The sequence below is a fragment of the Camelus ferus genome, chromosome 5, assembly GCF_009834535.1.
Source record: "Camelus ferus isolate YT-003-E chromosome 5, BCGSAC_Cfer_1.0, whole genome shotgun sequence".
Classification (NCBI taxonomy): domain Eukaryota; kingdom Metazoa; phylum Chordata; class Mammalia; order Artiodactyla; family Camelidae; genus Camelus; species Camelus ferus.
The window spans coordinates 19735897-19944327 of NC_045700.1; the positions used below are offsets into that span (position 1 = coordinate 19735897).

A 208431-nucleotide genomic window follows, 5' to 3' on the forward strand; every position below is an offset into this window, starting at 1 on the left:
CTTCCTTTAGCCTTCTTCCCAGTGGTGTCCCAGATCAGGGAACTCTATCTCCCTTGTAACCGCACTAAAGCCACCAGATTAAGCTATTGCAAAAGATTTTTAAGGAAAGGTGCCCCTCCAAAGACTGTGTCTGTGTACATCACTGAATTCTCAGGCCACTTTACAGGACAAAGATAAAACTTTTGACAACAGACTTACTGTGATAACTCTGAAGGTCATGAGAATGATATTCTTTCTGAAAATAAATGTACATATGAGAGACAATGCCATTTCTTTCTCTACCAGAGATAAAAATTCTTACTGGTGAGTGAGAGTTTGGCAAATATGGAGAACTGCACATCTTGAACAAATACTCTTGGAAGATGAAGGGTCTCCTTTGAGGTAAGTTCTCAAGCTCTCATGGAGCTAAACTGTCTAGACAAAAAAAAATTATATATATATTATATATATATATAAAACATAAAATTATATATATATAAAACATTTACAATCCTGTGTTTCTACTTAACATTCATTGATTCACTTATTTGTTCATTCTTTGAGAGCCTTTTTTGTGCCAAATCAGGAGATAGAAAGATGATTGTTATGATCAGCATCTCTGAAGAGCTGTCAATCTGGTGGAGTTCAAAGACATATTTCAGAACCAAGTAACTTATTGATCTATCTAATTTCTCTAATTAAAAGGATTATTGAATATTAGCTTATGTGATTATACACATGTATGTTATAACCCATACCAGTTTTGGAAATCCAAGTGTTTGAAGCACATTTAAGAATTGACTGGGTCTGAAAATTTAAATGGGTACATCCACTATGGAAAACAGTATGGAGATTCCTAAAAAATTGAAAACAGAATTACCATATGAGCCATCAACTCCATTTCTGAGCATATACCTGAAGGAAATGAAAATCACTGCCTCAGAGAGTGCCTCCATGTTCACTGCAGCATTATTTATAATAACTGAGACATAGAACCAACATAAATGTCTGTCAAAATGATAAATGCTGGAAAGGATGTGGAGAACAGAGAACCCTCCTATACTGCTAGTGGGAATGTAGTTTGGTGCATCCATTATGGAAAACAATATGGAGATTCCTCAAAAAACTAAAAACAGTTGTACCATATGATCCAGCAATCCCACTCCTGGGCATATATCTAGAGGGAATTCTAATTTGAAAAGATACATGCACCCCAGTGTTCATAGCAGCACTATTTACAATAGCCAGGACATGGAAGCAACCTAAATGTCCATCAAAAGATGACTGGATAAAGAAGATGTGAGATAGATAGATAGATAGATAGATAGATAGATAGATAGATAGATAGATAGATACAATGGAATAGTACTCAGCCATTAAAAAGGATAAAATAATGCCATTTGCACCAACATGGATGGACCTGGAGACTGTCATTCTAAGTGAATTAAGCCAGAAAGAGAAAGAAAAATACCATATGATATCACTTATATGTGCAATCTAAGAAAAAAAAAAAGACACAAATGAACTTATTTACAAAACCAAAACAGACTCACAGACACAGAAAACAGACTCATGGTTACCAGGGGGTAAAGTGGGTGGGAAGAGATAAACTGGGAGTTTGAAATTTGCACCTCTTAGAGAGTGATGGAAATGTTAGCTATCTTGATTGTGGTGGTGGTTTCATGGGTGGATACATCTATCAAAATTCATCAAATTGTACATCTGAAATATGTGTAGTTTACTGTCAGGAAATTATACCATAATAAAGTTGTTTTAAAAAAAAAAGGAAACCCTGAGCAAGAACCTCCCAACTGAGCCAAGGCAGCCAACAGAACTGAGAGAGATAATAAAATGGTTATTTAAAACATTAAAGATGAAAGGAAGGAAGGAAGGAAAGAAAAGAAAGAATTGGTTACATCAAAACCTATGTCCTGTCTTGAGTAAAACTGAAATAACCTGTATCTAAGGTAAAACTGGGGCAGCAGTAGTCTTTCCTTTCTGACATCAAATTTCTCATAACCTCACACGCTTCATTTGCTTTTGAACCGTCTTGAATTCTTGTCCAACTTTAGTAAGAGTAAGTCTGGTTGTTGAAAGATCTGGGTGCCTATCTGTGGTCTCCAAAATATATCATAATATCCATTCGCTTTATCTCTTTAATATCCAAAAACTTGCTTTATCCACAAAGTTTAATGAATCCAAAGTTAACTATTTAGGTAACTTTCTTCTGGTCCAGAACTCAGGTAAACTGCCTAATCTAACAAAATTTTTAAAACTTTTGAACACAGATATGCATGGTATATTATCCCAGATGTACTATCAAACTTACTACTAAAATTTCTTGGAATTCTTCTCAATGTATAAAATTTTCTGAATGTCATGATCCTGTACTTCCTTCAACTAAGAGTTGTCTAATGACCTCAAGGAAACTCTCGTTAGGCTTTTGCTGTATGTTTAGATATATTTCTCCAGGTCATCCTTCTTGACCTTCTAAACTAAGTGTCTAATAGTTTTCACTAACTGGGAATATAACTTCTAAAAGAGATTACTGCCCAATGCTAAAGCAATATGTTCCTTTTTTTTTAAGAATTTACTTGCAAGCAGATATTCCCTACTTTTAAAAGACAGACTATAAAAACCTTATGTAGTAAGTATAAAGCAATCGTACAGGTCTAGGATTTGTAATCAGAGACCTAGCCTTGCAGCTTACTATTTGTGAAACTTTAAACCTCTCCTAAGTCTAATTAAATGAGTAATGCATGTGGAAGCACCAAAACTCTAAAGCATCATGGTAAAATGTTAAGTTTTGTATTATTAATACACATACTATTCTATTTCCTTTATTTGTTCAACAAGCATTCTATTTAAACCTTTTATTTAGAAATTAGACATCATTTTCTTCAAAGGACTTTCCCCAACCGTTTCCTCCCTCTGAAGTCCCTCTTCAGACTGAATCTGATTCATCTAAGTAGCTCTATAATTTAGCTCACGATCTGAAACACCGCAAGTACTCAATAAATATTTATTAAATGATTCCAGTCATTGTCAGCTTCCACGCCCCTTCTACTTCCAACAACTAATATATTCTAAATTATGTTGTGATAAAGTTATTCAATAGCACCCAGCTTCACTCCATGACAACGTGTAGTCTGGAACTTTCCCACTTTGAATCAGTTTAATCTTGCCATAATTATTAAGATAATTAATGGACAGTCATACTTTGAATTTTACATCTTTATTCAAAATCCATCTTTTAAAAAAATTTAATCATGAAAGGCCCACCATATGTTTAAAAGCCATTACAATTGTTTAGCTAGAGAGAGGCCTGTGCTCCCTCTGCTGGTTTTACAGAGAAAGAAGATACCAGGAGAACCCTCTGCAGAGTCAGTCTCACATCCTGAGCAGGGAGGTTTGCCTACCCAAAGGACCATTTCGGAATTCTGGGATAGTGGGATGGTACCCAATGACTGAGTTTGCTATACAACCTTAACTGACCTAAAAAGCCCGCATTAATTCGCAGGCTTGTCAGATGGGAAAAACATTACAGAAGGAGATATCTTAGATTCAAGGTTAAAAAAGCTATTATTTTTTTTTTAAAAAAAAAAACAGGAAGCCTAGGAGAATAAAACAGTAAAATATATATAATATAAAACTTGACAGTTTCTCTTAAAATGATGACTGTATAAAATAAAAGACAGTTTCTTTCGTGGTGTTTGATGGTTGTTAACTTTGCAACCCCAAAATAATATGCATGTAAGATATTTTAGAGTTGCAATGCAGAAGATGAGCATTATCTCAGTTGATCCACATAAGAGATGCTGTAAGTTAATAAGCCATGGAACATTATCACTGTTGCTTCCTCCAGTTTAAATGGAGGTATCTGTACAGTGATGTGCAGCTCTTTTGCAGGGGCTGCAAAACAAGCCCATGACCACATCTACGCTTCAGATACTAACAGCTAAACTTTAAACGAATGCTTCCGATGGTCAGGCAGGCACCAGAACAAGCAGTTTACAAGTAATGCTTCATTTAATCCTCATAACGATCCTGTGAAGGAGGTATTTCCTTCAGAGTTCATTATCATTCCCATTTCATAGATGGGGAAATTAAGGCACAATCACTTTTCAGGACCACATTGTTATTCAAGATTATGCCCTAACCCCCAAAGTAAGCATGCAAAAACTCACTAAAATCAACTCACACTTACAGGTGAGGAACTGCTTGGACATCACAGCACTCTTCATGGAATGTCACAAAATATTGATACATTTAGTTCTGCTTTAAAAACTAGATACACATTTTCTAGCAGCAAATACTACTACAAAATATATATGGGCACCAACCAAGTTGTATTTATATTGTGTATGTTTAAATATGAGAGTAATATAAAAGTCGACCCCAGATTTGGAGAGGGATCTTATGTCCCCGAATACCTTCAACTCTGTCTACAGATACCCTATGACTTGCAGAATTATGTATTTCACTCACTGAATTTTACTAAAGTTGAAAATTCCTCTGGCTATGTTTCAGCTATTTTCAAGCCAGTCTGGAAGTCTTCCCATACCCTCTACAAGGTAAAAGTTGGCATGAATTAAAATTTATTGACACCCCTGCCCCCCATGATTGGCTACAGAGTTTGTATTTAGGGTCAGTGTGTCATGCCTGTAGGTCTTCAAATAGACTTGGCTGAAATCTTGGCTTTTCAAATAACTTGAAATAACATAGGCCACTGCAGTAAAAATTTGCACAGTACAGAAATAACATGTGATTGAAATCAGAGATTTTTTGCTGACCCTAATTTTTGGCTACACCCCACCTCCTTGGCTTTGCAGTATTTCTCCACAAGACTAATCTGAGTTTCTGTAGGATTGCAATTTTTTTTTTTTAATCTCTAAATGATTCAGGTCTCCACACTCCCAAAACACACAAAAATTTTCAGGAAAACATTTTATCAATGTTAAAACTATCGATGATGCACCCAGTTAGCTTATGATGTGATGAAAGGGCTTGATTGGCTGGCCAGTTCGCCATTTTCAGGCTCACTGTTTACCCAGCTGCATGAGCCACTGAGCAAACAATCAGCAGCAGTCCCCAAGGTTTGACAATAACAAGAAATTATGAGGTAGAAACTTAGAATTCAGAAAATTCTACTCACAAACTTAACTGTTTGCTGAGCATTTGAGAAAACACCAACTTAGTGAAATTTTTTGGCAAAACCCTGTTGTTTTGTGGGAGTGCAGAAGACTAGCTGGAGAACTACATTTCTTGGGACTCAGACTTTGCTCCTCCCTCAATGATCCGACTTCCCATCCATGGGTGCCCAGTAGAAAATCCACAGGAGTTATCGTGCAGGAAATTGAAGTGTGTGGGATTGCTTTTAACTGACTTTTATATTTGAATGAAATTAAATCAAGCAGCAATGCATTAGCTCACAGATAACAGAACAAGGGAGAAGAGGCACTGGCCACCATGCAAGTGAATAAAAAAAAAATCAGCTAAAATTTTGGAGAATTGATAAAGGGCTGAATGCAGGCAGTATGACAGGATAGATCCCCTGGCAACCCTAGTCACAAGAGGAGTTGTGCTTATTCCAAGTTCTTTTCCATAGACTCCGTAGTGCTCATGATAAAGATGAAGGCACAGTGGACACCCTGAGAGCATCCCCCTGGATGGTCCAGGCCAGCACTAGGGGAACAGCTGTTGCTATGGGGAAAGCATGAACCCCAGCCACCTTGTCCAGACCACCCTCTCACAAACTGCAAAAGCCTCAAGCCACTGTGATAGGAGCAGAGATAAGACCCATTGCTGGTGGGAGAATGTAAAAGAAAAAATCCTCTAACCCCGAGAAGGGTCAGCCCCAGAATGCTTTATTAATGCCATGAGATCTGTGCTGTCCCTGCTGAGAAGGACCAGGAAACTCTCTCCTGCACCAGAACATCAGAGAACCTACCCTGTCCTCCTCTCCACCAACCCTAACCCCCAACAAAAACAACATACAGTTATCAGAACAGCCAGCAGTTTCACTCCTCACTGTGTGCCCAAGAGAAATGAAAGCTGATGTCCCCCCGAACCTATACACAAATGTTTATAGCAGCCTTATTCATAATGGCTAAAAACAACTTAAAGGGGAACAACTTAAATGTCCATCAACTGGTGAGTGGATGACAAACTATATTATAGCCATTCAGTGGAAAACTACTCACCAAGAAAAAAGGAATAAATTGCTATTATGCACAACAACGTGAATGGATTGCAAATTCAGTAAGTGAAAGAAGGCAGGCACAAAGGGCTACACACTATATGCTTCTATTCATACAACATTCTGGAACGGCAGCCTTAGAGTGACAAAAGGAGAGTTCATTAATTGCCTGGAGGTGGGAGAAGGAGACAGACTACAAAAGGGCACCAAGGAATCCTGGGGGGATATCAATCTTCTGTATCTTAGTTGTAGCCATGGTTTCATGTCTGTATACTCTCATTAAGTTCATAAACAGGCTGAATTTTATTGCCTATAAATTATATCCAATAAATCTGACTTTAAAAGTTATATATATATATATATATAGCCTTATTTTTGTCATAGTTTGAGTGATTTTGGAAAAAAAATCAATTCACTTAATTAACCAACTTTTATGGAATACTTACTGTATGCCACACCATGTTGTATCTAATTAGCTATGGTCCTCTGGGAACACAGTGTCATACGATACTTCCTAAAATATCTTCAGCAATTGATGGATTAAGCATGAAATCCTAATGCAAATATCAAAATATTTAGAACTCTATGGCAATGAATTATAGCATTTTAGAGTTTGTGAGATACAACTCAATAGTTTTTAAGAAGGAAATTTATATCCTGAAGGCATTCACTGAAAAACAATTAAGATTAAAAATGTATGTATCAAGTGCTTAACTCAAGAAGCAATAAGAAAACAAAGAACCCTCAAATAAACATAAGGAAAACAAGATGTAAGAATAAAACAATATGCTTTAAAATAAGCTTAATAGATGAGGTTAATAGATTAATGGACAAATATTTCTGAGTCTTTGGTATATAATATATATTGTTAATCACTAAGAGCTTATAGAGCAGTATTTGAGAGTAAGAAATTTTCCTCTACCCTTGTAGGTTCTTTTGGCTGGTCTAAGAATTAAATTGACATGAGACAGAGTAACAGAACAAGAAATAAAGTTAAATAACATGTGTATATAGGAGAGATCCCAGAAAAACTGAGAAACTCCTCAAAATGGCTGAGACCTTCACCTTAAACAGTATCTTCAGCTAAAGACAAAATAGGATGTTGTGGGTAGTGATTTGGGATTTCAAAGGGGAGGAAGGCAATTCACATGGAGATGAGAAAGCAGATGTTTAGTAAACAAATGTTTGGCTGGGTCAGGCAGAGACAACTGGCACAGAGAAAGGAGTTTTAACCAACAGACTTTGCTAGGTTCCTGTCTACGCACCTAGTTCATCCTATGGGCATAGCTCCCTCCCTGAAATAAATCCTCTATCTACATTCTTTAGGCTGTGAGGGGGAAGGTCAGAGTTTCTTCCTGAATCTTTTGGGCCTTGATTGTTTTTAGCTCAAAATAAGCTGCATGCAAAAGAGATGTTTTGAGGTGGCAAGTTTGCTCCCCGACAATAGGTAGCCTTTCGTGTGTCTGTGTATGTAAGTGTGTGTGTTTTTCTGTGTGTGTGTGATTATACCTGTCTTACATCTAATGATACATAGGAGAAATTCTAGAAAACACTGGTCTATTGGCTTAATTAAATCACTTAACTTTTCTGAGCTTCGATTTACCTCTCTAGAAAAAAACTGAAATGTGATTCCTCCCCTCATCTCTCAAAATCTGGTCGGTTGTACAGAGGGGAGAAAGACAGTAAAACCAATGTAAGAGATCCACAAACAAGTTACATGAAGTAAAAAAGAAAAACTATTTGAAACAAATATAAAGAAAAGCTGCACTATATAAAAAGTTTCTACAAACAAAAGATATTTGACTAGAACAGTGGGAAAAGGGGTATGATTTGGTAACTAATAGGAAATAAACATCAACTACATTTTTTAATTTAAAAAAAAGTGGAAAATGTAATGATGAGAAAATAATGTTCTAAAGGATGATGACCTTTCTCTTCTTTTTTGTCTGAATAGTTATTTAACTTAAATAGATGAGTAGGATGGAATGCTTTCTTTTCCATACCCATTCCTTCCAGGCTTCTCAGTGTCGACTGAAATAAATGCACAGCCTAAAAGTTGAGAGCTATGTTTTATTTGGCAGGAGGACTCTAAGCCGGGATGACAGCCTCTCAGATCGCTCTGAGGTGCTGCTCCAAAGAGGTAGGGGAGGAGCTAGAATATGTAGGAGCTTTACAACAAAGACCAGGTAGTTGGAACAATAAAAGATTACTTGTTATCTAAAGAAAATCAGGCATCTCAAGTTAAAGAATTTAGTGCTTTTCTATGAATGGGAGGAAGCAAACATTTTGGGCTCATTGAATTCATTCCTTTGACAAGCACCTAGCTATCTAGGGCCAGTATCCTGTCCTTTCTTATTCTGAGTCCGCTCGCTCGGAGTGCACCATTGTGAGTGGCTGCAGAGGCTGGGCTGCAGGCCTGTCCTCACTGGGGGGTGGCGGCAGCCGCTGATGACTTGGTTTCAGCATTCTTTGTTTACTGATATGGTTGCAGTATTTTCGTTCACATCAGCATTGCTGGTGGACTCCAGTTCATTTAAACTGTAAACATTTATCAGGAACAAGTACACTCTCGAATGGGCTGAATTTGGTCTGCTTCCCTAATCAGAACCTTCCCAGCTTGTGAATCAAATTCAATGTCATTACTCCTCAATAATAATAGCCAAGTTACCAATACTATTTTTAAATTTTCAACTTGTTTTTTCTGATACCCTTGTTAGCAGGACACGTTAAACCATGCCATTTTACCTAACCTGGTTCCACTTATTTAGAAAAATGATTTAAGAAACAATTTTTAACCTGATGATATTTGAAACACTGAACAGGTACTGCTGTTTCTTAGGAAGAAATAATCAGGAACTAGGTAATAAAAGGCATATTTATTTTAATGTGACCCTGACATGTGCAAATCAGAAAAAAATAGAAATCCTATTCACTCTCTAATGGAAATAGCTTCATAAAACTAAAAAGATCTGGTAATACTGAGCAACAGTCCGTGAGAAACTGATTATTATCAACACTCAGTGCCTAGTCTGCTAGTTAATGAGGTGAGAAGAAGCCAGAAGTGGTTAATAATCCTACAAACTGGTCATAATCAAATCATCACAGTGGTAATTATAGAATTAAGGGGATTGTAACCATGAAAATAAAAATAAATATAAAAATCACTGTTTTTGTTCTACATGTGTTATGGTAGAGCTTCTTTTCTAAAGCTAGATGGGGCACAAACTAGATAGAACTTTATTCCACAGAAAAAAAATTTTTTTTAATCAGATACATTTTTATGATAGCACTTAGAAAATATTTACCCTTGTTTTGCCATGTAAGTCTACAAAAGAAACTCTCAACCAATTTGTTGAGATTAATTTCTTAGACAACATACATACTTAGAGGGCAAGTCATTATTAAGACTGATTTTGTGATTCTGTTTGAAGCTCAAGTCTTTCAGATTTATAACTTGGTTCTCAATGCCTTACCTGTATTTTCAAGAGCTAAATCAACTGTTTTCATTCTACAATGTTGATAAAGATATTTTTGTTTATTTACATGACACTAACAATTTTGCCTAGTTACACATTTTAGTAATAACCGAACCTGACAATTATTGCCTCTTTTCATTGGATTTGTCAATCTTTATAGCATTTTTCTTTTGGTGAACAGAGAATAGTATCTTACTAAGAATTTAACCGTAATGAAGACAATATGTTCCCCATTATGCTCTGCGAACATAAAAGCCTTCACAAACTTTCTAATTCAAATTTACTTTTTCCTGAGGGTAAGATCATCTAGTCTGGTTGCAAAACTTTGAAAAGCCCAGAAAAATTTAGAGACAAAAAAAGAAAAGGATCAGCATACTCTCACAAATCAAAGGCGACGCTGTTAACTTGCACTCCTTCCATGTGTCCATCTTTAGATACTTATAATCATAGACAGATACAAATTTGTTTTACACCATCTTCACTTAAAATGATTAAGAATAAGCTGTTTTCCATGCCATCTCTAGCTGCATGGTAGTATATTGGAATGGGTCAACCACAGTTTATCTTACTATTACACCATTAGTAGATTTTAAAGTCCTTCCAGATTTTCACCATTATATCATAAAGACATCTGTGAGTAGAGTAGTCATGAAGAGTCCAAGCAGAATTTGAAGCAAATACAAGTTCAAATCCTGGCTCAGCCACTTAGGAGTTTTGCTGAAAAGTGAGTTATACAGTATAAATAAAGCCTGTCACATGGCAAGCAATTGATGAATTAAAGCTATTATTATAATAGAGACTTTCCTAAAGTTCAGAATATTGTGTTATCATCTGTGCCCTGAGATTGGGTTTCTTGGTTAAACAATCTAAGCATGTATAAGGTTTTTCACACATACTGTCAAGTTACTCTCCAAAGCGGCGTACCAATTTAAGCTTTCACAGTATTAGACGAGAAGTGATCCCCAGTAACACTGGTGTTCTCATATGTTTTAATTCAATAGATGAAAATGTTTTCTCATTTTAACCTTTATCTTTTTGAGCACTCAATAACAGTATACATTTTTAAACATGTATTAATCATTGGTACCTTTTAAATAAATTATCTGTTCCTGTCTTTTGCCGATTACATGCAGAAGTCATATAAATTTATGTAACTGCTTTAAATATTAAGGTTATTAATAATTTGTCATCTATGTAGTTAAATAACTTGTCAGTTTCTCTACCTTTAAACTTGCTCATAATACTCCTGACACTGAGAAATTTTCTATTTTTCTATAGTCAAAACTGTTATTTTTTTCCTTTATGAATCCTTTGTCCCTTATCTAGAAATTGAAAAATAATCACATTTTATTTCTACTAGGTCAAATTAAGTTTGATATGACAGTGACCTTTTTAATCTTGATAAAACATATGTTGGTTTATACTGTTAAATGAGAATCCACAATGAATTTTTCTCCAAGTAGTTAAACAATTGCCTAAATTTAATTTATAAAAATCATATTTCTCTTTCTCATTGACTCATAATATCCTCTTTATGACGTATAAAACTTTTACACATAAAAAAGTTTAATTTTACAAGGTACCCAAATTAATCAAAGATACTATTCACTGTATCTGATCTGCTTTTGGAAGAGAAGCTGCAATTAAATGTCCCTCTGCAACCCTCCCCAAATTGTTTCTCTTACCTGCTGGGCTGAGGAGATTTCCAAGACAAGAAAGAAGGATACGCGAAGAAGGATAGAGAGTAACAAAAATATATTTTGTCCATTTTAATTCACGGTCAGTCCTTTCCTCTCACTTTGCCCACAACAAACCTACATCATTAGTGGAGTGAAGTAGAATAAAGGTAACATTTACCAAGCACTTACAGTGTTCCAGGTCCTTTTATCCTCCCAAAACCCCATGAGATGGACATTCTTTTCCTAATTTTTCAATTATGGGAACACGTTTGGCAATTTTAACTAAAACTGTCCACTATCATATGATCAATAAGTAGCCAAAATGGATAAGATTTGAACCTAAGTGACTCTGAATCAAAAATCATATTTGTTGAAAAAATATCCTTAGTTGAAAAGAATCTTTCCTTCTCGCTCTCTCTCTCTCACACACAAACACACACACAGATTCCTTTCCTGGAGTAATATTATTTTAATATTAGCAGAGTGCATGTAGCATAATTTGGAGTTTTTATACTTTTCAAGTGTGTGTGCATGTGAAGTTGAAGGGATGAAGAGGAAAGACTCTCACGGCTGGGATGAGGGTGACCTGCAACAAAAGGTGTGATGTGACTGCCCCGCAGAAGGTTAGATAAGGATGTGATGACGTCTCAACAGATCAGCAGGATTCGTGCAGATAACGTTAGCACCAGATAATACTAGTTATAACTTAAAGGATGCAAGTGCAGTGGGAAACAGAGTAGTAACAACAGCCAGTGCCCCCAGCAGCCAAGGCTTAGGACCCTCAGAGCCTCAACCCAGGTGAAAGAAGGAAAAGGGAAAACAATCCTGATTAGGACAGTTTCCAACACGAAATGACTGAATAATCCAGTCAAATAAATTTGACTCAGTTTTTAGGTTTTATCTTCTGTGTCAGGAAGAAGGTGGGGTTAAGGCTCAAAAATTTAAATAAGCTACAAAAAAACTGTAAACTTTACAACAGTCACTCATGGATCAGAGTCCCACTCAGATTAGGTTGAAAGAGGAGATAACTGCGAGGAATAAAGGCACAGCCAGGCTGCAAATACACTGGAAGGGAGAACGAGAAACTGTAAAATGAGGCTTCACTCCCTGTGTCACAGGGACCCAGGCCCCACTCCTTGTCTTCTCCTTGGATGGCCATGTGCTGTTGCCTCTCCAGGCCTCATCCTGGATGAGGAGGAAGAGCAGCTCTGCTGCTTCCTGGAAGGGTCTGGTGTCAATCAAGAAGTCTTGAGCTCATAATACCAATGGCTCCTGCCATTTCAAATTCCATTTCCTCATTCCTTGCTTGACATTTCTGACTTAATGCACTCCTACTGATTTCTTACTCATTTTAGTCTTCCTTTCTCTTTGCCAGCACTTTTCCCTCAATTTTACACCCCAATGTAAATGTCATTTACGTTGTCATTTGGTGGAGATAAAACCCATGTATTGTGTGTGTGTGTGTGTGTGTGTGTGTGTGTGTGTGTGTGTGTATACACATGTTTATGACATATATAACCCTGGATGTATGGATTATGTGAGGTGGATACAATTCTCAGTCCAAAACTTATGTTTTGCCAGAAGTATAACATATGTCTTTTTCCATAATTCAGCTTACTTTTCTATTTCGAGTCTCCATTCTGCTATATCGGTGGAAACTCAACATTAACCCGTTTGTGCCCACACTCCTCCCTTTCCCCAGGATTATGCCAACATTCTAGAGGCTTGTGTAGTGTCAGGAATCTGGAGCTGTGCTCCTCAAAATCTTCTATTTGCCCCCTCCAGATTCATTCTCAAGCCATCTCCACTTCACTCTGCCCTGGAGTCTAAATTGCACACCAGCAAGATTCCCTTCTCTCTGACTTCTAGATGGAACCAGCCTTCTCTATGTGATCTTGTTTGCTTCTGGTTTCTAGAATCTTGCCCTCTTTTCATCCTGTTGGTCCTAGAAATGATAACAGTTATGCAGCTGCGAGCCCCAGTTTCCTACACGCTACACTTTGCCCATACTTTTGTAATCACTCCTCTTGTCAATAGTCCCTCCTCGAATTATCCTGCTGTGACAGAGCCAGCTGTTTCCTACTGTGATACAGTCCTAGATGTCCATTGTCCACATAGTGATTCTGAGAGACCTTTCATTCTGTCTGGTTCCTGGTGGTCAGACCACAAGGTTTCCGCAGCAACATCCCTCATGTTTGTCCACTTCACCCCAAAGCTCTCGTAAGTCTCTTTGCTGCTGTTTCTGTGCCATGCTGGGGACAGAATTGCCTGTGGGGTTGTTCAGGCACTGTCTGCCTAGACCTAGCATGTCCTTACTCGCTCCCTGCATGTAAATGCAGGGAGATCCCATCAGCATCTACACACTTCCAGCTCCTACTCTGTCAACCTTGTGCAACCCGCACTAGGGGACATGTGTGACTGATGAAAGATGGAGAGAGAAAGTAGGTGCATAAAATATGGGGAGAGAAAAAAAATGTCGTAATATATAGAAGTGTGTTAATATAGGTATTTAAACATCACCACCCTGTAACAAATCCATGAAGCTGAACATTTACATGGCCACTAGAACTATCCAGCTTGTGGGTTCTAAAAATAAGGATTGAAACATTCCTATTGCCAAGTGCCAGGCTCTTCATTTATATAGCAAATTATAATTTGAAAAACATTTTGCACATAAAACCTTACTGGATCTTAAACTCTAAGAAGGTTAGAAAATATACTGTATGTTATAGGCTGAACTGGATCCCTCCAAAATTTCTATGTTGAAGTCTTCACAATGTAACTATATTTAGTAACAAGGTCTTTAAAGTGGCAATTAAGTTAAAATGAGGTCTTTAGCATGGTTCCTAATCTAATAAGGCTGATGTCCCTATAGGAAGAGAAAATTTGGACACGGACATGTTATGCACACACACAGAAAAAAATCATGTAAAGTCAGAGGGAAAAGACAGCCAAGTGGAAGCTAATGAGAGAAGCCTCAGGAGAAGACCCCTGCCAACACCTTGATCTTGGGTTTGTAAGCTCCCAGAACTGAGAGAATAAACTTCCACTGTTGAAGCCACCAAGCCTGTGGCTCTTTGTTATGACAGCCCTGGAAACCAACGCAGTCCATTTTATAGATCAAGAAACTCAACTCCAGAGAAGCTAAATAGCCTGTCAAAAAGTCAGATTATCTTACAGTAAATTATTTACAATAAATAATTTCACTTGTAATCCCGACACTCACATCCATCCTCTCTCTCTCGTGAGATGATTGTGAAGTGCCCTACAACTGTACAACGCTCATGTCGCTCATGTCGTAGGAGAATACGCATGAGAATAGTGTATAAACTTCTTCAAAGCAGTGCATCTGCAGGATTAGGCCCCCAGGCTGTGGCTGCCCCCGGGCTCATTCCAGATGCCCGGCTCCCCTCCTCCCTCCACTCTGATGACTTTCCCCTCCTTTCACCACCCCTCTTACCCCCAACCCCCCTCAATTCCTGAATTACAGGAAGAGGTGAGGAGGGCCAAGAGCAGTAGGGGAACTGCGCTGAAATCCTGTGAGGGACATAAAGGAGAGGCCACTGTTGCTCATCTGAAGTTCCCCAATGTGGCCAGGCTTCAGAGAATGAGGAAACAGCAACAGGAATTTCCAGTTCCCTTCTGAATCCAGCCACTGGTGATCCAGATCGTGGTGCAGCAGGGTTACAGGACGAGATGGGAGTGAGAAAGCTTGGGCTATGATCTCAGATTTGTGGCTTCCCCGTTGGGAACTCTGTGCAAATTACTTTTAATGATTGGAGTTCTGTTTCCTTACCACCCAAATGACTATGTTATAGTCAAGGTTTCTTCTATTTAACATTTGGTGAGATGTTTACCTGACAGTGTAACTTTGTGCTTTTTCGTGGAAGTGGAAGATCACACTGTATGGTTCAGCTACCTTTTGAACCCCGAGGTCAAGTTTTGATGATCATGAGGAGTAAGGTTTTTAAAATAAGGACGAATCCTACTGTAACCGTCATTCCAAAATCAACCTTTATTGTAGTATTAATGAAATAGGGGAATTTTTTATTTATTAACTTATTTAACTGGAACCATAGAAAATACTCCATTCATTTATTTGTTTATTTAACCCAAATTGAAGGAACAACTACTGTGGGCTAAGTACTGACTGTGCGTCCGCCAGGCACTTGTCGTCTCTCTCGTGGGAAACAGAGGCTATACAGTGTGGAAATGCTGGTGGAAATGCTGTGTCGTGTTCGAATACACAGAAGCTCAGAACAGCATGGCAACCTATGACAGGGCAAAAAGGATGTCTAGCTATACTCCTACAGGCAGGATCAATCAAACTGTATTAAGACAAAAGGGTCATTTGCACAACTTCCCAGAGAGGACTGGACATGGCTTAGAAATTATAAGAAAATAGAAACTCAGTCTTTCAAAAGAGGTTAGTAGTTTAAAGACTAAATCATAAAATACACTGCTTACCAATGAGCCCAATCATAGAAAGCTGAGTTCCTCTGCTATTTGCTACTGCTATAAAGATTTCCAAGAGATGGGAATTCTATATGTTAATTCCAAATACTTAGTATATCCTTCCTTGCTTTGGGAAGCAAGCATGCCTGAAATCACACACACACAAAATTAACAATGGAAAGGACTTTATAAATCAGCTGGTTCAGCCTACTCACTCAGAGACAGACTGACTGCTTCCAGGTCTCCCAATAGCAGAGGAAAATCTAGGTGCCAAGTATCTGGACTCCCATGTCAATGTATGGGGGTGGGGCTTGTTTTTGTTTTTCCTATTAAATTTCCCTGTGCTTCCCACCAGTCATTATGCATAAACACCCATGAATGACGTCAAGCGTTCTCTGTCATTGAGTTAACCAAGCAACTAATCATTCAGGAGGCATGCCAGACCTACCCATGTCTTGGAATCGCCCATGACGATGTGCCAGTTGTGCTGCTATATGTATCTGTTTACTTACTCCGTATTCTGAAATGTCCCTTCCGTTGGAATTGCCTTGGCTGGAAATATCCATGAATGGGAGCAGTGAAAGGATATCACAATAGTATTTCCAGAGCCAAGTGAGGAAGTGGATAGCGGCGAGTGACACTGATCACTGATTCACGGTTCATCTGGCATACATGCATGCGCACCCAGTACCTGTCAGGCACTGTCCTAAGCAGCATCAGTGAAAAGTAAAATAAGTGTAATAAGACGCATCCTAGGCCACATCATGCTTGTCTGCTGAGCAAAACAGACAATAAGCAAAGAAACAAACATACGTCACTATAATGTCAAACAAGAATAACTATATGGCAGAGGCTCAAAATGCAAGGAGTGAAAAAAGTTTTAAATTCTGAAGGAACAGAAAGTGCAGTAAGAAGAAACTGTCATGACTCACTTCCAGAAAAGAAGGATGCTTAGATATATTGAAGCCTTTCACATTCACCTTCCTCTGCCATGGAGTCATTCTTAGAAACGTGGTGGGAAGAAGTAGGTGGCATTCTCAAATTTCTTCTCCAGTGTCAAGAAACACCCTCTTAACTCTTATCCGACTGGTGTTTAGAGAGATATCAAGGACTTTCCTCCAAACACCCAGCACTTTCGTCTCCAAACACAGTGCTCCAAATGTTTTTACGCTATTGGGCAGTGGTTCTTTTAATGTTCCTAGAAGAGTTCACAGTCCCCTTTGAATGTCCGATTTAAAACAGAGAACTTCTCTCAAAATACACACATGTGCCTAAGTGGAAAATGTTGCATCGAGTATCAAGGGGTTCACTGAAGACCGCCAATGATCATCGTCCTAGAGACTCCTCCAAAAAGATCGTATTTCTCTCCCTTATGAGAGGTGGGTTCTAACTGGCTTCAGCACAAAGGAAGGCAGTCCGAGAGTTCTCCAGTTTAAACCCCATGCCTGCTTAGACACCTCTTGACCAAAGGGCTTTGGGTTGCCAGGCTGCACTGCTCAGGAAGCAAAATTCACATGTGTGATGAGCAGCACTGTTGACTGCTAGTTATTAAAAAAAAAAAAAAAAAAAAAAGGATCTCAATCCTGTTCATTTAAAAAGAATTTTATATGTATATGTAAAATTAGTTGCTACTGAAATGCCCAGAATAAATACAACAATGAAATCTTTAAAACACTGAGTCTTGAGGGGTAGGGAGTGGGTATAGCTCAGTGGTAGAGCACATGCTTAGCATGTGCAAGGTCCTGGGTTAAATCCCCAGTACCTCCATTAAAAAAAAAAATAAAAAAAATAAAATTGAGTCTCAACTCTACCCACATATTAGAATCATTTGGAAACTTTTTAAAAAGACTGATGCTTAGGCCCATATCAGATCAATTAAATCAGAATCTCTCAAAGCGGGGTCCAAAGAATTGATGATGTTTAAAATCTCTGATATTCCAGTGAAGAGCCTGGTTTCAACCATTGTTTTAGAAGGGCTGACTGATCTTCATGCATTGCGAATCTGTCTTTACTGAATTAAGAAGAGGAATACTTAAAACTAAGCCCAATTCATCATAGAGTGTTTATTCAGTTTATCTCAACCCAAAGGCTGATAATTCAAATGGTTCTGAATGGTCCTAACACTTCACAGAATATATGAAGAACAGAAAACTTATCAATAAATTGGTAGTTGGTGTGCTTATATGGATCCCAACAGACACAAATACCTATAAGCAAAGATTCTTCCTACTCTGTCCTGGAATTTCAGTACCTAGGATAGAGCTTGGCTCAAATGAAGGCTTAATTAATGTTTGCTGAGTTAGCCACACCATTTTGGTCCTTCCTTCCTCCTTCAAACACTATAGGGAAGAAAATGTGATCACTCAGTGGATTGCCGAACAAGGCACTTAACTGCATCCTTGAGAAGCAAAATTATTGAATACTTTCTTTCATTAGAATACTGATTATCTACCATGTGCCAAATGTCATACTTGGTGCTGGGGATGATAACGATAACTTAATCCTTTTAAAGTCATTTCTGACATTTTCTTTTAAGCAGTTATTAGAACTTAGTTCCAAAAAAGATTAAGGAATACTCCACCCACAGGGTGGCAGAGGGTAAACTGCAACTCCAAGCTTCTAATTCCCAGTATGATGCTATTGTTGGGGGAGCAAAGTGTGTCACTTTCATTAGGTGCAAATTTAGAGTAGTGAGACTAATTCTAACAGCAGATGTTTGTGTAACAAAGAAGTCACAACATGCCTCACTCTACGTAGAGGAACTTTCCAGTTCTATCAGTCAGTTCTGTGTCAGCAACTATAGGATTAGAAACAGACTTTATTTCATGTGTGGGTGAAAATGAATTTTGTCCTTAGAGCAAATAATATCAATTTCTGTGTAAAGGTAAAGAAAGCTGTCTCTGAGACTTTAAGAGAACAAGCAAGGCAAGTAAAGCAAAGAGTAAGTTGAGACTGGCTCACAGACTTCAGGAGAATAGAAAGAATGTGTTGACTTCAAAATGAGCCTCTAATCTCAAAGAAAAATATGCAATTGTTTAGAGATTTCAGTTATTCAATAGACTACTGTGAGAATGTATGAAATTTAGGGGAAGGCTCCCAAGTAATTACAGATGCTAATCAGCTCTCTGACCTCATCTCCCATTCTGCCTCTCATTCTCTGTTCTTTAGCAGCTCCAACCTTCTAACGATACCTCAGGAAAGCCATTTCTACATGGAATTATCTTTTCCCAATTCCTCCTAAAGGCATTCCTGCTCTCTTTGAATCTCTGCTTAATATCTCTCCCAGAGAGGACTCTTCTGACCACCCTATCTGAAACTGAGTTTCCTTGATCCCCTAAGCCCTTACACTGCTCTACAACTTTCTTCTGAGCACTCACCAGTCCCAGAAATTATTTTTATTGCCTTCTTTACATGGTAGTCTCCTCCATTAGTGTATATGCTCCATGAAGGCAGAATTCTAGCTCTCTTCATCATTGCTGTGTTCCTTTCAAATAACCCTAAAATTTATATGGAACCACAGAAGACCCCCAAACAGCCAAAGCAATCTGGAGAAAAAAAGACTAAGGCTGGAAGTATCATGCTCCCTGACTTCAGTCTATACTGCAAAGCAGTATGGTACTGGCAGACGTTGCATGATTTCTATGTGTTTTATGGCCCAGAATATGGTATCTTGGTGGATGTTCCATGTGAGCTACTATACTGTTTTGATCTGTATTCATCAGAGATATTGGCCTATGATTTTCTTTTTATGTAGTGTCTTTGCTTAGGGCAATGGTGGCATCATAGAATGAATTTGGGAGTATTCCCTCCTTGTCAACTTTTTGGAAGAGTTTGAGAAGGAAAAATATTCTGTCTTCTTTATAGGTTTGTTAGAATTCCCTGTGAAGCTGTTGGGTCTTGTACCTTTGTTTGCTGGGAGTTTTTTATTACGAATTCAGTTTTGCTGCTGGTGATCAGTCTGTTCAGATGGTCTATTTCTTCCTGATTCAGTCTTGAGAGATTGTATGTCTCCAGAAACTTATCTCTTTCTTCTAAGTTGTCCAATTTGTTAGCGTATAGCTCTCCATAGTTTTCTCTTATGATTTTTTTGTATCTCTGTAATATCAGTTCTAATTTCTCCTTTTTCATTTCTTATTTTGTTTATTTAGGTCTTCTCATTTTTTTTTCTTAATGAGTCTGGCTAAAAGCTTATCAACTTTGTTTATCTTATTTAAAAAACAGCTCTTGGTTTCATTGTTCTTTTCTATTACTTTGGCTCTTATTTACTTCCTCTATGATTGTTATTATTTCCCTTCTTCTGTTGACTTTGGGCTTTGTTTGCTTTTTTAATTAATTCATTTAAATGGTGGTTTATGTTGTTTTTTTGAAAATTTTCCTATTTTGGGGGGTAGGCCTGTATCACTGTAAACTTCCCTCATAGAACTGCTCTTGTGGTGTCCCATAGATTTTGGAAAGTTGTCTTTTTATTTTCATTTATCTCAAAGTGCTTTCTGATTTCCTCTTTTATTTTTTCATTGACCCATTAGTTTTTTAGTAGCATGTTGTTTAGTCTCCATGTGTTTGTGTTTTTACCATTTTTCTTCCTGTAATTGATTTCTAGTTTCATGTCCTTGTGGTCAGAAGAAGTGCTTAATATAATTTCTATCCTCTTAAATTTGTTGAGACTTGTTTTGTGGCATAGTATGTGATCTATCCTAGAACTTTTCATGTACACTCGAGAATATGTATTCTGCTGTTTTCGGATGGAATGTCCTATAGATATCTATTTAGTCCAATTGGTCTAATGTGTCACTTAAGGCCACTGTTTTCTTATTAATTTTCTGTCTGGATGATCTTTTCATTGATGTAAGTGGGGTGCTAAAGTCCCCTACTATTATTTCATTATCATAAATTTCTCCCCTTATGTTTGCTAGTATTTGCTTTATATATTTAGCTGAAGTATAACAGCTTCATTGTTAATTGCTAAAACTTGGAAGCAACCAAAATGTCTTTCAGTAGGTAAGTGGATAAATAAACTGTGGCACATCCAGATATGAACTATTATTCAGTGCTAAAAAGTAATAAGCTATCAAGGCATGAAAACATATGGAAGAAACTCACATGCCTACTACTAAATGAAAAGTGGGAATCTGAAAAATCTTTGTATTATATGATTTCAACTATATGACATTCTGGAAAAGACAAAACTATGGAGAAAGTAAAAAGATCAGTGGTGGCCTAGAGTTGGGGAAATAAGGGATGAATAGGTAAAGCACAGAGGATTTTTAGGGCAGTAAAACTGTTTTGTATGATACTATATTGGTGGATATGTGTCATTATATATGTGTCCAAACCTGTAAAGTCCAAAACTAAGAGTGAACCCAAATGTAAACTATGGACTTTGGGGGATAATGATGTGTCAGTGTAGAGTCATGGATTATAACAAATGAACCACTCTTCCCACCCATGTAGGATGTAGGATGTTGATAGTGACAGAGGCTGTTCATGTGTCGGAGTAGGAGGTATATGAGAATTCTCTGTACTTTCTATTCAACATTTCTGTGAACCTAAAAGTGCTCTAAAAAAATAAAATCCATTAAAAAAATTTAAGTACTAATACTTGCTACAACGTGTATGAACCTTGAAAACATTATGCTAAATTAAAAAACCACTCACAAAAAACCACATATTGTATGATTCCATTTATTCGAAATGTCTCAAAATGGTAAATCTATAGAGACATAAAGTAGATAAGGGTTTGCCATGGCCTGGAGGTTAAGAAGTAATGGGCAGTTAGTGCTAATAGCTAGTATATTTTGGAAGAAGAGTGATGGAAATGTTCTAAAATTAGATAGTGTTGATGGTGGCACAATTCTGTGAATACACTAAAAAGCAATGAATTAATGCAGCTTAAACAGGTGAATTTATAGGATGTGAATTATAGCTCAATAAAGCTATTATATAAAAAAAGACTAGCTCTAAAAATACTTCTAGCAAGCGTAGGTTTATCACATTAAGTGTACAGCCTTAACCATAAGTCAATGTGTAAGCATGACACTTAGATAACTTTGAATCCACTGGCACCACCATTACTTTCTTTGTGCCTGCAGACAGTCACTTAAACTCATTAAAGTTTAAGTGTTTTCCCATCAGTAAAACTGAGATAATCCTCATGGCATAGCTGAGCAACTTAATAAGATATCGCAGAAAAAGCACCTGGTGGGAGTTTTCTCACTGTTGGAGATTGAAGTTACAAATATGTAAGAGAGGAAGGCAAAAAGAAATCCTGTGTTACTGGATTAGAGTCAGAGATATCAGTATGAGTCCATGTTTATTTCACTATATTTGTGGCTAGATATGAGAATAACTGTAGATACATGTGTATTCATGGTTTAACATACATACAGAGATTTCCCAGCTCTGTTAGCAGAGAGGGCCTCAAAGCAGTGATATTCCAGTAGCTGTCAGCATACCTGACACCCGGATCTGAGTTTCTAAATAAACATTTTCCAATAAATGGCCAGAGCTGGAATAATTTGAACAACACAATAAATAAAGTTAGTATTGGATTATGGCTCCCCAAATAAAGTAAATACCCCATACTGATCGACACAAATGATTGAATCCATAAATATATTGAGGAGAAGAAATGTTCCTTTTGAAAGAATTCCAAAGGATAAACAGAGAAGGAAGGAGGGGGAAATAATAACAGCACCTGCTGCAGGCAAGACCTGTAGACTAATGTTCACATTCGTGGCTGAAACTTTATGGAGTAAGAGGGTGTTTCCTTAGCCTCAAAGTATTGCCCCCCCCCCAAATATTTATTACCTGCTGGGGTGGTTTTAACATTTGTTTACAAATTTGTAGTAACTTGTCAGTGAAGAAACCTGGCAGGCACCACCTTAACCAAGTGATTAAGGTTTACACCCCAGTTGTAAGTCACTTTGGTATTATGTACCCCTGATAACATGATGTGATGTGAAGCCAAGGACATATCAGCTCTGTAGTATTCTTCCCACCCATTACCCTAGTCTGACCATGAGAAAACATCAGATAGACCCAAACTGAGGAACATTCTACAAATACCTGAGCAGTACTCTTCAGAAGTGTTAAGATAACAAAGAACAAGGGAAGACCAAGAAAGAAACTTGCTAGAAAAGACTACAAAAACGTGATGGCTAAGTGTGATGTGTGGTATCCTGGATTGGATCTTAGAACAGAAAAAGGTCATTAGTGGCACACAGGTGTTACCTGAATAAAGTCTGCAGTTTAGATAATAGTGAACGGTGTTCACTCTTAGGTTTAGTAAATGTGCCCTGGTTATGGAAGATAATATTAGGAGAAGGTGGATGAACAGTATTCAGGAATTCTGTGCACTCTCTGTAGATTTATACTTACTACAAAATAAAAAAGTTAAAAAGCAAAACAAGGACTTGGCCTGCTATACATGCTCAATAAATCATCCTCAATATTTTCTCCCCTTGCTTGCTGTCACTAAACTCTAGGATGACATCTCTTTGAACTGATTAAGCAACCCACATTCTGCTTTTCTGTGAACTCCCTCCCCAGCCTCAAAAACCCCTTTAGTTATAATGGGGAGACTCCAAGGAATCATAGTAGCCAATGTGACATTCCTACCACATGCCTCTTCTGCCGCGACCTGCCAGAATTCATTGGACCAGAAATGGGCACTTGACCCAAACTGAGCCAATGAGCCCTTCTACTGGGAATTTGAGGTTTCAGGTACACCTGTCTGATGTTTTGAATAGAGGAGATTTACTTAAGGGCTCTTAGAATGTATTTTCTAATATCTGGCTTGGGGAGCAAGGAAGTCATTTATTATAAACAGCATGTTTATTTTTTCTCAAAATTCACATGTTGAAATGCCAACCCAATAGCTGGTGACATGAGGAGGTAGAGCCTTTGGGAGGTAATTAGATCATAAGTGTGTCCTCATGAATGGGATTAGTGTCCTTATTTAAAAAAAAAAAAAAGAAAAGAAAGAAAGACCTTGGGAGGCTTTCTAATTCTCTTTCTGCCAAGTGAGGGCACAATGAAAAATCAGCAGTCTAAAACCAGAAGAGACCCATCGGCCCTCATCAGAACCCAGCCATGCTGGCACACTTATCTTGGAATTCCAGCCTCCAGAACTATGAGAAACTGGTTTCTGCTGTCTATGGTATATTTGTTGTAGCAGTCTGAGCAAAGACACCTCTTTACAGCAAGAGGGCAGAATGAAACAGGTATGCTCTGAGAGGCAGAACTGACAAATCAGGAGAGAAAGGATTACCTGGTCACTATGGAGCCCTAGCCATGAGTCCTCACTGGTTCCCCACAGCCTAGCTGCTCCCCAACCTTAGACTCCACGAAATGCCCACTTATCCCTATTTCTCTTTGGGCTTAAATTAGCTAGATATGGTTTCTGTTAATATAACCTTAAAAGTGCTAATTTTGGAAGAAAATGACATGTATTTAGTTGTAAGTGTTCGGTTGTAGTTGCTTTTTAATAGTCAAGGTAAATTTTTAGTCACAGTTTACACAAACTGTCTGGTTAAAGTACCCCTATCCTTACACATAGGTGCACATAAACCACATTTTTTCAATTCCAGTCACTTTTTCACTTTGGTCACTTGTTCATTCATTCTGAGATAACTTTACTCTGCCCCCGTCATGTCCAAATTCCATCCTTACTGCCAGCTTTGGTTTAAATGCCATCTCTTCCATACAGCCTTCCTTGCCACCCACCTAAAAGAAAAAAGAAAAAAAATATATATACCCCATGTTTTCTTATCTGTATCTTTTATTCCTTTCAGTCCTTTCTGTCTTTGCATAGTCATTTATTCAACACATATCACCTTCCCTCTTAGAAGTGAAGCTATTTGAGATCAGCTTCCCTGTTCTTGTGCAGGCAGCACTTGAAGGAACATCTCAAGAAGCACTGCACTGCATACTGACAGAAGTTCTTAGTTTTAATATAGTGTAATGTATCCTCTTTCCCTTTATTAATGCTTTTTGTGTGTGTCCTATTTAATACCTTCAGCTGACCCAAGGTGATGAAGATATTCTCTAATGTTTTCTTTTAGATATGTGAGATGGCTTTACTTCTTTTTTTAAAATTTTTTTATGTTTTACTGAAGTGTTGTTGATCTGCAATGTTAGTTTCAGGTATAGAGCAAAGCAATTCAGTTATACATATACGTACGTACATACTTTTTTTTCAGATTCTTTTCCATTATAGCTTATTACAAGAAATTGAATATAGTTCCCTGTGCTGTACAATAGGTCCTTGTTGTATATCTATTTTATATGTAGTAATGTGTGTCTGTTAATTCCAGACTCCTAAGTTATCCATCTCCCCTCTTTCCCCTTAGTTTTATTTCTTAAAAATAATTCTCTTACTAAGTTCAGTAAAAGAATGCAGATAACTGTCATTGCTAGCTTGCATTTCTGTCCTTCTTAAGCAGTTGCATGTGTTCATCAAAAGTCATGCCTAAGAATGTTCATAGTAGCTAAAACCTGGAAACAAATGTTCATGAACAGAAAATGGATAGTCATTGTGACACATTCATAAAAGGCATATTATATGGCAATAAACAAATTACTACTGAATCCAAAAATGCAGATGAATTGCTTAAACATAATATTGAGGGTTTTGTTGTTGTTGTTCCTTTTTTATTAAAAGCAGGCACAAAATTTTTCCAGTTTTGGGATTCAACTTATATAAATTTCAATCCCAGGCCAAATCAATTGATTGTGGTTATCTTTTTCAGGGGACACTGGGAGAGGGGAAGTGGAAAGCTTCCCGGGGGGTTGTATTTTCTATTATTTCTTAATCCAGAGACTGACTATGCAGGTGTGTTCACTTTATACAAATCCATCAAGTTGCGAATTTATAATTTCTGTGCACATTTCGGTATGACTGTTATGCTTCAATAAAACATTTTAAACAGAAAAGTTTTCACACATTACTTGTAGCTACGGTACCAGTGCCTTAGGCATCGTGCTAAAGGGTTGTGTGTGTGTAAATTACATATCCTTTGGTAGCACAAAAACCTATTAAAATCAATATTTTTATATTACACCTTTGAGAATTAAGAGGTAAAATTACACAGTGATTTATTCAGAGGTACAAATAGGAACAATAATAGATGTTGATCAATTTTAAAGTTATGGAGGCTTGAGAATTTAAATCGGAGTTTTGTATGCAAAAGCAATTAATTTGTTCAGATGACCTTGGTATTTATGATTAGCTAGGAATTTGATTAAGCAGGGGTCTTGCAATGTGGAAGTGTTCCCCTTACCTCCCCCCTTTTTTTTTAATCCTCTGGTGTATGTGACCTGGGGTGTTCTGGAAATATTCTGAACATTAGAAATTTGCTTAGAAAGGCAGGTGATGCTTAAAATCTAGTTAAGTGAGTTATAGCTCCATCAAAACTATCAGAGGGGAAACCAAGATTAAATATTAAGAATGATCTAGGCCAGGAGAAAAAATCTGCAATGTCTGTATTCTGGGGAAATCTTTTCCAGAGGAGATGTTCTGGGTTTTGTTGTTGTTGTTGTTGTTGTTGTTGTTGTTGTTGTTGTGTTTTGGGGGTTTTTTTGTCTTTGGTTTTGGTTTTGTTGTTTTTCTTTTTTTCCTAGAATGAACTCAAAATAATTCCTAGGATTTGAAGGCTAAAACAAACGTTTTGTTAGGTCTTCTGGGTTACAGCATTTTTTGCTCAGTAATTAGATTTAAATTTGAATAGACATTGGTTAGAACCTTGCAGGATAAAGAAGCCACTACAGGGCAAAGTGCAGCGTGCAGCAGGGGGCCCTCCGAGGACTAGGAAAGGAAAGGGAAGACGATTTCTTAGACCTGCTGTCTCAGTCCCTTCAGGCCCTGCAGCAAGATACCATAGACTGCGTGGCCTGTGAACCACAGACATTTACTTCGTGTATTTCCAGAGGCTGGGAAGACCAAGACCAGGGCACCAGCACATCCAGTGTCCGGTGAGAACCTGCTTCTTGGTTCACAGACAGCCGTTGCTGCTCACATGGTGGAACAGGGAACAGGCGAGGGAACTCTCAGGACCTCTTCCTAAAAGCAGTGATCTCATTCCAGAGGGCTCCACTCTCATGATCTAATCACCTTCCAAAGGCTCCGTCTCCCAACACTCAGACACTGGGGGTTAGGTTTACAAGGAATAAGAGATTTACTACGGGGATTTGAGTTTATCTATATGTGGATGGAGCTAGTAAAGTGAAGGTCTCGACGTAGGAGTAGAAGGATTGGAGAAATCGTCACTAACGACTTTATCCTGAAGCACTGGTACAGGAGGACAAGTTGGGATTTGCAGGAAAACACAAGAAGCCCATGCATCTCACTGCCAGAGAGGAACTGGAGGACCTGGCAAAGGAGGAGCTCGTGGAGAGCTCTGTGCAAGCCTCTGTGGGTCTACAGCCAAGCTCAGGTGGGCTTGAGGCAGCTGTTGGTCAGTGTGACCAGCAATCCAGAAGATGAGGCAGAGCAGAAGGGGAGAACAGGAGGCCCACCAGGCACCTCTATATCACGTCTGATCACCATAACCTTCTAAGAGTAGTATCTTCTGCTCTCATCTACCTTCTGAATCTCATAGAAGTTCCTCTAACTAGGCCAACTCCATACAGAGAAGGGGATTCTGAGAAATGTTCGTTCCCAACCTTAGACAGGAGTCCAAGTGCTAGGTCAACAGTAAACAATCCAGCACAGGAAGCAGACTGAGAGGCTGCTCAGCTCCAAGGAAGGTATTTTCAGATAAGGCCAAGGATGGTGATGGAAAAGGTGGGAACTCCCAGAAGGCAGAGCTAACGGTCAGAGAATACAATGATCTGAAAATCTACTTTCAGGACCCTAGACTAGGGTGGAAACTTGGAACATCCCCGCCCCAGAGAAGCACCTTGCTCAACAGGATTTCAGAATTTCTGTGAACTAGTAAGTGTTCTGTGCCTCCTGCTGCTCTCTTTTCCAAATAGAAGGGCTCACACCGGATATCCTATCCCTATTCTATCTAGTCAGTGTTCAACTTATCTCATAAATTTCTTTTAAAAGTTTGTCAGGTGTTGGCAAACATAGCCTGCAAGACAAATCTGGTTGCCCATCTTTGTGAGTAAAGTTTTACTGGAATGCAGCTGCATCCAGCCTATCTGTATACATAATGCCATTGGCTTCTTTTGCATCACAAGGGCAGGATGGAATCATTGTGATAGCAACTATATGACCCACAAAGGCTAGACTATTTATTAACCTGGCTCTTTACAGAAAGTTTGCCAGCTCATGAGCACGATCTATACATTGCAATCGGTGGTCATGTCTCTTAAGTCTCTCTTTTAATCTGTTGATTAAAGTAATGAGTTCATAGTAGGTCATGGCCTTTCTCATTTCTCTTTACCACTGCATGGTATTTCATTGAGTGGATGTAACACAGCATTCAACCCTACTGATGGGCATTTGGGTTTTTTCCCCAGTCTTTTGCTGCAATGACTAGCCTTCTGCAAATATCTTCCTCTTGTCCCCTCGTAGTTTATTCAAAACAAGTTCCTAAAAGTAAGAATTCTGTGCCAACTAAGTGATATTGCCAACCTGCCTTCCACTCGAACTGTAGAATTCTGCATTCCTACCAGTATAAGAGCGTCTCTTCAAGCCAGTAGGGGATGCTGTCAAACTTCTGAGTTTTGGCCAATTCTGATCATGGGAAATGGGATCTCAGTGTAGCTTTAAATTGTGCTTCTGTTATTATCAGTGATGCTGAGCACCTTTGCAAATAGGGCCATCTGCGTTTCTTTTTCTATTATCTGTCTATTTAAATCTCTTGCCTATTTTTCTACAGGATCTATAGATTGCTTCTCTTCTCTATACTTATAAACTCTTTATATATTAGGATTATTAACATTTGTCTTTGATATAAATCACAAATATTTTTCCCATTTTGTCATTTTTACTTTGCTCATGGTGGGTTTTCTTTATTTACTTGTTTTTCCAGTGCAAAAGTGTGTTGTTTTTAATTCTTGATGCTGTCAAATAATCAGTATTTTCCCTTACTGCTTTTGATATCTTGAGTTACAGTTAGGAAAGTTTCTCCTATGTCCAGACTGTAGAGTTTTCACCCATGTTTTGTTCTAGTACTTGTGTGGTTTAATTTAACTCTCTGACACATTTAGAATTTGTCCTGATATGCAGGATAGAGAATGCAATCAATTTCTCTTCTTCTCTGTGACCATCCAGTTATGCTAACACAAATTATTTAAATAAGTTTTATGGGAGGGAAATAGCTCACTGGTAGAGCGCACACTTAGCGTGCAACGAGGTCCTGGGTTCAATCCCAGAACCTCCATTTAAATAAATAAATTCACATTTTCTCTACTATTATGATTATTTTACACTACACTTTCCTTTGTGTTTGAATCTATTTTTTCCTCCTTCATGCTATAATACTATTTTAATTATGGAGGTTTTATAGTATGATGATACATATTTTAGAACTAGCCTCCTTTCATAACTTTTTTTTTTTCAAGATTCTCATATCTAGTCTTAGTTTTTCCTTCCAAATCAACTTTGCAGACAACTTTTCTAGCGTCAGGAAACAAACAAACAAACAAACAAAAAACTGGTGGCATTTTAATTGAGATTGTATTAAATTTAATAAATAATTTAGAAATAATTTAATTCTTTATAATGTCCAAAAACACGTATCTTTCCCATTTGTTCAAGTAAACTTTTGAATCTTCCAGCAGTGCTTCACAGTTTTCCTTACAAAAGTTTTAGACGTTGCTTGCTGAGCTCATGTCTAGGTGTTACTGTGTATGTGTTTTCATTGAGGTCTTCTGTTTTATTGTAACTTCATAACATTTTTGTTTAGTTATAGATATTTACATATGCGTATATATGAAATGCATTCAACTTTAGTATGTCAATCAGATTATAGGGATGAAGACGTCTGTTTTTACTTTTCAAAACCTGTGAGAATCTTTCTTTAAAAAAAATGGCTTTGTTTTACTTCCTTTGTTCTAAGTAAATAAGTCAAATACTGAGTGGCAACTTATCCCAAAACGTTAAAGTGAAATCTTTACAAATACTTTAACAGCTCTTTATATTTTGGAAGCAATATGTGACCTCAAGTTTACAGGTGTTAATATATTCTAATTGGAAAAGGTAGAGAGAACAGGAACAGCCCTGGGCAGAGCTAACAAATGGTTAGTCTGAATTCTTCATTTACAATTTGTAATCCTTTCTTCAGTCTCCATGTTCTCCCAGGGCCTTCGTTTATCAGTGACCCCTTAAACTCTAAGAACCCCCAAATAGGACACCATCCAATCTTGGACCTCTTCCTTACTCCAGTTCCTCCTGGTTCCCATCTGACATCAGAAGCTGAGCTGGCATCAAAATAAGAACCGTACCATATGGTGGTTCTGTTTTTAGGTTTTTGAGAAACCTCCATGTTGTTTTCCATGGTGGATGCAGTAATTTACATTCTCACCAACAGTGTACAAGGGTTCCCTTTTCTCCACATCCTTGCCAACATTTGTTATTTGTGTTCTTTCTGGTGATGGCCATTCTGACAGGTGTGAGGTGATATCTCATTGTGATTTTGATTTGCCTTTCCCTGATATTAGTGATGTTAAGCAACATTTAATGTTTTTCTGGCCATCTGCATTTCCTCTTTTGGAAAAATGTTTAATTCTTCTGCCCATATTTTTTTTTTTAATTGAAGTACAGTCAATTACAATGTGTCATTCTCTGGTGTATAGCACAATGTCCCAGTCATGCATATACATACATATGTATATTCATTTTTATATACTGCCCATATTTTAAATGGGTTGGTTGGTTGTTTGCTTTTTAATTGAAGTATAGCTGATTTAAAAAAAAAAAACTTAATAATGCTTAAGAAAAAAAAATAAGAACTGTACCTAAGCACTCACTTCTAGCATAATCTGACTATTTTATCTAGCATGTAAATATAAAGTTTCCAAAAGGAGCCAACAAAACAAAACAAATAAAACAGAACAAAGAAAAGCTATTGTGAATGAAGCAGTGATGATTAAATAGACTCAGAAGGACAATTATGACCTTTAACAAAAATGATATTCTTCATTAGTTAGCAATCTTTTAACCAGCCGTAAGGGGTCATAGAGTTTCAGGTGTGGAACATAATCTAGCTTCATTCAACTCTTCCCCCACTATTTTCCCAATCCAGGTGTTCTAAGCAAAAAATGCTGACAGAAGATGTATGATTATATTTATATTTATTATGATAAATTTTACCTAGATTTATAACATAGTATAAATAATAAATATAACATTAATATAATATAGTTGTTGATTAAAAATAATAATATATTGTTGACTAATTAATAATATATTATTGACTGAAAAAAAAATCCTTACACAACCTGAAATTTGAGCAGTAAGTTTTATTCAGGGCATTGCTGAGAACTAAAGCCCAGGAAGGCCCTCAGACAGCTGTGAGCAACTGTTCCAAAGAGGTAAGGGAGGAGCCAGGATATATAGGAGTTTTTGCTGAAAAGAAAACAAAAAAGCTTGTAGTCTAACATCAAAAGATAATTGCTAATCACAAAAACATACATCTTAAGATTTTAGTGTTTTTCTATGTATGGGAAGATGCAAGAGTCTGGCTTATTGAAATTGTTCCTTTGATGTGTATCTTAACTAAAGCCAGTATCCTGTTTTCTCCCTCCTGAATGCCCTCAGGGTGCACCCTTGATGGGGCAGCTGCAGTGACTGATGGCTTTATGGCCACAATATCCTTTGTTTACTGAAAGGACAGGAGACCTTCTTTTTCCACAATATAAATGTTATGATTATAATTATACATTATATATAAACTAAATAGTGTATTATATAAATATACTGTATTAAATTATATAAATTTAATGATTGTTAATCCCAAAAATAAACTATTACATAGATTATATATAATTTGTATATAAAAAAGTTTTCAAACCAACTGCCAATAGTGGACAACAAAAATGCCTGACAGAAGATTTATGATCATATTTAAATTTATTATATAAACTGTAACTTATAAATTATATTTTATATCATTTATAACTTATATAATATTATGTAATTATTATAATGCTGTTTATATAATATCAACAATATAACAGAATCAAAATAATTAATATAAATAATATTTTATATAATATATTATGTAATGGATTATATAATATATAAGTAATAATATACAAATTTTATATATAATTAAAATTATAACACATAAATTATACATTATACATCATATAAATATGATATATTGAATTATATAAATTTAATAATTCTTAATCTTAAAATCTAAAATATATTTTTAAATTATATATAATTTATATATAAATATAATACATTATATATTTCTATAATTATATTTAATTTATTATAGAAGCTTTATTTTTATTTATGACAGATCTCCTGCTTTGTGTTTTCTGCTTATCCCTTTAGTTCTGATTGAAGATTTGAAAACATGAGCCTTTCAATTGCAGTGGATCAAACCAGAATGTGTGCAAAAATCAGTACAACCATCTCTGTGTCTGTTGAAACATAGTAGATGTTAAGTACCTATCTATTCAATGAACGCATTAGTGATGTGTTTAATGTCAATAATGTCACAACTGCCTATGAAGGGTGTTTCATTTTATTAAATATCCAGAGATGTAGTGAGAGGACTTTATGCCAAAATTAAACGCTACAGTAAGCTTTGTATATTCATTTTCTCTGATGTGAAAAGCTAGTTACAAGTAAAGATTTTTCTCCAGCTTTGGGTAGAGTCACTTTCAGAATTCAGAGCCGAGAAATAAACTTAGAGCCTCATGTGTACGGTCAGTAAATGCCTCAATGAATTGGAAGTTCCAGAACCCAAAAAATGAGCATAGAATTGTAAGATAGTGCTCATAAAGGGAAAAGCCAAACAGACTTCTGTTTTGCCATATATTGCAGCGATTTCTAGATTTCAGTTAGACTCTGTCGACTGAAATAAATGCACAGCCTAAAAGTTGAGAGTTATGTTTTATTTGGCGGGAGGACTTGAGCTGGGATGACAGCCTCTCAGATGGCTCTGAGGTGCTGCTCCGAAGAGGTAGGGGAGGAGCTAGGATACGTAGGAGCTTTACAAGAAAGACCAGGTAGTTGGAACAATAAAAGATGACTTGTTATCTAAAGAAAACTAGGCATCTCAAGTTAAAGAATTTAGTGCTTTTCTATGAATGGGAGGAAGCAAACATTTGGGCTCATTGAATTCATTCCTTTGACAAGCACCCAGCTATCTAGGGCCAATATCCTGTCCTTTCTTATTCTGAGTCCGCTCGGAGTGCACCATTGTGAGTGGCTGCATTGGCCGGGCTGCAGGCCTGTCCTTACGGGGGGTTGGCGGCAGCCGCTGATGGCTTGGTTTCAGCGTTCTTTGTTTACTGATATGGTTGCAGTATTTTCATTCACATTGCAGTATTTTCGTTCACAACTCCAAGTTTGGATTGAGGTTAAAAGTCACAATCTTAATGACTCAATCTTAAGTCATCTCTGAATTATAGGGGAGAGGAGCCATCACACGAGGAAACACCTTCAGTCACAAGGAATCTTCCCTACACTTCCTTCTTTGACCATTCTTTACCTTTTAGTTGATACATGCAGTCAGCGCTGGCAGTTGTGGAATATTTAAATGCACATTGGTAAATAATCTCTCAGCTCTTTGCACTCAGAGATCCTTACTGTACTTTCCTTGTATCAGCCCCAACACCTAATGAAGATCAGAGAACAATATATTGTTCCATATACATGGATAATTGGTTGATTTAGATATGTTTTATAAAGTGTTCCTATCCAGAGACCTGAAATTATCAATGTCCTCTTAAGAATCCAACTAGAGGATTTAAGCACAAAACAAACTGGTGGTCATTGTGTGAGGTGTACTTGCACAGGTAAGAAAGTCAGCGTAAGGTTCTGTCTCCAAACCCCACAGCAATCCAGTGAGGGAAATACTATTGACCCCACTTTAAAGATGAGAAAACTGAGAATTACTGTGGTGTTTCTCAAAGTATGACCCTGGACGGTGTTCACATCTCCTGGGCTCATCTGTGGGCCCACTCTGGACATACTGAATCAGAGACTCTGGGAAGGGACCCAACGCTCTTGAGTTCTACCAAGTGTGCTAAAGTTTGAAAGCTGCTGCTTTAGAGAATGTAAGCGATTTGTTTGACCCAGGTCACACCCAGTTGGGAAAGGCTGAGATGGGAGTTGAATCCAGGCATCCAAAGCCATTCGCTCCCCGAAGCCCACTTCCTTACGCTGGGGAGTCTCTCCCACTCCCTTGAAAGGCCAGGCCTGTATGAGAGCTGACATTCAACAAGGGAAGAGAATCCAGTTCCTAGAGGAGTCTCACAATCCCAGAATTTTAAAGACTCTCAAGTTTACACATGAAGTCCAAAGCAGTAAATATATAATTTTCCTGATTCAGATAAAACACACGTAAAGGTTTTTGGTCTATAATTGTAGAGGTCAGCAAGGGCTTTCTAAGTAGAGCCTTAAACTAATTTTATTCAGTGCTTTCTTTAAAATTTCTTTTCATAGGTATTAAAAATAACCTTTTCCTCTTTATCTGCTCCAATACTAACAGTGAGCCGGTGCTTAAGCGGTACAGTAGTTCATCGACTGCATGGTTTATGTACATGTAATTTGTGTCCTAATTAGGCATTTGTTTTCCTTCTTTGACTTATGCAGACCTATAAAGTTTTCTAAGAAGAGAAAAAGATTTTACAAATCTCTGAACTGGCCTTGTTGGAGGTAACATAACATGACCCAGGTTTTGGCATCAGAATCAGCTGGATTTGACACAACTTGAACAACTTACTAGTCAAGCAATTTATTTAGGTTCCCTATGCCCCTGTTCACCATCTAAAATGGAATTAAGAACTGTCTGTTTCACTGCGTGGTTTCAAGGATTTATAAGATAACTTAATGAAGCACTTGACAGCTCCTGCACGTAATAAAAGCTCAGTGAATGCTTACCTTTATTTTTATTATGACTGTTATTAGCCGTGTAGAACACTACAGCTGAGCTCCAGGTCTGCCGTTTGCACACGTATTCATTTCTTCAGAATGCTGCTTCCTTTTACGTCATCCCTCACAACGTTTTGTAGAGCTGTTTTAATTTTCAGTAGATCTTTCTTCTGCGGGTGTTTTGTCTCCCCCAGTTCACAAGCCATTCACTCGAACATCCATTCATTCCAATGACTCAGGTTGTTACAGTCACGGTCCAGAGTAGGAGCCTTTTCCCCAAAGCTGATTAGAGGAGTGATGCTTATTATGGAAGGTCCTTTTGATGCAGAAAAATGGGGCAAGAGAGGATGGTCGTGTCCCAGGTCCCAGGTGAGTCCATGGGATGCGCCCTGCCAAGGGAGGGTCCTTGGCTTCACACAGGAAAGAATTTAAGAATGAGCCATAGTTCAGTAAAAGCAGATTTATTCAGAGAGATGCACACTCCGTAGACAGAGTGCAGACCATCTCAGAAGGCAAGGGAGAGCAAGAGGCCTAGGAGACACACATTCCATAGGCAGAATACCAGCCATCTCGGGAGGCAAGAGACAGGTGGTGGCCTCAGAGCATGAGGTTGTCTAGGAAAATGAGACTGGCCACAAGGTGTGGGGGTGGTTAAAGTAAAAGTAGATACACACTCCATATAAGGCTGCAGGCCATCTCAGAAGGCAAGAGAGAGCAAACACGAGGTGCAAGGTTGTTAGTTTTTATGGCCTTGGTAACTTCATATGCTAACAAGTGGGAAGATTATTACAGCTACCTTGGGCAAGGGGCGGGGATTCCCTGGAATTGGGCCACTGCCCATTTTTTGGCCTTGTATGGTCAGCCTCGGAACTGTCATGGCACCTGCGGGAGTGCCTATTCATATGCTAATATATTACAATGAGTGTATAATGAAGCTCAGGGTCTACTGGGAGTCAAATCTTCAACTGCTGTGTCATTCCCTGGTTGTGCCCTGCCCACTTCCCTTCTGTCTCACTTTCTCTGAAAGTATCCTTGCCACCAATCACTGGAATTCGGTCATTTTCAGTGATTCATTCTATTGTGTCAAGATCAGCTCTTCCCTCTCCAGACTCCCCTTTTCAAACAAAGATGCTGCTGAATATGGGTAATGTACTCAACCATCAGTGCGAATAAATTGTCAGACTGCGTGAGAGAAGTGTGGATCTTGACACTTGTGGATCTTGGCAGTGTATTAGATTCTGCTGGGGAACAGACTGAAAGGACTGAAAGTTCTCTAATGGGCTCTCCATGTGCTGTGCTTTAGACAGAACTTTGTAAAAAGTGGTAAAGGTCTTTGCCTTGGAAATCAACACAAAGTTTCAGAAGTGTCTTTCCATGTACATAGTTTCATCTGAGAAATGTTAGCTCCATGACCTTCCTAGAATCAGGGTAAAAATATTGAACACAAATGTCACCAAGCAAATGCATAGTGGTATCATACCTATAACTGGCTTAGGCAAACCAAACAGATAGATAGACAGACAGATAGATGACAGATAATTCCACATACACATACCTTCACGAAATCTTTAATCAGAACCAAGCACACAGCATATGAAAATTAAAATTAAGAAACCCAACACCAGCCTTTCCACCTACACATATTAAACCAACAACTTTAACCTAATTAGCACCATAAAGGTACACAATTTAGGTAAAAGTTCAATGCTAACAATGAGATAATGGTGATGGTCAATAACCCTAGAGTCACTTTTGATAATAAGGCGTCTGGGTCCTCATTAAATTAGCTGACTTGATACCCCAAAGTTGCAAAATTAGCATCTCCACCCTCCTAAAGCCCTCACTATGCATCATGACCAATTACCCTCAACAAGCATGAGCCTGCTTGGGCTTTACACGCTACAGTGAGTTGCTGGAGACGAGTTGGGCACGTTTCCAAGCCTTCCTAAGTATGAAAATAAACATATATTCAAATGAGGGTAAACAGTGACCTAATGGGAAATGTTCAGTCAACTGTCTGAGGACCAGTTCAGACTGGCACCTTTATCCCTTTCAGTTTCGCCTGCCCTTCCCTGTCAGTGGAATGACTAGGCACGGTAGCGTGCTGTGGTGGGGAGGGGAGTGGTGGTCCCTGCAGAAGTCCAGGTGTTTTGCCCAAAAACTGATTACGACACCCTCCCCAACAGCGGCAGGCATCCCATCTGCAAAAGCCTGATAACTCCATCCCATCCTGCTCATTCAAGGGCCCCCTTTTCATCCTCAGCTTGAGGCAGCTCTCAATGGGCTGTACGAGTATGAGAAACTGAGATAAGTGCTTAGCTACAATTAGAGAGATGCCTGTGTGCGCTGCAATTAGGGTTGTGTCAGCGCTTCATTAACCTTTGCCTTGCCAGCATTTTCCCACGTGGCACTCCAAGTGAGTAACAACGTTTATGTTAGGAAGGAACACAAGCAGCTGAGGCACAGGCCGGTTGAGAAGGGTGAAAAGGGATGGGAGTGGAGGGTGACGGCCTCCATGGAGCTACTCGACAAGTAGTGCCGGGAACCGACAGGTTTACGAGTGGCTCCCACACTGCTGGTCCTGTACTCTCTGATGTTGAAACGATTTCCAGTGATGTCGTGGACTTGTAACTGTGTCACCTGAGAGAGTGTGGGCACTGGAAAGGTCTCAAGAATTTATCAGGGCCTTTCTTTGAATGATTTAGGTTTCCTGATCAAATACTCCTTTTCTTTTTTCCCTTTTAATGGAGGTACGGGGTTGAACCCAGGACCTTGTTTACGCTAAGCATGTGCTCTACCACTTAGCTATAATACCCCTCCCCAGATACTCCTTTTCAATAGTGTAATGATTGTGACCATTTTGAAACAAAGTACACAATTTCTGATTATCAGTGGAGTTTATTAACTCCTTGTGTACACACCCATTATTTCATTTGACCCTCACCATTATCTAATGAGATTCATAGAATATTTGTTAGGTTCCTTTGATGGAGATGAAATGAAAAGCAGAGCAGTTAAGCAACCTCAAAATCACACAGCAGGTTAAGTCCAGGACCCACCCAAACCTAAACATATTGATTAACATCCGGGACCGGTCACATTAGTCATCACCACTAAGAACTGAAAAAGCTCAAGTACCTTTTCTTCCCTGTACCACAAGGGGAAAAAAAAAAAACACAGATTTTGAGAAAGCTTGTCCTAGTCACCATTAAGAAATATTTATCAGGCACTTTCTATGTAAAACAGATCTTTTTTTCTTTACTGTATAGTCAGGCCTCAAGACGGCTGTTCCCTTGCTCTTAACCTACATTACCTGCTTTACCTACACCCAACTCTCAAGACTGATCTTCCTACCGACTTGCCCCAGGCCTCAGCTGGTGATTGTTCTTATCAAAGGGGCAATGAGGGGCAGGGCCCCTGCTGGTTTCCGTGGTAACAAATGAGCCAACCTGATGTCAGTTCCCCATGCTAACCTCTCCCTGACCCCTTCCCTGATCCCAGGAACGAGGACTGCCACAGTGTCGTGCCCACCTTCTGCCCAACAGGGTAGGGAGTTGCTGTAGGACCGGGCTTCAGACACGTAAGCTCCCTCTATCCATTAAACCATTGATGTCTCTGTCACTGACCCCAGCTCTTTCTTCCCTCTTGAAGCTGGGTGAGTACTGGCCTTGGAGGCCTGCGAGGTGCAGCCCAACATTTACTAACCCTCCTCCATTATCTGAAAACTTTTTCACTAAAATTCTTGGTTACCTCTTGTTATTCAGCCTTGAACTCTGTTAAAACTGAAAACAGAACAATAATCTTTTCCTAAAAACCAGATTCCATTGTTCTGTCGTATTTGCTTTGCTTCAGATAGCCATGGGTAAAACTGAAAGGAATGCTACTGTGAGCATCCTTTTACCTACACCGTCTGATCTCTTCCCTCAGATGCTTGGTCTTAGGAATTTTGAAATGGCACTGATTTGAGTTCAGTTCTTTTTTTTTTTAGGTTAAAAAAATTAATTACATCAAATTTTGTTTGCCTAACTCTGGTTCGGAATGCTTTTTTCCCATCAAAATGTAAGGCCAATTTCAAGTCTATGTGGCCCACTGATCTGACTGATTTTGCAGCTGTGTGTCAAACCAACTTGGACTGTGCAAGTCTGAGTTGATTATCAAGAAATCAGAGGCTAAATTTCAAGTGGCTTTGGGCTAAATTAGTGATTCCCAAACCTGCTGACGATAAAATTAACCTGGGGCCATTGTTAAAAATACAGAGCTCCAAGTTTTTCTGGAATTCCTAGTTTTAAGAAGAGCCTTAAGTGATTACTTTGCTCAGCTAACTTTGGGAAACATGGTGCTAAATGTTCATTTTAAATAAAAACCAAGTGTAAAGCAGGAATCCTGGTTGTTTTGTTTGTTTGTTTTAAAGCTCTCAGGGTGTTCTTTTTTTCTTCTGCTGTATTAATACAAAATGTAGTAACTTACTTAGTGAACTTCTTGTAGTTAAGTGGAAAAACTGATGATGATATGGGTTAATACCAAGATCTGAAAAGGAACAAACAAAACTGTGATACTTATTTTACAGTATACAGGAGTCACTTCCTTATCACTTGTAAAATGATATTTTTATAAGTCCTTACATTTATTTTTCTCTTCTAAAAAATTTTAAATGACTTTATTGTGGCATAGTTTCTGTATAGTAAACTATACATATTTTGGATGTACAATTTGATAAATTTTGATAGATGTATACCATGTAACCACCACCACAATCAAGATACCTAACATTTCCGTCACTCCCCAAGGGGTACAGATTTCAGGCTCCTTAGATGTTCTCTTAATTCAAGAAAGTGAAACTAATTTATATCGGTTGAGCCTGGGAAAGTAAAAATATTATGAAATATGGCTTTTGTACCCTACCTAATATATTTCACAAAATTTGGGTTATAATTTTGTCTGTAGGCATCAATCTTTTTGAGAATTTGTGTGTCACAAGCAACTCAGCACTGTGCTTGGCATAAAGTACTTAATATTTCATTAAGGAATGAATGGAGAAAATGACTCAAGTCCCCACCTCTCCATAAAGTCCTCACCCATCTTTACAACAACCTGTAATATCTTTTCCTCTTCTCATATTCCCATAATAAACATAGCCAACTCCACCCCACAGTGTGCTTGATCTAATTATATTCTATTGTTCCTATAAGGCAGTACAGTGTCATAAAAAGAAATAGGGCTTTAGATTCAAACACACATAGACAAATTTCTTAACTCCTGATCTGCAAAATGAGGATATGCTAAGTATCTCCCGGGTTGTTGAGGGGATTAAATGAGTAATGTCTGCCCAGTACTGGACTCTACACCATTCGAAGGCATGAGTCTTCTCAGCACTGAATGCAGTGCAAGGTCACCATCAGAGCTTAGTTTACTGTATTTTCCTTCCTTCTTTGAATAATCTACAAATGCCTCAAAATGAGGGACCAAGTCTTACACTTCTTTATATTTTGCCTTCCCCTATTCTTCATCAGTTTTGCTGAGCACATAACACTCAAATACTGTTGATTTAGAAAGAACAAAAAGAAATGGCATCAGAAAAGAAGAGAAGAGGAAGACAGAAAGAGCATTGAAGGAGTAAAAAATATAAATATAAATATAAATATATATATATGAAAAGAACTGCATATGCTGGGAAGGGTTGCCTTGTTCTCAGTACTTCTCCCAGGTACCACAAAACCAGCCCTCAGTACAGGTCAGAGTCAACATCCTAAGACTGCCAAGCAGGAACTGTTTTTCACAGCAGTAATTATTTGCCATTTTGTTCACTTCTAATAACTTAGGTTTCAGAACCAAGAGTAAGTGTTTGCTTTGACCTACACTGTACGTTATTCTCTCCGAAATGTAGTTTTTATTTACTGAGCCATCTCTGCTTGTTTGCAAAACTCAAAGTTTCTTTCAAATATAATTCATATAATTGTTACTCTTTAAAGGCAAATGGAAAAAGAAAAGTAAGAATTAGAGAATTATATACTATGCATAGACCAGAATTCTCCACATTCCTAGCTCCAGGAAAAACAAACGCTGAAAACAACTGGGGAAAATGTCGCAGGTGGCTTTCATTCATTAGTCTAAGTGTTTCGGAGCTAAAAATTCATTAGAGGTCATTGTCAGCAGTTGCGTCTGACAAAAGAGGTTAAGTGACTCATCTAAGAACACATGAGTCAAAATTCCAGGCAGGATGAATCATTTATATTTATAGACATGTTATAGAATTCTTACATTTTGTTTCCATAAGTGATCTTAGAAACTCCCTAGTCTAACATATCATTCCCAAATCGAAGTACCCACTGCATCATTCCTGATGGGGCTGCCTGAATAGCACCTGCCAGAGCTAACCACTCCTCACAGTTAGCCATCCCACCTAACTTACGAGATTTCATTTTTATATCAAGCCATAATATCCTTCCTTCTACCTTCGGTTCCTAGTTCTGATCTGTGAAAAATGGATTCATTCTGTGCCCTTTTCGCTTTATATTTTCACTGTTCTTTCAAGCATTTATTATATTCCATATTTCCAAGTATTTCATGACCTCGGTCCCCCTCCTGGTATTATTCAGTCAGTAGCGATGAGAATGATGATGGTAATAACGATGAAAATAATAATGAGGAGAACGTACACTTACTGAGTGCTTTCTCTGTGTCAGGCATTACAAAAAAAGCATGAGCATTTATTCCCTCTGTCTTGTTCAGTGCTACATCCACAGCACCTAGAAGAGTGCCTGGAATATATCAGGCTCTCAATAAATATCCACGGACTGAAGGCATCCTCACCAAAACTCTTTCAAGTAGGCAATAATTAGGCTATATATATATGTTGGAATTTGAAGCTAGGCATTTTAACCCCAAAGCTTTACATATGCACTTAACTATTGTGCTTTATTCTTACAAATGTTTTTCTCACAAACACAGTAACACATCTGTGACTATAGATTTCAATTATTAGCTATTAAATGTAAAAGGCCTGCATCTAAGTTAGATTATCAGATTCTAGAGTTCTGTCCGCAGCAGTTGATTCCCATAACATACAAATAAGCTATTGCTTCTCCCTTCTTAAAACAAACAAACAAACAAAAAACTCTAGCCTCCAACCCCTGTAAGCTACCACCCTACTGCTTTTACTCTCTTTTCAGAAAAATTCCTTTATGGAGTTCTCTACCTTGCTGTCTCCAACTCCTCTCCTTCTGTTATCGTTTAAAACCACTTCATTTACTTTTCCCCAAATCCTCCAGGAGAACTTCTCTTGTCATCTTCAATGACTTTCACTCTTTAAATCCAATAGTTGGGGGGTGGGTATAGCTCAGGGCATGCTTAGCATGCACGAGGTCCTGGGTTCAATCCCCATTACTGCCATTAAAAAAAAATCCTATAGTCAATTCACAGTCCTAGCCTGACTTACCTGCCACTTTGAACATAGTTAATCCTCACTTACCTTCTAACCTTTTTCTTCTTTTGCCTTCTAGGACACCAACTCTTGGATTCCTCATACTTCACTGAGTACTCCTGCTCAGCCTCCAGTTCTCTTCCTTATCCTGAGCTCTTGGTGGAGTCCCCAAGGCTCAGTCCCAGGTATGCTATTTATACTCACTGCATTGTTGACTTAATCCCTTCTCATGGCTTTAAACACAGTCTCTAGACAGAGACTCTCAAACTTACAATTCTTGCCCACAACTCTCTCCCCAATACTTCATCTAGATGTCCAACAGGAAGCCAAAACACAACTGCTGGTCTCCCTTTTCTCCAAACCCATAGCTTTCCCTGTCTCACTTCATGGAAACCCCATCATTGCTCAGGCCAAAATCCTTCAAATCAACATTAACTCTTCCCTTTCAATCTGTCAAACATTCAATCCACCAGAAAATTCTAATGGTAGAAACCTCTATTTTTTTTTTTTAATAGATCTGATCATTTACCCTCCTCCACTCAAAACCTTGCAGTGGTTCTCCATTTCACTCAGTGTAAAAGTCAGGTCTTTACAATGACCTGTCATGTCCTGCCTAGTCTACCCTGCTGTTACCTTTTTAACCTTATCCTCATTAACTGACTTAATCTTCACAAAAGCCCTACGACAGTTTGCCATCCCTGTGTTACAGATAAGGAGATGGAGGCTCAAAGTGGTGGAGTGACTGATCTAAGATTAAAAGGCCACTGAACGGCATACAAGAGGTGAACTCAGGTAACTGTGCTTCTCAGCATCATTCCATCTGCCTAAGCAGGAAGCAACCTGGTTTTCACTGTAGAACCCCAAGGATTCTCAGACACTTGTGGTACCTGATACTCCTAAATGTGGAAGGTAAATGTGGGGCAAATCAGGTGAATTCATTGAACATCTGATTAAGATTCCACACTATCCTGCACAGACAGGTAATGGTTCCTCTCAACCTTGGAAGAAGAACCATCCACGCAAAGGTTTACATGATGGTGGTAAATAGTCAGAAGGGGACTGGACTGGACATTAGAAAAGACATGGGGAGCCACCCGTTCCCCAGACTGAAATAGGAAATAGTCTTCCTCATTTATCTCATCATTATTCCTAGGACCATTTCAGAAACAATTTTTAGAGTATTAGCGTGGAGGAGTATAGACCTGACTAAACAGCTTGGTCAAAAAAATTAATGAAAATGACAAGTGTGCATTTAAAGACAAACTAATGACTAATTTTTTTAATTGGTTCTAGGCTGAGACCTTGTATAACAACTTTCAGCCTAGAGAAAAAAAAAATTTATACCGCCATTATGAACCTCTGATAATAGAAGATTTAATGGAATTTCAAATAGGCCATTAATTGTTACATGCCAGTATAATAACAAGAAGATTAAAGTATGTCCAAACTAAACAAGTTCAATTCAGTTTAAGTACTTTGTTTGCAATTAAATTTTCCCAAGCATGTATTTTGATAGCAAATCTTGAAAAGTTAAATACTGAAACAGATAGCAAAGTTTTTTTTTTTTTGTGGCAAATTCCCATAAAATGTGCCTGAAAGGCTTACTCCAAATACAACAACTTTGCAACCCTATAAGTTAGGAATTAGATCAAGCATACTTAAAGTGGAGATAAGACAGTTGTCGGATGTGTGTACTTATAATTTCTTATGCTTTTTGAAAGAAATGTTTGCAGAAATGTGATTTTTCAAGGTAAATTTTCAGATGTTTGTGACTTTTATTTCCCACAAAATAAGGTTATGGAACAGGAAAAAGGAATTGGATAGTGTTGTTATTGAAGTGTGCACCTTTGGAAACACAGATGGTGTATAGAGGGAGCTCATTCTGGGGAGATAAAAGACAAGATAGGAGGGCTAATAGCTGCTGTGTTGTTTCTCTTAGGGTGGTGCCATGGTGCTGGAGGGAAATTATATAGATTCCAGCTGTATTTGGGGTTGGTATCAAAAAAATCTTGCTGGTGGGTTGGATGTGGGAGGTGAAGCGAGAGAGGAATTAAAGATGATGAACAAGTTTCTGGCTAGAGCAACTGACAAAAGATGATACCATTTACCGCACGCAGACGGGCGTGGGACGAACAAGTCTGTGGGGTGTGGAATCACGAGGCCTGTTTGGGACTTCTAAGTTCAAGAAGCTTTGTGAGTCATCCAACTGGTAAAGTCAAGTGGGATGTTGAATACCCGAGTCTAGAATCACCTCCCCTGTGATGCACCGCGCTGATCAGAGGCAGCATCACCCATGCGCGGAGTAAGCGGCCACCCTGAAAAGTGGTGCGGTGGAGGAGGAGGAGTCTAGCAGGGAAGGGAGGTGATCTAGGCTCTTTTTCTCCCTTTCCATTATTCAGACGTGGGATTTATTCTCACTTTCTATGACTCACAATGGTGCAATCGTTTATAATACACACTCTGAGTTCAGAATACTGGGGTCAAATTCCAGCCTCACCTATTACTAGCTGCATAACTTCAGAAAAGGTGTTTAAGTTCTCTGGGCCTCAATCTCCTCAACTGTAGAAGGGGCATATCATTGTAACGAGTTCACAAGGTTGTTTTGAAAACTAATATGTCTGTACACACACACATCTCCTGATGTTGTACCTGGCATACAAGTGCTATTTAAGTGTCTGCTATTACTATTTGTGTAAGAAGGGTTACTCTACAATAACGTTTCTCAAACTTTATCTATTGACAAGATCTTTGTTTAAAATGGTAGTATGTAAAAACCCAATATGTAAAGGGAACAAAGACAGAATGGCTGGGGCTGGAAGGTAGCACCTGGCGTCCCCAGCCCTCACCCCAGCTGAGCGCTTCTTCCTTTCATTTCCCACTACGATATCCCCTGAGGAAGATCTGTGGAACTTCTGAAAACCTCCAAACTAGTTAACCTTTCAAAAATGAGAGACACATAAAGATGTTTTCAGACATATAAGCAAAGACTCTACCATCCATACATCCTCACTAAAGGAACTTTGTGCTTTGGCAAGGAGAAGAATGAAGCTGGAAGGTCACTGGAGTGATGCTTCTTTTTCACTTAACACTGTTTCACACTCTGTGGAGGGTCCTCCATGTGCATTACTATCCTGGTTTTCCTTACCCCACCCCACCCTGGGCTCACTCAGTCCTCCTCTGAGGAAGAGTGAATTAACATGATTGGAAAGTTTGAAAGGAAAGACTGGGCTCAAATAGACCAGCGCTATCTTTTCCCTTCTGCTCGGGACCCAGGCTGCCTGCAGGTAAGTACCTTATGGGGCACAGAGGGACCAACTGTGGGGTGACCTGCCCTTGACCAGCACTGCCTATAACTTGGTTATTATGTCTATCTACTGGGATGGTAGTCCTGGGAACTTGTATTAGGAAGCCCACTTGTACTCCAATGGGAATTTTTCCAGCATTAGCTCTCTTTGGTAACGGGTCATATTTTGGTCCCCATATGCCTTACACTTTTGTCTGATTTCTCAGTTGGTTCTAAACTTGGATGAGAAAGAAGTGTGCTAGCTAGAAGACCTCCTTGCCCTCCAATAATGTGAGACAAAAGAAACAACAGTGAACTCTCAAAGGGATCAAATACATTGGCAAATTCCTGAGATGAGAAAGGTCCGGATCACAAAAATCAAAGGTGTTTATCCTGCTGAGGAAGTTGGATTTTATCCTACAAGGAGGCAAAGGCCATTAGAACACTTTCAATCAAAGGTGACGTGACCAGATTAGTATTTTGATTATTTTCTCAGGTAGGGTCAGGGTGGAAGGAAGAAGAAAACACTGAAAAATGGGATCAGGTTAGAAAGAGAAGGTAGCATTTTCTGAAGTCCAAATTCATTTGTTTTATAGCTTTGTCTAAGGCTATCGTAAATAATGATGTCATGTTTTTCCAACCTGTTGCCTAATTTTGAACAGCTGGTAGCCTGGCTCAGTAAGATTGCACTAAACCAAGCTATCAGATAAGCAAATCTTAAACTGCCTTTAGGATCTTTATCACAGTGTTTCGAAATATGCTTTACAACTTTTCATTTAAGAAAAACAATGAAGTAATGCTTCTCTTCTGAGAAACAAAGTTTACACTTTCATAAGGCATCCATGATATTTATTTAGAATTTTTAAAGGCAAAATATTGATAGTCACAAAGTGATGACTCGAAAATTTTGGGCTGTAAAATAGACCATTTATCATTCACAAAATCAACACAATATTAAATTTTGATACAAAACAGATGTACTACATTGCTGAAGTTTTTCTCTCTCACTTTTTGAGCAATGTCCAAGTAGGTCAGGTGTCTAATGATATCTCTAAGCCATAAGCTGGCCTTTGGTCTCTTACCTTTCTGAATCTTCTATTTTTATTCTATTCCTCTGGGCAAGATATTTCCATCAGACCTAAGGCAACTGATTCTGACTCTGAGATAAAGTTACTGGTTTCTGCCATAAGCATGTATTATGTTCCATGGTTGTCCAGCACCATACCAAGCATGGGGTGTCCTGGGATAAGCAAGATATGATACAGTCCATATTTCCAAAGAACTTTCAGTCTCTTGGGGAAATCAAAAACACAAACAAACAAACAGAAAATCCCAGCAGTAATAATAAAACCCCCCTCCCTATCCTCACTCCACCAGGAAATCCCCTGACATTGTCCTCTAGCTGGTGAACTGTTTTGGGAAAACACAAGAAACAGAGGGAAAGGATACCCACCTAGCTAGGCAAATCGAACAAATCAACTAGGATAATAATACGTGTCATCATCAGATTGCCCCCTGCCCCAGGCAGGGCCACTGGAGGACTTAATTTCTTTACCTGTTTTGTTGTTATTGTTTGTCTGTTTCCCATACAGCTGCTAAATGCTCCCTTTCTTAACAAAATTCATCCCCCAACAGGGGCCTCTTTTCCAAAGTGCAGGCCTGGTCATTTCTGAAGTCCAGCTATTTCCCTCCCCACTGATCCTTGGAAACATAATATATTAATAAGGGAACTTTCAGGATGGCAAAGATGGCCTCCTGGAGCTCTAGGACTGCATCATTCTTATAGCTAATAGTCCTGTCTCCTTCCTCCACTTCCTGTACTCCGCCTTCTCTCTTTCCTTAAAGCTATGGAAAAAGTTTCAGGGATTGTTCACCAGAGATGTGCCATGAAGGAAAAAAATGTATATTCACTTTACACAGAATGCCTCTAATATTTTCTAAAGTTTTTTTTTTTTTTTTATTAACAGGGAGCAAAACATGATAAAGTGATAGTGGCAAGAAAGTGTGTGCTGGGGGTCGTGCGTGGTATATAGCTCAGTGGTAGAGCATGTGCTTAGTGTGCATGATGTCCTGGGTTCAATTCCTAGTACCTCCGTTAAAATAATAATAATAATAATAATAATAATAATAATAATAATAATAATAATAATAATAATAATAATAATAAATTTAAAATGAGTTAAAAAAAACTAGTCCACTTAAAACTTTTTGTGGACTTCTTTCTGGAGTTCATGAAAATGTAAATGGAATAAAACCAGCTATTTCTTAGCTCCTCTCACTGACCCATTTCTTACTGTACTGTTTAGAAACATCTCCACCCAACTCCTTGGTTTAGGTCTTTGTTTCCAAGATGATGCTTATGGGCTTTCCCAGCTTCTTGGTTGGCATCCTTTCTTTCAAATTCATACAGCCAATATCAGAATGGAATTATGTGGCTGCTAGTTATCGATAACAGATTTAAAGAGAGCCAAGTAAGATTTGTCTTCTAAGAGAAACTCTAGGCTATCTATCTAGAGCTAACATCTTCTGACTTCACACAGGAAAGTCAACTTTTTTAATTCCGAGATGCTGACCTGTTCTTCACGCCAGCATTCTTTAACAGTGGTTGCCAAACACAGAGCTGGAACACAGAAAGCTGGCGCTAGGCTTTGAGAAGCCCTCAAGAGGGAGGACAGAGTCCAAGCACTCGAGAGAAAATGCAGATTGCACACATTCCTCCCAGCTGAGCTGGCCCCTTGCCCCTGCCATTCCCTCAAGCTACTGAAAAGTGGATATAATGTGAAATACTCAGCCTACCACCTGTAGGTGTGAAGAAAACAAATCTTCCTCACATGGTAGGAAGAAGGCATCAATACTGCATCAGTGGAGTATTTCCTGAGCCTGATCAAGATGAAAACAATAACATGGCAAAAATAAACAAATATCTAACATGAAATAAAAGAGCACCACCTAGAAGAAATTATAGCTTAAAATGAGAAGGAACTAGCTCACAACTGTTTCAGGCCATAGACAAATTTAATAACAATATAAATTCAACTTTTTAATGGCTCAAAAATGAATCAAAGCAACAGTATGAGATGAAAAGGAAATCTGCCTACCCGAGAAAAATAATGGAGGATGGATAACATTGTCCTCTGGCTGTAAAATTATTTGGCTCTTTTCTTTTCCTTTAAATAAAACTGAGCTGATGAACTCAGGAAGTGAAGTGGACTCACTGTTTGAAGAGATTCCCCAAGATACCATCTGTTCTCTGCTTTGAGGATTATACCTTCCCTCAGATTTGGAAAGATCAAGGCTTCACCAAGACACTGGTGGAAACTTAGCAAATGCACACATGTGCATTTGTGCACATACACACACACACAGTGGGGAGGAGTAAATATTTCAGACTTGTTGAAGAGTTAGTATCTTTGTGATCCTTTAAGAAAGTAACATAGTCAACAAGCATGTGCTGATTATTCTCATTGACCAACCCCCCACCCACCACTGTTAGCATCACCATTCTCTGCCGCTCTCTGCCTTGCTCTGGCTCTAGTCCAGGGGAAGCTGACCCCTGACTCATCACCCTTGTCCCCATTCCCCCAGGCTTCCAGGTGCACAGGAAATCAGAGGGTGGGAGGAGGGAGAAGCCTACGTATTTCTTCCTTCTGTCTCTCTGCTTCCATGCACGTCTCTGGCAGTAGATGGGACCCTCTACAACTCTAGCTTACATGGGAGGGACCTCTCTTCCACGTGGTCACTGTCAGTGGACTCCAGGAACACTCTTTCCTCCCCTTGTGCCTGTAGTCCTAGGGATGGTAGCATCTTCAAGCTGTTGTTACATTCTGGGATCTTACTATTCCTTGGCTTTTTTTCTCTTAATCTCATCTCCACCCTACCAGGAATCCTTTTCTTAGTATCTGTAAATTTTAAGCATAGAGGGGTGAATTCTGTTTCCTTTTGTGATCCTGAGTTATAACAACAGAAACTGATTTTGGCCAAATGGCTGAAAAATAAACTAGAAAGAGCAAAGGAGAGAAAAAAGGCTCTGCTGAATATGGAATTGCCCTCATGGAGAAAAAGTTAGGAATAATAATGGATGCAAAAAAGAAGAAAAAGGAAGGAGAAGCAGGAAGAAAGAAAAATCTTCAAGAGATTCTAATAGATATGAAAGATAGATAAAAAGGATCTAACAAAGATAGTGGGTCATAAGGAACTGCACAAAGTAGAAAAAATATATATATTTGAAAATATAAAACAAGAAAAGTTTCCCAGAAATGAAGAAAATCAATGCTGTAGACTGAAGGAACATACTATATTTGAAGTAAACGTGATGCAAAGCAGGCAACACCAATTTATATTCTAGGTATGCTGTTCTTTGTATGCTATTTGTGCTATTATCAAGGATAAAGGAAAACTATGCAAGCATAAGACAGAAAAAGCCAATCAATATCACAAGGGAAGAAATCACACTAGCCTCAGACTCCTTTACAACGGAGCTTGGTTCCACAAGGTTCTCAGGGAAAAAGAATCATTGTTATAGAACATTATATATTTCCATATGCTAAAAAAGAACTTTTAAGAAAACCAGGACGGTGGATAGAGTGAGATGAGAGAAGACACATGATATGTGCCAGTGTCCTCATCATACATAGCAGGTAATCACTCTATTAAAATTGAGACCTTGAAAAAAAGTGACTCCAATTTCCTAAAGTTTCTTCTGTTTCAAGATTTCTTCCGGAAGCACAGAAGAGTCTTTTAAGAAGTATCATTTATGTAGAAGACAGAAAAATGTATTTGAAGTTCACAATTTCATCAAGATTTTGGGGTTTTTTTGCTTTGAGGTGTTTTCTTCTTTTTTCTCCTTTTTCAGTTTTTTTTTTTTTTTTCTTTTATGGTCAGACAGAAGTTTCCTTGTTTGAAAAACATTTATAAAATAATTATATTTAAAAGTATTTTTTCTTCTTGTCTATATTTTTTAAAGAAATATGACTGGATAAAATTCATCTAATATCAACAAAGTTTCTTTCTATATGATGACATTTAACTGATTTTAAATCTTTGTACTTTCCTGCCGTATTCAGGTTATTTATTATAAATATATCTAATATTTATAAGAAAACATAGAATAATTTATTGTATTAAAAATAAGACTGGAAGCAAAGCCAAAATGTTAACAACAAAAATGTTAATTTTGTGTGGAGGGAAACAAATCATTTAAGCCTTCTTTTGTTTTTTAATAAAAGTTTGTTTCATGTCTTTGCAAAACAAGATACTAGACTCCGTTTAAGGAGACTTAGAAAGGTTCAGTAATTTGAGACAGCATATTGTAAGATAGAGTTTTCAAGCTTTAGAGTGAGCCTGAGTTAAGTATCAGTAATCTAGAATTGCATAACAAGTCACTACAAAACTAAATGACATACAATGACAACCATTTTATACTCTTACGACTCTGAAGGTCAGGCAGGTAGACAACGCACAGTAAGAATGACTTGTTTCTGCTACCTGGTGTCTGGGGCCTCCTCTGAGGTGGCTTCAATGTCTAGGGGGTGGCTGAAATGGCTCAACTGAGTCTACGTGTCTGGGGTCTTGGTTCTGACCCTCCTCTGGGCACCTGCATTCTCCTCCACATGGCTGGCCGGGGGAGTCTCAGGGCCCCAGAAGGAAGCACTGCGGAGAAGACAAGCCCCCAGAGGGCAAGTGCTTATTCAGCCCTTGCTTATGTCGTGCTCATTAATACCCGACTGGCCAAAGCAATTCACGGGGTCAAGTCCATACTCCACTTGGAAGTGTATACAGAGGGAATTTGAATCTCAGCTCTACCATTTGTGACCTTGACAAGTCATTTAATTTCTTTGCATCTCCATTTCCTCCTCTGTCAAATGAAGATAACACCTGGTTCACATTATTTGGAGGGTTAAATGAGACAATAAAAATGTAGCTAACAGAAGACCTAAGAAATAATAGGTGGTTGATAGATACTAATTCCCACTTATTATGCAGGTGCAAAAGGTGTTTGTTGTTAAAAAGAAAATTGGTTGCTCACCTCATAAAAGTGACTTTTGAATAAGCCTCATCTTTGTACAGATTAGCCTGTGTTTGAAATCTGCTTTTCAGTATTTTTATTTATTTTCTGTCCCCTGTGCAAATTATGTAATTTCTTCCACGTGGTGATTTCATTATTTTCTATTTCCTTTGTTTGTCATCTTTTATTTTTTCCATGCTTCTAATTTAACAGACTATTTCCCTTTGAACTACTGAAGGGCACCTCATTTTTCTTCTAGCTTTATTGAGGTATAATTGATATACAGACATATTTCATGTTATTGTGCTTCACTTTTCTTTTGATTCACAAATATTGTGGGGTTTTTTTGTTTTGTTTTGTCTTTTACAAATTGAAGGTTTGTGAGAATCCTGGGTTGAGCAAGCTTATTGGCATAATTATTCCAACAGCATTTGCTCACTGTCTTTCTCGGTGTCACATTATAGTAATTCTTGCAATGCTTCACACCTTTTTATTATCATTATATTTGTTATGGTGATCTTGGATAAATGATGTTTGATGTTGCGATTGTAATTATTTTGGACACCACAAACTTCACCCATATAAGATGATGAACTTGATAGATGTTGTGTATTCTGACGGCTCTAAAGACCTGCCATTCCTCCATCTTTCTCTCTACCCTCAGACCTCACTATTCCCTGAGACAAAATATTGAAATTAGGCCAATTAATAACCCTATAGTGCTCTCTAAGTGTTCAAGTAAAAGGAAGAGTCTCACATTTCTCTCTTTAAATCAAAAGCTAGAAATGATCAAACTTAGTGAGGAAGGCATGTCGAAAGCCAAGATAGGCTGAAAGCTAGCCCTCTTGTGCCAAACAATTAGCCAAGCTGTGAATGCAAAGGAAAAGTTCTTGAAGGAAATTAAAAGGGGTGCTCCAGTGAACACATGAATGATAAGAAAGTGAAACTGCCTTATTGCTGATATGGAGAAAAATAGAGTGGTCTGGATAGAAGATCAAACCAACCACAACATTCCCTTAAGCCAAAGCCTAATCCAGAGCAAAGTTCTAACTCTCTTCAATTCTGTGAAGGTTGAGAGAAGTGAGGAATCTGCAGAAGAAAAGTTTGAAGCCAGCAGAGGTTGGTTCATGAAGTTTAAGGAAAGAAACTGTCATAACATCAAAGGGCAAGGTGAGGCAGTCAGTGCTGATGTAGAAGCTGCAGCAAGTTATCTAGAAGATCAAGCTCAGATAGTTAATGGAGGTGGCTATGCTAAAGAACAGATTTTCAGTGTAGATGAAACAGCTTTCTATTGGAAGATGTCATCTAGGACTTCCACAGCTAGAGAGAAGAAGCCAGTGTCTGGCTTCAAAGCTTCAAAGGACAGGCTGACTCTCTGGTTAAGGGCTAATGCTCATTTATCATTCTGAAAATCCTAGGAGCCTTAAGAATTATGCTAAATCTACTCTGCCTGCACTCTATAAATGAAACACCAAAGCCTGGATGACAGCACATCTGTTGACAACTTGGCTTATTGAATGTGTTTTAAGCCCACTGTTGAGACCTACTGCTCAGAAAAAAAGATTCCCTTAAAAATATTACTGCTTATTAAGACAGTGCACCTGGTCACCAAGAGCTTTGATGGAAATGGACAATGAGAGTCATGCTGTTTGCATCCCTGCTAACACAGCATCCATTCTGAAGCCCATAGACCAAGGAATAATTTGACTTCCAAGTCTTATTACTTAAGATATACATTTTGTAAGGCTGTAGCTGCTATAGACAGTGATTCCTCTGATGGATCTGGGCAAAGTCAAATGAAAACCTTCTGGAAAAGGTTTCTGAAAATCTTGAAAAACCTTCAGTGGAAAAACTTTCACATTCTAGTTGCCATGAAGAACTCTCATGATTCATGGGAAGAGGTCAAAATATCAACATTCACAAGAGTTTGGAAGAAGTTCCAGCCCTCATGGATGACTCTGAAGGGTTAAAGACTTTGGTGGAGGAAGTCACTGCAGATGTAATGGAAATAGCAAAAGAACTAGAATTAGAAGTGGAGCCTGAAGATGTGACTGAATTGTTCGAATCTCATGATAAAACTTGAGCAGATGGGGAGTTCCTTCTAATGGATGAGCAAAGAAAGTGGTTTCTTGAGATGGAATCTACTCCTGGTGAAGATGCTGTGAAGATTGTTGAAATGACAACAAAGGATTTAGGATATTACGTAAACTTAGTTGACTCCAATTTGAAAGACTTTCTACCACAGGTAAAATGCTATCAAACAGCATTGCATGCTACAGAGAAATTGTTCAGGAAAGGAAGAGTCAGTCAAAACAGCAAACTTCATTGTTGTCTTATTTTAGGAAATTGCCACATCCACTCCATCCATTGGCAACCACCACTCTGATCAGTTAGCAGCCATCAACATCAAGGCAAGACCCTGCATGAGCAAAAAGATTATGACTCGCTGAAGGCTCAGATTAGCATTTTTAGTAATAGCATTTTTAATTAAGGTATGTGCATTGCTTTTTTAGGTAACGCTATTGCACACTTAATAGACTACACTATGGTGTCATCATAACTTTTACATGCACTGAGAAACAAAAAATTGGCGTGACTCACTTTATTGCAATATTCACGATATGGTGGTGGCCTGGAACCAAACCCACAGTAATTCCTCCGAGATACGCCTGTATAATGTGGTGTAAGTTTAAGGTGCACAGTGTGACAGTTTGATACATGTATATACAAAATGATTACCACTGTAAGATTAGCTAACACGTTCTTCACTCCGCATGATTGCCATTTTGTTGTGGTGGTGGTGGTTGTGGTGGTGAGAATATTAAGGCTCTGCTCTCATAACAGCTTTCAAGTATACAGTACAATATGGCTAATTATAGTCACCATGCTATACATTAGATCTCCAGAATTTTATTCATCTTACAACGGAAAGTTTGTACCCTTTGGTCAACATCTCCCAATTTCCCCTAGCCCTCAGCCTCTGGCTATCACCATTTCACTCTGTTTTTATGAGTTTGGTGTTTTTAGACTCCACATGTAAGTGAGGTCATACGGTATCTGTCTTTCTCTGTCTGACTTATCCGACTTAGCATTATGGGAGGGCAGCTTATTTGATCTTCCTACAACCTTGTGATGTAGACAAATTGTCATCTTCACTCCAATATTGGGAAATTTACAACCATGAAAGGTGAAATAAATATCAAAGACCACCCACCCAATGACAGAGGCAAGACTAAGCCCAAAATCTCAGTCCTTCCAGCCTCAGATCTTTAGACACAACATCGTTTTCCAGATTCTCTTGAGCCTTTTGAGGAGTCTATGTTGATGTGCAGAAATGTTGTTATTGCTATGCTTGTACAGTCTTTTTCATATTCCCTTGAAGGAAATTAATGGTAGTTAATAGAACTTAACTAGTTAAGCTCTTTCTCTAGATATTAAGCACAAACTCATTAAGAGATTTGTATGTGTATAGCATTCTGTACCCACTTGAAAAGAATGTCTCTCTTTTCATTGGACTAAAACAGGGCTTGCAAATTCACTAATGAACTGGAGTGAGTGCTTAAGGGAGACCCCTTTGAGTACACCTGTTTTCTGCTTCGAGTCCAGCAATGTCCCTTAATTTGGAAAGATCAAGTTCTCATAAAGGTGTAGATGGACCCTTGGTTGGTGTCTCACATACCAACACACACAAACACACACATGCATGGAGAGAAGTAAAAATTTCATGTCTATATTCAGGTACGAAGAGTTGAATTCTGTATAATCTTTTAGAAAAATAACACTAATTGAGGAGGAGCACAAGTTCTTGTGCATCAATCAGGGATCTTCAGTTGCAGCAAGCAACGTCCAGCTCTGGACATCTTGAATAATTTTAAAAAAAGAACTGATTAGAAGTCCGTGGTGTGTATCACAGACCAAAGGAACAAGTGCAGAAGTGTGCTCGGCAAAGAGCTCCAAGGACAAAGGAAGAAAGAACCAGGTATCAGAAACCACTCAGGGGGTTTACCCCCTCTAGGGATGGCTCTACTTTTTCTTTCTTTCACTCCTTTCAAGAGTCAAATAGTGGGAAGGAACATCTGATTGGCCCATGGACTCACCCTTTAACCAGCTGAGGGTGAGGCATGTTGGTTGACAGTTAACAAGACTGCAAACAGTGAGTAAGAAGTAATTCCCAAAAGGAAACCATGGTGCTATCATCAGAAGGAAAGAAAGAATGCTAGAGTGTTGAAAATAAAATGAAACTGAAATAAAATACCAAGTGTCTTATTTAGATTTCCTGTATTCTATAGGGGACACATTTGCCTCAGGTAAAGGCAACGAATTAAGCTGATTTAAGATCATCCCATTTAATCATTACAGAGTCTTATTCTAGGAAGTCCTCAGTCCCTGCAGTTGGATGTAGTTTTATATTATTTTCTTAGTATGTTCCTTATAGTTACCTGTTTTATTGTTATTAAACCTGTCACTTAAAAACATAAGCTGCACAATATAGTTCACTGTAAACTACGCTTTCTTTCATCACGTAATTACATTAGAAAACACTAAACCTTCTGCTCCAATGAGATAATACAATCCCTAGGTGCTCAAAGACACATGGCAAACAATGCCTAAAAGGGAAATGCTATCTTACAGTAAAATATGCCTGCCTCGGAGGGCTTTGTGTTACCACTGCTAATGTGCTTTTGGAATTCTGACAGAGATGGACCTAGAGGAATGCCATTGACTGACAAATCATTACATATGGAACAGCCCAAGGAGGGGAAAAAATGACACTAAGAATTCAAAACCAGACAGTGAGTGCATTTCAAGATGAATTGTGAAGGGCATATTACATGCAAATTAAAACCTCCTTTTCTGAAAACTGCCATAACTGTTTTCCTTGATTGTAATGAGGCATTTGGTAGAATTAAGTATTTGATATCTATAAATCATTTAAAAGATGGAATAAAGAGCTGGGTTATTGATGTGTGACGTGTTACCCCTGAATTTACTCAGGGAATGAGGTATGGGGGTGATTCTGTGAGTTCTCTGGCACACAGGACACGGTTTTTCATTCAGGTAGATAAGGATTCTGTGTGAACTCTGAGTTTTAGAACTTAGAAAAATTAGAATCAGAGAAAGCGAGTGAGCTCAGAAATCAGTCCGTACAGATCCCTTATGGAACAGTTTCTCTTGTTATTCATGTGGTTTATATGTTTTATTCAAAGTTAGTAGCAATCCCAGTCGAATCAACTCTGATTCACTCTTGTATTACCCAAAGTAAGAAGAAAACTTTTACCAGAGTTATCTGGAAAGGGTTTCAAATTGCTGTGCCCCATGAGGAAGTTCCTGGGTTAGACAGTAGGGAGAAATCACGATGAAAATATGGGTCAGTCCTCTGTCTTTTGTGTACATCAAAAACACTCAAATAATCTGTGAGTTGTTAGGGACCTAAGTTACCTCTTTACACATTTACAGCTTTGTTTAAAAAAAAAAAAAGTATGGTGGCTTTAGACATCAAACAGCAAACTGTGATTTCCCAGAGAAAAAGTCTGCACCATCTCAGACTGATGTTTTCTTTTGTGTTTCAATGACAAAACCCACATTTATTCACATGCAGCCTTCCCTTGATTTAACAAAGCCAGTTATTAGAAAGCCCTTCCTTATATGGATTCACATCCTCTTTTCTATAATATACTCTTTGTTTGACTTAATACAATCCACTTTTAGGACTTCTTTCAAGATCATAATCTGTCCATAAACTTCCCACGAACACTACAAATTTTTCTTCTTGAATCAAAGTCATTGTCTCACAGAATCATTCATCCACTGTCAGAAGTAAGTGTCTCTTCTGATCCTAAATCAGCATCAGAATCACCTGTTGTGCAAATTCACAGGCTCCACTCCAAACTGAATGAATCTGAGCCTCTGAAGATAAGACCAGAGGATCTACATTTTAAATAAGCTCCTTCTGATTCTTACATATACTTAAAGCTGAGATCCAGTGCCTAAGGGATAGGGATCAAAGGCTGAGGTGGATTCAACCACCTTTAAACTTACTCTCAGAAAACCCTCTCCTCCTACAAGAAAAAAAGAGAAGTTATCTGAAAGCTCTTTGGTCCCACAGAGCCCAGGTATACACAGGTGTAGGAATCCAGTACCTAGTATTTACCCAGTCTTCTGGGGCTAATTGTTCAAAAGGTTGTAGTCTGCGTGGAGAATGCAGAAAGATAATGAAGAGCAGGCTAGCATCAGACCCGAGAGGAGGCACCCTGTGAAATGTCACCCTCATCTCCCATGAATATGAACGAGACCCCATCTATCAGAAATTTAAGGCAAGCTTGTTTTATAATAAAATTTGGATCCTTGAGATGCCTTTATATGAAATGGCTTATAAAATGTTGGCTTTGGGGAGGGTGTAGCTCAGTGGTAGAGTGCGTGCTTAGCATACACGAGGTCCTGGGTTCAATCCCCAGTACGTCTATTAAGAAAATAAATAAATTTAATTACCTGCTCCCCCTGCCCTGCCAAAAAATAAAATGTTGGCTTTGGTAGTCCACATTAGCATTAAACCAATTAGATAAACCCTAACGCAATATTCCAGTACATATTTTGGTAGGGACATCAGAAGACTGAGTTCTAGACTAAAATACTGAATGTATCCGAAGGCTTAATCCTTGCAGCTCTCTTCCTTCTATGTCTGCATTCACTCTCTTGGCATTCTCATGGCTTTAAATATCATCAGTACACTGATGACAGCCAAATTATCTAGCTCAGTTCTCTTATCTAGATTCTCAGTTCATATTCAACTGCCCATTTGGCATCACTTCTTGGGTGTCTTAATAGACATCTCAAACAGCAGTGCTGAGGCTGAACTGCTCATCTCCCTCTAAACCTGCTGCTCTTAAAGCCTTTGATATTTTAGTTAAGTGCAACTCGATCTTTCCAATTGCTCAGGCTAAAAACCTTGGAGTCATCTTTAATTTTTTCTTTCTTTTTCACCCCAAATTGAATCCTTCAGTAAATCTTCTTGGCTCCACCTTCAAAAAACCTTCAGAAACAAATCTCTTTTGATCATGTCTGCCACTCCCCCTGGTCTGAGCCACCATCTTCTCTTGCCTGAAGTATTGCAACAACCTCCTAATACTTGGTTTCCCTGGTTTGCCCCCAGCCTCACTCTAATCCATTCTCAACACAAAAACCCAGAGTAATCCATTTAAAACTAAGCCCAAAGATGTCATCTCACTGCTCAGAAGTCTTCAGTGTGTCATCTCACTCACTCAGGGTAAAACCCAAAGCCTCTGCCATGGCCTCCAAGGCTCCACATGGATCCGGTTCCCTAGGACCTGAGACTTCACTTCCACCCCTCGGCACCTGGCTCATCCGGCCCCAGCCAACTGGCCCTGGCCTTCCAAAGATGTCATCATGCCCCTGCCTAGGGCCTTTGCGCAGGCTTTCCCCGCATCCTCTCATGACCTACTCCTTCACCTCCTTTGTTATTGCTCAAAAACGTCACCATGTCAGTCAGTACCTCCCTGACCACCCCATTTAAAATTTGCCCGGTACCCCCAGAATTCCCTACCCTCCTTTCCTTCTGCTATGGTTTGAATGTTTGTGTCCCCTTCCCTCCCCGCCCACTCCCCAAATTCAGATGTTGACATTTTAATGCCCAACGTGATGATATTAGGAAATGAAGCCTTTGGGAGGTGCTGAGGTCATGAGGGTGGATGGAATTAGTGCTGGGACAGAAGAGATCCCACAGAGCTCTCCTAGCCTGTAGGGACTTGATGAGAAGGTGCTATGAACCAGGAAGACGGCTTTCACCAGAATGTCACCATGCTGTTGCTTCGAACTTGGACTTCCAGCCTCTAGGACTGTAAGAAATAAATGTCTGTTATTTTTAAGCTACCCAAGCTGTGGTATCTGGTTATAACAGCCCAAACAAAGACACCTGCTTTATTTTTTTTTTAATGTGTAGTCACATTCAATATACTCTATAATTTCTTTATTTTTATTTATGATTTGCCTTCCTCCACTAGAATATAAACTCTATTGAAGCAGTGATTCAGTGATTTTGGTCTCTCTCTCTCTCTTTTTTAATTTTTGTCCACTGCTGTCTTTCCAGGACCCAGAATAGTTCCTGGAACAAAATAGGTTTTCAAATAAATGTTTTCTGAGTGAATCAGTTAATGAATAAAGAAGCCTGCCCAGCTCCGTGGCCCTGATAGAACAGGTCACTTAAGTTCACCTCCTCTGTCCTCATTTGTAAGATGTGATTCATGATCCCTATTCAGATCCCCTCCATGCTCTAAAATTAAAGTCACGATCATAGATCCATAGGTGCAGCAGGAAGCCCAGTGAAGCTCTGGGACAGAGACTCACTGTTTGAACGTGGTTGTAAAACCTAGCGGGAGGGGCTGTGAGGGAGGCACCCAGTGGTCCCCATGATAAAGACTGGGTTTCAGCACAACTTGATGTCAAGATGAATCTGACGTTGCGCTTTTCCGTCTCAAAGAGTCATAAAGAAAATGTCTGAAGACTTTGTCCCTACATCGTTTAGCTTCTTTTAGCAACCCATGCAGTGTTCCCTGCCTCCACCCAGCATGGTTTTGTAAATGCTATCCACCCTACAGAGTTTCAAGGGATGAAATATCTAATTAAATTGAGATTTCTGGTGGAAACAGCTTTCAAAGAGTAATGATGTGATTAGACAATATTTAACAAAAAAAGTCTCAGACTAGAAGTCAGTGGAACTTAATCATGAATCTAGTACTGTCACTATCTGTGTGACTTCAGTGAAGACACTTAACCTTTCTGCCTCAGTTTCCTTATTTGTCAAAGAGGGATTTGCCATTCCCCACAGGGTAATTGTGGAAAATGCAGAGAATAATCGATGTGGAAGTCCTTTTAAAGTTTATAAATTACCCTACACTTACGTCGTTAAGGAACTGTTTCATCCTTTTAAAGCACTAACAATGTGGTAGGTGCTAAAAATGACAGAGACTTAAATGCGATCTTTGCTCAAAAAACTATGAGATGCAGTCCTATCAGCTCAAAATCTACCTAACAGGATATGACATGCACACTGGGAGATACTCCAGGGAAGAGGCTGTTGACAGAGTGGAAAAGTCAGGCATATGCAATTACAGTGCTGAATCCAATCATCGTCATGAGTTCAGGATAGATATTTATGGATCACCATAGGGACCGGGAGGAACCTGACATGCTGGGTAGGTGTAGGAGATGATCTTCTTGGGGAAGAAGTTATCAAAGACAAAGTCACGTCCAGCTCAAGAACTGGACGCTTCCCAAGCTGCGCAGCGCCTCTCTTTAACAGGCCCCAGCGTTTGCTGCATTGTGGCTGCCGTGGGACCACAGCAGATACTCTGAGCGCCACACGCGGTAGCAGCACAGCTGTAATTAGAACAGACTGCAGTCAGGACCCTTTTCTCTGGCTCCAGAGATACTGATAAAATCCATGGTTTCTCTTTCCAGGGCCCAATTCAGAAATCAGTGTTAATCAAACAAAGCACACATTCCTTCTGGCACTGAATTTGACTCTGCAGAGTCTGTATGGAGATCCTGGCAAGCAAGAGACTCATTTTTCTAAGCCATGGATGGTCCCTGGAAGCAAATCTAGGCCTAGTACAGTGTTCCAAGGAGAAAAGTGAGAAATTTTTAGAGATGGGCAGAAAGGAAGATGTAAGAATAACCATAACAAGATCCTTAGAGGGGAGAGCTGTGTTGGATTAAACTTTGTATGCCCTATAACAGCTATACGGGGGGGAGGGTATAGCTCAGTGGTAGAGCACATGCTTAGCAGGCACGAGGTCAACCCCCTCATACCGCTATAGAATGCCTAAGTAAGCGCCGATAAAAAAACTAACTACACATGTTAATTAATTAAAGGATGAAAGCCTGGTCAGGTAGGTTAAATATCTGTGGTTGTATTCATTTGGTTGCAGAATCAAAACTTTCAGCCTTCAGAATCAACAAGACTGACTCATTACAAACAACTGCTATTTCTGAATGCCATCCAGGTGGCACAGCCACCAATGAACCACCAAGCAAAAGAAGCAGCAAATGTGTGCTCTATGCTATGCCCAGTCAGATGTGGCCAAGGTCACACAGACAGGTTCTACAAAGGAAGCATTATTGCCATTGTCATTGAAACACAAATCTACTTTTGGGAGAAAAATGCCTTATAAATACACCAATTGAAAAACAAAGTTAATTTTAGCCTATATAAGCAAAAGGAGATTCTTCTTTTTTTTTAATTTAATTTTTTCCCCAGCTTTATTGAGATATAGTTGACAAATAACATTGTGTCAATTCAAAGTGTACAATGTGATGATTTGATATACATATACATTGTCAAAATATTACCACTTTAAGGTTAGACACATCCTTCACATCACAGAGTTACCATTTTGTGTGTGTGTGGTAAGAACATTTGAGATATATTCTTTCAGCAAATGTCAAGTATACAATACAGCATTGTTAACTGCAGTCACCATGCTGTACGTTAGAGCCTCAGAACTCATTCATCATATAATTCATGCCCGCCTCTACTTTTCTCTGCCAAACTTTTCAACCTTTAAAGCTCTCAAAACATTCCTGTTTCATAACTTCGTTTCTGGTTCCTTCGATGACATTAGCTGTTTTCAGCCCTTGTACACAGTCACATGACATAGTCAGCTATTGCACTCTCCAGGCCCTGCAAAGACGCTGGTGACTGGAAAGTTAGCTTCCGACATGCCATATAAGTTTTCCAACAGATATCCAGCAATAATGCATAATTGTATCATATATTATGTTTATTATCATACTATATTACATTACATCATAATCATATGCCTATACCTTTGCCGGATGTAGTGTAATCTTTCAGTGACTCATACAGCACTTTAAGGTCCTAGTGTGTCTCAGTTATACTTGTGCTCTCAGTAAGCGAAATAATTGTGCCAAATTGCTGGTGAATAGAGCATTATGTTGAATAGATTCCTGGTAAGCACAACTACATCTCGACTCCAAACTATCTGGAATGTAGATAGCTCTTAGTAACCCTAGGCATTTTCTACCTCCTTACTTACCAAGATTAATTCTACTTAGTTAATTTTACTTTCCCAGATCAAACGAAATCAGGTGTGTTCTATTTAATGTATTTAAAAATATTTGCTTATGATTATATTTGTTTCTGCTCCAATTTTTTTTTCCTTTTTATGTTTTTATTTCAGAGTCTCTCTGGGCTCAAAAATTATATTTTTCATGGCAATTTTTTCCCCTGGATGTTTATTTTAAGGCTGTGTACAATGAGTCCTTCAAAAAGGTGGCTCGCTGACTCGTGGCTACATCTTACACAGCAAAAATAACCAAAGTACTATTCAGCAAATACCCAAAATGTTTTTGGAAATAATAGAGAATTTATGGTTTTTCCAGCATGTTCTGCAGAGCTCTGGGCTTCTACAGATGTGCTTTGCTGGCCACCGTGATATGAGCAAAAAACCAAACTCAGCTTCTCTCTGTGCATCTCAGTATTCTTCAACCTGAGCAATTCTTTCCTTATCTGTTTTATATATTGGGACTCCACACAAGGTTGCTTGTAAAGTAGATTTCATAGCATAAAAATAGTTTGACAGTAATATTGCCCCAACTACTGATTGACTGTGAGTGTTTCATTTTGGTTGATCCAGTTGCTTGTTGACAAAGCTCCTACTGGGAAGTAGCAATGATGCTGACAAGTCCTTTCTTTGGTGTAGAAATATTTTTAAATCCTTACTAAGGGTTCACTGCTAAATAAAGCCCAGGTACTCCCAGTGTTTACTGTCCAAAGTAGCATTACACCAACACTCAATTGCACTTCCACTCGACAACTCTAAAATCTAAGCAAGAATATGTGTCGTTGCTTTGAATATTTGGATTAAAAATGATTGGAGAAGCACGTTCATATGCAGTTTGACTCTTCTCCGCGTTGGAGTAATTACCCCACATTGCAGCTGGACTCAAGGGATTTTGAATGTAGTAATGAACTGCTGCAAACCTTCCAAGAAATATAGAACCATATGTCTCAGGGACTTGGTTGGAGGCTGAAGCTATAGATAAGGATGTGGAAAGGGAATGTTAGTACTTCTAAAGCCAACTGGTTATGAATTGAAATTCATTGCTAATGTAAATGAAGCTGGAATGCATTTTTCCCATGCTGTTTAGGGTGGAATTTGTCATAGTAGTAGGAACCTGGATGCTAAACTTTATAATTTACTTTCTAATGATTAAAGAACAGAATGTCCATATGCTTAGAATTTTCATAGTAGAAGTTCAAATTTATATATGGCTTATATTATCTGGATGGCTACAATAAGAAACTCTCAGAAGCTTAGGCAAGATCAGAAAAAGGCCAAAATATGAAACTGAAAGTAATGAGAATTAAAACACAGTAGATAAAAATAGTCATCTGTAGAAGTTCCATATTCCAGAGATCCAAATCCAGGCAAGAAATAAAATGTAGATAAGAAAAGCAGTAACTTAATCAATTATATCCATTTATTTTTTTCTAGAAAGGGTGGGATGTGCTTATGGAAGCACAGTATTTCAAACTGAGGCTAGAGAAAGAGGAGCCAAAAAAAAAAAAAAAAAAAAGATTCAAAACACTCCCAGGAAGAGATACTTTGTCACCTGAGATAAACTCTCATTGAATAAGGATGGCTCAGCAAGCTTTTCTTAGAGGCTTTAGACAACTTTTAGAATCTCAAGAAAGAATAGAGAGAATAGGAATCTATCATCAATTGACTTTAAGCAAAAGGGATTATTCCAGCTATACTCGTGGGACCTGATTCAGTCAGTTGAAAGGCTCTAAGATCGCTCCTGAGGTTTTCTGGAAGCAGATGAGAATTCCTCCTGTGGACTTCAGCTCCAGCCTGTGTCTGCACCTGCAGGCCTGCCTTTTCTGACAGTCTACCCTATGGATTTTGGGCTTGCTTTAACCAGCTCCCACAATCACTTACGCCAGTTTCCTGAAATAAATCCCTTAGTGTATCTTTCCCCTTGGTTCTGTTTTTTTCTGATTGAACTGTGACTGAAATACTCCCACACAACCTTTCTAAGGCAACTAGCAAAGAACATACCTCATCAAAAAGAAAGACTCAATGAAGAAAGAGGAAAACAAGGATCACGCAAACAGGGGATTCAACTTAAAACAGAGATAAAGGGAATCCTAGGATGGATGGTGACTAATCATTCTCAGGATAACAGCTGTGGACCATGTTGGATGGGATGTCTGACATCCATAAGGAAAACAGAAAGGCATATAGTAACCTCACTCCCCCACCCCAGTCTACAGTTTTGCTTTCCATGGTTTCAGTCACCCATGGTCAACTGTGTTCTAAAAATATTAAATGGAAAATTCCAGAAATAAAGTTTTAAATTGCACACCTTTCTGAGTAGTGTGATGAAATCTCATACCATCCCTTCCCAGACTGGAATCATCCCTTTGCCCAGCACATCCTGCCTGTTAGTCACTCAGTAGCTCTCTGTTATCAGAGTAACTGTCACAGTATCACAGTGTTTGTGTTCAAGTCACCTTCATTTTACTCAATAACAGCCCCAAAGTGCAAGAGTGGCAATTCGGATGTGCCAAAAGAGAAGCACTACAGTGCTTCCTTTAAGTGAAAAAGTAAAAGTTCTCAACAAGGAAAGGAAAAAAGAAATGTATGCTGAAGTTGCTAAGATCTATGGTAAGAACAAATCTTCTATCCATGAAATTGTGAAGGAAAAAGAAATTTGTACTAGTTTTGCTGTTGCACCTCAAACTCCAAAAGCTATAGCTAGTGTGTGATATGTTCTTCATTAAGATAGAAAAGGCATTAAATCTGTACCATAAGATATTCTGAGAGAGAGAGAAGGATCACATTCACATGCCTTTTATTAGAGTATATGGTTAAAACTGTTTTACTTTATTTACTATGTTATTGTTGTTAATTTCATCGTGCCTAATTTACAATTTTTTTGTATATATATTTTTTTATTGAAGTATAGTCAGTTTACAGTGTTGTGTCAATTTCTGGTGTACAGCATAATGCTTCAGTCATACATGAACATACATATATTCGTTTTCATACTTTTTCATCATAAGTTACTACAAGATATTGAATATAGTTCCCTGTGCTATACAGTATGAACTGGTTTATTTTATATGTATTAGTTCAATCAGAAAGAAATCTCGAACTCCCAATTTATCCGTTTCCACCCCCCCCCCCCGGTAACCATATGTTATGTTATGTTATGGTAACCATAAGTTTGTTGTCTTTTTTTTGGAGGGGGGGTAGGTTTAATTGTTTATTTACTTACTTATTTTTTAATGGCAGTACTGGGGATTGAACCCAGGACCTCATGCATACTAGGCATATAAGTGTTTCCTATGTCTGTAACTCTGTTTCTGTTTTGTAAATAAGTTCTTTTTTTTTTTTTTTTTAGATTCCACATATGAATGATATTGTATGGTATTTTTCTTTCTCTTCCTAGCTTACTTCACTTAGAATGACAATATTTAGGTCCATCCATGTTGCTGCAAATTACATTATTTTATTATTTTTTATGACTGAGTAGTATAATTTATAAAATTAAATGTTAACATAGTTATGTATGCATAGGAAAAAACACAGTATATAGTTGACCTTTGAACAACATGGGCTTGAACTGGATGGGTACACTTACACATGAATTTTTTTTCAGTAGTAAATAATACAGTACTCCACAATCTGAGGTTGACTGAATCCACAGATTCATAACTTCTGATACAGAGGAAGCATGGATACAGAGGAACCAAAGATACAGAAAAACTTCAGATACAGAGAACCTGTGGATATGGAGGGCGGAGTGTAAGTAATACGCAGATTTTGTACTGTGCAGTAGTCACCAGTTCTGACCCCTGTTGTTCAAGGGTCAACTGTATACAGCGTTCAGTACTATCTGTGGTCCCAGTCATACACTAGGGGTCATGGAATGCATCCTCTTTGGCTAAGAGGGGACGACTATACTCATAAGGTGAAAATTAGTAATATGTATCAGATTAACAGATTAGTAGCTGAGAGAAAAACAAACGCCAGACAGGTTTTAAAACAATATTAACCAGAGTTCTTAGTGACCAAGACAAAAACGTACAAGTTGCCTTGCCTGGTCATTTATTGGTAGAACCACAGGAGTTTGCAGTTCCCTGTGAGCACAGGAAAAAGGGACACCAACAAAACTTCCAATGCCCTAGATGTGCCATAATTATGCTTTTGATTGAGATTATTACCAGTTTTGTTTTCTGTGTTCTGAAGAAGAATCTAATCTCCATTACAAACGATGAGGTTGGAGGAAAAAAAAAAAATCTCAGCCATGAATGCTTCTCTATGATTTGGTGTGGAGAAAGTGAAGGTTTCTGAATAGGGTTGAAAAAATAATCTGGGAAAGATGCCAGGAAGGAAAAGATTTCTAGGAGGCAAAGGAAAACTAAAACCTGTGTTGATAGAAAAATGCTTTTAGTAGAAAGGAAGGAACTCAGTACTACAAAAAGTTGTGCTGAGGGGAATCAAACTCCAGTGCCACAGTAACAACTTTGATATCTCTCAGCTGCCAGAGACTATAAAATAAAATCACATAATTTAGATATCAGCATCATGTTTTATTTTTGCTAAATTGGGTTGAAGGCTAAATTGAGAGCAACTTTAGGTATAAATTGGATTATTAGGAGAAGGAATGCCTTCTGAAATTCTGAGGAGTCCAGTAACTATCAAGTAATGGCATTAGGAGCTGTGATGTCTGTTAGGCTTAGGTAGGTACATGAAGTGTCATTCATATATGTCATAAATCCAGAAGTGGACAGACAGGTTATAAATAATAAGTACAGTACTCTAGGGTCAATTGAGTAGTGGCTTCAAGGGCTTCAAAGGGCTTTAAGAGTATTTTCTTCTACATCAGCAAATGAGGTCTCTAGGGAAAGCTGGAGATATAATGCCTTAATCTTTAATGAGTTTATCTTAAACTAATGAAAACAACTGCATTCATATAGGGATAAACACCCTAGTATCTTCAACTAGCCAGACAGACATGGGGCATGCTGGTACCTCAGCAACATGTATAATTGAGAAAGGAGGAGAAGCTGAGACTGGGAAGAACAGGGCATGAGAATACCAACCAGTCTTGAGGAGCTAGCTTCTGGAATAGCCAGGAAGTCAAGTGCCCAAAAGTCAAAGGACATGACAGCCTCAGGGCTGAGTAACTGAGGGTCCCCATCAGTCGGGTGGGGAACAATCTCAGGAATCCATCTGATGTTGGTTAGAACTCTCTTCACAGCAAGCCTCTCGGCAGGAGCTAGAATCCACAGGAAAGAGGCTCGGTGCAAGCCAAAGAGGGAGCTGGAGTCCCGTGATCTCCAGCTCAGGGTGTATCTCCAAGTCCAGCAAGGAAAGCAGAGAGAATTCACGATCTGAATAAATATGGTGGGTAACTGAGGGGAAAAAAAAATCCTACAATAAAATGTTCATGGGCTCCAATCTAAGAGTTTCCTACAGCCATGCCAATGACCAACCAGGAAGAATAGTTCTAGGTTCTATCTATAGGTAGTGCTAACAAAACTGCTTTAACCTCTTGACCTGGTCAGGATCTGCTAGGGATCAGCTTCGTCCAACACAAGAAGGACATTATTGTCTCCAGCTGGGAAGAGCTGGCGACAACAAAAGTAGAGAAAAAATGGGATCATTAAGGACAAAAGGTACATATCTATAGTTACATAAAATGAAATGACACTTGAGTCTCATTTCAAAGCTATTATACCTGCTAAGAGTCCAAGGAACTCTTGTCAGCGACGAATCCACTTTTAATGAATCGGGTTATACGTTCTTTGCTGTGTGTTTCTAAGGGCTCTGCTCTGAGCAGGCCAATGAAAAGAAACTTCTGCACATTTACTCAGGCAGATACTCGTTCAGAGTGATAACAGGAATTGTTGTTTTGATCTCAGTAATAGTTTATGAAGCCGACTGGAGAGTCATGGAAAGAATGATTAAAGCAAGGACAAAAAATAATCTACACTTTCTTTTTCCCATAGAGCCTGAAAAATCTTTTTTTACCCACCTTTCATTATCCTTTGGAATAACTTGTAGGGGAATAAAAGCAGATGTCTGGAGAAGTCATCAAGGAAAGCCACAAATCAAAAAGAGATTTCAAACAGATATGTTTTTAATGAACTGGCTGAAGAAGGGTTGGGGTTTTTTTTTTTTTTCCCCTGTTCCATCCCAACTGATCCCCAAGTGTTAGTGGCTGTGTGTTCTATCAACCAGTACTTTTCCAAATCTAAATGTGCTGTCATTTTACTTCTCTTTGGTAAGAGAAGACTTAAGAAAGTAGAAGAAAGTATGCTTTAGAGTGCCAAAACAGCGTTCTTCAGAATTCAGCCCTTTTAATCCACAGGTAAAACCACCTGGACCTGAAAAACTTGAAATAATTCCTTGCTCGACCTTTATAATGTGTTATACTCCAAAGGGAAAAATATGATGGCACTTCTTAAAAGAGCTGTATTGAGTCACAGAACATTCATTCAATGGCTATTCTTTTTTTTTTTTTTTTTTTTCCTTTCTTTCCCAGAGGCATAGTATTTGACATCAGAATTTAAAAGATCTTTAGGTACTTTGGGTACTTTTTCTTTTTAAAAGGACAGGTAATTTTTTTTTTTTTTTATCTAGCTAAGGGTTTTGGATAGACAGACATATTATCTCTGGATAAATAGAATTCCACCCAAAAGAGTAAAGTAATTTCTACAACTTTCAATTCTTAATATGGCCCTAGTTCTAAACCAGCCAATGGTTTTAGTGTTAGAAGAGGTCTGAAGAGACGATCTTGCCTTATTGTAACCACTAAGATGTAATTATGTCCATGTCCTCATTTTCTGCAGTAAGGTTCAATGCTATGCTCGGGTCTCACTGAAACTCAGAGAGCATGAGAATCCAGGACGACTGCCTGTTGTGGAGGGCCTTGATCTACCATTACACCATGCTGTTTCTCTCCTGGAACAGTGGATGATTTACACCAAATTATTATAAACCAGGCCATAGACATTAACTTAGTAATTGAATTCTGTGAAATTTCCAAGCTAGATGACGATGATTCAAGAGTTATCTTCACAATAACAACTTCATAATTAAAACAAAAGAAGGTTTTGTAGAATATTGTGGGCAGTAAAGTACATTTCCTCTTTTTAATAAAGTGGTAAATAATAATAGGAGGCATTACTGGTAATTATTTTGATTCTCATACCAATGCATGTAATTATAGAATTTCTATATATCATAGTGAATATAGTGTGGTCTAAGATTCTAGAGTCAAGAACTGCAGAGAAAGAACCAAATAAAAAAAACTGCTACATAGAAAGATGTGCTAGCACATGCTGGTGCAATATGGCAAGAGGTGTGCTGTGATTCCATGTGTCCTTTGGTGGATGGATCTAGAAGGAGTGAATAAAGAAGGACGTGGGAAACCTAGGAGGGGATGTTTCAAATGGGAATGATGAGCTTTGCACTATTCTACCCTTGTTCCAGAGAATGCCATCCCTCTCCACCAAGCATAGCTCACTCAAAACCCTGGTTTTCCAAGGGAGCAGACTTCCATGCAACGTGCACCAAGAAGAGGGACTATCTATGGATAGTCTCAAGAAGCTTGGGTGGTGCCTCAAGCCAGCCTTTGAGAAATCCTCATGTCCAGTAGAAAATGGGGATATGGAAAATACAGCTATTAGAAACACATCTTGTTATAGAATGTTATTACAGTAATTAAAGCAGGTATTTCCATGACATGGTTTTAACATGTTTTATGAAAGTGAAGATCTGATTCTTGACATTAACAGTGTGAACTAAGACTTGTACCTGGTGAATTAACACTCCTAACTCCAAATGCATGTGCCCATGTGCATTCTTTTCTTGTTTTAGAATAAAATCTTTTCGTTTTTATATTTCTTGTGAAAATGGAGACATCTTAAAAGCGAGATCCACAAATTTATTTTTCAAGCACTGTGGTTATGATATTTCTTAACAAATTAGTATGAATAAGTAAAAATTCTATATTGAGTTGATGACACTTTTTATTAAATGAATTAAATAATTGATGAAATTATTTTTATTTTTTAACCAATATTTAAAAAATTTTATACTTACAGGTGAGACTGTTTCTGGACAGGATATCCAAATTTACTTGTTTATGTAAGTATTATTTTATTCACTGCTCTGTCCCTAAAAGAATGTAGGGAAGAGATCACTCATATGTGGAATCTAAAAAAAAACCAAAAAACAAAAAAACATAAATACTAAACAGAAACAGACTCATAGACATAGAATACAAACTGTGGTTGCCAAGGGGGCGGGTGGGGGGAGGTACAGACTGGGATTTTAAAATGCAGAATAGATAAACAAGATTATACTGTATAGCACAGGGAACTATATACAAGATCTTGGGGCAGCTCACAGTGAAAAAAAAATGTGACAGTGAATATACATATGTTCATGTATAACTGAAAAATTGTGCTCTACACCAGAATTTGATACAACATTGTAAAATGACTATTACTCAATAAAAAAATGTAAAAAAAATAATAATAAAAAAAGAATGTAGGGAAGATTAAAAACATATAAGCCATAAGAAGCTACCTTCAGATGATTAGGTTAATTCAAGATTGTAATGTAGAGTAAATAGCTGTATTTGTCAGTACAGGCTAGATTGTGCTTTAGTTAAAAAAAAGACAACCCAAAATCTTAGTAGCTTAATAAAAACAAAAATTTGTTTTCCGGTTTACTATTATTAAGTCTGTTGTGAGTCACGGTAGTTCTTCAGGCAGATATCCTTCATCAGGAGACTCAAGAGACTGAGGCTGCCTTCACCACCTTCTTGGGGTTCTTAGAGCTATCATTTTTACTTTTCTTAAAATTATCAAAATTATTTGAGTGAGAGCATTCTTTAAGTGTTATACGATGCTGTCAACTGTAATTTTTATTCTAAGCTATAAGTATCTATCACAGAATATTAGGATAGATTCCCCCCCATCTATCTTCACAATATTCATGCTTGCTACATTGCCATTTAAGTGATAGTAAAGGCACATTTACATGATCATCCTCGGGAGGTCATACTGTCTCCACCCCACCTCTCTGCCACAAAAATGAAATTTGTTTACATTATCATGCCTCCTTTTTTATTCCCCTTTAAAACAGTTCAGTCAAAGGACCTGAATAAGCTTTTAAAATTAGTATTAATTTCAGTTTGTTTTCCCCAAACAATCGTGGTTTAAATAATTTAGAAAATGCCTTAAAATATGAAAGACAAGAATCTGAATGTAGAGACAGTATCCTTTTATTATGAGGCATACTTTTGGGTAAAATATTAAGAGTCTTATTAAATTCTAGGCATTATGCTAAGTACTAAAACCAAGATAACACACAGAGGCAGAGAGAGACCTGAGAACTGGGGGTATGGGCATGGGTGCACGTGCCATTTGGACTCTGATAGAGAAGTTAGGTCCTTCTCAGGGATGATATGCATGCTGAAGGCCATGTGAAGGAGAGAACAAACCATGTGAAGTTTGGGGGAAGGACAGTCCTGCCAGAAGGAGTATTAAGCACAAAGCACAAAAGCCATAAGGTTTGAACAAGTCCAGTTTGCTCAAGAGTCTGAAAGAAGGTCATTCTCTGGACAGAGTTATAGAAGATGGGTTGAGAGGAGTAGGTAAGGTGTGACTCACGCAGTCGTAGTGGAGTGGAGTTCAGATGTAAGTGTGCTGAGAAGTAGCCTTTGGGGTATTTTTAGGGAGGGAGGATGATCTCACTCCTGTTTTACAAAGGCTGCTGTGTCTTGTACACAGAGAATAGTATGCAGGAGGGAGGAGTGGAAGCAGCTTGGTAGGAGGTTGGGTCCCTAGTCCAGACAGGAGCTGAAGGAGGCTTGGACCAGCAGTGAAGAAGGAAAGGAATAGACAGAATTCCACAAGGAAATTTCAAAGATGCACAAAGAGTTGGAAAAATATTTGCACCTCATTATCACAAATGGCTGTTTTTCTGCAGATCAATAATAAGACTGGTAACCTAAAAGAAAAATGCACAAGGAATATTAACATGCAGTTTGCACGTTAAAAATAAGGAAATAAAAAATGCTTCTAAATGTATGTTAAGCTGTTGAACCTCACTCCTAATAAGACAAAAGAAAATTAAAATTACACTGAAATACTCATTTAACCAGAAGATTGGCAAAAATCAAAGAGTTTAATAGAACATAGATTTGGGGAGGGTATGAAGAAATAGACACTCTCATACATTTCCGGTATGAATGGAAATTAGTATACTCTGTGTGATGGACAACTTGAGATGTGTATTAAAACTACAACCATATTTGTCCTTTGACCCTGAAATTCTGCTTATTGTAATTTATCCTGCAGATAAACCTTTATTCCCATGGATGCACCTGGCTTAACACTGCACCGTTGGTTGTTTCCCTTTCCCTAACCATTCTCCTCTTCCTTTACTAGTCTTCCTAGCACCTCCAATTAAACCACTTACAATCCATGTTGCTTTCTGGAGGAACCTAAGTAAGAGAATCCTCAACATCCTCTCTGAATGTGCTTTCCACCTTTAGATCCCTAACAGGTGTGCTCTTGGTATCCGGGAGGTTTATGTTGTACAGACCTGCCCCTGCCTTTAGGGACTTTTAGTATCCCTCCTCCCTGGACACTGAACTTTGACAGCACTCCAGTCAGTAGTGACTGTGACAACTAAAACCTTAATCCATGAATTTCTGCATTTCCATGTGACCTTGTCTTTCCTGGAAACATGGCTTCCCGGTAGCCCTCACCAGTAGTACCAGTTCCTTCTCTCATGTGCCTCATACCACTGGGCCTATCTCATTTCTTCCCACCATACTATATATGGCTATCCTTCATTGAAGGGGAGCCCCCTGAAGACTATACCTACTCCTTGAAGATTTTAGCCCCTAGCTCATCATCATTCCATCCAACACTACTCCTACAAGAATTCTTGCTGACTGTAATAGTTACCATGGCCTCAGTTCCTTGACCTTCTCGCTCCCAGTGATCTTCAGAAGAGAACCTCCAGAACTTCCCACTGAGACATCTCTCTACTGCTCTGTATCTGTGCCACATACTGCCTTCCCTTCTGTGACTATGAGCGAACTGCCCTGCCCCTACCTGGACTAACATGTTCTCTAGCATCCCAACCCCATGCTCCCTTGCCTGCTCAAAGGCGTCACTCCAGGAAATCACATCCCTCCACCTGAATCACCAGTTTTCCTATTCCACTGGGTTATCACTTCCAGCATTCAAGCACAGTGCAGCCCCACCCATCTTAAAATGTTAATACACGCACCGGGTTTTGTCCTACTTTACTGGCTGCTTTGTCATCACTGTCCTTGCTGGTTCTTCCTTATCCTCCTGACCTTTAATGGCTGGAGGGCCCCAGGGCTCAGTTCACAGTCTGTTCTCTATCCATGCTTTCTACATTGGTGATCTCATTCATTTTCATGGCTTTAAATACCACGTGCACATGAACAACTCCAGAATTTATTTCTTCAGCCCTCTCCTCTGAATTCCAGACTCATATATGCAAATCCCTACCTGAGATCTCTATCTGGATATCTGATAAATGGTTTTAACTGGAAATGTTGAAAGTCAAACTTTTTATCTCTTCCTACCCAAACATGCCCCTTCAGTGCGATGGGAAATGGCATGACCATCCTTCCAGGTGCTCAGTCCATACTCCTGGTATCATTATTTGATTTTTCTTTTTCTCTCATGCTCCACATATACTTTGTTAGCGTTTTTTGACTCTACATTAAAATTATACACAGAATTCAATCACCACTTATACCTCTGTTGCCAACATTCTAGTCCAATCCATCATTTTTTAAAAATTATTACAGCCTTCTGAGTTTCCTATGTTCAGTTTTGCCCCACACAATTTAATTTCAACACAGAAATCAGAGTGACCTTTAAAGACTTAGTTAGATCATGTTAGTACTTTGATCAAAACCCTGCATTTCATTTGGAATAAAGGTGAACATCCTTACAATGGCCCACAAGACCACATAGAATCTAATCCCCCAGGCACCATGCCATGTTCCCTCTTTGATATCTTTGAATAAACAACTGGAGAGGGGTACAGATTCAACATATATTTGAGGTTAGAACTATTAAGACCTGCCAATGAATTGGTAAGATTTTAGGGAAAGAGAGCAATCAACAATGATAAATAACTCAGTTTTTGGCCTGAGCATCTGGGTAAATAATTGTAAGTTAGCTTTCATAAGAAAGATAAAGAAAAAGTAGAATGGGCCTGATATGTATGTGTAGGATGGGGTTATAATGAATAGACAATAATCCTGTTATGTGCATTTTAGGTTTTAGGTATTTATTAGAGATCTAAGTGAAAATTATGCATATGCAGCTGGTTATACAAATCTGATAAGAGAAAACTAGATGTGATTTCATGGAACAATAGAAAACAAGATGCTTTTCCAAAAAGGACGCAGTGGTAAATTTTTTTTCCTTATTTTTTATTGAAGTGTAGTTGATTTACAATGTTAGTTTCATGTATACAGCAAAGCAATTCAGTTATATATATATATATATACACACACATACATATATATACATTTTTTTCCAGATTCTCTTCCATTACAGCTCATACAAGAAATGGAATATAGTTCTGAAGATGTGTCATATGGTAGGTCCTTGTTGTTTATCTATTTTATATATAGTAATGTGTATCTATTAATCCCAAACTCCTAAATGTGGTAAACTATTTTTAAATTTTTTTAAAAATTTATTCATTTTGGGGGGAGGAGGTAATTAGGTTTGTTTGTTTGTTTGTTTAATGGAGGTACTAGGGATTGAACCCAGGACCTCAGGCATGCTAAGCACAAGCTCCACCACTAAGCTATACCCTCCCCTCTGTGGTAAACTATTTTTGATGTTGCTAAGACTGAGTAAAATTAGGAAAGAGGATGACAGTGAATTAGACAAATGCAGGTCATTGGTGACCTTGGGAAGATTGTGTCAGTGGAGATTTTGGGATGGATGAAGGAGAGAATGAGAGGAATTAAATGGAGGAGAGTTTGTGCAACTGATTTGAGAGTGGGAAAATATGTTGGTTTCCTCCTGATTACATCCATTTTTGAAACATCTTTAGTGTGATGTAATTAACAAACCATAAATTTACCACTTAAAGTGTACAATTTAGTGGTATTTAATATATTCATATGGTTGTGCAGCCACCACCACTGTCTAATTATGATACATTTTCAATACCCCCAAAAGAAACCCCATATTCCTTAGCAGTCCCTTTCCATCTTCTCCACTTCACCCCCCAAACCTTCAACACCTAGCAACCACTCATCTTTCTGTACTCTATGGATTTGCCATATCTGGACATTTTGTGCACATGGAATAATATACTATGTGGTCTTTTGTGTCTAGCTTTCCCTACTGAATACATTTTCAAGACTCATTTATGTTTAGCCTATGTCAGTACTTCAGTCTTCTAATGATTGAGTAATATTCCATTGTATGGATATACCACATTTGTTTATACATTCATCAGTATATGGACATTTGAATTGTTTCCACCTGTGGCTTTTATGAATAATGCCACTATTATAATTCATGTATGAGTTTTTGTATGGACATAAGTTTTCACTTTCCTTGCTATATCTACAAGTGTAATTGCTGGGTCATATAGTAACTATATGTTTGGCAACTTTTGGAACTGCCAGACTGTTTTCCAAAGACCCTGCACCATTTTACATTCCCATCGGCAATGAACAAGAGATGTGTATTTTTCCACATCCTCACCAACATTTTTATTTTAAGCATACCTCAGAGATATGGCAAGTTCAGTCCCAGACCACTGAAATAAAGCTAATATCACAATAAAATGAGTCATATAATTTTTTCAGTTTTCAGTGCAGATAAAAGTTATGTTTACACTATAGTGTTGTCAATTATGTGTACAATAGCATTATGTCTTAAAAATATACATACCTTAATTAAAAATATTTTATTGCTAAAAAATGCTAACCATCTCTGAGCCTTCAGTGAGTTATACTAATAACATCTAAGATCAATAATCACAGATGACCATAAATAATAATAATGAAAAACTTTAAAATATTGTGAGAATTACCAAAATGACAGAGACACCAAGTGAAAAACTGCTGTTGGAAAAATGGCACTGATAAACTTGCTCTACAGTGTTGCCACAAACCTTCAATTTGTGAAAAATGCAATTACCTGCAAAGCATAATAAAGTAAAATGAAATAAAAGGAGGTATGCCTGTATCTGACTTTTTGATTAGAGTCATGCTAGTGGGTGTGGAGTGATATCTCACTGCAGTTTTGATTTGTATTTCCCAGATGACTAATGTCAAATATCTTTTCGTGTGCTTACTGATTATTTGCATATCTTTGGAGAAACGCCTATTCAAATCCTTTGTCCATTTATAGGTTGAGTTATTTATATTTTCATTTTTGAGTTGTAACACTTCTTCATATATTCTGTATACAAATTCCTTATCAGATTTATAATTTGCAAATATTTTCTCCCATTCCTTTGGTTGTCTTTTTTACTTTCTTGATTGTGTCCTTTAAAACACAAGTTTTTGATTTTGATGAAGTCAAATATATCTAGATTTTCTTTGGTTGTCCTTTTGGTGTCATAGCTAAGAAATTATTGCCTAATCCAAGGTCATGAAAGATTATAATCATGTTTTTACTTTTAACTGTTTTATACTTGTAGCTCTTAAATTTTACCTTTGATCTATTTTAATTTTTGTGTATGTTATGTGACTACATATGTTATTGTTACACATACAATTCTTTTCCTAATTTCATTCTTAATTTTCTTCTGCCTGAATGTCTTGTAACATGTCTTACAGCGTTTGCTGCTAATGGATTCTTTCAGCTTTTTTATGTCTGAAACTATCTTTCCTTCAACATTGTTTCTGAAAGATATTTTAGCAGGACATATAATTCTAGCCTGACAAGTTTTTTCCTTTTACTACTTTAAAGATGTTGCTCAATTGTGTTTTTATGTGGATTGTTTCCAACAAGAAAAATCTCAAGTCACTCTTTATTGCTCTGTATGTGACACATCTCTTATCTCTAGATAAGGTTCTTCCTCCTTATCAACATTTTTTGGACAATTAAAAAAAAACTATCCACTTTATTTATATAATTATCTATATATATTATATATTACTACATACAATATATATTATTTTATATTTAGTTACATATATTATATATAATATGTATTATATGTAAATAATTTTCAGGTATTTACTTCTTGCTTTGACAAAAAATGAAAAATATAAGAGCGCTAACTCTTCTTTAGGAGAAAAGTATTGTATGTACAGCTACACAGAGTTATGGTTCCTCCTTTACATACAAAGAAAAGTATTCATTAAAAAGTGCTTTATTGACTAAAAAAGGGCTAAGAGCTGCAAGCATTTATTCACACTGTACATCAGGACCCAAGAAACCTGTGACATAACCTCTTGGTACCCATCTCTAGGAACTGCACAATCTTCAGTTAGACTGACTTCTCCCTGCGACCTTGATGTAATTTTCTTCATGTTTCTTGTGATTAAGTTTTGTTGATCTTTTTGGATTTGTGGGTTTATAGTTTTTATTAAGTCTGGGGACATGTTTTCTCAAATTTTTTTTTGTCCCTACCTTCTTTTCTCCTGTGGGGACTCTACCCATACACTAGGCTGCTTGAAGTCGCCCCACAACTCACTGATTCTCTGTTCTCTCCATGTTTCATTTTGTTTCCATTGCTATGCCTTTGAATTCACTAATCTTATCTCCTGCTATATCTAATTTGCTGTTAATCCTATCCAGTGTATTTTTCATTTTGAAGATTGTACTTTTCATCTCTAGAAATATGACTGGGATCTTCTTTTTAAATCTCTACTTAACTTTTTGAATATGTAGAATATTAGTCACAGTAACTTTTAATATTCTTCTCTATTAATGATATCATCTGTGGCAATTTGGGGTCAGTTTTGACTTATTGGTTATTTTCCTCATTATGCTTGTATTTTCCTATTTCTTTGCATGCCTAGTAGTCTTTGACAGCATGCATGCTTTGTGGATTTTATTTTGTTGGGTGCTGGATACTCTTGAATTCTCAATAGATTTTCTTGAGCTTTGTTTAGGAATGATGATAAGTTACTTGGAAACAGTTTGGTCCCTTCAGATTTTGCTTTTTTGGTTTGTTTAACAGGTTGGGAGCAGTTCTTAGTCTAGGGCTAATTATTCCCCACTAATGAGGCAGGACCTTCTTGAATAATCTACCCTGTGCCTTATGAATTATGAGTTTTTCCAGCCTGGCTGGTGAGAACAGCCACTCTTCCTGGCCATGTGTGTGCTCTAGACATGGTTCCCTCTACTCCTTGCTTCCAGAGGATTCTTTATTGAGCCCAATGTAGTTTCCTCAGCAGCATGTGCTGATCAAGACCCTGCTGAATATTTGACAGGGGTCCCTCTGCAGACTGTCAGTGTTCTCTCTGTGCAGGTCCCTCCCCTTTGTCACTCGTCCTATTAACTCTCACTGTTTTGATCTCCCTGGACTCTCACCTCTGTCTCTTCAGTTGTCTTACCTGGGCTCCTTTTCCACATGTAATGGCCTGAAAACTCCCACAAATGAATACACTGGGGTAAGAGTTGGTCTCATCTCTTATGTTTCCCTTCTTTCAAGAATCACTGTTATTCATTGCCTGATATCCAGTGCCTTGAAAATCATTGTTTCACATATTTTGTCTGTTTTGATTTTGTTTTGGTTGTTACAGGTGGGAGGGTAAATCCAGTCTCTGTAATTCCATCTTGGCCATATAGCTTTTCTTAATCAGAGGAAGGAATCTGAAATGACCCATCCTCAAGGTCTTCCCTTCCTTATTTATGATGAGAATGGGAAATTTGGCTCAGGTAATTTCTATAAATATTTACACAGTTTTTTGTTTCTAAGATCTTAAAAAATAGATGAGGCAAACACTGATACTTCAAGTGGATTCCTTCTCCAGAAACAAGAGAATTCCACTCAGGAATTTTCATTTGTAGTGTGGGATACTAGCCCAAGCTTTGTTCTGGCAGAGTTTGTGGATCCAAATGTGTACATAGACGTCTGTTAGGTGCAAAGTTGCAGACCAGAAGTAATATGTGATAAGCTGGGGAAATGGTGGTAAATGTAGAGGTAAGGCTGGTCCAAAGTCATTCAAATTCAATAGTATGACAACAAATAAGAGGGCCCTAACTTTCTGGCCCAGCTTAATGGCACTGTCTATATCCTAAACCTACACCACCTACCTCAATCATAAGATTGTTTTTATTGAAATACTCTATGAAAAAAAAAATCTTCAAGAGCAATATATAGTATTAATTATAGTAGTAATATTATTGATGTTGAAAAGTCCTTCAAAGGGGGCCTATAGTCCCCACCTCCCAAAGAAGATTAACCAGGATAATGCAAAATCATAGATGAGGAAATGAATCTAATTCTCTTGAATCATTAAGTATCCTTGTTACCAATCCCGGAGATGTTGTGTGACCACAAAGCTTAGCAATATATACATGTTAAGGATAGTGCAGCTTTTCTATTTTCCCAGCAAAAGTAGCCTTTTCACTGCAACCTGTTTCTCCTGTTTTACAATCTGCTTTGGTCAATATTTTCTTAAGCTAGTAAGAAAGCTAACTGACACAGGCTGGAGATGGGAAACTGGTTTTAGAAATCTGTTGACAATAGAAGCTAGAAGAGACATGTTTGGAGACCTGAAATCAATATTTTTAAAACAATAATTTCTCGATGTTAAGTAGCTATGATTTGGTTCCAGTATCTTAGAAACCCAATGGCAAATAAGAATACCATGTTAGGAATCATAGTAATACAAAAAATTCTGACCATGACCTAGCAGTGATGCTCACAAAATCCCAGCTTTTGCTGCTACTCAAGGTAGTCCATATAAGGACAGACCCAGAAGATCTGAATCATATTCTGACTGAAATATATGTTTCTACTCACATTCGTTTTGAGTTTCTTTGCCTTAAAGGACATCAAAAGATATCAACGTATGATAGCTTTAAAATATTAGTGTATTTTTTTTAATACTAGTAAAACTAACAAAAGGTATTAATCGTATGAAGAAAGCCCATCTTGGTTAGGCTGTCCAGCCACAATATTCAGCAGGAAGATTAGGCTCTCCAGCATAAATACTTAATAAGACACATGACTGCTGTGACAATAACCACTGACTTTCACATCAGGGTTTATGAGTTTCTAAACAGGTTATGTTTCACGACGGAATTGCATTTTTAAGAGTCCTTTTCCAAAATCTTTTTTGAAAGCCAAGCTCCTTTATTTTTTTTTTAACAGCTTAAATTAAAAAAAGGTGACACTTTTCCAAGTAGGTTTGGTTAGATCAGTGGTTCTCAACCTGGGGTGTTTTTTTTTTCCTCCTCCTTCCTTTCTCCTGGGGAAATTTGGCACTGTTTAGAGACGTTTTGGTTGTCAAAACTGAGGAGGAAGATGCTACTGGCATCTAGCAGATAGAGGCGGGGATTCCACTAAACATTTTACAATGTACACAGCAGCCTCCTACATACAACAAAGAACTATCCAGCCCCAAATGTCAATAGAACTGAGATTGAGAAATTCCATGTTAGATGAAGGCTGTGTGATGCTATTCAACTTCAGTGTACATTCCAACTGAGAAATATCTTTGTGCTAGCTTTTAAAATTACTTTTGTTTCAAGAAAAAATAACTAATCTTATTTACTGTTTTAAAATAATGTCTTACCTTTTATCATTTACGAAGTCCTTGCATATGTTTTAATCCCATTTTCTCTTCATAGCTCTGATGAAGAAGTCTTCCTTTCCCCTGTTTTACTACCGAGAGCACCATTGTACAGGAAGAGGCTAAGGGATTCAAGCAAAGTCACACAAATTCAAATTCTGGATGGAAACTCTAATGCCCTTTTTGCTATCCTACAGCTGTGACACTCTTGTTAAGAACACTATATAAAAAGGGATTTAAAAATTAAAGCAAATTGTTGTGCATCTGTGGGGATATGACTCCAGAAGACAGATGTCATATGCTGTAAGGATGGAGAGTGGGAGAGGACTGGGCGTGGGTTGGGTATTATCGGAGGGGAGAAGCAAGTATGGGAGGTAAGGAGCAAAAAGAAAATGACCTTAGCCAAGCCATATGGAGGAGCATAGACGGATCCCTAAGTTTAAAATGATTACTTCTCTGTGAAAATCATTTCTGCCCCTGTTAACAGGACAAGGCCCTTCTGAAAACATAAACTGGACAAATGTGTGGAGTCTAACCAGAAAAACAGAAACCACACTCATTACTTGGAACAGAGGATTTGACACAAGTAATCCATTGCACAGATGATGGAAAAAAACAGAGAAGAATCCAGGGATTAGCAACCACAGGAAACCATTACACTTCTAAACAGGCGGGAAGGAAGAGGTGGTCTTGCCAGGGCTGATTCCGTGGTAGGCTTGTCCAGCAGCAAGAGTTGGAGCCTGGGAGAAAACATAGTTGCTGCAGGGGAGGGTGCTCAGGCAGAAAAAGAGCGGGAATAAGACACTGACTTCTCTCTCCTCCCTCCCTCCAGGACCCTGACAGTGCCTCCTATTGGCCTAATCCGGCAGGAGGCCAGTTGACTCAGGAGCCTGGGAAAGATGTGGAGCAGAGAAAGGAAAGGACAAGGGATGGACTGGAAGGTAAACGGGTTCAGAACCACAGCACATCCTTTAGGCATTATGCCAACGGAAGGACACCACGAATTAGTGCAAAGCATCACGGGAATGTTCCGGGACCTAAATCAAGTTTTCCTTCAAGCCAAGGAAAACATATCTTAAGTCTATCCTGGACCAAACAAATAAATAAAAGTCAAACTCAGAAAAGAAAAGGAATTTGACAAATGAAGCACATTAACATTTTGTATAAATATTCAGACCTTTTATGGTTAAGTGATTACAATAAAAAATGGAACAAAAGAAAGAAAACAGCTCTAACAAGTGTTCAGAGAGGAAGCTGGGGCTTGGTCACACCTGTTTTGCACACAGTAGACTCCACATTCACAACAGAAACAAATTCTTGCTGAGCTCTTGACAACATGAAAATAAAAACATTCATCACCTGACCTCTCAAAATTGTAGACTGTAGCAGAACACGATTTTTAAAAGCCTAGCCTAATTTTCTTTCTGGAGGAAATGAAATTGAGGAAGGAAACTAAAGAGGCAATAATATATTGCTGCAGGCTCTCCCTCTGAACTGGTTCGTTGTGTGCATTGAATATGCATAATTCCATTTTAAGAAGTATACTGAAATTATAGAATCACTAGTATAAAACCCAGAAATCCTGGAAAGTAAAAGCCAAACAAACTTCTAATGGCTATTTTAGCAACTAATGGTTAATATTTAGAAGAGATGTAATCTGGGGTAACTGCCGGGGACATTTTGGTTTCTTGTCTGTAAGCTCAATCGGCAATAATGAGTAATCAGGAAAACCTCCCAAGAAGTGTAGCAGTGAGGCTGCATGTAACAGAGGCATAAATAGCAACTCCTCCAGGGAAGGAGACGCTCAAAACAGAGAAATGTGAGCAGGTAAAAATGTAAAGTGTGATTTCTGGTAGTTTTTTTTTTTTTTTTTTTCTTTCTTTTAACCCAGCCCCGTGCTGGTGGGTGTGGCCTTTGGAATGGCTGGGAACCAGGGTGGGCTTTATTTATTTATTAATTATTATTATTATTTTAATGGAGTTACACGGGGATTGAACCCAGGACATCGTGCAGCCTGCTTTTTACCACTGAGCTATATCCTACCCCCTCCCTGGTAGCTATTCTGCTTCAGACACAAGTGGGCTTCACTGGTCAGTCCTAGCAGACAGGGTAAGACTGAAGCATCCAAAATGCAGTCCAGGACCTGCCTGGTAGGGCAGGCGGTGGGGTCAGGGACGCCAGAGAGCTGGATCCAGCTGGAGGCTTCCAAGGGTCCAGTATGGAACAGCATCATATCTCCAGGGTCAAGCAAGCAAATGTCATAGTTGAAAGATGCAGTCTCAGGAGGCGAGGGGGCTTTAAGACAATACCGTGGGGCCCTCAGTGGTGGAAGGAGCACTGTGAAAGGCAGGCTAGGGGTCGGGCGGTGATGCTGTGAAATCCCCGACTGGCCAGCTGGCTTTGGGAATAAGGGGTGTGGCATGTGTGAGCAGCCTGGGTAAAAGGTGAGTTACCAAGGCAGGGATCAAACAGAGAAGCCCGGTTCTTAAAAACTAAGGAGGAGAAACATTTAAGTGATGATGCGGTTCGCAGGGAGAAATCTTGAGACAGAGGCCAAGTGTGGAAGTGCTTACCTCCCTCCCTCCCAGAGCCATTTTTTTAATCCTTTTAAGGCTCAGGTTCTCACTATAGGCACAGCTCCCAGGGCCCCATAAGCTTTCCAGGTTTTATCAAATTGAGGGCTGGAAAAGAAAACATCTTGGCTCTAAAATACAAAGAAAACTGAAAACTGAAATTAATAAATATTTCAAAAGGAAAATTAAATCGATTTCACTTTGCATAACAAAACATCGTATTTTTCATGTGAGATATGGCTATGTGGCTACACTTTTTCAGTGTTTGATAGCATGTGGGATGAGGCCTCTAAGAGGCCTATATAATCTGGGATTTATATAGCCCTTGAGTTGGCCCTTCTCCAGCCTGGCATAGTTCAGGCAGAGAAGGTCGAGGATGCTAAAACTTCGGCAAGGATGGACGGGCAGGGAGGGCAAGGCAAAAAAACCAAATCACCTAGGCCAGAAATGTGGGGGAGGAGTGGGAAGAGAGGCTTGGGGGCAGGGTGTCTGGGACAGTCACAGAGGTTAGGCTTGACCGAGTGCCGAGAGGTGCAGGCGCTGTGTCCCCAGAGATGGTTCAGTCTGGTTTCTAATTTTGGAAATGGCCATACCAGGATTTCCAATCCTGGCAGGCAGGCTGGCAGTGAAGGGCTCTGAATAGCAGAGGGAACCATCTGGAGGCAGGTGGCCACTCAGTGCGGTGTAGGGGTGTGAATGCAGATTTGGCAACAGCTAGACAGCAGAGCTTAGTTTCCAAAGCAGGGAGGCGGCAGAAGCGAGGGGAGAAACTGGGGAACTCAGTCCTGAGGCTGCAGAGTAGGGGAAAAGCGGCAAATCAGGGAACACTGAGGCACAGAGGTTCCAAGGCTCCCGGGTTCACCTTGTGTCTGATTGGCTACAGGGCAGTCCCAGGAACACCGCAGGAGCTCACCCGAGGCGCCCTCTAGGACTTCTAGATTGCTGGTCTCGAGCAGGGCCCAATTCCATATGCCTCCCCTTGGAGGGGGAGTGCCTGGTCTGAGTGAAACAGGAGCCTATCCTAGATTATGGAGGCAGGGCTCCTTCATGTGTCCAGAGAAAATGGCCATGGAGCTGCCATTTTCTTGAGGCAGGGTCAAAGGGCACTGGAGTGAAGTGACCCCAACTATCTGGGAGAAGGCTAGTGAGGCAGAGAGCCTCCAGGTGGGCGTTGCAGGGGCAGATGCTTAAATAAACTCCTCTAGCCAGAATTTGCCCTGATAGGCTTTAGGGTGTGTCTCTTTGGGAGGGGACCAAAGACCCTGACCTGGAGACACTGTGATGACTGAGCAGAGATAAAAGAGGAGGAGACAGAGCAGCTGCACCTCTAGAGCCATTTGGGGCTGCTGCAGAGGCTGGTGACCCTGGCTGGAGAGCACAGTGGAGAGCTCCAGGCTTCCCCCAGGACTATCGCCAGGGTCCAGAATCAACCGCAACTTCTCAGGTTACCTGGGAATCAGAGAAGGGGCAGGGCCAGGGCACCAGCAGAGGAGAGAGCTTAGCTGGCCAAGCTGAAGAAAGGAGAGGTCATCAGGGACTACTAGATCATGGCAGCAGCGACCACCTGGATCCTGGCACAGTAAAAAAATTTCCAGCAACTGTAAGTAACCTTGGATGAGCGTTCTCAGGGCACGCCTGGAGACATGCTGTAGGGGCTTTGGACATTCTGGTAGAAGAGATCATTTTTGTTGTTTTCCTCTTATTACATTGTGAATAGAGGACTTGCAAGTAGGGTGACCAAGATTTTTCCAAGGTGATATATTGTGTAGGTAGAAGTACTGTTATTTCTCATTCATTGGGCATTACTGATCCAGTATCTAGGAATTACTGATGGTTTAAGAGCCTCTAAAGTGTTTTAAACTTGATTAATATTTAATTAAACATCTAGAAAATGTAACAGTATGCTGACTAGTGAAGTGCAACTCAACCCTTACTCTTCACATGGTGATAGAAGAACAACAAAAATCATCTCTCCTATAGTAGACCTGACAGATTATCCAAAGGACCAAAGTATTAAATATATGAATGCATTTGAAACAAGGGGGCATCTAGAAATACTTGATAAAATGTGGCTGGAAACATGAAAATAAGGGTGTCAGTGAAGGACTTAAAAGACATAAGACCTTGTTTCTCAGAGTTCTGAGTGGGTCTTGTTCTCAGTTTTCTGGGAGTGATTTTTGAATGATAAGCACATCAAACTTACTGGCCCTTTTTTTTCACTATAGGCATCACTACACAACAGTTGTAGGTATAATGCTAGAGGTCTGAAGTTTTTAGATCCTTAAAAAGTATTATATAATGCAGAAGTACTGCAAAACTAGGACTTCATATGCAAGATGTAAAAGATGAAAAGCCAAAGACAGAAAGAAATGGAGACACGGAAAGAGAAAATGAAATTACCTGTAATTTACAGGTTATTGAAAAAGGGTGTTAGTGTTTTTTTTCCAGATAAAAGGCCTAATGGAACAGTGAAAAATAATTAGCAGATGAATTGTTCTTTCCACCTAAATTCCAAACACTAAATGTTATTTTAAGTGTTTGATCACAAATGTTGGCTTGTGGGAAGGCCTGAGTTTGGTTCCCTTGAAGAAAATTTAAGATAGGAGGGTATAATGATTAGAAAGTTATGGGGAAACCAGCTCATTAGGATCAAAGGACTTGGTGGACCACATTAACAAGGGTAGGGCTATGAGCAAAACGTCCAGGGAAGCTCAGAGAGCACATAATTTAGTCTTCATCAAGTATAACCATGTTTGCTAACAAGCACATTATTACTTTTTTGATCTCTAAACAGAAGATAATAATGGATTTGTGAATTGTCTGCCACTATATGCTTTAGGTTTGACAATCAGAATTGGAAAATGATAGTACAAAACAGGTATGGAAGGCAGTGGCAAGTCCATCGTGCCATGAAATTGGAGGAACCATGATGTTTAATTTAGAAAAGAGGAATAAGATGCTGCAGTCACTAAATTATCAAACTAGGTGCTTAGTTGAGTCAAGGGGTGAGTCAAGAAGATCCAAAATCTGATCCTCATCTGTGTGCATTAAGCTCAGAGAATGGCTCTTCTGATCTTTACTAACTGCCAACATATTACTACAATAAGTAGTAGAACTTCTAAGTCAGCCACATCCATTGAGCAATTTGAATGGTCTCCTATAGAAACCAGTGGCAATGAGCAGCTAAAGGAATACAGTTTCTAGGGGTCTAAGGAGCTGAATGGTCATAACGGCTAATACCTTGAGCAAAGCAAACCTGATAGATGACTGGAAGCACAGTGTGTATCACACTAACACCAGTGATACAGCTGTTACTTATTTCTCTATTTTTTAAAGTCACTTACAGCAGCAATAAACTAAAACCTATTGTAAGAGTCTAGTTTTCCAATAGGTATCCAGCAAGTAGGAAATCAAGTCAGGAAAGGAAGTTCTTTAGGGGACAGGTAATATAGCATCCAACTTTAATCCAAGTTTATTGACCGTGGAGCCATCTTTTACTTTGCCAAAAGGTCACATTTTTGTTAGCATTATTTACAAGCCATATTTACTCTTACTATTTATTATTATTTTATCAGTGGATAAAGTCACTGAATACTGCAAGGAAAATGATGATATATTCTGTCACTGCAAAGAGATCAAGCCTAGGGGAAAGACTGAGAATACCCTGAAGAGCAATCTGATATCCTTGTGGTGGAAGTTTATTGAACCAATCCCCAACTAGAACTCAGTCAAGTGTCAAGAGTCACCAAGTACCACTCATTTCTTAACTCCCAATTGGCAATCTACTTGAAGGGTTTATTGTAATTTGATTCCTTGTGCATATTACATTTATTAGTGACTAACAATGGTTGATTAGTAAAAGGGTGTTAGTGATAAGGGGTTGACACAGCCAAAAGGTCTGGGCAAAATTTACATGTATCTTTCACTGTTTCTGTCACATAGCATGAGTGACTCACAATAAGTACAGCAAATAATTTTAACTGGTTTTGGTTCATATTTGGAGAACATGAAATTCTGCACTAATATTTCCTCTTCCCATAGTCCCCAATACAGCAATGCTCACTTCCACTTGTTTGTTAACTCTTGGCCTAAGGTAACTTTGAACTCTTGATTACGCTGATCTTTGAAAATCTGGCTGGCGCTGGTTGTATTCCACGCACGTTTTTTGTGTTAAATACGCTAGTAAGACTGCCAAAGTAGTGCTGTAATCACCTTTCTCTGAACTCTGTGAGGCAGCCCTCTCATCTCTTAGGACATCTGCTTAGATATAGCACTATTTGCCAACTTCCAGTCTCGGGATGCCGCCGGCTCTTCCGTGCTTCACAAGCATCCTCAGCCGCCCCTCGGCGGACCCCTCCTCTCCTAAGCCTGAGATTTCTCCTCCAAACGAAAGCCCTTCCACCGCGGCCCTTCATTGGTCTACCAGAGTGTCGTCTTTATTTCTCTTTGGAGACGGTATACTGCTCTTTTTGTTTCACAGTTCATATAGTTCCGGGCTCACGAGGGGCTCAGGAGAAGTTGTACCTTGGCTTCCTAAGGAAACCGTGCGCAGAAACACTTGCCGCCCCTCGCACCCTGCGTGGATCGATCAGACCAGTTCGGAGGCGTTATCAGTGGGCTTTTTAAGAAAGGAGAGTTTTATGCTGGGTCGAAGGACCATATACCTCGCCATGTCCCCACAAGTGCGGTTTGGTCCGGGCTGCGGAACCCCCGGCTGGAAGCCCACGGTCCGGCGCAAACGGCGGCCGCTACCTTCAAAACCCCGCGGCGGATCCGGCCCGGCCCGGAAGTGCCCGGCGCGGGAGGGAGGGAGGAAGCGCCTCGCGAGCCGCCGCCGCCGCCGCGCGCACGCGCCCTCGCGGGCTGGGCTGGGACTGGAGTCGCAACTCGGAAGCCGGAGCCCGGCGGGCCCGGGGCGGGGGGGGAGGGTTGCGCGGGGGCGGGAGCGGCGGAGGCGGCCGCCCCTGGCGGCGGGTTTGTTTATCCCGAGGAAGAAGTTTAGGAGCGGGAGATAGGGAAGGAGGGCGGGCCGGGGAGGAGGGATGCGGTTCGGCGGAGGCGGCCGCCACAGGGACTCGCCGCCATCACCTCAGCCGGAGAGGAGCCGCCGCCGGGACTGCCCGCCGCCGCCCCGAGCGTCCGGGTAAGTGCCCCTCCCCCTCCGGGGTCCCGGCCGCAGCCTTGGCCGCTTGCCGCGCGCTCTTCCCCGGGACTCACCTGCAGTGGAGCTCAGTGGCCTCCCTCTCCCCCATTTCGGCGCCCCCATCCCTCCTGGTCCCGGACCCCCTCTCCTGAGGCGTGCCTTGCGCTCCCGCCCCTCAGCCCCACCTCCGCTCCCTGGACCTCCCTAACATCGCAAGTCTGTACCTCCCCTTGGGAACCACCCCCCGCCTTGATTTCCCAGCTTCCGTCGGCCGGGATTCCCCCGACTTCCCTCCACCAGTCTTGCCCCCTTTTCCTGTCTCCCACCTTTATACCTGTAGACCTCCAAGCCCTCCGCTTTCTGCCTGGTCTCTTCGTCCCACCCTGAGTACTTCCCACAGCGAGAAACTGCCTTCCCACCCCCGCGTTCACGTCCGTACCTCCTTGTCCCAAACATGTACCCTGCAAACTATCCCTGTGAGCCCATTTTAGGGTGAGTTCTCAGGTCTCCTGCCAGACCACTCGGTACCTCCACCCCATTGCAGTGGCTGTGCCTTCTACCTCCCTACCAACAAGCACACACTGCTCTCTCATAAATTCTCTCTCACGTGCACCAGGTGCCTCCAGCTAACTCTGCGGTTTAGGGTCCAGGTCCTGACTTTGCCCCTTTCTACTCCTTTCTGCTATCCTTTCCCCTCACTTCTCTTGAATTTATGCATTTGTGTACTGAATCACAAAAAGGGAAGAGGAGGGTAGGATTTTCTCCCTCAAAGCAGTAGATTAGCAGAAATAGGATTCACCTGCTTATTCCAACTTTTGGCTTCTTTCTTTGTGAATAGTGTCATACCTTTGAGGCTTCTGATGCTTTGTATTTGAATACTCCTGGGCCTAGATTGATTATAATGCTCATCTTTACAATTTTTCCTTATAGCCGAATCTCCTGTTTCGTAGACTGAAAACTTAAGTAATAAAATTTTCATACCTTGGAAAACTACATCTCTCCTGCCATCATGGGAAAGGTGGACTATTTCAAATTATCATCCTATTTATTCTTGAGAGAAATGGTGCCTTGGTGCCTAGTGGTTAAGAGCTCAGGCTCTAGCTGAACTGTCAGGATCTAAACCCCTGCCTTTTCAGTTACCAGGCTCTGGCCTTGGGCAAGTTATTTAATCTCTATGCTTCAGAATTATTTCGGCTGTAAAATGGGGATAGTGATGAACATCATAAGATGGTGGTGATAATTGCATAACTTAATGCAGGTAAAATACAATAGTGCCTGGCACGTGGTAAGAGTTCTGTAATGGCTTTCTATCATCGTCTCCTAGCTTGGCTTGGTTTGGCTATTGGTAGGTTAATTTTGAGAGAGGAAGGTGGGAATGGAAAGCTGTCTTGTTGCCTTTTTTTTTTTTTTTTTATTTAACACCCTTTTTGATGTAGCTATGATTCATATTTTGTTACTATATAAATTAATTCCTTCTAGTGTGAAAAGTACAGAGTTTTAGCTCCCTGTTTGCAAGTAAGTTACCGGGCTACAAGCAGGTCAGTCCCAATTTCAGGTACCTGTTTGAAATTTTAAAGTTTTGTCCTTGTTTGGAGAATAACTGAAGTTGAATTGATAGAGCAGAATTTATCATTGTGAAAAATGATGATTTTACCAATAAGAATTTTAGTGCTGCAATTAAACACTCAAAACTGGTCGATCCTTCACACTTACCTGCTTTATGTTGAATTGCTATTGAGGATAGAGCTATGGCTTAATTCAGAAGACTGGTGGTTTTTCTCTCTTTTGTTAACATGTTTTCTTTATCATGCCTTGATGTTTCCCAAATTTTACTCCCTCTTTAAAACCCTGACAATTATTTGTCATACTTACTTACCTCCTGTGCATTATTATTTTCTTGATACTTTTTTTAAACAACTCATTAAGTTGTTCAAATAGGCACTGTTAACTTTAGAGTTGTTATAAATAGTAAAAATTTGAAATCACAATTTGCTGTCCTAATTAATGTAAAAATATGTACATCTGGAACTATCAGAATAAAGAAGTTTGCCTGTGTAGCTTCAAATTTGTTTTGTGTCACCAATGGAATGTACTTTAAGCCTTGGGTGACACTACCTTTGCCTGTGCTGTTCCCTGGCCTAGAATAACCTTTGCTCTTTCCCCTGCATATCCAAATTCTACCTGTCTTCCATCTCTTGCTGCTTCCACCTCTGGCATTTCCACTGCCAGCATTGGTTTCTGTTTCTTGGCTTTCCTGCTGTCTGTATTCTGTATTTTTGGCTTTGAATAATGCAGTGTCCCAGTTTAAGAAAAATGACTCCTGTGAAATCATACTTTTAAAGTTTATAGGAGCTTTCAAGGAATGGAATAAGATTGACAATTAGTATCTACTTTATGTTGAGGCAGTATGCCTTTGGTTTTGTAACTGTTCATCCTTTCCAAAAATATTTAATGAGCATCTACTTCATGCAAGTCACTGGGGATACATAAAAGCACCCTTCTCAACCAGGGGTCCAGTAAATATCAAGCCCTAATGCTCATTACAAGCCCCAAGGTATGTAATGAATCAACTACTCTCTGTACCTAAAATGGTACTAGCCATGTCCTATCCTTGAGAGAGAGAACTGAGGAAATAGTCACTTAACTCAGTTTCTATAGGGTTTAAGTCTTTAAGAAAAGTTCCATTAGAGGATAATAATACAGACTCTGCTTTTTTATTATTTTTTTTTTTGTAATTTATATCTTGGTGTGGCACTGACAGACAATAAGCAAGTAAATGGATACAATTGTTTTATAAGAGCATTGGTACTATTAAAGATAATGATTGCTAATACTTATAAAACACTATGCCACCTACTCTTTCAAATGATTTTTCTATATTAACTTGTCTAAACCTCTTAACAATCCTTTGAAGAAGGCTTTACTGTATCTCCATTTCACAAATGAAGAACCCGAGAAATAGTGAGATTATTTAACTTCCACAAAATTACACAGCTAAGGAAGCAATGGAGCCAGGCAGTGTGGCTATAGAGTCTATTACCCTTTGTTGCCTCTGAGACCTTCCCACCTTCCAATTCTTTGTTGGTTACGTTAGACCAAATTTTTCACCTTTCTGAAAAACCTTTTTTTAAAATCTTGACAGTGAGGTTTCCTTGTCTTTTTACGTTGTTTAGGGAAGTAAAGGAGATTTAACTTTTATAAAGCACCTGGTATACATATTTATCCCAAATCTTACATATGACTAGATATTAAAGGAATTTACATTTCAGTGATTCTGCTCACAATTTTGTTTTCTGACTTAGATTTATTCACTTAGCTGAAGTTTATTGAACATCTGATCTGTGTCAGGCAGCGTGCTAGGCCCTGGTGACTCAAGTTATGGAAAGCATGTACCTGTATTCTTGGGGCCAGAGGGTGTTGGGAAATAAAGAAACTAACCAAATAGTTACAAAAATAATAATTAGTTAGGATAATTGCCACAAAGGAAAATTATTGTAAACAACGAAAGCCCACTAATGTATCAGGGAATGTTTGAAGAAATGACTTAGGCTAAAGCCTGAAGGGTAAACCGGAAGCACCCAAGTGATGCTGGGAAGTTCAGCTTCCTAGAACTGAAAAGTTCTGTAGGGGCTGGACCCTAGCCTGTGAGGCTGGGTGATGTGGAATGAGACTGGAGCAGATCACAGTGGTCAATTTTTGCTAAGCATTTTGTACTTAATCCTAAGCAGTGGGAAGCCACTGGAGAATGTCAAATAGCTGAATGTCATTTAAATTTGTGCTTTAAAAACATCACTTGGCTGCTCTGTGGAGACAGATTGGAGAGAGGCAAGTGTAAAGGCAGAGAGACCAGTTAGGCCAGAACTTCTCAAACTTACCTGTGGTGAAGGACCTGTTTTATTTTGTTTTACTTTCTGATTTGTGCTGGTACTTTACTAATAATAAAATGGATGTCATGGCAGTGTCTGTCAGATTGCTATAAAAACTTCTAAATGCTTTCTCTCAGTTTCTGTATTTACCTTATCTCACACCAGCAATAGTTCTTGGGTCAGTACTGGTCCACAGATCACACTTTGAGTAAAACTGAGTTCAGCTGTTACAGTAATTTAGGCAAGAGATGATGGAATCTCGGATCCAGACTGGCAGTGATAGAGATAAAGTAGCTGGGTTTGACAAATATTTGGGAAGTAAAGTTGATAGGATTTGGTGATGGATTAGATTTGAGGGTCTAGGGAGAGGAAAAAGCTGATTTCCAGGGTCAGCAGTTCTTGTGCCTAACAGGGAATACTGGGGGAGGAGCAGTTTTTTCTTAGTTTCTGGAAACGGGGTTGGGGGGAGTATTGATCATAATTGTTTGGAATAATTAGTATATAGCTGATAATGAATGTCTTAGTGTAGAAGGTGGGGGATGAGATTGCCTAAGGAGAGAGTAGAGAGAGAGAATATAAAGGGATGCGGTCGCTATGAATCTTCAGCATTTACATCAAGAAAAAATACTGAGAAGATGTAGCCAGAGGTTGGAGGAAATTTTCCTTGGCATCACTGAAGCTAAGGCAATAGACTGAAAAAGGAGGAGTGGCTAATCAACTATGTTGAATGAAGCTGAGAAGTCAGTTAAGTTGGAAACTGAAAAACGCATATTGTTTTTAGCAACCTGGAGAAAATTTTTATGTCTTAGTAGTCAGTCCGTCCATAAACCATTTGATGATGAATTTTGTTTTAATCTGCCAAAGCAACAATCCTATATTTAGGATAAAATTATATCTATAGCATGAGCCATATCTTCCTTCTTGAGCTCAGACCCATGTTTCTATTTATCACCATCTGGATGTTCTATAAGCATCTCAAACTCTACAACTCATTCATTCAAAACATTCAGATAGAATGTTTTTAAAGTACTGTTTATCAAGCATTGCATACTAGACTTTTAGGAATGCAGTTAGACCTCGGTGTCTAGGGGCAGTGGACAGTTAAGTATTTTTTAGTGTGATTAGTGCTGTCATAGCAATTTATTCAGGTTGCCTTGTAAGCACAGAGAAGGGGCATTAAGGGAACGCTTTTTAAGGAAAGAGTGCTGGGCAGAGTGTTTCTGAAAGACAAGTGGGGAAATGGAGAGGGACAGTGCAATGATAGAGGACTTTATTTTGAAAGCATGCAAAGGCTTAAGGCAAGAAATTGTAACTATAGCATATGGGTAGTAGGTTAGAGAGGTTGGCCATAGTATTCAAAGGTTTTTCTCCTGGACTTGTACCTCTTTCTGTTTGCTGTTTTGATTAATATCCTCACCACCCATTTAGTCACTGACCATGGAGATATCTCTGAATACCTTCAAGATTTAAAGATTTTCTTTGTCATAGTATTTATTGTCCAAGGTGGTGTTTTGTTTTTGCTGGTTAGCTTTATATTATATATTACACCTGTACTTGTACAATCATTAAGTAAGTAACTGATAGTATAACTTAAATATTTTGGTTATGCCTTTTTTTTTTTGATGGGAGAAATTTTACACATACAACATTTTCTCAAATTTAGAGAATTGAAAGTGAAGGCATTGGTGGGGATTGCTGAGAGTTTACTGTTAAACATCAGGTATATGGTCGTTGAAAAGGGCTCAGTGGAATAATAACAGTCTGCTGGTACCTTAAATGCTATTTTAGATAGTTGTCTAAATGTCCCTAGACTTAAGTCTTGCACCATAGTAGAACATAGTTCATCTTCAGGGATTACTTTATGAAGAATGCTGTTAAAAAAAAAAAAAAGCCATCGCCATTGTTGGCAAAAAGCTTAATTGACGAGATTAAAGTCTCATAGAAAATAGTATATTAGAAGAGAAAATGATGTTAAAATGGATTTTTAAAACACAGTAAGTAGAAGTTCTAGAAGACATCTGCTTTAAAATAACAGGAGGGTGGGCTCTACCAAAACTTTTGCTTCTGAAATACCTTCTTAAGTTCTTATAGAAACATTGCTTTATTCTGATCTGCCAAGGCAGTCTTCCTTACATTTTATGTTAAATTGTAACTTTAAAAATTCATTTTTATTAGTTCTTGCTGGTTTTTGCTCTTGTCTTCTCCCTGGTTTTTAGTTTTAAATCTTAATAAATTCCTGTATGGCAACTGTATGCTTTTCATATATTATGGTTCTTACAGGTACACTTTCCCAGGTCTTTTATTTAGATACATAAGTAGGACCCTTCTGATACTCTTCAGACTTGCGTACATGTTCTAAAGGAGGACAGGATAATTATTAGCATTAAATTGTGAATTGTATCATATAACTATGCTAAACAGAACTTTACATAGATAAAAAATAGATGTAAGAAATTTTATCTACAAATATAAAATTGCGTTACCTCAAACTATGGTTGGTATAGGTTGTTTATTCACTTAAGCAAAAAGTAATACAGAAATAAAAATAATTAAAAGTAACAAAAAAGAGGTTTTACTGTGATATTAGGTAATTCAAGATCTCAAAGGTTGTAGTGTAACTAAGAAGTAGTTTGATGCTTTTTAAATATATTTGAAATTTGTTAACAAAGAAGATATCATACCATTGTTTCCAGTCTGGGTATGTTTTCTGAAGCAAATTTCACAGTTTTTCCTTATGAAAATGCATTTGTACCTGCCCCCCTCAGATTAAGTGGTTTTTAGTTAAGGAGTACAGTTGGTTCAAGGTAGGTTTTTTTAGTTGTAATTTGGATAGAATTTTTGGTGTTTTAGTGGGAAATTCCTGTGAAAGGTAGTTTTCATCCTGTAAGACAAAAAGCACCCCCCACAAAAGGAATATTAATTCATCCTGAAATTATAGAGACAAGCATTGGCCCAGGAATATTTAAATGATTTGAATTTTATTTAATTAATTAGTGTGTGTGTGTGGCGACTCTTAGGATCAGTTTAAACCTTTGTTAACTAGTTATTCAACATGGCGGTTAAGTTTAACCTGTCAAGTTTTGTTAGAAAAGCTCAAGTGGGGCATGGGCACACACCAAGCATATTTGATCATTTCTGACTGCATTCAAAGTGTATTTTTTAAAAGTTAAAATGCTTTTTCATGTTAGCGTTTTATCAGAGGCATTTGAGAACTGGCTTGAATCAAGTGGTATTTGGAAGGTATCTTGATTTATGCTTTACTGTTGATAATTTCTGTTTTCTCAGGTGTCTCATTTTCACTGTTGTTTTATCTGTCTGCCTTTCCCCCACCCAAGTCCAGTTGTATAATGAAACCAGTATTTTTTCCTAGCAGAATATAGCCAGGTTTTGTTGAACATGGGCCTAGGAAACTGACAACTTACTACAGTGTAAACATACCTTTACATGGGATTTTCCTCATAGGTCATTTTGGTTTAAAGGGAAGAAATACCCTTTTTTAAAGTAGTTATACCAGAGTTGTCAAGTACTTTAGGTATTTTATCTCATTTACTTCTTATCACTAACCCATGAGGTATATATAGGTCATACCATAAGCTTCTGAATCATACTTGCCATCAATTATGTGATGCATTATTTTATGTATTCCAAGGAGAGAGAGCACTGTCAATTACAATTGTAAAATGCCAACAATTTCAGACATGATAAAATATGAAAAAAAATGGGATCGTAGAGTTTATGAAATGTGCTATTAGTGGTGCTTCATTTTATGGTTGTCACCCAAGGCCCTCAAAATAACTTCCCAACATCAAGTGAAGTCAGGATAAATTTAGTTTTGCTTTACTTCAGAGATTGCTAGGTAATGTAGCATAGAGGTTAAAAGAGAGCATCCAGTCTGCTTTTTAATAGCTTTGTGACTTGAGGCAAGTTACTTAGCATCTCTGCCTCAGTGTTCTCATATGTAAAAAGGAAAGGATAACAGGATAACCTTGTAAGAGTTGTTATAAGAACTAAATGAGTTATATTTACATTTAAATAGTGCTTTCCACGTACAGTGTTTTGTGTAAATGTTGGTTAGTTAAAAAGGGTGATGATGTTTCTGATCTAAGATATATTAAGTAGATGGTGTGCTTGAAAGGAAGGGAAAAAGAGCCTTATCAAGTGGTTTATTGGTGTTTTGTGCATTTTATTAACTTGTCTTTTAAGTATTACATTAATTTGTCTTTTAAGACTAATGTAAGATTGTAGTCTTGATGTTTTTGATATTTAAATTGGTACCACTGTATAAAGATTCAGCTGAAATCTGCTTTCCTTTTAATTCTGTTATGACATATTTAGTCAGAATATTGACATGCTATGATGGATGTCTTAAAAATAACCTGTGATATACTTAACAATTCCTGTCAACCTCATAAGGAATTCATTCAGAAATATTTTTAAAGGATTTCAATATTAAAGAACCATTTAAAAATTTTAGTTAAGACATCCAACTTCTGCATAATGAAGTATAATGAGGAAAAGTAATGGTGAGGCTGTTTTTATTTATTTTAATGGTTTTAATATGTACATGTTTCTGTTGCTTCATTTGAGATTTGGAATCTTGTCATGTACTCTGATATAAAAATAGGTTAAGGCCTTCCTTTGAACTTATTTTTTCCCTATTCCCACTTTTGCCTTTTTTTGTTCTTTTTGTTTTGAGCTCACATCATCCATTTACTCTATAAATTGACCAACTATTAAATGCCAGGTTCTGTGTTTACAGTGATAAATTGTAAATAGCCCTTGACCTGGAAGGCTCACTATTGGGATTTATTAATACTGTGTAGTCATTGAGTAAGTTACGCACGGTGCTGAAGACTTGATATACACACTCTTTTTGTTTTAATCCTCATAACTACCCTGCTAGTGTAGGTCATTACTTTTCAAATGTTTCCACTAAGTAAATTACAGAGAACAGTGAACTCTTGGCAGATGGAAGGGTGGTGAAGATCTGAGTGTGGTCTAGGTAATGGTGGAGAGAGGAAGAGCTTTGGTGTTAAAATTCTTTTCAAATTACTGTTTTCTCCTAAAAAGATTTGACTTACATTCTGTTACTTTAACATAGCCTTCTTTGTTTCAATATAAATATGTACTAGATTAGCATAAGACAAGATTTTTTAAAGTATTCTGTCACAGTTTTAGGGTGGAGGGAACGTGGCACTAGGAATCGGATTTTATTCTAAATGTTAGGCATCATGGTTGCTTTTTTATTTATTAAATTCTTTTTGCTTTTTTATTTTAGATGAACTTATACTGAAGTATAACGTATATTCAAAGGCATGCATGTAACATCATATAGCATAAACACTCTAGTGTCTGGCTTCTTGCCCTAAACATCTATTTTTATGTGATCCATTCATGTAGTGTGTAGCAGTAGCTTATTCTCATTCTGCAGTATTACATTCCATTGTATGACTCTCTTTCTCCCTCTCCCTCTCTCTCTCTCTATATACATAACACACACACACACACCATAATTTATCCATTCTACTGGTGATGAACATCTAGGTGGTTTCCAGTTTTGAGTCATAATGAATAGTGCCCCATAGAATATCTTGTACATATGCACATGTGTATATTGCTGTAAGATACGTATTTTCTAATAGAATTTTTGGGCCATGGTGCATGCTTTTGTTCAGCTTTGGTATGTATTATCCAGTGTTTTCCAAAGTGATTGTACCAATTTATAGTCTTTTCAGTAGTGAATGAGAGTTCTGTTTGTCCCACATACTCTGAAACATTTGCTTCATATTGCTTGTTTCATGTATTTAGCTCTTCTGGTGGGTGTAAAGTGGTATTGCTAGTTTTTCAAAATAAACATGATTCCTTTCTTCACTCATACCCACATACCCCTCCCATGTGCATACCAAGGGAAAGTGGAATAGAGACGTTTGTTTTCACAAGACCCATGAAATGATTCTGGTTGCCTAGTTAGTTGATAAGATACAGGATTATAAAACAAATGTCAGTATAATTTAAGGAAAATGAGACTGTCATGAAAACCACAGCCTCACTGTATACTGACTTTCTGACAAATGGTGCATTTGTGCCTAACTATTGCTAAACATGGGAAAGGTGGTGAGATTTTGCAAGCTAGTGAAAAGTTCTGTAGGCCCTTTTATTGAGTGAGTGTGCAACGTTGGCCTAACTAATTACACAATGCTGAAATGTACTTGCTCTTACTTGACTGTCTACCCAGATTGTAGGTTGTGTTCATTCATTTTTTTGTGAGATTTTGGGAAATGCTGTCTACACAGCAGAGCTTACTCAGTTTTCAGAATTTGAAAGTTGAGCAGATTTTATTGTATGCCCACAGCATGCTTATGTGTTGTTTTATACTTAATTTCTTGTTATTTATGAAGTTTTACTTGTGTCACAGGAGGCTAGTATGTGTTATTTTAATTATCAAATTGTGTAGTGAACACCAGGGATGTAAAAAATATTTTTGCCTGTGTATCTTCTTCTGGGTTAGGATTGTGGTTAGTCTCTTCTCCTTCCCCAGTGAGTGTAGATCATGTTAGAATCTTATGTAGGGAAGCACCATTCCTGTACCTTTTGAGAATCATAATTAATTGTTGATTTCTTCTATGAAGACACACATAGACTCATAACTGCAGATTACCCCATGGTATTCCCTTTTTAACGTTGTCCTATGCCTTTATGGAGCTACTGTTTTTATATTTGACTTTATTTCTTACTGCTGCAAAGTACTGTTCCTCAGTAGTGCAGCTGTTTGATAAATACTTATGCTCTATGTATTGATAAGTAGTTACTCATTATTGCTAGTCATAAGAATCTTGGAATTATTAGCTCATCATCCAAAGAGCTGAGATGGCATTCCTGTACTTACAATGTTCCCGTGAAGTATAAGAAAAACTGTTTATTTTGCAAAGCATTTCCTTGAGAGACAGGACTATTGGTGGATGGCAGTAGCCTCCTTTTATTTAGTCTAGTTTGACCATGTGTTACATCATTTCAGAAAATACTGGATTAAAATCCAGGGTCTCCTAACACGTTGCTTTTCATGGATCATTTTGCTTCATTTCTCTCTATTTCTTTTTCCTTTTTTTTTTCCCTCTCCCCTAACCCCCTATAAACTAAGCAGCTGTGTGAAATGTTTTCCTTATAAGGAGGACTAAGCCATTGTAATGGTTATGGACTTGCAGGGTGTAATGGCATAGACATACAGATTCCCTACTATTGTTTATCCTAAGGCATGCAATTTTGCCAATTTTTTCCTCCTAGATTTTATAGTTTAGAAGTCCCTGAAGTGGTAGTTTCTTTTGTCTTTTTCAAGGATGATGGTTTTTCCTGCTTTTGTCTAGGATAATACTACATCTTTTGGCCCAGCATCTTGTCTGATTTAATATTTGTAATGACTACTTAATTTTTAATGAAATACTGTTATTAATAGTTGCATTAAAATAAGACTTAGTGAGTTTGGTAGAATTTCTATTTCCAGCAGCTGCCATGGTCTAGTCTAGCAATAGGTGAGACACGTGTAAAAATGAGTTCTGTCTTTAACAAGTGGTAAAATCCTGAAAGTAATCTAAGTACATCTCTCTTCCTCTACCCTTCTCAGATGTAGTGTAACCAGCACCTTCCTTTAGTGACAACATCCATGATTGGAAGTGGGCTGGGATATAAATGATTCACGAGCAGCGAAGTCTTTTTGGTCTCAGATATTGATAAGAGATGCCTCTGCCCTTAGACCATTTTGGGTACCTGTCTGTTGCTCCATGTTCATGTAGCTGGGAAGATTTATGAAGTCACAAGGATGGCAGTTAGTGGTATGAGTGGGAAATTTTAGGTTATGTAAACTGAAATAGTGGTTGAGCAATCCTGCCATAGAATGTGTAAGCAGCACTCACTGTTCAGTAAAGCTTTGTATGATGATGGAAATGTTCTATGATCCCCACTTTCTGTTATGGTAGCCACTGGCTACTTGTGTCTTTGGAGCACTGAAAATAGTCTGGTACAACTGAGGAGCTGAATTTCTGGTTTAATTATTTCATTATTTGGTAAGACTTTTATTTTGCAACAAACCCTTTTGAAATCAATTAGTTAAAAACAGAAGTACGTATTAAATGAAAGCATACACTTAAGAAGCTGCTATTCTGCTTTTTAAAAAGATTTTCTACACCATTGCTCAGCAACCCAAATAGTGGAGCATACAGTGGGTGGTTAGATCGATATAGAATTAAAGGTTTACAGAACTGTTGTGATAAAAGAACAAAGGAGTGAAATGTTAAGCCTGCTTGCTAGAGAGTTCTTGAAGTAATGCATTGTGGGTTTTGCATTTGCTAAGGAAGTGAAGCCATAAGGACCTACTTAAGAAAAATGGGAAGGACTCAGGTAGTTGGTAATAAGAGATATTGGGGGATTAAATTGATGACAGAATAGAAATAAGTTCTGTTATTAAAATGATATACTCAAGTTTATTTTCATAGTTGGTCAAGCTTTCCTAGGTAGTAAGTTCCAAGTCAGAATGTTTGAAAAAGATTGCTAAAATTTGAAGTGGGTGAGATCATTCAGGAAGGTAGAATTTTGATGCTGGTAGGCGAGAAGTCCACTGGAATGCAGTCACCTAGGGTGATGGCAGGAATAGTGAAGAAGACAATGGAGACAGTGGTTGAAGTCCTCTATAAAGGAGCCTAACTGGAAGAGAGGTGAGTAGGTGATAGCAAGGGAGAAGAGTGTAGGAGAATTGTGTTTACCAGTGAACTCATGCAGTTGCTGTACAGTTTTGTTAGGTTGGGAAAGTGGTCTGGAAGCAATAGTGGTGAGTCAGAATAACTTTTAACTATTTCCGACTCCCTTTTCTAGATCCTTCACAGATATAAGAAAAGGATATGATTTTAGCAATTCTGCTTTATCTGCTCTAGTTAGGTATTTGCCTCTCTGACCTTATCTTTGTTTCTCCAGTGCCTGACCTATTTAGATACTTAAATGTTTGCTCAGTACATGCTAGACGAATGTGAAATTGTTACCAGTATCCTAGAATTCTAGAACAAAGAACATTGCTTAGACTACTTTTAAAAAGTGATTTGAAAACTAATAAAAGGAACTGTTACTTTAACACAATTGAGTTTTCAAAGTATGATACTAATTACCCCAGTTTTAATTAGACATGTTTGTATTTGAAAGGGTAATACTGGAAATGAATTATAACTTTTTACATTAATTAGTGGATGGTAGGTTATTAAGGCTTATTAGGTTATCTGAGGGGCTATTTTTGATTTTTAGAGGTTGAAAAGAATATATTGCAAAATCGATACGTATCTTTTCAGATATTTCAACAGTTACTGCACCTCTAATCTCTGGCAACTGGTTACTTTGTTTCCTTTCACTGGAGCATTAGGCTCTTGAGGAAGGAATTGTAGCAGATTAATTTTGGGCAATATGGGTAAAGAAGTCTTCAGTAATTTAAACTTTTTTGACCATAATTGAGCAGGAGGAGGCATATGAAGGCAAAAGACTCCATTATGCTTTTGTTAAAAAAGAAGAAAACAAAAAGCAACTGTAGAGGCAAAAGCTTTAATCAAATGTTTACTCATATTTTCCTAAAATAAAAGAGGTGAGAGGGAGTCTAGGAGAAGGGTGAGGGAGAGAATATGGCTTTTATTTTGGATGAAGGTTTTAGGACTCAGGTAACTTTGAACAATGCCTAGGGTTAATGTGAGTGGTTCCAGAATGGGCAAGTAACTGTGCAGAAGCTACTGTGAGTGCTTTACAGATCTTATTGCCTTTAATACTCACTGTAATCTTTCTGAGTGAGGAGTTATTCCCTTTCTGAAGACGAGAAAGCTAAGGGCCAGAAAGGGAAAGTAACTTATTCAAGGATTATAAAACCTAAAAAAGGGGCTTTTTAAAAAAAATTTTTTGCGTTGTTTCATGCATGAATCTTATGGGTACATTTCCGTGAGTTTTGACAGATGTAACAACAGCCCAGTCAAGATGTATATACATCATTTCCATTCCTCTGAAAAGTTCTCTTGGAAGTTTACACAACTTCCTAAGAGATAATTTTGGACATCAGTCTGTCTTTTTACAACTACACCTCCACATAACTTGCATTAAAAGGGAGAGGAAAGCTGTTAGAGATAAGCAATGTGAGAGCAACAGAGTTCATAGTTCACTTAATAGCTGATGAAGAGCCAAGTGATAAAGGTTGAAAAAGCAAAAATAAAACCTCAAAAACATATTTAGGCAAATTTAATTCTTTTCTTCATAGTTCATGAAATTAATAGTGTTTTGTAAACCAGTTCTATTTTGGAGTTTTAAAGTAGATACTCATACACGTTAAACTAAATTATTGAGTGCTTTCTATGAACCAGACACTATACGAGAGATTTTCTATAGATTCCCATTCAATACACGAGTCATTTGAGATAATTACCATTTATTATTCCCATTTTACAACAAGACAATTGAGACCCAGAGAACTTACACAGCTTCAGAATTTGAACCTAAGTCTAAAATCAGAAGCCAGATTCTTAACCTGAATAGTGTTCCATGGATTATTCTGCAATACTGAATTATATCTGTACTTTATTTTCTAGGAGGCAATAAATTATGTACATCTAGTAAATATGGAATACTTTCCCTTTAGTTGACTTCAAATCTAGTCAGTATATCTCAGTGGTTACATAAAGGTGAAAATATAATAATCTCGAGTTCAGCATATTTGATGAATTGGAAAAATCATAGTATTTTCAGTGAAAAAATCCTGGATTCAATTTTTGAATTTTTCTGGGTTTTTTTTTTGTTTATTTTAAACTCTATGGTCTTAGATCATATTGCTTCTGTGTTTCAATTTCCCTCTCTGTAGAATACTATCTACAGAATCCTGATCTATTACTACTTCACAGGGTTGTTTAGAGGATCAAATGAGGTAATATGTATGAGTAAAATTCTAAAGGACGAAGTAAAATCTTATGGGGTATTGTATTAATAGCTGCAATAAATTTGATTAGTGAGAGGCACTGGTTATGAAAGTGCTTGGGAATAAGAGTAATTCATTTTACTGAGGAAAATGGTATAGGAGTGTAGGTTGGTTGGTAAATGTTTTACAGAAGAGATGACAATTAAGATGGACAAATTAAAACCCAGTGTTGATTCTTAGAGAAGGGATAAAATTAAATTATTTATTGTTTGTTAATTGAGATAACTCCTCTGAGTTGGATAAAAAAAGTGTATTGCTATAATTTATAAATTAGAGTATAAATAAAGATTTTTACCTGGAGGACCTTTGAGATCTAGTTCAAATTATGAGGCCAGGGGCTGTCTTTCTGTCATCCTTCCTTGTTTCCATAGGGCTTAGCTGAATGTAGATTCCCCCAAAATACTCCAACGGGTCAGGGAATGAGAGAGGGAGAGAGAATAAAAGAACAGATGAATGAGTAAAAAAGAGAAAAGAACAGTAGGGGTCTTACAACTTGGCTGTAGCGAATAGTCTTCCGACTGCTAGTCGTGTCCCTTTTTGGTTTACCACATTTTATATGTTACTGTAATTTAAAATCTTACCTCATGAGGTCTAATGACCATAGTTATAATCTCTCATGCTAACTATTTATATAAGGCTGATTTTTTAAAATCCTAGTACTGTCTTTATAAGATTTCTGGAAATAGCATCCTTTTAAAAAGTGAAGTATTTGCTTCATATATTTTAAGAGGATATGGCTCTTAATATAGATGCAGATAGGCTTATAGTTTTCTTATTGTGCCTTGTATATTTACATAATTAATTTTTATTACATAATTTATTATTAATTACATTATTTATTTATGTATATTTATTACATAAATAGTAAGAAAACAATTGAACTTGTGGCAACTAGTATGAAAAATAAATCTAGCCATTTTTAAATGATGATTTTTAAAAATGGTTGCCAAAGATCCAGAATGTCCTTAATATGTAATGTTACAGGAAAAGGAATCAGATTCTGAAGTGATCGATAGTTGATTTTTTTTTTTTTCCTTGGAAGTTCATTGCAGTGTGAGGAAATTATGTAGTGATGTCGAGTAAGTCTTTGCCTGCGGGGTATGAGTCTTACTATATAAACTTACTGGTGGAACTGGATAGGATTTAGTGATTCTTCCCTAAATGCTTTTTATAGCCAAAAGCTCAGGGATATGCAAAAGGGCATGTGGTCTGAAACCTAAAAGGGCTAGGAGTAGAATCCAGGTCTCTCAAGACATGGACCCCAGGGCTTTTTTCCATTTTTACCATTGTTAAGGAAAATGGTATTGTGTCTACGTTAAGAAATGTTAAATGGGTTTTTACTTTTAATGTTTTTTTTTTTTTAAATACATTAAAGCAACAGAAATGCAGTTATTTTTCTGGGGTTACAGTGTGTGTACACAGGAGTTCACCTGAGTTTGCTTTCTTTTTCTTTTTTTTTTTTTCCTAAGGGAGAGCCTTGGTGTTGAGTGACAAGGCAACAACAGTAAGCAAGGGCTTTACATCTCTGCTTGTGTACAGACCTTCATCAGCATGTATTAATGGCTTTTTAGGAATTACCAAACTGAGAAAGAATTGGTATTAAAATAGCTGTATTTTGCCTGCTCTAATAAAGTTTCATATATATGAGCAATTAAAACTACCTCCTTACTTTCAGTATTAGAGGATGTTGTAGATTACAAAAGAGGTAGCACTGGCATAAGACCTTGGGAGAAAGAAATTGAAAACTACCCCAACCTCTCAGGATAATACTCAGGTAAAATGGAAGACTTAGATAAGTGGAGGACAGATGGATAGCTGCGGCAGCGATGATGAGATTTCTGTATTGTTGGTATTAGTAGCCTTCTGGCCTAATCCTCAGACTAAAAATGTGGTTCTCAGTATGAGATCCCTAGACCAGCAGCATCAGCACCACCTGAGACCTTTTTTTAGAAATGCAAATTCTAGGGCCTGACCCAGACCCACTGAATCATTAACTCTATGGTTGGGGCCCAGTATTCTGGTTTAACAAGCCTTACAGGTCATTCTTATGCATACTTAAAAATTTGAGAATCACTGCCCTAGAGAAATATAAACCTGTGTCTACCATTTGTAGTCACTCAGAGGCTGAGACTGCTTGATTGGACCATATCAAATTACTGATAGTCTCCTGCTTTTGATTTATAAAATCTTGAAACTTACCAAGCTTTAAAGAAAAGTCAACTTTTATTTTGGGCAGAGTTCAGACTGCTAAAATGGCTGTTTCACTTAGGCCTTCAGTGGCCAAACTCAGGAAAAAATTAAGGGCCTGGGTAAGTAGACTGTAAGGTAAATGGAAGTATTTTCTCAACCTGTGTGTGTGTGTGTGTGTGTGTGTGTGTGTGTTCGTTTTAAACTGAGGCCCTGTGTAATATCGTCATCATCAACCATGACTCAGTGGGTGCTCCTCCAACACCTTCCAGCTCTTTTGGCTTTTCCCTTATATAGGAGTATATGTGATCAAGAAGGAGGAATGGTCTTCCTACCATTTTCCATTTTTTTTCTCTGATTGTTCAGAACACTTCCATTGCTGTATCCTTCATCACCCCCTGTTCCTGCCCCCTGAGATTTTCACTAAGACCTGTGTCTAGATATGCTGCCACTGAGTTGAATCACTCTACTGGGAGTCACAGCTGTTTCTGTTTTAAAGAGGAGACTTTTCCTCTGTGTCATATGCATTTTAGTGAACTTTAGATAAACTTTAGAGAAACTGGTTTTAAGTGATTGGAACTACAAGATGGCTTTTCTCTCTCTTTGTGTCTACATTTGAGTTAGCTATTCCATTAATTTCCTCAGCCCATTTAATCAGTCCTCTCCCTCTTTTAAAAAAACATTTTGAACACTGAGCATTGTGCTAGGCTTTGCACTACAGAGATGAATACAACACAGAAAAATCTTTACAGAGAACGTACTTTAGGTAAAAACACAACTGTGCACATAAAACTAACTAGTTAAAAGCTGTAAATGAAGGGGGGTGATGGAGGCAGGAGAGAGATTTAATGTGAGATGACTATGGCAGCCTAGTAACCAATCTCAGTTTTTTAAATGGGCATACTGTTTTGTGTACTGCCTTTCCCCCCCCCCTGCTTATAATACTTTTTAAAAATAGAAGTTGTAATTATATTGAGATTCTTATTACATAAGAGTAAAAAGAATAGGAAATTACCTTTCCACTCCCAGTTCCACTTCCCACTGTAAATTGCGCCTGGTTTTAATTCTGTTAGTGGTTTCTATTAATAATGTTCTTATTTATTTATTAGTTCTGGACACTGTTACCTACGTCTGTGAATGATAATCTTGTTCCTCTCCTGGCTTCTGCAATCTCCAAATTATTGGACATTGTGGGGTTTTTTTTTTTAACATTTTTTTATTGATTTATAATCATTTTACAATGTTGTGTCAAATTCCAGTGTAGAGCACAATTTTTCAGTTATACATGAACATGTGTATTTTCATTGTCACATTTTTTTCTCTGAGCTACCATAAGATCTTGTATATATTTCCCTGTGCTATACAGTATAATCTTGTTTATCTATTCTACAATTTTGAAATCCCAGTCTATCTCTTCCCAACCCCCGCCCCCTTGGCAACCACAAGTTTATATTCTATATCTGAGTCTATTTCTGTTTTGTATTTATGCTTTGTTTGTTTTTTTGTTTTTTGTTTTGTTTTGTTTTTTTAGATTCCACATGTGAGCAATCTCATACAGGTATTTTTCTTTCTCTTTCTGGCTTACTTCACTTAGAATGACATTCAGGAGCATCCATGTTGCTGCAGATGGTGTTATGTTGTCAGTTTTTATGGCTGAGTAGTATTCCATTGTATAAATATACCACATCTTCTTTATCCAGTCACCTGTTGATGGACATTTAGGCTATTTCCATGTCTTGGCTATTGTAAATAATGCTACTATGAACATAGGGGTGCAGGTGTCATCCTGAAGTAGGGTTCCTTCTGGATATAAGCCCAGGAATGGGATTCCTGGGTCATATGGTAAGTGTATTCCTAGTCTTTTGAGGAATCTCCATACTGTTTTCCACAGTGGCTGCACCAACCTGCATTCCCACCGGCAGTGAAGGAGGTTTCCCTTTTCTCCACAGCCTCTCCAGCATTTGTCATTTGTGGATTTTTGAATGATGGCCATTCTGACTGGTGTGAGGTGATACCTCATTGTAGTTTTGATTTGCATTTCTCTGATAATTAGTGATATTGAGCATTTTTTCATTTGCCTATTGATCATTTGTATGTCTTCCTTGGAGAATTGCTTGTTTAGGTCTTCTGCCCATTGTTGGATTGGGTTGTTTATTTTTTTCTTACTGAGTCGTATGAGCTGCTTATATATTCTGGAGATCAAGCCTTTGTCAGTTTCATTTGCAAAAATTTTTTCCCATTCCGTAGGTTGTCTTTTTGTTTTACTTATGGTTTCCTTTGCTGTGCAGAAGCTTGTAAGTTTCATTAGGTCCCATTTGTTTATTTGCTTTTATTTCTTCTAGGAGAAAATTTTTGAGATGTATGTCAGATAATGTTTTGCCTGTATTTTCCTCTAGGAGGTTTATTATATCTTGTCTTGTGTTTAAGTCTTTGATCCATCTTGAGTTGATTTTTGTGAGTGGTGTAAGGGAGGGAGTGTTCTAGCTTCATTGTTTTACATGCTGCTGTCCAGTTTTCCCAACACCATTTGCTGAAGAGACTGTCTTTATTCCATTGTATATTCTTGCCTCCTTTGTCAAAGATTAGTTGACTGAAAGTTTGTGGGTTCATTTCTGGGCTCTCTATTCTATTCCATTGGTCTATATGTCTGTTTTTGTACCAATACCATGCTGTCTGGATGACTGTAGCTCTATAGTATTGTCTGAAGCCTGGGAGAGTTATTCCTCCAGCCTCTTTCTTTCTCTTCAGTAATGCTTTGGCAATTCTAGGTCTTTGATGGTTCCATATGAATTTTATTATGATTTGTTCTAGTTCTGTGAAATATGTCCTGGGTAATTGGATAGGGATTGCATTAAGTCTGTAGATTGCCTTGGGCAGTGTGACCATTTTAACAATATTGATTCTTCCAACCCAAGAGCATGGGATATCTTTCCATTTTTTAAAGCTTCTTTAATTTCCTTCATCAATGGTTTATAGTTTTCTGTGTATAATTCTTTCACCTCCTTGGTTAGATTTATTCCTAGGTATTTTATTATTTTGGGTGCTATTTTAAAGGGGATTGTTTCTTTACTTTCTTTTTCTGTTGATTCATCATTAGTGTAAAGAAATGCCACTGATTTTTGAACGTTAATCTTGTAACCTGCTACCTTGCTGAATTCTTTGATCAGCTCTAGTAGTTTTTGTGTGTACCTTTTAGGGTTTTCTATATACAGTAACATGTCGTCAGCATATAGTGACACTTTTACCTCTTCTTTTCCAATTTGGATCCCTTTTATTTCTCTCTCTTGTCTGATTGCTGTGGCTAGGACTTCCAAGACTGTGTTGAATAGGAGTGGTGATAGTGGGCATCCTTGTCCCAGATTTTAGTGGGAAGCTTTTGAGTTTTTCACCATTAAGTACTATGCTGGCTGTTGGTTTGTCATATACAGCTTTTATGATGTTGAGATATGTTCCCTCTATACCCACTTTGGTGAGAGGTTTTATCATAAATTGGTGTTGAATTTTATCAAGTGCTTTTATTGGACATTGTTAATGTTACAGAATCAAGGTGTTTGCATTTTGTAAGTGTAATTTCTTTTTTGCTTTATTTACAAACCTAATTCTTAAAATTTTAAACCTGGGAATATTTATAACATGATTATATAAACACTGTAGAACAAAGTCATGGCCTCAGAGAATGAAATGTAATCCTATGTATATAAAAACTTGACAAATGGAAAATTTTCTAAGTGTCAAATTCTAGTGGTTTCTCTGAGTTTTGGTTTGTTTGTTTGTTTTCTTTCTCTTCCAAGACCTGTTCAGTCCTATTGTCTTTTTCAGTCTCATGGTTTTTTTCTTTAGATTTCTTTTTCATTTGGTTAGAGCTGTGCTCTTCAAAACAAAGCATCCACATAAACGGGTTATTATACAAGATAATTTGGGGAGAGGGTGTCAGAATATATTAAAAACTAAATTATTTAATTCTTATCTGATTATTTTTAATTTTTACTTTGATATGCTTTATATTGTACATAATTATATTAGTACAATAATATGTTAATTTATAAATAGACATGACACCACATGGTTTTTACATGTGTCATACAAGAAAGTTTGAAGTTCTTTGGGTTTGTTGAGTAATTTTCAGTATAGAATGACAAGCTTTTCAAGTATTTACTATCTGAAAATATCCTTTATTCAGCTTGCATTCCTGAATGATTCTGTGTATGAAATTCTAACTTCAAAATTTTTCTTAAAAACCTTAGAAGCATTTGTCCTTATGTCTTAACAGCATTCAGATTTCAGTGTGACCTGCTTCTCTGTAGATAACATGAGAAGTTTTAGCATTTTCTCTTATTTGGTGGACTATGAGGTTTTACCAGGATGTGTCTAGGTCCAGATGTTTTTTTTGGTAAGCATTTATTGTATTTGGTGAGGCCTGTCTGGGAACCTGTGTCTTCCTTGAGATCATGGAAATGGTCTTCTGTTTTTTTCTCTTTATATATCCTGTTATTTCTGTTTTTAATCACCTTCAGGAGCACCAATTGGATCTTCTTTTGGAATACTGGATCTCTCCAATCTGAACTCCAGGTCCCTAACTTTTCTTATTTCTTAGATTTGTGTTTTTAGTTTGTCTCTTCACAAGTAATCTTTATCTTTTATTTTCCATTAATTATTTAATTTATTTAATTAATTCCATTAATTATTTAATTTGTTGCTTATCTTGCCCATTGGATTTATTTTGTCATATATATATACACATTTGTGTGTGTGTGTGTGTGTGTGTGTGTGTGTGTATGTATGTGTATGAGGGGGTAATTAGGTTTACTTATTTATTTTATTTTTCGAGGAGGTACTGGGGATTGAACCCAGGACCTCATGCATGCTAAGCATGTGCTCTACTACTTGGGCCAGATCCTCCCCTCAGTCATTTATATTTTTAACTAACAGGAATTCTTGTTTTCTGACCACTTTTTCAAAGCAGCTTACTTTTGTTTTATTTAAGTGTACCGTTCTGTCCCCTGAATTGTCTCCATTTCTACCATGGTTATTTTGTTTTATTTTACATTTTGGGGTCTTTTCCCAAATATGATTTTCTCTTTTGTTTCTCTGCTGATTTGTTCCTATCTAATTGACTTCTCTGCTAATGTGTTTCCATTTATCTGCCTTGAATTTCTCAAAATTTCTGATCCACTGGTATCATCCTTTCTTATTTTCCAGCCCTGATATAACCTCATTCTTCTATAAAAATTTCTTGTCATATCATTGGTAAGTTAGGAAATAAAAGAGACAGAGACATGTGCTTACTTTACTGCTTTTAACTATGTACTGATTTTAAAGTTCCCTCTTGGGTGCAATATCTGATCCAGGCATCTAGAAATTAGAAAATTGGTAGAAGGCCATATATCTGTTACATGAGTTTGGAAGAGGGTATGAATACCCTTTGTTCTTGGCTTTTTAAAACCAGATTTTGTTTGTTTATTTGTTTTTTCTGTTACTAACATGCTGGAAAAGGACATCTTTAAGAATTTAGTATAAGCTTAGGCTTGAATCCAGGTAGGCAGGCAGGCAGGAAGGCATTGCCATATTTTAGCATTATAATCCTGGGCATATTACTTATTAGCCTTTTTGCACTGTGGTTTACTCACTTGCAACACTGGCAGAGGCAGTGATTACCCTTCTCGTAGAGTTATTTTGGGAATCAAATTAGATAAATACTTAAGCCTGGCATATAGAAAGTCTTTACCAAATATCTATTCTTGGTATTATTATGTTGCTTCTATTCAGGAAGAAAGTTACACATTTTAGATAGCGTTTGTAGAACAGATAAATTTCTTCAAAGTCGGCTATGAAGTGGATTATTACAACATAAATTTTCACAGTGATTTTCTGTATAATACTGAAGATGCTTTTGCAGAGAAAAATTCCCGTTATATGAGTTGAAAACTTTACATGAAGAAGTTTGTTGGTGGCTTATTGGACTTGGTAGCAAGCACACAGGGGTTTGGCTACTAGATATTCTTGTTCCCACTTAGTAAGCACCTAGCGAAAAGTAGCAGGCCTCTGCATGATTAGGCTCATAGGGAGCCAATAAATAACACTCATCTTGCTGTATCATTGTTGTGTGTGTGCACTTCTGTGAGGCTATGTTTTTTGGTCTTTTTGAATATGCTGGTAACTCCTCTCCCCACCTTCCTCATATCTCATACTCTTAAATTGTCCAAAAACTCAGCTTCTTATTCTGCTTCTTACATCAGTTCCCTTTATCATTGACTTGTCTGTTTTCTAAACTACAAACCTCGACATCATCCATAATTCCTTAAAACCTTTTCACTTACACCTTTGCTGTTCTGACTTCTTATATCTGAAGTTAGTTTTACCTGTTAAAGACTTTGTATGAATGAAATTGTACAGCATATCTGGCTTTTTTGGCTTAAGTTTGTGTCTGTGAGATTTACCCATATTGCGTGTTGTAATAGATTGTTTATTCTCATTGCCGTATGATATTCCGCTAGATGAGTGCACCACAGTTTATCCATTCTATCACTTACGAACATTTGAATTGTTTTCAGTTTTCGGCTATTTCTTTCTTGCTTTTTTTAAATTTATATCTAGAGTTTGTTTCTGAACAATCTTGTACACATCTTTGGATGAACATATGAGTGTATGCTGTTGGCTATATACCCAGGAATAGAACTGATGGGCTGTGTAAGCTATTCAATAGTTTAGCTTTAGCAGATACTGCAAACAGTTTTCCAAAGTGGCTAGACTAATTTATACTTTCACTGTCAGTGTAATTTTAGAGATGTATTTCTCCCTATCTGCCAACATGTATTATCTTTTTAAAAAATTTTATCCATTCTGTTTCATGAGTAGTGGTATCACATTGTTGTCTTAGTGTATTTGATGACTGATGATGTCAAATACTTCTTCATATGTTTATTGTCTTTGGCCCATTTTTCTGCTTGATTGCCTGCATTTTTAATAATAATTTGTAGGAATTCTCTATATTCTGTCTGGATATGTCTTGTATCAGATACAGATATTGCAGACATTTTTTTCTATCCTGTGTTGTGCTTAAGAAATATTTGCCTTCCTCAGAGTTATAGACATATTCTCCCATTTCCACCACCCCCTACCAAAGCTTTATTGCTCTACTCTCATATTTATACCTGAAGTGTGTCTGCAGTTGATCATTGTATATGATGCAAGGTAGGAGTCAATATTTTATTTTTCTATATGACTATTTGACTCAGGACCGTTTATTAAAAGACCATCCTTTCTGCACTGGATTTCATTATTACCTTTGTCATAAGTGAGCTGGCTAAATATGTGTGCGTCTGTTTCTAGACTCTATTTTCTTCCATTGATCAATTTCTCTAATTTTTCATTAATACCACTCTGTCTTAATTTCAGTAGCTATGTTTTATACTCATTTTTTATACTTAAGCCTTGATATCATATCTTTGATGTATACTTACAGTCCTTCAGCTTCGTTATTCTTCATGAATGCCCTTGGTGTTCTTGACCCTTCTGCATGTCAATATAAATTTTAGAATTCACCTGTTAATTTCCCCAAAAAGCACTATTGGGATTTTGGTAGTGATTGCACTGAATTTATACGTCAGTCTGGGGAGAAATCTTTACAAGATTGTATTTTACATTTCATGAATCATGACATATTTTCTCTTTACTTTTCTCTCAATACCATTTTGTAGTTTTCACTGTAGAATTTGTGAGCATCTTTCATTAGATTTATTTCTAGGAAAAGTGGATTTTTGAATTATATTATAAATGGCATCTTTTAATTTTTTCATTTTCGGATTGTTTGTTGCTAACATATAGAAATACAATAGATTCTTGTATGTTGACTTTATATACAGCAACCTGTACAAAATTCCTTTTCAATTCTGTTAGTTTGTACACAATCGTGTGTGTTACTTGGGAATGATAATTTTCTTCTTTTCCAGTTCTTATGCCTTAATTTTTTCCTTCTTTAAGGTACTAGCTAGGACTTTGAGTACAGTGTTGAATTAAAGTGCTGATAGTCGTCTATCTTGTCTTGTCTCACCAGGAAATTTTACTGTAGGTGTGTGGGTATGTGTTTTAAGACACTTACTGTAAAATTAAGAAAGTTCTCTTTTGTTTGCAGTTTGTTAAAGAGTTTTTCATTGCAAATGGGTATTAAATTTTATCAAATGTTTTTTCTGCACTATCAAGGTGGTCTGTTTTCCCCATTTTATGTTAATCGGATAAACTAATAGATTCCAACGTTAACCACCCTTGTATTACTCGAATAAAATTTCATTAGTCATGAAATAATTATAATTTTTATGCAATCCTAGATTTGACTTGCTATTAGTTTGCTTGGGATTTTTACAGGTATGTTCACAAGAGAGACTTTCCTGTATTTTTCTTCCTTGTAATGTACTTGACAGGTTTCAGTATAAAAATTACACTGGTTTCATCAAACAAGCTGTGAAGTTTGTTATTGTTTTCTATTTTGTGGAAGAGCTTGTGCAGTGAAGCCATCTATACAAGTTTTCCTTGTGGAAGGGTTTTTAATAATTAGATTTTAATAAAATTGGGACTATTTGTGCTTTTCTCTTTCATATTGTGTGTCAGTTTTGGAAAGTGTTGTTTTTCAGGTAATTTGAGAAAAAGTATCTGTAGTCTATCAGCTAACCTTTAGGTGATTCCCTCTTCACTGGAATCTTGGGACCTTCTGTCCATATTGCTTGAGTAGCTCTAGATGACTTTAAACAGTTATTTTATTTTTATCCAGGTTTTTACATCACAGCAGAACTTCACCTGCTAGCTATTTCCATCATACTCAGAAGCAGAAGACCCCATAATAGCCTCTAAGTACTTTTTGTGTACATTAATTATCTAAGTTATTACCACCCTTACCACCTCTGCCCAAATTATTTATTTTCAGGTGTAACCTGTGAAATTTTCCCTGCTATACGTTTATTTTAGTAATCATGCTGTGCTGAGTGTAAGCACTATATATATATGTATGTATAAAATTTCAGGTTATCCATTCACCAACCATAGAGAAATGAGGTAGTATAATCTTCTGATAGACAAAGGAAAAGCCGAGTGTCTGTAAGATTACAGAATTTATGACAAAACAGTGATTCACATTTGTTTTCAGTATAGAACCCTTGTGATTAAAATCTGTTCTGTAGTTTGTGGTCTTCCTATAATTTGCTTCCTTTAGAATCCAGGTCAGGAACCATCTTCAGGATATCCTTCCTGTCCTGAAAGTGCTTCATTATTACTCTGTACATTCCTCTGTCATATTACCATATTGCAAGTAACCTAGCATGTGTCTGTCTCTCCTCCTATATTATAGTATTCTCCAGAGCAGGGACAGTATGTTACTTATCTTTGTAGTACTTCAGGGTCCTGTAGTGTGCACAATATATCTAAGCATATAATACATGTAATAAATGTTTATTGCATTTCTGTGAAGTCATTATATGCTTAATATAAAGAGATTTAAGAAATTTATGATACGTGTATTGTTATTATTTTATCACCTTTATTTTTCCAGAGAAGTCTTAGCAAAACTGTTTAATATATATTAAGTTACATTATTAACTCATTTCCTTTCATTATGTAATTGTAGTTGAGCTATATATAAAATTGCTTTGATCTCAGTTTTTTTTTTTTTCAGGCAGTATTTTTTGTTGTTGTTGACCTGTTTTTAAAATTTTTAATTATTTTATTTTATTGAACTATAGTCAGTTACAGTGTGCCAATTTCTGGTGTTCAGCATAATGCCCTAGTCATTCAGGCAGTATTTTCTGTCATAACTTCTTGAATCAGTTCCAGTAACCTTTAGGATAAATACGGTAGTATTTCACAGTTACAGAGTGATTTACATTTTGTTAGTTGAAGAATTAATAAAAATGCTGTGAGTAACGTCACAGTTGATTAAGATAGCTCCCAGAAGACTTGAGCTGGTTACAGATGACAATACAAAAGAGGTGGCTCATAAAAATGCTAGTCACATTATATAACTGGATAGACTTTTGGTAATATTCTTTAGATAGTATGATTAAAAAAAAAAGAAAGAAAGAAACTGAACTTTGCTGGATAATTCATATTCTGGTTGGCCTGGAAGCTTGCTGATAGCTAACACTAGGGATACTACACAATTGTTAAAAATGATTCTCTTGAGAGTTACTAAAAATCATCTGTTTGGTACTTTATTTTCTAATAGTGGCTAATTTAATCTCAACAGTTACAGAAGAAACTTTATAACTACTTCCATTACTTTTTAATCACAAAAGAAATATGTGTGTATATGTGGATATGGATGTGTGTGCATTTTTTTTTAAATGAGGTAAAATTCATATAACATAAAATTTACCATTTTAACAGTTTTATTAAAGTCTACAGTTCATTGGTGTTTATAGCACATTCTGTGTTGTGTAACCAGCACCCCTATCTACTTCTCAGAACGTTTTATTACTCCAAAAGGAAACTCCATACCCACTGAGCACTCACTCTCCATCTCTCACCCTCCCTCCAGCCCCTGGCAACCACTAATCTACTTTCTGTCCATATATATCTGTCTATTCTGGGAATTTCATATAAATGAAATCATACTATGTATGGCCTTTTGCATTTGGCTTTGTTCACTTAGCATGATATTCTGAGGTTCATTTATGTTACAGCATATATCAATACTTCATTACTTTTTGTGGCTATATAATATTCCATTGTATGGATGTACATTTTGCTTATCCACTCATCAGTTGATGGTCATTTAGACTATCAGCCAGTAACCTTTTGGTTATTGTGAATAGTGATACTGTGAACATTCATGTACAAGTTTTTGTTTGAACTCCTGTCTGCAATTATTTTGGCAATATACTTAGGAATGGAATTACTTTTTGAAGAACTGCCAAATTTTCGACAGTGGCTGAACCATTTTACATTTCCACCTGCAATATACAAGGTTTCCAGTTCCTACACATTCTCACCAGTGCTGATAATTTTCTATTTTTAGTAGCCATCCTAGTGACTATTTTTCCCTTGTCTTTGGCTTTCATCATTTTTACTATGATGTTATCTGTGGATCCCTGTGTGTGTATCCTACTTGGAGTTAGTTGAGCTTCCTAAATGTGTGTATTATTGGTTTTAATTATTGTTTGGTTTTTTTTTTTTTTGATAAATTTTAGAAGTTTTTAGCCAGTATTTCTTAGAATATTTTTTTTTCTGTTCCATTTTGTCTCTTCTTTCCTTTTAGTACTCCCATTATATGTATGTCAGTGTACTTAATAGGGTCCCACATTTCTCTGAGGCACTGTTCATTTTTCTTCATTTTTTAATCTATGGATTGTTTAACACTATTAATCTCAGCAAGTTCAGTGATTCTTCTACTAGTTCATATCTACTGTATATGAACATGGCTCCTTAGGTCATTTTTCTGTTTCAATTGTACTTTTCAACTCTAGAATTTTCTTTTTAAAAAAGTAATTTTTACCTCTTTATTGATATGGTCTATTTTTGTGTGACATTGTCAACATACTTCCCTCTAATTATTAAATCATGGTTTCCTTTACTTCTTTATGCATATATACAATGACTACTTTGAAGGCTTTTGTCTATTAAATTTGAAATCTCCTACAATTACAATTTCTGTTGCCTACTTTTTAACTCATTATACGCATCATACTTTCTTGTTTATATGTTTTTGCAAAGAAAATCTGTATAATTTTTTTGTTTGAAACTAGACATTTTATGTAATGTAGAGATTCTTGGAGCTGGTTTCTCCCAGTGCATATAATTGTTACTTCCTTGTTTATTAGTTTAGTGACTGGCTGGGTTATTTTAGTAAGATCTATTCTCCTTTCTTTCCATCCACCCCATTCCCCCCAACACACACACACAGCCTCTGATGTTGCTCCTCTGGGGGCATAGCCCTGGGTCTTCCCACAGTTTATCCTTGGATGACAGTGGTATAGGCAAGGCTCTTCTTGACTGTCTCTTTCCTGATGACTTAGAACTGTTATGGTCCACTAATCTAATGTTAATTGCTCTATAATTTTTAGCAATGTCCCAAGGCATTAATTGCTCCATACACTAACCATATTTGATTGTTTTGGAGGAATAGTGTCCTAAATCAGTGTTTGAATTTGTTCTGACCCCAGGAAGGCTCCTCCTAGCTGTTTCCGTTGTTCTTTGGCAAACAAATCAGCCTACAGTTTAGCTTTTTTACATCTAAAGATTCCTCTAGCCTCCTCTCAGTTGCTTTTCACCAGGACCTCTACTATTTTTCAGAGCACCTTTGCGTATTCCCTTACAAGTGAATCACTGTTTCTCTGGGAAAAGATTTGGAGCTGCTTTATGGCCCCTTTCTGCCTGTAGGGAATATCTCCAAGTCACATCTCTGGAGTATGGAGTGAGTTCAATGAGGTATTTCTCTCCCATTGATACCTCTGCTCTGTGAGCACTTGGTAGAATAGGGGGAAAGGAAGGGAATGGTACCATCAGGTCTTCTTGGCTTGGCTCTTCCAGTGTGGAAATCCCACCTTACAAGCTGGAACAATAGCAATCTGTGCCACAGCAGCACCACATGTAAGGTAGATACCACATCTCACCAGTAGGGGCTGCGTGGAAGAAGGGCGCCCCCTCCCCCCATTTCTTGGCCACTTAAGAACTTAGCTGCAGCAATAGTATGGAAAATGTTGACATCCTGTCCTTTTCAGTAAGATAGATGCCCAAGCCCGATAGGAAAAGAGGTAACACTGTGCTCTTGGCTGAACTCGGATGGATTAGTTTCCAACTCCTTGAGCTGCAGGGATGGACGGAAAGGCAGGTCCTGGTTCAAACACCATAGATTCTCACTTTTCTTACAGTTCCTGGTAGATTTTCTTGAACACATCTTTCTTCATTTCCTCTATGCCCTCAGAACCACTTTCAGAGACTTTAAGTGGTTATTATTTTATAATTTTCACCAATTTCACTGGGAAGCAACTCCATGGAGCTCCTCAAACTGTTATGCAGCAAGGCTTTTGTTTTGTTTTGTTTTGTTTTTGATTAATGAATTCAGGCTTTTTACTGGTTATAAGACTCTGTTTAGATTTTGTTTCTTCTTGAGTCAGTGTCGATACTTTGTGTTTCTTAGGAGTTTGTTCATTTCCTCTAGGTTATCTAATTTGTTGGTGTATAATGATTCATAGTATTCTCCTATAATCCTTTTAATTTCTGTAAGGTTGTTAGTAATGTCTTACTTTTCATTTTCTGGTAATTTGAGTCTTCTTTCTTTTTTTCTTGGTCAGTCTTGCTAAAGATTTGTCAGTTTTATTGATTTCTTTTGAAAAACTAACTTTGGTTTTGTTTGATTTTTTCTTTTTTGTTGTTGTTGTTCTTCATTTCATTTGTCTTCCCTCTGATCTTATTTCCTCTCTTCTACAAGCCTTGGGTTTAGTTTGCTCTTTTTCTAGATCCTAAAGATGTAAAGTTAGCTTATTGGTTTGCAATTTTTCTTTTTTTAATGTACATACTTACAGCTACATTTTTCCTCTGAATGCTGCTCTCATTGCATCCTATAAATTTTAGTATGGTGTGTTCTCATTTTCTTTTGTCTCAAAGTATTTTCTAATTTTTCTTGTGATTTATTTTTTGCCCATTGGTTAAGAATGTTTTGTTTAATTTCTACATACTTAGGAAATTTCCAGTTTTGCCTTTATTTTTGATTCCTAGTTTTAGTGCAATCAGAGAAGGTATTTTTTCAGTATGTTAAAATTTGTTAGACTTATTTTGTGGCCTAGCATATGGTCTAAATGGAGATTGTTCCGTGTGCACTTGAAAAAAAATATATATTCTGCTGTTTGACATGTGAATGTTTGTTAAGGTTTAGTTGTTTTATAATGTTGTTTAAGTTCTCTATTTCTTTATTGATCATCATCCTGATTGCTCAATGAAGTAGTGAGAGTCAGGTATTGATATTTCCATCTGTTACTGTAGAATTGTCTATTTCTCTCCTATTTTATTAGGTTTTGCTTGATATAGTTTGGAGCTCTGTTTGGTGCATATATGTTTATAGCTATGTCTTTTCTTAATTTTTATTTTTTATTGAAGTATAGTTGATTTATAATGTTTCAGGCGTATAGCAAAGTGATTAAGTTATACATACATAAAATATGTATTCTTTTTCAGATTTTTTTCATCATAACTTATTACAAGATATTGAATATAGTTTCCTGTGCTACACAGTAGGTCCTTGTTGTTTATCTATTTTACATATAATAGTATGTATCCATTAATCCCAAATTCCAAATTCATCCTCCCTACCATTTTCCCTTTGATAACCATAAGTTTACTTGCTATGTCTCTGAGTCTGTTTCTGTTTTGTAAATAAATTCATCTGTATCATTTTTTTAGATTCCATATCTAAGTGATAGCATATATTTATTTTTCTATCTGATTTACTTCACTTAGTATGATAATCTCTAGGTCCATCCATGTTGCTGCAAATGGCACTGTTTGATTCTCTTTATGGCAGAGTAGTTTCCATTGTATATGTATATACCAAATCTTCTTTATCTGTTCATCTGTCAGTGGACATTTAGGTTGCTTCCATGTCTTAGGCATTATAAATTGTGCTGCTTTGAACACTGGAGTGCTTGTGTCTTCCCAAGTTAGAGTTTTCTTGGAAATATGCCCAGGAGTGGGATTGCTAGATCATATGGTTAACTCTATTTTTAGTTTTTTAAGGAACTCCATACTGTTCTCCATAGTGGCTGTACCGATTTACATTCCCACCAACAGTGTAAGAGAGTTCCCCTTTCTCCACACCCTCTTCAGCATTTATTATTTGTAGACTTTTTGATGATGACCATTCTGACCGGTGTGAGGTGATACTTCTTTGTGGTTTTGATTTGCATTTCTCTAATAATTAGCAGTTTTGAGCATCTTTTCATATGCCTGTTGGTCATCTGTATGTATTCTTTGGAGAAGTATCTATCTAGGTCTTCTGCCCATTTTTTCAGTAGGGTGTTTGTTTTTTATATTGAGCTGTCTGTGTATTTTGGAAAATAATTCCTTGTCAGTCACATCATTTTGCAAATATTTTCTCCCATTCTGTAGGTTGTTTTTTTGTTTTGTTTATAGTTTCCTTTGCTATGCACTTTTAAGTTTAGTAGGTCCCATTCGTTTATTTTTACTTCTGTTTTCATTACTCTAGGGGACAGATCCACAAAAATATTGCTGTGATTTATGTCAGAGTGTTCTGCCTATGTTTTCCTCTTGGAGTTTTATAGTATCTGGTTTTACATTAAGGTCTTTAATCCATTTTGAGCTTATTTTTGTATATAGTGTTAGTGAATGTTCTAACTGCATTCTTTTACATATAGCTGTCCAGTTTTCCCAGCACCACTTATTAAAGAGACTGTCTTTTCTCCATTGTATATCCTTTGTATTTGTATATTCTCCATGGCATTTTCATTCTTTTTATGGCCGAGTAATATTCCATTGTATATCCTTTGTCATAGTTTAGTTGACCATAAGTGCATAGGTTTATTTCTGGGCTTTCTATCCTGTTCCATTGATCTGTATGTCTGGTTTTGTGCCAGTACCATACTGTTTTGATTACTGTACTTGATAGTATAGTCTGACGTCAGGGAGCATGATTCCTCCAGCTCCATTCTTTTTCTCAAGATTGTTTTAGCTCTTTGGGGTCTTTTGTGTTTTCATATAAATTTTTGAATTTTTTGTTCTAATTCTGTGAAAGATACATTTGTAATTTAATAGGGATTACATTGAATCTGTATATTGCCTTGGGTAGTACGACCATTTTAACAATATTAATTCTTCCAATCCAAGAACATGGTATACCTTTCCATCTGTCATGTGACAGATGAAGCATCATCTTCAGTTTCTTTCATCGGCATCTTAGTTTTCAGAGTACAGCTCTTTTTCTTCCTTAGGTAGGTTTATTCCTAGGTTATTTTATTCTTTTTGATGCGATGGTAGGTGGGATTGTTTCCTTAATTTCTCTTTCTGATATTTTATTGTTAGTGTACAGAAATGCAACAGGTTTCTGTATGTATATTAATTTTTGTATCCTACAACTTTACCAAATTCATTGATGAGCTCTAGTAGTTTTCTGGTGACATCTTTAGGATTTTCTATATATAGTGTCATGTCATCTGCAAAGACTTTTTTCAAGCATGTGTTTGGCCCCAGGTATGCACATGGCCTTCTGTGTTTATGGGACCTTCTCGAAGCAGTTCCCCCTAAGTATCTTTCTCAGTTTCTTCCCCCCAGGCTTTCCTTTCTGGCTTTTTGTTGCCCCAACACTTACCCTATTTCAAACAGGTACAGTAATACATTTGCCTTTAAGTGGCTTTGACAAATGCTGCCACCCAGAATGTTCCTTCTACCTTGGGCAAGCTCCAATGCAGGCAAAACAAAGGCAAGCCCTTAAGCTGGCTCTTTGGGGAGGTTACCAGCCTGGACAAAGCATACACCACAGTTCTTTTACTATAAGTCCATATAGCTTCCTCTGTACCAGCAACCTGCACCAGGAATGTGCATTGATGTCTTCACAGCTGCCACTGCACTGGGGAGGGGGCCGTGGTAAGTGAGTATTAAAATGCCACAGCCCTTTCTTGCTGAAATTCAGCAGCTGCATTCTTCATGAAGCATTTCCCTGGTTGTGAATTTTTGATTCCATTCTAGAGTTCCAAAAAAGTTGATGCTGATGGTTTTTGCCAGCTTATTCATCAATTTTGTGGATGATGGAGTTTTGGCATTTCCCACTTTGCCATTTTTGGTGAGGTCAGTGTGCATATACTTCAGTACATCTGTAAATGTCTATCACTATAGTTTAGGGATTCACAGATACATAATAAGAATGTGAAGAAATTCATTGCTATGATAGCAAATTTAGGATGTAGATAGCTTTTGGTAAGAAGACATTTGATGGTAGGAAGAAGGTTGTCTAACATGATTATATATATTCTGAATATTTGAAATTCTTCATGATGAATTTTATAGCTGAGTGTGTCTGTAACATATATATAATAGAACATTAATTCTGACCCTCAAACATTTTAAGTATAACATTACTTATGTGTTTATTCCAGTAACAGTTCTTGCTTTTTTAAAAATAAAACTAGAAAACATTACACTTAAAATTTTTTAAAAGAAACATATTTAGAATATGGATGAAACCTTTTCTTATTTGTTAATTTGTGCAGATTGATTATCTACAATTAATCTCTAGATTTTATTTGGTTGTGCTTTCTTTCTGCAAGCTTTTTTTGCAAGAATGAAAATAAGAAGTCCTGAATGTAGTCCATGGTCTACTATCTTTTTTTATTCTTTTGAAGAAAAGAAAAAAAATCAGAATACTAGAAATAGCACTGAAATGGACAGTGGAAGATCTTTGTCCTTCTTATATTTATCTAACAGTGTGAATGTGGACAGTTTATTTTTCTAGTCTAGTCTATTTCTCTCATCTTGGTCCTTGTCTATAAAATAAGAGTTGGACCAGATAGATAAGAGCTGTTTCAGCTCTATAAATCAGGAGGAACAGCATGATTCTATGGAAAAAGCATAGACTTTGGAGCCAGGCAAATTTGTGTTGTGCCACTTTCTGATTACTGATTACAGTCTGAAATAAAGTAAGCTTTCTAAACCTTTCTAATCATTTTCTCATGATTAATATGGGATTATTATCACCTATCTTAGAGAGTTGGGGAAAATAAACAAGATACATAATGTAAATGTGCACAGATGCAATCTGCTCCCCAGCATTCTTCATACCCCTATTACATAACTACATCATTTGAAGGAGTAGTTGGAAAGAAAACCAAGATCTTTGTAACATTTTATTTAGTTGCCTTATATATATGGATTATGTTGTGAGTTAACTTGAGTAAGGTAAAGACTCATGTAAAGGCATTAAAGAATTTTGTTTACTGTCTAGATTTTTTAAACTTATTTTTATACATTTTATTAGTCTTAAAATAGCATTTTCTTATAGAAACCTCAAAGATTAATGTTAAAGTTTTTTTTGACATACCATCTTCTTTGACCTAACATCTCTCAATCTCTATGACTTGGAAAGTGTCTCTCTCTCTCTCTGTCTCTCTCTGTCTCTCTGTCTCTGTCTCTCTCTCTCTCTCACACACACACACACACACACACACACACACACACACACACACACACACACAAACGCACAAACACCCACACCACATTTTCTGTGGGTTTATATGAGCGTGCAAATAACTGATTTTCTGCTTTTTAAAAAAAATAATGACTTGTATTTCTTTGGTAATTGAACTATAACATATTTAGAAAATATAAACAAATAAGAAAAAAATTCTCACCATCCAGAGATAGCCTCTGTAAATACTTAGATGTGCATTTCAGCAGCATTTTGAGTGCCAAAGGGCAACTCAGTGTGTCTGTGTGCTAGTCTGTTTTTCTTTATGCAGCCATACTTGTAATAACTCTACAGGCATACCTGGTTTTATTGAGCTTCACTTTATTGTGCTTCACAGATACTACACTTCTTACAAATTGAGGGTTTGTGGCAACCGTGTGTCAAGCTAGTCTGCTAGTGACATTTTCCCAACAGCATTTGTTAACTTCATGTCTCTGTGTCACACTTTGGTAATTCTTAGAATATTTCAAACTTTTTCATTTGTTACAGTAATCTATGATCAGTGATGTTTGATATTACTACTGCAAAAAGATGATTCTCTGTAGGCTTAGGTGATGGTTACATTATTTAGCAATAAGTATCTTTTAATTAAGGTGTGTACTTTTTTAAGACTTAATGCTATTGACACTTAATAGATAAGACTACAGCACAGTGTTAACATAATGTTTGTATGCATTGGGAAACCAAAAATTTCATGTGACTTGCTTTGTGATACTCAATTTATCATGGTGGTGTGGAACCAAACCCTCAGTATCTTGAGGTATGCCTGTATATGCTGTTTAAAATGAGGTCCTTTTAGGCATACTTTGTCCAATTTTTAAAGTTTAAAACATAGCTTGAATACTTTTCCTGTAATTAAGGATGGTTGCATAGTTCTATGTATATAAATAAATCGTAGATACATACTATGCTTTGTACTTAATTATCTTTTCCCACAGTTGTAATACTTGTCTCAAGATGAATTTCTAGGATGAATCTGAGAAAAACATTTCTTTTGATACTAACTGTAAGCCTACAGAAAAGGCTTGCCAGTAAAGTAATATCTGCTTCTCTGCAGTTTTCCTGGCTACAGGAATTGACAGTTTAAAATAATTTTTGATGGTACTGTAGGTGAAAAATGGTATGGGTTCTTTTTATACTTCATTGATTACAAACAGTGTTAAACTCTGTCCCCCTCCCCCCCATTTTTAGTTATTCTCCTACAAATTGCTTCTTCATCTCATTACCTTTTTCTGAATTTTTAAAATTGGAACAAAAATTCGTAGTTGCTAGAAACCACATAATTGGTTCCCATGGATATCAAATAACACTTTCAGCATTTTCATACATATAAAATAAGTAGCTTATTTATTAGCATTATTTTCTTTCCTTTTTGCCAGACATTTCACCATAAAAAAGTGAGAAGGGAAGTTATAAAAACAACTTTACAATTTAATACATTCCCACCAGAAATGTATGAGAACACCTGTCCTTTCATTCTAATTGATTTTTTTTGATTATTACTAATATGCTAGGTTAAAAAAAGGCTTCTTAATTTAATTTTAATTTATGTTACCCTGATTATGGGTGAAGTTCTTTTTCTGTGAATTATTTGTATTCTTTACTTTTTCTTTCTAAATTTTAGGAATTCTTTAAATATTAAGGAAATTGCCCCCTTGAGTGCTATGTGTGTTGTAAATACTTTTCTTGATTTGCTGTTTTCAAAATTGGTAGTGATGGCTTATTTTATTAGCCTGCTTCAGGACTACTGGCAAATTTATTGACTAAGACAGATCCCTTTCACATACTCCTAATGAGTAAGTCAATAAGCATTCCTCATTTGGTATATTTATTAACTATGAATTTGCTTAAGAGAAATATCCAACTAGTTTTACTAGCCTGAGGCTAGCCAGGAAAACCAGCAGCTTTGCTGCCAGATCGGGTGGCCTTGATTTGGGGCCAGAAAGAAGCGGAGGGACCTGTGGTTCTGTTAGCTAAGAGTAGCAAACTTAGTTTGAAAGAAAGGGGACAGCCTGTAGCTTTGCTAACCAGGCAAAAAAAGTTAAAAGGATAAAAAGCCAAACAGATAGCAGCATCTACACAATATGGTAGAGACACATACTGCAGTTAAGTCTGGCAGGTTACTAAAAACAACCACCCATCGGAAAACAAATCAGAATCCAGAGTTGCTATAGTACATTAACTGAAATGTCCAGCTTTCAGCCAAATATTATTATACATGCAAAGAAACAGGGAACTATAATACATATTCAGAGAGAAAAGCAGAAGCCAGACATGAAAAACTACCTTTTGTACAATTACTTTTACATGGAATTTCTAGATAAGACATAACTATGGGAAGCAGATTAGTGGTTGCCTACATTTGGGGAGGAGAGAACCTTTTGGGATGCTGGAAATATTCTAAAACTATGTTGATGAATGCACAACTATATTAATTCGCTAAAAATCATTGATCTGTGTACTTAAAATAAGTGAATTTCGTGATATATAAATTATACCTCAGTGAAGCTGTTAAATATGGAAGGGGAACCAACATCTTTAAAATGACAGTACTCTCATAGTGATCTCAACTTAATGTTGTGACTACCTATTTGCTGTTCTGTTTTCAAACATAAATAACCATTTGTGTTTTATAAAAGTAATTGAAGATAACAGCTGGAGGTACTTCAGAGCAGTACCTAATGCTTACGTAGAAGTGAATAATTCTTGTTAAAGTGACAGTGTGCAGTGTTCTTAAATTGTGTACTGACTTTTTATTTTTATTCAGCTGAGAGGTTTTTGTTTCAGTTTTATTATGTAGAATTATTATGGTTTGACTGCACATACACATTATATTGCATGTAAATACATATATATAGTATACTGCACTTTTTTTAGTTTTCATATATGTACTAATTATTGTTTCTAAGAACAGATTAGATCTTTAGCTTTTTAAACTTATAGTTATCAAAGGAATAAAGCCAACTACGAAATAAGAATCAATAGAATGCAGTAATCCAATCATAAAGGACAGTCAATTATGCTTATACATATTCAAGAAATCAAAATAATAATGAGTTCATTTGTGTCATTATTGTTATTATTTTTTAGATTCTTTATATAAATAATGTCATAATGACATTTTTCTTCTCTTTCTGGGCCTCTTCACTTTGAATGACAATCTTTGGGTCCCTCCATATTGCTACAAATGGCATTATTTTATTCTTTTTTATGGCTGAGTAGTGTTCCATTGTATATATGTACCACATCTTTATCCAGTCATCTGTTGACGGACATTTGGGTTGTTTCCATGTCTTGGCTATCGTAACTAGTGCTGCTATGAACATTGGGGTGCATGTGTCTTTTTGAATTATAGTTTTCTCTGGATATATGCCTAGGAGTGGGATTGCTGGATCACGTAGTAAGTCTGTTTTCAGTTTTTTAAGGAACCCCCATACTGTCCTCCATAGTGGCTGCTCCAATCTACACTCCCACCAACAGTGTAGGAGGGTTCCTTTTTCTCCACACCCTCTCCAGCATCTATCATTTGTAGACTTTTCAATGATGTCCATTCTGGCTGGTGTGATGTGATATCTCATTGTAGTTTTGATCTGCATTTCTCTGACAATTAGCGATGCCGTGCATTTTTTCATGTGCCTATTGGCCATTTGTATGTCTTTGCTGGAGAATTGTTTGTTTAGGTCTTTGCCCATTTTTGGATTGGATTGCTTGTTTCTTTGATATTAAGGTGTATGAACTGTGTGTACATTTTGGAAAGGAGTCCCTTCTCATGTCCTGACTTCTTTGAGGCACTCTTACTTTCTTCAATCATTTGTCTCCTCTATTCTTGCTTGCTTAATTAAGGAACATCTGCTCTTCTTCACTTGTCCTTTAATGCTGAAGTGCTCCTGATAGAACATTCCCAGTGTTATCGTCCTGACCTCCTTGCCTGGCTACTTTGCTGATTCCCCCATTCACTGTGTTGTGCTGCAAGTACATCATGTGATAGGAACCCATTTGTGTGTGAGGAACCTACATAAATACATTTGGGTTAATGTGTTTGTATAGATGCCATTACTGAAAAGGGGAATTACATAAACAATCTAATCATAAAGGAATACAAAATGATACACTGTACAATCCTTGTGCTACAGCCATTTATCCCTTAGAACTCTGTAGTAATTGTCCTGTTTTCTGTACGTATTTAACAATGAGGAGGAAAATGGGGCCATCTTGATTTTTGTTCCTTTCATGGAGCATGATACTTGTAACATTTATTTCTCCTTTTAAATTTCACAGAAATATATATTGGTGGTTTCTTATTTTGATTGGTTATTTCCAGTGCAAATTTTTAGTATGCGTCTTCATTTTTAGTTTGTCATTTTTTCATACCTTTTGGAGGTCTTTTTGTTTTTAACATATCTTTCAGGTAGCTTTCTTCAGTCTTTGTTTTCTTATTTCATACTATTGTTTCATTGGATGTAGACACAGCAGATTATTTTCTTCTGCATTTTGAATGAAGTCCTTCCCTTTTTTTCCCTTAGTAGTTTCTTTTTATAGGACTTATGTGGTTTTTTTCCCTCATTACTTATTCTTAAATGAAAAGAGGGTTTTCCACACTTGAGTCCTTGTATTGGAATATAATCTTGAAACACTCCCCTTCAGAGTACACTACTTACGCAGCTTTTTTGGATTTTGCCTCTTTTCTTTTATAGACTTTTCCAGGTTGCAAAGCACCATCTAGTCACTGATGCTCTGGGCAGGTTATGATGATTAATTATGCATCCAAGTGGATGTAGTTCAAGAATTGGGAGGATGTTTTGTAATAATGGTACATATTATCTGGTAGAGAACAGTCTGATAGGGATGAAGTCTTATCAGAGAGCCTGTTGTCTAAGATAGGGGTAGATTTCTATGGTATATAATTCTTCAGCATTCCTTGTTAGGTCCCATTCTGTGTTTTCAGCTGGTCATAGCTTTGGGGTCTGAATCTGACAGATGAGTAACTAGTATGTGTAGCTTCCAGGGCTGTTCTAACTTTGTAACCCTTTTGATTTTCATAAATATGTCAGTGAAAAGATGAATGAAGGTGAATCAGATACTAATTGTTGTAAGTTTCTGTATTATTTTGTAATTTCATATTTATGATCTGACTATTAAACTATATGTTATTTTTTGATTTGTGATCATTTTGGAAAGTATGTCTTTGTAAAATAACAAATACTAACTTTATTTAGACTTCAAGTGTTACATAGCATAAAGGCTTATGACTTTATTTCTTTAAAAAATTACTAAAATGGGGAGAGGATATATAGCACAGTGGTAGAATTGCATAAGGTTCTGGGTTCAATCCCCAGTACCACCATTAAATAAATAAATAAACCTAATTACCTCACCTAAAAATTTACTAAAGTAATGAAATCGTCACATTTCCTCATAATCTGATTTGGGAAGATAATTGTTTTATGACTGTTTAAGTACTTCTTCCCTTTTGATTCAGTCAGTCAAATTTTTTTATTTGTAAGTGAAACCTGTTTTCTTTGTAGTGAAGTACTCACCTGTGTGGGATATTGCATAAATCTTAGAAGACTGTGATAAATTGGCAATGTCTCGGGAACCCAGTCCACCTCTCTCTGGAGATATGTCTGCTGGTCCTATAGCAGAAAGCTGGTGTTATACACAGGTACATGCTGTTAAAAATGGCTTACTTTATGTCAGTTACAAATTTTACAGTATTTTGAGAATATCGTGAAGCACCTTGGCATTGTTATTAGAAGCGTTAGAAGAGTGGGGTCATAGGCTGTCTAACATGTGACAAGTTGAGCCTAAAAGGCATCATTATAAAAGTGCTTTTCTGAATATTTTAGGTTAAAGTAGTAAAATTTTCCTACATGTGGACCATTAATAACTTCAGTTTTTGTCGAGAAGAAATGGGTGAAGTGTTAAAAAGTTCAACATTTTCATCTAGCCCCAGTGACAAAATGAAATGGTAAGATATTTATTTATTTTGGGTATTTGTTTTTGATGTTATCATCAGCGACTTTATGGTTTTGTTATTGTTTCTGAATGGATATTAATCTAATTTTATATTTGATTTACAGTAAGTTCCTAATAGTATAGACAGTTGTAAAGAACTGTGGGGATGTTGGCAGGAGTGCTGTTCTATTAGATTGTTTAACAAATGATTTCAGTATTGCCTGTTTCTTGAATGTTTCAAGTATTATATTCCTCTGTGTGAGCCTGTTGTTTTATTTTAGGTGCCTGAGGGTAAATCCAAAGGGATTAGATGATGAAAGTAAAGACTACTTGTCCTTATATTTGCTTTTAGTCAGCTGTCCAAAAAGTGAAGTTCGAGCAAAATTCAAATTTTCCCTTCTGAATGCTAAAAGGGAAGAAACAAAAGCAATGGGTAAGTGAGTTCCAAACTGCCTTGAAGAAGTGTCTGTGTAATTATGTACTGTGACTTCTGCACTTTTACCTGGAAAAACAGGATTTTTTCCCCTAAAATCTAAAATCTGATTAACCAAAAATACTTAATTTCAGCTGTTAAATTTTAAATGACAGCGTAGAGTTATAGTTGTTTTGCTAAATCTTAGGTTTCATAAGACATGTAAAATTAGTTTTAAATCATATTAAAAATTTAAAATTTTTATGTCCTAAAATGACATTCACTTGTCACTTATAAAAATAGCTACTGTTAGGGCAAGGTGCCTGGTTCAATGCCTGGTGTACATAACAGGTGTTCAGGAAATACTTCTTTTTCTTCCTTGATGTTTTTGCCAGAGAATAAAATCTGAAGAACAATGTGAAAGGAGTTTGAGTGTCCTGATATTTTGTCACTAAAATTTTTTTGAGCAGTGGACTAAACATTGACTGAAAGGAAATCAATTTTTCTTAGTCTCACAACCTGTTAAATTCAGTTTAAGCTTCTGAATTATAACCAGCTGAAACCATGTAGCTGGTGGTTCATAATAGAAGAGCCTTAGAGGAAATGTACAGTGTACATGTAATAAAATATATCATGAATTGCCACATTAAATTTTAAGTGATTTCTAGAAGTGAATGATAAGATCAAGTATCATCATTACCAAAAAACCCCCAAAAAACCCTCCAAATATACATTTTTAATGTATTTTCACATTGTCTGACATTTAAGATAGGGGAGTGTCTTAGTCCAAGCTGCTGTAACAACAACAACAAAAAACTGGATGGCAACAGACAGTTACTTCTCACAGATCTGGAGGCTGGGGGTTCCAAGGTCAGGGTGCCAGCATGGTCAGATTCTAGTGAAGACCCTACTTGTAGAATGCCATTGTCTCACTGAGTCTTCACATGGTGGAAAGGGCTAGGGAGTTTGTGGGGTCTCTTATAAGAGCACTGATCCCATTCGTGAGGACCTCTCCCCTCATGACTTCATCTAATCTTCCAGTCACTGGCCTCTTCATGCCGTTACATTGCGGGTAGGGTGTCAACGTAAAAATTTTGAAGGGATATAAACATTCATTCCATACCATAGAGTATTTCAATTAGATTTATTACTGGTTTTCCACTTCCAACTTGTGTAACAGATAATGAATACTTTCTGTAAAGGATCTTATTTCATAGTATACAGTTGTTAACCAGTATGCTATGCATTTGAAATATTTACTTAAGCTATTTATTAAAACTTCTACAAATCATACTAAAACCATCTTTTGGTTGGTTTTAGAGGTAAGAGGGTTATGTCTAAAGACCTAGGAATGATATGGTACTTTATTTAGCTTTTTCAGCAGTTAGTGGAATTTTCTCTAGTTCAGTAAAACTTAAATCAGTGAGGTGGGTGTCCCAGGAGAGTTTAAAGGATGCCCTGGTGATTTAGAGCATCCATTTTTAAAGGGAGAAGCAGGAAATGAGAGAGGTATTTCTGACTGGGCTCTGATACTAGATAATGAATAGTGTGCCTGTCTGTGCCTGTGCCAGTGTGTTGTGATCCTGCCTCATTATTAAAGGGCTTGGATTGTTAGAAAGATCTCTTCCTTTCTTCTACTTAGATATGTAGGACTCTGAAAGTGAGCTCATTGATGATGGCCAAAATTTGTGGTAGTGCTGTGAAATGATCTGGTTCTACCTGATTAAATTTAAACTCTTGGGACATTTTATTTATGAATACACATTATCTATAATTTTTATGATGGATGCATTGGCCAAGTCCTATTTTTGCACATTCATTTAACTGTGTTGTTAACAAAATGTTTCTTGGATACTTGTTTTATTTAAACTTCTATTCTGTTTTCCACCAGAAAGCCAAAGAGCATATCGATTTGTACAAGGCAAGGACTGGGGTTTTAAAAAATTCATTCGAAGGGATTTTTTGCTTGATGAAGCTAATGGTCTTTTACCAGATGACAAGCTTACATTATTTTGTGAGGTGGGTACATTTTTTATTTCAAGGAACTTTGGTAGTTAGTTATATTTAGTGATAAAGCAAAAATATACATTGAAACAATATTGGTTGTACTTGTACAATTAAGTGACTGGTGTAATTGTTAAGGTTTACTTTGTAAATGTTTTACCAGTAAAAATGACTAGATTGTTTTAGAAATCAGTATAATAGTCCAGTCTGAAAAAGTTCTGTCATATCTTTAACTATAAATTGTATATAAATTTTCCTCATAGGAAGGCTCTGGATGTGTACAGCTTTATATTAAAATTTCTAAATATCTTCTTCATTCTGAATAATTCTGAGTAGATGGTCAGTATTTTTTGTCATATTCAGATTGATCATATTCAACATTATTAGTGGTTTATCAGTTTGAATCCGTACTTGAAATGTAGTGAAAGTGCCTGAAAAAGATTAGGAAGCTCTTTGTTCATTCAACCAGTTGGGTTCATGTAATCAAATAGATGTTAACGTTATAAGCAATAGCATCTCAGATTTTTAAGCTATGCCCACGTCTGTTTACAAACTTCTAAGGTACAAACATATGCATAAAGTGCCATCTTTTGAAAGTTACCAGCATTGCCCCTTCCAGTAATTTACACTTATAATTTATCTTAATTTGAGGCTCGAATTTGCTGCTGTCATTGTTATCATTATGCAACTTTACAAATTGTTGAGATGATCAGTAACCTCAACGTTAAATATATTTCATTAGATTATTGTAGTAGAAAAGTGTCTTGGAAGCATAACTTCCTTAACTGCTACTAAATTAGCTTTCATATTTTTATAGAAAGTATGTAAATTTTTTTGGCAAGATTATAAACTAATTGTATGTCATTATGCTGTGTCAGAAGAATAGTTGAAATACGGACCCAGAGACTACATATTGGAAATATAGTGCATCTTATTTTAGACAAGTTAAATGAACTGTATGATTACTTTATTATGAATACAGTTATTTGGTTGATAAAGTGCATACCATAAATATCTTGAACAGAGCTTATCATTAAATAATTTGGAAAAAAATAAACACTAAAAGCATTTGTTGCCAATAGATAAATATGTTAAGTAGTATTCTAAATAATTATAGGTTGTTATTTAAGCATTCTAAATGTAGAATCTTTTCAGAATTTTACCAGTTATCTTAAATTTCAGCATATTAATTTTTTAAATCACATAACCTTAGAATTCAAAGGAACTTAAAGGCTATGTAATTCAATTAAAAAAAAATACTGCAGCTAAGTCTTCTTGTGATAAACATTTGAAGAAAATATTTCTTCTTTTGGAATTGAAATAGTTTACTAAGTATATTTTACTGGAACCTAGACAAACAAGAAATTCAGAATGAAGGCTGAAATTGAGATCTTTTTTTGATACATGTTTTTGAAGTATACTTTTTATTCACACGCTAAATTATACATGCTAGTGACTTCCTAAAAATAGAACCCACTATGATATAGATTTATTGTTGACATTGATCAGATTCATTTTTGGTTACTGTAATATGTACCTTTACTGATGTAGACGTTTAAATCCTGGGCACTGTATTGAACATAGGTGGGCAAAAAGTGCTTTGAACATATATTCCTGGTGCCCTCCACCATTTCTTCCGTACCTCTCATTGATGCCCTTCCTTCTACAGCATCTCCAGCACTGCTTGCAGAAGAGGAGGAAGCATTGCACTGCCCTACCTAAAGATCTGCCTCCTCCCCCTCCCCTGCAAGTGGTGCTGTAGACAGGTAAGGCAGTTTGGCGCTACCCCTCTTGTGCAAGACATAACGTAATCTTGCAAGTTCCACACTACGTATCAAGTAGCCAGAGGCAGAAATTTCTGGCAGTATAAACAGCTATGCCCCTTCTCTCCCAAAGTGATGCAGAAAACAGAAATTGAGGAATAAGTAGGAAAAATAAAAAATTGGTTAGATTAATTTATCTTTTGGAATCCAACAGACTTTAAATAATCTCATAGTCTATAGACCCATGCTGGTCTATGATATACAGAAGAATAAATATACGGATAGAATATAGGTAGTTTTTCATAAAATTAAATTAATTCATTTAGAAGGACATGCTTTTTTTCTCATCCTATTTTTCTGTTGCTAAGTTATCCTTATCCTTTCTATTTTATAATACTTATAATGGATGGAGGTTGGGTTTTATTCTCTAAAATGACAAAATGAAAAATTGACAACCCTATTTCTATCACCCAAATTCTAAAAATGGATACCTGTCTATTGAAGTTGTAAATTCGAAGACCCATTATTCTAGAAGATGATATGAAATTGAACTATTAAAGTTTCTCACTTTGGAGTTAGTGTGAGGGATGGTTAGGTAGTTGATTAGAGCAGCAAAATTTGTAGTATTATGCACCTTTGTAAATTCCTATCTTACAGAATTAGTTTAGAGAAATGAGATTTTTAAAAATTGGAACCAGTATTCACCTTAATTCCACACTAGAGGAGACCCAGATTTCCCAGTTAGTCACAGCTGATTAGAGCTTGCACATGTTCATCCTTCGTCTAAATTACATCCCCAGAGTTGAGCCAAAAGCGGATTTCAAAAATAGCTGTCAAGTGAGTTTGAGGTTTTACTTTTCAGCTTTTGTCAGTGTTGAGTATTGTGCATTTGCCTTTTTATTTTGAAAGAACAACAATTTAACCTGAGGAAAGAATCTCAGCCTTTTTTCTGAATTTTTTACTCTAGGTTCCATTCAGTAAGAATGTTCATTATCTGTATTTGAGTATGTACTAGAAAAAATTAAATTTTACCAATTTCTTAGTTATAGGTATCGAGAAAATAATCATCAGAATTCATTGCATATCAATTTTAATTAGATCAGTAATTTCTGCTCTATAAAGTAGTCCCTTAGAGACTCTTTGGAGTATGAAATGTTAACTGCGTCTTATTTAAAATCTGTAGTCATTGTGATACTATGTAGATGTGTATGCCAGTAGTATAAATTCTTCTGAATTATTATACCAAGTACAACAAATATAACATCATCAATATCTATGACCAATGATAATGGGCTTTTTTAAAATCCTTTTTCCCTTCTATCACCTGGTTTTGCCAAATTTTTAAATACATTGTTTTGAGTTATGATATACAAAGAGAATTTAAGAAATCCTCTCCTAAATTTAAATATATGGTGTAACAGAGCCATCAGATAAGGATTAATTAAGCTTTTTTTTTTTCTGTTTTGTAGCTTATAAAATTTTAGAAATTTTATAATTTCTAATTTGAATAATTAAAACCTTAATGGAATAGAATAATCTTTATTGGTGGATTTATTTATGTGCACAGTGTCTTGGCTCCTATATTTAGAAAAACATCTCACAAGGTGGTTGTGACAAATCCCTAAAGTACTACTAATTTAAAAAAGAAAATCCAAAGAAATACTGTGTAGTACAAAGAATGCTAAACGGAATCTGGGCATATAGGTCTAGTCTTCCTTTGATACTGACTAGCGGTGGATTTAGGACGCTTTAGTAACTTTCTCTTGATCCCACTTTTTCAAAGTCTTTTATAAAATAAGGTGATTGGATTAGATGATTTCTATGACACATGATTCTCAAAAGTTAACAAAATTTGGAAAAACAAATTTGGTTAATAAAAATATCCTCAGAAAATAAATTTTTCTTTAGAATTGTCCATCCATTCATATGAGATAGATGTTTTAATCTGGGTGAGTTAGAACTAATGAGATTTAATATTCTCCAAACATTCTGTTTTGGACTATTACTAAAACTTTCTTAGAATGTTACTAGTTTGGTCCAGTTTATCCATTTCTAATTTACAATTTCTACATAGCTTTCTGTATTTGTCCTTACTTATACCTACTTTTATTTAACAAGAGCCTTATGAAGTATGTTTTTAAATGAACACAAGCATCTATTGCTGCATAGCAAATGATCACAAAATAGCAGTTTAAAATAGTAGATAATATAGTACTTTTTGTGAAAAATGGTTTATTTACTCTGAAATATTTGCTTTATTAGTTGAGATAGTAGTTTCTTCAATTTATTAAATATAGTATGACATTTCTAATAAAAGTACATTCCTTTTCTTAAAATTGGTGTGCAGGACTTAGTCAATAGGATTTTAAGATTTTGTTCAGTGTATAGACATATTTAATTAGATAATTTAATCCATAACATATTGGACTATATAAAAGCAGTGTTGCGATCTTACCAACTTTATTATTTCATAGGTAAGTAAAAGTTCTGCAAATCAAACTAAATTATATTTCTATTGTTTTTACTGTTGATTTTTTAATAAAAGATTTCCATGAACACTAACAACTACATTGGTTTTGTGAGATTTCTTATACTTAAAAATTTAAATCAATATTACTAGATATTTAAGTCAATTTTATTAGAGTTGAAACATGTTGGGACAACACTTAAAATTGCCAAGTTGCATATTGTAGGCTGTAGTTTTAAAAAACATTTAAAAATACTCTAAGAAGTCGTAAGTGTGATGCTGTGTTTACTGTATGTATAATGAACTTTAAATGTTGATAGGTCTGTAGTGTGAGGAAATAAAAATTATTCTCCTTAGAGATATCTTCTCCTTGTTTGAATTTGGCATCACCATATGACTTTTTCTTGAGAAATATTTTTTCTAATTACTTTAATATCCAAGCATTCCAACAGAAAAATAAACCATTTATATAAAATGCCCCTTAAAAATCATCACGTTTGTTTTAACTTTTTTTTTCTATATTACTTTTCTCCTTTAAATTGTGTCCTTGAATTCAAATCCCAGGTATTAGCAGTTTTGATGAGGAGTACACTGAATTTTCCAAATGACTTTAATGATAAGAAATTTAAGTTTAGACTTAGTAGTTACTTATTGCTGTCAATTTATAAAAGTGTTTTTCTTGTTGTCCCTTTTTGATTAGGTGAGTGTGGTCCAAGATTCAGTAAATATATCAGGACATACTAATACAAATACTTTGAAGGTGCCTGAATGTCGACTAGCAGAAGATTTAGGTAATCTCTGGGAAAACACAAGATTTACAGATTGCAGTTTTTTCGTGAGAGGACAAGAATTTAAAGCTCATAAATCTGTACTTGCAGGTACTTTCCTACTTTTGGGTAATATATATATAGTATGTTTCTTTCATAAATTTGTTCATTAAATAATGATGCTTGATCTTGTTACAGCTCGATCCCCAGTTTTTAATGCAATGTTTGAACATGAAATGGAAGAAAGCAAAAAGGTACACATGGTTTAAAGAGCTAATATTTAACTTGTACAAATGTAGAATAGTGGAATGTATATTTTAGAAGTATCAGTGCATGTTCTTATTGTTATACTATGATTTTAGGAAGAAATAGATGGGGGGAAATATGTTATATAGTAGAAAAATAGATGTAGCTTAATGTGGCTAAATATTCCAAATAATAGCTCTTTGACAGCTTTCTAGTAGCAAAATAAATGCCTAGTTGTTATAAAAGGGTAGCTATCCCAAAGGACTATTCTGGTCCATTCTGGACTATTTGAGAGTTCTCCATTAAGATGTATAGTCCATCTTTTTAGACTTTATGAGTTGATTTTGGAACTTATTTTTTAGAACAAAAATAATTCCTACATTCTTTCTACCACTATAATAAGAGGATATTTATTAGATTTAATAAAGGACATAAATTATATCAGTATACATTAACTATAATCAAGATATTATCTATTTCGTTTTCCCAGATATTTCTCTTCCACCTGTCCCTCTTGAAGTGTAGTCAGATTAGAGACTAGAGGTTGATTTTTGCTGGTTGTACTACATGTAAAACTTTATTGCTCCAACTAGGCAACTTCTGAGTGTGTTTATGTGGCTCAGCTTTATACTCCCTGCAGAACTAGGGGCTGCAACAAAATAGCTGCTTTCTTTCCTTTGATTATTGGTCTGGGCAGGTAGTATGATCAGTCCTCTGATCAATGATGTCAAATATTATTGTCAGCAAAGGGTCAGAAAGTTTAGTATTGTTTAGTGTTGGATATTTATCCTTATTGACCTGAGGAGAAAAACCAGATACAAAGGTGCAGGAGTAAAAGAGCAACTAGTTGTCCTCTTAGACTTGAGTATGCTCAAGTGAAGAGGTGAGGTGCCAGTAGATAATATTATTACATGCCACTTTGCAGAGTTCAGAGGTAGTGGGCTCTGGTATGATCTCGGATATCTAACCCCCACCTTTGCTTAAACTGGGAATACAACCACTGGTTGGTTATAGGGTCTTAGGTATATTATGACCTATTTATTTTCAACAAAGGAATAATTAATAGCCATCTTCCTCTAAGATGGATGTCAGAAATTGAATACAGATGTATTTTGTTTGGCCTTACAGGGTTTTTTTTTTGGTTTGATTTTGGTTTGAACTCTTTTTAATTGAGAGATTGGGTTTTTTTCCCTACACTGGTAGTGCTTGATTGGGTGTACTTCTCTTGGACCTGCATGCTTTACTTTGTCTACTTAGCGTTCTTCAGATTTGCTTACTTATGTGAATTTTAAAATAGACTTTAATGTGTATTTGAGTTGTATCGTACTTGAGTGCAGATTTGGGGTTTTTAAATTACTGTCAAAGTTTTGCTTTGGTTCATTTGTGTATGTGTGTGTTCTTTAAATATAACTTTCTTTGTTTTCAATATCAGAATCGAGTGGAAATAAATGATGTAGATCCTGAGGTTTTTAAAGAAATGATGAGATTCATTTACACAGGGAAAGCACCAAACCTTGACAAGATGGCTGACAACTTGTTGGCAGCTGCAGACAAAGTAAGTAATTAGGTCTTAAAGAGCTGAAAAATGTCCTCAAGCTTCATGTATCTAGAAAGCTATCATCAAATGAAAATCTCCAATAACTTGAAATATTGAATTAATTTATACTATTTGTGGATGGCTCTTGAGAGTATTCTGAAATAACATAACAGTGGCATAATATGGAAATGGAATTTTTTTAAGTCAAGAAGAAATATCTTGAGCCAATTTAGAGTATATAGAAGAAATGGGAAATTAACTGTAAACTCAGTAGTTTTGAGTGTATCTTTACTGTTTTATGAGAACACACACATAATAGCATATAATTTATTACAATTTTTAGATAGTCTTAAGGTACAGTGCATGACTTTGTTTAAACAAAGGAAAAATATTGGGTATTTTGTCTAATTTAATTTTGTATTCATAGATTTATTTTTTAATCTTTATAATGTTCTTTTAGAATGGCGATTTCTTGAAGGTAGAGAAACAGTGCAGAAATATCAGGGAAATTTCACAGCCAGTAGTTCTTTATCCTGAAAGCACTTTGGGAGCTTTCTCCAGAAGTATTAATGTCTGTGCCACTTCTGTCCATGTATATATGTGTATATATATTGTGTGTGTGTGTGTGTGTGTGTGTATTTTTTTTTTTTTAGTGATAATTATACTTGTTTGCAGTATGTTACCATTGGAGGAAACTGGGACAAGTGTATACAGAATCTCTTCTTACAACTTAGTTGAATCTATAATTATCTCAGTACAAATTTCAATTTATAGCATCAAAAATATTAAATATGTAGGCATAAATCTCACAAAAGATGTTGAAGATTATGTACTGAAAAATACACTGCTAAGAGAAACAGGGAGACCTAAATAAAATGGAGAGAGAAATCTTGTTCATGGACTGGAAAGTCTTAACATTGTTAAAACTTTAGTTCTCCTTTGATTAGTAGAACCAACATGTCCCTACCAGAATTGTAGCATGTTTTTTTTGGGGTGGGGTGGGGGAAATGACAAGCTGATTTAAAAATTTACATGCAAGTGCAAGGAACTAGAGTAGTTTAGTAACTTTGAAAAAGAAGATCAAAGTGGAGAACTCATAAAGCTTCAGTATGTAAGACAGTGTTGTACTGGTGGCAAGATAGGTAAATCACTCATTGAAACAGTACAGAAATAGACTCACATATGAATATATAATTCTTAAAACTTTATCTTTGAAAATCTAATTTTTGGTAAAATGAAAAGACAGTTCAGTGGAGAAAGGATAGTCTGTTCAATAAATAGTGCTGGATGAGCTGGATACCCTTTGCCTGAAAAATGAACTATGAACTCACTGAAAAAAGAACTTCGTGAACTTTACATCATATACAAAAAGTAACAAAAAATGGATTATAAGCCTAAAAAAATCTAAAACTTATAAAAGAAAACATAGGAGAAAATCTTCATGATCTTATATTAGGTAAAGACTTCTTAGCTATGACACCAAAAACATATACATACAGGGAAAAATGATAAATTGGACTCCAGTGAAATTTTCTTCAGAAGACACAGAAGAATATCCACAGACTGGGAGAAGATCCTTGCAAAGCATGTATCTCATGAACTTTTATCCAGAATATATCTGGTCAAGGACTTCTGTATTCAGACTACATAAAGAACTCTCAGAACACAGTGAGAAGTTAACAGTATTATTTCTAAAAATAAAAATATTTGGACACTTTCTGAAATACTGTCAACCAAATATATCTAAAGATGCTCAACACCATTAGTTGTTAGAGTAGTATAGATTAAAACCACCATGAGATACTTCTATAAATATAATAGCTAAAATTACAAAGACCATACTACATATGGTCAAGGATATGAAAAAATTAGGACTCTCATACACTGCTGATGGTAACGTACACTAATACAACCACTTTGAAAGACCAGTTGGCAATTTTTTAATAAGTTTTATGCTTACCGTATTATCCAGTGAGTTTACTTTTAGGTTTTTACTCAAGAGAAAAGAGAACATATGCCTGTATAATGACTTGTATATAAATGTTTACAGCAGCTTTATTTGTAATGACTAAAAACTGGGCACACTCAGATGTTCATCAGGTGAAGGGATAAACAGATTATGGTATGTCTACATACAGTGGAATATCATTCAGCAATAAAAAGCATACAACTGTCGATACACAGAGAACGATCTGCATGAATCTCAAAATACACTGAGTGGAAGCCAGACAAAAACAAGTTTAAATTGTATGATTCTATTTATAGAAGACTCCAGAAAATACAAACTATAGCAGTGGAAAGCTTATCAGAGGTGTTGCCTGGGGTGGGGTGAAAAAGGATTACAAAGAGATAGAAGGAAGCTTTTGAGAATAATGAGTATGTTCACTGTCTTGATTTTAATGATTGTTATATGGCTGTATAAACTTTAAATGTGTGCAGTTTATTGCATGTCAATTATACCTCAATAAAGTTGCCAGAGATGTTCTGATAACATATATACTAGTAAGTTTTTAATGGCTACAAATATGGTTTGTTTAGCTTTATAATTTATTCTTCAGGATTAAATAGTGACAAAATGCAGTGTACTAGCTGGCGTTTAAAATAGTAGGAGAGAGAAATATACTCATTAAGAGTATTGAGTAGTAAGGGGTTTTTAAAGAATAAAACCCTGTTTTAAAAATACACTGTATCTTGCACTTACACAAATAGAAATTTAAGAAAAATTAGTCTTTTTCTTGAATGTATTAATTCATACTTTTTCTACTTAAAACAGTTTAAAGACTTTTAAAGTACCCTCAGCTCAAAGTGTAATATGCTTTAACTTCATTTTCTAAGTTACAAATACGTATTTAAAACTTGGTTGTTTGAGTAAATGTTTAATGCTGTGTTTCCTTACGGACAGTATGCACTGGAGCGGCTGAAGGTCATGTGTGAAGAAGCTTTGTGCAGTAACCTCTCAGTAGAAAATGTTGCTGATACCCTTGTCCTTGCAGATTTGCACAGTGCAGAACAGTTGAAAGCACAAGCCATAGACTTTATTAATAGGTAAGCTATGTTTGTATTTCAGTGGACATGACACCTTCAGCCATTTTTCACTGAACTTTTTCTTAAGTGTGTTTAAATCTTCAATGCAGGTGCAGTGTACTTCGACAGCTTGGGTGTAAAGATGGGAAAAACTGGAACAGCAAGTAAGATAACATCAGTTTCTGACTTAAAGTTGATCTGCATACATGAAATTAAATGTTTGCATAGCCTTTTGTTCATCTACAATAAGTATGAATCCAGATACTAGTTATATGAAGCAAACAGCCAGTTGTTTAAAAAATAATTTGACTACTTAGTGGATTCTTGAGGCTATGCTCCCTTGTAGATCAGCTTCTAACGTGAACTGGGATGGATGCTGTAATTCTTAAGCACATATGTTCACGTAGTATACAGCTGAGTCCAGGTATTTCAGTGACTACTAGAAACCCTCTCCCTGCCTCTTCAGAAGCATTTCTAGAAATGTGGGAAATGTTTATTTTATCCTGTGAGGAATGTACCCTCCAGATTGGCCTGGAAAGTCTTGACATTTGAATGCCAGCCCACTGCTTCTTAGGTTAGCCAAGCGCCCTGCATCACATGCTGTGTTAGTCTGACTGCCTGATAATCCAGAAAGGGTAGCAACTGGGGCGTTCTTTTCCCTGGTACAACTGTACGGGGCGGGGTAGTTGTGACCTCCTTCTAAGCCTGACTCTTCAGGATATGACGTAACTATTAGAACTTACCATTCCCTTTTTTCCTGTCTCATTTTTAGAGTGGCTTTTTTACTCTGCAAGTAATCAAAATCAAAAAGAGTCAATAGGTTGGGGAATTTGCATCTGCTTTTGATTAGTTTTTGCCTATAACCCTTAAATTCCATTTTCACAAATTATCAAAAAGTTGATATGACTGGAAAAAGACAGTGTTAGAGACAAGAAAACAAATGTTTGATTTAATGTCTGCTTGCTTTCATCTGTTTTGATAGATATGAAGTTGGTTAATTGAGTTCTTAACGGTTTATGAATTTTGTTTTCTGCAAGTAAAAATTAGTCACTACTTTTAAGATACTGGTTGTTCTACTTATTGGTCAGTGTGTGTGATAATACATTATCATCATGGTGTGTGAGCCCAGGAAAAGTCAACTGACAGTTGTGATTCTTTGAAGGTAGCCACTTGCAAGCTCTTGTTTTATTCTCTTAAGAAAATATTTTACATTGTATAACTTTTTCAGTGTCAAAAAATGTTTACTTAATCCCATGTAGAAGCTGTGTTGTACATAGGGACCTTCAATAGATATTTGTTGAATTAAATAAGTGAAATTGCCAGGTATATTAAGTATCTTTGTGATTCTAAACAACTAGTTGAAATTATAAACATAATGACACACTGGTAATTCGATGTCAGGCAAATTAAAAAAAAAATTCTTTTGTTATTAGCTGTTTAGTTCAGCAGACATTACTTAAGCGTCTGTTGTGTCTCAGGCACCATGCTAGGGTTCTGCATATAAAAACAATTATGAGGAAAAAATCCTTGTTATTGAGACATTTATCTAATGAAAGAAACACATACATGAATATATCATTTCATTATACTTTGGTAAGTAATGTGCTAAAGGTATGTGCAGGACACTTGACTAAAGCTGGAAGTTTAGGGAAGAAGATGACTGAGCTGAGCTGTTTTCTTTATGGGGGTATATATATTTTTACTGAGACTGAACTGAGTCTTAAAACATGACTAGGAATTAGCAGAACTAAGAAGGAAATAGCAGGCACTGCAGACAGAAAGCGCAGCTTGAATCAAAGTACAGAAGCGTGAAGCAGTAGTTGGTCATTCATTTAACAGATACTTATGTTTATTGCCCAGTAGACCCCCAAGGCACTGTGCTCAGCACCAGAAGTATAATGGCAAACATGACAGGTATCTTGCTTGCCTTCGTGGAGTCTGTGGTTTAGCAGGAGATACATAGGTAATAGGTAATGTAGAGCATACTCATCTGAGCATATAGCAAAAAGACCTAACCTTTCCAGGGGTCAGAGAAAGCCCTTTTGAAGAATTGTTGTATAAATAAAAGACCTAAAGTATTAATAGGAGTTACCCTGGTGAAGAAAAGGGAAGAGGTGGGAAAGTGTATATATCCCAGAAAAAGACAATTGTGTGTGCTGAGTTTTGGTGACAAGAAAACATTGTGGGGGGCGGGGGAGGTGTGAGAAGCTGGAGAAAGAAGGCAAAGATAAGATGATGGAAGGCCATCTAAATAAACATTAGGGCTTTTAGACAAGAGTAATGGGCATCTAGTGAAAGGTTTTAACCTAGGGTAGGACGTGATCAGGTGTGTGTTTTTAGCAGTCTCTATGGAAGGTAGAGAGCAGATTGTGGGGAAGCTGAGGTGGTGATGGTAACTGGAGAGCAAGGTTATGTGTAGGTAGGCCAGTTGAAAAGTTATTGGAGTGGTTCAGGCATGAGATACGGGTAAAATTACACTTGATTGGTGACAGTGGGGCTAGGGAGAAATGAAAGGATATAATACTTTGAATGGACACTATAATTGGGTATTATTTGGGTGGTGGGTGGGTACAAAGAGAAGATAGGAGACAAGGAAGGGTAACTAGCTTTGCTGCTTGAGTAACTGTATTTACTCAGAGCATGTGGTATATAGGATATAATAAACAGTTCAATATCATACAAAATGCAAGAGCATGGAACTGGGAGGTGGAAAGCTAGAGTGAGGAACTAGGAAACTGTTTCTCTTTCTAAAGAACTTGTTTACTGGCAGTGGAGAACAATAGGAGAGGAGTGTTCATGTTACTAAGGCAGCATGGAAGCTGGTTTGAAAGGAGCCAAGATAGAGAAGATGACAAAGTAGGAGACTTGTAGTAAATCAGATGTGAGCTGATGTGGCCTTAACTGGAGATTTGGTATCTTGGAGAATAAAAACAGGGCTTTGATGACTGGAAAGGATGGCGTATAGAATGACTCCCAGGTTTTGACTTGAATCACTGGGTGGAAGTCTTAGCTGATTGGAAATGAGGAAGGAAGAATCTGGAGCTCAAGGAGAGGCATGTTGAGTTCCTATCTGATAATCCGAGGTTTGTTTGTTTCTCAGGGTTGGAAACAAACTTTGTGGGGAGGCTAGGATTTAGCAAATCAATATTTACCATCATTGAATATGATAGTTAAAATTGTGAAGAGTGGATGAGATGAGTAATGAATATTAAGGGAAAAGAGTAGTCGAGGACAAAACGTAGAACTCTAGGGAAAACCTGCATGTAAGATCCAGGAGAAAAGAGCTCTTGAAGGAGCAGGTACAGAAACGGTTAACAGTAGGAACAGAAATACAGAGGCAGGTGTCACACGCTTCAGGATAGCACTTCCTGAAAAAGTGAATCGTTTCAGTTGCAACAGAAAATACCAGTAAGATAAAGGTGATATTTAAAGGGTAAATTCAAATGGTTTGAATACATAGTCAGAGTGTTCCAAAACACTTTGAAATCTGTAAATTAAAAAAAATTTTTGACAGTTCAACAATGCATTTTGAAAATGACTCTATACTAAATATCTCACTTTGTATTTTTCAGCCAAGCAACAGACATAATGGAAACATCAGGGTGGAAGTCCATGATTCAGTCTCACCCTCACTTGGTAGCAGAGGCCTTCCGAGCACTAGCATCTGCACAGTGCCCACAGTTTGCTGTTCCACGGAAACGGCTAAAACAGTCTTGAAATCCTCCAGGAACTGTAGGAAAATGGAACTGACTTTTACTCCTCCAGGTCCAGAAGGATTCTAATACACAAACCATAAGCAAGAGTTGTTTCTGTTGTCTTGTCCACAGAACAGAAGCTGAAAAGCATACTGCTTGCATTTCAGGTGGATAAATTATGGTTTATTCTTCAGCTTTAAATTAGACTGATTATACTCTAATTCACTTCAAGGCCTTAAATTATCTTCAATGACTTCTCTTGTTCATATACTTTAATTTTTTTTTTATTGTGCCTTGTCATTGTGATCAAGGCTATGCAGGATTGCACTAGCTCCATAATGCAGTAATATTGATAACTGAAGATAATAAGTTTCAAAAAGGGATCTTCCATTAGTTTGAGAATGGCAAATGAATTTTGCAGGGTTTGTCCTATGCTATCTCAAAGTTTGAAACTAGGTTCTCTGTACAAGCACTTGTTTTGGAGATCACTGGAAATGTCTCCAGTCTAACTTCTGTTCATACAGGAGAACCTGCTTACCTTCAAGGTAAGTTACGGCAATACACTGCTTCAATTCTAATTTATTTTTCATTTCAGGGGGCAAATATGCAATGAATTGGCCCAGGCTTTTAGTAAAATTTGTGATGTTTGTATGTTAACCGTCCAGACAAACTAAGAGAAGCATAACAAACCTTTGCTTGTTTCTTTTTGAGTTTATCCAAGTTTACAGTGATTGAGAACTGATTGAGGTTAAGATTTCAATAAGAAGAAAGCATGTTTTGTGCTGAATTCTTTTTAATTTATAGTGAGCTACATTTATATGAAGAATTCTGTACATGTTAAAAGTCAGGATGACCAAATGTAAATTTAGTGAGTGGGCCAATTAAGATGATAAATATGCACTTTTAATGTATAACTTTTATATGCTGAATGGTACTTTTTTTTTTTTTTTTTTTGTATGATTGTGTCTTAACTTTTGAAAAATTTTTAAGACAGATGGAGGCAAACTGGGATGTTTGTGAAATAGGTAAGAAAGATATTCTCGATTATAGTTAAATTGGTTTGAATTTCAGATATTCATTATTGAATTTACTCCTGTTTTATCACACTTTGGAGAAGGCACCTGAACAGTAAGTGAATCCTGAACAGTCTGCTCTCCTTCTGAAAACAACAGACTGATACTATTTGCAGACTAAAAGGAGAGAACCCTTAGAAATATGTCAGGCTACACTCAAACCTTTTTTTTCTTCCCTAGCTTTCTCCTTTCTGTCTCAGTTACTGTACCAACATTGTGGATGATATTGAAATTCTGCATAATGTGAACAGGATAAATTATTTATAAATTGTTTTTCACAGGCCAGTTCTTTACTATAAATGAATTTTAGTTTTAAACACATACACATCTTCAGTTTTTGATAGCTCTGTTCACGACGGAGGTCTGTTCCGGTGCATTGTCCTGGAGAAGCAGGAGCAATCAGCGTCAACTCACTGCATCTGATTTCCTGTAACAGTGATATTTGACCACAAGGGGAAAAAGTGTGTCACTAGGGGGGAAAAAAAAAGGAAAACACATATACCTACGTATACCTATATATCTGCATCTATAACTTTATTCTCCAGTTAAAATTTGTATAATTTGTTTCATTTTTGAATTTAGGACGAAAGGAAAAAAATGAAGTCTGAAGTTTTAAAATAGATTTTATTTTTGTTGTCTGTTAGGTATTTACCGAAGCAATCCTAATATACCAAGAGTGATCCATATTTACATTGAACTAACACTGTCAGATAATCATTGGTTTTAACAGCACACTAGAGTTTGAAAAGACCATTATTTTCAGATATTTTTTCTGTGTATAGTTTGAGTCTTTGTTGTGTTAACTTAAATTTGAAATTGGAAGACTTCCTTAGGTTAGAAAATTCTTATATACGAATGGACTCCATCCGATGTAAGAGTTTCATAGGGAACAGAAATTCACTTCTGTAACTTCACTGTAAGATTGAGCCCATTAAATTTACAATGTACAATTACACACACACACACACATACACGCTGTAAGAATTTAAGATTTTTGCCTGGGTCTTACAAGAAAACAAATTCCTTCCTCAGGCTATAAAATTTTGTTGTCAAATATGAAAATATATCAAAGGCACACAGGCACATTGTGAATTAATTCACTGCTTTGAAACTACATTTCTAACCATAGTGACTTAAGTAATAACATGTATAATGAACATTTCAGCTTACCCTTTCTTACTTACTATAGTGTGTATTGCAAATCTGAAGGGTTTTATTATAAAGATTTTTTTTTTTAGTTTGGTAGCACATTTTGTACCAAAAATGTCAAACACTGTGTTGTAAGAATATCCACATTTGTAGAAATGTCCACTTTTCAGATAATATAATGCCTACCATTATACTAACAGAATCATAGGGTAGTTGATTTATTTTTTTTATTTATTATGTATATTTTTGGTATTGTGGGTTAAGGCAGTGATAAAAAACTATTAATATATTTTTGATGTGAGTGCTCTAATAGGCTTTTTTCTTTCATTTTTAAACTACACACATTGTTTTCAGTAGGCACAGATTTTGTCCAGAGCAGTGTTGCCTTTTGAACGGTAGGTTTGCTCCTGTTTCCCTTTTGTCACCTAAACAGAGCTTTTTCTTAGAAAAGTAGTAACTGGTTTTAAATATTACATATTATAAAAGTAACCATTGGAGAACTGTTCTTTAGATTGATATATAGAAACACTGTATTTGTGCCTTTTTCATGTTTTAATTGTAATGTGTATCGGTATTTGGAGCACAAATATGAAGGTGCCATAACACTATGGCCTGCCATTGTTACCTCCTTGAATACTCATGTGTCATTGTCTTGAAATAGTAATTGGAGCTCCTTGCATGTATTCCGTGGTCGTTGGGTGTGTGTGTGTGTGTGTGTGTGTGTGTGTGGTGTGTACACGTGTATTCGCTTGGATTTGTGTGTGGTATGTTTGAGTGAATTTCTGAAAATAGGACTCAGTTAAATGTTGAAAGTTTAGATTAGTTGAAATATATGCCATTTAAATGTGCTTTATTTGGGGGGACAATTGAGAGGAAATCATAATTCTCAAACATACGACCAACTTATAGCATGATAAAATGTGAAACAGTGCCTTTTTAGGACATCAATTTTTAAACTGAGTTTTAAAATATTAACAAAGATCTCTTAAAAAGGTGTCATGAACATTATTGGTTTATTTTTAAGCCAGATCTAAGTTAGATCTTAAGTTGCCAAAAGTGTAATTGCTGTTTTATTTGCCCATTTAACTTTTGTGCATAAATTTAAATCCTGAGCAGAATTCTTTATAAAATTGTGGCTCATTGATGCTATCCAGTGTTAATAAAATAGCACACTAGGGCTTTGGTAAATTGTTTTGTTAAAATCCAGCTCAACAGGCTTTTCTCAAAGCCGAGTCTACTTGAAGAAGTGACTTGTCCTGAGTTATTATTCTCTTTGATGGATAAAATGAAAATACTCAGTGTATTCCCACAAAACAAGGTCGGGGGTGGCTTTAGTGTTTTCAGATTATAAAAACAGCACTTTCAGCACACATAAGAGTATTTTGCAAACCTCTTTATACAGATTATGAGCTCTGCTTTATTTAGGTGTTCAATGGAATGATGTAACTTTAGGTCCAGTTGAACGACTATTGAGTGCCTACCATGCAAGACTTCCTCTTCACTAGGAATGAAATCACCACACCGTGTCTTCTGTTTGCATTATGTGGACTTTATATTTAAATCTTTTTTCTGTTGTTAGAGTTTATCATTGTATACTGTAACCCAGTTAATTTTGCATTCAATATTTTTAGAATGAAGGTAAAACTTGAGTCCCATTTTTGAAAATAAAATTCTGCTGAGATTATTTAAAAATTAGTTCTGGGGGAAATTGATTTTCAAGATTCAAATGTATAAAGAACTTATATTGAACTTTTCAGCCTCATTTTTAATCAGCTGTTAATGATGAGATACTTTTTGTATCTTGTTGCTGAAAAATATTTTTTGCATTTCAGCACGTTGACTTAAAATAAAGTTGTTACTACTTATTCAGAATTAATTGGTTTATTTTGTGTTTATTTGAAAAGTATGAATAATTATTTTTCAGATTACTGTGATGCTTCACAAAAAGAGCCATGTATTTGGTATGGTAACTTAGAATTGTGCATAGTAGTTGCCTTTTCTACATAGAGAGACTGGTGTTTTTTTGGAACCTACTGAAGACATTCCTCAACTCTGAAATTACATTATGTACATTAACATATGCATACCATCAGTATTGAATGATGTATGCTGATGTTATGTAATTTAATGTAGCACTTGAATAAAGATCACCCTTCCTTGGTCCTCCTACCTCCTCTTAATTTTAATTGAATATTTGCGGCAATCAAAAAGAGCAAATTTGGGCCAGTGTATTCCTAGACCAGCTTAGTAACAGTCACATAATTAATTAGTGCTTTAAAATACTGACCAAAGTAACAGAAACGCACAGTAAAAAAAAACAAACAAAAAACCCTTCCATTTACCCGACACACCCATACACATACACACTGAACTACCCTTGAAAGAATAAAAGGGTTGAAACAAAGTATTACCTATACAATTACAGTAAATAGGACAAGTGGTCACATTCTAAGCTTTAAATGAACTATATATAACCTTTTCCCTTCTACTCTGCAGCAGCTGGCACCCTTAATACTTAGAACACTCGGTTGTTTTGTTTCCTCCGTTTTATCACCTCAGAATCATTTATTTCTAAGAGAAGGCCAAGACTGGCATTTGCTTTGATCACTATTTTTAAATAGAAGAGATTGGTACAAGTCTTCCACACAATATATTTTTTGTTACCTTCTTATTTTTTTGTACCAGGGAGGTTTGTATGCATCTGCAGAAAAGTCTGTCATTCCTGCTCTCACTGCTTCTTTTCCACCTCTCTTGCCCTCCACCCTTAATCCCTTTGTGAAGGATTCACGTGTAGTCCTGGTCCAGTCTGTGACATCAGAGCCAGACATTTCCTATGGTATCTAATCTTACCCTTTTGTCCAAATTCAGACTAGGCCTGATAAGTACAAAGAAAGAAAAATTGTGGGATTTAGGAATAACAATTGCAGTGTGCATGTGCACGCACACACACACAGACACAGGCAGACAGTGTCCTGAGGACTCATGTTACTGCCACAGTGGAACGTTTTTGGAATGTATACTTTATAAAGTGCCAAAAAAAAAAAAAAAATGTACAGGCAGGTCATTATGAACATTGGGCAAAAATGAAAGTGGCATGCAACTGAAACTACTGTAAGATTAGATGAATTAAATTTCATCAGAAATGATAAAGCAGAAATTTGAATGTAGAAGACAGGGTTCACAAATAGTCCCAGATCACAGGGATAGGGATAATGAGATGAAAATAAAGATGATTCAGTTTAAGTTTTATCGACAGTTAATTTAATGGAGTACTAGGCACTGTGCTGGACTGGTTTATAGTGATAAATAAATTATAAATGGTGCATGTCTTCATGAAGTCTGTTCTTGAAGAAGGCACTATAATACAATACAATGTGTGAGTTGTGACAGGAGTACAAGAGAGAAACCTAAGCTGGGATGGGGACAGTGATCTCAGATAGCCTTTCTGAGGAAGTGATGTCAACTTTAAATTGAGTGGGAGGTGGGCAGCTTGGTGATGTTATCATCCAACCAATTGTGTGTAGTCTCTGATGCTGACCAAGATTTGTATGGAACATTTTTTAAAAATAATTAAGGAGCTCTAATCATCTACTGGTAGAATTTAAAATAGACTATGTATCCTCCAAAGCACAAGCAAAATATTGTATGTGTGTGGCAAAGTCGGGGAAGAGAACCAACTAAGATACCAAAAAGGGAGAAGACAAAGATAACATTACAAAGATCTAGCAGAAGTAGTGTGACTAATGGAATAGGTTAAATGTACCAACTATCAGAAGAACTTACTCAGTAATGATCTCAGTCGTGGGTGTGTAACACATGCCCGTTCTGATAGAATTTAATCAAGTCAGTAACAAAATATAAGCCTTGTGAAAGAGGAATAGAGGGTACTTGGGTAGCACATCTGAACAGTATGTTACTGCCAGCCAGGCACAGAAGAGAAAGTTTCTCTAAGTGTGGAGGCTCAAGGGTCAGAGGAGACGGCGACTTTACTGAAATTCAGCAGAGCTAAAAAGTAGCGCTTTTTGTTGATGTGTGCTGCCTCTGTGCGCATGTCTTTCTTTGATGGGGGTAGGAGTGAAACCAAGTGAGAGAACTCTTGAGTCCGTAGGTAGGTAGGACTAATGCAGGAAAGCCCTTTTTTAAGCTCTAAATTGCTCAAACTGACAATCAAGGAAAAAATGTAAACAATTATACAATAAATTACCTGACAAAAGGCTAGGAACTAAGTTGGCTTTACACGGGAATTACTTCAAACTTCCCAGAAACTGATAATTTCCATGATACATGCATTGAAGTAAACAGTGAAAAATAAATTTAAACAGTACTGTTAACTAAACTAGTATAAAGCACATAATCTTAGAAAATTACAAAAAATAAATGAAATATATGTAAGACACTAATCCATTGTCCTAAAGGTAGTAGTAGCTTGCTACATGCTGTTTCTCCGTCCTTTCCCCACTTTCCTAAGAGAATACTCAAAAGTGAGGCTTACAGACCCACCTCTATTATAAATATGAATGATAGAATCCTAAATTAAATCCTAATAGCTAGAATGCAGTAATAAAAAGAAAAACCAAGCACCCAAGGCTAACCTAGGACTCAGAGGATAGTTCAGTATTATGATACCAGTTTTGTAACACATCAAAAGGTAAACTAAAAGCCATGATCGTCAAGTTGAATTCTAGAAAATTCCACATTTTGCACAAGATATCCTTACCAACCATCTATAGGATGTAATTCTGCAACTCACTGACACTTACCATTCTCACACCATTAGCCAAAAACATAATGACAACACACTAGTCATTCCCCAGAATCAGGACCAAAACAAGTAGTTTGACAATATGCTTATTAAATTATTCAAGATATTTTAATCAATGAAATATATATGAAACAAATAAGTATGGGAAAGGAGGCCTATATTTGAAAGATACAATAATGTTTTCCTCAAAGACCCAAATTCAATTTAAAAATTAATGCTAGTTTAGTAAAATGGCTAGGAAAATCTAGAGATAATCTGCAAGATAATATTTACTGGCAGAAACCATTTATGAGGAATACAATTTCAATTACAGGAAATGAACAGAAAATATAATGGAAAGGCCTAGGAATGATCTTTGATTGAGATGTAAAAGCACTACAAAGGGGGAAATTATCCTACAAAATTATACTAAAAGACAGGAAAAAAATGAATTGTAGGGGAAGAAAACAAGAGAAACCATACTGTTGTATAGTCATATTTAATAAACGTATACTTGAGGGAAATACAGGAACACAATATAAGTATTTTTCTTTGGATTATGTGCTGGGACACATTTGTTCCAATGAACTGCATTTTCTAAAATTTCCATAAAACCAAAATATGTGTTTACATTATTAATGAGAAAAAAGATTAAACATTCGAAAAATGTACATTCTGGGAAAGTCAATAAATTGATTTTACTTAAGCTATCCAGAGTAGTAAAGGTAGACTAATCTACCCAGCTTGGGGAAGATAATATGAAAGGTCAGGCATGCTGATCTGCTAGTTTGTACTTAACTCTTAGGCCATCATTACTGATGAGATTGTTTATAATCATTTGGAAATGAAGTGGCAAGTGACTGCTAGGATAATATACATTCTTATTTTTTTAAAAGATACATTTTCCTTAAAATTAGGGTTTTAAAATTTTTTTCCTTAAAATGATTGATAATTAAATGCTGTTTTGTGTGTGTGTGTTGTTTTATGAGAATTGGCAACACTCAAACTTAGAATCTAGCACACTGAGTCTTGATATGAGCCTTTCCTCTTGGGCTTTAAGGTTTTAGGCTGAATGGAGGAGTGTTTCCTTTAATTATAATTATACAAGCGGGCCCTTATTCCATACAAGATGCAGTGATGGTTAAAAAAAAAAAATACAAAGATTCCTTACTCTCACCCATCTTGCTCACAAATTAATAGAGGAACAGCCATAGATCAGTAATGATCAACTGGTCTTGCTAGATGTGTATCAAAACCAAACTTCTGACTTAGTTGATTTTCCCTGTTGTTAGTCCATTTCCTATTTCACTGATGCCCCCACTTAAGCTTTATTCATTATTCGTTTCTTAGCTTAAGGTGAAAGCTTATTCATTTTTACATATTTCTTTTCTAATAATCATGTAAAGCTATTGATTTTTCTCTAAGCACTACCCACAATTAATTACATCCCACAATTTTTTGTATGTCGTATGTTCATTATGACCAGTTTGAAATATTTTCTAATAGCCCTTGTGATTTATTCTTTGGCCCATGGGTTTACTTCCTATATTGGGGAGGATTTTTCGAGGTATCATATGTTTACTGATTTCTAATTTAAATCTATGGTAGTCAGAAAATATACCCTGTATAATTTCAGTCAGTTGGTATTTATTGACACGTGTTTTATGGCATAGAATATGGTCTATCTTGATGAAAGTTCTATATGCATTTGAAAAAAATATTTTCTGCAACTGTTGAGTACTGAGTGCTATAAATGACAATTAGGTCAAGCTGACTATAGTGCTGCTAAAATCTGTATGTTCACTAATTTTTATCTACTTTTTTCTAGTAGTTACTGAACAATGAGTATGAAAATCTCCAACTTTATCAGTGAATTGGTCTGCCTCCCTTTTCTGTTAATTTTTTTGTGTATTTTGAAATTGATTTTAAGAGCAATATTTAGAGTTATGTATTTTTAAAACATGTTTTATTGAAGTATACTCAGTTCACAGTGTGTTAATTTCTGGTGTACAGCATACTGATTCATTTATACACATAATCCTTTTCATATACCTTTTCACTATCGGTTATTATTCATTACCAGTTGAATAATCAAGTGGGGTTCATCCCAGGGACCCAAGGGTGGTTTAACATATGCAAATCAATGTAATACACCACATCAACAAGAGAAAGGACAAAAAGCACATGATCATCTCAACAGATGCAGAAAAAGCATTTGATAAAATTGAACACCCCAAGTGGGTATAGAGGGAACGTATCTCAACATCATAAAAGCTATATATGACAAACCTACAGCCAGCATAGTACTCAACAGTGAAAACCTCAAAAGCTTCCCACTAAAATCTGGGACAAGATAAGGCTGCTCACTATCACCACTCCTATTCAAAATAGTCTTGGAGGTCCTAGCCACAGCAATCAGGCAAGATAGAGAAATAAAAGGGATCCAAATTGGAAAAGAGGTAGAAGTGTCACTATATGCAGATGAACATGATACTATTATAGAAAACCCTAAAAGGTCCACACAGAAACTACTAGAACTAATCGAAGAATTCAGCAAGGTAGCAGGTTACAAGATTAACGTTCAAAAATCAGTTGCATTTCTTTACACTAACGATGAATCAACAGAAAAAGAAAGTAAAGAAACAATCCCCCTTAAAATAGCACCCAAAGTAATAAAATACCTAGGAATAAATCTAACCAAGGAGGTGAAGGACTTAATACACGGAAAACTATAAACCATTAATGAATTTAGTCAAATACTTTTTCAATTTACTGAGATGATTACATATCTTTATCTTTTATTCTTCTAATGGGGTGAATTACTTTAGGTAATTTAAAAATTTTAAACCAATCTTGATTGCTTGGAATAAATGCACACTGGCTGTGATATATTATTTTCCTATATTGCTAATTAAATTTGCTGGTATATGTTTAAGGAATTTTGTGTGTATGTTTATGAAGGGTATTGGTCTTTGTGTGTGTGTTATTTCATCTTTACTTGTAGTAGCTGTTATTAGGTTTTGTTATTACAATTATTCAGGCTAAATTATTCCAAAATGGGTTGAGCAATGTTCCCTTGTCCTCTATTTTCTGAAAGAGGTTGTGTAATATGGCATTATTGCCTTCTTAAATGTTTGAAAGAATTCACCAGTAAGCTAGACTAGAAATTTTCTCCATAGGGATTTTATTTTTTCTGCAATTTCTTTAATAATATAAGGCTATTCAGATTTTGAACTTCTTCTGATGTACATTTTGGTTAGCTGTGTTTTTCACTTGTGACTGTTTTATATATGTTGTCAAACTTAATTGGCATGAAGTTGCTCATTATAAGCTCCCTTTTTTGTCCATTTAATGTTTGTAGAATCTTTAGTGATACCACCTTTTTCATTCCTAATGTTGGTGTTTTGTTTCCTTTATTTTCTTGACTGGTCTTGGTAGGAGTGTATCAGCTTTAATTAATCTTTTTAAATGTCAAATTTTTTTTTTTAATTCTCCTGAATTTTTTAAATTGTTACTTCCTATTCTATTAATTTCTAGCTGGTCTAACTTTCTTCATTTTAGTTACTCTGAGTTACATTTTCTCATATTTTTCTTTTCTTTTTATGTATTTTTTATTGAAGTATAGTTGATTTGTAGTATTATATTAGTTCCAGGTGTACATGATTCCATGTTTTTATAGATTATACTCCACTTAAAGTTTTTACAAAATAATGGCTATGTTCCCCTATGCTGTACAATATACCCGTTCTGCTTAGTTATTTTATACATAGTAGTTTATGTCTCTTAATCCCATACCCCTGCCCCTCACCTTTTCTAGTTTTTTAAGGTAGAATCTTAGACTATGGATTTTACACCTTTATTCTTTCCTGTCATAAGCATTTAAAGCCATGACTTTTCTTCTAAAAATATCTTGAAACTGCATCTTAAAAATTGCTTTTTGTTGTGTTTCATTATTGTTCCATTTGACCATTTTCTAATTTCTCTGATTTTTCTCCTTTAACCAATGAGTTATTTAGAAGTGTTTTATCTTGATTTCCAAATAGGAATTTTCCTAGATATCTTATTTTTAAATGTTAATTCTGTTGTGGCCAGAGGCTGTACTCTGGCCATTGATACTTAACAATACTCTTGTTACTACTCAGCATGTAATCTATCTTGATAAATGTTTTACCTGCATGGGAAGAATATGTATTCTTCACTTGAGTAGCAGCCTATAAATGTCTGTTAGGTCAAACTGGTTGAAAATCTATTTAAATCTTCAATACCTTTACTAATTTTTGTATTCTTTTTAAAATCGGTAGATAAATATCCTGGAAGAGGAATGGCCATCTCACTTCCACCAAATGTAATTGTATGTTAGTTTATTTCTTCTGTTAGTCCTGTTGATGTTCTCTTCTTGTATTTGAAGTTTCTTTTTATTAGATACACACGTTTAGGATTTTTCTTTTTCTAATGACTTTATCTTTTTTATCATAATTAAAGTCCTCTTTATCTCTGGTAATACTCTTTGACTTGAAGTCTACTTCAGTAATGTTAATATAACTACACCAAGGTTTTAAATCTTGTATCCGCATGGTGCATGTATCTCCTCCCATCACTTTCATCCTATTCGTGTCTTTATAACTATTTTTTCTTGTGTGTGCGTGTGTGTTTGTATCTAAAGTGAATCTTTTGTAGGCAACATATAGTTGTGTCTTACTTTATTTATAGTCTAATAAATTCTGCCTTTTAATTGGTGTGCATCAACTATAAATACATTACATAAATTACATGATGTAATTAATGATATGTTTGAATTTATATCTTAGGTATTTCTTTTCAGCATTTGGCTTCCATTTTTGTTCCTCTGCTGTTCCTTTACTGTTCTTGTGTTTCTTAAAAAATATTTTTAACAATCTATTTTATTTCCTCTATTTACTTTTTAAGCTATATTTTTTGCATTTTTAGTTGTTGTTTTAGACTTGCAATATGTATCCTTAACTTATCATAGTCTACTTATAATTAGTGTTGCATCATTTCACATAAGCTTTAAAAAAGTACAAATACTTATCACCTCCGTCTCTTGTACCATTCTTATTTATTTCTGCATGTATTATAAGGCCTACGATATCATGTTACAGTTATTGCCCTAACCAGCCAGGATCTTTTAAAGAAATTAAAAGGAAAATTTAAAAAATTTTCCATTTACCTACTACATATTTACTATTTGAATGCTGTTTACCTATTCCTGCAGATCTGAGTTTCCATCTACTATTTTGTGCTTATTTAGAGAGCTCTGGAGAGAGTCTGTGAATAAGCTAATGATTGATAACTAGCAAACATACAAACAAAAACATTTCTAACTCCAGGGAACCACAAAAGTTCTACACAGAGGAAATGCAATCAGATCATAACTACGTGGCTCCACTGGGAAGAATGCTTTTATACCATAATAAACACCCATGACAGCAAGCTCGGAGTTTGGAAAGAGGGAAGAGCTGAGAGTTGGCAGAGTTCACCTCTGGGAAGCAGGAGTGGCAGTGAAGTAGGGCCTGTTCTTTCTCGTAACAGGTTTAGTTTTACCAGGTGACTTTTCATATTATGTACGTGTAATATTCTGATAACAAAAACAATTGCTAATAGGAATATCCCAGTGAGAGAAAACATGAATATAGAAGAGGCTACGGGACTGTGTAAGATTTCTGAATAACACATATTGGGATGATTTTCAGTAACATCAGTGGACTTAAATAGAAGAAAAGACAACTGCTCTGGTCTACTTAACAAGAGAGGAGGAAACTGGATTATAGCAGATGATGGTAGGTTTATGTGTTTGGTGATAGGAAATGAAAGGGTGTCCTGGTCCTACTTCTTTTTAAGAAGCTGGTATGATAGTAAAATGGAAGTAAGAAATGGCAACTGCTTTCCTTGAGGCCAGCATCGTCCTTTTTGATGAGGATGAGAAGATTTTGTTGATCATTGAAAAAATGCCCATTAATTTTTTTGGGGGGGTGGGTTTGTGGTCATGTTTATCCTTATAGCCTGATACTTTACTTCTTAGTTTATTTTGTATGTATTTCCTTTAATAATTTTTCGTCCACTTGGTCTTGGGTTTACTCCCCTGAAAAGACCTTTGTAGTCCTTTCAAAAGGTGTTCCTTTTTCTACTCTATGAATATGCAAAATAAGCTTTATTTAATGAGTATCTGAAGGCTGTTAGCAACTGAAGAAAAATTATACATGTCCACATCATCTCTGTAATTTCTGAACTCTCCTTGTGCTTTGGAAAGTGTATTGTCAAGATGCTAAAGAAGCTTAAAATTGAATGATGGTATAACACATAGTGTCCTATGTGTAACTTTCTGTCTTAAAGAGCCAGATAGGTGTGCTCTGGGTCTTGGAAGGATTTAGCAAACCTGATAATAGTGACCAGACAGAGCTGCATAGACATCAAAAGGACACTCAATCTAAGCTGTTTGATTAGAACTTGGGTTCAGCCATCAGCTGTAGCTCCCTGCTCTCAGCACACACAGATTCAATTAAGCAACCAGGAGTTAGTATCCCTGCAATGGAACCTTCCACTGCTTACCAACTGCGTGTTCTTGGGCAAATTACTTACACTCTGAGTTTAGTGCTCCATTTTTTTTTAATGTTAATAACTTTGTTACCTAATAGGAATGTTGTGAGGGTCGAATGAGAGTGGATGTGAATGCAGCTCTCAAACTGGCATCCATACAGACATATACGTGGTTCAGGAGACGGCAGCTCTCATCACCACCATCAACTGGTCAATCAATAGCTAAACTACAGTTCTTCAAAATTGAAGGGAACTTGTTTTTTACAGAATCAAGAGTTTTCACCTTTCAAGGAGGCAAGTGGCCTTCAGTTTAAGGTTCTGATATGGGAAGTGTGAAGACAAAACAGCAAGGTGAGGCTAGTGTGGAAAATTAGGGAAGGGGTGAGACTGGAGTTGGAGACCAAAAGAAGAGTATGAGAGAGACTGCAGAACAAAGAGGATGAGGTCCCACCTGGGGCTGATGGCCGTTAGCACAGACCTAGGGGCAGTCCCAATATTTCCAAATTGTGCTAACGTGGCCCATGTGTGAACGTAGGTTTACCATAAAATGAACAAAGCTTCAGACTCAAAGCCCCTCACTTGCACAGATGAGCTCCTTCTAAGGCTCTGGGACAGACTGTGGTAATGTGATTACATATTCTTGGGTTTTCATAAAATTTGCAAAATAAGACGTTTTGAGTGCAATTGGTTAAAACTCTTGCCTCTTTTCATGTCAACTTTCTGACACACTTCTCCCCCTGTATTAGGGGGCAGGAGTGGCTCTAGACATTTGGAGGCTCCAACCAAGGAAAGGATGAGTTGGAATACATTTAGTTTGAGTTTTGAGGGATCTGTGTAGGTGAGTCACAAGATGCTCATGGACAGTTAATTACTACAAGCTGTTTTGGTGCAGGAATTACTTCCAGAAATAATCTTGCCCATGCCACCTAGGCCAACTTCCTGAAACAATAAAAAATAAAGAAAAGAAAAGAAAATATAGGGCCAGAGGTTGTAACATGATACAAGCATGTCCTACTGCACCTGGCATTGAGGTATATGAGTAGTAAAGGAGAAACAATATTTGAAACATATGGAGTCACATGGCCTGTGGAAAAGTCTTCCAATCCTCAGATGTGTGAATTTTCAAGAGGTGAATTCAGTTCTCGATAATACCTAGGAAAAACGGAAGCTGCATCGTGTGAGAATACAGTGCTCTTTAATGCACCACATACCAATCAATGCACAATCATTTGTTCTTTCTTGATGGAATTCGTGTAAAATTTACCAAATTTTCTATGCATGTAGGGCACAAAACCTACAGCAGTATTACAGATGTGGTAGAGTTGAATGTTAAGTCGTGTTTTATGCATCCCAACACACTGCATCTCATCACCAACAAGCTGTGAAGCCGAGCATTTTTTAAAAACGTATAGAGGGGAAGGGTACAGCTCAGTGGTAGAGCGTGTGTTTAGCACGCATGAGGTCCTGGGTTCAATCCCCAGTACCTCCATTAAATAAATAAATAAAACTAATTACCTCCCCCACCAAAAAAAATCAAAAATCAAAATAGTTGGACTAAAAAATTTTACAGGGAACTATATTTAATATCTTATACTAACCTATAATGAAAAAGAATATGAAAATGAATATATGTATATGTATGACTGAAATATTACGTTGTACACCAGAAACTGACACAGCATTGTAAACTGACTATACTTCAATTAAAAAAAATCTGAACTATTAAGACCAATTTCATCAGCTGTGTTTTAGGCTGAACTATCTTCCTGTTACTTCTTCAGAGATAATATATTACAAAATTATCAGTATGAAGTTCAAAAGTTATGCAAACTGTAGGAAACAGAGGTATAGTGTGTGTAAGGCCATTAATTAATAAAAACATTGTGTCTATACTGATTTTGTGACGTCCGTTTACCAGCTTTTAAAAGTTTGTGATCTTTCTCATCCAAGATAAATATTTACTTTTCTAACAAATTTTGTATTAATCATTTAATTTTTCTTTCCCTAAAGAGCCTCCCCCTCAAATAGTATAAACTTTAAACCTCACAAAACCTGACCCCACCCTAGACAGTGACATTGTGCAGGATGGAACAGTTTTTCTGGAAAGGGACATTAGTTCACTCCTGACCCTGTCGAGGGCTTCCAGTCAATCACTAAACCCCAGTGAATCATTCCACAGACTGGGCTACTCTCTGAAATTGACTTTTCTTTTAGTACCTAGCTGCGGACTCTTAATTCTCCATGATGGATCAGCTGCAGCCTAGAGCAGATGTTGGCCAAAACCTTCGGGTATCCTTGTGCTTAATGACTCTCTCTTTCAAATTAGCATGAGACCTCTCTCAAGCCTTCTTGCTTCCTCCCAGCAAAATGGGGCCGCCAGGACCCAGGACCGTGAGACACCAAAAGAAAAGTTTGTGATGTTCTTCTTGTTAGTCTCTAAGTAAAGAGTTTATCCTATTTCTCTCTTCCTTTTTTTTTTTTTCTTTTATAGGGGGTAAACCTAGGAGATCATCTTTATGTCTGGCAAATCTGAAACTGGCCTTAAATCATTTCTGAGATAAAACCAGGTGCCCTTTGTTGCAGGGATTACAAATGACATATTGATATTGTGAATATTTATATTATTCAAATGCAAACTGCTGTTAAGAATTTGTTCAACTCATTCTGTGTTACTAACCTTCAAAATTCTCTGCACACTTCTGCAGACCTTGTCTTTAATTACACACTGAAAATTCCAAGAAGCAAACTACGTTTCCGTTGTGTTTTTGTCGTAGAAGTGTAAAGAGCAAGGCAGCCCAACAGCCTGATTTACAGCAGGACCAGTTCTCACTTAAGGGACAGCTCTTACCCTACGCTGTGTAGCTTCCTGTGATCGTCTCCTTCATTCAGAGCTTTGCAGTTACCAGTCTCTGACGTCCTAAGGGCAAATCCCTTAGTGTTTCCCTGGTAGAAAAATGACTTTCCTGACCACAGTAAAGAAAGAGGAGGTGGACAGGATCAGATCAATTTAAGGAAGATTTAACTATTTTGACTTTCTTCTTTACCGAGGCTAAAACAATTGATTTTTTAGACCTCTTTGGTTCCTCAGCTCTTAGAAAAGCATGTTGAACCAACTTTCCAGAAGCCAAGGGAATGAAAGGCAAGCAGAGCAAACAAATGAAGCTGAGCATTTTCCTAATCCGTAAATTCAACATTGCTCACGTGGTCCATGTTCCTTACTCCCGGGTAAGACATCTGCTTGTTTGTGTTTTCCAATCGGGCAGCACTTTCATTCCTTCTCTTCCTCTCCAAAATGTTTCTTGATTTTCATTTTTGGAGAAAGGCCTTTAACTGATGTGGCTAGATTTACTCCTTTTGTAGCAATGTGTAATAAAATGTAATAAACTGTGATATCTTGGTATAATAAAATGTACCTGACTCTCATCTACATTTAAGTTTAGTGACTTCCTGTATTCTTGGTCAATGTTTGTACCTCTCAGGGTTTTGTGTAAAGGATGCTGAGAACCTCTTTCCAAGATTGTCTTGGGTTAAGTGACCTTCTACTTAGATTTCAGACCTGAATTTTTCAGCTGATCCTCCCCTCCTTTACTCTTCTTCTCCCTGGCCCCTTCCCCAAGATTTCATTGTCATTCAGGAAAGACTGGGAAAGTGAGAAATTACTCACTGGCTCTCATCCTCTCTACTGGGATCTGAAGATGACAGTCCTCCTGGACAAGATGATCACTGATGACATTGGGCAGAGGACAGCTTCTGCCTAGGGACTACTTGGATCTTATACTGAACCACAACCAATGGTGAAATCAGAACATCACAATAAGGAGACTCGGTGAGCCACCAATACAAAGTGAGTGATGGTCAGCTTAGAGAGGGAACTAGTTCTCAGTATTGGGGAATGGAGATTTCTCTCTCTTCTTCTGGGAGTTACCCCAATCTTGCATGAGATGTCATTTTAAGAATATGTTCACTCATGGTACAGAAAGCCTTAAAAACCCTTGGATTAGATCACATGTCTCTCCAGCCCCTTGAACCTGAGGTCCAACCTGCATTTTTATTTATGTCTAATCCACATTCCTTGCTTATCCCCAGGGTTCTCCTTAATAGTTTAACTAGTACCTCTTCCTGTTTTTACTGCAACTACCAGTGAGACAACTTCAGAGGTGCAAATGACAACAAAAATTCTGTTTATTGACTCTGATTAGAGTAGGCTCAGTGACCTCCAGTACCTCTTATGTGACTATCTGAACTCAAGGCTTAGTTTATCAGGGTATATCCCACTATTTAGGCCTTCCGTTTTCCCTAGACACAGAAGGTCACCAGTCTTACCAGCTGCAATTGTTTTTATACTATACTTTTTACAAAGAAACTTAATACTATAGGAATTTTTTAAGCATACACAAAAATTAAGAAAAAAGAGAAAACAACCATTAAATGTCAATATACTTTTGAGATTCTGGTCAATCAAGGTAAAAAGAAAAAGCTTATGAATTAACATTGTCTCATAGAAGAAAATGTACCAATTCCTCATATGACATCTTTCTGAATTTTGACTTAATGCAATTGATCAGATTACAACTTTCCAATAATAAGAGCATCTCCCATGTTCCCCAGCACTCTAACGTATATTCACAATCCAAAAATGGCAATAGTAACTTCTAGAAATTGCCATTTTTGTAGGTCTAAATAGTCGAATACTGCCAATTTCATATGGAATAACCCCATACCTTATGGCATTAAGATTAGTAATAAAGGGGAAAATGCTCCTACTCCCATCCAAACTGAATGCAGCTGTTAATGATTCATGGTGTCTCCTTCTAGAATATCCTTACATCAATATATGCAAATAAAAAATACATATTTTTCCTTTTCTTGAAAAAAAAAGTATACCATATTCACTATGGGCCTTGCTTTTATTAAAAAAAGTATTTTATGTATCAGCAGCTTCCCATCCTCTACCCCTCTTTTTATTTTTTTAACAGTAGTATGTAAGTATTTTATTGTTAGAATGTGATATGACTTATTTTACCAGCCCTGATGGAAGGATTTTTCAGGCTGATACTTCAAAGGTGACTACTGGCATCATCAAGCAAATCCTTTGCTATTACAATGTTGCTATGAGTAACACTGACGTTATGTCCTCTGTGTGCAGATATACTTTGCAGATATATTCTCAGAAGTAAAGTTCCTGAGTCAAATGGTAAACATGTTTGTGCTTCTGACAGTTACTGCCAGGCTAGCCCCACAGGGGCAGTTTGTGCTCCTGCCAAGCAATGGATGGAAGTGCCATTTCCTACAGCATCACCAATGTGATCCATTGTTAAATGGTTGGAATTTTTGCCAATACGATATGAGGAAAGTCATCCTTTAGTCTCATCCGTATTTCTAGTACTATTAATAAAGCTTAGAGTTTATTTCATTTAAGGAACATTTTTCCCCACATAAAGAGCCTGTTTATTTATTTTTTTTCCTTGTAATGTTAAGTTGTGAATCTCAATCTTCTTTTCTAGAAGCTCTTTCCATATTAGAAAAGTTATTGCTATACTTCTAACATAAATGGGAAATAAATTATTTTCCTAGTTAATCACTTATATTTTTTACTGAGTAAAACTTTGTATTTTTATGGAGGTGAATGTATCCATTTATCCACCTTCTCCTGAATAACTTCTAGACTTTAAATTATAGTTAGAAAGGCCTTACTACAACTTTGCAAAGAATTTTGATAAAGTTTTCTTCTAGTACCTTTATAGGTTTTTTTTTTTTAAACACTGCATTATTTGATTCATATGGAATTTATCATATTCTAGAATGTAAGACTTAAACCAACATTACTTTTTGGGTGACTACCTAGCTTTCCAACATCACCTACTGAGAAGTCCATTTTACCCCACTCATTGCAGATGCCACCCTTACACAGGCCTCTCTCGAGATATTTTGTTCCCTTATTTATTTTGTTCCATTGTCTATTCTTGCACCTACACCTCACTGATTTCACTATGAAGGATTTATTGTCTGTTTTAACACCTGAGATCTAGGTCCTTTACAATGCTTTTCTTTTTCAGAATTTTCCAAGGTATTTTTCTTGTTTATTTTTCCATTTAAACTGTAACATCACCTTTTATAGTTTCTTTTTTTCTTTTAAGTATCTGTTGACACTTTTGAGAATATGTTTCTAAATTGATTTAGGGAGAACTGACATTTTCTAATTTTCCCCCTAGAAATTATCTATTTTTTGTTGCAAACAGAAATGGAGTTTTTTCTTCTGTTACATTTCATGACTTCTTTTTGGTATATATGAAGTCTATTGACTTGTGTGTATTAATTTTCTACTCTGATACCTTATTGAATTTTCTTACTGCATGAGATACTTTAACTTAATTTTATTTTTCAAGTATATAATCATATTACCTGCGAATAGTGATAGTTTTATCTTTTCCTTCCCATTTTACACAAGCGATATATGAATACATTATCATTGCATAAACAGTCAAACAATACATTTTTTGGAATCACAAAGAAGAATCCTTTCTAACTTCCCTGAACAACTACCTTTCTCAAATATAACCACGGTTCACCTAAATCTCTTCCTGCATATTTCCACAGGTCTGTATACAGTTATAATTTTGTTTTTCTATTTTCATATTTGGAATGTACTTTATATACTATCATTTTGTATAGTTATCTTTTAAAAATATTTCCGAAAGGTTTACAAACTTACAAGTTGCAAGTACAGAATAAAGACCTTATTCTCCTGAATGACTGAAGAGGAAGTTACTGACCTAATAAACCACAACCTTGAATACCTTAGTGTGACTTTCCTACATACAGGGATGTTATCCAACAGCATCACTGACATCAGGTCATCAACATCAGTATTTTATACCCGCCTAAACTGATACCACATTCTCATTTTGCCAATTGTCTCAGTAATGTTCTTTATGACAAAAGGATCTAGTTCAGCACTGTATGTTGCATTTAGGTGTTGTCTCTTGTCTCTAGGGTCTCCTTCAGTCTTTCTGTGACTTTCATGACCTTTACAGTTTTGAAGATTACTGGCCAATTATCTTGTAGAATGTCCTTCAATTTGAGTTGATTGGATTTTTTTTTCTTCCCACTATTAAATTCAGATAACATGCAGGGAGACACTGGCAGGAGTATCATGGAAGTAAACCTGTGTTCTCCTCATGGTATCATATCTGGTGGCACATGACTCCCATTTGTCCCATTACAGATTATATGCACCTTGATCATTTAATTAAGGTGCTGTCCACTGGGCTATTCCACTGGAATGTTACTTTTAAACACCTTTTTAAAAAATATTTTTTTAATTAATAAACATTTTGTGAGGAGTTACTTTGAAACTATGTAAGTATCCCACGCTTCATGACAGTTTTTTACTTATTTGGTTATGTGTTTATATGAACAAGATTTTCTGTTTTATTCAATGAGTTTTAATCTATTACTATCATGATTTCTTTTGATGGTCATATTGTCCCTGATGGTCAATGAGGGCTTCATCAAGCAGACTTCTGTGTCCTGTTGTCACGTCTCAACACTCATTAAGCACATCCTTGTTTCCTGATACAGCAAGATGTTTCAGACTTAGAAGTTTCAGACTCAATCCTAGAATCAGGCATTTTTTTCAAGTAACCCAGTTCCTTTTGATAGAGAGTGGTATGCAGAAGACAGGGTCTGAGCAATTGGCATGCTTATTGCTACTGGAGTATCTCTGTTCCCAAGCATTTAAAGGGCCAGAGAGAGACTCTCTGTGTATGTATGTGTTCATATATGTGCACCTGTATGTGTGTGTATATACCATATGCATATACATTTACATCTTTTTTCTGTGCTTATTCTATGTCCGTGTGTTTTGAAAACCGCAAGGTCACACTGATACTTCCAAATCCAATACTAAACCACAGATTCCTTTTAGTGCTCTCCCTTTCATAGTTAGAGACCCTTACTTCACTAGTGATGAGCCTATCTCCCACTGTCTTTAATATATTTAGTTATCTGATCAATTTTCTTGAGTGTACTCAATCTCCTATCTTTGCCACCCCTCAAGTTCACAAGGGCATGCTCCTCACCCTATTCAGACCCTGACACCCACTCTGGGAACTACAGCTCCTCCCTTCTCTGGTGTGGCCATTTACCTTGTTCTGTCCCACTTAATGACTACAGAACTGAATTGTTCAGGAAGGGGCAGAGGAACAGGAAGTACAGCTGGATCTCCTAAACAAAACATTTAGTTGTAAAATAACCCAAACATCAACTTTGAAATCAAAATCAATTTTGATTTCAATTTGCTTTTTATTTTACTTAATGCATGTACTGAAACTCTTTCATTGTGAATATGCATGTATCTCCTTCATTTTTTTAAAACTGCCTTGATGAGTTCTGATGAATTCTACTGCAGCTTATCAGTAGAGGAATGGTAGAATGTGCATTTGATTTCTTGAACTTTCTACATTATAAACAATGGATATCTTGTACATAATGCCTCTTGGTGTATATGTGCATGAAAAAATAGAAAGCAGAATTCCTAGGTTAAAAGGTATTACTGGCATTTTATTTTAGTCAGTATTTTTGCCACAGGACTCCTAGTCCCCAGGTTTCCTAGTCTACCAAAGGAAAGCTTAAAACTTAAACTAGGGTCTTTTTTTTTTTTTTTTATTTATTTGCCTCGTTAGTGTCTAATACTTTGGGCAGACCATGATGAGTAAACTTAACATTCCTACTCTTTAACTTACATTCCAGCAAGGAGAAAGCTCTAGCTATCTACACAGACAAATCCAACAAAACTTAGTAAGATTATTTTAATGTTGAAAATTCTATGATTTCAAGGAGGAAATGAGATAAATGAAAGTAGTTTGAAAATTTAAAAAAAACACGCATGTAAGTGAGATCATGCAGTCTTTCTGTGTCTCGCTAATCTCACTTAGCATAGTGTCCTTCAGTTTCATCCATGTTGCTGCAAATGGCAGGATTTGCCTTTTTCCCCATGGTTAAATAATATCCCCACTGTGTATGTATATGTATCACTTTTTCTTTATCTATTCAACTGATAGACATGGGTGGTTTCCGTATCTTGGCTATTGTGAATAATGCTGCAATGAACATAGGAGTACAGATGTCTCTTTTAAGATCTGATTTAATTTCCTTTGGATATATATATATATACCCAGAAGTGGGATTGCTGTATCGTATGTTACTTCTATTTTTAACATTTTGAGGAAGCTTCATACTGTTTTCCATAATGGCTGCACCAATTTACATTCCTACCAACAGTGACAAGGGTTCTGTTTTCTCTACACCCTCAAGAATCTGAAAAGGTTGAACTCATGGAAGCAGAGAATAGAAAGGTAGTTGCCAGGGTCTTGGGGGAGTGGGAAATGAGATGTTGGTTAAAGGATGCAAACTTTTAACCAAAACATTACTAAGTTCTGGGGATCTAATGTACAGAATGTTGATTATAGTTAATAATAACGTTGTATTGAACACTTGAAATTGCTAACAGAGTATTCTTGCCACACAGAAAATAGTTCATGTCTGAATATAGGCACTGCTTTAAGCATTTTGTTGAAAATACCAGTTGCTCATGCCTCAGCAAAGTTTCTCAAGATTAAAATTCACAGAAACTACCTAAGAACAATAATCACTCAAGGAATTTGGTCTAATCTGTTACTACTGCGAATAAAACACAAATTATGTGAAAACCTTGATAACAACATAAATGTACATTTTCTGAAATTAAAGCAATAAAAATAAATTCTATGGAATAAATATATAATAATTTAGGAATTATGTATGTCTATTTTATGGTTTATCCTAACATCACCAACCTTTCTACTGAACAACCAGGTAGATCATCTTTGATATTTTGGCAACTTTGAATTAAATCAAAACCATAGCTTTCCAATTTCTTTTTAAAGTTTGACTAGTGACAGTGTATTTGTCAAAAGAGAATAGAATATATTTGATAATTTGTAGCATGAAGTGTAACTTTCAATAATTAGACACGTGCTCTATGGGTCTCTATTTGCCATCTTATCCTGAGCCCTGCACATGTTAAGGGTGGGCTGGTGTACTGTGATTATATTACTGACCTCTCTGTACATGGGTTGAACAAGTAATCGTGTTACAGTTCTTCACACAGAAGAAAGGGGCTGATGGGAGTGAAGAGTGAAGGAGAACAGACTCCTGCATTGCTCGTTTTCTGCACAAGCATCATGTTGTTACAAGTCCCTCTGGGCCTGACTTATGATATCCTTGTATCAGAAATATCTTCTCCTCTGTGTCCACTTAGCTGCTTCCTATCTATTCTTCATGTGCCAGTGTTGTGGGTTGACCTGTGTTTTCCAAAAACAGATGTTGTGCCATAAGCCCCTATATGTGTGAAAATGTGACCTTATTTGGAAATAGGGTCATTGCAGATGTAATCAAGGGAAGGTGAGGTCTACTGAACTAGGGTGGGTCCTAATCCAATGACTGGTGTCCCAATAAGGAGGCCGGGAGTGACACAGTGAGGAAGACCACGTGATGGTGGAGGAGAGACTGGAATAATGCTATCAGAAGCCAAAAAACACTTGGAATCCCCAAAAGCTGGAGAGGGGGTGTGGCCCTGAGAAGACCTTGATTTCAGACTTCTGGCTTTCAGAAATGGAAAACAATCAATTTCTGTTGTTTTAAGGCACCCAGTTTGTAGTATTCTGTTACAGTCCTTGCTGCCCAAGGACATTGATATGAGCATGGTGGTTTTTCAAGTCTGTGGGCCTGACTCATGAGATTTTCTACCAGAAATATGCTCTCCTCTATATTCATATGGACACTTCCTATCCATCCTTCACATCCCACTCACTGCTGCCCAAGTGGACTCTGTCGACAGCCTACCTCAGGATTGGCTTCATCCTGCAGAGGGAGGGGCTGAAAGTAGAGTGTGGCCGGCTAAAGGGAGATGCTGTTCCTAACCTCGCATCCTCTCGTCTCCCTCTGGAATTAGGAAGAACCGACATGCAGTCTCGTAGCAGCAGCAAGTCCTCCTGGTCTGTTCCCACTTTCAAACTGTGCAACAAATCGGACTGGCATTGCCCGGATCCATTCCTTACAACCATACCCTGCTGGAAGGTGGCAACCTTGGCCAGCAGCTGCTCAAGGTCTAGGAAGGACAGCTATCTTGATGTCACTCATCTGGAGAACAGAACAGGCTCTTGGCTCTGGGATGGGTTCCACCAGATACAGAGGCTTGGCTTCTCTGAGCCTGAGCCTGAGGTCTCCAGCGCCAGCTACGTGGCACTGATGGCAGAAGCAGCCCTTTCCAAAGGACCCTGGTGTCAGCAGCTGTTAGTGAGGGGAGCACTAGGTGTGCTCATCTGCCTCAGACCTCAGACTAAGACTTGATTAGGCCAATTGTATCTAGATCATTTTCCCCCTACGAACTATGGCAGCTGCAGAGGACAATTTAAAAACAAAAAAATCTAGTCTAAAATGGGAGAAAATTTTCAATACTGTTTTTTTTCTTGTTCTTGGAAATGAGAAAATAGATTTAGACTCAGCTCCTGAATTCTATTTTCTGTCTCCCTGGGTTTCAATAGCAAGCTTAACATAGCCGTGTGGAGGAGAAAAGCAGCATTTTAATCTGGAGGGGAGTGTGCCCTCTCAACAAATCGACACTCTCTTCACTTGAGCTTGAATATGCAAATGATCCTCTATCGTAGGAATTATCATTAGTCATTCTTTCACAAAGAAATAATTGAAGAACATTGTGGTAGATGACAGACAGTGTTAAGATTCATCAAGTTTCAATTCTTTGCATCTGTCAGCTTGTCAGAAAGCAGATGTCTGATTTTGTGGCCCTGTTGACGAAAACACTGGACTCTTTCTCTCGGTGCACAGTTTAGTCACCTCCTATAATTTGCTTTGAAATGAACAAGATCTGGCATGGTGCACCCTCTATTTAATAGGCAATATTACAAACAAGACTAAAAGAAATGGCTATCAAGCTGTTGTCTTTGCAAATTGAATTTGTCAAGAGACCACCACAGGCAACTAATAAACTTACTGGATATATTATCAGAACAGATCACCAAATTTGAGAATGGCATAATTTTTTTCTTTATAAGCCTTAGTAAATGCATGGTGAGTCTGTCATCCTAACACTCACAGAGAACGGAGGGTGGATGCCAGCAAGACATCATGGAAGGAGATCATTATGTAGCATAACTTTTGTTCACTTTGATCTTTCAGGTAAAGCTGGGACACACAGTTGGGGACTCTGTAAACTGAAAAGCTTTATTAATGTTAGTGACAGTTGCTATTTACTGAGTGGCTACTGTATGTCACCTGTTGTATTTAGTGTTTTCCATTCAATCTACATAGTGATACAAGGAGACAAGTAACACTGTTACTCCCATTTTCAAATGAGTAACATGAGGGTTTTAAACATTAACTTGCCCAAGATCAACAGCTGGAAAGGGCAGTCAGAATGCAACCTCTGCCCATCTGACTCTAGAGCCCGCACTCCTAGTCACAGGGTGAAATAGCTAAGAGCCAGAGAAGAACACTCTGCCTTGAGTGCTTCTGTTTAGGGAGCCGATGTTAGTGAACACAAGTTTGTGTGCCTGACACACAGCGAGGCCAAACAATATGGAAATGCCGGAGTCTGGAACAGAGAAAGGTTCATTGCTAGGCCACGCAAGAAGGGGCGGCCCATGTCCCCCACAAAACCCGTGAACTTCCCAAAGAGTTTCACCTGAGCGTTTTTAAAAAGGCCAGGTGAGGGAGGGTATGTGATCCCAGGGTATGTGATTGGCTGTGCACAGTTCTGGGATCGGTTGTGGATTGACTGTGCTGATCAATTCTCAGGCGCCAGAGTCCCCTTGGGAAGCGGTGAGTGGGATGTGAAGGGTAGACAGGTAGTGTCCACGTGAATATAGAGGAGAGCATATTTCTGGTAGAAAATCTCATGAGTCAGGCCCATGGGCTTGCTCCCTCGATGCGGGGGCGGTGGCTCTGACCCCAGCATCAGATCACGTCGGTGCTAAGACTCCTTTGCATTTGCCTGTTACCCATGTTGGTGGAAACTAACCAGATGTCATCAACAGGCTCAGAGGTACATGAACAGGGAAACACCTTCTAGGCAGTACATTTTATCACTTATACCCAATTGTTACACACGCATTGTACACGTGTTTTTAGCTATAGACTTAAAGCAAGCGCTGTTGTACATCATAAGCAGGTACACTCTGTGACAACTCCATTAGAGAATGATCTTTCGATTCTAAACACTGGGTGCAATATTGATAGGGAGACAGCATTTGGTAAACAGTTCAATTAAGAAACGTAGATTAAAAGCCAGCAATATTCCAGACAAAACCAAAAAACTACAACTATGTTCATCAGTCTACCCAATCCCATGCAATCTCTTCTACCAGTTCCATGACATCAGAGTTTTCATCAGACTTTTCAAATATCCTACCCAGCTCAGCAGTATGACCCAAAAGAAACCCACACTTGTCAAAAAGTCCCCTCCATGAATCCTCTTGAAGAGGAAGCAGCCCTGTAAAGCATCAGCTTACCTGACCATGAGTGATAAAAGACCCAAAAAGGAAAGGCAAAAGATGACCACAATGTTCTTGACAAAGAAGCTTAATCAAATTTCTGTGACATACAACACTTTAAGATAACAACCAGAACCATGACTGACAGCATTACACCAGGACACATTCAAACTTCAGAAACCCCACACAATTTTCCAGAATGTCCACACCAACAATATCTGTCCATATGGTACAATCAGAGGGCGCTTTCCGTTCACTGACAATGCTTCCTGTGCAATTTAACATTACGAACCAATCTAGCTGGTTTAATATTTTACCAAACTAACCTAGTTAAATATTTTTCTCTGAGATGCCTCTGGGGCCCTCTGAAGCATCCTAAAGTTAGCTGAAGTCAAAAGAACTTAAATTAGGATTTGATAGGAAGTTTGTCAAAAGATATCAAAAGGTTTCACACAACCTCTTATCAGAAGCATTCTAAGTAAATTTGTTCTCTCAACAGAGAGGAACCAAATCTAGTCCTGCACCAGACTACTTTTAATAACAAAATCCAGTTACCTAATTAAGTTTAATCAAATCTCAGCCTGACCATGCAAAGAAGTCCTTTTATAGGGCTTCCTTTCCACAAACTTTCTGTATCCATGTTAGTTTGTCCCTTATTTTTTTCCCATCTAGAAACAATCAGCTCTATGACTAAAATCACTTTATTTACCCTTAGCAAAATGCAATTCCATTTCTCATACTTTTTCTGTGAAGGAAAAGCCGGGCTGGTCTAACAAGATAACTCACAAATCTAAGTACTGGAATACTGATCTGAGTTCTGCTAGACTAGCTTGTAAATCTAGGTTAATTAGTGTTGGTTTGCTGTTCATGTTTTTTGCTAGCCAGCTGGGTTTTCAAAGATACATATCTGGCTTTGGAATGTTGGTTTGCTGCCTCCCTGCCTCCACTTTTGTGATGATGCTGCTGCTAAAGCTGTTCCATGCCTATTGGCCGAATACCCCAAGCTTGTACTTTACCCTATAAAACCTCATGTGCACGTCTTGGAGGTGCTCAGAGCTTCGGAGCAGAAGCCCCTCTGAGCCCGCCGGCGTAATACATCTGAGTACTCCAACCCTCCGAGTGGTGCTTGTTTCTTGACTGGCCTGTCGTTTCCGTAACATTTCTACTCAAACCATATGTCCTACATTCGTACTATATACTGAAATGTTTCCTTCATTATTTTGAGTAGTTTTAATTATATATTGAAATTAGAATCCTCAACTCTTAAAAATCTTAATTTCGAGTGAAAACCAAGAAGCAAGTAAATCATGAACTGTCTTTTACATTAGCATTCTACAGACTGGGGAACACAAACACCAACAACAGACTCCCAAAACACGTGCTTTCTACAGAAAATATCTCAGTGTGGCTCCAGACACATTTAATAATAGTCCCAAACACCTTTAGCTGCTTTGTAAAGGGAAGCCAATATTTAGTAAATGTTTCAGTACCTTATTTTGTTTGGGAGTGACCTAGCTATTCAACTATTCAATAAACTTTCATCATTTAACTTAGCTTAGCACAACTCTAAAATTTCAAGTTAAAAATGATCTCTTCAGATATTTGGTAAGTAGACATTCCTAAAACAAGTAGTTTTAAAGAGTTCACCCAAAAGGTCTTATCTGATTTGCATTTAATTTACTTATAAGAATTTCATCATGCCAAGTTAACTTTTTTCTTTCTGCTAACAAACCGCAATAGAAATAAACTTGACCTTCAGTAAACCCAGGTACAATAAAAGGCATGTCTGTATTGATTATACCAAGCTTGTTTTAATATCAGATATCAATTTAATATTCCCTAGATCACATGAACCTGAAATTGGCTTGTTCTGTCTAGCTTCTTTTATGCTTAGAACTATTTACTTGTAAGCATTTACTTTTAACTCAATTAATAGAGCTTATTTACAAGTTAATTTGCACCTAAAGACAGAACCAGAGATCTCACAGTTTTTCTGCTAGAGCTTAAAAATTTTTTTTTTCCTTGAGAGCCCAGGTAGATCACTTACATCTCAAAGACACAGGAAGAGAATTGCAAATTCCTCCTCTGCTTTTTACAAAACCCAACCATCCTGGCTATTTTCAGGGATTTTTTTTCCCCCAGTTCCCAAATATCCACTTTAATTTAAAGAAGTAACAGTAATAGACAATAATATATGTATCATTTGCTCACATTCACATGTCAGACTTTCAGCAAAACCAGGAAGCCAGAACAGGATTTGGACTCAGTTATCCAGATACACACACACACACCCTCAACATAAAAACCAATCATTTCTTTCATTTACGGGAGCATAGCTAAAGATCTCAAAGTTTTGCAAAAAATACCCCAAGGGGACTATAAGATGGAACAGAATTCTGAATACCCATAGTAATTATTCACGGCTGGTTTTGTCAAATATCAAGCAAACAAACACAGTGCAAAAATGCTCTCTCAGGATGAGAGTTCCCTAGCCCCAAAGGGAGATTCCCAACCAACGCCCCGTCAGTCCAAAGGGGAGAGCCCCAACCAGTGGCCCAGAGATGAAGCTGGGTGAATCACCGAGGCTAGTCCTAAAAGGTAAAATCCAGCCAAGGCTCCGCCTCAGGCGAAGCCAGAGCAATAGGGAATGAAACCTTGGTGTCCTCAAACGTAAGCCCCGTTACTCAAAGACATCTCAACCGGCCAATGCCAGTACTGACACACGTACACGTATTAACAGCAACCATGTTCCCATAAAGGATCGGACGAGGTATAGCCCCCAAATCGCACTCCCACTCCCAGATGGAGGCTTCCAGAGTGGTCTGGCTCCCGAAAGAGAATGGAGCCACAGTGGCTCCCAATGAGCCCAGGACGACTCACTTCCTGGAAAGGAATGAGCCCAGGTGGAGCAGGTAGGATTTTCCTATCCTGTGCAAGCCGGCGTGGATCACTCTAAAAAGACACACACAAGTACACAAACAACAAACAAGGTACGGTCGCACAATCAGAGGAGGTGGTGTCTAAAAATTCCACTTTTACTCCCAAAGGGAGGCCTCCAAACAGACTGGCCCAGCTCTCGAAAGAGAACAGATCCCTGAGTGGCTCGCCATGAGCCAGAGCGGCTCAGTTCCCACCAATAAAGGAGCCCAGATGGAGTGGAGTGAATTCCCAGCCTGTGCAAGCCGGAGTGACTCACCCCCAGGAGACACCGAATGTGGACTGAAGCTCCGGAGGTTTCCTGGTTCTTGGCTCCAAACAGCCTCCGGCCATGGGGCAGCTGGCGTCAGTCAGGAAGCGTCCCTCCCAGCTCCCCAGAGTGAAGTGACCTCCAGCAGCTACTGAGGCCGCAGGGAAGGGGCTGCCTCTGGCCAGGGTTGACCTGACATGGGCACAAACTCCCCTGACTTCAGCCAAATTTTTACTGAATGCCAACTCATGTGCATGAGACACAGTGAGGCCAAACGAGAACAACTGACTAGTAACCAAAACACTCCGACGACCCAATGGCTTTCAGCTGAGCCTTTTTAAAGGTCAGGTGCAGTGTGGGGGAGGGGCCAAGGTAGGTGATCAGCTGTGCACAGTTCTCAGATTGGTTCACAGTCCATAGGTGCCAGAAGGTCTAGGGGTCACATGCTCATGAACATCAAGTAGTTAATTCTTTCCATTTGGTGGTTGTTTTTAGCATCTGAGAAGCATGAGATACTATTATCTGGGTACTTCAGAGAGGAGTTACAGCAGAGGATATGGGGGAGGGGTCTGTTCCAGGAAGACTCCATAGGGTCCTGCCCGGTTACACTGACTCCCCTGGACTTGTAATCTAGATCTGGGGGAAGATGCAGCCCCAAAAGAGGCACAAAGTGCACTTGGCTCTCAGGATTGACCTAATTTCTTTTTCCTGGTTTTTGCTGTCTCTGGACAAATAAAAGTTTTTTACCTACAAAAGAACTGCACCTTCTCAAAAGGGAGGTTTTAGGTGTGTGCTGTGGTGACTTAATAATAAGAAATATATATCTGGCCTTCATTCCCTTTCTTGGCACAGAGCTCCTCAAACTCCTGGAATTTTGTATGTGGTAAGAGTAATAAAGGTGTCACTATATTCAGTAACAAACCCATCCAACCACACCTGAATTTATGTTAATAAAACCACGTAAGGAGGGGTACTAATTGCCAGAGGGGCCAATCACATGTGATTAGAGGGTTGAAACTTTCGGCCACACCCCAGACCTCTGGGGAGGGGGGAGGGGCTGGAGGTTAAATCAATTAACGATGGCCAATGACTTAATCAATCCTGCCTATGTAATGAAGCCTCAATAAAAAGCCAAAGGATGGGGTTTAGAGAAGTTCTCGGTTGGTGAGCACCTGGTGAGACCATGGGAGCTCCAGGCCCCTTCCCATTGTGAACAAAAAATACTGCAAACCGTATCAGTAAACAAAGAATGCTGAAGCCATCAAGTCATAAGTGGCTGCCGCCACCCTCCAGGGAAGACAAGCCTGCAGCCTGGCCTCCGCAGCCACTCACAGTGGTGCCCTCTGAGGGGACTCAGAACGAGAAAGGACAGAATACTGGCCCTAGATAGCTAGGTGCTTGTCAAAGGAATGAATTCAATGAGCCCAAATGTTTGCTTCCTCCCATACATAGTAAAGCTCTAAATTCTTTAACTTGAGATGCCTGGTTTTCTTTAGATAACAAGTCATCTTTTTTTGTTCCAACTATCTGGTCTTTGCTTGTAAAGCTCCTATATATCCTAGCTCCTCCCCTACCTCTTTGGAGCAGCCCCTCAGAGTGATCTGAGAGACTGCCATCCTAGCATGAATCCTCCCACCAAATAAAACATAAAACATAACTCTCCACTTCCAGGCTGCAAGTTTATTTCAGTGACATCACATACCCTGCCCTGTGCACTTCTCCCACCTGGCCATTTCTGGGTTATATCCTTTTATAATGAACCAGCAATCTAGTACGTATGATGTTTCTCTGAGTTTTGAGAGCCGCTCTAGCAAATTAATCAAACTCCTGAAGATAACTGGAACCTTCAGTCTATAGCCGTCAGTCAGAAGCACAGGTGACAACCTGGACTGGGTGACCGGTGTCTGGGGTGAAAGGTGGGGAACAGTCTGGTGGAACTGAGCCCTTCACCTAGGGGGTTTGATGCTATCTCCAAGTAGACAATGTCAGAATGAATTGACTTGCAGGACACCCAGCTGGTGTCAGAGAATTGCTTGGCGTGTAGAAAAAGCCCACACCTCGAAACTGATATCAGAATTGTAGGTCTGTTAATTAGGGTGACTTTAATTCAAAGCTTTTTGTGCCAGATAATTTTAAATAATCCCTGCTGCCCCTCCCCTCACCCCAAATATTCCCATCTCTCTTCTTCTTGCCACTAGCTGGCTTCCAAATACTCCATTTTCCAGTCTCCCCTGAGCTACGTGAGACTGACCATATGACCGACTTCTAGGCCACAAGAAATAAATGCAAGTCTTTAGGGAGTGCGTTGTCCTGGGAAAGTCTATGTTCTCCTGATAAAGAGGCAAGAAGAGACTGTTGATCCCCGAACCTGCCCCAGTAATTGCCTACTCTGGGCTAGTTCTATAAGGAAAATAAACTCAATTCTTCAAATTACTGAAAGTTGTTTTTACCCAAAACACACCTCTGACAGCTATAGCTCCTGATACTTAAACATATTTAATCTTTTTCTTATTTGGCTTAATTAGTTCAACAATCACATACAGTAAATACCATGTTATTATCTCCATTTTAAAGATGAGATTACCTATGGTGTCAAAGCTACCCAGTGCAAGAACTGGGGCTGGAACCCAGGTCCTCCAACGCCTGCCTTTGGGGGGCGGTACTCTTTAAAACACTTAGTGGAGAAGCTGTGAATGTCATGGGGTCTTTCCTGACCTTTGCATTAGAACCATTGTGGGCCTTAAACATCATTGCAGACTGATTTAAAATGGGGAAAGGGAAAACTCATTAGAAGGTCCTCTGAAAGATGGAGTCATTTATGAAAGAGAGATTACTGAATATAATGGATATAAGACAGAATTCTTCAACCACAAAGAGGAGAGAAATGGAGGAACAGGGATATAAATTTCTACTATGGTAGTGAATAATCTAAGGAATTAGCACAGAACTGGACAAGAGATTTACTGAAATATTTTAAGGTGCTTCCTGTATTCACACCTAAGTAAAGAAAGCTTTTATTAATGATCAGAGCATAGGTGGAGAGAGAGAAAAAGGAACAAGAAAGAGAAAGAAAGAGGTTGAGAATATGAGCTATCTCTGGGCTAAAGCAACCATGGAGATTCCAATTGGAGGAACCATGGAGCCATGTGTATAACACTATTCTTCACCTACTCCTGCTCCTGTCAAGAAATCTAAATTGAGCCTTCAGAAAAGATCCTGTCTGAAGTCCTTCCACTGGCATTTGGAGAAAGCTGAGTGGTGTTCTACACTGATGGTTCTAGTCAGTTACCCTCGTAGACATCCCTCGGCAAAGATGTCAATTCCGTGTAGCCAGTCAAAGGCACACCAAGTCAGAATGTACCACAGAAGTATAAGTCAAAAGACTGAGACAGAGAATGCGGGTTTGCGTGTGAATGCAGTGATGCAATTTTGGAGCCCGAGTACCTGATTAGCAGCCTGGTGGGAAGTACAATATTAGGGGGGCTAAAGACAATCGAGTGAGATGTACTACCTGGGCCAGAAGACAGAGGGATGGTCAAAGAAAACTTCTCCCAGACTTCTCCAAAGTGAATGTGCCCCAAACTCCACAATGGATGTTATCCCTGGGAGGTCTCAACTATCCCATAGTGATAATTACCACGTACATGTCAATTTTAAGTTTTGTCTGGTCCTTTCCTTTGAACCAGATTCTTTGATTTCTGATGCATAACAACTTCAAAAGCTCAGTGTTCTACAGCAGTGTTCACAGGTCTTCAGATCAGCTAAGGCAGTGCTCAGCTGGAGCAGGCTGGGCCCAGGCTTCGGGTTATGTTCAGGTCAGCTCCATGGGGCTTCATTTGGAGTTTTGGCGGGAGGGCCAGGGGCTCCCTGAAACATATACTTCTCACAGAAGATCAAAAGAGGTCAAGAGGACAAGCCAAACATGAGAGCATATCTGAAGTCTCTGTTTACATATTGTCCACCAATATTATGCTGGTCAAAGAAAGTTACATGGCCAAGGCCAAGATCAATGGGGGAAATATGTTCCTCTCACTGGAAGAGTCACTTCAGAGTTACAAGGCAAAGGGTGTGGGTGTAAAATCCTATTACAGGGGAGTGAAGAATTAGGCATAGTAATCCAACCTGCCACAGAGCTGCTCCAGCCCCATCTATCCAGCTGCCTACTAGAGACAAATGCATCTGGAAACCTTCAAGGCACTTTAAATTCAATGTGAGCAAAACTAAACCCATGATTCACCTCCTCCTTACCCCATACTGCACACACAACTCATCCCTCCTCCATCATTTCCTGTCCTGGTGAATGCCACACCATCCATCCACCCACCTTTGTCAGCCAAACCCTAGAAGTCATCCTCGGCATCCTCCTCTCCATTGCCCCTCCCCAACTAATCACCTCATCCTATTGATTTATCTCCTAAATATCTCTCGAGTCCATCCACTTATCTCCATGTCTAATACTATCCACAGCCTGAGCTGCCATCTCTTTTCCCCCGAGCTACTGTGGTTTGTAATCAAGTATCTCTTCAAATCCACTCTCACCTGCTTCTCTCATATCTTCTGCACTATAGATACAGTGGTCCTTTAAAAATACATATCCTATTATTCTTTTTCTTAAAGCCCTTCCATTGCTTCCCATTGTCAAATGAAGTCCTCAACATGGCCTACAAGGTTTGCGTGATCCAGTCTGTTCCTAACTCTGTGGCCCCACCCTATGTCACTCCCCCTCCCTGGCCCCTTACTCAGGTACCACTACCCTTATTCCTGTTCCTTGATGGCTCTCAGCTCCTCTGGTGCAGGGCCTTGGTCCAGGCTGCTCTCTCTCCTAGGACCCCTCTTACCCACATCCTTTGCCTATTTAACTTTGATTCAGCCCTCAAATCTCAGCTCTGATGTCACTTCCGCAGAAAAACTTCCTCTGACCGTGATGGCAATGACAGAGTCCTCATTATGTACTCTCTTGGCACCATATACCTTTTTTTTGGCTCTCATCAGTGTTTACTATCATGTGGTTCCCCAGGAAGGAAACCCATGCTAGACGAAACTTAAGGAAGGGACTGGTTCCAGAACTGCTAGACACAAGAGAGGTGACTGTGGGAAGCCACTGCCACCCTGGGGCTGGAGGGACGACCAGGAAAGAGAATATTCTCAGAGCTGAAGTGCTGGGGAGGATAGGAAAGTGATGGAAACTTGGGGGAGAAGCCACAGAGGGGGAGTTAGAGTCACAGCTAGGGCTGTCCAGAGGAGACACTAGTGACGGAGGAGAATTTCCCCTCTTCCCACCCTCCAATCCTGCCAGTGCCTTCTGTTGGCTGAATCAACAAGAAAGCCAGAGGGTGAAGGAAATGCAGCGGATCAGGAGAGGAGCAGAAAATAACTCCAAGAACAAATAAGCATAGACCCATGACAAGTTACAGGCGTTTCCACAGGTTATCCATACACTCCTTGTTGCCCACACTACTCTGAGCAACTTGAGCAAGGGCTGTGTTCATTTTACTGACCATTGATTCCTCAGTGCCTTTCATGGGGACTAATACTGGTCCTTAATATTAGTTGAATGAATAAATAAAATGCATTCAAGAGACCCTAAGAATGAAGAAAACAATGATCTGTTAACATTTTGGCAGGTACTAGCTTAAGAATGGGCACACTTTCTCCCCTTCATCTCTTCCCTTACCCCAATCAACTTCTTTTCCAGAAGTTTCCGATTAGAGCTTACCATCCTAATTTGGACGTATGTTGTTGGAAGAACTGAGAAAAGAAGACTGTGGTGCTAATTGTCCATATTCTCAACTCCCTCCCCCATCAACACACAGTTTCTTTCTCTTCCCTTCCCTCAGCCACAGGAGCAGGGCCCTGAGGAGGGTCATTCGTAGTTTGCAGAGTATTCCTATCACAGCAGAATCTGTGGAAAACTGGGCAGATGCCAGACTCCTATTTTCTAAGGTGAATATTAAATTATGGCTTCCAGTGCTTCTGAGTTTGAGCAAAATATAAAATAAAATAAAAATCAATGTGCTTACATTTATAACCATCTCACAAAATGATTGAAACAGGTTATTTGCAAATGTGTTTTATGGCCTTATTTCTAGAACTTGTCATGAAAGCATTTTAAACAGTTTGGGGAGAACATTTATATTTTGTATATTTTAGGGAAACTATCTTGTGGAAATTACAACTTCAAGAAGAAATGATCATAACCATGGATGGGGGTGGTGGCAGAAGCTGGGTGAGATACTCTTCCAGGTGTTCTTTCCAACTAATTCTACCTATTGTGTAAAACTGCATGAGCCTTGGTGGCAGAAGCTGGGTGAGATACTCTTCCAGGTGTTCTTTCCAACTAATTCTACCTATTGTGTAAAACTGCATGAGCCTCCCAGGACCCTCTATTTTGGCGCTGGTAGGAGAGAAAGTCAGGCAAAGGCCCATGAACATCCCTTTGTGTGTTCTTTCCTTGAAAGCCTTAGTGACCAGCGAGGGAGAAACAGTGGGTTCTGCAAACATTCCCATGTTGTTCTCCCACATTTCCCAGCATCCCTGCCAGTTGATATGATTGGTTACTGGCTGATGGGCTGTGGTTGGGAACGATGTGTGTCATTTCCAGGCCAAGGCATAGACAAGCTGCCTTCCTGCTGATATGGACTCATAGTTGGGGCTGCTGAGTCATACATGGAGGAAAGTTGCTCTCAACAGTTATATGGACTCACAACTGATTTTGCGTGAGTGAGAAAGAAACTTTGTATGTTAGGCTACTGAGATTTTGAGATTATTTGTTACCGCAGCGTAAACTAGTCTATTCTGACCAATAATGTGTGGCTACAGTAAAAGCAGAAAGACTTCTAAAACTCTTGGTTATATTGCTTTGCTTTCTCTTTCTTTTCCCTTTGAGAGTGTGAGGAGCACACTGGGGTGAAAAATAACAAAGTTTAAGACTAGAGCTTGTTTGGAATTTGGTTGCAACAGTCTTTATTCCAAATATATTGATCTAGGTCTAACAATAAAAGAACAAATTCCTAGTTAAAACGGACAGGCCAATTCTTTCAAAGCCATTGAACTTTTACTATAGAACACCTCCTAGGAAACATTCCTAGGCAAAACCTGCAGGCATCATGTGATGTGGGGAGGGGGTTTGGAAGAAGGCTTCTTGTGCCTCAAATGATCATTTTACCATTCCCCAAGAAGACATTATTTGTTGGGCTAAGACCTTGTGTGTTATTAACATTCAATGCTGAAATGAGCATTGAGGAAGACACCAAGGATGCAAAGATAAAAGTGTCCCTCAATGCCAGAAGAAGTTCACAGGCCAATACCCTTGCAGTTGTAGCAAAATGTAGCCATGAATACCAGATCTCGAGTTTCAGAGCCTATTAAGACTATTTCATCACCCTGTTATATTTCTCTTACATCCCTTATCATCATCTGAAATTATATTTTTTATTGGCCTACCTAGATATTAACTGTTTCCTCTATTAGAATGTAGCACCACAAGAGTTAGGGAGCTGCCTGTGTTCATCACTGTATCTCCAGAGCCTAAGACAGAGCCTGGCACAGAGCAGATGCTCTACAGTGTATTTGTTGAATGAAGGAATGAATGAACTATAAGACAGAAGCGCCACTGTCCACAAATATGGGCACAGCATCTGGAAAAGTCAAGTCTGGATAGTGTGGACGAAGAATGTCACCAGCCATATCAGTAAACAAAGGATGCTGGGGCCATCAAGCCATCAGCCACTGCAGCCACCCTGGACTGTGCAACCTGAAGGGATTCAGGATGAAGAAAAGCACCAAACCGGCCCTAGTTAAGGTGCACATCAAAGGAATGATTTCAGTAAGCCCAGACTCTTGCATCTTCCCATACATAGAAAAGTGCTAAATTCATTAACTTGAGATGTTGGTTTTTCTTTAATTAACAGTAATCTTCTGACATTCCAACTACCTGATTATTGTTGCAAAAACTCATATATCATGTCCTCCTTTACCTCTTCGGAACAGTCCCTCAGAGCCATCTGAGAGACTGCCTCCTGGGGCTTAAGTCCTCAGCTAGTCCACCAAATAAAACACAAGTCACAACTTTAAGACTGTGCATTTTTTTCAGTCATCAATGGTTTTGAGCATTCGATATCCATAGATTCTACAAGAATTCATAAGGGACCCATTTTGATGGATTGCTCTTGACTATATTCTTATGAAAAGTAATAGAGAAAATACACACAAATGGACATTTTTGCAAAGTAAAATAATCCCTGAAATACTTAAATAGTAAGTATGTTCTGAGCTGACACCTCTGAAGTACCATTCAAGATCCCAGAAGCCTCGCCCACCACTGAGGTTTGGCCCCAGGGGCTGCTGCCGCTGCCTGACTTTGCACAGGTGCATCCTGAATGCGCTGAGCCCCGTCAGGCTGTCCTGGCAGAGCCGGGAATGCTTGGATGACTCATGCAGGCACAACCGCAAGAGTAGAGGGGTTAACACAAACCTGAGGCAAAACTTTCACCAATGAGAAATGGAAGCGGAGAAGCAATACAGTCTTCTTCCTTTCCCTCCCAGATTTAGTGGACCATCCTGAGTCTCCGTCATCTATAAGGCCTCTCGGAAGACTGTCCCTTGAGATCGAGCATGTGCCACCAGCTTAGTGAACTCCTCCACACCCCACACCCTCATCTCTGCTACCTGAGGATTGTCCTCTCTGATAAACATTAGTCCTAGTCCCCATGTTTTGCCTCAGGCTCTATCACCTGGGAACCCAGGATAAAACACTGTCTAAACATTTTCTCCCAGAAAGTATGATAAACATGAAAAGAAAAGTATGACTTGAAAGTTAAATATTTATTGTGTGCACATTTTTTTCATGTTGATGCCAATATTATTTACAAAGGCCAACTGCTTTCAGGATCCTTGGGAAGATCAGCTAAAATAAAGTCCAAATTCCCTCCAGCAGAAGCATTCCCATGGGTTCCAGTAAATAAACCATATGGAAAAGGAGTAAATGCCTTTCATTAGCAAGCTTTTTATAATTTCAAAGCTCTTTCAGATTATTATCTCTTTATACTTTTAAATAGCACTACTTTTACATAAGGGGAAATGGAAAATAGGAGTTTTAACTGACATGTTCAAAGTCAAACAATTATAGTCTAAGTTTTCTCACCTTCAACCAAGATTCTCCCCTTAGACCTCCCTGCTTGCTCCTACAGACCCAGGTCTATTAGAAAGCACACAGAGAGGTGCACACAAGTGCTCGGAAGTAAAAAGCGAGCACGTTGACTGAAATGGGTAGAAAACCTCAAATGACTTTTAACTTGCGAATTTTAACTTAAATAAACCTCACATTTCAGATACAATCCTGCTTTCTGGAAGACCATTTAAGTGCTCCATTTGAGCTGTTTCTGTTCTGGATGCTTTGTCCTGTGACACATCATTAACAGCTTGGCTTGAAAGCTATGATATAACAAAACAGTCCTAGTACCTTGTGCCAAGTTATTGAATGCAAAGTCTGAGAACCAAGAAAAAGACAAAAAATACTGATTCAGGAGAAAGAAAAACTAGTAAAGACATCTTGAGCTATTTCAAGATCAGGAGTCATGAGTCTATAATTTTATTTTGCCACTTAAAGTGTTTTCAAAAGATGGCATTTTCTGGTATATTCCTTGTGGATGTACTTGGTTCCTATTCACTCTGAAAGGAAGGAAGTAATTTAGGGGATCACTAGGGTTAGAAAAGATGGGCTGTGCTGGAGGACACTCTAGGGGAAACAGTATCTGAACTCAGAGTCCTTTTCGCATCCTTACAGAGGGCAAGTTGGAGACTAGTTTTCTGACTGCTTTCCTGGTGTGAAATAGAAAGGCCCCAGAGATCACCTTTGGGCAAGACTGGGGCTAGAGGTTCTACCCACCAAAGAAGGCAAGGCTGCCACTGGTCCACGATAATGTGACCTCTGCGTAAGTCAGAAAAAGGCACAACCTCTCCCAAGGGGCCTCTGTTGCTGCTGCCCTCGTGCTGATGCCTGCTCTGCTGGTCACAGCTCTCCTCTGATGGAGACCACAGCTGAAATCCCCAGTGGTCTTAGGGGAACCTACAGTGCTCTTGGTAACCCTCCAAGTATAACCCTGATGTGATCTCTAAGCAGACTTGGCTATAAACTTGGGGACAGCAGCTGTGCAACATAGGCTGAAACTTACAACTGCATCTACAAGGACCTGTCTTCATGTCCACAGATTCCGCCCAACTGAAGTGTCCTTTGAGTGAGTCCTTCTTACCTAGGTCCTGACCTGCAGCATGTGGCAGAGACCACTCAACATGCTCCCCTCCTCACAATGTTCCTGACAATTCTTCTTGGAATTCAGGCTAAAGATCCTCTTCTCCACTTTCAAAGTATTCACAATCCAAGGGAGAGAAAGAGGACTTCCCTCACCTTGTTCTTGCCCTGGGATCAGCCTCTTCAAAGAATGCTTGAGAGTCAGAAGACTTACTCCTTTGGGGAAAGAGGATCACACCCTTGCTCTCAGGATGGATCCTGGCCAACAATTCCTTTCCAGTCTGGTTCATTCAGCCATGCAGCCCAATGCATGGAGACCGACAATTCCATTCCAGGAGCAAGGTGTCAATGTGAGCCCGGTCACCGCTCGTTTCCTCCAGCACCAGGAGCAGAAAGCAAGTCTTCATTCATCTCCTGAAACAGGCTGGTCTCTGTGCTCATCTCTTATGAATAATTATTTAGGTCAGAATTCACATGCATCTTTCAAGAACAAGCCACAATTTTTAAGCACAGGACAATCTATTCCTGTTTTAGGGTGAAGAATCTAACAATTTAGGGGCACTCTGCTCAAACAACCAATTTATGTTGCTATGCAATTTACTTAATATTTCAGTCTTAAGTATTTATATTTGCTACATACAAAGCTCCCCTAAGGGGAGTATTTGGGAACTTACCATACATGTGCATGAAAGAAAAGGGTCCTTTCCAGAACAAAGAGGAGATAGGACACAAGGACAAATGATGGTTTCTGGACCAACACAGCAGAAATTGCAAAGAACCAAAATGTGACAGGTTTCCAGCTTTAAAACCTGACCCCTCAGTCCCTTTTGGTATAATGCATATTCATCCTAAGGAGGGCATTAGGGAACGCTTTTGCCAAGGTGGCTCAAAGGAATTGTTCCCTTTCCTTCCTGTCAGACGCTCAGAATAGCTCTATGTTTGATGATTATTTTTGTTATCCATCCTGGTCCCTATTTCATACTTGTGTGCACCCAAATATTTACTGGCTTATGGCAGGGCTGATATTCCAGATGTTTTTCTAATTCTGACACTAAGCACAGAACACAACTCTTTATACCTCCCTAACTATTTCTATTCCTTTCAGCGGCAGTAAAGATCCAAGCAATTATGAAACATGAAGAGGTTTATGCTTCTGTAATATCTACTCTGCAAAATGTCCCGTTCGGCTGCCTGTTACTGAATGACTTTTGACAAGAAGAGGGTAACTTCCAAACTGAGCACCACCTGAGAAATCGACACAGAAACAATCCACTGAGTTACTCTCTGATTTGTACAACTGGGCATGTTCCTCCTGCAGCAGGAGTTTAGAATTGGCTATTTAACCTTTTCAAGCTAATCTACACGTAGGACAAAATCTCTTCTACTTCACGGCATCAATGAAAATCCTATATAATCACATTTCTCTGTATTTCTGCTCCTCCCTTTTCTTCTGCATGTCAGTTTTTCCAAAATTTATCGGGATACCTCATAGGTACCTCAAACCTACATGTCCAAAATCATGGTCACTAACTTCTCTATAAATGGGCTTCTTCTGACGCACTTACGTTAAAGGTGAGTTGAACTGTTCACTCATCTGCCCGGTGTCCTAGCTCACCTGAGACGACTCCTCTCTCACTACTCCCATCTACTCTACAGTCAAGCCCAGGCATTTCTCCTTGCCCTCCCTCTCTCCCTCTCTCTCTGCTCTTCCCTCTTCTCCAGCCCACAGGTCTCCGTCAAGCTTCCTTAGGACAATGTCAGCTGAGTGATGATTTACCACGAAGGGTAAGCGCGTGGAGTCTGGGGGTCACACTGCCTGGGTGCACATCTGGTCTGCCACATTCTGTCTGGACTTGGTCAAATTATCTTACTTCCCTAAGTTTCAGTTTAAAAAGATATAAACTAGGGATAATATTAGTATGAGGATTAAGTGAGATAATACATAGAAACGTGTTTATAACAGCGCATGGTACGTAATAAGTACATATTAACCTAAAAACTCTGTGAAGCCAAAGACTTGTCCATATCATGGACCACTCCATCTCTGTGCCGGCCCAGCAGGATTTATGGGGAATAACAAGTGTTCAGTATTGTGGAATGAACGAGTTCATTTTCATTATGATACCTCTTCAATCTATTCCCCTAAACCCTTCCAGAGTGTGGCAAATTGTGGTCTTGCTCATAAATGTTTCTGCCCACCCCTCTTGGGAGGAGGAGCATTCCTCCCTGCTCCAGTGTCAGGCTTGGCTGTGGGAGCTGCTCTGGTTAATGAAATGAGGGTAGGGATGTCCTGTGACATAGCCAGGCAGAGGCTGGAAGGGCCTGCATGCAGTTTTCCTTTTTTCTTTTTAGTTTCTGCTGGGTGGATGTGCGGTGACAACACCGAAAATTTATTCTCTTAGCAACATTCAAGTATGTAAGACAGTATTAACTAGAGTCACTATTCCATACATTAGGTCCCCAAAATTTATTCAACTTATAACTGAAAGTTTGCACGCTTTGACCAACAACCCCGCCCCCCCATTTCTTCCTTCCCCAGCTCCTGATGACAACCATTCTACTCTGTCTGTACGAGCTCATCCTTCTTAGATTCCACTAGTGAGACCATGCAGCCTTTGTCTTTTTTCTCCCTGGCTTATTACATCTGCGTTGTCACAAATTTCATGGGGCTTTCTAACTTCTCTTTCTCTTTGCTGTGAGACCTACAATGTTCCAGGTAGAGGGTGCTCTATTAGCGGGTCCTAGCTGGACTTAATTGTATCTGACACGTGGAAAGAATGAGCAAGAAGTAAGCCTTCCCTGTTGTAAGCCACTACGATTCTGGGATTGTTTGTAACCCTGGCTTATCCTGGCTGACCGTTCTGAAACACACACAGGAGTCTGTTGCCCTCCACTAGTTACCAACTAAGCATATAACGTCCTTAGCATGACATACAGGGATCTTCATAATCTGTCCACAGGTCACCTCCTCAATCTACTTCTCCTGCCAGTCTGTCCTGACACTCTGTGTTTAATCCATACATATTTTTAAAACATCTCGAACATCAATCTGAAGACCTGTTTCACCTGTCTCTGAGGTGCTATCTCTTTTTAGCATCTGACTTAAGAAAAAATTTTTTTGACTCTAGTGAGTTTAAGGCAGGATTTATAACCCACTGTTAAATGGTTTACAGAATCACTGGGAGGACTAAGGGCACTAACTGTGACAGAGCTTCCAGGGAAGACACCCCAGGCCATACCACAGAATGAGGCTGACGAGGGAGCAGCTGCATCTACCACAATCACTGAACTGCCTTCCCAGTCCAGAGGCTGCCCCTACAGCTGTGCACTGCGAAGCCACCCCACTTCTGCTACAGCTGGCACCAGCACAACCTGGGCTCTTCACCACATCCAGTTCCATACTCGAGTCTCTCATAACTGCATGTGACTGGCAAAATCCAAATCACCTTCAGACCAACAGTTGCAAGATCATCAGAAGAATGTTGTTTTAAATTCTAGGACCTACAATACAGGAAGGCATCCTAGAAAGAGGCTGAATAAATACTGATCTGGTCACCCCATGTACTGCAACACAGAGGTTATTAATTTCTGCAGTGTTTTACCTTTGGTGTGGACTGAATGTGTTCCTGCTGCTCCCCATCCCCTTCCCATTCATATGCTGAAGCCCTAAGCACTAAAGAGATGGTATTTAGACACAGGAAACTTTGGGACACAATTAAATTTAGATGAGGTCATGAAGGTGAAGCCCCTATGATGGGAATTAGTGCCATTTTAAGAAGAAGAGACCAGAACACATAGATTCTCTCTCCTTGATGTGAGGTTACAACAAGAAGGTGGCCTTCTGCAAGTCAGGAGGAGAGCCCTTACTGACAACTGACTCTGGCAGCACCTTGATCTTGGACTTTCCAACCTCCAGAACTGTGAGAAGTGAATGTTAAGACACCACTTGGTCTATGGTATTTCGTTATAGTAGCAGGAGCTAAGACAACCTCCAATAAAGAAACTTCTTGCATCTTGTCTCATGAAGACCCCTTGAGATCTGTAGAACCAGGATCATTATTCCCATCCCTGATATGAGAAATCCGAGAATCAGGCAAGTCACCTGGTGAAAGCAAGACCAGAACTCAGCTGTCCCAGATGCTAATTAGCGCCCCTTCCAATACAGTCAGGAATCTAAAGTGTAAGATTCCTAAGACTAGGCTACCAAGTCCCAGCATCTGAGAATCTGAAAATCTAGCGTGACAGCTGCAGCTGCTGCCGTCTCTCTGTGTGGGGCGGCATTACCAGTGATGCAGCAGAGAGCTGTCCAGGGAAGGCCCACCTCCAAAAGGGCTGGGGGAGTTAGCTCCAGGGAAAATAATTAATTCTTTAGTCCTCTGATTCCTATTAGGATAGCGCCTCTCTCATTTGTTATCTTTAAAGGAAGTGAAGTGGGAGCTATCAGAAAAGTGGTGCTCCCTCCTCTGCTTGTTGGGAAGTCGATGGGAAGCAAAAAATTTTCCACATTTTTATTTTCACTGGAAAATTTACACAGGAAGAGATATGCCTCTGTAGGCCACTACCCCTAGTAGTTCCTATTTGCTGTTTTACAGATCTGACCAGAAAAGAGAATTATTGATTTTCCTGGGAAATAATGAAAAGCCATTAACACATTTATGCCTACGTGAATTTAGAGTGCAAGCGGGAGAACGTTACTCTAATAGATGAGGTGGCACTTCTAGAAAATGATTCACTCCAAAGCCAAAGGAGAAATGAATTTTAAAATTTGAGAGTCTGAAATACTAATTTCATAGCCTCTAAATCTAGAAATTATTGAATTCTCAGAATGCTTGGGCCAGAAGAAATCTTACAAATGGTATGTCCAGTGGATTTTAACCAAATTTAGAGCAAGAAAGCTTTTTTGCTCAAATAAGATGTTATGGAAAACTTCTAACCAAATAAAAACAGAACTGTTCTGAATGAAATGGGGCAAGATCGCCAAGCCTGATACACGTGGCCACTTTCTAGCGATGTTCCCACCGACCCCACATCTCCAAGGAAACAGAGGCTCCAGAGAACACAGTTGAAATGGCACAAATATCGCCCAGCTGAAGGCCAAGTAGACAGCGCCAGCACTGGAATTTGAACTCAGGCCTTCTGACTTCCATGCTCTTTCCTTTAAAAAATCCCTGGGACAATGTTTCCTTTGGTGAAATTTGCAGACCTCCCTTTGCCTCATTCTCAAGCACTCACACCTACAGCCTACAGCAGCTTAAGGGGCAGCCCCTTTGCTAACAGCTAGGATTACTCTGCTCATGAGGGTCTTACCTTCCAGGATCAGCTACTGCAAGGCATTGGGGATACATTGGTTCCAATTCACTGACAGGGAATAGAGTGCAGTGGGTTTTGAAAGGGGGAAACCCAGAGATAGCCAGAGGAGTGAAAAGATAAAGACATGGATTTTGAGCATATTTTAATTAATCTTGGAAACTCCTGGGGCATGCTTTTGTCCTCTTCTTCTAGGACCTGGATATTTAAAGAGATAGAGCCAGAACAAATCATCCTTTCTCTCTTCTACCTCTTCCTGTCTCCTCTACCAAAGCACTGCTCCAAATCCTTCAAGCCAATGGCTCTCAAACTAGTTCCAAGGTTAAAGTCTAACAGCAGCATGCATTTGCATAAAAATTAAGATTACTGATAGAATTTTTTCAAACTAAAGTTTATCTCCCCAAAATACTCTTTCAACCTTTGACGTCTACTACTGCTTGCTTGTCACTGAAAGCTAACAGATGACAAAATTAATAAACATATAGCAAAGGACTATTTATGCAACACCTAGAAGCAACTGAGTCTGCTCAGCTTAGCAGTTTGTTTCTTTGTAGACTCATGGGCTCACGGCTTTACACTACATCCATTCATACAGTACAGGTTGTCCTATGTTTAGTGGAGATAATTGTTCATAATGCATGTAACAAAAAAAGAATATCATTTTTATGCTTATATATGCTTAGGCTATTTCTGCATCATTGCCTAGAAGCTGGTAATGGTGGTATCTGAAATGATAACAGATGTTGGAGTAAGAGGTGGGAGGAGACTTACTTTTCATTGTTCATCTTTGTTTACAAATATAAATTTTACCATGTGCACCTTCTCAGTTTTGAAAGAAATTAAAATTGAAATACATGTGCTTTAAATAATCTGATGCTGGGGACTCACCTCACAGATTCTGATTTAATTGGTCTGGAACACGACCTGGACACTGGGGTTTTTAGAAGCTGCCCAGGTAATCAGAATGCTCAACCAAGACTAAGAACCACATTTCTAAGCTATGACCAGAAGCTCTTATTACTATCTTATACTGATAACTGTAAATTATTTAAGGCAGGCATTCCTAGTTTTTTCGAGCAGGGAAGTGGTCCTTGAATGTTAAAAACCTTCACAGTCACACCACAGTGATCTATTTTGGTTATGTGTTGATTGAGAAAATATCAAATATCCAAAGTTGCTATGTATTAATCTCAATAAAATTAATAAACATTTGAAAAATAGTAGTAGGTGTATAAATAGAAGTGAGATACAATACCAATGCTCTTTACAGGTAATTCCACATTCTTGTATCTTCTTATGTAAGATTTTCACCTCTACATGTGTAAGTGCCTTTTGCAAAATCCCTGGCTCCTCCCCAGAAGTCCACAGTCTACAAAGTAGGAATCACTGAATTTAGGAATTGCTTTTCCTGGATAGAACTGTACAGAGACATTTTGATCTCTTGGGTAGTAGACAGCTGGCTAGTAGACAGCAAACAGCAAGTGTTTTCATAGTGTTGACTTGAGATGTGCTTGCTTGTTGTTAACTGATTGGTTTACATTTCTACCCGTGTCCCAATATTCTCTAGAACACAAAGCCTGCCATTTACAATTTTTTTTACAAGCTTTGCCTAAATATGCACCAGGCTTTTCTCTCTTGGTGATTTGACTGGGGTCATTTGCTTTGTTTGGAACTACAGCAGAACCTGAACCCGTTCTCTGTCTGACCCCTGCCTCCTCCATCATGGTGATGCCTCCGCTCAATCTAGCTTTCAGTGAAAACCCCTCCCTGTACCCTTTGTTAATACTGTGAGGTGACCACTTTGACTGTTTAAAGCCAGCCTGACTTTTTGAAGGTTACGATTAGGAGATCTCCTGGGTCCCTTGTGCTGGGTGTCAACGGAGAAGTTCTATGAGGATTTTTCAGGGTTATTGGCTGCTTTAGGGAACCCAGGGAAGTTCTGGATCCCTTTCATAAAATGACCATGTGTTATGAGACCTCCATCAGAAGCTCATTCAAGGTAGGAAAAGTGCCAGTCCTGAATGTTCCATGCTGTTATCCCAAATCTTGTGGTCATGGATTACCACAAGATTTCATCTCCAATCAACAATCAAGTTTCATTCAACCAAAATTAACATATGCTAATCTAAGGAGAACTATTTGATATACTGGAGTTTTCTTGGATATATTACCTCGCCATGGTACTTGGCATGATTTTTACTAAGCCTTACATATTTTCCTGTCAGTTCTGAACATTATGGATTATTTCCCCCTCCCTTGTGAATATCTGACTCTAACGTTAAAAATCATTAAAGAATTACAAAAGCATTTCACCCCTTGAATGTGCAATAAATATATAGTTCAGGTTCTATCAGCTGTGCAAGCAAGCAGGACTCCAGCCATCAATCAACCTGTGGTATTTATTTAATTGTATTCTAAAGGCATAAAGCTATAATAAAATAAAATAAAATAAAATTGTATTTTAAAGGTGGTAGCTAGAAAAAGCCTGTCTCACCTAAATTGTCCCATGATGGTTAACTGGTAGTGCCAAAGTGTTCTCCAGAATCTGCTTCCAAGTCCTCAGGAAGCCTGGCTTGTTCTTTCATTGATTTTTCCCCTGGCTGTTCCTTAATCTTCCTTGTGAACTTCTGTCTTATAATAAACTTCCCTCTTTCTTTCTTTATATTCTTTTTTCAATATAATCATAAAAGTAATCCATGCTTATTATAAAGCATTTTGGAAGAAAACTATACATTAAAAATATCATTAAAATGACCATTGTAATTGCTTCCTGGTTTTTTGGCTAAGATGAAGTGTAAAAATCACCATTACATCCTCCTACCGTTCAGAGATAACCACTCTTAACATTTGGCTGCATTTCCTTTTCTCTTTTCTCTATATAAATGTGTGTTTACCTAAGTGTGTGTTTGTACATACAGACATACATTTATAAACAAAGTAGCATACAGTGCACATATGCATTTTCGAGTTCTGCTTCATTTTCTTAACATCTATGATGAGCATTTGTTTCCCCATTCCCCATGACCTTTCTTCTCTCTTCTCACATTTGTGGCTGCAATTTCAGATCTCAGTTCCTCTCTTTTGGTTTATTGCAGCATACCCCCTACTAGTAGTTTTCTCAGTCCTCACCTTCCTCCACCCCTCATCTATCCACAAGGTTGCAGCTGGAGGTATTTTTCTACAGTATGGTACTAATCACATCACTGCCATATTTTAAAGCCTTTGGCATGTTGCCTCTTTGCCCATCGTGTAAATCCAAGTGCCCTTTAGTTTCCCACATGACCCTCGCCTCCTTACTCAGGCCTTTCATTCATGTCCAGTTGTCCTCTCCCTCCATGTCTTCTGTGCTGTTGCAGCATTTCTCAAAGTGGGGCCCACAGACCACCTGCTTTAGTCACAGAGGAACTTGTGAACAATGCAGAATCTTGGGTTGTACACTAGACACCCTGAATCAGAAGCTCTAAATGTGAGTCCCAGGATGCTGTATTTTAAATAAGTTTTCCAAGTAATTTTTCAATACCCTACAACATGAAAACTTCTTTGCTAAAACCATCTAATAGGAAAAAAACCAAAACTGATTGTTTAAAGGCATTTCCCATCAATGACATACCTCATTTGATCTTCACTGCAATGCTCTGAAGTCAGTTTTACTACTATTCCACTCATTCCACAGATGAGGAAACATACAGAGGAACCAAAGACATTTGCACAATACACTTAATCAGTAAGGTCTGGAGATAACATTCAAGTCTGCTCTTTTCAAATCCAAATTCCATGAACTGTCCACTCTACAATACCAGCTTCCCTCTTTGCTCTGTAAAGAGTGACTGTGTTTTGTGAGCCTTTGGTAAACGTGCTCATCCTTCAAGGCTGTAGTATGTATTGTAGGTGCCCTTACCACATCCCCACCCCGCACTCACCTTTCCAGTACAGACGGTTGGTCAGCATTCTATGATTCTCAGCTTCACATCTTTCTCTTGGCCTGAGCAAGGAAGAGAAATTCCAGGGAATTAGAGCCCCCAGGAGCGAAGACATGGGGACTAGAGGTAAATACTCCAACTTCCTCACCTAGGGTGAGGTGAGGGGACTCTGAGACGTGTTTGACAGACAACCTCGGAGATGTTCGCAGTGATGCACTGCCTCATGAAGCTTTCTTTCACCCCCTTCCTTCCCTCCCCTATCTCCTATCATTCTCCTCCAGCACTTCCTGGAGACCACCTGCAAGTGGACCACTTGAACTCACATCTTCATCTCAGGGTGTGCTTCCAGGGAACCCAATTTAAGACAAAGACCAGCTTAAACATGGCTTTTGAATTTCAAGTGATAGAAACACAAATCATACGATGACAACAACAACAACAACAATTAATGCACATGTAGCTGAGAAGTCCAGGTGCAGACTTGGCTTCTGATATGGTTAGCTGCACACATGCAAAGGATACCTGCCATTCCACGGCTCTTCCTTTCTGACTCTGCTCCTCTCTCCCAACTTTGATTTTCTTTTTTTTCTTTATATGGATTTATGCTCAGGAAGCGGTGCTGTGCTGAGCCTGAGGCAATAGGAAAACTGTGCCCCTCCCATTATCCATAATTTTATGCATTTTTAATGCCTGAATTTTTTCCAGAATTATATTTTTAAAATAATATAGATGTGCTTACTTCCACTAAAATAAAATTATAATAAGCTATTTTCACTGTACATAAAATATTTATACTTAAAACAATATTGTGAATTTTAATACACTTACTTTTCAATTCTTCAGTATTTTTAAACTAATGCTCTGGGAAAAAAAAACTAACCATAAAAAACTTATATAAAAACATGCATAAAAGGGTTTTTTTTTTGCCACCTCAAGTTCCAATATGGCTTCATACAACACTGTCTTTATTTAAAATGTTGATATTTTGTTCATCATGGATTACTTTTATTAATTTTTACTTCTAAAATGTAAATTTAAAATACTATATTTCTGAGGGTTTTTTTTTGTACATTCTTAAATTTTGTGCCCAAGGTGAGGGTCTCACTTGCTTCACTCTAGTCCCAAAGTATGTGCTGGAAATTTTGGCCACTGAGAACTCTAGATTTAGATGATCTTTTCAGATTATTGCAGAAAAAGGGAGGTGCCCTTTTGCAGCATTCTTTTCTTATTACTGTTGTTAAGCATCACGGAGGCACTCTCATTGGCCCTGCCTAGGTTGCATTTCTAGCTCTTCAACCAATAACTGCCATCAAGGAGATGAAATACCATGACTTGTAAGGATATGATGTGAGAAAGATGTCATGATTGATAGTCCTACTGAAGCCGCATGGGATTAGGATGCAGCAGTTTAGAAGTGAACTGGAAAGATGAAAATTATATGTGCATTATATGAAACTTTTCCAGACTACCTGCTTCACCTGCCTTCCTATAAAAATTTGATACATACCTGACATAAACATCACACTGTATTATATTTAGTTGTTTATTCATCTGTCTCCATAGATAGGTTGTGAGTTTCTCAAGGGTAAGATCTGATGAGATGTGTTGAAAGGACTAAATGAGGTAAGGACTGTACAGTGCTTAGCAGAGTACCTGACATAATGCATGCTTAATAAGTATGACATTGTATACTCTTTTCTTTAAGAGCAAATGGACATTATTTGTTGAATAAACAAATTGTCACACAGTGTGTTTTTATCTGTGCAAGTAGCAAGTCTCACGCCTAGACAATACATTTTAAAATAAGGAGGTGCTCCTTGCTCATGACTGGTTCAAAACAACCAGCCACATCCCCCTGACTGCAAGATCTCTCCAACGGCTGTGTCCTTCTGCAAGCTCACTTGCTCTCTCAGGTGGTTAGCAGCCCAGCCTGCTGTGGACAAGGCTGCTGGGCCTCACATCTAAGACTCTTGCTCTCAAAGTCTTCTCTGTAATATCTAGGCGCCCACAACTTGAGTGCATTAGGCAACCAAGAAGCTAGAATCTCCCATAATCAGTATAGTAGCTGAGGTTCTTCCCATAGAGCTGGTTATTCCCATGAAAAGATTTCAGCGCTTGACTCTCTCTTCCTGAGATGTAGACTTCTCTACATGAGGGCCAGAACTATTCAAATGGTCATATCCCCTCAAGACCTCACTGTCCATCTCCTCCCTTTCTTTTGAGCTCAGTATTTACCCTGCAACTCCTCAGAATTCTCTGCACTGGTTCTATTAACAGACATGACTGACATACTACATTAAGCCAATTTCCCCAGTGCAAGTAGGCATCCCTTACTCATGGGATTGCTCCTTACACATCCAGGGCTGCCAGGCAGCCCCCTGCCTTGGGTTACTCTTTGGGGGCAGAGGAAGAAGTCAGTCACCTGGGATTTTCCATGACAAGTCCTGCTAACCATCTTCTTTCTCAAAGGCAGCTGTATTTTTCTAGAATTTGCCATTCCTTGGGAACTCTCAGATGTATGGTGAGTGAGGATATTTAAAGAATCAGTTGTATTTCTGTATGCTAAAAGCCAACAATCAGAAATAGATTTAAGAAAATAATCCCACTTACAATAACAAGAAAAGTATGAAATCATTAAGGATAACTCTGATAAAAGTTGGGCAAGACCAATATACTAAACACTAAACATTGCTGAGAGAAAGTAAAGAAGATCTAAATACATGGAGATGTGCAATGTCTTTGTGGATTGAAGACTCATTATTGTTGAGAAGTCAATTTTCATCAAACTGATCTACAGATTCAACATTATTGTTTTCAAAACTCCAGAACTGTTTGCAGAAATTTAAAAGCTGATTCTAAAATTCCTATTGAAATGCAAAGGAACCAGAATGGCCAAAAAACTTTGCAAAAGAGAACAAAGCTAGAGAGCTCACACTTTCTGACTACAAAAGTTATTATAAAGCTACAGTAATCAAAATAGTGGGTGGTATTTGCATCTCAAGAGACAAAATGATCAATGGAACACAATAGAGAGTAAAGAAATAGGCCTATTTACATACAATCAATTGATTTTCAATAAAGGTGCAAAGACAATTCAGTGGAGAAAAGATATCTACTCAATGAATGATGCTGGAACAATTAGATGCAAAAAATAAAATATGAACTTCTAAGCATCCTCACACTATATACAAAATTAACTTAAAGTGGATCATAGTCCAAAATGTAAACATTAAAACTATAAAATTTATAGAAAACATAGCTGATAAATTTTGTGACTTTGAGTTAAAAGATTTCTTGGATACACTACTAAAAGAACAATCCATAAAATGAAAAATGATAAGTTAGACTTAACCAAAATTTTAAATGTCTATCTACTCTAGAGGATACCATTAAAAGAATAAACAGACAAACTTCTGTGGGAAAAAATATTTGCATTTGAAAGGCATATATCTGATAAAGGACTTGTATTTAGATATATATATATGTAAATCTCAACACAATTATACTGAGTGAAAGAAGCCAGATTAAAAAAGGATTCCAATCATATAAATTTCTAGACAAGGCATACTAATCTACAGTACTGAAAGGAATCTGGAATTGGAGGGTGGGTGGAGAAGAGGGAATGGAGGGAGTGAAGAAGGGATAAAGTTGGTAGAAGGAAACTTTCGGTGGGGGGAGGTGATGAGCATGTTCATTATCTTAATTATGGTGACGGTTTCCCAAGAGTAACATATGCAAAGTTGTACGGTGCACTTTAAACATGTGCAGTTTATGTCATTTAACCTCAACCAAAGTGTTTAAAATGAACAAAAAACCACACACAGCATTCATCTTAGAATGTTATATAGCAGCTTTCTCTCCTTTTCAAAAGTTTTGATATCTCATACATACTATTAGCATGCCAATTAGTTCATTTAGTTCATTTGCCTTCTGTTTATAGCAGGACTAAACATCAACTAATTCAACTAACTGTGTTATTCTTGAATATGAACTCCAGGAAGTCTCAGAGAGGTGACTGACTCAAAATTGGGAATCACTGTTGTTTCTTACTTAAATAATAAGAAAAGCCACATCTCCTCCCTATATTCAAATGCCACTGTTGCCTCCTTCCTTCAGAAGTAGAGTGCTGTAAGCTCTTTCTTCAAATCATTTTAAAATCTACTCAGGTCATTAATTCTCACAACCCTGAGAGAAGTCTAAATCAGTGCCCTCAAGTGTGGTTCGCAAATGTTTGCCCATCCATACAAGGTAAGTACAAAAACTGAGAATAAGTGTAGAACAATTTGAAAGAGTAATTTTACATCTACTGAATCTAATAATAAAGTATTGAGGCTTTCTTTTGTATTTTTTTTCAATTTTTTTAAGTTATAAATTATTTTAATGAGGAATATATGGCATTCCATTTTGCAAATGTTAAACTGAATACTGGCATAGAAAAAATACTTATTGCTGTAAAACAAAAAGATAACCTTTTAAAAAAAAACATGTAAACCTTCTGAATTTCATATAATAGGAAAGATATATTTACTAACATAGTAATAGAGTAAGGAATAAATTCAGCACACTACAAAGGTCAGGAGTGCTGGGCCTGGCCTCATATTATTGGGGTTTCAATTCTGCCTCTCCCACTTGCTAACTGTGACGTTTGGAAGTTGCATACTCTATGCCTTTTTATTAACTGTTCAATAATAATATTATAGTAATCACCATTATCAAATCTGCTTTTCAGGGTTTCTATGAGTATATGAAAATTGCTTGGAAGAAAATCTGACACATAGTAGATACTCAATAAAGGTGCTATCAGTTAATAATTTTTTCTAACATGTCACATCGAGAGGGCAATAAAATATCCAGATTCCCTTGGAACATTAAACTGTTCCAATTATTTGTGATTCTAAGTTAGAAGCTGACCTTTTCAGAGGCAGGGGCTGTATCACATCAATCTTGGCACCCTGGTATCCACCCTAGTGCTCGGCGTGTAACTGACACTGGACAAAGATGACTGGAGCGCTCCTCCCCCAAATATAGACCCACCCAGCTCTCCCTCCCATCCGACCTCAACTTTCAAATCCTTACCTCAGAGGTACCTCCAGGGACCACTCAGTTAAAAGCGGCCCATCATTCCCTGGCACTCTCTGACCCATTACTTGGTTTCTTTTCCTCAAATCTCTTGTCACTATCCCAAATTATCATTTTCTTTATTGGTTTACTTATTTATTTTTTTTCTTCCTACTAAAATATAAGGTTCATGGACTCAGGAAACTTGTTTGTATTTTTATTTGCTGTTTCACCACATCAGTGCCCAGAAGGGTGTTATCTACTGTTCTTTTTTTTTTTTCAATTGTATTTTAAGGATGTATCAATTCATAACCAATGGAAAATTACAAGAACAAAACAAAACAAAATCTAAGACACAAAACTGGTCCCTCACCATGGATAGACATGGGTTTAATGGGGGCATACTCGCCATTTCCACACATATATAAACTGAGCCACAGGGCCAGTCAATGACTTGCTTAAAGCCTAACAGGTGGTTCTGCCATGGGACCAGCATAAAATCCAGGTCTCTGGATCCTGGACTTGATTTCTTTTTTCTCCTCTGGCTGCAGAATCCCCTGCCTCTAGCAGGATAATGCATTGAGCTGCTTCAATCGTATAGTTGTAAAACTTTTTGATCACAGGTGCCCAACAACGTGCCCTTACTCTGAATGTTTCCCCTCACCACCGCAACAGCTGACACCCTGAAAGTTGTGCTGAGACAGTGGGGTTCTATCCCTGACTCCTGAGCAAGGCCAGGATTTTCATTAGCCTTGGATTTGCCTAGCTAAGTAAACATGATTATTTGGTTTTAATATATTAGGCTTTGCTGTTCAGAACTAGATTAAACTGTCAATCATTTCCCTCATATTTCATATTGTTTCCTCTGGGTAGGGGCATGTGTGATGTTACACATGTCTCGCCAATAAAACAGCCCTCTGGATTGAAATCTGTTCATAACATATAGCAAGATGTCAAATTAATTGTACCGAAATAATGAGTTAGCACCAAATGCTAATTAAATATTGATGAAAGTCATACTTTCAATTATCTTCATTATAGCCCCATGTTTTATGTAGGCATTAAATGCTTGCAGTACAAGTACATCTGGTAATTAGTTGTGCACTATAAAAAAAAAAGTCCGAGTTACTGTCCTCCATATTAAAAGCACTTAGAAACCACTTGGAAAATGGAAACTCTGAAATGAGGCAGTATTTTTTTTCCTGAATATGTGTGAAATTCTATGAATTTTCTACTTCCTGTTTATAGTATCAGATACTTTTTTTTTTGACTGGGTGGATTGGAAGTCAGAAGGCCCCTTGGCCTTCCTGGTTCAACCTGCACATTCTCATAGTCCTTCTGCCTTACTGCCCAGTTGTGATTAGTTAATTTCTCATCCTTTAGATTTCAGTCCAGCTGTATTCTGAAAATGTTTCCTGATCCCACAAACTAAAGACTGATATGAAACAACATAGAGTAAGTGGCTTCTCTGTCAAGGAGTTTATCACAGTTGTAACCAAGGAATTGTGAAATTATGCCTATCTTTCCTACTAGGTTATAAACTCCCTGAAGTAGCATTCTATACATCTCTGTTATGGCTATTTTCCCCTCACTTAGTGTAGAGTTGCACAGAGAAGGCACTCAGTAAATACTGCTGAACTAACGGATGTACCCGACCTTGAATGGTGGACCTGATGGGGTTATATCCTGGCTTTGAATCTGACTCCAAAACATACCAACCTTCTTTCCAAAGACATCTAGGTCCAAAGCCTACCGGGGGTCTGAGAGGAGTGGGAGAGCAGTTCAGCAGCCTGGGAGGTTATGTCCGAAAGCAGGGGCTGGAAGCACTCACCTGTGAGGCCAGTCTCGGACCAGGTCCACGGAGGTGCTGTGTTCTCAACCCTGGCCGTCAGCCTCCAAGACCGGTACCTTTGTTCACTTTTGAAGCTGCGAAAGCGTATCACTCTCTAGTCGGCGCGCTGCTTCCTCTGGCGCTGTGAAATTAAGAGAAGCCGACTTCCGGTGGCTAGCGGAAGCAGGGTCTGCCGAGGCGGGCGCTGGGGCCGAGGCGGGGCCGGGGGCGGGGCCTGGGAGGTGGGGGAGGTGCCAGTTGAGCAGGCAGGGGCGGGGCTGGGGCAGGGGACGGGGCGGGTCTAGGGGAGGGGCCTGAGTGCCAAGCGGGGATGGAGGAGAGTCCCTCGCCCTGGCCATTTGAGCCTAGACCGAACAGAGATGTGATATTGGATCATCATGTTTCCCCCACTGAAACTCGAAGCATCCAAAACCAAAACGTCATTCACCGCTTGGAACGCTGGCAGATCAGTTTAGGCACGGCAGGCACCAGTGGCATCAGGTCCGAGTGTTCCACCAGAATGTCTTCCCCAACTTCACGGTCGTCATCGTTGAAAAGCCACCTTGTTTCTTGCGTAAATTCTCACCTAATGGACTCTATTTCACTGCTTTCTCTTCAGACCAGACATCTCTCGAAATCTATGAGCACCAGGGCTGCCAGGCAGCCGAGGACCTATTGCAGGGCTATGAGGGGGAGATCCTGTCTGGTGGAAATGACCTGCGGTCAGTCAACATTCGCGGCCAGCTCTTTGTTTTTTGAAAAAAATAAAGAAAGAAAAAAAGATAAGGGAAGCGAAAACTTAATTGATGGAGAATAACGAGACGGGGGCTGCTGTCTATCCGAAATGAGCTGTGTGACAGGAAATTGGATCTGTGGTGACAACGGCGGCAGAAACAGGGCGATTCTCCTAAAAGAGCAGCTAAAATTCATCATTCATTTATTCATCCACTCATTCAAGTATTGATAGAGCTCTTACTACTGTAGCAGGCACTGATCTAGCACAAAACATACAAAAATGAAAAAAAGAAACAGCTCATATTGTCCCGATGGATCTTATACTTTAGTGTGAGAAGATAATAAACAAATGATAAATATATACCAAAATGAGTGATGGAACACACTTGGAAGAAAAATAGTGTCAGGTAAGGGGATGATAGACAGGGATGGAAGTGGGGCTAGATTATTTTAGATGAGTAATTGGAGAAGGAAGACCTTTTGGAGTGGATGACATTTAAGGGAAGATCTAATGAAGTAGACCATATGAATACAGAAGGATGGTTTCAAGCACAGAAAGTAAGTGACCTAGGAAGAAGTTCGGTACATGCTTTACTTCAGGGATACTAAATGCTTTAATAAGTTCCACCCACTCCCACCATGGAAACTCAGTAGTTTAACAGAACAGCATCTCACTTCTTGCTCATAGCTGAGGCTCATAGCAGAGGCTAGCTGGACTGAGCGGATGTGCTTCCACGTATGCCTTCAGGAATCCAGGATTCTTCCCTCTCATGGCTTCACCACCCTCTAAGTGTCCTGAGTCCTCTGCCAGATTTGTCTGCAACCCATTGGCAGATGAGGGAAATGGATGATGGGGGAGGTTTGTGCTTGCAAGGTCTGGAAATGGCAATATGTCGTTTGCTTTCTTACTCCATTGGCGGGAACTTAGTCCCCAACGGCATGGGAGGCTGGGAAATGCAACCTAACTGGGTATCAGGGTTCAGGTTTGGTAAGCAGCTAGCCAATCTCTTCTCAGCTTATATAAGGAATATACAGAAGTCAGAATGACTGTTGCTGAGGGATTAAGGGTGAAATTTGAAAGGTGGGCAAATGCTAGGGTAGGTAAGGCCTTTAGGTCACAGTAAGGACTATGTATTATTTTCCCGAGTATATTGGGATGTTACTGGAAGATTTTAAATAAGGGAGTGATATGATTGGATTTCAGTACTAAAATCGAACTTGAAAGCTCTCTGGAGACTATAAAGTAAGGGACTAGAAAGGCTATGGGAGAAATAATCATAGCTGGGAGTAGGTCATGGCTGTGATGAAGTGCTGAAAACTGGTCTGATTGAATATACTTCTGATTGGATATTCTTCAGGAGTTACTGTTAAATTGGATGTGGAGAGTAAAAGAAACAGAGGAATCAATGAAGTTTGCTAAGTTTTTGTCTGAGAATCTAGGTAATAGATTGTGCCAGTTACTGAGCTAAGGAAGACTGGAGAAGGAGAAAGGATTGGAAATGAAGAATTCTCTTCCAGACATTGTGTCTCTAGTGCCTACCAAACAGTCAAATGACTACATCAAGTAGGCAACTGGAGACGGGATGCTTATGGTGGGAAAAGGAGAGACTGGGGCTGGAGATAAAAGTTTAGAGTTATCAGGGTGTTGGTATACGAAACCAAAAGGCTTTATGAGATCTCTGAGCCTCAGGAGAGAAAAGAATCTTGAGGATCACACCCAAGAGCGTACCAATATTTAAAATTCAAACCCTAGATTCATGGGCTCAGAAATAAAAAGGCTCTAAGAAATTATTAGGTTAAATCTCTCATGTTTTCACTGAAGAAATGAAGGTTCAAATGATTAAGTTGCTCATGTAAAATCACATAATTTGTGCTGGCAGAATTAGACTATCATCCAGATTTGAGGGCTTACTTGCCCACTGCTTCTTCAACTATCTTACAAGCAAAATAATGATTTCTGTGGAGAAGGATAAAAAGAGGAATCAATAAGATGAAAGAAAAAGGGAGAGAAACAAAGTGTGCTGATAATCTGTCTGCTCCTCCGTCTCCTCTCTTCACCCTTCTGATAGGTGCAGAACTCAGTCTACATAAAGGATAGAGAATTAGATAACGTTTGTATTATTCCAACTAGGAAGGGGCTGGGAGCGTCCTGAACAGTAGCCAATACCCTCGTAATATTGCAAGAAACACATTTCAGATGGAATGGGGAAAGCAGGATGAGCTGTTGGAAGAAAAGGAAGGGAAACTACATCCATTATCCTTATACCATGAAGCCTATCCTTATACCAAAAGCAGTTAATCTGCTTTTGCCTTTGTCTGAGAGCTCTAGATCTGGGCTGTGGCTCGGGGTGAGGGAAGGATGACAGGCCAGACCCACGATGGAGGTGGGAAGAGGTACTGTCGCTTCAAGGGGAAGGTCCCATTTAACCAAAGTACGAAGAGGTCAAATTCAGAGACTGAAAAATAACTGTAGATGGTGGGAAAATAGACGGGACTGACAGGAAAAAGTATCCAGGATGATAAATAAAGTGCATATCGTGAAGAGAAAGATGAACCTCACCGAGGAAGAGGGGAGAACAACTCATCTATCTGTGTCTCTGTTTACCACAGTGGTTGAACCAGCCCGTGGCAGGTGGAGATTTCCTACCTCCATCATCCCTTCTAGATTTCTTAATTGGCAATCTTCTGTAGTGTGGAACTTGCCCTTCTCCTCTTTTTGTTGGTTCATTTGTATCGGCCTGTATTCGTGGCTTCCTATTTCACTCAAGGGGATACAACATGTGACAGTCACTATATTTATACTCAGATTTTCCTGGACTTCGCCAGTGGGAAACCCTTTAAACTGATTTGTGTGCCCTTCTGATGTCTCCACATTCTTCAACGATTCATTACTTTCTGGCACAAAAGGTTTTCTGTTTCAGTATGTATTTTTCTTGCCTCAGTCCTGGAGCTAGCCCTTTCTTCAAGAAGCCCAAGTTCCTTTTAGTGGAAAGCAATGTTAAGAAAACAAGATTACGCTTCAGAGTATTTTTGGTTGTAAAGCCGCTCAATGTATCAACTAATGTACGTGTGGCTGCACACATATACACCAAATCTGTTTATCCACCTATCTCTCATCTACCTACCTGCTTTCTTACTTACTGAGTGCAGGCCAATTCAGTCCAGTCCAGCACTATAAAGTGATTAGCATTCCCATTTCCTTAATTGTAACTCCCTTATCTGACAATGGAAAACCTGGCTCCCATTATTCTCAATATATGTATTTGTTTGCTCAATCTTCAGACCATACCAGCTGAAAATTTGACCCTGGTCACGTTAGTCCCTCCCGTCACCCCCCGGTCCCACTGAGCACACTGGCCAACAGCTTGGAGCCAATGAAGGGAAAGATGTCTCTGCCTCTTTCCCCACCACTTAGCCCCCAGGTCACTCAGGGGTGCAGGGTTCCATCAGCTTCCGGCTTTCACACTCTCTTTAAAATGCAGAGTAAAACCCTGTGGAGAACCTAAGTTTAGTAGTTCTTTTTGAAATGAGGGAAGAGTGAGAGGGTAAAACATGGTCCTGAGTAGTCATATTTAGAAAACTATGCACCAGCTGACACTTGCAAGGCTCATTTCTCCCACATTTACAAATCCAGGCGATCTGCTCATTCTTTCTGCCTGAATCCCAGTAATGGTCCCTCCTACTCTGAATAACAGCCTCAAGGGACACTATCCCTCCAGCCTCCTCCCTGGGTGCTGGTCAGTCTTCATTTGCTGCTGCCTCCCCCAAACCAATCTGTTCTCTGCCCTTCTTTGCCCTGCTTTGTGCCACAAAAATCTGACTTCCACATGTTGTACCGTGTGGTCTCCACTGATCTTGGCTTAAGGTTGAGTTGGTCAGTGGAAGCACCAACAGGTGACTGTAAGGTGGAAGGACAGAAAGGTTGGGGTATTTCTCCCTCCAGTCCGTCCCGGCTCCGGGCTAAGGTTCTGATGTGTCTTCATGGCTCAGCTCTTGCTGAATATCCCTTCTGTAGTGGTTCCAACTCACTGTTTTTTTTTTTTTTGTTTAGTTTTGGTTTTAGTTTTGTTGTTGTTATTTCTGTTTCCTTCCCTTCCCCTTCAGGCTTGGAAATAGTAGGAATTCCCACTGATGCCTTCCCTGGGGGCCTCAACATCCCTTGGTGGTCTCAACCCTTGCAACACCTCTCTAAATAGTTCTTTCACTAAACTTTCTTCAGAATACCTCTTCAGGGTGTCTTTTATTTGCAGTTGATAGGATTTTATTATATCAAGTTAGAAAAGATCTGAACTAAAAAACTCCTTCCTATTTGTTGCCGGAAAAAGGCTACAGCTTATTTCCTAACTGAAGTTGTTATTTTTGGTAAACATCCTCAATAAATAAGAATGCTTTATAGCAAAATAACTTCATGTATTTCCCTTGGCATACATTTTGGAAACAGTTCATTTTGTAGAGTATGTCAGAAAATAGCCTCGCTGAATGCTGGGCAATCAGTCGATAGGGACTTTATTGAGAGTTTGTTTGGGGAAGGATCAGTCTCTGGTTTCCTTCTCAGAATGATTTTCAGGTTCAACTGTCATAACCTTGCTTTGTGGAACAGAATGTCAAGGATCCCAAAGCTCACTATTTTATGTGTTGGAATAAATTAAAAGTAACTTCTGTTAATTACTGCTCCCAAAATTCTACTGCGTAGATGTACCTCAATATTCTTAACCAGTCTATTTGAAAATTGCAGTTATTTTTAGAATTTCCATATTAATAATGATGCTCCAGTGAATATCATTGTCCTTAATCTCTACGTCATCAATCACTCCTTAGTAGTGCAATAGTGGGGCCAAAAATATGCAAACCCAAAAGGCTTTTGAAGATACTGCCAAACCACCTTGAAGAAAGGCAGACTGTGAAAAAGTTTGCTTTCCTTCATACATTC

At 37.8% G+C, this 208431-nt stretch overlaps 1 protein-coding gene and 3 long non-coding RNA genes across 13 annotated transcripts; 1 reads left to right on the forward strand and 3 right to left on the reverse strand.

Moving 5' to 3' along the window:
• Window positions 1–24210: 24210 nt before the first annotated feature.
• LOC116663598 lies at window positions 24211–39318 on the reverse strand. 4 transcript variants are annotated; one of them, XR_004319816.1, is made up of 5 exons: window positions 39262–39318; window positions 37933–37942; window positions 34804–35204; window positions 33410–33535; window positions 24211–24512 (listed from the first exon to the last, which is right to left on the reverse strand). It is a non-coding gene; the product is annotated as an uncharacterized LOC116663598 (long non-coding RNA). The 4 variants fall into 4 exon arrangements; XR_004319814.1 differs by having other exon boundaries at window positions 34804–37942; window positions 39262–39278; XR_004319813.1 differs by lacking the exon at window positions 39262–39318 and having other exon boundaries at window positions 34804–38690.
• A 31201-nt stretch (window positions 39319–70519) lies between these two features.
• Window positions 70520–90008, reverse strand: LOC116663597. 2 transcript variants are annotated; one of them, XR_004319812.1, is made up of 4 exons: window positions 89142–90008; window positions 81355–81473; window positions 72527–72578; window positions 70520–70775 (listed from the first exon to the last, which is right to left on the reverse strand). It is a non-coding gene; the product is annotated as an uncharacterized LOC116663597 (long non-coding RNA). The 2 variants fall into 2 exon arrangements; XR_004319811.1 differs by lacking the exon at window positions 72527–72578.
• SPOPL (speckle type BTB/POZ protein like) lies at window positions 88844–150241 on the forward strand. Of its 6 annotated transcripts, none has more exons than XM_032479373.1 (11): window positions 88845–89067; window positions 129807–129938; window positions 130123–130244; window positions 130513–130664; window positions 132535–132662; window positions 137578–137755; window positions 137843–137898; window positions 139323–139445; window positions 142330–142472; window positions 142562–142615; window positions 146024–146168. In XM_032479373.1, exons 2-11 carry the CDS (start codon window positions 129861–129863, stop codon window positions 146166–146168), a joined length of 1179 nt encoding a protein of 392 aa, XP_032335264.1. In that variant the 5' UTR covers window positions 88845–89067; window positions 129807–129860. The 6 variants fall into 6 exon arrangements, with proteins under 6 accessions (XP_032335266.1, XP_032335264.1, XP_032335268.1 ...); XM_032479374.1 differs by having other exon boundaries at window positions 88846–89067; window positions 129802–129938; window positions 146024–150241; XM_032479375.1 differs by lacking the exon at window positions 142562–142615 and having other exon boundaries at window positions 88844–89067; window positions 129802–129938.
• Window positions 146055–202901, reverse strand: LOC106730435. Its single transcript, XR_004319819.1, has 3 exons — window positions 202767–202901; window positions 195878–195939; window positions 146055–146181 (listed from the first exon to the last, which is right to left on the reverse strand). It is a non-coding gene; the product is annotated as an uncharacterized LOC106730435 (long non-coding RNA).
• Between the last annotated feature and the right edge of the window lie 5530 nt (window positions 202902–208431).

Coding starts and splice junctions, on each gene's coding strand:
- SPOPL (XM_032479373.1), top strand. CDS start 129,861: ATGTCTCGGGAACCCAGTCCACCTCTCTCTGGAGATATGTCTGCTGGT. Junction 137,899..139,322: donor AAATGGAAGAAAGCAAAAAG/GTACACATGGTT, acceptor TTTCAATATCAG/AATCGAGTGGAAATAAATGA. Junction 142,616..146,023: donor GGGAAAAACTGGAACAGCAA/GTAAGATAACAT, acceptor TGTATTTTTCAG/CCAAGCAACAGACATAATGG.